This window comes from Mirounga angustirostris, unplaced genomic scaffold (assembly GCF_029215605.1).
Source record: "Mirounga angustirostris isolate CCGP_5_RB_7025 unplaced genomic scaffold, mMirAng1.0.hap1 SCAF_5, whole genome shotgun sequence".
In the NCBI taxonomy this organism is placed as follows: domain Eukaryota; kingdom Metazoa; phylum Chordata; class Mammalia; order Carnivora; family Phocidae; genus Mirounga; species Mirounga angustirostris.
This window is the reverse complement of record NW_026991713.1, coordinates 7,040,979-7,320,548: the sequence shown is the minus strand read 5'-3', so window position 1 is coordinate 7,320,548 and position 279,570 is coordinate 7,040,979. Positions and strand designations below refer to the sequence as shown.

Genomic DNA, 279,570 nt, shown 5'->3' with positions numbered 1-279,570 from the left:
AGCAGCTGTCTTGTCCTGACTCTATTTCGTCCCCAATGCGATGGGGATAATTGTGTTAATTGGCTTGGAGTGGTGGCTCCATGTAATTATCTTCGCCTCAGAGCCACCCCTACCCAGAGCTCTTGCCTCTCCTGAGGCCACTCCTCTCCCCTGCTTGCTGGTCTCGCTCGGACCTCCCCCCTTGCCAGGGTGCAGCCCCGGGGGCAGGGGGCGGGCTAGGCTGCTGGCCCCCAGCTGCGGGATGCAGGGATGCAGGGACTCGGGGCAGCCAGGGCTAGCCTCAAGTCCTTGAGGGGCCTTCCCCGGGCGCAGGGAGTCCAGGCAGAGATAAGGGGTGATGCTGGCCCCCGAAAGGGAGACAGCAGGTTCCTGCCAAGCTGCCAGCCTGCAGCTTCTTCCCAGGGAGAGGGGAGGGACTCTGAGTGAGAACAATAATAAATACGGAGTGTGAACTGCTGCATCCGCTGGGGCTGGGGGAGGGGAGGAGGAAGTGCGCCCGGGTGGAGGGTGGGCAACCTCTCTGAGGGTCTGGCACCGTGCCCACCTGGATGTGCTCCAGAAGAGGCCTCTCGATGGGGAGGGGCAGTCTCCGGCCCCCTGGAGGATGGGGAGCCAGTTTTTGTCCCCAAAACTGACTCCATTCCAGAGGCCTCTGGGCCCTCCAAATTCTGGATATTTCCTTCACCCAGACTCCCTCCGCCTACCCTCACCATTTCCTTGAAGTCCTTTCTAACATCTATTTCCCATATCTGTCCCTCGCCCTGGGTCTGTCTGCCCTCCACTCCAAGAAAAAGGTCTAAGCAGGAACTGGCCGCACAGGGGCCTGGGAAAGGCCGAGAGACAGTATGGGCCACAGAGTCCCCTCTCAGGCCTGGCAACGTTCACAGATGCCCGCTGGCCATGGAGGGGCCCTCGAGGGAGGAATAGGGGGTCCTACACAGCTAGCCTGTGGGGAGGGGACACTCACAGGCTGGTTGTTCTGGAAGCAGGTCCCCAAGATTGGCACCAGCAGAGGGCGCTCCGGGCTTGGCTGAGCTGCTCACGTCTACTGGTCACAACCAGCACAGCCAGGTCCGGGGGCTTGGGGCAGTTGGGACCCGTGTCCACGCAGAGCAGCAAGGTAGGGAGCAGAAAGTAGTGGGGGGCTTCTCCCCTGCTCCAAAGCCGGTGGAATGATGGTCACTGGGGTGGCGGCTGGCACGCTGGAAAGCTCTGGGCTTTGGGGTCACACTGATTTGAGTTCAGCTACTCTAAGTGTGACTTTGACCAATCCTTTCCTCTCTCTGGGGGGACTCAGAGTGGGAAGTGACTTGCTCAGGGTCACACAGCCTGGCAGAGATGGGATGTGAGCCTGGCCCTTGAGGAGCCCATCCTGGCACCTTCACCCTCACTGATGCCAAGGAAGCCCAAAGGCCTGGTCACATGCCCCAGGGCAGTAGGAGCATGTGACAAGGAGAGTGAAAAGGTCTCCATGAAGCTCAAATATAGGCTGGGGCAGCCCCTCACCCCCATACACACGCGCGTGCACACACACGTGCACGCTGCCAGAGGGGGAAGAACCAGGTTTAATTAGGTCACCTCCAGCTGCTGGAGCAGCTCTTGCACTGATGTATTTTAAGGACTGTCTGGGTGGCTGGGGGAGGGGAGGGACTGGGGAAGTGCCAGCTTCTGGCTGGTGGTCCTGAGGCTGTTTCCTCAGGCTCCCAAGGCCACCCACCGTAGATAAGACCCCAATGTCCAGAAAGCCCTCCCAGCACCATCCTGCGCCCCATGGCCTTCCCCTTTTTAAGTCACCATATCCTCTCCTCCCCCGGCTGTGCCTCCACACTGGGGGTTCGGGGCTGGGACATTTTTATTGGGGGAGTTGTTTTTAGGCTTGCCAGAGTTGGCAAGTGATTCACCCAAGGTCATAGTCTGAGTCAGCACAAAGCCAGAAATAGAACCCCAAGCCCTGACTCCCCAGTTCTTCCACGCCCCTGTTCTTCCTTCTCCAGGGGAGGGCAGGAGATGTCAGGGAGCTTTCCTCCCGCCTCCCAGAGGCCTTTCTGTAACCTACCGCCCCCCCAACATCTCAGGTGCAGAAAGCACCACTCCTGACCAGCTGTGTGAACCCAGGAAGCCTCTTTCCCTCTCTGGGCCTCAGTTTACTCTTCTGAAGAATGGGGATAATAACGATCATTGTCACGTAGGGGTGTTGTGGGGACCGCCTAAGGAAATGGGGCCAGGGACTTGGCAGAACACTGGCACATGGCTAACAATCAATACATGATAGCTGTGTCTCTTGTCACTCTATGCTATGCTGTGCTCTGGTCAGTCTGGTCCTCCCACTGGAGGGTGGGGCTGTCTCCTCTCGGGCCTGTTGTCCCAATGCCTGGCATTCAGCTTCCTTTCAGTTACGTGTGTGCTTTTGACAAACTCAGAGGACAGTCGGACTGACCTTCAGTAGGCGTCTGGACCAGTGATGGTTCGAGGAGTGAGGCCCAGAGAGGGTTGAGGGCTTGCCCCAGATCACACAGCACTGGGGGCATTGAGCCAGCTTGCTTTCCCTACTCTGCCCTGAACAAGACGGATTCGCATGGTCAAGAGAGGACTCTGACAGCCATTTCCTACCCCATTCTTTTTGGGGTACCTGAGAATTGGAGGAGGCCCAGCACCAGGATGATGGTCACCTGCTGACAGGGCTGAGTCATGCTGTATCACGGCCTCACCTCAGGTTACCTCTGAACAGTCCTGATGCTCTGGTTTTACCTCCCCTGGTCCTTCAGTCCGCAGAATTGCCAGGGTTTGGCCCTCACGCAGGGAAATGAAGACAAACTTGGCCGGGAGGGTCAGAGCCAGACTGCGTGGGCAGGGAGATGCGCCCTCACAGGTGGACCGTCCATACAGCGGCTCCTCAGCCCCTCCCACACGTGGGACAGGTGCTAACTATTAGCCCTATCTGACACATAAGGAAACTGAGGCTCAGAAAGGGAGGGTCGCTGTTGAGTCAGGGTTCCAGCCCAAGCCAGAAATGGTCCCAGCCTGTCCTTGAACCCCCGGCGGCCAGTTCTGAAGGGCATCATTCTGGGCAACAGGTGCTCCCCGACAGTCGGACCGAGTCCCTTGGGGGCTGGGCTTTACTCTGAATCGAAACAAACGTCCTACACACTCATCTGTTTCTCTGCTTTTGGAGGAGTTTATTTTCCCCTTTAGTCTCTCAGGGAAAGTTCTTTTGGTAAAAACTCCAGCTGTGTTTTGGCTGAACCAGGAGCAGAATTTATCCTCACGAGAAGAGCACCCACCATTTGCCTTCAGATGGATCTGGGCTCTTGTCACTCACCTGCTGTGTGACCTTGGGTGAGTCACTTCACCTCCCTGAGCCTCAGTTTCCTCATCTGTAAAATAGAAACCAGGGGAATTCCAAACTTTCAGGGTAACTGGGAGATTTCAAAATGGAGAGTAGCCTCTGTAAAGACTTTTGCGCCGGGTACAGCATTCAGACAATAAAAGCCCATCTTTACTTGTCCCTTTCTGCAGCAACACTCTGGGAAGAGGGCCTGAACCAGAGGCTTGCCCTGCATCCCCTTGTTCTCTTCTCCCAGGGTTCTGGCAGGGCCCAGAGAGGGGAAGACTGTCCAAGTTCGCACAGCAAGTCAGTGGCAATGCAGGGCTCCAGAGTCAGATTATCTTGGTTCTTGAGTCCTGGATCAGACATTAATTGCTGTGTGGCCTTGAGTGAATGACTTAGTCTCTCTGAGCCTCAGTGTCCTCATCTGCAAAATGTAGGCATAACAGCAGCTGCTGAAGCGGGGGCTGCAGGAATTAAAAAGGGAGGGGGCTGGGCAGGGACCTAGTGGTTGGGCAAGTCCTTGGGGAAAGAGAAAAGAGGAGACTAGGGGTGGGCTTGGCTCGGGCCAGCTGGGGCTCTCCTTCCGCCCACTCCCTCTTCCCCCTCAGCCCAATTTAGCAGCCCGGTCCGGGAGGGCCGACCTCTCACCCAGCACCTGCTGTTCTTCCAGCATTCTGTCCCATTTCATCCTCCCAGGAGCTCTGGGGGATGCGCTCTTGCACTCCCCATTTTCCAGAAGAGGAGGGAGGTGGGGGAGATCCCAGAGCAGCGCTCTCTGCCCTGCGGAGGCTGCCTTGTCTGCGCCCCCAGCCCTAACTCCTGCTCTAAGGCTAACTGTGGGCTTCTCGAAGGAAGCTGGCAGGGTGGGTGGGGGTGAAGGAGCCCAGAACAGCCAGTCCTGCGGGGCTGGAGGGCATGAAGGCCTATCACTGCCCTTATTCCATCCTCCTCCCTTCTGCTGCCTGGTCCGTTATGGGGAACTTATTTTGGGGAGGGGAAGGCGGGGGCTGCTGCCCTCAACTCTAACCCTGGCTAATCAATCAATGCATCTGTCCGCCTTCCCCGCCTTCCCCGCCAGAGGCCTTGGGTCGGGAGGCCAGGAGGCGAGGAGGCCGGGAGGCCAGAGCAGGGCCCGGCACAGCTGCGTCCCCCTGGAAACGGCCGTGGGCTGCCTCTGCCCCTCCTCCCCACGACCTCCCAGCACTGGCTGTCACCACCAAGCACAATACCAGCTCTGGGAAAACTGTGCAGTGGGCAGGCCGGGACCGAAGGAAGCAGAGCCTCTGTCCACCTGCCACCCCTGCCCAGGTGGGGTGGGGCCGCCCGGACACGCGCCGAGGGGCCTGAGGGGCCTGATGTCTCTTGCTTTCTTGGCCCTGACATCTTGGGTAGCTTTGCTGCCTGTTCTCCTTTTTGATAACAGCTTTATGGCGATATAGCTCACACACCATATGATTCAACTGTTTAAGGTGGACGAGTCGGGGGTTTTCAGAGTACTCACAGAATTGTGCGACAAGGCCACGGTCAACTTCAGGACCTTTTCATCACCCCGGAAAGAAACTCTGCACCCACTAGAATTTACTCCCCATCATCCCGTCCCCCCCAACTCCTGGCAACCACGGATGTCCTTTTCGTCTCTGTGGACTTGTCCATTCTGGACATTTCACGGGAATAGCATCACGCAGTGTGCTCTTTTGTGACTGGCTGCCTTCTTCCACTCGGCGTAATGGTCTCCAGGCTCATCTGTGCCGCGGCGGCGTCAGGGCTCAGGACTGCAATCCTCTTTATGGCTGAGTCATATTCCACTCTGTGGCTAGACCGCGGTTTGTTGGTCCACTCCTCTGTTGATGGATATCTGGGTTGTTTCCACTTTGGGCCTATTGTGAATTACGCTGCTGTGAACGTTCAAGTCCAAGTTCTTGTGTGATCGCGTTTTCCTCTCTCTAAAAATGGGAATAAAAAGGCCAAACCCGGCCTTGGCTCCTGGAGCAGGCTCAGAAAGAAAAACCTCACGTCAGCTTGGGGGGGGCTGTGAGGAGCTGTGAAGGGCCGTGAGAGGCCATTCTCACTCCCCGGCAGCTCTCCTGGATGGAGAGGGATGTTGAGGCACAGGAGGCTGGGGAGGAGGAAGGCTGCCTCTCCACCCCCAGGGATGGCAGAGCTGGCTCATCAGCCTGACCCAGAAAAATCCCACTTGCTGTGTGACCTTGAATGGCGGCCAGGAGACCTGCCCCCCTGTTGGATGGTGTGACTCCGAGGCTCTCCCAGCCCTTGCCACACTGTGTTTCGGGGCAAGTCTGCCCTGAAAATTCTAGGCTGGGACTGGGGCACAAGATGGAGGCCCGAAATAGGGTTGAGGCTCAGGGATTTACCTCTGGCACTAGGGTCTTTGGATGAGGGGGTGAGGTGGTGAAACACGGGGGTGAGGAGGTGGAGAACCCTGTCATCCTCACTCCTACGTGACTGTGGATTATGAGAGCTTCTTTATCTCCCCAGGCTTAGCCAAGCCTCACCGTAGCCTGTGAGGGATCGAGGCAGGGTTTATCAGCTCCGTTATACAGATGAGGAGACCGAGGCCAGTGGAACTACTCCCCAAGGTTGGCAGCTGGTACACGGTGGAGCTGGAGTGCTCCTGGTCCAGGTGTCCTGCCTGGCCCTACTGTGGCCCCAGGCTCCGTCCACAGCCTGGCTTAGTACTCTGAGCTGTCCTCCGCAGGGTTCCACGGCAGTGTCTCTTAGGGCCCCGAGACTTCCCAACCTTTGTGGGGAGAGGACTATGTTCTCTTCCTCAGTAGAGGAAAATACAGGATGAATTTTTTCAAGGTCATCCAGGCACTGAGCAGGTGATGAGGGAATTTCTATCCATGAACATAGATGATAGCAATTCATTGGGTATCTCTGAGTTGCCAGAAGCTATTACACACTCCATCAGTGACTCCTCAGCAACCTGGCATGGTAAGTATCCCCAACCCCATTTCAGAGCGGAGGAAAATAGGGCTAAGGCAAACTCACCAACATTCCCAAGGGCTTACCACGCCCTGGCACGGAGAGGGTCATTGAATCCTGACAGCAACCTCTCCGTGAAGTGAGAACCAGCACTATCCCCATTTTACAGAGCAGGAAACTGAGTCAAAGGTTAAGAGCGTTGCCAAGGCTGCACAGCCAGTTAGGTGCAGGAGGCAGGATTGAAACCCGGGTCACCTGGGTCCAGAGGCTGCACTCCCACCTGCTATGTTGGAACTGTTGAAGTCCCCAAGGTACAGCGACAAAGCTGAGATTCGAACCCAGATGTGTGGTTGTGAAGCTGCTCACATTTGTGCCAAACTGTGTTCCAGACTGTCACTGGCCACTTGCCCCATCCCACCTCCCCGGCCCCTGGAGTTAGAGAATTGAGCTTCAAGCTGGAAGGACTTTGAGGTTAGTTTTAGCTTGGTCTGGTTCTAGTGGGAGCCCTCTTCCTATTTGGTAGACAGCTCCCATCTCGCTGTGTCCCCAGATGGCAGAGAGGAAGCAAGCTCTCTGGGTCTCTTCTTCCGAGGGCACTAATCCCACCATGGCCCCCCCCACCTCACCTATACCTAATGACTTCCCAGAGGCCCCATCTCCAAATACCACCACCTTGGGGGGTTATTAAGACTTCCAGATATGAATTTTGGGGGGAACAGTTCAGTCCAGAGCAAGGATATAGGACTGTTTTGTCTTTCTGGGGAGGACCCCGAGTCAGGGTGGGGGGGCTGTGAGCGGCCTGAAGTCACTCTGTGAGGACTGGCGAGCAGGCCCAGCCCTCCAGACTTGGGCCTGGCGTCCAGAAGCCGCTCAGCCTGGCCCACACTCAACTGTACCTCTTTCTTCCCATTCCAGACGGAGCCTGTGGCTGGCACGGCTGCCGAGCAGGGCCAGGCCGGGCCCTGCCCGCAAGGACGCCCAAGCTCTTCGCCGGCCCCTGTGCCCGAGAGCCCACCAGGCTCTCTTGCTGGACCCGCCATGACTTCAGAGCCCACGTCGCCCCCGGTAGTGCCCCCACTCCACTCCCCCAAGTCTCCTGTGTGGCCCACCTTCCCCTTCCACCGGGAGGGCAGCAGGGTCTGGGAGCGAGGCGGCATCTCATCCCGGGACCTGCCCAGTCCTCTGCCCACCAAACGGACCAGGACGTATTCAGCGTGAGTACCTGCCGCTCGCCCAGGCTCCAGTGATTTTCCCCAGGACAGGGCTCCAGCCCTGTCCCTGTCCTTGTCTAACCCCTGTTGTCCTCACTCAAGGACAGAGGAGCTGTGTAGGGACCTTCCAGTAACTTCTGGGTTCATTCATTCATTCTTCACTCCACTAAGATTTATTGAGCACCTGACCAGGGGACCCAGTGATGAATAAGACAGTCTCCGCCCACAAACTGCCTGCAATCCAGGAGGAATTTGTCCACCATTCACCTCCACCCAGGGTTGGGGGAGAGGACACAGCATCAGGCGTCAGGGAGGATGAGGTCCTAGTGGGTGTGGAAGATGTGGTAGATGAAGAAGGAAGTTGGGTGTTCCAGGTACATGGGTCAGCCTGGACCAAAACGGAAGCAAGGGACTGACCTCTGGTGAGGGGTGGGCAGGCTAGACAGAGACCAGGCTTGGGCCTCTGGTGTAGGTCACTGGCTGGAGTCACATGGGGGGGACGATTTGGAGAAATCACAAGGGAGACTGACTTGCCTTGGCCAAAGGAGAGATTTTTGTTTTTGTTTTAAGTAAGCCCTATGCCCAACATGGGGCTTGAACTCACAACCCCAAGATCAAGAGTCGCACGCTCCACCGACTGAGCCAGCCCGGTGTCCCTAAAGGAGAGGTTTTGGATGGCAAGCACTAATTGTCCCCTGTGTCCAACCCAAGGCCAGGCACAGAGCAGATGCTTAATAAATGAATGAGTGGATAAGAGACACATAAGTGAATAGGATACTGTGACCTCGAGAGGTAGTGAGCTCCCCATTTTGAGAGATATTTGAGTTTAGGCTGAGCATTCTTCCCTCAGGAATCTTACAACAGGAGCCCATGTAAACCTGAATCGTCTCAGGAGGAAAGGGTCCTATGCACAGAGAGGGGCACTGGCGGGGAGTTAGGAGGCCCACTTGCTGTGCACCCTCGGGTAGCCAGTTCCCCTCTCTGGGCCTCAGTCTCCTTATTGTCCAGTGGGACCACAAGAGAGCATTACTGTGTGCAGTTTCAGCGCTTGGACAGGCTCTGCAGGCAGGCAGGGCCCAGGGGGGCTGTGGGAGTTCAGGGAGGGGAGGCCCCAGGTCACAGCTCTTATCCCCCTACTCTAACCTCAGGACAGCCCGTGCCTCGGCTGGCCCCGTGTTCAAGGGCGTCTGTAAGCAGTTCTCACGCTCACAGGGCCATGGTTTCATCACCCCTGAGAATGGATCCGAGGACATCTTTGTGCACGTGTCTGAGTGAGTCCCTCCCGCCTCCCTATTCCTGGCTGGGCCCCTGCTGCGGGGTCCCTGCAGGGCCTGAAGAAATGCCTCTCCAGGCCTCTCCCCTGGCTGGCTGAAGTCTGGGTCCCTGGCATCTTTCTCCTCCTGTCGCAGGGGCTGTGGGTGCGTGGGGGGGGGCATGAGGCGGAGAAGGGCTGGAGCCAGGTGGGGAGGGGACACCCAGGCCGTGGAAGCCCCGGGAACCACTGGCTGAGCCCTGGGATCCTGAATCACGGGAACTGAGAGGACTGGGCCAGCCCCTGGGTCTTTTGGCCTGGAGGGTAGGCGGACATGGGAGAGATGATCTAGGCCTGGCCCCCAACCCTGATGCCAGGCAAGACCTGGGGGGGGGTGGGCACTGAGCTTCTCTAGGCCTCCGGACCTCCCTTGCCTTTCATGGCTCAATCCCCAAACAGCACAGCCAGGGAGGGACCTTTTCGGGTTCCCGTTTTACAGATTCGAGCTGAAGCTCTGAGAAGGGAGGGGAGGCAGCCCTCAGGCCAGCCCGCAGTGGGTGTCTGGGAGTGGGGCCTGCTGCTGGGCTGACGCCCCTCTCCCGCCCACCAGCATCGAGGGGGAGTACGTGCCCGTGGAAGGCGACGAGGTGACCTACAAGATGTGCCCCATCCCACCCAAGAACCAGAAGTTCCAGGCTGTGGAGGTGGTGCTCACCCAGTTGGCCCCACATACTCCCCACGAGACGTGGTCCGGCCAGGTCGTGGGCTCCTAGGCTGGGGGGCTCACGTGTCAGCTGCTGGGCGGGTGGGGAGCCACACTGGGTGGATGGGCAGTGGCGGGCTCTAGGCCCCGCTGCACTGGCTGGCCGGGGCCCCTGGGCGGCCTCAGCGTGCACGTCTGTCTGTCTGTGCTTGTGGCCGTGAGCACGTGCCTCCATCCACCCCGCGTGACCCGTGACTGTTGTGTGAGCTGGACCAAAGGTGAGGCCCCCAGGCCTGCCTTCTGGTTGTCCGCTCTCTCCTTCCCCTCCCTGCCACATCCGCACAGGCCCCTCCCGCCCTCCTGTCCACTGAGCCCCTGAGGGCCTGCGTCGGGCCTGGGACTGGGAGGCAGGGGGCACCAGTGGGCCCCTCCCCGTGCAAGCGGGTTCCCCTTGCCTCTGCCCCAGGCCCAGCCCAGGGCCAGATTCTGCTTGTGCTACTTACACCTCCCACCCTGGGCTGGGGTCTCCCACGGTGGCCTGGACCCCTTCCCACAGAAGCCAGGCCAGCGAGAGCTCTGGGGGAGCCTCCCAGCCTCTGGCAGGGGAAGAGGGCAACCCTTGGAGTAGGACAGACCCCTCCTCACTGCCACGGGCCCAGCTTCCCTTCCTTCCATCTGCTCTCTCCTCTCAGCATCCCCGAGAGGCAGGCAAGAAGGAACTGAGGGCAGAAGGTGGTTTTGGGGTCTCGGTCCCTCCTCCTCCTGGGCCTGGCAATGGCTCTGTGAGCTCAAGGCTGTGTCCCCTCCCCTGGGCTGCGCTGAGCCACGCTGCCACCACTCTCCGAGACGCAGATCTGTGGAGGGGTGGGGGCACATCTCCCCCCGCTTGGATGGGGCCATCCCCTTCACCCTGACCCACAAAGTCCGCTGACACTCTGCCCATGCCCAGATAAGGCTGCCGAGGACCTGGCGAGGCAGACGCACGTCCCCTCAGGGGGGGCCAGGCCTGGGCACCCACAGGATGGCCCTCAGCCCGGGACCACGAGCCCTGTAGCCCCTTGCTGGACCCTCTCCCCAAAGCACTACTGCTGGCCCCCACTAGGCCAGTGGCTGAGGTGTGTGGTCCCTATCTCATGCGTTGAGTCCCTTAAGGTGTGTGTGTGTGTGTGTGTGTGCATTCACTCTCAGGTGGGGGGTTGGTCTGGCCTGGGAGGCCAGAAAGGAGAGGCTTTGCCTCAGTCCCCCCATCACCACCACACCCCTTCCTAGAAAACACATTTGATGCGACAAGAAATGGGGGTCGAGGGAAAGCCTGCCAGGGACAGTGAGCCTTGTGAGACGGGGTCGTGAGTAAAACAGGGGCTCAAATGCCCAGGATGAGGGTTATCTGTTTAGAAGGATCCCCAGTACCGCAGGTACCCCGAGGCCTGAGGGGTAGAGATCAGCTGGGGTATGTGCACCCCACCCCCAGGCTCTACCAGGCTGGGAGGGGGTCAGAGCTGCTGAGAAACAGAATGGCCCAGCCTGACACCCTAGTCTGAGCTGGAGCTGCCCCGACAAGGCCTGAGGACTTGCCCCAGAGGAACAAGGACTCCCTGGCTTCCTTGGTGGAAGGTTTATTGGTGCAGGTTAAGTCCTGGGAGCCCCCCAAGACTCCCTCCTGTGAGCAGACCCCCCCCCCCCCCGTTTTTAGGCACTAGCCAGTAGACAGGATGTGGCATCAGCCCCAGGGCTGTCTGGGAGGCAGAGGGGCGGCAGTGCCCCTCCAAACCCATAGCCCCGCAGTGTCGAGTCAGAAATCCTCCCAAGACCCCCAGCCGCCTGGACTCCCCACCTCCGACCACCACCACCAACCCTCCATCCTTCCTAACACTGGCAATAAACCCTCAACTGTGACTCAGCCTGGCCCAGAGCCGCCTCTGTCTGTCTGGGTCCTGGGGGAGGCGCTTGGGGAGGGTACCCCCAACTTAACCCTTGTTTAGGGCTTCAGTGGCCCACTCTCCTCAAGTGGATCAAAGACTTCCTGTGTGACCAGGCAGGGGGTGAGGGGAGTCCCCGCCCACTCTGCCTCTAGGCTCCCTCACCTGCAAAGTGGTGGCTGTAATGTCATCTGTGATTGGGGCCAATTATCCATTCAGACAGAGCGGACACCATTCCTCGTTCCAGGAACTTTAATGTTTGTGAGAGAAAGTTCTGGCAAATACGCACCTTCCCTGGTGCTCTGCGCCCTGCCTGGGACAGGTAAGCAGAGCGGGCTCTATCTCGTACCAAGACTAGCACAGCCCTCCTCCCCGCGTAGACGGAAATCTGTTCTGTTTACAAGTACAAGCAGCAGCTGTAGCCAGGGCTGTCGGGGTGGAGGGCGGAGCCGGCCCCCCAGGAGCTGACCGGCTGGGGACGGTTGTCCACGCGGACCCTGGCCCCATCGAGGTGGGCCTTGCAGCAGGTAATAGGAGGTAGGCATCCTGAGCCGGAGGAGGAGGGGCCCTGGCATCCCACCCAACACCAGGGCCAGGGGCTCTCTTTAGGCCTGGGTGGAGCTCTCTAGAAGTCCCTAGGGGCGGGTGTGGGCCCTGGTCATGCCTCATGGGCTGTCTCTGGGAAAAAAATCTCACGGCATCGCTGTACTGTATCCTGCGGAGAGATCACGCTGTGGCCGACGGTCCGGGGGTCAGCGTAGATCTCGAAGTCATTCCCACCCTGCACACAAGGAAGGGCAGGAAGATGCACATACATGTGGTGCCTGGAGGAGGTTCCCTGGGCTAAGGCCCAGCACGTGCCCTGCCATGGGGTCCCCTCCCCACATTGGCCCCTGCAAAGCTGCCTCTCCTCCTGCCCCCTCAGAGCCACGCAGACCCCCACCTTCTCAGCCTTCACCAGATCTGCCCTGACTTGCTGTGTGACATGGGACAAGCGTCCAGCCAGTTCTCAGCCCTAGCCTTCCAATCTGTGTAATGGGGCTGAGGAAGACTGGCTGGTCTCTGGGAGTCTCCCCGGGGACAGTTCTGTCGCCCTGTGTCCTGGCCTTGACCTGGGGGTGATATGGGGTGGAAAACACCTGGGCTGAGCCACACTCACAGGGCTGGTCTCGTTCCCAAAGAAGTGAATGGTGTCGAAGCTGTCCTGGTCCAGGCTGTCCAGGCAGTAACGCTTGTCCCAGCCCTCAGGGAAGACGTCAAAGCTGATCATGCCGCCTGCAGGGGGTGGCAGACAAGGCGAGCACAGGGGTGGCCCACGGGATGAACTTGGGCAAGATCCTGCATTTATTCATTCATTCAACAACCTTGAGTGCCTACGCAGAGCCAGTCACAGGGCATGGGAGCCTCAGGCTCCTCACTGAGAGCTATGGTCCCGGGGGGGCGGGGGGCAGAACAGGCAGTGGGCAAGCCAGGCCACCTCAGAGCCGTGGGGCGGAGGGAGGGAAGCTGCCCCAGCCAGCACCACCGGGGAGACCTCTCTGGGAGGGGACACTGAGCCAAGGCCTGAGCCAGAGCAGCAACTGCGGGAAGCAAGCATAGTCCCCAAGGCGGAGAAGGGCACAGAGTGTCCCAGCACCAGAGAAGGCAGGGCAGGGGCAAGGCCATGCAGGCCCTGGGGTCTGGCAGGGTCTGCTTTTCAGGGAGCATCCCTCTAGACACTAGGCGGTGGGAGGATGGCTGCGTTGGAGTCAGCCAGAGCCTGAGAAGAGGCTGCTGGTGGCAGAGGTGTGAGCCGTGGTCAGATTCCAGAAGGATTCTGGATGCAGGGCCCTGGGACTTGCTTGCTAGGAGACTGCCCTTGGGAAGGGGGTGAGGGAGAAACATTGAGGGAGATGCTTTGGTTTTTTGACCTGAACTACTGGGTGGGTGGCAGGGCATGGACTGGGTTTGGGTGGGGAGGACTACCGGGCAGGAAGGCTTTCTAAAGGCGCTGGGGAGGGCCGCGTGGCCTGGGGAGTGAGGCCCGGGGCTGGCTTCTGGGCCAGGGTCTCAGACCCTCCACGGGATGAGTGGATGCACGTACCTCGAGAGAACCTCAGCCCTTTGCCGGCAAACTCTGTTTTCAGGGCTTCCACAAACTTCTCCCGGATCTTCTCCTTCTGCAGGAGGGGAGGGAGCAGACTGAGGCTCAGAGGGCTGCCCTGTGCCAGGCCCTGTGCTGGGCACACAGCTGGTGGGAGCTTAGAGTCTTCCAGGTGGAGATCATGACCCCCCATTTTACAGATGAGGAAACCGAGGCTCAGGGAATGGCTGTGTCCTGTTCAAGGTCATCCAGCCTCAGTGGCAGGATCCTGCCAATGGGGGTGTGGGTGAGGTATCTGAAGGAGGCCTTGGAGTGGAGGCATGAGGAGAAGTTGAGGGGATGGGCTTTCCCCAGCTCAACAAAGCAAACCAGACACCAGAAACGAGCATGAGGAGCCAAGAGCACGTGGAGACCTGTTACTACGTGGCAATGCGTGCTCGGAGGGAGGTCAGCAGGATGCCAGGCACAGCCAGCACCAACCACATGGTGCAGGGGGCTGGGGGCCTCAGCAGTGCCAGGAATCCCCTGCTGCACCCCAGCCCTCGGGCAGGATCTTCTAAGTCCGCAGCATATCTAGAGACTCGGACTAAGGAGACATTCACTTATTAGGCCAAGGACCCCCGGCCTGGCCCTGCTGGGGCCACAGGCGGAACAGCCATGCAGGGCCCTGTGCGGAGGGCCAGGACCACAGGGATGGAAGGTTCGCGCAGTGCAGGCTCGCTGTGCCCGAAGGAGCAGTGAGAGCCTGGCGGGACAGTCAGCTCACAGACGGTCTGGAAAGGAGCTTGGACACATCCTAGGGGACCAAGAGCCACTGAGGATTTTGAAGCATGGGAGTAGAGTGCCTAGGACTGCATTTTAGTCAGTCCACGTTGGGTAGGACTGGAACGGAGAGAGGCAGGCAGTGGCCAATGGTTTGGGGCCTGAAGTGGGCCAGGGAGGACATGAGCTATCAGGCCAGATATGACCCAATCTGAGAGATAAAGGCAGGCCTCCTGGGTTCCAGGCCTGGCTGTGTGACCATGGGCGAGTCACCTGACTTCTCTGAGCCTATTTCCTGGGCGAGAAGATGGAGAGGTAATGAATGAACCCTACCTCCCTCCTTCTCCTAGAAAAGCAGAGGTGGGAGGTGGGCCCCCAGGGAGGCCAGAGTCCCCACCAGAGGCTACTTTGTGGGCCCAGGGTTAGAGTTAAGGGTGCCCCAGGCTCAGAATAAATGTTCCCACACGGCCCAGGATGGCTGTACCTCCTGTCTCTGGAGAACCAGGCTGACCACTGGACAGCCCCATGTGTCAAGTCCAGCCTTAGCAAGCACCAGCACTGTGACCTTGAGCTAGTCAGTCTATGGCCTCAAAGTCCTCTTCTAAGGAAGGGGACTACTGGCCCTTGGGATCTGAAGGACTAAAGCGGAATAAAATATTTATATGGGATCCTGGCTGGTGTAGGTCACACAGATCAGGAAGCTTGTGCCCTCCCCTCATACCAGAAGGGGGCGAACAAGAGCCAGAAAGACAAGAGAAGACCCTGGGAGCTGCGGGGTCAGCGTGTGCCAGACTTACATCTTGCGCAGTCACACAGCCCACGAGATGGGAACTATGCTCACCCCCACTTTACAGACGTGCAAACGGAGGCACACGATAGTAAAGCCACTTTTCCAGGCTGCTCGGCAAGCAAGAGATGGAGCTGGGATTGCAAACTGGGTGGCCCAAGTAGGGGCCACCTCTCAGTATGTGTGTGGGAGGGGTTCTCTGCCAATGGTCAGTCTCCACCACCCCAAAAGAAAAGCCTCCATGCCCGTGGGCAGTGCCTACCCTAAGCCTTGGGACATGGAGTGGGAATGGGAGTGGGGGTTGGTGAGCATCCCTCAGAGTCCCACCCACTCAGGGAAACATCACCAATTCCCTATGTGACCTTGGCAAGTCATTTCCCCTCTCTGAGCCTCAGTTTCCTCATTCATAAAATGGGGATGACACCACCACCTATTTCATTCGTTCAGAAAGTATTTCTCGAGCACTTGCTGTGTGTTGGGCACATGCCACGCACAGGGGATCCAGCAGTGAACAGCCACAGAAATCCTGGCCCTTAAGGAGCTTACAGCTTCAGTGCGGGAGACAGACAGTAACCAAGATTTGAAAAGTAGGTGACAAGAGTGTATTAGAGGGTGGTGATGGCTGCCTGGGGAGAAATAGGACAGGAGAGGAGCAGGAGGGGCAGGGGTGTCATGTTCAATGGAATGAGAAAGTGACACCTGAGCAGAGCTGGAGGGGAAGGGGGAGAGGACGCGGAGTCTGAGGGAAGTGTGTTCGGGGTGGAAGGCATAGCCCTGAAGCTATCTTTATCTCCATCTGCTATCTCTAGAATCAGCAAGGAGGATGTGGTTGGAGCAGAGACAGCAAGGGGGAGAGAAGGCCAGAGACGGGCCAGTGGCAAGAGGCTTGGATGGATGGACTTACTCCATCCCTGAAAAAGCAGGGTGGGCGGTGGGGATGACAAGCAAAATGCAAGTCAAGGTTTAGTAGGGGCAGCATACCCAAAGGCAAGAGACATGCTGGTATGTTCTAAGAACAGATGCACAGAGAGAAGGCTGAAGGGGTGGGTCTGAGCTGGGCAGACCCCTCGGGGCTCAGGGCACCAGCAGAGGGGCTGGGGCATTGCCCAGACGGCAAGGGGAGCGATGGAAGGACTGTAAGCAGGGAGTGGAGGGGGCCGAAATGCTTGAAAAGGTTCTCAGTGGCCCCGCTGGAGAACAGACTGGCAGGGGTTTTGGGGGGACAGCACACAGGTGAACAGATCTGAGGCCACTTGGAGGCTGAATCAAGGGTCCACTGCTGGACCCTACATGGGCGGGAAGGTCGAAATGATGCCCTTGGCCTAGGTAAGTGGTGGCTGCTGATGCTGGTCACCAAGGGAAGGAAACCAGCCACGTAGGGAAGATACGGGAGTGTCTAGACCATGGCACATGGTGGGTGACCCAGAGGGTATTAGTCCAATCAGAACCATTCCCCCCCGCCATCCATCTCGCTGATGGGAAAGCAAAGGCCCAGAGGGGCTGAGGGACCAAGGTCCTAGAGCCTAAGGTTGCACAGCTGGTGGCACCTTGTCCAGCTCGGAGAACTCGATTCGCTCCTCCAGGGTACAGCTCCGGCCGATGGGCGAGATGTTCAGCATGCCGTTCCGGAATTCGATGAAGGTTCCACTGGTGGTAACGGGGGTAGGAGAGAGGGCAGGGAGCCAGAGAGAAGAACGGCCCTGAATTCAAATCCAGCCCCGTCTGGGACCACTGCCTCCCTGGACTTCACCCGGGACAAGAATCCACACACTGAGAAGTCGGGGCCCCAGCACCTGCCGGTTGCGTCCAGGAGACCTGCCCCTGTCCTCCCTCAGGCTTGGGATGGTGGTGGGGGGGCGGGGAGGCTGGATGCAAGGCTGGGAGGGCTCTCACCGCTTCTTGGGTAGTCTGAGCAGGGCCATGTAGCGGAGGCAGAAGTTGATCAAGTCCTGCAGTAGCTCCTCCCCCAGGTGGTTCTGGATGGTCTGGGCAAGGAACACGGGGCTCTGAGGGTGGGGGGCACAGGGCCCTCACCCAGCCCAGGGCAGAGGGACCACAGGCTGTGCCACTGTGGAAAAGTGTTGCAGGCTGAGGCCCTGGGGGGCACTGACCTGCTTGGAGAGCAGCCGTCCATGCTTATACTGCACGGTCCCATTCTCGGCAAACACATAATCAAACTTCTCGATGACTTCAGGGGCCCATAGAAGCCAGGAAAAAAGAAAGAGTGTGAGACTAAGCACCCAGAGCCAAGTAGAGGGATAAAGCCCACACTCCTGGGTTTGGCATTCAAAGCCCATTTGTTCCATCCTAAACCTGCTTTTCTAGGCTCTTCACCTTCAGCTTTTTTTTCCAAACAAGCCAGCAAGCCAGTCACACCTCTGGGCCTTTGCTTACATATGTCCTTCTGCCTGGACCGCTCTCCCCTCACTTCCCCTCCTCCCTCCAAGATCTAGCTCACTCCTCTGGAAGCCTCCCAGGACTCCCCAGCAGGGGGCGCCATTTCTACTTGTTCCCACAGCCCCAGGGTCCAGGGGCTTCCGCTTTGTTTTATAGCTTCCCTCAGTGTTCTTCAAGGGTGGCTGCATGGGGGAGTTTTCAGATCTGGCTGCCACAGTAAGTGGCTGGAGGGGGCATGAGGAGGAGGCTCAGGGAGCACAGCCAGGAGGGAACCTGGACAATGGAAGGGCGGTGGAGATGCCGACGTGGACCCACAGGGAGATATTTCTAGACTTGCTGATGGAATGCACAAGGGGGTGAGGAAAAGGGAAAAGTCTGGTAAAGTTTCTGGTTTGCAAACTGGTGGGATCTGCCTCAATTGTGCTGAAACAGGGCACTCAGCTGAGAACAGATGCTCTGGGGCCCAAACAACTTCCCGGGTGACTTCAGAATCCTTCTCTGTTCAATGTGGTAACTGTTCCCACCCTAAAGTGTGGTTGTGAGGATGCACGAAAAGAAGTCAACACATGGTCATTTTCAATAATGGTAACCATTACTGACTGCGCGCATTTTAAAGAGAGCACCTGAGACTCAGCAGAGAGAGCTGAGAATGTCAACTTCTCCAGGGCAAGATTCTGCCTGCTTTGTTCCCTGCCCTTCCTCCAAAGCTGACACGGTGCCTGGCACATGGCCGGCGCTCACTATGAATCAGTGAGGGAGCGATCTGGCTGTTCCCTCTGCCTCCTCTGCCCCACAGACGCGGGGCTGGGTCTTTGAAGGCACATGGGTCCAGGGACCTCCCCAACTCCCCCCACCCCCATCCAGACTGTGGAACTGGCTCTGGGTGCTCCTCCTACCTTCATCCCCCTCTCCCAGCTGCTCAGCAATCTTAGAGTAGTCGGAGCCACCGACCACACCGATCTGCACCCTACTCCGCAGCTTCTGCAGGAAGGCAGCCACCTCAGGATCAATTTTCTGCAGGGGGTGGGGGTGGGGAAAGCACAAGATTTCTGGCTGTCAGCATGTCTGGGACCTCACTCAACCCACACTCAGCGCTCAGAATCCAGGAAGCCATGTTCCATCTGAATCTGAGGTAGCTCAAGGTTTAGAACCCAGACCTCAAAATGAGATGTAATGGATTCAAACTCTGGCTCAAGTCCCTCAGTTGCAGGCTGATCCTGGGCAACTGGCTTTGCTTTCTTTGCCTTAGTGATTGTCCCATTTATAAAATGGGGATCAAAGTAGCAACCAGCTGGAGGTGGTCAGTGCTAAGATTAAGTGAGATAGCGGGACCAGAGTGCTTGGAAACGAACAAGCAATTAACTGGTGACTAATCACATGAAGATTCCCCAAGGAAATGAAAACTAATGAGTTACACTCCAGGTTTTCAGGCCTTCAGCTATTTAAAGCTGACAATTCCTATAGGGAATGACCATGTCAAATTCTGCCAGTGAGAGTGTAAATTGGTGCAGCCACTTTGTAGGGTAATTTGGCAAGAAAACTTAAAATGCATGCACCCCGTCACCTAGAATTTCCACTTCCCTTGCCTGGGTGTATGTGGAGGTTCACTGAGGTATGGTTTATCACAGTGAACACCTGCAAACAACTCCTAGGCTTGTCACCCGGAGAATGGTAAGTACGTGCTCTGAAATACTACACTGTGGTCACCCAGAGTAAGGCAGGCCTGTGCTTCCAACAGGCGAGAGCCCCTAAGACATGCTGTTAACTGTCAAAAGCAAGTTGCTCAGCACAGAGTCTGCTTGAGACTCTCTCTCCCTCTCACTGCCCCCCCAAAATAAAGAAATCTTAAAAAAAAAAAGAGCAAGTTGCAGGAAGGCACACACAGTATGATACTACTCATTAAAAAAAACAAAACAAAACAGGAGCACCTGGGTGGCTCAGTCGGTTAAAGCAGCTGCCTTTGGCTCAGGTCATGATCCCGGGGTCCTGGGATGGAACCCTGCTTCTCCCTCTTTCTCTCAAATAAATAAATAAAACCTTCAAAAAAAAAGAAAAGAAAAGAAAAGAAAAGCCTCACAAAAACCGCATAGTATTTGTTCTGAGCAAACAGATCTAGACGAAGGTCTGGAGGGAGGTCACATGACAGGCAACCACCTGTCATGTGGGGTTGGACCTGGGATCCTGATGTAGTCAGAAGGCACTTTAGCATCTCTGTTTTCATTCTTCACAAGAGAATGTGTTCATGAATATGTGTATAATTAAAAATTAACTTTTATTTATTTATTTGTTTTAGTAATCTCTGTACCACGTGGGGCTAGAACTTGGGAACCCCAGATCGAGTCACATGCTCTTCCGACTGAGTCAGCCAGGGGCCCCCGAAATTAACCTTTTTTTTTTTTAAAGATTTTATTTATTTATTTGCAAGAGAGAATGAGAGACAGAGAGCATGAGAAGGAGGAGGGTCAGAGGGAGAAGCAGACTCCCTGCCGAGCAGGGAGCCCAATGTGGGACTCGATCCCGGGACTCCAGGATCATGACCTGAGCCAAAGGCAGTCGCTTAACCGGCTGAGCCACCCAGGCGCCCCCGAAATTAACCTTTAAAAGCACTAAGGATAGGGCTTGGCACTAAAATTGGCGGACAGCAATAACCCTTGTACAGGCTGTTGGGTCAGTGGAGCAAAGGGTCAGAGGGAGGGGTTGGGGCTGTGCCTTAGACCTTGCCACCCTCCCTCCACTGTCATCCTTCTCCCATCCCTGGTGACCCTGGGAGCTGCTGGAGGCAGAGGAGCTTGATTCCTCCTTGTGCTCCCAGAGCCTACTTAATCCAGGGCTCTCAGATAGGGAAGGGGGGGTGCATTCAGGACCTAAGAGGGGAGGCTAAGACCTGTCTTCCCATCAGCCTCTGCTCTGCAACCCAGCCCTATGGCTCCCTGCTCTAGGGGATCCCAGTTGTTCCTTATGGCCCGACTGGAGGGTGGAATACCCTCAAGGCTGGCAAGAAAGAGGCCTGCTTATTTATGTACCCAGCTGGTGAGGATCGGTCTAGGGGCTCATCTAGGGTGAGATCCAAAGCTAGAAAAACGAGCGTGGAGCAGAATTTGGAGGATCAACACGGTGACAAGTCTTTAGAAGAGTTGTACTCCCACCCTCCCTGGGCCACAATACCTTCACAGTGACCACACTAGGCCCGGGGACTCTCACTTCCAGGTGGGCAGGGCCCAAAACTCATCCAAAAAGGTACAGAAGCCCTACCTCCCTCCATAACAGGGTGGGAGGTAAAGTGGTTGAGGAGCTTGAGAAATTAGACCTAGGCCAGGCCTGCAAAGGTCGGGTGGTACGGCTCCAAGACTCCCGGACGCTCACTAGATGGCGACTCTGGTGCCAGGGCGCGCGCCGAGCCCTGTCTAGAACCCTGGGCTCAGATGCCAGCTTCGGGCTACAGGTGCGTCCTAGGGGCGGGAGCCCGGGCTGGGGAGGCGGGGGCGTCCGGGGACCAGGCTCCGGCGAGAAGAAGCCTGAGGGGGGGTAGGGAAGCTAGGTCCCCGCTCGCAGCCTCCTCCCTCCAGAATCCCACCCGCCCCGACGCTCCCAGGCAGAAGGTGGGCGCAGACGCTCGGGGGCTGCGACACGGGGGACCGGGGCCCCATCACTCCCAGCGGGCGGCCCTGGGTGGGGTACCGCTGCATCCCACACTCGGTCCTGGGCCACCACTTTCGGCCTCTGAGCGTCCGCGTGACACTCCCGACGGGAGCTGCTGAACGTCGGGGCCTTACCTGGCGAGCCGGCGTGAGGGTCCCGTCCACATCAAACAGGCAGAGGACGCGCTCCTTCCTGCGGGCGCCCTCAGCCGAGACCGCCATACCTGCAGCTCCGCGCGCACCGCCGAGGCCAGGGATGCGGCCGCCGGAGCCGCTTCGGAAAGAGGCTTGACCGGGCGGGGCCTGGGAGGGGCGGAGCCAGTCGGCCCGCCGGCGGGTGCCAAACCATGAAGGGGCGTGGTCAGGGCGTGATCTCGGAGGGAGAAGAACTGCCTGGACGGGCCAGGGGCGGGGCCTGAGCTGACTCACGAAGGCTGATTCTGATTGCACCAGGAGGGGAGGGGGCGTGGCATAGGGCGCAGCAGAGCGCGGCGGGTTGGTCAGACTGTTCCAAACCGGACGCGGGCGGGGCCTGGGCCTGGGCCGGGCGGGAAGTGAGGGATAGAACCCGGAAGAGAGGAGCGGGGCCAGAGTCGCTCCTCGGCGGGAAGATTCTGATTGCATCTGGTCGAGAAGGGGCTGGGCGGGGGCGGAGCCTCAAACCCCGCAGTGCAGTGCAGGGCGGGGCGGGGCGGGGGCGGGACTCAAAGAACCGGAGCTGTCCCCGACTCGCCCTGCCTGCCATCTATGACTCACCCGCTCGTTGCTAATGTCTTTGCCCTACAAATCTTAAGCTTTATAAGTAATCACCTGATGTCCTTTGCTCAGGCTCTAGACTTTGCCAGATGGCCTTCGCCGACCCTTACTCCTCCTGCTGTCATTCTGCCCACCCCATGAGGCCCAGGTCATGGTCCACCTCCTTCAAGAAACCTTCCGGGGAGGGCGCCTGGGTGGCTCAGTCGTTAAGCGTCTGCCTTCAGCTCAGGTCATGATCCCAGGGTCCTGGGATCGAGTCCCACATCGGGCTCCCTCCTCGGGGGGAAGCCTGCTTCTCCCTCTCCCCCTCCCGCTGCTTGTGTTCCTGCTCTCGCTATCTCTGTCTCTGTCAAATAAATAAATAAAAAATCTTAAAAAAAAAAAAAAAGAAACCTTCCCCGGGGGCGCCTGGGGGGCTCAGTTGGTTAAGCGACTGCCTTCGGCTCAGGTCATGATCCTGGAGTCCTGGGATCGAGTCCCACATCGGGCTCCCTGCTCGGCAGGGAGTCTGCCTCTCCCTCTGACACTCCCCCCTCTCGTGCTCTCTCTCTTTCATTCTCTCTCTCAAATAAATAAATAAAATCTTAAAAAAAAAAAAAAAGAAACCTTCCCGGATCCTTCTGTTCACAACTATTTAACCATCACATTGACTTTACGGACAGTTTTAGATTTTCTTCCCAGCTCCACCACTATGTGACTTTGCACAAGTCACTTCACTTCTCTGAAGCTTTGTGTCTCCATCTGTAAAATGGGAAGAACACCACCACTTTGTACGGTTGCTGTGCACCTGCAAAGAAATAATAAATGAAAAAGCCCACATGGCACACAGCAGACCTCCTCCAAAGGAGAATTTATACAGATGTGTTTGATATTATTACTGGTTAAACAGCTATTGGCACATCAGAAGTCTTAAAAATGGGCAGACCTTTGAGCCAGCAATTTAACTTGTAGAAAATAAGGGGAAAAATTGGGCATTGGTTAAATTAATTATGATCCATTTATGAGATGAAGTGCCGTGAAGCCGTAGAATCTGTGTTGTAGAATATTTAACATGGAGGGAGCATTGTAATGGAAAGTAGCAGGCTGTCTCCAGGTGGTGGTAATTATGGTGAATTTTAACGTTTTTCTCCCCTTGGAAATGCATCGACTGCAGCTTCCTCTTCTCCAAGACTCTCTTTCTTGGTTTCCTTCCATACTGCCAGAGCCAAGCCCACCCCTGCTTCCCTCTGTGCTCCCAGGGGGAGCATTCAGCTTGGGGGTATGCCTGGGTGAGCATTTTTGCTGCACCCACCATTCTTGCCCTGATGCCTGTGATCAGCTCTGGCAGTTTTGGTCATGCAAAGACACACATCCACACACCCACGAGTGGCACTTCAGTGCACCATGCTTTTGGTAGTTGGGCTTTGTTTGTTTATTTTTGTCTCGGTAGCTGCAGAGGCCTGGGAAGATCATGGGAGGCAGAGTAAGGAAAACTGTAGTTTGGTCCCTGCTAACTGTAAGGACTTGAACAGGTCACCTTTCCTGACCTGTTTCTCCATCTATATAATGGGGATGTAATTCCCACCTGATATGACTATGAACAGTGAGATAGTAGTGATGAAGGAGCAGAAGGCAAGCTGAAGACAAAGCACAAGCTGACATCCCGGGACCCCCGCCCCCTTCCTGGGTGCGGTATGTGTGACATTCTTCCAGGAAACTTCCAACTATCTTCATGTTAGTGCTTTACTAGAGGGAAAAACCACCTTAGCTTGATAATGTCAAGGCCTCCAGTATCCTGAAGTCCTCTTCAGCAGATGAAAGTCCTTTTGGACACCTCCCTTTTTCCTTAACCCCCAACTCCCAAGTATATAATCAGCCACCCCTCACAACCCTAGTGCAGCAGCTCTTTCTGCCCATGGGTCCTGTCCCTGCGCTTTAATAAAATCACCTTTTTATAAAATCACATTTTTGCATCAAAGACATCTCAAGAATTCTTTCTTGGCTGTTGGCTCCTGACCTCACCAACATTCCAAAACTACATCAGTAGTAACCGTTATTTATTGATTCCTGACCGTGTCCTAGCCCCCACACTGGGCACTTGACCGCATATCTTCATTCATTCTCAGGGCAATTCTAGAAGGTACTATTGTTGTTGCAAGATTTATTTTCCTTCTGTGCCCGCAGCCCTTGGTCAATGTCGCTTTGAAGAATGAAGAGGTAGACCAGATGAAGAGTAGTGGGCAGCAAAGCAAAGTTTATTGAGCGATAGTATAAAGTTTATTGAGTGATAGTACAAAGCTCCTGAAGAGGTAGGAGACCCAAGAGGGTTGTCACCGGAGTTTCTAAGTCTAGGGGTTTTTATGGGCTTGTTGGCGGGCTGTTTTAATCTGATTAATCCTCTCTGTGGGGTGCCTGGGTGGCTCATTCGGGTTCGGCGGCTGCCTTTGGCTCAGGTCATGATCCCGGGGTCCTGGGATTGAGTCCCGCATCAGGCTCCCTGCTCAGCGGGGAGCCTGCTTCTCCCCCTGCCCCTCCCCCTGCTCGTGCTTTCTCTCTCTCTCTAAAATAAATAAATAAAATCTTTTTAAAAATAAAAAGCCAGCTAAATTATATCCAACAGCATAGTTCTAAAAAAAAAAAAAATCCTCTATGTGCCTGTCACCCAATCAGGTTTTTGTCATCTATCTATCATGTGGAAAAGGGTGGAGGGCTTCTTCCAGGGTGGGTGTAGAATCCTTTTAAGGATGGTTTCCTCTTATGGTAGGGGAGTTTGGGGGGCCATGGGGAGGTAAAGTGAGTTATCCGCCACAGGCAAAAAAACTTAGGAGAGTACCAAAATAAATCTAAAAATAAATGGCATTTTAATTTAATTTTTTCTTTTTAACTTAATATTTTTTAAAAAATCAAACTTAATGCAAAAGAATCCATGATGAGCAGAATATCAGAAAAAATTTAAAAGACAGGATCAATAGGGGCAGCGCCTGGGTGGCGTAGTCGGTTGAGCGTCTGACTCTTGGTTTCAGCTCAGGTGGTGATCTTGGATCCGTGAGATCCAGCCCTGAGTTGGGCACCATGCTGAGCTCAGAGTCTGCCTGAGATTCTCTCTCCCTCTCCCTCCCACTTGTGCTTTCTCTCTCAAAAAAATACACAAATCCTTAAAAAAAAGGATCAATAATTGTGCCCTGCTGAGGAGCCATATTCAAGCTGGGCAAAAGAAAAAATCTGCCCTTTTTTTCCAGGCCCTGTGCCAGAGTCTGATTTATTCATTAAACAAATGCATTGTGCTACACACTGTTCTGGGTTCTGGGAAAACCATAGAGAACAAAACAAGGGCCCTGCCTTCAAAAAGCTTTTGTTTTCTGTTAGATGCAGACAGCCAACAGAATCATCTCTGTGGGAAGGAAAACCCAGCTCGTTCTCCTGCTCCTCCTGCTCCATCCAGATCTGGTCCCTGGGACTCTGGGCACTGGCAGGACCTGAAACCCCTCCCAGGGCCCAAGAGTGTAGAGCCGGCGGGTGGGGCTGGAATTGTGTAGATTCGCCTCTCATATCTCACAGCCAATATCTGTTCCATTGCCGAAGAATTCCTACGAATTGATTAAATGCAGATACCCAGGTCCCACCCCTGCTGCAAGGATCCAGAAGCTGTAGGATGGGGTTCACAGGGCAGGACAGGTTTTTGTCTCCTGTGGATTGGGTCCACAACAATAGCACACCTGTGCCTTAGACCTGGGGGGAACTAATTTCCTTACAAATACCTTTCACAGTCTCTTCCTGAATTCTCACCTCAACCGGAGGGAGTAGCCCTTGTGGCCACCAATGTGTCCCTTTAAGAGAGAGGCTCATCCCTGGCAACTGGTCCTCAGATGGGGCCCTGGAGCTGCCCTAGGGAGAGGGAGGAGTAGGACTGGGGAAACTGGGACTAGAAAGACTGGCCAGAGGGCATTTCCAGAGCACGAGTGGAAGCCAGGCCTGAAGACAGGGGGCCTGAGACCCTAGCCTGGAAGGCTCCTGCTCAGAAAGGCTCTGGCCCTATGGGGCCAGGCATTTGCCTGAGGTTTGGAGGTTAGTGTGGCTTCCATATTTGGTTTGGACACTGTGGCTCCTACCCTGGGTGTTTCATTTACTTTTGCCAAGAACCCTTGGAGGTGAGTACCCTTCCATCAATTTCTAGAGGTCGGTACTGACACCAGAGAGGTGAAGTTGGCTTCCCAGGATCACAGTGTGGTCAGGATTCACATTCAGTTTTGTTCTTCCGAAGCTCATGCTTTTCCCTGCCCCCTTGGTGGAAGGCCAACTGTCAGCATGTGCTGAGCGAATATAGGGGCTTTGGACCCTCTTTTTCCCCACCTGGAGTGTGACTTTCTGAGGGTGGCAGTCCCAGCCTGAGGGGCAGTCTTGATGTAGTGTGTGGACAGTCAGACTGACAGCTCCTGGGCTGCCCCTCCTCCCCAGCTGGGTGACCTTGGGCAGGCCCCTCCCAATCTCTGAGCCTGTTCCTCGTCTATAAATGGGGCCACCAGTGCCAGCTTCTCCCGGGCTGTCAGGAAGATGAGGGTGCAGGAAGGGAGACGTGCTAAAAGAGGCTTTGCAAAGAACAGTCAGGGCTGGTCGCTGGTTCTAATTCCCTCTGGGTTCAGGGGCAAGTGGGAGGTTGGGGGAGATTGTGGATGTTGGCTTTTTTTCTCCCTCTTTCAAAATGTCTGCAGGGCTTATGTTGTTTTCACAATAAACAAGTGCATGGATTTAAACAAGTGGAAGGGTGCATGCTCAGAGGTGTTTGTGGAGGGGGTGGAGGGCTGTTGCTGGGTTGTCAAGGCCCCCTTGGGGCCAAAGCCAGTGGGGACAGGGATGACACTGCCCCACCTGGAGGTGGGGGGCAGGGGCGGCAGCCCTCCCTCCCCCTACACCTGGGGTTAGTGATCTCTGTGGATCAGAGCCAAGCCCCAGGACTGAGAACTTGGGCGACTCACTCCTCATCTCTGGAGCCAGAGGTCGGGAGAGGAGTCCCCGTGAGGAGGGGTGGTAGAGACCATCTGATCCATAGACTTCATTCTACAGATGCAGAAGCTGAGGCCCAGAGAGAGGGGGGCCTTGATCAGGGTTATTTGAGTCAGAGCCTCCATCCAGGTAGGTCTGTATCTAAGTCCAGGTTTTTTATGATCCGATCTCCCCTTCAGTGTTGGCCCCACAGGAGGTGCTGGCTCTGTGCCAGGTCCTGTGCTGGACGCTGGGCACACAGGTGATCAGAGCCAGGTCCTACCCCTGGAGGGTGCCTCAGCTAGTAGGAGTGTGCCAGGAAGCACCCACAGGAGGAGGGGTCCACTCTGGGGTGGGGAGAAGCCAGGAAGGTTTTGTAGAGGAAATGCTGGAGCTAGGCCTTTAGCTCTGGGTAAGCAGTTGCTCTGAGGATAGGTGGGGAGAGGAGATCCAGGTCCTGCAACAGTAACTGAAGCTGGAGGTGGAAACGGCTTGCAGTGACAGGGGCCTGCGCTTGCAGCAGGATGTGGGGGTTGGAGAGGTCCAGGGACAAGTTTAAGAAGGGCCTTGATAGGGGCACCTGGGCGGCTCAGTTGGCTAAACATCAACTTTTGATTTTGGCTCAGGTCATGGTCTTAGGGTTGTGAGATCCAGTCCTGCGTGGCTCTCTGAGCTGGGTGTGGAGCCTGCTTGAGATTCTCTCTCCCTCTCCACAGCGCCACCTGGTGCCCATCTCTCTCCCTGCAGCACGACCTTGGCGGTGGGGGTGGGGTGGGGGGGTGGAGTCTGGAGCAGAGATCTCTGCAGGGGACTCTGGGCTCCCAGGCAACCCTTGAGACCAGGACCAGTCCCACAACCCCTGCCCCCTTCCGAAGCAGCCAGGCTCCGTGGTCAAGGGCTCACATTCAGAGATGTGCCAGGCCCCTCCTGGGTTCCTTGCTGCCCTCTCAGGCCAGAGCACCTCTGAGCTTGAGGAGACATGGGTCTCATGGTCCAACCTGCCAGCCTGGGCAGGTATCCTCCTACACCGTCATCCCACACCAGAGCAGGTCCAGCCTCCACACACACAACTGTGATAAGCGGCCCACTCTTACCTAATGGTTCCCTCAAGCTTTGGGGAACTTCGCTGGAATGTTCTCTCCTTAGAGCTTCCTCTATCCAGTACCACCAGGCACCATCACTCCCTCCTCGATGGTTCTCCTTCCACCTTCCTGGGTCTTACAGATCTTTACTACATGCTGAGAGAACAAAGGCAAGTGCCACACAGCATGTCTTCAAATCCCCAGAAACGTCTGCAGAGATGTTCACAAAATCCAGTATCTCTTAGGATGATGGAATTTCAGAATTTCATCTTTGTACTTTCATTGGTTGCTTACATTTTCTAAATATAGATTATCTTCTAACAAAAAAAAATCACTTTGGGCAAAACAAATTAAGAAATTTTTTTTTTTTAAGATTTTATTTATTTATTCGTGAGAGACAGAGAGAGAGAGAGGCAGAGGCAGAGGGAGAAGCAGGCTCCCCGCAGAGCAGGGAGCCCGATGCAGGACTCGATCCCAGGACCCTGGGATCATGACCTGAGCCGAAGGCAGACGCTTAACCGACTGAGCCACCCAGGCGTCCCCAAATTAAGAAATTTAAGCACACCCCAAATCCAAGCTGGAGTAGCTCCGTCAAAGCTCACGGACGCAGGGCGAGGCTGACAGCGGTTCTGCAGTCACCGCAGCTCTGGCCTTTCCTATTTCCCAGGAGCTGACCATCCCTCCCCGCAATCTGAACACCCGGGGAACAGGGAGCTTCTTCACAGCTCCGGGCACTTAGCAGATGCACAACACACCTCACCTCTTACCTGACTTCTGCACTACCCTCCTCCCTGGTTTTCTGCTGCTCTTCTTACGCCACCCCATCCCCCGTCTGTTCTCAACATAGCAGATCGCTTGTGTCATTCTTTGACCTACAAGGCCCCGCACCGTCTGACCCACTGCCTCTCTGGCCTCTACGCCTTTTACCACCCCCTGGGCTCTCGTGCTCCAGCCACTCTGGTCTCTGTTCAGTCCTTCCAGTGTTGTTTTCACTTGCTGCTCCCTCTGCCTGGAATGTCTTCTCTCACTTCCATCCTTCGTCAGATAGGCCTCAGATTAAACATCACCTTGTCACACGACTTGCCCAGCCTCCTCACACATATCCCCCACTCACACGCTCTGCTGCCGCCTGGTTTTATTTCCTCCCCAGCACTATGCCACCTGAGATTACCAAACTTCTCTCCCCTTTTGTCTCCCAACCTCCCCAGAATAGAACCCCTGCCAGGCAGGGGCCTTGAGCCTGCTCAGCACTGCACCCCTAGCGCAGAGCCCAGTACTGCTTTATGTATAATAGGCCCCCAGGGAAACCTTTGTGGGGATAAATGAGCTCACCCGATTGACTTGCCGTGAGTCACAAAGTCTAAAGGTAAAACCATTTGCCATTTCCCCCACCAGTAGGCGGTACACATCTGCAGCATCTTGTAAACCATCCTCAGCAGAGAGGAACGGCCGCCTCTGCGCGGAGCTGGTTCACCGGAGTCCCCACAGTCAGTGGCTGTGGAATGCATTCTGCCCTCAGCCCGACATTCATTGAGTATTTCATCTGTGCCAGGCACTGAGCAGAGCACTTGGCATTTACTCTCTTGAAAAGCACCCTGTGAGGTAGGCACCATTTACCCCATTTTACAGATAAGGAGACTAACAGACTGGCCCCCAAGTGGCAAAGTTAGGACTTAAGGCCAGGCTGTGTGATCTCAGAGCAGGCGCTCTTAAGGAGTCCTGCCTCTGAACATGCCAGCTTTGGGGGAAAAAAACAATGTCAGCCAAAGCCACGTACCCTCTGTGTCCTCTGGAGGGACAGAACAGTCTTCTCTAGCTAGCACGCTGAAGACACACAGCGCCTCAACAGCGAGGTCTCACGGGTCTGGTGGTGAGAACACATGACTTAGATTCAAGGGCTCAGCCATGTGCCCCCTGGATAACTTCGTTTCTCTGCACCTGTCTCCCCATCTGTAACATGAGACCCTATCTACATCTCAAGTCCGTTGTGTGTGAAAGCACCCAGCAGAGGCTCAGCCTGTGGAAGGTGCTCACGCAAAGTGGGCCAACGGAACCTACAGACACCTGCAGCCACACTGCTGTGTCTGGTAGTACCAGGGGATGCTCAGAGAGCTAGCCCACCCATCCCCACACTTGTTCAATGAGGTCACGGTAACAAGGTGGGGAGAGATCCGTGGGGCCATAGACCCAGCCGATAGCCAAACTGAAACCAGAAGTGAACACGTTTTGGTGAGGTCAGATGTCCTCGGACGGCCAGCGTCCTCTGGAGGAAGATCTCAGAAGTTGGGGCCAGTAGATGAGGCTTTGAGTCTTACTCTACCACCAGTTGCAAGGTGACATGGGGCAAGTAATATTCTCTCTGGGCCTTTCCCCCATTTTTGTAAACCAATGGTGAAAATCACACATTATTCCCTGCTATCGTCACTTCTTATCCATAAGGCTTACAACTAAGCAAAGGCAGAATATCCAGACTCAGCAAAGTTAAGCTCAGACGGAGACAGACGTCTGGCTATGCTGGACGCAAACCCAGCCCTTCAAGCACTACACAAATGCAGCAGGCAGAAATGAGTTTATTGCGTTAGAAAAAACACCAAAGAACACCAGCAAACACCTCCGTACTAGACAGTTTGACTTCAAGGGCACAAAGGAATCTCAAAGGTACAGCTTTGTTTTGGAGAGGGGGTGATGGTTTCATCCCTCCTCCTTCCCTGTCCCTTTAAGCCAATGGACCTCCATGGAGGTGTCCACGGTAGGATACGATTACACACATGGCTCATTTCCCACTCTGCTCACCTCGCACACCTGTGTGGAGCTAGCTGGTCACAATGAGCAGGCTCCTGGGGTTCTGCTCTTGACCGAGAAATGTCAGGATGGGGTTGGGGGTCGTAGCCTGAGCCCAAGCTTCCCAAATGAGTGACGGTGGGCCTGGGATGGGGAGAAAGAGTGTGCCTTCCTGGAGAGCTCTGACGAGACAGCTGGGCGATCCCTCCATCTCCCCCCACAATCCCTAGGGCACAGGCATTGGCACAGATGGCTGCTGGCAGGAAGGGGGGCTTTCGATGAACCCAGTGACTCAGGCTCTCAGGGTAGCTACTTTGGCTAACTTCTCCTGGGTCTGGAGAGACTGCTATTAGGAGTGAAGCCAGCTGAGCCTGGATATGGGGGAGAAGGCGGGGAGGAGCCTGTGATGCCCAGTGCCTTCTGGATAGAGCTGAGAGTTCTGGGAGGAGAGGTCTGGAGCAGGAGCCTGGAAGAGAGGGCTAGGCGAGGCAAGCGGAAAAGGAGAGAAACTGGGTGGAAGGCGGGGCGAAGGCCTCCGCCAACGAGCTGCCCTCCTGGGAGAGATCCAGCCTGAAACCTATTCTCCATGAGCCCAATTCCGCCAGTAGGTCCACCACATTAAATAACAGTCTCTGCTGGTTTCTGCTCTCCAAAATGTCCTTTGACATCACAGCTGGTCACCGTGGAGGTGCCCCTGGTCAGGTCACAGGCCAACACTAAGGCAGAAAACCGTCTTTTCATCTAGCTGAGACCGCGATGGTGCCAACTGCTGTGACGAATGGCAGAGACAGGAGGAGATGAGGCCAGAGCTGAGCAGCAGCTTTTTGGAAAGCAAAGGCACCTGCTACGGGCCAGACCCCGGAAAGAGAACGTAATTCAAGTCTGAGAAGTGGCAGGAGCTGTGGCAGGAGGGGCCTACAGATGCCAGGGCTGGGACTCAGGGACCCGGCAGTTCTAAGTCCCTTCACCACACTCACTCCCCAAAAACTAACTTAAGGGAGGCATGTGAAGAAAAGGAATCTGAGAGCCTCTCCAGATAAGAAAGGTCTGGATTGTTCCTCCCTATAAGCTCCAGCAGCAGCTCATTAGGAAAATGCCCAGGCAGGCTCTCAACAATGCATCCTTAAAGTCAGAACGACAACGGAAATAACATGTGCCTTCAAAACACATTGAGGATAATGTAAAAAAATCTCTATTGGAAACAACTCCAAATTTTCTTGCCACCTTGATTCTGCATTATTATTATTTCTACATCAGGGATATTTTCCCAGAGCAGGGAATCCCTTCCCCTTGGTCCCTAGCTGAATATTGCATACTGGTTTGGGGGGTGGGGGGGTACAGTGACTGATAAAAACCTACATTATTACTTGCAGACAAAAGGCCTGGGTCTCTGCCACTCCAGCCCAAACCTTCATCAACTATGACAGGTCAGGAGGAAGGTCAGGCTGCTGAGGAAGAGCAGCCCACAGGCAGCAAGGCAGGTTCTCCAAAATTGATGTCAGAGGACTGGCGATCAGTAGGTGGAAGGAAGAATGGCTTTATCCTGTACTCTCTGGCCTGACACTTGCTGTCACTCTCCCTTGATCCTGAGGCTTCTGGTTGCTCCCGGCCTGGCCCCATGGCCTTGCTTGGGGTAGGGAGGGAAGGTGAGAGGTTGCGGCTACAGAGTTCACTTAGGTTGGATTAGTCCTCCTGAAGCTGGTCCCAGGTGCACCAAGTCCTTTGGTTCATTTAAAAACCAGGGAGTAACTGCTTCTGGAATGTTGCAACTGCTGTTCCACGGATGTCGTAAAAGTCACCTGGGTCCCACAGGTGGTGACAACCTGGGTAGAGCACGGGCGTTCTCTGGAAAGAGGTGCTAGGTCGGGGCTCCCCCAGCGGTGCCTCTTGCCTTCTGCTTAAACAAACCCCCTCCCCTTCTCCAGTGTGGAGGACGCTCAGGAAGCAGCGTCAAAAGTGAACTCACAGACAAGACAGCCTTAATAAATTAGTATAATACTATTATAAGGGAGGGCATTTTGCTCTGTTTCTTAGCAGCATTGTCCTACATGCAGCCTGATGATCTCCTTCCCTGGGAAATTTAAAAAGCCGTCCCCTCGTTGTTAGATCTGATGTAAAATTATAAAATAGAAATCTGGTAGGGTTTGTTTTGTTTAAAAAGGAAAAGCCCCTGCGAGGCAGGGCGGTCCCATGCAGTCCTGTTAGCTCTGGCCGTTGGGTCGGCCCAAGGGGCTCCCTCCAGGAGGCTGGATCTGGACGGGGTCCAGGAAGGGCCGCAGGGCCTGTCCGAAGGGCCTGTGGAGAAAAGAGACCCAGGGCTGGGGTGGGCTGGGTGCAGACCATCACAACTGCGCCCACTGGGCTCGTGGTGCCACCCAACACAGCCTCATTCAGTTTTCTCACATACCCCGCACATGACATTCCTCGAAGGGCTCTCGAGATAGCCTGCTCTGCCCTTCTACCCCTGGGGTCCCCTCCTCAGTAGGTGCTGCCATCTGCTAGATCCTGGTTAGCCGTGGCTTGAACAGGTTAGCGACACACAGGGAACTAGAGCTTTCTGACCTTTCTGTGCCTGAATCTTTAACTCTCACGGTACAAGAAGATAAAATAAGGTTTGAATGAGGAAGCTGAGGCAAAAGAATAAGGGTATGGAAACGAGATCTTCTAGGGAGTACAGGGAATATTCAGGAAAAATGACAAATGCAGGTTGCCAGAAGGCGTTAATGCCACTTTCTAAAGGGCTCCCCGTTCACACTCAGGATAGCTTGGCTGGAAAAAAACACGGCAAAAACTGGAGTCTTAGAGATTTTCCCAAATTCCTAGAACCTTAAATCAGGGGGCCCACAACACATCTCAGTTACTGGCCTTCTTTTTCTTTGGGGGATATTGCCATTTTTGAAAATCACATCCAGGTTTGAAGGGAATGAAGCATTCTCGATCATAAACAGATTAAACCCTAATCCAGGCAAGTCCTAGAACTCCATCCATCAAATAACAACAGCAAGAATGTTCCAGCTACTTCTACTTGCTTAGGGCCCCATAACCTAGATCCTTTAGTGAGGCTGTGTGGTTCAACACACCCACTGAGGAATAGGCAGGGAGGGCCAGGGCCGGGAGATGGGGCTCTCCTCACCAGCTGGACACAGCTGTCCCATTTCCTCTGCAAGTTTTTTCTGAGGGTTTCCTACCCAGATGTGAAAAACAGCTCATCTTACCGAGCCTGCTAAACCTGTCAGGATCTCTGGCGGACAGGGCCCCAGTTCAGGAGAAACTGAGTCAGAGTCAGCAGATGGACATGGTCCTGGAGTGCGTAGAGGCTGCCTGAACATAATCAACAGCCAAGGAGGGGAAAGGTAAAATGGGTTTGGGTGTGTGTGTCCTTTTAGGGGACATTGCCTGGATGATGGCCCACAAAGCTGGGACTACACCAGGGTGGGCGGGGCTACAGTGTGTACCTAAAGAAAACATTTACAGAGGGCTGACTTTGCCCTACAAGATATGAGGGCCAGTAGGACGTTGTCTTTGAGAGCATCAGAGAGCTCATGGTGCAGGGGAAGCAAGACCAACAAATGACATTTACAGAATAAGCCACACTATTAATTCTCTGATCTATCCTCTGCTTGTCCATCTAAAAGTGCATTTTATGCAAGCACTTCTGGGAGCGGCCTTCTTCATGAGCAACGTCAAAGACAGATGCCAGGATTCTGTACAAATGCTGGAGCCAGATTCAAGTGGGTTTCTAAGTTCTGTGGTTGCACTCAGGCCAGGGTGGAGCGGGTCCAACTCCAAGGAGGGTGAAGGTCACACAGGTGGGCACCCGTGACTGGAGGGAATGGTGGCCCTCCCCACTGGCAGGTGCCATCACGACAGGGGCCACCTAGGATGGGAGGATTCTGCTGAGAGCAGGGAGGGTGGACGTGGGCCAGATGAGCCTCACTGACTGTGAATGGGGGTTTCAGGGGCAGGGCCAGAGATCGAGGCCACTTACGTGGATAGAATTTCAGAGGGAAGGTCAGTGATGTAAGAAGGGATCTTCCTTCCGGTCAGGAACTGTGCCACTTCGTTGGTAAAGGTGTTACAGTTGTTTTCAAAGACGTTGTAGGCCTCTCTCCTGTGCATTGTGGGAAAGGTTTGGAAAAGAGATCAGAGGGGCAGCAAGCACATTTGAGGGGATAACTCAAACCAAGTAATGGCATGGTGAGCACAGCTGAGTACGAGGACTAGGATTCTCCTTCTCTCTTATGCTCCAAAGGACTGCTGGATTTGCCACCGTGGACCATAAAACACCGATTTTTAAGGGAAGGATGAAAGAAAAATCTATGGCTCCTCTACGGTTTCAGGAGAATCTTTATACTCACAAAAGCAGAACTCGAGGGTTAGACTGCACACTTACTGCAAATGACTAAAGCTTCTTGAAGAGAAAACCTGCTCAAGGTCCCATGTCATCCCGACCCCTCCACAAGCCCCGTTTTTGATTTTTCGGGACGAGATACTTGCCCAGTGTGGGTTGAGAGCAGCAGCTGCTGATTTCAATCAGGAGGAATAAATAGCCCTTCCTTCCCTCAGCGTTTCAGCAGAAGGTTCGCTGGGACAGAGTATCTGCCTTGGAGCAATGCTGAGCTCTCTGCGGCATAACTGCTTTCTCTTCAAATTTATTCAGCAAATACTGGGCCAGACCTTGTGCTGAGTGCTCTAGGGGATGTGAGCTGGTGGCTGCCTCCGGGGCCGATCGTCTAGTGGGGGAACAGACACGACTAACCACCACCCACGTCTCCACTCACCGGAACAGAGACTCCCCCAGGGAGGACAGGTACTCCTGAAAGAGTTCTTCTGTGACTTCTGTGCTCCCCACATCAACCACAGAGTCTGGGGGCCCAAGCAATGTCCCTCCCTAAAAGAGCCAACCCAGAGAAAGTCATTAAGTCACCATCTCCACTGAATTTTTTTCATGTGGCCTCCCATGGAAGACCACCAAAGCTCTGTTCCAACAACATTTACCTTTCAGAGCACCCAGGGCAGATGAAGAGTGTTATTTCCTATTTGGATCAAGGCTGCAATGGCTTAGAGCTTCCTGTCAACTCTCCATTGCCACATGCTGGCAACGTGGCTAGGAAGCTGGGCTGCTGGTTTCTGGCAGGGCCCTGGGAAGCCGAGTCTCTGGCCGGTCAGATCCCTGATGCTGTCTACTCATCCGGTTGATTAAAAAAAAAAAAAAAAAAGAAACCCAGAACCTGAAGTCTCCCTTTGTCCCCAACATGCCTGATCCCAAGGGCACAATAGGATAACCAGAAATGGCTAGCACTTGACAGGCCATCTTTCTATGCCTACATTTAAGTGTATGCAGCCAGTTTTTTCTTGTGACACACTTGATATCCCTTATAAGACTGGCAAAATGTGAAGGACCTCTGAGAAGTCTGGCGGGCTGGCAAATACTTCCACAACTCAGTTCTATTTTGATCTATGAGGCTAATCTAACAACGATGATAGGGTTCCCCAGGCAAGGGAGTTAATGGCCCATGGAAGGCCTACGGAAAACCCTCTGCCGTGGGTTAACAGACTGCCATAGCAGACCAAAGGAGAGACTGAGCCGAGGGAGAACCAGCCAAGGGTGAAGCAGCAGATCACTGGGGAAGACAGAGCTGGGAATGGACTGGGGGCGTAAGGGAGCGCACTCCTGAGCAGAGCTTCCAGAAAAGACCATTCATTCATGCAATAGCTATTGAGCACCTACTGTGTGCCTGACTTTGTTTGAGGCACTGGGGAAAGCATGGTGAGCAGGATAATTATGGTAGTCCAAGAAGAATGGTCTCAGAATTGCAAGAGACTGAAAGGTCACTAGTTGAGCCCCTATTATTCACTCATATAACAAACATGCATTGAGAACTTACTAGGTGCCGGGCCTTATGCTAGGCCCTGGGGGTACAATGTGGAAAAAACAGATGAGATTCTTGCCCTCATGGAGCTTATAGTCTAGCGGGGAAGGCAGACAAGAAAATCCCATAAACCAATGCAAAATTATGAGCTGCGATAAGGGTCTTGCTGGAAAAGTACAGAATGCCGTCAGTACGTATGACAAGGGACCTTTCCAGGCTGAGGGGTTTGGGAAGACTTGCCTGAGAAACTGACACTGAGCTCAAATCTGAAGGATGGAGAGGCAGAACCAGGTGAAGGATCAGGGAGGTGGGCTGAAGTGAGAGGGAAGGTTCCAATGTCCTCGGAATGTTCTAGGAATGAGAAGCGGGTGGGGGTGGAGAAAGGCACTACCTGAAAAGAGGTCATTCAGAGAGGGAGACTGAGACTAGATCAGATAGGGCCTGGAGGTCAGGCTGAGCTTGCTGGGTTTTATTCCAAGGGCAGTGGGGAGAGTTCTGACTGAAGCAGGGGAATGCCATGATCAGATTTTCATTTTGAAAAGATCACTTCACTTCCTGTGTGGAGTCCTGACTGAGGAGCAGACGTATTGCTGCAGTCCAGGCTAGTTGTGAGGGTGGCATGGAGGAAGGTGAGAGCTCTGGAAATATGGGAAGAGATGAAGAGAGAGAGACTGACTTAAGATACATTTACAAGGTAGAACTGACTGGGCTTCATGAAGGATTTGTTAGAGGAGGTGGGGAACAGTGAGCAGAAGAAATCAAGAATGACTTTCCGTTTATGAGTACCAAAATGAATGGTTGCTTGGTCTTTGCTTGAACACCTCCTATGAAATTCTTAGATAGCTCAGAGAGAAATTTCTTGGAAAGGTGCATGGCCTTTAGAGACAGAGAGTCCTGACTTTTAGCACCAGTGCCACTTACTGGCCCTATAACTTGGGGCAACTCACTTTACCTCTCAGAGCCCTAATCCTTCAGCTGAACATTGGCTGAGTTCATGCTATGAGGTAGGCACTGAGCTGGTGACGGGAACAGGGAGGGAGACACAGTCTCAGCTCACAAGGAGCTTACACACAGCTCCCTGCAGAGACTCAGGAACAGCTCATCTACCATATCATGCTCGGTGTGACCCAGAGGGACCCACACATGCCGAGGGAGTAGAGAGGCCAGGGAAGGGTGCTCTTGAGCTGAGTCTTAAAGTAGTTATGAGGAACTACGCCACAGGCTGACATCCACTGGGCTAGAAGCCAGGTATACAGAGTGGTAGCAAAGTTCCTGGTCTACGGGAACCCCATGAACCTGAGACTGGGGAAGGGTGTGGGGGAAGCCACTCACTGGGGGACAGCTGGAGATACCGCCACTGCCGAAGTAGAACTCATCCTTGTGCACAACTATGGAGGTGTGCCTGCAATGCAGAGAAGAAATAGGATAAGCCAGAAAACTTAAAACTGGTCTGAGAAAAAGCAAATACCACACTGCGAGGAGAGTGATTTCTGCCCAAGGATAGGACTTACAAGGTCAACAGCCTTATGAAACTAACCAAAGGCACAAATATCATAGACCAGAGTTTCTCAACTTTGGCACTAGTAACCTTTGGGGCTGGAGAACTCTTTGCCGGGGGGCTGTCCTGTGCATTCTAGGAGGTTTAGCAGCATCCTGGCTTCTATCCACTAGATGCCGGTGGCACCCTCCCCCCCTCCATTGTGACAATCAAATCCGTCTCCAGACACTATGGAATGTCCTTGGGGGCAGAACTGTCCTCCTTGAGAACTACCGCTATAGATCATGTTAGCAGAGGGGAGGCCCTAGATTCACCCTGATACTGACAAACCGTTAGTGAAATAAAGGTCTGCAGACCAAGGTGCGTTCCCAGGCTTTTAAAACTAACAGGAGCAGTTAACCTGGACCACGCTGAGGGCAAGACTAGATGTGGACCTATTTCAGGGGAAGGTGCTCATATTACTTGGTTTGAATCAAACAAAGCAAAGGATCATTCTGGTCATCCCAAATGTCAGCAGGCTCTAGTAGTCCAGATGGAATACTGACCTATGGTTTCCTCATTAATGGAACTGAGAGCTCAGCTACCATCTTGTCTGACAGGGATGGATCCAGTACAGAGAGACCAAGGTAGACAGACATGTGGGGTCCTTGAGACTTCTGTAGTTAGAAAGCTTGGTCAGGGGTGGGCATGACATCATTCTGCCTGTCTTTAAGGCCGGGTGTCTCAACCTCAGCACCACTGCCATTTTTTGGCTGGATAATTCTTTGTTGTGAAGGACTGTCCTGTGCGTGGTAGGATGTGTATAGCAGCATCTCTGGCCTCCACCCACCCATCAGAAATGTCTCTAGACACTGCCAAATGTCCCTGGGGTGGGTGGTCGGAGCACAAAATTACCCCTGGTTGAGAACCACCACTGCTTTAGGAACTGGAAATTTGATGATACAGAGTACTGGGTTTAGAGCTGGAAGCCACACACCGGGACCTGAAATGCACAGGTACTGCTTTGTTTCATAAACTAGCCAATCAGTGTAGAGTCCCACCTAACTTACCAGATGCCTTCCAGTTGTTTCCCTGTGGAGAAAAGAAGAGATTTAGCCACTTGGGATCAGACTAAATGGCCTCCCAGCCTGAGCAAATTCGGAACATCACTCAAACCCAGAGTAACCCGGGGTTGCCTGTGTGGCACAATCGGTCAGGTGTCCGACTCTTGGTTTCAGCTCAGGTCATGATCTCAGGGTTGTGGGACTGAGCTCCGTGCTGAGCGCAGCGTCTGCTTAAGACTTTCTCTCCCTTGAGGCAAAAAAAAAAAAAAAAAAAAAAAAGACTCTCTCTCCCTCTCCCTCTGCCCACCGCACCCCCCCCCGAAATAATCTTAAAAAAAAAGAAAAGAAAAGAAAAACCCGGAGTAACCCATTATAAACCTCTTGGGGGACTCTCTAGGAACACAGTTCTCCTCCAATAAGGTCCTTAGGTCCTAATACAGGTATGTTGTGTTAAGTAGGTTAAAAAGTGATTAGCATCCTTCATCAGAATGCAAGACAAAAAACACTGGTATAGATGTACCCCAATTTTGTGTCTGCTTTTCTTTCCCCTTCAGGGTCAATTCAACTTTGCCTTTTTCTTTGTCTCATATATAGAGACAACAGAACAATGGTATAAAAAAAGCTATTATCCGGGGCGCCTGGGTGGCTCAGTCGTTAAGCGGCTGCCTTCGGCTCAGGTCATGATCTCAGGATCCTGGGATGGAGCCCTGCATCGGGCTCCCTGCTCGGTGGGAGGCCTGCTTCTCCCTCTCCCTCTGTCTGCTGCTCTGCCTACTTGTGCTCTCTCTCTGTGTGTTAAACAAATAAATAAAAAAAAAAATCTTAAAAAAAAAAAAAGAAAAAGCTATTATCCACTTCTTCATTTAGCATATGTGAGGTGAAATCCTTCAGGAAATGACTGGGCAAAACTTGACAAATTCCATCCATCTGAATAGTCAATGCAAATGTATTCTGTATCTCCATATGGCAGAAATGATGTTAGGTATGGAAATGAAAATATGAACAGATCACTGTCCTGCCTTTAAGGAGCCCAAAGTCAAATGGAAAGAGAGACACACACAACTAAGTAAAAAATACAATGTTGATAGGCTCTAATTATAGAGTGGTATAATTACAGAGTGGTAAAAATGAGATGCTATATATAGGGGAACCTGGGTGGCTCAGTCGTTAAGCGTCTGCCTTCGGCTCAGGTCATGATCCCAGGGTCCTGGGATGGAGCCCTGCATCGGGCTCCCTGCTCAGCAGGAAGCCTGCTTCTCCCTCTCCCACTCCCCCAGCTTGTGTTCCCTCTCTCGCTGTGTCTATGTCAAATAAATAAAATCTTAAAAAAAAAAAATAGATGCTATATATAATAAAGATAAGGAACTACCTTTATAAGCTGCAATTCAACTGGGGAATGAGTAGGGGCAGGAATGGACATTTCTGCGGGGGTGAATAATATGTACAAATGCACAGTTGCGATAAAGACAGGTTAGAGAAAAGAGTGCAGTGACGGTGACAGGAGGGAAAGTGGCCAGCAGGGGCGCCAGCAAAATGGGGTAAGCCCAGACAGAAGGCTGCCCTGCACCACGCTGCATTCATGGTTGTTAGGCAGTGGAGTGCCTTGATCAGATCCATGTTTTTAAAAAGACACCTATGGGGGCGCCTGGGTGGCGCAGCCAGTTAAGCATCTGCCTTCAGCTCAGGTCATGATCTCAGGGTCCTGGGATCAAGCCCCTCATTGGGTTCCCTGCTCAGTGGGAAGCCTGCTTCTCCCTCTCCCTGCCGCTCCCCCTGCTTGTACTCTCTATTAAAAAATAAATAAATAAATAAAAAATAAAAGACACCTATGTCTTTTAAGAGAACTGTAGGGGCGCCTGGGTGGCTCATTGGTTAAGTGTCCAACTCTTGATTTCGGCTCAGGAACATGATCTCAGGGTCATGAGATTGAGCCCTGCATTGGCTCCGTGCTCAGCGGAGAGTCTCCTTAAGATTCTCTTTCCCTCTACCCTTCCTCCCCTCTTAAAAAAATAAAATAAAATAAGGCATCACAGTGTGTGGTACCCAGAAGTTTGATAAATAGAGACTACATTAGGTATAATGGCCTTGGGGAAAAGGGTAAAGACCTCCAAAAGATAAATTTAACCTCAGGATTGGTGGTAAGATCTACGAAGAGATTTCAGTATGTAAGGAATTAATATGAAATACTATGTCTATTTGACATATAAACATTTCATTTCCTGTTAGTGTTGCCAGGCTAAATGAAATAACAAGGAAAATAAAATGTAGCAGAGTTCTGTCTCTCCTCCAGTTAGGAGACCAGTGTGCTTTTCACTAAAAGACCTGCTACTTTGGCCCACAAGGCCCAAATGGACAGAGTGATTCTGGACTGGGGTTTCTGAGGTAGTCCCCTAAAGACTGTGGGGCAGGCTCTGCCCTTGTCCAAACTGAGCTGAAATCTCACAGAGGTGGATGAGAAACAGACTGGATGCTGAAGGGCAGTGGTAACCCATTTAGGACAAGCATCTTCAAATGTGGATTGAGCAGACTTACATCCTTTCTTAATTTGAACTGCTTCACAGTTATCCTTATTCTCACAACATCCTTATGTGGTAGAGCAGGGCAAATATTTATTAACATCATTTTACAAATAGGTAAATAAAGATGCATGGTTTGCCAGGCATAAAAGCAAGAAGGAAAAACACGGTATGACAACGTACTTGTTGGAGCAGCTCAGGTAGAAATACTGCTCAGCAGCCTGTTCTTGGGAGGAAAAGAACAGGGCCATGGTCTCCTCCATTGGGTGACAGGCATTGGAAAGTGGAACTAAACTGATTTTTAAATTTTTTGGCCACACTGGGGTGGGAGTAGGTGAGTAGGAGGTGGTGATTTGAGATTGAATTAGGTCACAAGACCATTTTGGAACATGAATTAGGCTCAGTGGATATTAGCACACTACAGAAGCAGATTATTTTCCCACCAGGATTTCCTCAGCAGGTCAAAGAGTGGGTGGGTCAGATGCGTGCGTGTCTCCAAGCTTGTTGGCACATCCAGTGCATTGATTTCGAGGCCTATGAAGTATGTGCAAGAAAACAAATGGAAGACATGGACATCAGTCCTGTTTTCATCAAGAGTAACAAAGAATGCAGAGTGAGGTCTGCATTAGTCAGCATTCCACTGATTGTAAAGTTAAGTTAGTATATAAAAGCCAAGGAGAAAATACTCCATCCACCTCCTTATCAGTTAAAATGGATGGAGAGCACATAGACATACATGCTGGTTGTAGGACATGCTCAAGATCAGCACCTGGAATACTGCTGGTGTTCTACAAAGGTCTATTTGGTGATGGGCAGCACGGGCTCTGTGCGAGCAGCATTAGGTCACCGGTACAAATCAAGTGCAGCTCCAGCTCACCTCCCAAATTTCTCTAATGATAGTGTTTTTATTTATTTTATTTTAATTCCAGTATAGTTAACATACAGTGTTATTGATAGTATATTTATTTATTTTTAAGATTTTATTTTTAAGGAATCTCTACACCGAATGTGGGGCTTGAGCTCACAACCCTGAGATCAAGAGTCATATGCTCCACCTACAGAGCCAGCCAAACACCCCTTGACAGTGGTTTTAATTGGCATTGTTTTTTTTTTTAATTAAAAATTTTTTAGGTTTATTTTTAGTAATCTCTGCACCCAATGTGGGGCTCAAACTCACAACCCCGAGATCGAACCACATGCTCCTCTGACTGAGCCAGCCAGGCGTCCCTAACTGGCAATGTTTTAATCTGCTGGTTGGCTCAGCATCTGCCAGGTTACCAGCAATGTGAAGGGGTTAATGTTAACTTACAAAATCAGCTTGCTCTTCTCTGGGGCCACTGGATAAATATTGAATGTAGGTGGGAAAAAGGTAAAAGGAAACATTTGCATAACATAAGTGGGCCTCTGTGCCAATATTGTAAAGAAAAAAAAAAAGCCTATTGGCAGGAGGACTTTCCCTTCCTTTAGGCAGAGAAAAGTTATCACAAAATCAAATGCAGTACATTGTTAAAAACTGAGAGGGTATTTTGATCTTCAAAAAAAGTAGGTTTAAAACTACTTGATATTCTAATGCTAGGATTTGTTGGAGCCAGTACAGGATTCTTTCCTCATATAAAATAACTGAGGTATGAGTTCTTTTCCTCAGTACTGAGAGGGTTCGCCTTTTCTTTCTTTTTTTTTTTAGAGATTTTATTTATTTTTCAACAGAGAGAGAGACAGCGAGAGAGGGAACACAAGCAGGGGGAGTGGGAGAGGGAGAAGGAGGCTTCCCGCTGAGCAGGGAGCCCGATGTGGGGCTCGATCCCAGAACCCTGGGATCATGACCTGAACTGAAGGCAGACGCTTAACGACTGAGCCACCCAGGCGCCCGAGGGTTCCCTTTTCATCACTGCTTGTTTTCATTAGTCAGGCCTTGTAGCAATGCTTTGAGGTAGGTCTGCAACATTCCACCATTCAGCCAGGCTATATTTACTGAACACCAATCACTGTGCTAGACTCTGGATAAATCTAGAGTTCTTGTCCCTAGTGGAGCTTCCAGTCCAGTTCTGGGTGTGTGTGCACACTGATGAGAAAAATAAGCAATTACAGGGGTGCCTGGGTGGATCAGTTGGTTAAGTGTCTTTTTTTTTTTTAAAAGATTTTACTTATTTATTCGACAGAGAGCGAGAGCACACGCACAACCACAAACAGGGTGAGTGGCAGGCAGAGGGAGAGGGACAAGCAGGCTCCCTGCTGAGCAGGGAGCCCAATGGGGCTTGATCCCAGGACCCTGGGATCATGACCTGAGCAGAAGGCAGATGCTTAACCAACTGAGTCACCCAGGTGCCTCAGTGTCTGACTCGATTTCAGCTCACTTCATGATCTCAGGGTCATGAGACTGAACTCCACATTGGGCTTTGCGCGGAGCATGGAGCCTGCCTAAGATTCTCTTTCTCCTTCTCTTCCTCTGCCATCCTGCCCTGCTTGTGGGTGCTCGCTCTCTAATAAAGAAAACAAGCAATTATAAAATAGAATGATGAATGCTATGTACAGGATGTTATGAGCATACACTAGGGACACATGAACAAGATTTGTGGGGTGGGGGTCAGGGAAGGCTGCCTGGAGGAAGAGACATGTTAGTTGAGACCCTGAGGATGAGCAGAAGTTAGCCAGGCCAACCGAAAGTATTCCGGGCAGATGGCATAGCCTTTGAAAAGCCAAGAGGTGAAAAAGCTGAACAGGTTCAGTCCTATTAGTGTATTTAGCCCTTTTCCACCGGGGTTCTGCCAGAGCATTAAGCCCTCATGCCCTAAGGTATCTATTGGCAGAACTGAGAAAATAGTCATTCAGATCATTTCCCCTAGAGCTTAACTCTTGTGGAATCCAGTGGAGAAAGGCTCCTGCTGATTGTGTTGAGCATGTGTAGACAGGTGAGGGTGGAGAGAAAAGCAGAAGGATCACAAAGGGCCTTGTAAGCTGCATTAGTTTTCATTTTGCCATAATGAAATTGCATGATTACTAAATTAATTCATTAGATGGATAAAAAGTAGTTCACACAATGAGCAATAAAAATCTAAATAGATGGCATTAAAATCTAATAGATGGCATTAAAAATCTAATAGATGGGCATTAAAACTTTAAAACCCCTTCAGATTCAAATAAATTCTATGTAATCTTCAAGCTTGAGTTCAAGTCTCAATTGTTCCTATAATCGATACTTATTGTGGGGCACCTGGCTGGCTCAGTCAGTACAGCATGCGACTCTTAATCTCGGGGTTGTGAGTTCAAGCGCCACATTGGGCGTAGAACTTACTTTAAAAAAAAATTATTGAGCACCAGCTCTCACTGGCCACTGGGGACATACAGAGAAATGAGACAGTCTCTGCCTTCCAGCAGTTCAAGGTTCTCACTGAAGTCTTTCTGACACATGCAGCCCACCATGGCTTTTCCCTTCTTTCAAGACCTAAAATAATTGCTTCACCACTTGCTCATTCTGGCATCTAGTTATAATCTCTTTTATGCTGTTCTCTAATGTTGCACGTGCATGTATGTTATTTTTAGTGAAATAAACCCCTGGAGGACAGAGTTCATGGTTTTGTTTTTTTTTTAAGATTTTTTATTTATTCATTTGAGAGAGAGAGAGAGAGGGAGAGAGTGCACATGGACAAGTGAGAGCACGAGCAGGGGGGAAGGTCAGAGGGAGGGAGAAGCAGACTCCCCGTTGAGCAGGGAGCCCTACGACAGGGCTCCATCCCAGGACCCCAGGATTATGACCTGAGCTAAAGGCAGATGCTTAACCGACTGAGTTCATGTTTTTTATTTCATTACTATTTGTATTACGGAATTAAGCAAGGAACTGAGTATAAAGTAAAATCTCAAATATTCATTAGACTGCATTCTTCCCAGAAATAAATATCTATGTTCTATATCCTTATGTCTTTAAACCCAAGAACAATTTTGAGATAGGCTTGTGAAAAAAATAAAAAATAAATGTAACCTTGGGATACGTGCATGCACACAAAACTTTAGATTAGAAAACAATCAACAAAGGGCGCCTGGGTGGCTCCTTCGGCTCAGATTATGATCCCAGGGTCCTGGGATCGAGCCCCGCATCAGGCTCCCTGCTCCGTGGAAAGCCTGCTTCTCCCTCCCCCACTGCCCCCTGCTTGTGTTCCCTCTCTCGCTGTCTCTCTCTGTGTCAAATAAATAAATAAACTCTTTAAAAAAAAGAAAAATGTGGCCATGATTTAAAAAATAAATAAATAAATAGTTAGGCTTCTCTTGTCACTTTTGATCTCAACACCCTGTTTGCTTCTTGCACAGCCTAACACTTATCACAATTAGTATTTGAAATAATTATTTTCTTTGCTTATATTTAATATTTTCCCCAGTTAGCAGCTCCATGATGGCAATGAACATCTTTGTTCAATATACTGTCCTCAGTTAAGCTTAACACATGGACTAACACATAGGAGGCACTCAAAAAACAATCTGTTGAATGAATCATGAAGCAGTGATCCTTAAGGACACTTATAGCTATGATCAAACTAACCAGATGATGGCTCCATTCCAAGAAGTTTAGTTAGAACTTGACTGATGTAATCTGTTAGTGATTAGCACGTTCCCCTGTGACTTTGTAAGTTTTGCTTTCAGCTTTACCTTACTCATTTTAACAACTGGTGATCTAGGCCCAAACTTCTAGCCAACAATGGACTGGCTACATAACAATTACCTGAAGAGCTTATTAAAAATACAGATTTTTGGGTCAAAACTCCAGAAGATTCTTATTTAGTACCTGTGTAATGAGGCTCTAGAATCCATATATTTAAAACTTGGTTTATTTTGAATAGATACTATATGTGTGTAGTACACAATTCAAAAGGTACAGAAAGTTTATAGCGAAGTCTCCCTTCTATTCCTATCCTCTGGCATCAAGTTCCCCTTTCCATAAGTTACCACTGTTTCAATTCCTTATGTATTCTTCCAGATAATTATTTGCCTACACGAGCATGTATAAATCCTTTGCTTTAAACACACCTGAATATTTAAAGAACTGTTCCAACTTTGTTTTCTCTATTTCCATTGAAAAAGACTTGTTCAAAGTGAAGTTATCTGTATTTTTAACAAGCATCCCAGGTGATTCTGATGTGAAGCCAAATATGAGTAACCATTCACTGGCCCAGGGTTAAAGTGCAACTCATTATGATATATCAGAAACTCAAGGACATTGAAAAGATGCCTTCCAAAGTAGCCTTGCTTACTTGACTTCAGCCCTCTTGTCTTACCAAGATGAACTAAAACACTCTCTAATGCATCCATAAAAGCCAGGAAAAACTAGCCATTCAAATGGATGTTGCCAAAGCTGTTCAATTTTTCAATTCCTGGAATCCTTTCCTGCCCAATATCAACTGAAACCACAAACTCGACAATTTCTATGTTACATGAGACATTTTGGTATTTGGGTTATAATGAGGTTTGATGTACAGCGAACTAGGGCTGATTTTCTCTCCTGGTAGGTTAAGTAGTTTAATGGAGCACAACGGAAATACTTCCTTTACTAATCCTTACTGACACAACAGTATCCAACCCTCTCCCAGAATTGCTTTCTAACCATCTGGGCAAAAGCAATTAACTTAGAAACTGTTGACAAGACCGCATTGTCAGGGCAGAACTTGAATTCTCGCGTTCGGGCTCCAGTAGACCTGACTTTACCTCTACCTGGGAGCAATGGCTGGGAACCCGTGCGGCTCTAGCTTCCTATTCCCATCTACCCCAGAGACTGCATTTCCTTTTGGCACGGAGGGAAGGCTAAGGGCCACCTGGGGATCTCTGCAGAGTCCCTTTCACCACGAGGGGCATCGCGCGGCAGGCATCCTCACCTCCCCTACACTGCGCCGAGGAAGAGGTGTAAAGGGCTCCCCAAGTGAGGCAGGGGAGCCGCCGGGCTGCAGCGCCCGCTCACCCTACGGCTCGGAGGGGGCAGGGGGAGGGCGTGACTCCTCCATCCCTTCCTCCTGGATTCAAACGTGAAGTCGGGAAAGTGGGGCTCCAGGCGCCCGAACCTCAGACCTTTCTCTTCTACGCTCGCGCTTTCCTCCATCCTCTGGGCCCCGCGTCTCCCCCTGAGCGGTGGTCCAGGCCTCCCTACCTCTGCCGGCCGGCCCGGCACCCTCTCGCCCGCCCCCAGCCCCCTCACCCAGCATGATGGGGCTGAGCCGCCGGGCCAGGCCCTTGGACAGGTCGTACACGTAGAGCTTCACCGGATAGAGATTCGGCGGCTCCATCGGGACCCGTGGCGGCGGCGGCCACGAAGTCCCTCAGGCACCCGGCAGCGGCTTGGACCTTCCCGTACCCGACGGGGGTGGGGAACGGAGGGAGCGGGGGGACCGAGCCCAGGCCCGGCCTGAGGGGCGGGGGAAAGGCGGCCCTGCGCTGCACGCGGCCCCGCACCCGCCACCGGCAACGACTACTGTGAGGTGACAGAGCCGGGACGGGCAGGGTCCGCGCGGAAGGGGAGGCGGGGGCGAGGACGCACTCTTGCGCATGTGCCTACCGTCCCGGCGGGCGGCGAGGGGCGGGGTTTCGCGGTAGGGGGCGGGGCTTTCGCGGACGGGGTTGGCTTAGTTCGGGACAGTTGCGGAAAGCGGGGGTGGAAGTGGGCGTGTCAACTTGAGGAGGAATGTGCGCACTATGCGTGATGACGTAAGGGACGTTGATTGGGAGCGAGAATTGGAGCCCGTGCGTGCGCGGCGCCCCGCCTTCTGTCCAAATTGATCTCTTCCTTGCGCCTAAGGTAGGGAGGTTGGGGCTGTTCGCTGTGTCCCTTGCTTTCCGGCCGGGGCTGGCCTCGACCTGCTTCGTTCACTTAGTCTTGCGCGTCCCTCTAGCCTCCCCGCGGGGCAGAGTCAGCACGAAGTGTGCAGACCCGCGGGGTACAGAGTTTCTGGTCCCCGTGCCCTCCGTGGGAGGTGGCACCTGGCCTTGAGGCCCGCCTGCAGTGAGACCCCTCGCTGGGCGTGGCTGGCGAGGAGTTGGGGGAGATTTGGGGGCGGGATGAGGTCCGCTAGAGGATCGAGTACTCTGGAGCAGGAATCCCGTAGGTTCAGATGGTGCCGGAGGCCAGACGGGACCTCCAGGTTGGGCTGCCCCAGCACCCGAGTCAGAGGGCCACCACCAGTCCTGAAGCGGCCCTTAAGGGATAGACGAGGTGAGGCTGCTGCTGGAATGATGCCCATGACCATATACTAATGCATCTCAATTACTGAGAGCTCTGGAGGCAGCAGGATCCAGCATCCCCATTCCTCATCAGTAACCTCGAGACTTTAGGGCAGATCTCAAAGGAGCCTAAGAGTCGATATTTTTTAGGTTTAAATTTGCTTCTTCCTGATCATAACTTTCTTTCACTTGGTGAGCAGTAAACAATATGTCAGGTTGGGAGTCTTATTACAAAAACGAGGGCGATGAAGAAGAAGAACAAGAAGAGGGCCTTGAAGCAGGTGGTAAGTGTCTTTAATGTGTGCACTATTCTGTGTGTAAGAAAGACTTTCTCGACTGTCTCTGCTGTGTAATGGCCTACCCTTCTCTCCCTAGAGAATCTCAAATGCTTTTATCCCTTTGAACTTTGCAGAGCTACCCAAGGCTCTTTTATTCAGGTCCTACTCTAGTCTATGGGACATTCCTAGTCTTAAACTTTCACTGTTACTGGTAGCTTGACATCTGTTGAGCTCCAGTATATGACCCTGAACATTGGTATCCTTTGTCACCTTAGGTGGCTCAGGAAAGACCCTTCCTCACCCAGGAGGGTTGTTTTACTCATTGTAGGACCTCAGTATAAAAATGCCTTCACCCTACAGAAACTGTAGCAACCAAAGCGAAAACATGAGGAGCACAGTTACAAGACTCATTCTATCACCATGGAGGCGGGGGCAGGGACGCACTCTCAATGTTTGGAGTGTTATGTTCAGGCAAGGTAGTAACACAATAAAGGAAGAGAAATAAGGGGTACATGTAATCTACATACTGGTGAATTTAAGTCCTGGGTAAGAAAATTTTAAAGTGTTTTTACTAAAAGTGAGAAATAGGAAATATATAACATTAAAAAAAGAGAAAATTTACTGTGATCTATATAATCTACCATCCTAACGCTACCTGCCAGCATTTTGCATATTTCCTTCATCAAAGGAAATTTCCTTCATCTTTCATTCTGATATTTCTTAATGTATGTCTGTTTTTCTTTGTATCTGATTTTTTATAGTTAATCATAGTGAATATATATTTTTTCATTTTAATTTGCACCAGTCTTCTTCCAAAAGGAATTTTAAACATATATACATAATTTTGTGTTCTGCCTTTTTTCCTTAATGTGTTATAGATATATTTTCCCATGTAACTACGTATATGTTGTCTTTATAACTCATTTTAAAGGTACCGTAATTTATTCAGTCTGCCTTCCATTGGACATTTTAGTTATTTTCAATTTCTTACTTTAATGAACAACATTGTGGAAAATTTTGTATAAGGAGTTTCCCATATCTTATGTTCTTTAGATTGCTAAAGAATTCACTGAATTCACTGGGATGCTAAAGAATTCACTGGGTCAAGGGGCGCCTGGGTGGCTCAGCCAGTTAAGCGGCTGCCTTCGGCTCAGGTCATGATCCCAGGGTCCTGGGATCGAGCCCCGCATCGGGCTCCCTGCTTGGCGGGAAGCCCCCTTCTCCCTCTGCCTGCCATTTCCCCTGCTTGTGCTCTCTCTCTCTCTGTCAAATAAATAAATAAAATATTAAAAAAAAAATTCCCCTGGGTCAAGATAGAATTTTTTATTAGGACTCTTGACCCATAATTGACATATTGTTTTACAGATGGGTAATTACATTTATTGTATTAGAAAGCAGCAGTGTGAAAAAAGGAGACAACCAGACATTTTATGTGTTTCTTTTTTATTTTTTTAAAGATTTTATTTATTTGACAGAGAGAGACACAGCAAGAGAGGGAACACAAGCAGGGGGAGTGGGAGAGGGAGAAGCAGGCTTCCAGCTTCCAGGAGCCCGATGTGGGGCTCGATTCCAGGACCCTGGGATCATGACCTGAGCCGAAGGCAGACGCTTAACGACTGAGCCACCCAGGCGCCCCTGTGTGTTTTTTTTTTTTTTTCCCAAAGATTTTTTATTTATTTATTTGAGACAGAGAGAATGAGAGAGAGCAAGCACATGAGAGGGGGGAGGGTCAGAGGGAGAAGCAGACGCCCTGCCGAGCAGGGAGCCCGATGCGGGACTTGATCCAGGGACTCCGGGGTCATGACCTGAGCCGAAGGCAGTCGCTTAACCAACTGAGCCACCCAGGCACCCTGTTTATTTATTTTTTTTATTTTTTATTTTTTTTATTTTTTATTTTTTTTGTGTGTGTGTTTCTTTTTTAAAGATTTTATTTATTTGAGAGAGAACGGGAGAGAGAGAGAGAGAGCGTGTGTGCATGTGCATGGTGGGGGGAGGGCAGAGGGGGAGGGACACAGGGCTTGATCCTAGGACCTTGAGCTCATGACCTGAGCTGAAGGCAGATGCAACTGAGCCACCCAGGAGCCCCCATTTTATGTGTTTTTATAAAAAACTCAGCATTGCCTATGATAAGGAAAAAAGAACACCTGAATCTGATGAAGCCTCTCTAGGTCCTTAGTAGGAAAGACAGAGGATTGTGTCAATTTACGCCAAAAGAATGCAGTCAGCAAAATCCAGAAGGTGGAAAACTACATAACACAACATTCTGGTTCTTCAACAAATAAGTTATAAGACACAAAGACAGAGGGAGTATCTATAGATTAAGAGGCTTCAAAAACTAATTATTTTTTCTAAGTAGGCTCCATGCCCAACGTGGAGCCCAACTTGGGGCTTGAACTCATGACCCTGAGATCAAGACCTGAGCTGAGATCAAGAGTTAGATGCTTAACTAACTGAGCCACCCAGGCGTCCCCAAAAACATTTTTTTAAGTCAAAACTAGTGTTTAGTAATGTTCACTTGAATGATAAACTATAAAAGAAATAAGGAAATGATTATTAAAAGTCAGGATAGTGGTGGGGCACCTGGGTGGCTCAGTCGGTTAAGCGACTGCCTTCGGCTCAGGTCATGATCCTGGAGTCCCAGGATCGAGTCCCGCATCGGGCTCCCTGCTCGGCAGGGAGTCTGCTTCTCCCTCTGACCCTCCCCCTCTCATGCTCTCTGTCTCCCATTCTCTCTCTCAGATAAATAAATAAAAAAACCTTAAAAAAAAAAAAAAGAAAAAAAAAAAGTCAGGATAGTGGTTACCCTTGGGAGGAGGGTGGGCATTGTAATGGGCTTTTTTCTGTTTGTTTTATATGAATAATAAGCATGATAAATATGAACACAAGGGCAAACATTTTCTTCTATTTTTTTTCCCCCATAGGAGAATATACATATTCGGGAAGAGATAGTTTGATTTTTTTGGTTGATGGTTCTAGGGCCATGTTTGAATCTCAGGGTGAAGTTGAACTGACTCCTTTTGACATGAGCATCCAGGTAAGACTACCTTCTATTTAATTAAAAAAAAGAAAGAAGGAGAAAAAGAAAAAAGTATTAACACCACTCTAAAAATTATGGACTCTTTGAAAAATTTGTTTGTGAATGATCAATGTTGGTTGGCCTCCCAGGATTGCTACCTATATTCTGAGCTGAAAAAAAGGTAGCAGTGCTGGAGAACAGGCCCATTTTATTCTGTGTTTGAACTTCAGACCCTAGGAATACATTGCTCCCACTTTCTGCGTTAGCCTGGATGGTACAGAAGGGCTTCTCCTTCCATAGAGATGTGCGTGTGAAGGAAGAAAGGAAGTTCCAGTGGTTATGGTGTCAAAATGAGTCCTCTTGTAATTGGTATTTAGAAGTTGAGTATTACCTGTGGTTGAAAAAAGGTTACAACAAAAAGCCTCATTTAAAAATGGGCATAGAATTTGAATGTACATTTCTCTAGAGATCTACAGATGGCCAAGAAGCCCACAAAAGGATGTACAACATCTGTAGTCATTAGAGAAAAGCAAATCAAAACCACAGTGAGGTATCACAACCCACTAGCATGGCTATATTTTAGAGGGGAAAAAAAAAAAGGATACTAAGAAGCATTGGCAGGGATGCGGAGAAATTGGAAACCTACATTGCTGGTGGGAATGTGAGATGGATTGGCTACTGTGAAAAACAGAGTGGCAGTTCCTCAAAGAGTTAAACATAGAATTCTCATATGACCCAGCAATCCCTCTCCCAGCTAAATACCCAATAGAGTAAAAAACAGGGACTCAAGACCTGATTCTGTCACTTACAAACTATATGCTGTCAGAAGAGTTGCTGAACCTTTTGGTATCTATTTCCTCATCTGTATAATGGAGAGAATAATAGTACCTCCCACATCAAGGAGTAAATATTTTGTTTTGTTCTGTTTTTTTTTTTAAAGATTTATTTATTTAAGGGGCGCCTGGTGGCTCAGTTGTTAAGCGTCTGCCTTCGGCTCAGGTCATGATCTCAGGGTCCTGGGATTGAGCCCCGCGTTGGGCTCCCTGCTCCGCGGGAAGCCTGCTTCTCCCTCTCCCATTCCCCCTGCTTGTGTTCCCTCTCTCACTATGTCTCTCTCTGTCAAATAAATAAAATCTTAAAAAAAAAAAAAAGGATTTATTGAAGAGAGAGAGTGTGAACAGGGGGAGGGGCAGGGAGGGGTAGAGAATCTCAAGCAGACTCCCCGCTGAGCGAGTAGCCCAATGTGGGGTTTGATTTCACGACTCTGCGATCACGACCTGAGCCAAAACCAAGAGTCTGACGCTCAACCAACTGTGCCACCCAGGCGCCCCAATATTTTGTTTTTTGAATTGAGGTATAGTTTACATAACATGAGATGAACCATTTCAAGGTAACAATTCAAAGGTTTTAGTCACTCATAATGTTGTGTACACCACCTCTATCTCATTCCTGAACATTTTGAGTGGATAAACAAAAGGTATATTCATGCAGTGGAATATTTCTCAGCCATAAAAAGGAATGACGTATTGATACCACAAGGTGAATGAACCTTGAAAACATGTTAAGTGAAAGAAGCCAGACAAAAGGTCACATGGTTTTTGGTTACATTTAAATGAAATAAAGAATACATAATCCATGGAGAATGTAAGTTAGTGGTTACCAGGAGTGGGGATGGGGACAGAAGAATGGGGGGAGCAGCTGCTTAATGGTAAGAGTGGTGTCTGCTTTTGGGGTGATGAAATTGTTTCAGAACTAGATAGTGGTGGTGGTTGCCCAGCATTGTGAATGTATTAAATACCACTGAATTACTCATTTTAAAATGGTTAATTTGGGGGGCGCCTGGGTGGCTCAGTCGTTAAGCGGCTGCCTTCGGCTCAGGTCTTGATCCCAGGGTCCTGGGATCGAGCCCCGCATCAGGCTCCCTGCTCCACGGGGAAGCCTGCTTCTCCCTCTCCCACTCCCCCTACTTGTGTTCCCTCTCTGTGTCTCTCTCTGTCAAATAAATAAATAAAATCTTTAAAAATAATAATAAATAAAATAAAATGGTTAATTTGGGGGCTCCTGGCTGGCTGTCAGTAGAGCATGAGACCCTTGATTTTGGGGTTGTGCGTTCAAGTCTTACACTGGGTATGGAGCCTATTTAAAAATAAAATAAAAATGGTTAATTTTGTTATGTGAAGTCCACCTCCAGAAGATTACCATTTCTTTATAGAGAGGAATTATAAATTATGAAGACTTATCATATATATTATGTTTTATATTTTTAGTTTGGAACCAAACAGAAGCTTCTGATGTTCTGATTTGTATATAAACAGTTCTTGTGGTTGGCAAATCAGAATATCTTGCATCTAGAAAAAGAATTAGAATAGGCCTTAACTTTATTTTATTTATTTATTTATTTTTAAAGTTTTATTTATTTATTTGACGGAGAGAGAGACAGCGAGAGAGGGAACACAAGCAGGGGGAGTGGGAGAGGGAGAAGCAAGCTTTCCGCCGAGCAGGGAGCCTGATGTGGGGCTCGATCCCAGGACCCTGGGATCATGACCTGAGCCGAAGGCAGATGCTTAACGACTGAGCCACCCAGGCGCCCCAGTCTTTAACTTTAAAGCAGTGGTTTTCAGAATCATCTGTAGGACTTGTTAGCACAGATGCAGAGCCTTACCCCAGAATCAGAATTTCTGGTTCTATTAGGTCTAGAGCTGGGACCAAGAATTTGCATTTCCAGCAAGTTCCCAGGTGATGCTGCTGTTGCTAGTTTGGAGATCACTTTTTGAGGATCACTGCTTTAACCTTTTTCGGATTGTGACCCTCTTTGAGCATGTGAGAGCAGGAACACAGATGTTCCTGCTCTCACTATCTCTCTCTGTCAAAAAAAAAGAAGGATGTGGCGAAAGCTATGTACCCTATCTCCAAAAAGATACACTCACACTTCTACGTGTAATTTCAGAGGGTTCTTAGAACCCTCAATGCCTAAAGAACCCAGAAGAAAATGTAGTATTATGTAGCAACTAAGTGAGACATTCATAGATGAGTATAATGTATTTGATAAGCAATGAAAAAACATTTTCTCAAAAAAACATTTTTTTTTTTTTGTATTTTTAATTCTTAGAACTTAAAAGAAGCCCTCACCAAATTTTTGTAAATGTTTAGAGACTACTCAAAGTAGATTAAAAGTTGGGATGAGGGGTGCCTGGGTGGCTCAGTCGCTGAGAGCCTGCCTTCAGCCCGGGACATCATATCGAGCCCCGCATCAGGCTCCCTGCTCAGCGGGAAGCCTGCTTCTCCCTCTCCCACTCCCCCTGCTTGTGTTCCTGCTCTCATTACCTCTCTCTCTGTCAAAAAAAGAGAAAGTTGTGGGAATGAAAAGTACAGCAGAAGGAATATAGTCAGTGGTATGGTAATAGCTTTATATGGTGACAGATGGGAGCTACACATGTGGCAAGCACAGCATCATGCATAGACTTGTTAGATCGCTGTGTTGTACACCGGCCACTAAGGTAACGTTGTGTTATAACTATACTTCAGGGCACCTGGGTGGCTCAGATGGTTAAGCATCTGCCTTCGGCTCAGGTCATGATCCCAGGGTCCTGGGATCAAGTCCCGCATCGGGCTCTCTGCTCAGCGGGGAGCCTGCTTCTCCCTCTGCCTCTCTCTCTGTCTCTCATAAATAAATAAATAAAAATCTTAAAAAAAAAAAATAACTATACTTCAATAAAGGAAAAGGGTAGATTAAAATACTTGTAGAAATAATTACTTGCCATGCAGATTATTGTCGATGAGTAGACATACATGAAGTTCTGCATTTAAGGAGAGAATTACTGTTGAGGGAGGCTGGGTAGAGTCTCAGACCCGACATGGGGACAGGGTGGGAGGTGTCAACCATGGTTGCATTATTTCTCAGCTTTGTAGATTCAGAAACTGGATGTTGTCAGTACCCTCCAGAATTAAGTAGGTCACAGGACTGAGCAGCTCTTAGGAGACACTGATTTACCAGATGCTAACATTAGTTTAAATGGGTAGACAGGACTTTCCTGGAATACTGGCATCATTAATTGTGTAATTAAGCAAATTTTATTCTAAAAGATGCTGTTAGGAAAAAAAAAGATGCTGTTAGCAGTTACGGACTTATTTTTGGGTCACATCTACTTATTGTTAGCTAAAACCTTTCACATACATAATTATTTTACATATGTACGTTCTGTTTCTTGGTCTCAAGCTGCTTGAGGGAAGATCAGGTGGCCTCTACAAACTCAGACAATTAAGTAAATGACATCAGTGGGATTCAATCCAGGTTTTCTGATTCCCATACTGGGCTGTTTTTCCCTCTTATAGCAGAATTTCCTCTCTGACTAATACGTGTTTTTAATTCTCTGTTTTCTTATCGTAGGAACTACTTATACTGCTGTTATATACTTAACACACTCTGCCTTTTGTTATAGCATAATATATATGCCTGTCCCTCTTGCTGATTCATGACTTTCCTGAAGGTAGGGGTCATGCCTTAATCTAATGCCATGTACAGATTCAGCAAATATATTAAGCACCTACTATGTGCCAGGCACTTATGGAGTTTAAATTTAATGGCAAGTTAAATATTAATTGCATTTTTGTTTTGATTTTGTCAGTGTATCCACAGTGTGTATACCAATAAGATCATAAGCAGTGATCAAGATCTCTTGGCAGTGGTGTTCTATGGTACTGAGAAGGATAAAAATTCAGTGAATTTCAAAAATATTTACGTCTTACAGGAGTTGGATAATCCAGGTCAGTAGAGGTGTAAGATCAGCTTTTCCCTTACATTGGAAGGTCACTACCCTGAACAAAGAAGGATGTGGAGAAGGAAGTAGATGGCATCTTGACTAAGAGTATGCTTTCCTGCACAGGAGGGTTCTTCCTGGGATGTGGACTTTATGGGTTGAACACTTTTGGGGTGAGAACGGGACCTCGGCTCTTCTGTTAGCCTGATAAATGCGGCACTGACTCTGTTCTGATTTTTCTGCCTGCTTGACTTCCCTGTCTCTGATCAGGTGCTAAACGAGTGCTTGAGCTTGACCAGTTTAAAGGGGAGCAGGGGAAAAAACATTTCCAAGACCTGATTGGCCATGGATCTGACTACTCACTAAGTGAAGTGCTGTGGGTCTGTGCCAACCTGTTTAGCGATGTCCAGGTCAAGATGAGCCATAAGAGGATCATGCTGTTCACCAATGAAGATGACCCCCATGGCAGTGACAGTGCCAAAGCCAGCCGGGCCAGGACCAAAGCTGGGGATCTCCGTGACACAGGTTGGCATTTTCCCTGTTCTTTTAAATGGGCACTTAATCTTACTGCTTCTTTATAGCGGATGTCAAACATTTGTTTTTCTCCACTGAGTGTGAAATGAAAGAATAAAATGAAGCCAGGGGGAGATACCTGTGTAATATTCCTACTGAAAATGATGAGGCCATTCACTTTCTCTCTTTTTTAAAAAGACTTATTTATTTTAGAGAGAGGAGCGTGCGCATGAGCAGGGGGAGGGGCAGAGAGAAGGAGAGAGAGACGCACACTCCCTGCTGAGTGTGGAGCCTGCCTCGGGGCTCAGTCTCATAACCCTGAGATCATGACCCGAGCTGAAATCAAGAGTTGAACGTTTAACCAAAGGCCATTCGCTTTCTGAAGGGCTCTACCCTGCGTGGTGGCTGGCTCAGTCAGTAGAGCATTCAACTTTTGATCCTGGGGTTGGGAGTTTGAGCCCCACATTGGGTGCAGAGCCTATTGAATAAGTTGTCCTTATAGCAGCTCATTCCCTTAGCCATTCTGTACATCCCGAAAATGTTAATAATCCATCTATTTCTTTGCATATTTGGGCTTAACTGAAAAAAATTCTCGCTTGCCGCAAATCGTTTGTTTTCCTTGCCCCAGGTATCTTCCTGGACTTGATGCACCTGAGGAAACGTGGGGGCTTTGACATATCCTTGTTTTACCGAGATATCATCAGCACAGCCGAGGATGAGGATCTAGGGGTTCACTTTGAGGAATCCAGCAAACTGGAAGACCTGTTGAGGAAGGTTCGTGCCAAGGAGACCAGGAAGCGCGTGCTCTGCAGGTGTGCTCTGAACCTGGGCCAGCCTCCCACAAGTGCCCTACCTGATCGTAAGCACCGGGCTGCTTTGAGAGAGCTTCCCTGGCCACTTACCCTCAGTGCCTCACTTTGTGCCTCACTGAAAACTTGCTTTATTTCAGCCTAGCATATTTGCATATCTGCTTCTCTTCCTCTGGCAAGAGCTGGTAGGCTAGCTCTCCAGAATAACACGGGTCTCCACTTCATTGGGGTAAACAGCTGGGGCCTACTGCTGTCCTCAGATGCAGTCACTAGTATGTCATCTGCTTGCTCCTCCGTAAATTGTGGGTAACAGTAATACTGGTATGGAGCAAAAACTTAGTGGGTGCTAGTTATTGTCACTGGTGTTGAGTTATTCTGATTTCTCATAAACTTGAGACCAACAGGAACCAGCTTGTTAAATTACTTTCTCTTATAGAGCTTTGCCCTTAGAGTCCCAAGGGCTCTCCCGTTCTGCTTTCTAAAGGTCACATCAGGCTTTCATTTTATTTTTTTAAATTTATTTTTATTTATTTATTTATTTATTTAAAGATTTTATTTGACAGAGACACAGCGAAAGAGGGGACACAAGCAGAGGGAGTGGGAGAGGGAGAAGCAGGCTCTCCGCCGAGCAGGGAGCCGGACGTGGGGCTCGATCCCAGGACCCTGGGACCATGACCTGAGCTGAAGGCAGACGCTTAACAACTGAGCCACCCAGGCGCCCCTATTTTTATTTATTTTTTCAAAGATTTTATTTATTGGGGCGCCTGGGTGGCTCAGTTGGTTTAAGCATCTGCCTTCAGCTCAGGTCATGATCCCGGGGTCCTGGGATCGAGCCCCACGTCCGGCTCCCTGCTCGGCGGAGAGCCTGCTTCTCCCTCTCCCTCTGCCTGCCTCTCTGCCTACTTGTGCTCTCTCTCTCTCTGTCAAATAAATAAAATCTTAAAAAAAAAAAAGATTTTATTTATTTATCAGAGAGAGAGGTCACAAAGCAGGGGGAGCGGCAGGCAGAGGGAGAGGGAGAAGCAGGCTCCCTGTGGAGCAGAGAGCCCAACACGGGACTGGATCCCAGGACCCCGGGACCATGACCCGAGCTGAAGGCAGACACTTAACCAACTGAGCCACCTAGGCGTCCCAGGCTTTCATTTTAGACTAGGTTCCTCAACATAGGGAAATATGACCATCGGTAGTTTTTGAGCAGTTTTCAAGAGATTACTGACAATTCTACTAGAAAGCCCATGAAATGATTTTAGGGAAACCACACACCAGCCCATTGCTACAGCTGTAGTTTGGCTGTTGGCTCTCCTTTCCCCCTTAGGAATGATTTCTTTTTCTTCACACAAACACCCTGGCATCTCTCCTCCTTCCTGAAATAATGGAGTATTGTTACTACAGTTTGGAAATGTAGCACACATTTTGGTGGGGATGGCAGAGAGGGTAAAATAGTGGTTAAATGTAGGTCCTGGAGTCAGGTTGGCTTGGATTGTAGTCCTGGTCCTTCTGCTGGGCATCCTGGGGCAAGTCATGTAACTTCTCTGGACCTCAGTAAAATGGGGGCAAAAATGGTCCCTCCTCACAGGACGGCTGTATTGAGATAACCCAGGCATAGCGCATGGCGCATGGTAATTATTTACAAATGTTAGCTGCTAGTGTTATTCTGTGGAAGAGTTGTTACAGGATACTTGAGAGGAATAATAAATTGGAACTGTTTGAGAATTAATAATGCCTTAGCTTAAAAAATGATTAATGTTCCCACTATAATCAAATAATGGAATTATTGTATTGCATGGTTATTGTATGCCAGGCACTGTCCTGAGTTCTTTGTTAACATACTAATTTATATCTTTTTTAAGATTTTATTTATTTGAGAGAGATGGAGCGAGAGAGAGAGAGAGTACCAGCAGGGGGAACAGCATGCAGAGGGAGAGGGAGAAGCAGGCTCCCCGCTAAGCAGGGGGAGCCCGATGTGGGGCTCGATCCCAGGACACTGAGATCATGAACTGAGCCGAAGGCAGACGCTTAATGACTGAGCCACCCAGACGCCCTTTTTTTTTTTTATAAAAGATTTTATTTATTTATTTGAGAGAAAGAATGAGACAGAGAGAGAGAGCACGAGATGGGGGAGGGTCAGAGGGAGAAGCAGGTTCCCCGCCGAGCAGGGAGCCCGATGCGGGACTCGATCCCGGGACTCCAGGATCATGACCTGAGCCGAAGGCAGTCGCCCAACCAACTGAGCCACCCAGGCGCCCCGCCCCTTTTTTTTTTAAAGAGAGAAAGAGAACATGTGTGCACATGGCGGGGGAGGGACAGAGGAAGACAGAGAGAGAATCTTTTTTTTTTCCCCCCCGATTTATTTGTTTTAGAGAGAGAGAGCGTGGCGGGGGGGGGGCAGAGGGAGAGGGAGAGAGAATCTTTTTGTTTGTTTGTTCTAGAGAGAGAGCATCGGGGCGGAGGGAGAGAGGGAGAGAAGCAGACTGCCCGCTGAGTGCAGAACCCAGTGTGGGGCTTGATCTCACATCCCCCAACCCTGAGATCGATGACCTGAGCTGAAATCAAAAGTTGGATGCTTAACCGACTGAGCTACCCAGGCACCCCAAAACAATCATTATTATTTTTATTACAGTACACTCTTCATCATTATTTTAAGTAGTTAACAGTATATTCTGAAACGAATTTTTGTGGTATAGACCCTGAGATAGTATTATAGCAAACTCTATTATTAAAACTGTTATATTTATATTCGAGAAATTTGGATTATGGAGAGAATAAAATAAGGCTTGGGTGCCACAAAAGAATTTTAGCTAGGAAAGCATAATCTTTCCATGGTTTTTTGTTTTTCTCTCCCCCAGGTTGAAGCTTAAGCTCAGCAAAGATATAGCACTCACTGTCGGCATGTATAATATGGTCCAGAAGGCTGTCAAACCTCCTCCTGTGAGGCTTTATCGGGAAACCAATGAACCAGTGAAATCCAAGACCCGGACGTTTAATGTAAATACGGGCAGTTTGCTTCTGCCTAACGACACCAAGAGGTCTCAGGTAGGCCTACCTTCTTACTGAATTTTGTCCCATTGAAGAGTTAACAGGGAGGGAGACCTTGATTTAGCCTAACCAGTTAAATACCTTTCTGTGTGCATCTTTGTAGCTAAGCTGTTAAAACACAAAGCCATTCCTCTTTGGAACTCTGGCATCTAGATGTTTTGTTTTAAAGATTTTATTTATTTATTTGAGAGACAGAGAGAGAGAGAGAGACAGCAGGAGCAGGGGGAGGGGCAGAGGGAGAGGGAGAAGCAGACTCCCCGCTGAGCAGGGAGCCCAACAAAGGGCTTGATTCCAGGACCCTGGGATCATGACCTGAGCCAAAGGCAGATCCTTAACCGACTGAGCCACCCAAGCACCCTGATCATTTTTTTTTTTTTTTTAAGATTTTATTTTTAAGTAATCTCTACAGGCAACGTAGAGCTTGAATTTACAACCCCGAGATTAAGAGTTGCATGCTTCTCCAGCTGAGCCAGCCAGGTGCCCCAGCATCTAGATCGTTGATACTTTGACAGCTAGAAAGTTGGAACCAGTGTTTGAAAAAAATGTCAGTGGAAACTTTAGCCCTTGATCACTCTTTGCATTCTGCTCTAACAGTCGAATTCCTTGCTTGGGTACAGTAGCAGAAAATGCTTTATAGTTTGTTTTTTTTTTTAAAGATTTATTTATTTGACAGAGAGAGACACAGCGAGAGAGAGAGCACAAGCAGGGGGAGTGGGAGAGGGAGAAGCAGGCTTCCCGCGGAGCAGGGAGCCCAGTGCGGGGCTCGATCCCAGAACCCTGGGATCATAACCTGAGCCGAAGGCAGACGCTTAACAACTGAGCCACCCAGGCGCCCTGAAAATGCTTTATAGTTAACTAGGGAGATGGGCTAGGGAAAGTGTGTTAGGTGTGAAGTGCACTTTATTTTAGGGAGAGTTTTTTTTTTTCCCCAAACCAAATTTTTTCCTGTGCTTTGAAATGATACACATGTGCCTTTCTTAATCTGAAGGACAGACTAAGAATGCAGAACATTATCTTTCTTCATTCTCTCACCTTTGTTCAATCTGTGGAAGGATTGGATATCTGAAATTAAAATCAAATGAGTCATCCTTTTAATTAATGCAAAATGTGGGAGAGAATCTGAGATTTTTTTGCATAAGTTCAGGACCTAGAAGGATCAACTAAGTGGCTAAAATTAAATATTATTTTGATTCAACCCATGAGATATTTTTTAGAGCACAAATCTCAAGCCAGAGTGTTTTGCTCTACTTTTTGAAGGAGAAGACAAGAAATTTCCTCTTCCATTTTGGAAGTAACTCGTTATCCACGTTGGTTTATTCATAGGTAGTAGCTCTTCTGGTCATGGAGTTTCTTTCGTGATCCAGTATGCCTTCGAAAAAACTTGAGGGCTCTGTTTTGTTGATTAAACTCAAATTGGACTCTTGCTAAATTCTGTTGACAGTCGTATATCTATGACCACAGTGCAAAATTAAAGTTTGAAAGTAATACTTAATGTGCGTGTTTTCTCAGACCTACCACAGTACCTGACATGTGTCCTCTTGATAAATAGGCGTGTTTTGAGCTTCCTTTGTGGGTCAGGGATGATGCTGAGGGTTCGAATAAATGCCTGAAGAGAATGGCCTTCAGCACCAGAGAGCTGGTGGTTTAAAGCCCAATTCAATTATGTAACCTGGAGCAAGTTACCAACCATCAAGACTCAGTTCACTCATCTGTAAAACAGTTTTTAACATCTATCGCCTAGGCTGGACACACAAGATAAATTGGATGACGAATATAAGGTGCCTGGCAAGCACTCAGTAAATGTTCATTCCCCACGGTAGGAGGAAGATGCCCTTGGTGAGCCATCTTCCTGTTCCTTAGAAGAAAGCTGATTTTAACTTGCTAGGGTCGTGTGGCAATCACTTTGCATCTCCACGTAGCCTGTGTACATGGCCCTCATGTTCCCCTTCCTTTAGAACTATGGGAGTCGTCAGATTGTACTAGAGAAAGAGGAAACAGAAGAGCTGAAACGCTTTGATGAACCAGGTTTGATTCTCATCGGTTTCAAGCCCTTGATATTGTTGAAGAAGCACCATTACCTGAGGCCCTCCCTGTTCGTGTACCCCGAAGAGTCCCTGGTGAATGGTATGTGGTGTAGACTGAGGGTAAATGAATGAGTAACAGAAGGTAGTTCTGCTTGGAACCTGGATAGGATGTACGTATTAAGGGGGTATTTTGAAAGTTTTTCATGCTCAGATAAGTTTTGGAAATTCGGGACTAAACAAAATTAGAGATTTCTTTAGGACCTATAATACACTGATACGCATTGTAAACATCCAGGAGGGGATATGGAATTAGAATTTTTAAAACTTACTTCCTCTGGAAGTCTTTCTTTGAGGCATCAGATAGAGAATTAAAAAGAAAAGAAAAACCCAGTTTGTTCCCTAGTGTTGGCAATTAAAGATGCTATGAACTAGGTCATTGTGTTTGTCCAGACCTATATTCCTCTGTGCTATAGCTAATGAACCCCTGGATTTGACCTGGTTGGCTTTTATGAGTAACTGGGGCTTATATCATTAGTCTAAAGATAGTAAAAGTGAACTAATATTAATAATTCACACTCTGAAATGGAGTGTTTGAGGCATCTGATCTCTCATTGCTTTCCTTTCTCTTCCTTTCTGCACCTCTGCTGTCCCCACTTTCCCTTCAGCTCTGGGCTCATCACACCTTACCTAATGAAGTATCATAAGCCCTTTTAAGAAAATGGAAGAGAAATTGTAAGCTTATAACATGGGCTAAGAGGGAAACGAGGAGGAGATATCTTTAGGATGCAGACTCCTGGGATGTTTGTTTTCCAGGGAGCTCAACCCTGTTCAGTGCTCTCCTCACCAAGTGTCTGGAGAAGGAGGTCATGGCAGTGTGCAGATACACCCCCCGTCGGAACATCCCTCCTTATTTTGTGGCCTTGTTGCCACAGGAAGAGGAGCTAGATGAGCAGAAAATTCAGGTGACTCCCCCAGGTATGTGGAAGAGATCTTTTCAGTGCTTCTGAACCTTGTTCAGACTTTGGAATCCCTCATAGGATCCCAACTCAGACCTGCTGAACCAGAGTCTCCAGGAATGGGGTCTGGAAAAGGTGTATTTTTAGGGTTTCACAGGTGGATTTGATGCAGAGCCAGGTAAAGCTGCCAAATATGGTTGTGCAGTGCACAGCATGTGCAACTGTACCAGGCAGCTCTGCAGCCATGATTGAGCGTTGGCTGCTTAGGGACTGTTTGCAGGTTACTGACAAAGTTTATGGCTCAACTGCTGGCAGCTTTACTAAAAGCCATTGTTAGCACCTTTGCAATGTTTAACATTTGGTTTATCCTCTGTATACACCAAGGCAATGAGGTGTAGCAGAAAGACCATGGGTTTTGAAGTCAGACTTGACTTATTCTTATGTGTGGGAAAGTTTACTTTCTTTTTTTTTTTTTTTAAGATTTTATTCATTTGAAAGAGAGAGAATGAGAGAGAGAGAGAGCACATGAGAGGGGGGAGGGTCAGGGAGAAGCAGACTCCCTGCTGAACAGGGAGCCCGATGCGGGACTCGATCCAGGGACTCCAAGATCATGACCTGAGCCGAAGGCAGTCGCTTAACCAACTGAGCCACCCAGGCGCCCCGAAAGTTTACTTTCTTTTGTTTCAGGCCCACCTCTGCCACTTGTTACCTGGCCGACTTGGGCAAATAATTTAACCTGTCTCCTTATATTCCTTATCTGCAAAGATGAGAATTCTGGAACACCTTACTCTTAAGGTTGTATAAGTGACTAGTACAAAGTAGCCAAGAGATGGTAGGTAGTCTTCTTTCTTCCTTAGCCATGCTAATAAAAATGAACTATAAAGTAACTCTTTGAAAATGTTATATTTGTAACCCTGGTGATCAGACGGCTGAGGAATAGCTTTGTATGTCACTTAGTAAGCTCTTGTCTCTCAGCTCCAAATTCCTCCTATTACGCTCTGTGCTGCTGAGGCTGACACTCTCCAAACCCAGTTTCCTCCTTTGCCAGCCGACTGTCTGTAGGCTGTGTCAGTACTGGGTGCTCGAGGGAGACCGTAGGGCAGAGGAGAGCAAAGGGACTTGCTCCTTCCACTTACTCAGCGCTGTTGGCTTTGCGAGCAAGGGCCCTTCACCTGGCAGCAGCCGTTGGTTCTAGTCTAGGTTTTTGACTCTCTTAGAACCTGGAACAAGAGCAGCCGGATAACCCTTCCTCTTTCCTTTGAGCGTGGGGTGGGGATGGGGGAACCGAGGGGAGAGGCTGGAGCTCGGAGGGCCCCATGGAGCTGGGACTCAGCCCTCCAGGGAGGCGCCGCTGCCCAGCTGGCTCTGGGGAGTCAAGAAAGCTGGAGGCTGGAACCAACTGTTCCAGGCAGGTGAAGGGCCCTGACAGAGAGCGATGGCTGGGGCAAGGCCGGCAGGGACGGGACGGCCCGGGAAGGAGTACTCCTGCCTCCCTCTCTGCTCTGCAGGCCCCAGAGGGAGTCGGTCAGGCAGATGCTCACAGGAATCAGCTGATAAAGGAGAAGCAGGGTTGGCAGGGTCCCAGCCCCAGCATCACAGGTCTAGAAGGGCGAATTTGGAGTTGAGAGGCAAATGACAACTCGGTAACTGAAACCTTTTGTGAAGTCAAATCTCAGAAAATTTTACCTCCCTTCTTCAGGCTTCCAGCTTGTCTTCTTACCCTACGCTGATGATAAACGGAAGGTGCCCTTTACCGAAAAAGTCATGGCGAACCCAGAGCAGATAGACAAGATGAAGGCTATTGTTCAGAAGCTCCGTTTCAACTACAGGTGAGTAGTGGGTCCACCTCAGGCTTTCTTCTGGAACTGTCTCCTGAGGTGAGAGGATTCTTTTACTCTCAGCTGCTGCTGAGCGTGGGGAGAAAGAGTGTTTGGGTTCTTTCTCTCCCCATGTCGCACCTTCTCTCCTTTGTCGTGTTTTCGTACTTCACGGCCCTGCCTCCTCCATGTCTCTCTCTGCCCACTGCTTCTCGTGACAGACAGATGGGCAGGTGTTTGCTTCTAAATTAGCTTTTGGATTCCCAATAAATTGAAAATTGGAGAGAGAAAAGTTGACTCAAGAGACAAGATTCCCCACTGTTTGATTTGGGCTGTTTTCCTCAGCCGACCCCGGGCCTGTGCTGCCTCAGTCAGGTTTATTTATTTATTTATTTTTTAAAAAGATTTTATTTGACACAGAGAGAGTGCCAGCGAGAGAGGGAACACAGGCAGGGGGAGTGGGAGAGGGAGAAGCAGGCTTCCCGCTGAGCAGGGAGCCCGATGCGGGGCTCGATCCTAGGACCCTGGGATCATGACCTGAGCCGAAGGCAGAAGCTCAACGACTGAGCCACCCAGGCGCCCCCAGTCGGGTTTATTTAATAATTTTATTCATTTATTTTTTAAATGTTCCGTTGTTTCAGTGTATTTATGCTACTATGATTGTTTTACTAGAAGTGACAGCTTCGAGAACCCAGTGCTGCAGCAACACTTCAGGAACCTGGAGGCGCTGGCTTTGGACCTCATGGAGCCCGAGCAAGCGGTGGATCTGACACGTAAGAAGGCTGTGGCGAAGCTCGGTGGTTCTTTCCGCGGGAGCTTTTCATAACAACCCCACTCTGGACCAGAAAGGTGGATGCATGTCCTAGCACCCTCTAAAGATTTAACCTCCTTGTTCCAGCCATGTCCGAGAGATTTTCTAGTCCAGCGTAGACCGCCTCGGAGCAGATTTGGCTGGTTCTGTCGTGAGAGGAGAGCAAAGTGCCAGGCTTCTGAGACCTGCCTTTGAATGAGGCGGCCACCTCATGACTACATGTTGGTAAAAGTAAAAGAAGTAATGATAATCTGTAACATTTATTGAGCGCTCACTGTGTCCCAGGCACTGTTGTCCTATATGTTGTTGACTCATTTAATTCTCGTAACTACGAGGTAGGCGCTGCTGTCGGCCTTGTTTTCTAGAGAAGGGAGTGATGTGCCGAGGCACGAAGTGGTGAGCGGTGGATCTAGGTTTAGAATCCAGGGAGTCTGGCCTGGAGCCCGTGCTCGGCACCACGGTGCAGACTGCGTGCTCTACCTGAGAAGATCCACCTCGTTACCCAGCATCGGGGAGATGCGCCTGGCCTCCCTCGGTCGAGCTCTGAGCTCGCTACCTGGCCCTTTCTTGACTGTGATTCTCTTACATATTTCACGAGAGCACATGCGCAGTTTAGTGATGTCAGTAAACACCCAGCAGGAAACAGATGGGACTTAATGAGGGCTCTTGACAGAGGTTGAAAAGATCCGAGCAATTAGTGTGGCCTGCTCAGCTCTGCAGTTATTAATGATCTCTCTTACGCTAGACCAAGCAGCCCCGCACGAGCGCTGTAAGAGCTGGTATACCTGTGCTGCGGATCCGGCGGGAGGGCAGGGCTGGGGTGACGCGGCCTGTCTTTCTTGGTGGCCTTTAGCGAATCAGGAAGTTAAGTGGCCTGGTCTCCAGCAAGGTGGTGAAGGACTCGGGCTTCGGAAACAGCTGATACAGATTTGAATCCCAGCTTTGCCACATACTTGATTAGCCTTGGGATCTCATTAATCTCCCTGAAACTCAGTTTCTTTATGGGTAAAATAGGGACAGTGAGTTGTTCTTACAAGGGATTAACCACATCTCGGTCCTGATGCTCAGGAAGTGCTCAGGACACGGTGTTTCCCCGTTATTCCGCAGCGTCCTCTCTGTTCCTTACCATGGCCTTGGCCTCTTGCATCCTGGCGCCTGTCCTGTAATTTTACTGCAAGTCGTGTTTTCTCTTCCTGCCTCTATTTTCAAAACACTTTTGGCTGCTGTGATGTTCCCTCTAACTCCTCAGCCCCTCTGCTCTCCCTTTCTGTTCGTTATCTTGTCCGCTCCTATGGCCTCCAGCGTCCTCTCTCATGTCCATGACTCCCGAGCCTGTGTCCCCAGCCGTCCTTTCTGCTTGGCTCTGGCTGGAACCGCAGCTGCCCTGCCGGTGGCCATCTGCTGCGCCACCCAGCTTTCCTACCACTCAGACCTCGGACAGCTTTGACTCTTTGCCCTTTCATGTTCTTCACTCAGCTCTACTCCGACGTGTCTCTGCTTCCCTCCGACACAGTGATAATGGCTTTCTCTTCGTAAATCACTTACTGAAGACTCACGATTGCGGTCTTCGCTCTAGGTGACCTTGGGCCCCATCTTTCTCTGTCACCTCACTTCTCCCTCGGTGGCCTCCGCAGGCTACCCCAGGGGTTCTGCGTGTGCTCCCCGGGCCAGCAGCACTGGCATGACCGGGAAACTTGTCAGAAAGGCCAGTTTTGAGCCCTTTCCCAAGCCGACTAATTCTGAAACAGCTTGGGACCCAGCAATCTGTGTTTTACAACAAGCCTTCCAGGTGATTTTGAGACATGCCCCGACCTCTAGCACATTGGTTCTCAACTTGGGCCTACAACAGAATTGTCTGGGGGACTTAAAAAAAATCTGGCTGTTTAGGCCTCAGCTGCAGACCAGTTAAATCAGAATCTCTGGGGGAAGGGTTTGAGCATCAGTGTTTCTTAAAAGTCCTAGCTGGTTCCCAGGTGGAGAACCAGAGTTCTTGCATACGCTCATGTAGTCTGGGACAGGGGGCTTCCGACTTGGCCGGAGCCCAGTTTGGCCGTGACATTGTGCCAGGAGCTCCCCTCAGTACTTTGCAAACGTGGCCATGTGAGGAGGTGATGAGACTCCTCTCCTCAGGCCTGCCCTCGATGTGACACGGCTCAGGTCACAGCTCCACAAACTGTACGCAGTGGTAAGGTAACACAAATACTGTCTTTCCCCCAGAGATATCTTGTTCCTGTTGTGTTGGTCTTGGCGAATGTTCCTGGCCTCCCAGCGAGCCACCACCTCTCCACTGGCTGTCCCGACACCCACATTCCGTCTGTACGTCCGTCAGTTCTGCCGCTTCTCGGGTTTATGGGCCCTTCTTGGGTTTATGGGCCCTTCTCCCCAACTGCTGTCTCATCGTCCTTCAGGTCATACTCCACACACAGCTCCAGGGGATCTTTCTAAAATGCAGTTGGGGTCATGTCCCCGTCCCCCTGCTCATAGCCCTTCAGTTTCCCCACTGTTCTCAGGATAATGTCTTAAGTCCCGTGCGGGCGTTCAAGGCTTCCATGACCTCGCCATGACTGCCTGGAATTCCAGCCTCCTCGCTGGTCCTGCCCTCCTGACCTTCTACCTTCAAGCTGTATGTCACCTGCCCTTTCTTTCTTCTGTGCCTTCTGCTGCTTGGAATAGTATCTGCCTGAGGAACAGAGCGCTCAGCTTCCCAGACCCGGCTGCGGAAAGTCTTTCCTGACCCCTCCCTCGCTCCCAGTGTGCCTTGTTCAGTCCCTTCATGGCATTACCACCTACTGCATTTATGTTTCCACCACCTCCTTACCCTGACTAGACTGTAAGCCCACTGGGGGCACAGACTCTGGTTTGAAACCCCAGAATCTAGCCCAGTTTGTAACTCTATCACTCCCAGCTCGTTGGCCTCGGGCAAGTCATTTAACCTCTTGGCTTTCCTCTGTAAAACAGGGAGACAAATTTACCTACCCTCTAGAGGATTAAATTAAAAAATAAGTTTAAAGCATTTAGAAGGGTGCCTGGCTGTAGTAAGTGCTCATTAAATGCGATTGTTAGAAGGTACTTGATCAATATTAGAGAGGCATTCATGGCCAGGTCAGTTGCGTCCTCCTGGACCCTCCCGGGACTTCCCCCAACCCCAGCAGTTAGGTGCTTTCTCCTCTGGTCCCCGTAGACTTGGAACTGGACAGGAAGCCAGGACTCGTGACTCACCTGGCCACTCTTCTTGTGTTTTGATTTTCTAGTGCCTAAAATTGAAGCAATAGATAAAAGACTGGGCTCCCTGGTGAATGAGTTTAAGGAGCTTGTCTACCCACCGGATTATAATCCTGAAGGAAAAGTTCCCAAGCGGAAACAAGGTGAGGAACTGGGTTATTTTTTAAAGTTGACTTTATGGTCCTATCACAGAGGATCATGTCCCTTCAGAAATTTCTATACAAACCTACATATTTAATACAGACATACATATTTCAGCACAAATGGACTAGTATTCACTTTGTTTTCTAGTTTATTTTCTTACTTAGCTACATATGTTGAAGAGTTATGTCCATACAAAGCTACGACTGTATTTAAAAAACAAGGCTCCAGAGTACTTCACTGGATAGATGTAAACAGTTTGTTCAACCAGACCTTTCTTGATGGGTAGGCTGCAGTGAACATGAACCACCGTTGCGTTCTTGTGTGAGTGGATCCATAGTTTATCTAGGATAAATTCCTAGCAGTGGTATTGCTGGGTCAAGGTGTCGACATTTAAAATTCTGATCAGAATTGCCAATTGGGGGCGCCTGGGTGGCTCAGTTGGTTGGGCGACTGCCTTCAGCTCAGGTCATGATCCTGCAGTCCCCGGATCATCCCGGATTGAGTCCCGCATCGGGCTCCCTGCTCAGCGGGGAGTCTGCTTCTCCTTCTGACCCTCCTCTCTCTCATGCTCTCTCTCTCATTCCCTCTTTCAAATAAAATCTTTAAAGAAAAAAAAAAGAATTGCCAGGTGGCCTCTGAAAAAGTGATACAATTTATATCCTATTCAAGAAAGAGTGAGTGTATTTCCCTACATTCTTACCTGTACTGGACTTGATATACTATTTCGTTTTTTCACTAAGAATAATAGAGGGAGGGGCGCCTGGGTGGCTCAGCCATTAAGCGTCTGCCTTCAGTTCAGGTCATGATCCCAGGGTCCTGGGATCGAGCCCCACGTCGGGCTCTCAGCTCCGTGGGAAGCCTGCTTCTCCCTCTCCCACTGTGTCTCTCTCTCTCAAATAAAGTCTTAAAAAAAAAAAAAAAAAGAGAGGGAAAACTATATCCTATGTTCATTTGCAATTTTCCAGTTATGAATGAGATGTAGTTTTGTTTTTTAATTTTAATTAAAAAAATTTTTTTTTATTTTAAGTTATCTCCATGCCCAGCGTGGAGCTCAATGTGGGGCTTGAACTCACAACCCTGAGATCAAGACCTGTGCTAAGATCAAGAGTCGGACACTTAACTGACTGAGCCACCCAGGCGTCCCAAATGAGATGTAGTTTTATTGGACTTTTTTTTCTGTGAACTTCCAGTGATTGGCTTTAACCATTTTTTCTTTAACCATCTTTTTCTTTACTATCCTTTTTCTTACCACTAGACCCAAAATACTCTTTACCATGATTCTCGTCTTTTTCAGGACGACATGTTGTGAGTTCCTTAGCATGGGGGAATAGTTCTGGCTTAGGTTGTACATTTTGGGGCTATTTTTGGTCTAGTCAAGCCAGATGTGGGCTTTGCTTGCCTAGCAGCCCTACAAGGAAGTGGAGCTGTGAGAGCCTGGGTTGGTGGCCATGGAGCTTTCTCTCTTTTGCATCTGAAGTGACTCTTACAGTGTCCTCTGGGAACTGCTGTCATAGCTCTTCACACCTGTGCACACTTTACTTTTTTTTTTTTTTTTTAAGATTTTATGTATTTATTAGAGCGAGAGAGACAGCAACAGAGGGAACACAAGCAGGGGGAGTGGGAGAGGGAAAAGCAGGCTCTCCGCGGAGCAGGGAGCCCGATGCGGGGCTCGATCCCAGGACCCTGGGATCATGACCTGAGCCGAAGGCAGACGCTTCACCGACTGAGCCACCCGGGCGCCCCAGTGATTTGCTTGTTTATCCCCCTCTGCTTGCACTTTCTGACCACCGAGTATGGTGCCCTAGTACTTTACACAGCGCTCGGTAAGTGCTTTTTCAATGAAGGAAGGAATGAATGACTTACCCAGAGTGAGCACCCATTTTGGGTAAACTGGGGCACTTACACTACTTTGAACTCCCTTCTCAGGGTGGTACAGTTTTGACTTTAGCTGATAAGCTGTCTTATCAAAACACCCTCCAGGGGCGACTCGGTGGTGCAGTCGGTTAACCGTCCAGCTCTTGATTTCGGCTCAGGTCCTGATGTTGGGGTCGTGGGATCCAGCCCCATATTGGGCTCAGTATGGAGTCTGCTTCAGAGTCTCTCCCTCTGCCCCTCCCCGCCGCACTCTTTCTCCCTCTCAAATAAGTAAACCTTACAAAACCAAAGAACCAAAAGCCACCCTCCCGTGGGGTTCTAGGTGGGCATCACAGCCTTATGGAAGGTGGTTAGCTGCAGCCCAGATCATAGGAGGGCCCCTGTGCAGTGTAGCTGGTTGCTACTGGTAGCATTTCCAGTCATTCCCTCCTGACCTTTTCCCCCAGATGATGAAGGTTCTGGCAGCAAAAGGCCCAAGATGGAGTTATCTGAAGAGGATCTGAAGGCCCATGTGAGCAAGGGCACGCTGGGTAAGCTCACTGTGCCCGTGCTGAAGGAAGCCTGCAGGGTGTACGGGCTGAGGGGTGGGTTGAAGAAGCAGGAGCTGCTGGACACACTCACTAAGCACTTCCAGAACTGACCAGCCGGCCAGCCCCCGCTTCTGCACTCTAGCCAGGCTGCCTGGTTTTATTCTCATCAAGTTAAAACAGGTTTCTCCTGAGCCAGGAAGAGTCTGCCTGATAGAAGCCAAGGACTTTACATTTATGAGATGTTCTGTTGCCGTGGAGACAGCATAGCCCTCCCACTTTGCTGTGCTTTACTGTCTGAATAAAGAGCCCTAACTTTGTACTGTATACTGTTCTTTAGTGTGACGAAGAAAGACGTGTCTGCCTCACATCCGAAGATCACTTGCCATTGGCTATTAGCTTAATTTTCTCTCCCATTAGGAACATATCCTCATCATAATGGAAACAAGTATCAGCGAAGGCGGGGGAGAATGTGACAGTTAAGGACAGGTGGACATACTTCAGGAATGACAAGCCCTAGTAATAGTTAGTCACCCATCCTCTGGCCTCCCACCTGTTTTCCCTTTCATTGCGTCTTAATATAGATCTAAAGTTCAGATTTCCAGAGCAATAAGTATTTAACATTTCTAATCCTGGTACCATTTGCTTCATCAGTAAATAGCCCCCTTCATGCTGCGTTCATCTTAATGTGACATTCAGGTATATGAAGATATGTACATTTTCTGTTGCCCTGAGAATTTCAGTTCCAGCGTAAGTGAAATGAGTTATTCCTCCTACTTTTCAGGGGAGCTGTAGGAAGATGAGGAGAGGTATTAGGAAAGAGGGAGGAGGAGCAGGGTAGGGTGTCTTTCTCTTTGTGTCCCCTTTCCCCCCCCCACGCCATTCCTCTTCTATCCTCCCTGTCCCTTTCCTGCTCTTTCTGCTCTGCTGCTTTTGAAGAATTAGCCTGAGAGAAGGAAGGAAAGCATCTGGAAGGGTTTGCATCTTCCAAGGATGGCTTGAGATTCAGAGTTTGTAGGTCCTGTGTCTTTCAGGACCAGAATGGGCATCTCATGAGACATAGAAAGGGTCAAATTACTCTTGTAAAGAGATTTTTGGTTTTAGATTCTTTGTTCTTTGAGTATTATAAGGTTTTTTGTTTTGTTTTTACTTGGAAAGCAGATGTTATGTTCTTGTTTGGCTTTCTTTATCTGGGGGAGAGGGAAGTTAATTCCCCAGTTAGAAGAGATGCTTTTGAGGACACAGCAAGATAATGTGAAGTCATTTAATATAGTGTCATTCTTATTCAGAAATTAGACCATCCCTCTTAAATGCAGCATGCTTGGAAACCCTAGGTTCTAGGGGACGTTACTAATACTACAAAGATTCGAATCAGGCTAGTCACGAGTAGGAGAGTAAGAATGAGTATCATTGCTGGGCCTTTGTTTTAAACGCTGGATTTCCTGGCTAGTGATGAGGAGCCCTAGAGTGAGTTCCAGGCTTTTCTACGCACTCCTAAGGGGAGCTTACCCAAGTCCAGGCTCCTTTCCCTCAGTTCTATTTACAAAGTGTTGAGAATGAAAGAGCTCAAGGTAGTGTGATGTTAGAAAAATAACCATCCGAGGTCTGTGATACACAGCAGTGGTATGATCTCTCTCTCTGAATTAATGACCTTGCCTTGTCTGCTGTTGATCCTCCAGGAGAGAAGAAACATAACCAAAGCGTAATTTGGTTGGGCTTTGTAAGCTCCTAAGTCAGATTTAGTAAATGTGCATCTTGGCTCCCTCACATACATACAAGTGAGCGTGGGCAATTTACCTGGCATTTTCGAGCCACAGTTTCCTCATATTTATAATAAGAATGATAAGGGTGAGGTCAGCGCATCCTCCCCGAGTGGCCGGCAGCCTGGGCAGGTGGTGAGCAGCCGCCGGGGAGCACGAATTCGGGGAGCACGAATTGCTACAGCAAGCAGACGTATGCGCGTATGTGTTTATATCCCCGGGCCAGATGCAGAGGGAACATCTCGTATGTCTTGTTTTAATGTCTTATTAAAATATTAGAAGAAAAGCAAGGCAGGACCACGAACTCAGGGGAGAGATTAGTCATCCTCTTTCTCTCCCTCCCCGTCATCCAGAAATTCCAGCCTCAAATCCGTATAGGGGGGAAAACACGCACCTGATATACTCAGCTAGACGACTATCCAGCTTTCTAGTTTGAGCCCAAACTGTCCCTGAATGTGCGATAATCCTTATTGTAACTGACTGCATCACCTATGAAAACCAGTCCCACGTGGGATTTACTTCTGGCCACTCCGAAGTAGCTGGGGACATTTCCCTTGTGGGCCCTGCCAGTGTCTCCGGTGTTCTGCATGACCCTACAGTTTTGACGTGGCCCTATTTATTGCTGTGTTGACCAGACAGCCCCCACAACCTTAGTTGTCTGTTGCTATGTAACAAATCAGCCCAAAACTTGGCTTAAAAACAAAGGACACTTACTGTTTCTCACCATTTCAGTGTGTAAGGAACTGGGGAGCGGATAGGCTGGCTTGAAGTCAATCATGAGGTTGCATTCAAGATGTTGGTCAGGCCTGCAGTCCTCTGAAAGCTTGCCCGAGGCTGGAGGATCCACTTACAAGAAGGCTGATTGATCTTGTTTTTAATTTTCTGTATCTTGTTTTGACATCTGGGACGGGGGGTGCTTATAGGCCTGGGGAAAGACTGCCCCTCTCAAAGCTAGCTAGTTCCTGAACACAGTTAACAGTGTATTTGCCAGCATGCCTCTCATGCAAGCCAGAGACCTTACCAACATTGTCCCTGCCCTAAATCACTAGGCAACTCGAAACCACTCTTATAGCCCAGAGCCCACTGGAATTGTTCAGACTAGTGAATCCTAAGCTGTTTTACCCTGCCCTGCCTTGCCTTTGCCACAGAAACCCCCGTAAAGACTGTGGCCTAAGCTTTCCCCTTGCTCTGGCTTCTACCACCTGACCAAATCCTGGGTGCTTCCCCTGTGGCCCTGTGTGGTGTGGCATGCCCCCTTCTCTTGGGAAATAGAAGTAGTAAATTCTTCCGATGGCATCGACCTCTCCTCTCCTTCAATTTGTAGTCACCTACAAATTAAGATCCTGTGAGTACAGATGAGACAGGCTCACTGCCATGGCTGGCAGTTAATGCTAGCTGTTGGCTAGAAGCCTTCGGAACTCTTCACAGGTTGCCTAAAAGACTTCATGACATGGCTGTGACTTCCCTCGTAGCCAGGGATCCAAAGACATGAAGGCAGAAGCTATAATGTCTTTTATGGAGCTTGGAAGTCACACATCATTCCACCATGTTGGTCATGCAGGCCAGCTCCGAGTTGGTGTGGGCTGAGACTGCGCAAGGGCATGAATTTCCGGAGGTGAGGATCCCTGGGGGCCATCTTGGAGGCTGGCTGCCTTAGGACATCATGGAAAATACTGACTTGCTACTTTCTTTTTCTTCCTTCAGAAGAGGACAAGCAATTATACCCACCCACCCCTGACCCCCACTGTAGGCAGATATGTCTGCTCAAGTCAGAGGCACATACCTGATTTTTCAAAATGTAACTTAGCTGACATCGAGAGGGACTCGGGGATACTAAGTGTCTAGAACAAGCTCCCCTTCCTTCCCCATCAGTTTTTGTTTAGTACTTAACATACTACAAATGACCTTTAGTAAGGTCATTATTGCAAATATAAGAACATTCCTTAATCATGGGTCCTCTCAGGAAACTTATTCTAAAACAGAAGTTCCTAACCAGTGTGTGAGGTCAGAGGACCCTTTCAGACCCGATGAAAGCCCCTGGACTCTCTCCAAAATGTTTTTATGCAAAATTCTGCAACCAACTTCATAGATGGCTGGATGGAAATTACTAGATGTCCTTGCTTGCGTGTCTAGGCTTTAGGAATTATCATTCTCCACTTTCGGAGCATCCATGTTAGGGCAGCTCCGCAGGTGCTAGGACATCACACAAGTTCCTGCTCTCTCATGAGGGCAATGATCAGAAAACCACCTCCGAGATTAGTTAAGGACAAGTTAAAAATCAAATGTCACAGCGCTGGGGGAAAGAGAGATGAGGTAGTTTGTACCTCAGGCCCTACAGAAGTGATACTTGAGTTAAGACTGGCATGAGGAGAAAGCCCCCAGTGCAGTAAAGGAACACCAAATATGAGAAGAAAGTAGGTTTGGAGTGTTCGAGAAACCAAATGTGAAACAGAGCAAAGACAGAACATGGTGGAGAGGCAGACACAGGACAGGCAATGGAGGCCACTAGGAGCAGGGAAAAGAGCCAGTTTTTTTTGGAGGATCATAGATGGACACCCTGCCCTTTGAAGGCTTACGATGGGGCCGTGGTGACTAGGCTAACACTCTAGAGGCAACTGGGCACTAGGGGTGAAGATCCCAGGAGCCCCTGCCCCACCGCACTTCTTAGGGCTCAAGTGGAGATGGCCCAGTGTCCACCTAGGTGGAGATTGGACTTCTTGATCTTTCTGCATCCCCTAAATTATGTCTTTAAAGTATGATTATAAATGTTCATACACAACAAAAGACAGTAAGCACCTGAAACTCCACCCTCCACAAATATAAAACTGCTTGGGGTGGGGTGGGGGTATGAATACTGGAGTGAGCCGGGAGAAAGGACTCGCCCAGCAGGTACAGAACGGCCTTAGCAGGACAGGCTGGTTTCCAGGTTTCCTGCATATGCTCCCAAACTGGCTGAAAGGACACTAAATAAAATCTCACTCATCCGACCATTATGGTATCCAGTTATCTGTACTTCGGCAGGAAACTTCTCTTGCTGAGGTACGTGGATCTCACGGCGCTTACCCTAAGATAACAGAAGAGGCAGGTGAGGTGGCAGTGGCTTCAGTCATCACCCCCCCCGCAACTCTCTAGCATGTGCCAAAGGCTACTAGGAGCCCTAATTCTGCAACAGTTCTCAGCTAGGGGTGACTTTGCCACCAGGGAACATCTGGCAATGTCTTGGGGGTGGGGGATTGCTCCTGACATCTGGTGGGTAAAGGCCAGAGATGCTGCTGAACATTCAGCAGCAGACAGGGCTGCCCCAAAACATCAGCAGTGCTGTGGCTGAGAAACCCTTTGTAGCCTGAGAGCAACACCTCAGTGATCGAGTCTGTACAAGACACTGGGCGACTAGAAAGAAACGGAGGTAATGGCTTTTCCACACCTTCTCGGTAAAAAGTCTGTGTAACCATTCTAATAATGCTAAGCAGTTCTTCCTTCAGGTATTAGCTGGATACATACCAAGACTCACACTTTCTTTAAATTGGAATATGAATATATTTCTTGATTAGGATGCTCACAAGAAATGACACACTAGCGCTGTCCTTCTGATGTGATAAATACACACATCTGACCCACATCGTGGCAGGAAACAGGAGTCAGGGCTCTCAGAGCTGGTACCAAGTGTCCACTGAAGACATCTCCATTCCTTGATTCCAACATCCCTGCTGTAGCTTCCAGTCAGGTCTTCGTGACTTGCTCAGACTTCTTCGTTCCAGCATCAGCTGACCCTCTTTTTTTCTAGCCACTGTGGACTCCTTCAAGACCTAGGTCAGCTGCCTCATGTCTAACTGGCCCAGGCAGCCTCTGGAATTCTGCAGCACATCTCTTTGGTTTGCTGCTGCCCCGCCACCCTCAGGGGCATGGCTGGGAGTTGGGGGAGAGGGGGAATAACATCGCATGACCAAAGCAGACAGCAGGGGTGTACTGGCAAATGACACTTGGACATACACCTAACACCCTCACAGAATACATGCTTTCTCCCCAAATGATACATAACCCCCTAGAGGGCAAACACATATGGAATGATTCTGTACTCCAGGCACAAGGGATACAAAGTGAATGGCGTTTACATCCATCAGGTCCTACACACAACAGGAAGTTAGCGCCTGAATGTTGGAACCACATCTCTATCCTGGCTCTTCCCTGCCTTTGAATGGTGTCACCACTCTGTTTCCGCCTGTTTTCGGCATTAGTTCATTTTTCAAGAGAGGATAGGACGGCAGAGAGAGTAGAATGGGAGCTTGGGGTGGAGGGTTAATATGTGGCTAACAACCTATACAACAAAACAAAAATAATACAAAAATGCAAAACCCAGATTTAGTACTAGAATCTAATGAGAAGGTAGCTGGAGAAACTACATGACGACACAGACAATATGATACACAACCCCAGGGGGCGGATTCGGGGGGGCGGGCAGAGGCCACTGGTTTAGACTAAGAGCCTTTCAATGGACTGCTGAATAGACTGGATCTGCTGCTTCAGCTGTGAGCCTTCTTTGATGGTGACAGAACAGGCGATGACAGGCCTGGAAACCCCGCAGGCCCGCCCGAGGGCCTGCTTGGAGCGCACAAACACGTAGGGCACATTCTTATCCTCACATAGCAGTGGAAGGTGCAGGATGATCTCCAGGGGCTCAGCGTCTGCAGCCATCACGATGAACTCAGAGATGCCTCTGTTGAGGGTTTTGGTGGCTGAGGAGAGGACAGGAGGTCAGTAAGTGATGGGGGGAGGGGGAGGTTAGGCATGGAAGCTACAACAAAGCAATTTCCAAGGAAAAGAAACACAGGTGCAAGAAAACTGGGCAAAAATCCCCAGGCACAAGCAATTCTCTGTGTCCTGTAGTGGCCCTGGGAAGTGATAAGGGATTTAAGCATCAATTAGCCATCCTCCATGCCGTTCGCAAACCCTACATCGAAACCATCAGTTCTGTGAAAAACACATCCTGAAACAGACCACTTCTTTCCTCTCCGCGGCTACCACATTTGTCCAAATCACCACCATCTCTTGCCTGGTCGACAGGAACAGCTTTCACACAAACTCTGCCAGCATGAAGCTCTGCGGTACAGCACTTCTCAAACTCTGTGATCAAGGAGGGATCCGGGTTTTACCATCCCAATTTGTCATGAGCAGTATTTCTAGAAAGCTCACACCACACGCAACTTACCAAGCAAAATCAGCACCCCAGAGCACTGTTTAACCACTGTGGCCCAGTACCAGCGCACAGACACACTCTGTTAATGCCGGAGTACTGACGAGAGCACACCACACTCTGGAGCCACAACGCCCAAGTTCAAATCCAAGGTAAATGCTGCACAATGTTAACAACTGGTGGATCTGAAATAATTCATAGTCCATTAACCTTTAGCATCCACTGCCAAAATGCTGCTCTTAAGTCCTTCCACTGGTTCCAATCAAAGAGTATCCAGCCCTCTTTCCAAATTGGAAATCTAAGCCAGAGACTGCCTTTATCATTCTACCTGAAACACTCTCTGGCTGCCTTACCTTCATTGGCTCCTTTCCGAAGCTGCTTGTAGTTACATGACTGCTGAACAAGGTCCAGTAGTTTCTTGGTGAGGTGGGCGTCTGCGAGGGGGTAGGCCTTTGGATTTACGTCAGCTTCAGTCTATGGGAATTGGGGGGGGGGGTAGTCATTAAAGCATCAGTCAAACTGTACCAGAAGTTGTTCCAGACAAGTCATAAAATACTTCAATTAACAACTGAGAGAGATAATGATCAGCTTAAAAAGTTTTAGCAATTACCCAGTCCAATGATGTACACTAAAGCTTATATACTTTCATTTGCCTCTCTTTTGCTTGATAATAGTATAGCAAATGGATTACAAATAGGTTCTCATGGCTCAGTATCCACTTGAGTCATACAAATTTACTGAATCAAAATTAAGGTATAATTTATACAAATGTAGCACAAAGTTTTCTCTCTCCATTCCCCATTCAAATCTTCCTCTGTCCTCACTAAGAATCCTGGTTTCCAAAACATCATTTTCTCATTTATCTGACCTGCTAATACATACAAAATGGCTGGTACCTCTACGAACAAGCTCACCAAGGTCGAAATTTCTTTTTGTTCTTAGAATATATCTGACTAGGGCCATCCAGTCAGAGTACTAAAGTCATTCAAATCAATTTTTTTCCTGTGGTTATCAATTTGATATACAATTTGGGTTCCTTTGTATTCAGCTTGCTTAAAAAAATTAAGATTTTACTTTTCAAATATATAAAATATCTACATGTTTTCAAAGTAAAAGCTATGTTAGTGAGCTAAAAGTGTTTTGAAAACTGGTAAATAGTAAAGCATTTATTCCCACCTTTCCTACAGAGACTGTATCACTAGGTAATAAATAAATGACAACTTTCTCTTGTATCATTATTCCACCTAATAAAGAAGGAATGAGTGAATCAAATCCCACCATCCTGCTACCCACATTCATTAGGTAATTAATCCAGACATAAATTAATGGATGACACTGATTAATAGCTACCGACATCACAAGATGCCCTGTGATCATCACCCCTCTTGAAGAACAAAATACCTATATTCAAGTAGTCTTGGGGGGGGGGGATCAAAAGGAAAGAAAAAAATCTGATCAAGCCTTTGATTCTAATATTAGATATTTAATATTACGGAATTATTAAATTTTGGGAAATTAAAATGGCATTGCGGTTGCTAAAAAAAAACCCTTATTTTATACATACTTTAGTACTTATGAATAAGACGCTACGTCATTGGCTTTGCTTCAAAATAACCCACGCAGGGAACGAACTGGATGGGGGCTGCTTATACCATTCCTTCCTCTTCATCCCTACCTCTCGAGCTTAACCATTTTCATTAATTTCTCATTTGTTTCCCTACGATTCTTTTTACACCTATGTATCTTTGCATATAAAATTAGGCTGCACCCCACGTTATCATCGCAAGCCACGAGCGGTTCGCCGCGGTGGTCCGGTCTAACCCTGGTTTTGGAGGCTGGACCGCGGCATGCGGCACGCGGCACCGCAATTCTAGGTGGTGACCCGTGGGCGACGGCCCGGTGGGAACACTCACCATTGCGTCTGTCCCGGTGGTCTCCTGCCCGATACCGCAAGGACACAGAAATGACCCACCCGCAGGGAAGCAGGAAGTGACGTAGGGTGACGTCAGCGGAAGTGACATCAAGCGTGATTGCACCAAAACGCCCTGTCCCTAAAACATTGCAGTGGTCCCAGGATGAAGTGGTATTAAGTGAGGGCTAGAGTTCCCTGAAGAAGTGGGGGAAAGGGTCTCCTTATTTTTGGTCTGCTGTTCTCCATACATTCTAGAATCTGCTTTTCAAGGCCCACAAAAATCTGCTGGGATAATCTGATTTGTAGATTTGCTATAATCCCAATTGCAGTAAAAGACATTTAGGATGCAGAATCTGTCAATCACTTAAATATATACTATAAACCAGTACTTTTCAGTAAGGCTTTACAATTTTTCCAAAAGGCTTAATATCTTTTAGATTTACTCCTAGGTATTTCAGGCTAAGAAAATCCACTTTATTAAGAAAAAAAATTCACTTTATTTCCTACTGTATTAAGGATTTCTCTGAAACTAATGATGTACTATCCATTGGCTAACTGAATTTAAATAAAAAATAAAAAAAGAATTTCTTCTTGTGCTTAGATGAAAAAGACTTTTTCCTTTAATTTTTTTTTTTTACAGTTTTTCTAATGTTAAACCAATTTTGCATTCCTGAGATAAAACCAACTTAAATAGGCTTTCTTATTTTATATCCATTAGCTAACAGACATAAGGTTTCTTGGGGGGGGGGGATGATAAAAATGTTCTAAAATTCTACAGCAATGGTTGCACAACTCTGTAAATATATGAAGAACCACTGAACTATACATTTCAAAATAGGTGATGAACTTTTTATAGTACATAAATTATCTCAATAAAGCTATTTTCAAAACTAGGTATAGGTTTTTTCTCATGAAAAAATTTTAATTTCGTTTCTTTACTCTTCAGGGTTTTTTTTTAAGATTTTATTATTTATTTGACAGAGAGCACAAACAGGGGAGCGGCAGGCAGAGGGAGAGGGAGAAGGAGGCTCCCGCTGAGCAGGGAGCCAGATGTGGGGCTCTATCCCAGGACCCTGGGATCATGACCTGAGCGGAAGGCAGACACTTAACCAACTGAGCCACCCAGGCACCCCTTCAGTTTTATTTCTACTTAAATCGGTTTTGATACACTTTTTCCAGGCATTTATTCACTTCATCTCAGTCTCTATAGCTATCAAAATGTTCATAATATCCTTTTTAATATCTGCAGATTATGTCTCCTTCATGTTTGCTACCGCTTACCTATACCTCTTTTGATTATTTTCTTGATTAATCTCACTGGAGGGGACTTTTCAAAGAAAATCTTCTGATTCTGGCTTCCCTATACATTGGATCTATTTGCTTTTTCAATAATTTCTGCTTTTGTTTGGTATTTAGCTGCTTCCTATGTGCTCTGGTGTGTGGTATTCTCATTACTGATCAGTTCTGTTTCCAAATTTCCATTATAATTTTATTCACTAGATTCACTATGACCACTAGATCAAGTTTATTGATGGTGTTGTTCAAATCCTCTATTACCATACTGATGTTCTGGCTTCACCATCTATCATTTATATACTTAAATGCTATATAATTGCATATTTGTCTATTTCTTCTTGTAATTATGTCATTTTTATTTTATTCATACCTTATTTTTTTAGCCACTGTTTATCTTCACGGATGCATTTCACCTTTTATTATTATTATTTTTTAAGATTTTATTTATTTACTTGAGAGAGAGAGGGAGAGGGAGCAAGCAAGCACCAGCAGGGGAAGGGAAAGGGAGCAGCAGACACCCCACCAATCCCAGAGCTCCGTGATCTTGACCTGAGTCACGTAGGCATCCCTGCCTTTCACCTTAAAACCTATTTCTTTATGATGTTTATAGAGGCTACACCACACCTTTTAACTTGGCCTACATTTACCACTCTTTTTACTTTAATCTGTCTTAATTGGAGCACTTGGTCTCTTTCTATATTTATCTAAGTACTGATGTATTAGGTTTAAATCCTTCTTTTGTACCTTCTATTTGTTCCAGTTGATATGTTTCTTTTTCTTTCTTTCCTTCCTTTGGGTTTATTATTTTTTCACACTACTATTCCCTTTGCTGGCTTGGATTTATATACTTAAATAAATGTCAGGTATTTTATTTTTTAAGATTTTATTTATTTGTCAGAGAAGGAAAGCACAAGCAGAGTGGCAGGCAGAGGGAGAAACAGGCTCCCCACTGAGCAAGGAGCCGGTTGTGGGACTTGATCCCAGGACCCTGGAATCATGACTTGAGCCGAAGGCAGCTGCTTAACCAAATGAGCCACCCAGGCGTCCCTATCAGGTATTTCCAATGCAGTTCCAACAACCCATCTCTGGAATTTAGGATTCTCAACTCTTAACAAAACATTAAATGCATAAAAAGGGAAGACTTCAGGAGCCCAAAAAACCATCAAAGAGGCCTCACCTTATCATTTTAATTACAATCAACAATAAAAGGTCAGCCCATAAATAGTAACCGAAATTTGCTTAGCGTGTATTTGTTCACCTTTTAATTTTTTCGAGGGTTATTTAAACGAGTGAAGGAATGAAATCACACTGCTACCTAATTTTCATCCCTAGCCTGATCTGTTTGGTCTCCCTGTACACCAGGGATCCAAAAAACACCCGGGCAAAGTTTTGATTTAACAATAAACACTATGAGCTCATTAACACCATACTAAGTATTAGGATTAGGTGTTTAACATGCATTATCTCATTTAATTTTTTTTAAGTGTTATTATTTGAGAGAGAGAGAGAGAGCCAGAGAGCGAGCGAGCAGGGTGGAGGGGGGAGAGAGAGAGAGAGAGAATCCCAAGGAGACACCACGCTGAGCATGGAGCCAGACACAGTGGATCTCAGGATCCTGAGATCATGACGTGAGCGGAAATCAAGAGTCCGACGCTAAAACCACTGAGCCACCCAAGCGCCTCTGCGTTATCTCATTTAATTTAATCATCACAACATCCTCATGCATCTATCCCCATTTTACAGTTGAGGGAAATTTCTCTTAAGTTCAACTTGAGACCACCCCATTCCAAAACTTTTCATGGAATTATGGAAGATGAGCTAGTTTCAAGTTGTAGGCTCAGCCACGTACTAGCTTCAAAACAGGGGGTGTGGGGGGGAAGGAGTGGGGTAAGATGCCCAACGTGATCCAAGCTCCGTTGGAAGGATTAAACCTCACCATGGAAGTGGAACTCTTTGCAAACTCTTCCTTCCTTACCAAGTGCTAAACAGAACTATCTACCAAGCTACAGGAGTTGATTGAAAGTTGGGAGATCATCAACAGCTTAGAGAAGTTGCACGTGGTGCTACCAGGACCTCTGATTTGGAAGACTACCGCCGCGCGGGAGCCTTGCCTCAACCTGGCCGGGGTTTGGGGTCACTCCACATCTCCCACAGCTCCCAAAGTCCCTGGCACGTGTAACCCGCAGCGGGCACTAAGGCGCAGACCCGTGGAGATCTAGATCTCCCTCTCCCGAACATCAACAAATGGGGAAGTGGAGTAGGGGAGGTTGATTTGAATCCTGGGTTCCACACCCTTAGCGATCCCCAAAAAGAAAAATAAAAAAAATGGAGCCACGTTTTCTCATCCAACCTTCTACTCTCTCCCACGTGGGTTGTTGGTCTCTTTCTCCCATGCTGGGCCGAGACTCCTCCACTCCCCCGACGCTTTCGGCCACGCGCACAGAGTGCTGCAAAGTACCCCCGACCACAGCAGCTGGGACCCTGAGGCTTCCGGAGTTCTAACCTCGAGCGGGACTGTTGTAGCCCCGTGGCTGCCCGAGTTCTAACTCGAGGCCGGGCGGCTGGGACTCCGCGGCCGCCGGAGGTCTAACCCCGGGCCGGGCTGTCTGGACAGCGTACGTTCTAAGCCCCGGCAGTCCAGTGAGTGAACCGAACCCGGAGTCTCACGCTTCCCAGCCCCCGCTCCGGGAGCACACACTCACCATATTTGCGATTCCGCGGTCCCGCCACCCCGCAGAGCGCAGGCGACGTCAGAACGGGAGCGCGCGCGCCTCAGGAAAGTCGCGCCGGAGAAGTGGAAATGGCCGCGTGCGGCAGGAAGCGGAAGTGACGCCGCTACGAGTGGGCGGATCTCGTCCTCTAAGGGCCTCCCGGAACCGTGTGGGTTCTGGGAGAGGGACCGCAGTTTGCTATTTTTGTTTTCGTTATGCTGTAAATCTTTGGCAGGAGCAATGAATTAAATATGCACACACACACCAACAGGTTTCAATGGTGTCATCGTTCCATTGCCTGTTTATCTTTGAGCACATTCTTGTGCTTTCAAAATCATCTTTTTGACCCTACACTGGTGAGGGAATGGTATGGAGATAATGATGGGTAATCCTAAATGTTTTCCTTCCTATTTAGATATCCTTTTTTTTTTTTTTTAAAGATTTTATTTATTTATTCGAGAGAGAGCGCAAGCAGTGCGGAGAGGGAGAAGTAGGCTTCCTGCTCACGTGGGACTGGATCCCAGGACCCTGGGATCGTGACCTGAGTGGAAGGCAGCTGCTTAACAAACTGAGCCACCCAGGTGTCCCCATATTTAGATATCCTTGTTAAAATACTGGTGGGAAATGCGGAGTCCACCAGAAATGGAATCCACTGAGTAGGGAATTCAGGAAGAAGAGCAGGTTTGGGGGCGAGGGTTGAGTTTCCGTCAGGTTGAGTTTGGAGATGTCATCAGACACCCATTTTCTCCTGCCCCGCATACTGCTCTTTTCTCTATGCTGCTCCAAATCTCCATTATTTAAAGCTAGACTCATGCCTCGCCACCTCCAAGAAGTCCTTCCTGAGCCTTAGAGCCCTTACTCATTTCTCTCCAACACGATGCCAGGCACATCTTGGGACCATTTGGATCTAGCCAAAACTAGACCATTATAGGGTAATTCCAGTTAATTATTCTGGAAACCTAGAGGTAGAGACCTAGCAGGACCCTTAGGAATCAAGCAGCAATCTCTTCATTTTACAGATACTAAGGCCCAGAGAAGGGAAGCTCCTTGCCCACAGTCACAGAGTGAGTCAGTGGCTGAATCAGAACTGGGCCTTGGGATTTTGGCTACTGGCCTGGGTTACTTCCACCACATCTGGCTGCTATGCCTGAGAGGAGTTGCAGTATGTGGCAACAGGATGGGTTTGAACTGGCTCCAGGATGGAACATAAATTACCTCAAAAATTGCTCCATCAAACTTCACCTCATGCAAATCTTATACAGCTTGTCAAAGAACAAAATTTGTCTCCAAATTAAGAAATGCCCACAGATGGTTCCTGTGTAAGAGTAGAACCTGTGGTTTGGATTCTGCTGCTCACTTTTTAGATCCTGTTTATGTTTCCATATTAATGGGACATATCAACCACCATTGTCGGGGAATTAAACATTATGCCAATTTATAGTCATAGATGTGTCCTTATCATTTGCTTTTTAGATATCCTTTATGACAATTTCCAGTTGTTATTTGGCTTACCTCGCATCTAGGACCATCATATCCCAGGTCTGCTCAGTAAAGACTGATGGGGACTTGATGTTTTTATTACTATGAGTAAGGACACAGTACATCTCACCTAATTAATTGTTTCCCAACTATATAATGACTCAATTTCCAAATTCTCTTAAAGGTGGGTCACCCTTTTGTATTTTGTTGTTTCCCTTTCTAGTAAGTTAATAAATGTTGACATATGCTCAAGATCAATCTGTCTTATAAATTTGTCTTTTACCGCACTTCTGTGATTAAAACCCTAAGTCCTGGCCATGGCTTACTAGGCCCCTCTCCACCAGTCCCCACCTGCATTCCAGTGATAACAGCTTTACCCACCTTCTTTTTCTACCCTGAGCACACCCCAATTTCTCTAACCCCATCCATCACCCTTTGTTGGGAGTAATGTACTCCACTGTTTTGCTAAGCTAACTCCAATTCATCACCTCTTTAGGGAAGCCTCCCTGATCACCCAGACCAGGTAACGGCCCCTGTTGGATGGACCCATAGCCCTGTGTCCTTGCCCATCATAGCACCTGTCAACCTTGCCTTTATTTAATGTCCACCTTTCCAACCACACCGAGAGCTCTATAAGAGCAAGTCTTGTAGATGCCTTGGGTACTTTGGATACCTATCTGCTGGCACTATGCCTGGCCCAAAGGTAGTGCCTATTGAACTTAGGGATTTTTGGTGGGAAGCAACCAAAAAGGAGTTTGGGAAAAACTCTGTCGTGGAGCCCATAGATTTCACAAGAGTTGGTTGTGAGAGCAGAAGCAGCCCTACAGTCTCACTCCACTGTCAATGCCCTCCAGCCAAGACTAGCAGGAACACACCTTATAGTGTTGTTACTTATTGCATCAGGGAGAATGCACACCATGCAGAATGATAAACCTTCTCAATAAGAGGGTGTTATAAAGGATTTACTGTAGGATTTGGGTTGTATTAGGTGATTTTAGGGAAGGTTCAAGGAATTGTGGGGTTTGCTCTGGATTAGATGCCATCAGGGAGTGTGAATAGTTCTGTGACTGGGCAACTTTTTTTTTTTTAAAGATTGATTGATTGATTGATTTAAGAGAAGGAGAGCACCGAAGCAGGGGGAGGGGCAGAGAGAGAGGGAGAGAATCTCAAGCAGACTCCCTGCTGAGTGTGGAGCCCAATGCAGGGCTCAATCTCATGACCTTGAGATCATGATCTGAGCCAAAATCAAGAGTTGGCCACTTAACTGACTCAGCCACCCAGGTATCCCTATGATTGGGCATCTTAATAATCTTATCTACAAGGTGGAAGGAATGAAGTGGGGCTAAAGCTGTAATTGGTAAAGAAATAGCAGTCACTCTTATTAGCCAGGATAAGGGGAATTTGGTGAATTTTGTGGTTTCAATAATGGTCATGTTTTTGTCTGTGTTCAAATTGGATTAAAGAGTGGTCTTGTTTTTGTCTTGATTATCACAGAGTGGCTTTGTCTGATGTTGATAATCTATGAAATTGTTTTTGTTGAACAGGAGAATACCAAGGCCCAGCTGTGAGTGTTAGGCCAGCTCCTAGCAATACCAAGTCTTAACTGATAGAAATGGGCCAGTTCCTAGCTGTCATGGGCTGCTTTTCTTTTTCTTTTTCTCACCAACTTCCTATTCCCACCTTGAATCTCTGTTCTTGGTATTTAGAGCCCTGGCAGAGAAAGCCCAGTTGGCCAAGCTTAGGTCACACCTCCATTCCTTGACTGTCCTAGACCTATGAGAGAGTATCAGGTAATAAGCTGGGGTGACACTCAGCCAGGATACATCATGTGGGATACTGGGTTCTTAAAATAGAGAAATACATCCTGACTGGTTGGTAAATAGGTGATGCCCCTCTCCTGGGATGCTCAGGAACACTTGCAATGCAGCTACTAAAGGGTTAAGGCCTGGCCCATCTGATTGGCTGATGCCCCTTTCTGCTCCACTATTCAATATTTTGAATATAACCTTTGGGTGAAAGACAATCTTCAGGGTAGCAATTATTCCTCTACCAACACTGATTTATTCCTCTAACAATCCTGAGATGGGAAAAGTAATTTTCAACAGAAAACCAGAATACTGTGAGCAAAGAGGAAGGAATGCTGGGTGGTCAGACAAGAATACACATGTTCAATACAGTGTTTATTATTAAATGTTTGGTATTGGATAGACAGATGGACACATGGATGGAAAGTATCTAATAGGAAGAAAGAAATCATGCAGACTACAGGTTAATTACCCCATCACATAGGGAGAAATGTAATCTCTTTATTCCAGAGGACAGGATATCTAAAACAAATTCTTCTTCCTCTTAATTCCTTTTGGTCAGTTCCCCAATGTGTCTTACCTGCACTGAGGGCACATTAGCCAGCTCTGGTGCCAGGTTCAGGAGCTGGAACGGAGGCTGAGGCTCCTTTGTGAGGTAGCCTCAGTGAGAGGGGTACTATGAGGCAGGGGCTACTTCACCCCAAACTGGCCGAGTCAACCATACCAGTCCTGCCCTCCAACTCCCTAACATCACCTGCTCGCCTAAGCTTTGTCATGTTGTTGCCACTGCTGGGGACCTGTGCTGTGGTGGGGCCATTCCAGGGCCCTGAGTGGGAGCCAGTGAGGGGCCTGCTTTCTGAGGATCGCAGCTGCAGGGACCCTCGGTGCTGTGGCAACCTGCTCGTGCTCTGCCTCTTTCTGATCTGGCAGGTCCAGCATTATTGGCAACAGGTCACCAGGACCCACCCCAGCATGAGGAAGGTCATCAAGGTGAGGGGGCCCCACACACCTCCTTCCCTCAGCACCAAGATTGTCTCATTCACTTGTTACGAAGACCCTGTTCTATGCCCTATGTACCAGAGATGAATCACATGGGGGAACTTAAGACTGGTCAAGGAGAGAGAGCATCACCAGGCCCCAAACCCATCAGTCACCCTGGTCTCTCTCCCTCACTCTACACATTCAATCCATCTATAAGTCTTATGGGCTCTACTTGCAAACCAGATCTCAAATCTGATCACTTCTCGAAACCTTACTGCAGCCCCCTGGGCAAAGCATCCCTCATGCCTCCCCTACACTGTAGCCCTGCCTTCTGCCTGGTTCCTGTGGCTTCTCTCTTCTAAGCACAGACAATGTTCCACTCAGCCGACAGGATGATCCTCTTTCTTTCTCTTTCTCCCTTAAAACTTTAATCCAAGGATAATACACATACACAGACTATATGTGTATAGATCAATGAATTTTCACAAACTGAATACATCCATGTGCACACCCAGATTGAGAAACACCATTGCTGCAGCACAAAAGTTTGCAGTCACAACTATGCTAATTCCTAATAACACAGACTAATTTTGCCTGTATGAAATCATATGCTAGGTATTCTTTCACACCTGGCTTAACATTATGCTTGTGAGCAAGAACCAACTTTTAAAAACAGGTCATCGCCCTTTGCCCCTCAAAACCCTGTAATGGCTCCGACAGATACACTCCCTGTCAAACTCAGAATAAAATCCAAACTCCTAACCATAAGTCCAAGGCCCAGCATGATCTGTCCTACATTTCTCTCTGACCTCATCTCCCAACACTCTCTTAGTCACCTGTTCCATTCTGGGCATAGGGACCCCTTGAGATTCTTATACACATGACCTTGTTCTGACCTCAGGGCCTTTGCACTAACATCTCCCCTGCCTTCAGTGCTTTCTCCAGATGTCACTTGGTTGCCTATCGTTTCATTCAGGTCTCCAGTCAAATGTCACCTCCTCTGAGAGGCCTTCTGTGACCAGCCTGTCTAAAGGAGCTAGCCCCATACCCACTCTACTTTTATTTCCATCAGAACACTTCTCAATATCTAACATGTTGTATACTTGGTTATTGTGTCTTCCATGTCTGGAAGATAGCTGCCGACAAGGACTTTGTCTTGTATATGCTGGTAACCCCAACATCTAGAACCCCAGCCTGGCCTGGAGTAAACTCTTTGTCTTTCTTAAATGAATGCCCTAAGGGAAGTGATTCCTTCTTTTCTGAGCCCAGCTTCCTCATCTGGATAATGGAGATTGTAATTCTGACCTGTGAGAATTAGAGACAATGTGTGAGCAAGGATTTTGCTTCTCCATTCTCAACTACAGGTGCCACCGCAGAAGTGGGCAGTGCCCTCCGCGAGACATGACGCTTGTTTCAAGTTGACCCCTGAATTCTTCTTCAGTCCTGGTGATTTCAGTGGCCTGGATGCTCATGTCCAACAATGGGTACAAAAGAAGAGACAGGAATACCGGAGGAGCCTCCAGGAATCATGGACCCAATTCCTGTTCTCTTGGCAGCACCCATGTCAGGGTCCACCTTGGGATTTCCACACTCCTTTTGAGTCCTTCTTCCGCATCACCTCCCTTTCAAGCACCTGTATGCTCCCACAGGACCTGGAAGCATGGCAGGTACCCTGGTGTCTCAGTGATGAGCAGACTCACCTGATTTGCAAGTCACTATCCCCTGCCCTGGACAGGTACCAAAGGATGGAGCAGCTGCTGGTCCACTCCCAGGAAGAGTTGGTGCCACTGGAGCCTGTTGTCAGCATGAGGTCTCACCTCACACCCATGATTTTAGCCACCTCTCTCTCAAACCTCTCTTCATCTCAGAGGCTGCAGTCTGATCCTTCCAACCAACAAGTGGGAATGTCCACCTGGAAGTCCTGGGGATGCCCACAAGAGGCCTGGGTACCAGGGAAGGAAAACCAGATGCTAAGCAGAGAGGTTATAAGGTGGGTGAACCAGACAGAGAGCAGTGGGGAGGATGCTTGGGAGATTCAGGCAACTGAAAGGCAACTCCCAGGGAACTCTGAAATGGAGGATGATGCAGAGACTAAGGTTCTGGCGTGGAGAAGTCAGAGACTAGTAATAAGTAAAACTAATGGAGATATCCTGACACCAGGGTCAAAGAATCAGGACCAGATGGGAATTGAGAATAGAGCCAAAATTCAGGAACTAGGGAATGGAAACGACAGGGAGGCTGAAGGTGAGAATCCTCCTGGAACCCAGGCACATATAGTAGAGAACCAGGAACCATTAAGATGTAAAATTGATGCAGAGACTCAAACACCAGAGTGGGGGAACCAGGATAAAAGTAGAAATGAGAGTGCTGTAGAGACCCAGGCACTTGAGAAGAAAAAGGAAGAGGTCAGAGGAGAGGATGAAGGAGAGACCAAGGCCCAAGAACTGGGGAAGCAGGGCCAGACTGGAAGTGAGGATGATGAGGAAAGCCAGGTGCCAGGGTGGGGAAAACAAGATAAGATTAGAGATGATACTGGTATAGAAATTCAGGCACAGGAAAGGAGAGACAAGGCTCAGGTTGGAGGTGAGAATGATGTGCGAACCCAGGTATCTGGGAGGGAGAACCTGGGAGAAGTAACACAAATGGAAGGTATGGAGACCCAGGCCCTGGGGTGGGAAAAACAGGAATGCACTGGAAGTGAGAATGTTATAGGGATCCAGACCGTAGGGTGGGAAAAGCAGGATCAGGGTGGAAATAAGAAATCTGGGAGGATCCAAGCATCTAGGGAAGAGATCTGGAAACAACTAAGACATGAACTTCTAGTGAGCTGGAGAAACCAAGGCCTGAGAAGGGGGGAGGATGCTGGGGAAACCCAGATATCTAGAAGGAAGAACCTCAGGGAGATAAGAGAGGAGGACTGGGTAGTGATCCAGGCGCCATGGTGGAGAGACCAAAGACCAGTAGCAAGTGAAATTGACAGAGAATGCGAGATACCATGTTGGGGGAATCAGGGTCAGATTGGAGGTGAACTTAGAGCAGAAACTCAGGCACCAGAGAAGAGAGAACAGAGAAAAGATGGAGATGAGGATGGTACAAATACCCTGGCTCCTGAGGCAGAGAACCAGGGACAATTAAGACATGAAACTCATGTAGACACCCATCCACCAGAGAGGAGGAACCAGGAGCAGTTTGGAGATGAAAATAGAATAGACATTCAGGCACTAGGGAAGAGAAATCTGAGAGGCGTTAAAGGTGAAGATGGTAAAGAGACCCAGGAACTTGGGGAAGAAAACCAGGGTCAGTTAAGCAGTAAACTTAATGGCGAGATTCATACACCTGAGTGTAAGAATCAGGAATACATTAGAGGCAAGGATGGTGCAAACAACCAGGCATCTGAGGCTGAAAACAGGGGAGAATTAACAAGTCACATTGATGGAGAAACTCATTCAGCAGAATGGAAGAAAGAGGAACAGGTTGGAGATGAGAATGGTGGAAACACCCAGGCTTCTGAGGCTGAAAGCAGGGGAGAATTAACAAGTCAAATTGATGGAGAAACTCATTCAGCAGAATGGAAGAAAGAAAAGCAGAATGGAGATGAGAATGGTGCAGAAATTCAAGCTCCAAAGAAGACAAGCCAGAGAGAAGGTGCAGGTGAAGATGATACAGAGACCTGGGAACCTAGAGAAGAAAACCAGAGCCAGTTAAAAGGTGTTATTGATAGAAAGACCCATTTATCAGAGTGGAAGAACCAGGAGCAGACAGGAGGTCAGAATGGAACAGAAAGTCAGGCTGGAAGTGAGGATGCTGTAGAGACCCAGAGGCCTAAGAGAGAGAACCAGGGACAGTTAGATAGTGAAACTGGAGAGAGCCACTCACCAGGGAGGACCAATTGGGAGCAGACTGGAGGAAAGGAGGAGGAAAATCAGACATTGGGGAAGAGAAGTCAGAGAGAGGCTAAAAGTGAGGATAATGGAAAGACCCAGGGACTTAGGGAAGGTCCCCAGAGACTGATAAAAAGCAAAGCTGATGAAAAGAGCTGTTCATCAGAGTGGATGAACCAGGAGCAGGTGGGAGGTGAGAATGGCGCAGAGATTGAAATACAAGGAAAGAGAAACCTGAGAAGGACCACAAGTGATGATGGTACAGAGACCCAGGCTCTAGGGGGAGATTACCAGGGACAGGTAAGAAGTGAAGTTGATGGAGAGATCCAGATACAAGGGCCGGGGAACCAGAACAAGGATGGAGATGAGGACGCTGGAGAAATCCAGGATGTCGGCAGCCAGAGAGAGTGCAGAGCTGAGGAGGCGGGAGGTCCTCACATTCTAAGGGGAGGAAATGAGGAGCAGGTCAGAGGAAAAGATGCTGCTAAAGGCAGTCTCTCAGTTGACACTTCTGGGGGTGAGGGGCCTGGATGTGGGGCTATGCAACAGGAAGAGGCAGTGGCCTCCGCTCCCTGTCCTGAGAAAAAGCCTCTCCTCAACTGGAGTGGGGAGGGAGAGCATTTGGTCAGCCAGAGCATGGCCTCTGCCAAGAAGCATAGAGCGAGGGTCAGTCTAGCCTCCCAGCAGGTCCCACCTGAAGCCCAGAGAAGCCGACAAAGTGATAAAAGGGTGGATCCAGGGAAGACTTCTGGCCTGACTCGGAAGCTCCAGAACTTACATTCTGGAGAACTTCTGGCTGCTCCCCTGGGCCTGCCCTCTGCCCGCCCCTCTGTCTCATGTGGCCAAGCCTCCCAAGCTGCCACAGCTCCAGTGGGTGCTCCCACTACCCACACTATCCTGCCCAAGTGGCCAGTCCTCAAAAAGAGCCAACTGCTCCTCCTGGAGTCCCTCATGCGACGGAAGATTGCACACCTGAAGTGGGGCCTCCCCCAGCGGATCCTGGAGTCCCATTTGCTCTTTAACATGTTAGGACCGTGCCCACTACCCCTTGCTGGGGTGAGGCTCCCCGGATTATACACAGCCTATGAGCTCCAACGACAGCAGGAAAGGCATTGTGAGGCCCAGGGCTTCAGGCCAGGCCTTAAGTCAACTGAGAGATCACAGAGAGTTCAGCCCCTAGAAAGAAAAAGCTCAGAACTTCCTACACAGGCCAGAGCTCTAGAGAAATGTGGGTCACATGGGTGCGAACCCATGGGCATCTCCATCCATTCTGAAAAGCCTGGGAGAGTCAGGCCACCAGGAGGCACCAGAGAACCACGGGACGTTCAGGCAGAGGCTCCTCCTAGAGCCAAGGCTGTTGATGCTCCCAGGAACTCCAGGCCTGCAGCACAGTCTAGGAGCTGGTGTGGCCAAGAGCCTTCCAGTGAGAACAGCATGGACAGGAAAATAGTCAGGCCAGAAGTCTCCCAGATGACAGAGATGGCTCCGTGCAGAATGAGGACCTCATACTCCAGGGCAGGCCATGACTACTGGAGGAAGGAGCGCACATCCCAGGAGGTCCCTAAGCCCCCCAGACTTAAATGTCAGCAGGCTACACATGGGAGAAGAGGAAGCCTGGAGGCTGCAGAGGGCAGAGGAGCTGGGCAGCAGCCTTCCTCCTGTTTCACAAACACCTCCAGCTTCAAAGATAGTCTCCACTCTGCTGCAGCAAGGTTGAGCATGACCCTTCTAAACAAGGTATCTTGGTCCCAACACCTGGCCAAGCCTCAGCACTCAGCCCCCAACCTGAGCCTGAGGGATCCTGATCCTACTCTGCTTCCCAAAGTAGATGACCAACATACAAGGGAGGATAGCATTGGAGTCTCTATTTCTCTGAAGAGAGACCTTCAGGCACCAGGTCACTGCTATGCTGAGGCTGCTCTTCTCAAGACAGAGCGCTTCCAGGGTCAAGGGGAACCTGAGAACCTACATGGAGTCCTACAGAATCCATCAGCCCCCCAAAAGTTTGGTTTTATGAAGCATTTGAGACGTTTTCTGCTCCAGCATGGCTTTAGAAAGTAGGCCACCGGCCCAGGGTCCTCAGAACACATAAGAGAAGGCATGAGTGGTCTGTTTACCCTCAAAGCTTCTAATAAAATTGGTTATTTGGGCCCTGTGGGGTTCTGATATTTCTGGTGTCCCCTGGTGATTTTCTGAGTGTCCCCTTTTGTAGGCTGGGATACTTTGTGGGTGGGGTAGAAGCCATTCTACTCTATTGTATTGAAGGTTTTGGGAATGTGGGTCAACCCAATGTCATCATCTCCTAAATACATTCCTTTCCCTAGCTCCTCACAGTAGAGTTTACTCAGGTTTCAATCATGGCTCTGTCCTGCTCTGGTCCAAGCTAATTCTGATTGAGGTAGGATGCTCAAACTGAGCCTCAACTTTTCGGAGGGGGTTGGTGCTCTGCACTGGACACTGATATTCAAGTCTTTTGGTCACAAGGAAGGGAACTGATTACCGGGCATTCCCCCAGCTGGAACTCTGTTGCCCATGAACATACTTCATGGAAAAACCATCCCCCGCCTCCACTTCTCAAGCTCTGTCAACCATAATTACTTGTTGCCTTGTCTGTCTCACCAGTGGGACATCCTGGAGTCAATTATTTGTTTTAATTAAGCCTGAAACTTCTGAGCCAAAAGGCATTATGTCTTATGATACTTCTGTAGGCAGCTTCAGCACGTGGAAGTAGATTCACAGAGCCTAAATCCATGAGTGCTGGAGTTGGGAATTTAATTCAGGTTTTCTCCCTCCCTCTTCTTTATTTTCCCTTCCTCCTCTCCTTTCTCCCTTCTTTTCTTCCCTTTCATTTAGATTTCCTATTAATTGATTGTAAAACCCATCCATGCTCATTGAAGAAAGTTTATAAAATTCAGAAAAGGAAAAATAATCCATAATCTTATTACCCAGTTATTGTTTTGATGTTTTTCTTGCTATGCATTGCTACCTGCATGGTGTTTCCCATAGCAATTCATGCTTACCTTTACAACAGCATTTATACTATGATAGGAAAGCTCCCAATGCTCCCTACCTCCCAGTATCCTTGCCCTTGTATAGTCTCTCCTTGAGTGTGGATTGGATCTAGTGGCTCACTTCTGACAGGATACAGCAGACATGATGGAATGTAACTCCTGAGAATAGGTTATAAAGTCTGTAGCTCCATCTTGGGCATTTCTCTTGCTTCCTTGCTTGCTTCCTGAGGGAAGCCATCCTCCATGTTGTGAACTGCCCTATGGAAAGGCACATATGGCAAGGAACTGAGGAGATCACTTGAAAACAGTTGTCAAGAAAGTGAGGTCCTCACTTAGCCTTTGAAGAGCTGAATCCTGCCACCAATCATGTGAGCGAGCTTAGAAGCAGATCCTTCAGCCCTAGTGAGTCTTGAGATAGCTACAACCTTGTGAGAGACTTTTAACTAAGCTGTACATCAGGAATCCATATTTCTTGTTTTAAGTTGCTGAGTTTTGGGGGCATATTAGTTTTCTATGGCTACCATAACAAGTCACCACAAACGTGATGGCCAAAAACAACTTCTGGAGGCCAGAAGTCTGAAATCAAGATGTCAGAAGGCCCTCCAAAGGCTCTAGAGGGCAATAAGGTCCTGGTTCTTTCCAGCTTCTGGTGGTTGCAGGTGTTGGTTGGCTTGTGGCACCACCACTCCACTCGCTGTCTCCATGGTCACACTGCCTCTTCCTTTTACTCTGTGTGTCTAAATCTTATTGGATTTAGGGCCACTGTATACTCCAGGATGATCTCTAAAGATCCTTAACTTAATCACAACTGCAAAGATCCTTTTCCAAATAAGGTAACATTTACAAATTCTGGGGATTGGGATGTTTTATAAGTCTGCTCTGACTGCTATAACAAAATACTAGAGACTAGTGGCTTAAACAACAGAAATTTATTTTCTCACAGTTCTGGAGGCTAGAGTCCAAGATCAAGATTCTGGTTGATTCCGTTTCTGGTAAGAACTTTCTTCCTGGCTTGCAGATGGTTGTTTTCTCACTGTGTTCTCACATGGCCTTTCCTTGGTACATGTATATGGAGAGAGGTGAGAGAGCTTTCTCTCTCCCTCTTTTTTAAAAAAGTATTTTTTTTTTTTTTAAGTAATCTCTACACCCAACGAGGGGCTCGAACTCACAGCCCTGGGACCAAAAGTCACATGCTCTAAAGAGCCAGCCAGGTTCCCCCTCCCTCTTCTTATAAGGCCACCAATCCTATGGGATTAGAGCCCCACCCTTATGACCTCTTTTAACTTTAAATACCTCTTAAAGGCCCTATCTCCGAACACAGTCACATTAAGGGTTAGGGTTTCAACATTTGAATTTGGGGGACAAAATTCAGTCCATAGCAGACATGGAGATATATTTTTTGAAGTTCACCGTTCAACCCATCACATGGGGTCATTTGTTACACAGCAACAGGTAACACTCTATTGCAATAATTTGCTCATTTGTCTCCTTGACTGACCTTGAGGACAAGAATGGTCTCTTGCTCACTTTTGAATCCTCTAGCTCCTAGCACAGTTTCTGGCTCAAAACTTTGTCAAAAGGAATACATACTTTGTTGACATTTTAAAAACATACAGGATAATATTTAATGATATGGAAGATGTACATGATATATTTTTCTCTGGGAGAAGCAGTTTACAAACTTTTGTATATTACTGTTGTAAACATTTATAGACTAAAAGAAAATATATCAAAATATTTTTCCTTTCATTGTCTTCATTGAATATGCACTACTGCTATAACGTACTTATGTTGAATAAACGTTTTTTGCTTATTGATTTTACTTCCTTTATATATAATTCTGCATCTTTTGTGCACGGAATTTTAACGAGAACTTGTCCATGTCAATACCTACTTCTCTCAAACATTATTTCATAATGCTGCATTGAACAATAAACCATTGTTTTCTAAACTATTTTGCTACGGAAATAATTTTTTTCCACTCGGTCACACTGCTTCTCAATGTAGGAAACACCTCCTGAACTTACCTCCTTCACCATTAGCCAGTTGCTGGACACTCAGGTGCTAAATAAATCCTTGTAGACTGATAAGACTGTTATTTCAATTATATGCAACGATAAACGATTTTTTCTTCTGCAGTATTCCTTGCGCCCTCGCAAAGTCTCAAGTGCCGTGCAGTCGTTTGAGAGGGTATCTTAAGGGAAACGTCTTAGACTCTTTGAAAGGGGTCACGTAAATTTAAAATAATACTAAGCTTTTAGGTCCCTGAAATCATTTAATTTTTTTAAAAAGATTTTATTTATTTATTTGACAGAGAGAGACAGTGAGAGAGAGAACACAAGCAGGGGGAGTGGGAGAGGGAGAAACAGGCTTCCCACGGAGCAGGGAACCCGATGCGGGGCTCGATCCCAGGACTCTGGGATCATGACCTGAGCCGAAGGCAGACGCTTAACGACTGAGCCACCCAGGCGCCCCAAAATCATTTAATTTTTTAATGGTAGAAAGAGATTACTTCCAGGGCGCCTGGGTGGCTCAGTCGTTAAGCGTCTGCCTTCAGCTCAGATCATAATCCCAGGTTTCCGGAATGGAGTGTCCCATCGGGCTCCCTGCTCAGCGGGAAGCCTGCTTCCCCCTCTCCCACTCCCCCTGCTTGTGTTCCTTCTCTTGCTGTCTCTGTCAAAAAATAAATAAAAATCTTAAAAAATAAATAAAATTAAAAAAATAAATAAATAAGAGATTACTTCCTTCCCTTCCTTTCTCAAGGCTAATGATAGATTGTTTATAAATATTTTTCAACCTATAGTGTGGTGAAGGCCAACTCCTACGGACTCAAAGAGCAAACTGCTTTGTCCTTCGCGGGTCACTCGCGAGTCCTCGCACCTATCACACGCTCTCAACGGCGTCGGCTCCCACGACATTGCGTAGCTCTCGGTTTGCGCAGGCGCGTTACCCCCCTCCCCACTTTTCCCTTAGGCGCGCGGCGGAAGGGCGCTCTTTCAAGTGCGCTTGCGCACACGCTGCGCGGGAAAGGTGGTGGAGTGCATGCGCGGGGAGACATGGCTGTGAGGGACGCGGCGGCAGGCCCTCCCGGGCCTGGGAGGGACGAGGAGACGGCGCTGTTCTTCGAGAGGGCCCATTACAGGCATGACCCGTGCTGGCTACTGCCCGTGCCCCCGCGCCTCTGTCTGGCCTGCCTGCTGGAGCTGCTGCCGGAGCCCTGCGTATCGGTGCGAACGGGGCCCCGGCATTTCCCTCACCAAGCTGGGCCTTCCCTCGCCAGGCCAACTCCCTCAAACCGGTCGCGCCTTCCCCAAACCGGGCCGCTTCGTTAAATCTACCCTCTAAACAGGCCTGCTCCCTCACCAGGCTGGAGCGGCCTTCTCTGCTATACTACTTCAGCCTCAGTTTGCCCCACAGGCCGTCCTGCTCTGAGCGCAGTACCCTTTTCCGGACTCACCCCTGCGCCTGGCTCTGGGCCGCACCTGGGCCTGTTCCTGTCCGCACTAGCCGCCCCCGCCCCAGGGCTCGCCGGCTCGCTTGCCTGCCTTCCCTTCCCTGCTTTGTAGCTGCCCTGCCGTTTGTTGCGCTCGCCATCTCTCCAGGATCTGGCCTTGGCTTGGCCCACGGGCCAGGGCACGCGCGGTGGAGGCTCCTCATTCCCTTCAGATTTCTTAGGGTGTAAATGTGGAGGAGGGGGCTGCCTCGGTGTCTGTGATGGCAGGGGTGACAGGCAGAAGGTACAACCAGGCAGAGTGGGAAAACCTTTCTAACAAGCAGAGCTGGCTGAAAAATGGGCTGCCTTTTCCCTCACTGCCTACCCACCTCTGTAGTGTTTTTTGTCCATGGAGGCATCCAAGAAAAGTTTGGGGGATCACTTTTCTCTCAAATTCGTGAGAGGGGAATTCATGCCTTGGAGGGAAGGGGGTGGGCTAGATCAGTGGTTCTCAAGTTGTCTTTTTTTTTATTCTCAGGTTGCCTTTACACTTCTAATTTTTTTTTTTTTAAGATTTTATTTATTTATTTGAGAGAGAGAGAATGAGAGACAGAGAGCACGGGAGGGAGGAGGGTCAGAGGGAGAAGCAGACTCCCTGCCGAGCAGGGAGCCCGATGCGGGACTTGATCCCGGGACTCCAGGATCATGACCTGAGCCGAAGGCAGTCGCTTAACCGACTGAGCCACCCAGGCGCCCCTGCCTTTACACTTCTAAAATGTGTTGAGGACCCCAAAGAGCTTTTATTTATGTGGGTTATATCCACTGATATGTACTGTATTAGAAGTAAAAACAATTTTAAAATACTAATTTAAAAATAATAGGTCCATTACGTATTAGCATAATTGGTTTTATTGTGGCAAAATACGACATAAAATCTACCATTTTAAGTGTGCAGTTCTGTGGCATAAATAATTTAAGTAAAAATAATGATATTTTCCAAAACAAAAAAGATAGTGAAAGGAATGGTTTTGTCTTACATTTTTGCAAGTCTCTTTAATGTCTAGCTTAAGAGAAGATAGCTGGGTTCTCATATATTTCTGCGTTTAATCTGTTGTATATTACTTGTCATGTAATCTTTGAAAGATTTCACTGTACGCTTGTGAGAGAATAAGAGTGAAAAGAACAAATTGCATCTTAGTATTATATGAAAATGATTTTGATCTTTTGGATTATCTGTAAGGGTTTTGGGCACCCTCTGGGGTTCCCAGGCTACCCTCTGAGAACTGCTGGTTAGCTGATATTTGAGATTTCATTGAGGCCAGAAGTTCTGAGGCTGCCATTCCTGGATAATGAGTCAGAGATAAAGAGATAAATAAGACGGTTACATGGAGGAGAAGATGAGAAGGCTAAAAGTTACTGGGAATTTAGTATATAGATATATTTGCGGTCAAGTGCTGTTGGGATGAGGGAAATTGGGAAAAGGTTTTTTAGAGGAGGAACCATTTGAATTAGGCTTGAGAAGATGAGTGAGATTTGGACCAGAGGAGATGGGGGAGCTTATCCCAAGAGGTAGGTATTAGCAAGGATGAGTTTGGGGAGGTAATCAGAGTGTTTGAAAGGAAGTTGAGGGAAGTGAGATTGAAAAGCCAGGTTAAGATGAGTTCCTCCAAGAGTTTGAATCAAGCTAGAGTTTTGACTTAATCCCATAGGTAAAAGAGAGTCATCGAGTTTTTTTTGAGTAACTTATTTAATCACTAGCTTAATGTATTATGTAGGAGGAACGGGTGAAGGAATACATGAGATTTGCAATAGCACAGGTTAGAGGCAGCGAAATGCACCTTTACTCTTTATTGAATGCACTTTTTTTTTTAGCTTCAGCTCTCACCAATTGAAAGGGGGATGTAGGGGCACCTGGGTGGCTCAGTCGTTAAGCGTCTGCCTTCGGCTCAGGTCATCATCCCAGGGTCCTGGGATCGAGCCCCGCATCGGGCTCCCTGCTCTGCGGGAAGCCTGCTTCTCCCTCTCCCACTCCCCCTGCTTGTGTTCCCTCTCTCGCTGTGTCTCTCTCTGTCAAATAAATAAAATCTTTAAAAAAAAGGGGGGGGGATGTAGTTAGTTGTACCCATGTTCCTGTTCTATCCTCAGTGTGTACGCCCTTTCTTTACCTAACTTTTGCTACTGTCTTGAGCACTTTACACAGCCACTACCCAGTTCCCTGTACAGGGTGGTGAACTGAGTGTGAGGATTTATGTCCATGTCGAATGGAAGGATGAATTTCTCTACCGACCTCTTTGAGGCTCATGCAGGGTCTCCAGAATCACTCTCCTGGACTTTTGAAGTGGAAAGGGCACTGACCTTGGACAAGACCTAGTTGGAGACAGATTTGAGTCCTTGGGAATGTCTCTGGGCTTCTGTTTTCTCATCTATAAAATGGTGACAATAATACCTATTTTTGCTTGCTTCACCAGTTTGCTAGGCTTAAATGAACTAGTAGACAAAAGAGTGATTTGTGAATAGTAAAGTGCTCTGTAAATATAGGGTAGTGGGAACCTTAGCTCATGTATAATCCTCTGTATAAACACATGGATTCCTTTGTGTAGATGATGCCCTTTTTCATGCTCCCTTTAGGGATATATGATCTTACTCTAGTTTAGGTAAACCCTCCAGTATCATCTTGCAAATATATTTAGAAATTATAATTGTTTGGGTTCAGAATGGCTGAGACTTGGTTGTTACGGAATGTTTTTTTCATCTGCCCCAAGTTGGTGCGCAAGAAGCATGTGCTGTCCTGCTTCCGAGATGCTCTCTTGAGGCATGCCTCCCTGGTCATGCAGTTGGTGGCTCAGGATCAGAGAATCTGTATCCACTTCATAAGCATGCTTTTCGGTGAGATTAAAAGGGAAACTTGGCATGAATTTTGTATGTATAGCATGTATATTTGTTTTTGGGTTTGGAGAAATGGTCTTGGGAAGACAATTTAGGTTTTTTGCCATGTAACAGTTTATTAGTAAATTGTTTTGTCATATGATGAAGAAATGATCCCCTTTCTAAGACACATGATGCATTGGGTGGTAACTGGCTTTGCTATAGCTAAGAGGTTAGTAAAAGTGTGAATATGAATATGGGAAATGTGTGATCTTTCAAAAAGTCCACTCTGACCCTTGAATAGGATCAGAAGGTCCAGACTAGACTCCATTGACCTGGTGTGACCCTGATTGAATTACTTTCCCTCTTCTGTGCCTGAGATGGATTAAAAGGTCCCTTCTTTTAATATAATTATAACGTCCTATGGAAAGAGCCCTTTCAGGGAGGAGGGGAGCTAACTCATATTGGGTACTTTTCTCTGCTAGAGGCTTTTCAGGCTTTTAACTGCCAAGACAGTTCTTTAAGGGAGAGAAAATGGTCCCCAAGGCTAAGGGAAGTCATGGTTAATAACTGGCAGAACTGGACTTTTACCCCAGGTCTATTGCAGACTCCAGAGCACTCAGTTTTTATGCTGTGCCACACTGACTGTTTTTATCCTTTTAAAGCCAGAGTGGGTCACTGAAAGTCTAGGTGTTTGGTGTCGAGGATAGCATTTATCTGGGACATTGCTTAAAGCTGCTATTAGTCTAGAATTTATAGTGTACCTTTGTGGTTTTGTTTCTCTTTTAACTATTAACCATCCCCCTCTCTTCTCCCTCGGCTCCAAGGGCTGTTATGCAATGTGGAAGGTGGGAGTGTAACAGACCTCTGTATTGAAGGTAAGGTGAAATTGTGTGTACCTAGCATTTGAAGCTGAGGATATTAGCCTGAATTGCAGCTCTGGTTATTTGAGATCTTGATGAAATAAATGTTTTATTTTAGAGACATATCAAGAAAACTCAGTTGTCAGTCACTAAGTCTGCACTTCTTTCTCAGGCACCTACTCTGTGCCAAGTACTGTATCAGATACCAGGGATATATAGATGGGTAAGACATGGTTCCTGCCCTCTAAGAGTTTACAATCTGGAGGAGAGTTTGGCTGGCAAATAATGAGAGCTGATGAATACTGTTAGAAAGGCATGTACAAACTCTGTTTTCATTCCATCCACATTGGTTGGTTGGAAGTTATTTGCACATAGGTGATGGTAAAAGCTGAGGAAATGTGGGAAGGGTGCCTGGCTGGCTCAGTCAGAAGAGCATTATGACTCTTGATCTTGGGGTTGTGAGTTCTAGCTTCATGTTGGGTGTAGAAATTACTAAAATAAATAAACTTTAAAGGGCTCAAGGGGAAAGAAGACAAGGGAGTTGGGATAGGAAGATTCTTGCAGAAAGAGTAATTGTATCAGTTATGGTCTAGTCAGGAAACAGAAACCACACAAGTTATTTAAACAGGGAAAATTTTAATATAAAGAATTATTAACTGGGTAACTGAAGGCAAAAAGAGAACACCAAGTTTTCACAGAGGTAGCAATTTCAGAAAGCAGCTTCCACCCTTAGAGCTGGGGAAACAAAAGGAGGTTGGAATTATTAAAACATAAGTTTTCTCTGTGGAGAGGATGCTGCTTGACTGTTCCTGGGTCCATGACCATCTAGGCATGCAGTTAGCAGCTGTAATAGATCATAAGTTAATAGGATCTGTATAGGGTGCCTGGGTGGCTCAGTTGGTTAAGCGACTGCCTTCGGCTCAGGTTATGATCCTGGAGTCCTGGGATCGAGTCCCATATCGGGCTCCCTGCTCAGCGGGGGGTCTCCTTCTCCCTCTGACTCTCTTCCCTCTCATGCTCTCTGTCTCTCATTCTCTCTCTCAAATAAATAAAATCTGAAAAAAAAAATAGGATCTGTATATCCCTCTGACCATCTCTAGGTCTAGATAATGTGGACAAACAAATATACCACTTGAAGTTCTGACCACTGGCAGGAATGGGGAGCTTTCCCTTCACCATTCAGCCACTTTTGAGTGGGGCTATAATCCTAAAGCCATCCACTTCTGGTTGGTGCCAGCATAACTTGCAAATCTTCATCAGACCCCAGGAACTTTACGGAGGCAGTAGGCTCTAGGTAGAGACTGCAAAGCCAGAGAGAGAAGAAGGACTTGCTCCTTCCTCATTGTTTCCTGTTTGCTGCCTGCCTTCTTCCTGTTTCTATTATCCTAGAATGCTTCCTTACCTTGGAAGTGGCAGAGCCTTTCTGCAGCAGCTGCTAAATCTAATTTGTAGCTTTTCCCAGACTTGCAGAGCCAGCCTCTTCTTCACCACTCCTCAAACATACTAGCAGAAACATCACAAATGATTGTATAGAAGGACGGGTTTGGGGTTGAAAGATAATATTGTAGGCAATTATTGGCATGGGAACTCACCCATAATTCTGTTTTCTAGTATATGAAGGAGCAAATTGTGAGGAGGAAAAAAGTAGAGATAATATAAAATAGTAGTTTTCAACCTTAGCTTCACAATAGACTTACCTGGGTAACTTAAAAAATATCCAAATGCTTAGGCTCTTTCTCTAGAGATTCTGATTTAATTGGTCTAGAGTGGGAGTTGGGCATTAATATATTTTTTTAACTTCCTAGGTGATTCTAATGTGCAGCCTCATTGTGAACCACTGATATAAAACAATGAAGAAGCCAGAAATCCTTTGGTTTAGATATGTACACACAGTTTAACTGGGGAGATAGAAAAGACTATACTGGTAACACAAGCAAATGACTTTGAGTAGAAGGGCTATGAAAGGTGAAGTGTGGGCCAGGGGTTGACTTCTGGTTAGTAATGCTACTGTGTCTGCTTAGTCCTCATCCAGCTTACAACTCAGCTGAAGTTAGAGCACATCATACATTGCCTGCTGGATGAGTGCCACAAAGAGGTCAGTAAATAGATGTGGGTTCTTAAGTACCCCTCAGAATCTTCAGATATCAGAGCTGGGCCCACCCTTCTTTGGATAGATAGATGGGGAGATTGAAATACAGAGGGAAAGGGACCTGCGTGAGGCCACTGAGTCAGTGGCAGAGCCAGAGCTAAGGCTTGGGTCTTCTGATCCTGCTCCACTACTGTTTGCAGCCTCCTTCCTTCCCCTTTCAACCTTCCAAATGCTATCTCGGTGTGGTGGAGTCCCATCTTTCTGACAGAATCATCCCATGGTTATTCTCTATGTCCTTCTAAGTACAACATGGATTTTCTTGATCAATTTATCAAGGAAATATGTTTTACTATGTCTTGGCTTGGTCTTTTTATTTGGTTTAGATTGTATACAGTATTTTATACTGAAGTCATTTGCTTTTATCTAAGCATCTAAGGCAGGCACTGAGTAGGTATATTTAACCTGCCTTCTTCAAGGTAGTCAAAGATACCAATTCAATAAGTAGCTTTTACATTGTGTTTAAGATTTAGGAATAATATCAGAATCACTTTTTATTTTTTGCAAAAGGAAGACAGATGTTTATCTTAACACCAAGAGCAACATGTAATTATAAATTATACTAAGTTATCATTTCATTATAATTACTCTGCATATGATTAATATATCAGCTTGAATTTATAATTATATGTATCAATACTTATCATTATGATGGTGCCACTTAACCCTTTTGAGTACTTTCAAATGCTAGGCACTGTGTTAGGTGGTTTACGTGCAGTATCTCATTTAGTCCTAACAACCCTATGAAGTTGATACTATTATTATTTCCCACCAGAGGAATTAAGAGTCTTGCTTAAGATGCTATAGTTAGTTGCTAGAGAAGGGAAATATATACTACCGACTCTCCCTGTAAACCATCAAGCATAGGGCCTGGCAAATAGTATTCAATAATGGCTATTATAATGATAATAATAATAATACCTTTTTTTTTTTTTTTTGGTACTGATCCAGAATTCTGTCTTTATGATGTTCCTAACTTTCACCCCCCAGTTTCTGGCTCTATAGAAGACACAATATGCTAATTTTAATTCAGTTTAACAGTCATGTCCTGAGCTAAGTACTGAGCACTCTGAGAGGAATCTAATCAGAGCTTTTCCCCAGGGTCTTCCCAGTCCAATAGGGGAGATAGACACTTAGTTAAAGAGGCTGATTACTGATTGTGTTGAGAGACACATACAAAATAGGCTTTGGTCTGGATAGAGCAAGTTACATTTTGGTGGGAGATCTGTCCTGATCCTAATAACAGAGCGGAATGTGTTCACTCTCTATAGCTGTGTAACATGCCCTCCATGAGAGGCAGCCTGGCCACCCTGACCCTTCTCGGCAAGTTGGTGGATGCCATCCCTCCCCTGGCAGACAAACTTGTAATGGAGCACAGTGAGTGACCTCTGGGAAAGAGCTGCCACTACCCTTTTACCTGCTTTGATCACACTTCCATCTGGGTGGTCCATTCAATATATACACCTGGGAAGTCATTACTTCTCTAGGTTTTAGTTTTCTCATCTGCAAAATGTACTCTATGTTGGCCAAGTTGAAAAAAGTATTTATTGACTCTGGTCTTGAGCTATTTTGATTCTTTATGTTAACACAAACTAATTAAATACCTACTTTTGAACCTTCCTTTGGGTGAAAGGAGGAATTAATTTTGGAATATAAAGGTACTTTTTTCTATCAGTAAAATGCAAATAAATATCTCACAGAGTATTTACCTCAGAGTAAATCACTGCACTTCTCTAAGCCTTGGTTTTCCCTTTTGATTAAGTACCCAGAAATCATTTATTATGGGGGATTATAGGGGATTACCATTACTACCCTACTGGGCACAGTAGTTTGGAGTTTCATACAGCAGTTGACATTGTGAGGTTTCCCTGGCTCCTTGGCTGTTTTATGGACAGGTGACCTGGTGGAGCATCTGTTGAGAGGTTTAGTGTACCCCAATGAGGGGGTGCAAGCTTCTGTCTGTTACCTCTATGGGAAGCTGTACTCCTCACCAGTGGCCGCTGAGACGCTTTCAGGCCATTTCCGGGAGAAGCTGTGTCCTCTCTTCCTTTCCACCCTGGATGGTGCCCAGACAAAGGAGCTACAGATCAACTGTTTGGGTAAGATGTAGGACTGGAGAGAAAAGAGAGAAAGCTTTTGAGGTTTTGCTTGAGAACTTGAGATGTTGGCTCTTTAGTGGTGGGGAAGTTTGCTGCTTTGCAAAGGGTAGAAGTCATGGGTTTGGGAGCTAAAATGCACAGACTGTGATAGATGACTAGAGTTGATGTGGCATCTTAAGAATGTTGCCTTTGGGCACGTGGGTGACTCAGTTGATTAACCATCTGCCTTCTACTCAGCTCATGATCTCAGGGTCCTGGAATTGGCCCCATGTTGGCTTCCTGCTCAATGGGGAGTCTGCTTCTTCCTCTCCCTCTGCCCCTCCCCCTCACTCATTCTCTCTCCCTCACACTTTCTCTCTCAAATGCATAAGTAGAATTTAAAAAGAAAAAGAATGTTGCCTTTGGAAGGAAAAGAAGAAAGAAAGTGGCACCAACAATTTTCTATCTCTGGTTTTTACTGCCTGTCCTAGTGTATCCTGTTTTTGCTGTCAGGTTAATCTTCACACTGCACAGCTCGTGTTCTCTCCTTTTCCTATTTGAAAAATCATCTATCATCCCTCTGGCCTCTGGGGTGATGTGCAGGTGTTTCTACTTGTTATTTGAGGCTCCTTGGGAGCCCCAGCGTACCCTTTCAGCCTCTTCTCCTGCTGCTTCTTTACATAGGTACACAAGATCTATCAAATGCTTCTGAGTAGGGAGCTTTCACATTTTGGATGGAGCACATGGGCACTATGATTGGTGACTGGGTGAGGGCCTGTTCCAAAGCAGGAGCAACAGGGAAAAGCATAGTCTAAGTAACAACAGCTTCTTTTCACAGTTTAGGCCAAGAGTTCTGTTATGAACAGTCCAGTCACACATAGTGTGTGTTCATTTTGGGCCAGGCCCTGTGCCAGGCTCTGGGGTCATAAAGATGAGCAAACCCAAGCTCTGTTCTGAAGGAGCTCATAGTCTAGTATGGAAAACAGATGTGGACAATTAGAGCCCTGTGTAGTAAATGTTGTCATGGAGGTTGCCCAGAAAAGTGTGGGATTCTATTCAACATTGTGTTAGAGGTCCTCGCCAGAACAATAAGGCAAGAAAAAGAAATAAAAGGTATCAAAATTAGGAAGGAAGAAGTAAAACTCTCTGCAGATGCCATCATTTTATATATAGAAAACCTTAAGAACGTCACAAAAAACTGTTAAAACTAATAAATGAATTTAGTAAAGTTATAGGATATAAAATCAGTTGTTTTCTATGCGCTAACAGTGAATTATCTGAAAAAGAAATTAAAACAATCCCATTTATAACAGCATTAAAAATAACAAAAGTACTGGAGCACCTGGTTGGCTCAGTAGGTTAAGCGTCTGACTTTGGCTCAGGTCATGATCTCGGGGTCCTAGGATTGAGCCCCACTACAGGCTCTGCTCAGTGGGGAGTCTGCTTGTCCCTCTCCCTCTGCCCCCACCACCCTGCTTGTGCTCTCTCAAATAAATAAAATCTTAAAAAAAAAACAACCCTACAAAATACTTAGAAATGTTTAAGGAGACATGAAGAAGTTTCCAGAGGATGTTTGAGGGGCTACCTGGGGTGTACTCTGGTACCTATACTCCTCTTGCCTCACCTCCTACCCCTTTCGTTTTCTAGGTTTGCTGAGGCAGCTGCTGAAGTATGATCTCTTTGTGTCTGTGATCATGAACAAGTCTGCAATGGCGGAAAGTACTGAGGGTGTTGAGGGGCCACCAGAAAAGACCTCATTGCCTTTGGTGCTCAAAAAGGTGATTGTCTTGTGATTCCTGGTCTCTAGGTTCAATAACAAGGGAACCTGAATGGCTCCTGGCCCTTGTATCACTACTATCTAAGATTTTCAAGGTGTTTTCTTCCTGACCCAAATAATATGCTGTTAGAGTACTGAAAGTACAGTTGAACCTTAAACAACACAGGGGTTGGGGCACTGACGCCCCCCCATGCAGTTGAAAATCCACATATAACTTTCAACTCCCCCAAAACTTAACTACTGATAGCCTACTGTTGACTGGAACCCTTACTGATAACAATCAATCAATTAACACATATTTTGTATGTTATATGTATTATATACTTTGTTCTTACAATAAAGTAAGAAGAAAGAAAATGTTATTAAGAAATTCATAAGAAGGAGAAAATATTTGTAGTACTGTACTGTATTTATTGAAAAAAAATCCATGTGTAAGTGGGCCTGTGCAGTTCAAACCCATATCGCTCAGGGGTCAACTGTAGGTTTTATTTCAGTTGTGAATCCTTATATGCATATCTTCTCCTTAACATCTAGGCTGGCTGATAATGCAGAATACAGGCAGCAACAGAAGCAAAACTATCTCGGTTGTTTTAGGGATAAAACTCAAGCTTCTTAGCTTGGTACCTAGAGCCCTCTTTCTCTGGATCCTGTTTATCCCTTCAGCCTTATTAACCTGTCTCTTCCACCCCACAACCCAGTGCTCCAGCCATATGTAACTTCTCCCTGGCCTTGCATGTGCTAGGACATCCTGTCTCTGTGCCTGTGTAGATGCTCTTCCGCTTTGCCTTTCCCCTCTCCTTTGTCTATTGATCCTTCAAGGCCTATAGGGTTCCCTTTTCCTCTTGGTTTCTTTAGGTAGAATGTACCTTATGTCACAGCACTTACTTCACCATATTGTGGTTGATCTACTGGGAGTTTCTTTAGGGCAGTACCTGAATTTGGCTATACCTCTCTGTAGTGCTCAGCACAGGGCTTGGCAGAGCTACTTATCCTCATCTGATAGTGGAGATAATCATTGATTGACTAGACTGTGGGACTCCTGCAGGAAGGAGGAGGAGCCCTGATCAAAAGTGGGAAAGGGCAATTGGAGATAGATAAGGTAAATATTAAAAACCAGCTTAAACTGCTCCTCCTTGTTTCCCTGGGATGCCTCTAAAAAGGTCCATTCAGGGCCTGTGAACTCTGAAGAGCAAGTCCTGTGTCTCTGAACCAGAAAATCTCATACTGAATTCTTTTCTGTGCTCATTTTGTTGCTGCCATCCTGGAGTCCATGGTAACATCTAGTTAGAACATTTGATCTCAGGCTAAGCAGGGCACAAGGTCTTGTGTCCTCACAGTGTGCCAAGGAAGCATAATGGTGGCAGGGACAGAGATTAGAGAGCACTTCCCTTGGGGGACAGGACATTGCAGAGATAGGAATCTTGGTTTAGGGGTACTATCCTCCATTCATATATGGAGACTGTTATTCTCTTGACAATTTTGGATGATCAACATATTATTTTACTACATTAACCAGCAAGGTTGCAGCTACGGTGAGATGAGTGAGGCACTTGCCTTAGGTGCAAAATTTAGGGGATGCTAAAAAACTCAGCAATCAAGATAGATAGTATTTTAATGCAATATTTTTTTAAAAAATCAATTTGATTTTTTAAAAAAATCAGTGCACAAAATTCATAATGAACAAAATACCAAAATTTTAAATAAAGAGAAGACTGACATGTATCCTTTTACCTCTGTTCTGGTATTTTTGTCAGATTCTAATGCTATTCCTTCCCGCTTTTGGCTGATAATCAACTTATTCTTCCAAAATTTAGGTCCCTGGGAATATATTGTCAATGTTTGTGTCCCTGCTGTTTCAATGTTTATTCATTCATTTAGTCAGATACATACTGAGCACTAATGCGATATATCAGTCACTGTGTTAGGCACTGGGAATATCATGGTATGTAAATAGATGAATTCCTTGCCCTTGCATGGTCTAGTGGGGAAGGCAGGTTATGAACAAGTAAATGGACAAGGAAAGTAATTCTTGTTTTGCTACAAAGGAAATAAAGAGGAAATGAGATAGTGAGGAAGGCCAGCTATAGGCTGGGTGGTCAGGCAGGGCCTCTCTGAAGGGTTGATGATTGAGCTGATACTTGAAGAATTAAAGTAAGCCAGTGATCAATTATACCTCAGTGAAGCTGTAAATAAATAAATTAATTAAATAAGTAAGTAAGCCAGTGATATGCAGAATGGGTAGAAAAGCATTTCAGGCAGAGAGAATAACAAATAAAGGCTAGAGGAAGGGGGATGCTTGATATGTTCCAGAAGCAGATGGAGGCCAGTGGGATGGATGGTGCGTAGAATGTGAAGTGGCCAGAGATGAGTCTAGAGATTAAGCAGGGAAAATTGTGCAAGTCCTGATGGGTCATGGTAAATAATTAAGACATTTTTAAAAAGATTTTATTTATTTATTTGACTGGGTGGGGGGCACAAGCAGGGGGAGCGAGAGAGGGAGAAGCAGGCTCTCTGCTGAGCAGGGAGCCCGATGTGGAGCTCAATCCCAGGACCCTGGGATTATGACCTGAGCTGAAGGCAGATGCTTAATTGATGGAGCCACCCAGGTACCCCAATTAGGACTTTTTTAAAGATAAATTTTCAAGTTAATTTTGTTTATGATGGAAAAGTAGGATTGGAGTGTTTCTTTCTCACACAATAAGGAATATACACTTTAAACCAAGAATCATTGTTTTGCATAAGAGTTGAATATCATTTTTCTAAGATATATTCTATTTCACATTTTAGCAGCTCTGAAATTGGGAGACTCTTTACCATCAATAGTGTGTCATAGTTTAATTATAGCTCTTTTTCTTTTAGTGGCATATAAAATAATAATTTGCCTTACATCAATAGCATCTTGAAATACATGTCATTTGCTATATAAAAGAGAACAAAATAAAGATTAAGACTATCTAGAAACTCCTTTACAAACTAACAGAAAGGTTGGTCAATCATGTGTCCATTTTTAAGTCTGACATGACTGATGCGTTTAAGCTTGCAGTCCTCAGATGTGTCTCTACCAGATATGAGTGTGACTTTGTCCTTTTCCTCTGAAGCTCTAAAACCAGACACACTCTCTTTTGTCTCATGATATATGTTCTACTTGCCATTTTCCCATGGGAGGCCAGTTTCTCCTACTCTCCTAACTACACTTGCAGTTAACCCTTTCCTTGATTTTTTTAAAAGAAGTTATAATTTTTTTTAAAAGATTTTATTTATTTATTAGAGAGCAAGCAACCGGGAAGGAGAGGGAGAGACAATCTGAAGCAGACTCTACATTGAGCGCAGAGCCCAATGTGGGGCTCGATCCCATGATCCGAGATCATGACTTGAGCCAAAACCATGCTTAAGTGACTGAGCCACCCAGGTGCCCCCCCTTTCCTTGATTTCTGAAAGTGTCATGGGACTCCTAATAGGTATGGTGTCCAGTAGGAGTTTGGATGTTATTCAGAGTACAATGGAAATTCATTACAATGTTTTGAGTAGAGGAATAACCTGATCTGAAACTTTGGTGGAGGAGGCATCTCTGCTGTAGGAAGACTCCTAGATTTGGACATGGCTGACCTGGGTTTTTGCCTTAGCTTTGCCACTTATTAGCTGTGTGGCCTGGAGTAAGTGACCTCCATGAGCTTTAATTCCTTCCTCTGTATGTTGGGAGTCTCCAAGACCACCCCCAGGTTCAATGATTCGCTAAGAGGACTCACAGGACTCAATAGATGATCATACTCACGGCTATTATTTATTGCAGTGAATGAATACAAAGCAAAATCAGCAAAGGGAAAACGCGTATGGGGTAAAGTTCAGGGGAAAACTAGGCACAAGATTTTGAGTCCTCTCCCAGTGGAGTCAGACAAGGATGCAGTTTATTCCTCCAGCAATGAATTGTGGCAACACATGTGAGAGGGTGCCTGGCAGGGAAGCTCATTAGAGTCTTGGTGCCCAAAATTTTTATTGGGGGCTGACTGGTCACGTTGGCACCCTCTGCCTAGCACATACCAAAATTCCAAACTCCCAGAAAGATGACAGGTATTCAGCATAGACTACATTGTTTGTACAAATAACTTGGTCACAGAGAGTCACTCTTATTGGTTCTGTGAGTGGTGGGAGCCCTCCTGAAATCCAACTTCCCAAATCCAGTCATTGGCCAAGTTTACAGATGGGCCTTTCTAAGGATAACAGCCTCATGCCTGCATTGTTAGTTCTTTTCGGCACATTCTGTAAAGTGAAACTCACAGTAGAACCTTCCCGTGTTATCCTTCAGGCTTATTGCAAGCATCAAAACCAGATGAGGGCTGTGAAAGTACTTTTGCCAGTGAAGGCCCAAACCTTTCTTGGTGGCGGTTTTAGTGTTCTTTGATGCCATTGTGTTCTTTTGTTCTGTTTCCCACCTGCTCTTCTTCATAGAAACCCCTTTCCATAATCCATAACTGCTCTCCCTGAGCACCATCCTTGTGCCTGACGCTGGATAGGCCCTCCGTCAGTGTTGTGACTGCAGTACTTCTTGTTGCCTATTTCTCCAGCTTCTCCTCTCTAGAGACGAGACTCTGCAGGTGGCCAGTACCCACTGTATAACTGCAGCGCTGGTCCACTCCCCAGTGAAGCATGCCCCGGCCTTCATCCATGCCGACATCCCAGGTAGAGAACTCCTTCTAATCTTCTCCTCTGAAGACCCCAGAGTTCTGACTGGAGACCCTGGATTCCCAGTAGCAGCAGCTGTCCTGTTGGGGTTCTTTGATAATGTGTACTAGAGAGACAGGTTGATGGCAGGCTCAGCTGTACAGGACAGACTGTAAGAAGTAAGCCTCATAAAGTGAATCCTCTTGCTACAGATCTCTTAGATGACCTTGAGCAAACTGTTACTGATCTTTTTTTTTTTTTTTTTTAAGATTTTATTTATTTATTTGACAGAGAGAGACACAGTGAGAGAGGGAACACAAGCAGGGGGAGTGGGAGAGGGAGAAGCAGGCTTCCTGCCAAGCAGGGAGCCCAATGCGGGACTCGATCCCAGGACCCTGGGATCATGACCTGAGCTGAAGGCAGTCGCTTAACCAACTGAGCCACCCAGGCGCCCTAACTGTTACTGATCTTTGTCATTTAGTTGACCATCTAGGAATAACACCTAGTGTAGGGTGATGGAAAGACCTGTGGACCAGGAAGGCAAAGGAAACTAAGGTTTCTCAAGGGCTTGTTATGACCAGGAAATATGCCCTGAGGTGTACTGTAAGTGTTGCCACATTTAGGTCCTCAACTTGGCTGTTTTATGGATAAGGAAATTGAGGATCAGAGAAGAGAAACAACTGGTGTAAATTTACAAGGCTAGTCACTGGCAGAGAAGGGTATGCAGTCAAGCCTCTCTGGCTCTAAAATCTTCTCTCTGCATCATGCTGTTACCCATCCTGGGAAATAAGAGACCTGAGTTCCAGTCCCACCTCTACCATTAACAATAGCTCTTTCTGGGTCTCAGTTTCCTCACCTGTTAAAAAGATGAGGTTAGACCAAACCCTGAGGTTATTTTTCAGGTTTATCTGTGAATTCATGATCATGTCTCATGGAAAGAGTGTGTGAACAGTTGAAGTAACAGGTGTTAGATGCTGAATAAATCCAAGGCCCTAGATTTAGTGAGGGGACTATGATCACATGACTGTCATTTATTGTTTTCTCCCCTCTCCCGGCCAGAGTTCCTCTTTGAGCACCTTTCCTCTTCCAGCGAAGTGCTTGTCTGGTCCAGCTACAGCTGCTTGATACTCCTGGCAGAAGAGCCACTCTTTTTTTCCAAGTGCCACACGGTGTACGGTTGGTAGTGGGAGTCCTACACTAGTTCTGGGTAGGGTGGTGGTCAGCACTTTTTTTTGTTGTTGTTAAGTAGGCTCCATGCCCAGCATGGAGCCCAGTGTGGGACTTGAGCTCATGACCCTCAGATCAAGACCTGAGCTGAGATCAAGAGTCAGATGCTTAACTGACTGAGCCACCCACACACCCTTAGGGTGGTCAGTACTTTGAAGTCGGGTAGAAGTAGGATTGATGGGGGGCTAGCCTACACCTTGGAGGGGAGTGCTGGGTCTGGTCATTTCCATCAGCCCAAAGTCATTACCAGATTCCATATGCAAGCCATGATATCCAGACAGTTCCCTTCGCTGATTAGCAGAAGTCTGTATGCTTGGCAAGAGAAAGGTACTCCTATTAGCCCCTGAATGCATTCTTCCTGTACCTTAAGAACAACTTTACTCAGCCTTGGATTCAGTCTTTTCCTGTCCCCCAGGTAAGTGTCTGTCTAGTTAGTCCCTAAGTTTAGCTGATTCATTCTTTCCTGGTTTCTTGAAACTGTCCCTTCCTCTTCCTTCCTGGGGATACTTTTTTTGTCTGGGACTTTTTTTTTTTTTTTTTTAAGATTTTATTTATTTGCGAGAGAGACAGTGAGAGACAGAGAGCATGAGAGGGAGGAGGGTCAGAGGGAGAAGCAGACTCCCCGCCGAGCAGGGAGCCCAATGCGGGACTCCATCCCAGGACTCCAGGATCATGACCTGAGCCGAAGGCAGTCGCTTAACCAACTGAGCCACCCAGGCGCCCCTTGTCTGGGACTTTTTATATCATGTCTGGATTTTTAGACTGGGCACATTTAGTCATTCATTTTATATTCTATGTTCCTGTTCTGTGCCAGGCACTAGGCTGGGATCTAGAGATTTAGCGATACATATAATGTGGTCCCTGTCCTCTGGAAGGGGAGAGAGATACAAATGAGCCAATTAGGGCTCTGCCAGAGGGGAGTATAGGAGGTGTGGGAGCTCAGTGGAGGCTCATAGCTCTGCGTGAGTGGATTAGGGAAGGCTTCCGGAAGGAGTGGAGGTCTGACCTGATTCTTTGAGAAGGAATATGAGTATATCTAGTGGAAAAGGCACAACTCAGTCAATAGGCATTTACTAAATACCTCGAGTACCAGGGCCTGTGCTATGGCTTGTCCTGAGTTTCAGGGAGACAGAGATGAATCAGATAAGGGCCTGCCCTCAGAGATCTCACAGTCCCATTCCATCAGTTCAATCTTGTTAGGGCCCCTCCATGAGGGGCCACCAGCAAATATGTGCTGTCCAGAGCCTCTCACTTCTCCTGGGCAGACAGTGAAGGAACTACCAAGCACTGATCCCTGGCCTCTGCTGTGTCATTTTGAGATAGGGATCGAGTCAGTTGTGAGGAGCCTACAGGGAAGCCTGAGGATGAACAACACAGAACTCCACAAGCAGGGCCTGCTGCTTTTTGCTGAGATCCTGACTCGGTGAGCAAAGTGATGGGGTGTCAGGCCTGTAGGGGCCAGACTGGAGAAGGAAAGAAGTGTTTATTCCTGGTGGTGTCAGTGATAGGCATTCACTTATTCATTGCTCATTTACCATTTCTCAGGCAGCCAGAGGAGATCAAGCTGTTCACAAGCTCAGACATGTGTAGAGATGCTGGCCGTGCTCTCCAAGAAGCAGTAAGCAGCCCTGTGCTGGAAGTGGCTGCTGAGGCAGTGAAGGCCATTTCTGCCTTTCTGAGGTGAGAGACCCAAGCAGGCTGAACTTTCTACCTCTCTATGCCCTGTGGGCTAGGTCAAGGCAGGGAAGCTTCCAGGCAGTACTTATCCTTTAGGTCAGGGAAATTTTCTTGAATTTTTTTCCAATACTCTATTTACTCTGTTTTCTCTTTTTGGAACTGCTGTTCAAATGTTGGACCTGGACTGGTCCTCTAATTTTCTTTGTTTTCTGACCATTTTTCATCTTTTTGTCTTTATGCAGTAGTTTCTGGGAAATTTTCTTGACTTTATCTTTCAACCCTTCTACTGTGTATTTTATTTTTACTTTCACATTTTTTTTAAAGATTTTATTTATTTATTTGACAGAGAGAGACAGCGAGAGAGGGAACACAAGCAGGGGGAGTGGGAGAAGGAGAAGTAGGCTTCCCACCAAGCAGAGAACATGACCCGAGCTGTAGGCAGACACTTAATGACTGAGTCACCCACGTGCCCTACTTTCATATTTTTAATTTGGAAGAGTTCTTTCCAATTCTCTGCATGTTTTTTTTTTTTTTTTTTTTTTAAGGTAAGCTTTATACCCAATGTGGTGCTGGAACTCATGACCCTGAGATCAAGAGTTGCATATTCCCTTGACTGAGCCAGCCAGGTGCCCCATCTGCATGTTTTTTTTTTTTTTTTTTAAGATTTTATTTATTTATTTGACAGAGAGACAGCAAGAGAGGGAACACAGGCAGGGGGAGTGGGAGAGGGAGAAGCAGGCTTCCCGCTGAGCAGGGAGCCCGATATGGGGCTCAATCCCAGGACCCTGGGATCATGACTTGAGCCAAAGGCAGACACTTAACGACTGAGCCACCCAGGTGCCCCACGCATGCTTTATTTATTTATTTATTTAATTTATTTTATTTTTTAAATTTTATTTTATTATGTTAGTCACCATACATTACATCATTAGTTTTTGATGTAGTGTTCCATGATTCATTGTTTGCGTATAACACCCAGTGCTCCATGCAATATGTGCCCTCCTTAATATCCATCACCCAGCTAACCTGTCCCCCCATCCCCCTCCCCTCTAAAACCCTCAGTTTGTTTCTCAGAGTCCATAGTCTCTCGTGGTTCATCCTCCCCTCCGATTTTCCCCCTTTCATTTTTCCCTTCCTACTATCTTCTTCTTCTTTTTTTTTTTTTTAACATATAATGTAGTATTTGTTTCAGAGGTACAGGTCTGTGATTCATCAGTCTTACACATTTCACAGCACTCACCATAGCACATACCTCCCCAATGTCCATCACCCAGCCACCCCATCCCTCCCAGCCCCCACCACTCCAGCAACCCTCAGTTTGTTTCCTGAGATTAAGAGTCTCTTATGGTTTGTCTCCCTCTCTGGTTTCATCTTGTTTCATTTTTTCCTCCCTTCCCCTATGCTCCTCTGTCTTGTGTCTTAAATTCCTTATATCTGTGAGATCATCTGATACTTGTCTTTCTCTGATTGACTTATTTCGCTTAGCATAATACCCTCTAGTTCCATCCACGTCGTCGCAAATGCAAGATTTAGGGTTTTTTATGGCTCCCATGCAGGTCTTAAAATAGTATTTTATTCTATTTATTTCATGGATGTAATTTTTTAAACATCTCAGTCTTTTGTTTTAGTCCAGACTTCCCCCTGTTTCCTTTCTACAAATTGTTTTTTCTGCCTGAAATGCTCTTCCCTAAAATCTTTGCACAACTGGCTTCTTCCCATCATTCAGGTTGCATTCAGAGCATCTTTCCCTAACCGACCCATTAGGCTGTGATAGCACCTACCAAACACTTGATAGTTCCTTGTTTATTCATTTGTTTTGTGTCTCTCCCCACTATGATATAATCTCCGAGAGATCAGGGACCATGTCAGTTTGTTCACTACTCTACACCTCACTCCTGAAAGCGTATGAATGAAGGATGTCAAAATGGATGGTAAGACTAAGAGATCCTAAGATCAGGATGCGAAATTATTCCTTAGCAAGATGCTTGATATCTTGAAAAAAAGTAATGGAGAAAACTTATATTTACTTATAAAATAACTTTTATTTTATTTACATGTTTTCCCTTCTAAAAATCTAACAAAGTAATATATTCAAATAATAAAAAATAAAATATACAGGTTTATTTATTTTATTTATTTTTTTTTTTTAAAGATTTTTTATTTATTTGCGAGAGAGAGAATGAGAGACAGAGAGCATGAGAGGGAGGAGGGTCAGAGGGAGAAGCAGACCCCCTGCTGAGCAGGGAGCCCGATGCGGGACTCGATCCCGGGACTCCAGGATCATGACCTGAGCCGAAGGCAGTCGCTTAACCGACTGAGCCACCCAGGCGCCCAAAATATACAGGTTTATAATGAAACAGAACAGTTCCCTGTCCCCACTTCCTAAAGGAAACTAACTGTAACTCATTTTGGTTTCAGTTCTGGTGATTATCTCCCTACATCTAAACAATATGCTTATAATGCTGTCACTTTATTTATGAATTTAGGACATTATTCATTGAGTCACTGGTAAGAGACAAAGATTTAGGTCATATTATTTTGTCTTCTCTACATTCCCTTAGCATCTTTGCTAGTTAATATTTTATGTCTAAAAATCTTTAAATAGTATACTTAAGACTTGTATTTCTTGTTCCCTCAACTTCAAGGAGTATCTCTTGACTCCCTACTTGGTTAGCTAGGTATATTAGCATCTAACTTTTCCTTTCTCCTCCCCGCCATCTACTTCTCAATGTCAGTCAGCTGTACCTTTAATTTGATTTAATTTAAATTTTTAAAAGATTTTATTTGTTTACTTGAGAGAGAGAGAAAGCACATAAGAGGAGGGAGGGTCCGAGGGAGAAGCAGACCCCGCTGAGCAGGGAGCCCGAAGCGGAACTCGATCCTGGGACTCGATCCCTGGACTCTAGGATCATGACCTGAGCCGAAGGCAGTTGCCCAACCAACTGAGCCACCCAGGTGCCCCTATACCTTTAATTTTACATGGTAAAGGTTGTTAATAATTATAGTCTCTTCTGTAACCATATTTAAGTCTTTGTGATTTGACTCTAGGTTGGTTCTAAAAAGGGAAACAAAAAGTGACATTTACATTACAATAACTTCAGTCTGTCTCCTTTCCCTCTCTGTCCTTTCCTGGATTTGAATCTCTAAATCTGGGGCATGAATCCCAGTGAGGGGGAGATGGGTAAACCAACAGGGTAACAAAGGCACAGAGGAAGAGCAGTGTCAATTAGAGGTGCCCTTGTAGAACTAGAAGTCTCCCAGAAGTCCAGTGCTATGAGGGACTGGTAGCACCTTCCAGGAAGGAGGAGGGTGAGGTTTGAGCTGTGCTAAGAGGGATGAGAGAGATTTAGGTTTGTGGAAGGACCATGTGGGTGGGAAAGTTTAGGGGTCACTTAGGGTACAGTAGCCAGTCTGGCCAGCAGGTTGTGTGAAGGCGAGTAATACATGAAGGAGCTGGGAAAGCAGGTTGGGTCAGAATTGTGGAGAATGCTAAGTAGGAGGCTGGTTACTAATCCTGAGATGATTTTACTTTTCATGTTAATTTCCCAGACTGTTTACTGAGGTGGTCCCTCTGAGGTGGAGTGGTTCACTGGGTCTCTGGGAAGCACACCTGGAAGGAGGAATGAGGAATGAGAACTGCTGAAAAGAATTTAAAGGTGGTGGACCCAGGGCTTGACAATCGGTGTAGGATAGAAACTTAGAGCTTCTAGAAATGAAGAAGGAAAGGGGAAATCAAGCCTTAACTGAGTGCCTGTCAGAAGGCCCAAGAGATTTTTTTTTTTTAAGATTTTATTTATTTATTTGTGAGAGAGAATGAGAGAGAGAGAGAGCACAAGAGGGGGGAGCGGGAGAGGGAGAAGCAGACTCCCCGCTGAGCAGGGAACCCGATGCGGGACTCGATCCCGGGACTCCAGGATCATGACCTGAGCCGAAGGCAGTCGCTTAACCAACTGAGCCACCCAGGCGCCCCAGAAGGCCTAACAGATTACTCTCAGTGTTCAAAAAAGGCCCAGGGATGAGGGTTGACATAGATTTTTCTTTAGTTACTGCACTGGGTTGAATAGCATCCCTCTAAAATTCATGCCCACCCATAACCTGTGAATATGACCTTATTTGGAAATAGGGCCTTTCTAGATACAGTTGAATTAAAATGAGGTCATACAGTGCAGGCTCGTAAATCCAAAGACTAGTGCCCTTATAAGGAGAGGGGGATTTGGACATACAGTAACACAGACACACACACACAGGGCAGATGGCCATGTGAAGAGGCAGAAAGTGGAATGATGCAGCTATGAGGCAAGGAATGACAAGGATTGCTGGCAACCACCAGTGGTGAAAAGGCAAGACAGGATTCTTCCCTAGATCCTTTAGAGGGAGCCAGCAACACCTTGATTTCAGACTTCTAGCCCCTGGAACTATGAGAGGATAAATTTCTGTTGTTTTAAGCCATGCGGCTTATGGTAATTCGTTGCAGCATCCCTAGGAAACAAATGCAACTACCTAATACCCTGCCAAGTAGTCATTCATTCATTTAACATCTTTTCAAATTTATCATCTGTTTATAATGCATCTAGCTCTGTTTAGGTAAAATGAAAAGACTGAGCTGGTCTCTGGCCTCTTGGAGCTCGCTATTAGACCAGTCTATGCCTCTTGCCTCCCTGAATCTGTGGGATATGAAAGTTCAGGTGAACCCTAAGTATTACTTTCCACATTTACCCCACACTCAGAATGACTGAATCTCCAAAACTAGTTTCTAGTCTTTGCTTATAATTTCTAAGAATGAGGAGCTCACTCCGCCTAGAATTTCCCTTTTACCTCTATAGAGTTTAACTCTTAGGAAGTTCTTCTCTATTCTGAAATAAAGTCTGAGTCCTGATAACATTTCCCTATTAATCGTGGTTTTCCTTACCAAGGTAACAGAGAGCAAATTTCATCTTTCTTCCCCAAGAGAGCTTATTACTAATTTGAGGACAGCGGTCATATACATGTCTTGATGCACCTTAAGTTCTAGATAATACTTCTTTCACCAGGGGGTCCTTCTCTGTGAGAAAGCCCGCTCTCTCCTTAATAACAGCAATAATAGTCCTAGCTGTCATTTAAAAGGGTTACTATCTATTAAGCGTCATGCTAAGTGCTTGGCATACATTATCTAATTTGATCCTTAAAAGATTTTTATGAGGAAATTACTATTACCTCTCATTTAATAGATGAGGAAACTGAGGGTAAGGGAGGATGAGGAATGTGCACAAAGTCACGCAGCTAGACAAGTGTTGTAGCAAGGATTTTTATCAGATCAGATCCTGGACCCATGTTCTGATCCATCACACTGTGCCCCATTGCCTGAGAACCTGATGGTATCTTGGAAAACCCTTACCTTACCCTGAGCCTGCCTTTGTCTGTCTGGCTGCAGGAAGGACCATCAGAATGTTCCACCGGTGCAGTACAGGGAACTGCGGGCCTTGCTTGAAGCAATGCTGAGCCGCTGTGCAGATTTTTCCCAGACCCCGCTGAACAGGAAGCCCCTGGTCAGTACACTGCATGCAGCCTGTTTCTTCTGGAGATCATGCTATAATGTGTTTTAAGAAGATAATTGTCTTACCTCTGTATGCCTCTTTATAGCTTTTTCTCATGCACACACATCTATAATGAGATGTGATTTTTCTCCCCTAATGGCAGAGCTGTGAAGCTTAATAATTGTTGTCCTCATCTTTGCAGATTTGGAAACTGAAGCCACAGGGTTAAATACTTTTTCTCTAAGGTTCCAAACTAGCAAGTATCTGAGTTTGTATAGTAAATCCCAGGGTGTTTGTACCCAAACCTACTATACTATACCACTTTGTCTTTTATATCATCCAAGCAGTTATGGTAAACATGCTCACAAAATTATTTAAGGCTGGATTCATTAGAGTCTTCGAAAGAATCTGACCAATGTGCAGTGTGTTGTAATTGTTGGCTTTTAATGGTCCATGGACTTAAAATATCAGAAAGGATATGGGTAATGTGAATGCTGGTTATATCTTTCAAAATTAACTTTGGAAACTAAGCTTACCACACCTGATGGGGTGGGATTTTCATGTGTTTTGGAGCAACTGATATGGGCATTAGAGCCAGTTAGGCTAATGTCCACCAGCCTGTGACAGCTTTCGGCATATAATAGAACAAGAGCCAGTCCTGTGGCAGAGGGAGACAGATAGTTAATGTTCCCCCTTCTGCCATTTTTAAAAGAGTTATTAGATGACTAGATTTTCGAGGATATAACCAAGATCTCCTGAAAAGCGTTAGGTTTATGTGAACGCCAGACTCCAGTGGGAGAGGAAGAGGCCTGTGGTCCTCCAAGCACAGATTGGGACACAGAATAGGTACTTGACTAGTAGACGCCCCTCTCTCCTTCTTACTGCAGGGTCATGCCTCCAGTAGAGATTCAGAGAAGGCCATTCTTCGAAGGGGAAATTTTCTCCTGAGCACTCTGGAGGGATTTAGAAATGCCTGCAGGTGAGGGACCAACCCTCTGTGGTCTGAGGCAGTATTATGGAGGGTTGGGGTGGGAAAGAATCAGACTAAGGATGGAGTTCTAGAAGCAATAGTTGATTTCTGATGCTTTGCTGCATAGTGAGAGCACTTTGGCTGGGGCAGAGGTTGGGGATGTATGTGTGTGGAGGGGTGTGTAGAGAAGGTTTGAAGAAGAGGAGCTAAAGTAGGAGGTTTCCAAAGATTCCCTCCTGGTGAAGTTTTGTTACCATACAATGAGTTTCTGTCTCATTCAGCTTTGTTCCTCTTCCCAAATAATGAACCCCTATAGGTGTTTGCTGAATGCTTGTTGGACTAATTTAGTTCACGGTAACAAATGTTTTTTGAATCTACTCTGTGTCAGGCCTGTGGCTAGACAGTGGGAGTAGAAAGATAAGATCAGATCGACTCCTGCCCACAGGAGCCCACAGTCTCTGGGGAAGAGGCAGTTTTGTATATATATGTGGAATTCATTAGTTGTCACAAATCTGGGAAAGGCATTCCTGGTAGAGAGAGCAGCATCTGTAAAGGCAAAGAGACGTGAAACAGCAAGTAGCATGGTATGTTCAGGGAAGTACATGTAGTAGGGTAGAACAGTCATTATTATGGGAGAAGGGGTGGGGAGCACACAGCTGAAGGAGTAGCCAAGGACCAGGTCCTCCATCATTGAGGTCTCTTGAATTTTCTCCAGATCTGCTGATGGGGATACTTTCCCTGAACCCTGAGCACAGGCGTCCCTCTGGGAGGATGCTTCTAACCTATATGATGTATAGGTAGTAGTGGATATACTTACACATTGATTTCTTAGGTTGGCTGTGGAATTCCAGAGCGAGCCTTCAGCCCAGGAGAACCCATTTACAGCTCCCAGTGCCGAGAAGGAAGACACTTTGGAGGCCTTCTCAGAATTTCTTCTCAGTGCCTGTGACTCCCTTTGTATTCCCCTGGTGATGGTAGGTTCCCCTGAGCTACAGATAGCATGAAGTTTGGGCAGAAGAATGTGAGACTGAGCCAGGCCGAGAGACACAAGGCAGCGAGTACTCAACTGGACCTTCTGAGGGTCTCAGTGGTATTGTTCTTCAGACACTTTTCCTTTGGTTTTAAAAACAAAGTGTGGGGGCGCCTGGCTGGCTCAGTCGGTGGAGTGTGCGACTCTTGGCCTTGGGGTTGTGGGTTCGAGCCCCATGTTGGATGTAGAAATTACTTAAAAATTTTTTTAAATCTTAAAAAAAAACAAACAAAACCCAAAACTCTAAAGTGTAGTGTTTCATTATACACTAACAGATGCCTCTCAAGAAAAAGGAGAAAGCAGTAATAATAAAACAATAAGTAGATAGTGTTTATGGAGTGATAAATGCTTCGTAGTCATTACCTAATTTATCATCCCAGTGACTGTGTGAGATGGGTGCTATAATTATCCCAATTTAAAGATGAGGTTGTCATGTTCTTTTTTTTTTTTTTTAAAGATTTTATTTATTTATTTGAGACAGACAGAATGAGAGAGAGCAAGCACATGAGAGGGGGGAGGGTCAGAGGGAGAAGCAGACTCCCTGCCGAGCAGCGAGCCAGATGTGGGACTCAATCCCGGGACTCCAGGATCATGACCTGAGCCAAAGGCAGTCGCTTAACCAACTGAGCCACCCAGGCGCCCCAACCCATGTGTCTTTATGATTAGTAAAGAACAGTGGGAATGTCTGTGATTCAGGGCTTCACTAAGGAACACACATGTATTTTGTAAAATGAGATTTGGCCACTCTGAAGAGACACCTGGTCCGAAAGAGCTTCATTTTGAGTTGACTTGAGATGGAGGTGGTAGGAAGAGCTGGGTCCAGAATGGCTGATTGCTTGGCTGATTTTGGGTGAGCCCTGTCCTCTTCGAGGTTTGGACATCTTGAGTGCCTTTTAGTCAGGGCACCTCCAAACACCTACTGGGAATAGTAGGTGGCAGCAGGCATAGAACCAGGCATCCTCTGGTTCTGGAGGCATAGACCTCTCGGAAGAAGCCTTTGAGCCAGCATGCCAGGGTCTTCAGGTGGGTAACAGTCAGGAGCCATGGGCTGCATGCATGCTCTGATTGGCACTCACTAGCAGTAACACTTGGGCAGTTCACGTTGGTTTCCTCATCTGCTCTGCCCTCTTCCTAGACTTACAAATTGTTAGAGTCAGATCTAGAACTGGGTGATAGAATTATATTATTCTTGCTTCCTACTTTTCTGTATTTTATACATTTTCTTTAATGAGCATGTATTATCTTTCTAAATAAAAACATTTTTTTTTGTTTAAAAACCAAAGGAAAGGTATCTATAAGAACTATGTCTCTGAGACCCCAGCTTTTACAGGTAGGGAACTGAGACACTGAGAGGGGAGGGGGTAATGGAAGGGCACACAGTGACTTTGTGCAGAGCTTGATCTGGAACCCAGGTTTGTCTACTCTTAATCCAGAGCTCTGTCTGGTACAGCAGGCCGCCTCATGACTGGGGTGTTCAGAGGTCACATGAAAAATAAATGTGAAAATAGTTTGTAAACTATATGATTATTACTGATGGCTATAGTCACAGAAACTTGAGTATCAGGGAGGGATGTCTGGCTGGTAGAGCATGTGACTCTTGATTTTAGGGTCATGAGTTCAAGCCCTATGTTGGGTGTGGAGCCTACTTAAAAAAAAAAACAAAACTTGAGTGTCACTCTGCATTATAGTTTAGAAAGTACTTTTTACGCATCAGATTTCATTTGTTTCTGGGAGCTCGGTCTTGTTGTTATTACTGTTTTATTCTTTTTGGTACAGAGATCCAGAGAGGTAGTGTGTCTTATACAACTTATTAAGTGGCAGATATAAGCCTTGGATGCAGGCTTGTGACTTCAGGTTCTCTAGCTTTTCTTGTGCCCTTCAAGTAAAAGGGGTTAGTCTGTTGTTGTAGATTTGATGCCAATTTTGCTGATGCTTTCTTCTTTGGAGGCTCAGTCCCGGTGGGCTGTGTTCTCCCTTCTGGTTCTTTGCAGAGGCACTCAGAGCAGGCCACCCACCCAAACTTGATGGAAGTTTTCCTCTCGATTCTACACAACCTCTTTGTCATTGTTCCCCACATGAAGGAGAAGTTCTCCAAGAAGCTCGGTAAGCAGCAGGCAAGTGTGGAAGTGGGAGGGAGGCAGGTGCTCAGGGTATTCAAAGAGAGCATAACCTGTGGGCAGGAGGTTTATGTAATCACTCAGAGTCAATATCCATATTCTGCCCAGGGTTGAGTAGAAGGGAATACCATCTAACAACCAAAGGTACTTAAAGTAAGTTCTCAAATTTATTGATACTTCCCTAAGAATGTCAAGGAGTTCCAGTTCAGAGCCCACAACACATGTCTTTCCACGTTGCTCTCCATACTTGATATTCCCTCAGACCTCACAGGATGTTTAGCATCTCTGACTCCTGAGTGCTGAATGTCAGAAGTACCCCCAGTCATTGTGACACCTGAAAAACGTCCCACATACTTCCAGATGCCTTCCGGGGTGGGGGGGGCAATGGCACTCCGTGTGAAAGCTGCTGTTTAGCTGTACACTGAACTGCCTTCTTAAAATTGAACCCCAGTGGCTCTCGACTCCCTCAGCCTTTTCCAGGCCTTCTTGCATCTATTTATTTTCTTTTCTCACTAGTCATTTTTTCCTCTCAGGGGTAAACCTTCCTTTCTCACTTCTCCAGTTGTCACCCTGTAAATACTTCAATCTGCAGAATTAGCCCAGGAGTCAGAGTTAGAGTCTCTTTTATTTTCCTTAGAAAGTATTAGTGGGGCGCCTGGGTGGCTCAGTCGTTAAGCGTCTGCCTTCGGCTCAGGTCATGATCCCAGGGTCCTGGGATCAAGTCCCACATCGGGCTCCCTGTTCGGTGGGAGGCCTGCTTCTCCCTCTCCCACTCCCCCTGCTTGTGTTCCTGCTCTCGCTGTCTCTCTCTCTGTCAAATAAATAAATAAAAAAAATCTTAAAAAAAAAAAAAAAAAGAAAAAAGAAAGTATTAGTGATGGTGAGAATGGGAAGGGGAAACAGCCAAAAACAGAAAGGGAGGAGAGAGAAAGGTAGTAATAATTAATAACTAATGGCAACTAACATTTATTACACTCTTACTATTGTCAGATACTGTTTGTTTGTGAGAGAGAGTGAGAGCACAAGCTAGGAGGAGAGGCAGAGGGAGAAGCTGACTCCCCGCTGATCAGGGAGCCTGGTGCAGGGCTCGATCCTAGGACCCTGGGATCATGACCTGAGCCAAAGACAGACACTTCACCAACTGAGCCACCCAGGTGCCCCTAGATACTGTTTTTTTTAAAAAGATTTATTTATTTATTTTAGAGTACGCACAAACAGGAGGAAGGGTAGAGGGAGAGGGAGACAAGCAGACTTCTCACTGAGCAGGGAGCCTGCAGGTCTTGATTCCAGGACCCTGAGATCATGACCTGAGCTGAAATCAAGAGTCAGATGCTCAACTGACTGAGCCACTCAGGAACCCCTGTCAGATACTGTTTTAAGTGCTTTATATGTATTAATTCATTTAGTTCTCAGAAAATCTCTAGGAAGTATGTACTATGATTATCTTCATTCTATGGAGGAGCATACTGAAACTCAGAGAGGTTGAATAACTTGTCCAAGATTGCACTGGAAGAGGTGTACCCAGGATTCAAACTCAGGGAATCTGGCTCTGGAGCCTGCTTCTGCTTTCTGAATCTCTTTGCAATGCTTGCCTCTTATCATTTAAAGCCTTGCCTTTTATTCCTCTCACATAGCTTATAGTGGAAGGTCTACCACAGAGGAGTAGCCCCAGGGCTCAGTCATGCAGGGCTTTGTTGGTCATGTGAGGAATTTGGACTTTATCCTAGGAGCTTTGAGTCTTAAAGAAGAGGAGTGATAGGCTCAGATTTCTGTTTTAGAAATATCCTTTTTGGTTTGGTGTGAACCATGAGTTAGAGGGACGCAAGGCTGGAGAAAATAGTTCAAACTCTTGCATTAGCTCAGGTTGGTGATAGGAACTAAGGCAGTGTTAGGGGGTATGCAACAGTGGATGTGGGGCAGGAAGAAGAGGGAAGAGCTCAGGGTAATGCCTTGGGTTGTGGCTGCCATCTAGGTGGATGGTGGTGATTTTTATTGAGAGGAGTCTCACTAGAAGAGGATTTGATTTGGGAAGGCAGGGGAGGAGGCAATCAGTATGTGCCAGGATTAGTATGTAATAAGTCTGGTTTAAACTGCTCTCTGCTTTCTTCCCACTTCTCCCAAGCTTCATCATCTTTCATACGACTAACCCTGGAACTGAAGGCCAGGTTCTGCAGCAACCTGAGGTATGTATGGTCTCAGGCAAAATCAGTGGCCAAGGGGTCAGTGTCCTTGACTGGACAAGTGGAAATTTCTGACTGGTATGGTTTAGTCAGAGGACCATGAGGGGATTGACACAGTGTCGGGATTGCTCAGCAGCTGGTGGTATGAACTGGACATGCTTCTGTAGCTTTTATTTAATCTGGTTCTGCTGAGACATTTATTCCATGTGATACTTGGATGGGCACCTGTTACATCAAAACTGGAAAGGCTCTTGGTGATCATTTGTCTAAAGCCTCATTTTACAAATGGGGAAATAGAAGCCCTAGAGGGTAATGAAAGAAGTGTCCACAGAGAGTCATGTTCTAGTTGCTGCCAGCCCAGCATTTCCAGAGGAGAAACTCTCTCTCTTTTTTTTAAGATTTTATTTATTTATTTGACAGAGAGAGACACAGCGAGAGAGGGAACACAAGCAGGGGGAGTGGGAGAGGGAGAAGCAGGCCTCCCGCGGAGCAGGGAGCCCGATGCGGGGCTCGATCCCAGGACCCTGGGATCATGACCTGAGCCGAAGGCAGACGCTTAACGACTGAGCCACCCAGGCGCCCCGGGGAGAAACTCTCTTGTTCAAAGTAGATCCTTCAGTCTCTGTCTTGTTATGTTTCTAGAGTAGTCTTGTCTTCCTTCCCATTTATGATTTGCTACCTGTCTCTGCATTTTTTTTTTTAAAGATTTTATTTATTTATTTGAGAGAGAGAGAGAATGAGAGAGAGCATGAGAGGGAGGAGGGTCAGAGGGAGAAGCAGACTCCCTGCCGAGCAGGGAGCCTGATGCGGAACACGAGCCTGGGACTCCAGGATCATGACCTGAGCTGAAGGCAGTCGCTTAACCAACTGAGCCACCCAGGCACCCCTGTCTCTGCATTTACTTGACAGATCCCGTTTGTTACTGCCTACAGCCTGCAAGGTGACCGCAATGCAGTATCTAGGTCTCCTTGCATATCGTTGAATAGAACACCCAATCTTCAGGAGGGGATACAAATACAGGGATCCATCTGGATTCAAAGTCACAATTTTGGATGTTTGTAGTTCTCCTTGACTACCTGTCTTGGGTTCAATAGCTTCCCTTTTTTTTCTAGTACTTCCAAGCCCTTTCCTGGCCTAGGAGCACTTGTATTTGTTTGTATGTTTTGTTAAGTTGGAGTTCAGTAGCCCTCCTTGATTTATTTTTTCAGTTTTAGTGAATGCTTATGTGCTAAGTTACAGCTATGGCAACAGGTTCCATATTAATTATTCACAGCTACCTCCAGAACTCTTCTTCCAGGGCCATGGTTAGAATTTCACTGGGCTCTGGCACAAGGCAGTGGTGCCCCAGCAGGGATAATGCTGTCCCAGCCAAAGTCGCAATGTCCTCTCTCTTGTTCTCTCTTCCTTTCCACCCTCTAAGTCACTCAGCCCTAAATCAGGTATGTTCCAGTTTCCTCTTCTACATGAGCCTCAACCTCCTCTCAGCTCCAGAGAAGACAGGACCACCTTCCCAGGAAGGTAAGATGCTGCAGCTTGACCACTCATCAGGTCCATGGTGATCTTTTTACAGTCTGGATGCCTTTGTTGATTGGCTGGGTAGTGAGTTAATATCACAATAATTATGACCTCTTTGCTAGAAGCTGCCCAGAGGAACCATGGAATCATGGAATAGTGGGACTAGAGGTTAACACCTAGGGAGATGAGATAATAGAATCAGAAAACAATAGAATCCAAGGTTCCTGGACCCTTAGACTCTAAGGGTTGAGAAAGACTCCAAAGCTTATCAAGCCCAGTTCCTCATCCTGGCCATCTCCTCTGTAACATCCCTTACGCCAGACCTTTCACTCTCTGCTTGTTACTTCCAGAGACTTCTGCTCAAAATACTTGGAATGGCCTGTTCCATTTCTTTGTTTCTTCAAGAAATATTTCTTGAGCAATTATCTACTGTGTGCCAGACTCTTTCCAGGTGCTGGTGATAGAGTTCCAAAGTCCTGAACTCATGGAATGAGAGCGGGAGACAAGAAACACATAGATACAATGTCAGAAATGAATAGGTGCTATGAAAACAATAAAACTGGGCAAAGGGATAGAGGATGATGGAGGGAGAAGATGCATGTTGGATAGGTGGTCAGGGAAGGCCTCTGTGAGGAGGTGGCGTGTTAGCAGAGGTCTGAGTAAGATAAAGGAAGCACATACAGAGTCTAGGCAGGGGGAACAGCAGATGGAGGGCTGAGAGCTGAAGTTTTTCCCTCTGTTGAATAGTCATTGAGCTCCTGCTACATGCCAGGGAGGCCTCAGTGCTGCTGTGGATACGGTGGTAATTATGACATGTTCTCTGCCCCCTGGAGTTCCTCTATCCTAGACCTCTTTTGGTATAACATAAAACACTTTAATCATTGTTTTATTCATTCGTTCAGCAAATATGATACCTTCTTTGTAGTGCTAGCCATGTTTCCTCTTTTTACATTTATGAAGACATGCCATGCCCCCCCATTTCCTAAACCTCACTGCTTTTTTTTTTTTTTTAGGATTTTTATTTATTTGTGAGAGAGAGAGAATGAGAGACAGAGAGCATGAGAGGGAGGAGGGTCAGAGGGAGAAGCAGACTCCCTGCCAAGCAGGGAGCCTGACGTGGGACTCGATCCCGGGACTCCGGGATCATGACCTGAGCCGAAGGCAGTCGCTTAACCAACTGAGCCACCCAGGCGCCCCATCCTCACTGCTTCTTTTCTTTTTTCTCCAACACTGTGCCGAGAGAGGCAGAAGCCCAGGTGAACATTTTCATTCCTTCCAACGTGGCTCGGCTCCTAGTTCTCTCACTATAGCAGCCACTCCTCTCTGCATGGTGTCCTGCTCTCTGCATGGATACAATCCTTCATTCATTCATGGGCAAACATTCACTGAGTGGCTACTCTAGGCCAGGCTGTGACACACAGGCCCTATCTCCGGGAGCTGGTGGCTGAGAAAAGACAGATGAGACAGAAAGTTACAGGACACGCAATCAAGTGCCCCGTTCAAGTGTGGACAAGGGTGTGACTCATACCACCTGGGGTGGGGAGGACAAGCTCAAAAAGAAGGGAATTGTGGAAGGTAAGCAGAAAACAGGCAGAAAAGCGAGGGGAGAGAATCCTAGGCACAGGAAGCAAGGTGTTCAGAGGCCCAGAGGTATAAGAGGACATGTTTAGGGTGCAGCAAGGAATTCTGTCTGACCAAACCAGCAATGAATAGATGTGGAGTGTCAGGAGTTGCAAACCTATGTGACATAATTTGTAGTATGAGAGGTATAAGTGGTCTGTGGTCTGGTCCGTGGTCTGGCCTGCGGAGAGACTAGCACAACTACTTTTGCCGTGGTTGGTGCTGCTGCACAGCATCTCCTGGGCTCACTCTGCTAGCCCCGCTGCTGCTGACAGCACTCTCTGTTTTGGGAATGGGAGGAGCCCCCATATCTGCCTCCTCAGACACTGAGGTCTTGTCAAATCTCAGAGCGCCAGGAAGAACAGCAGACCTTGTTTACATGCAGACTGCTTCTTTTATATATCAGGAGAAAGGGCGGGTGGATGTGTGAAACTCAAGGATATTAATTTCATTTTTACGATAATAATCATAGTGTGCTTTGATGGAAAAATCACTAAACTTAGAATTAGGAGACCTGGCCTGGCTCCGCTATCAAATTGCGTGTGCATTCTCCATCCTCACCCTCCACTTGGCCCTAAGTCCACTGCCCTGGCAGGACAGACTTTTCACTTGACCTCTAACTTGGCCCCCTACTTTCAGTTTCTCATCCTCAAACCAGTCTCCATCCATGCTGGAAAGATCTGAAAACCAAGTCTTACCCTCCTAACACCCTAGCCTTCAGCTGTGGTCGCCAAACATCAGTCTGTGGGGCATTGTCAGACAGTGATGAAGGTTCCTCTGATCTATGGTGAAATGTGGAAAAGAAGGGTAATAGAGTGAATTTTCTATAAAGTTGACTTTATTCAAAGTTTAAGCTCTGAAGTCTTTTCCTTTTATACTCTTTTGGTATTAAAACACCCTTTCTCTTCTGAAACAGAGGTTTCATAGGAAATCTGTTCTCAGGATAAAATCCAAATTCTTTACTCAGCATTCAAACTACAAATTATGTCACATAGGTTTGCAACTCCTGACACTCCACATCTATTCATTGCTGGTTTGGTCAGACAGAATTCCTTGCTGCACCCTAAACATGTCCTCTTATACCTCTGGGCCTCTGAACACCTTGCTTCCTGTGCCTAGGATTCTCTCCCCTCGCTTTTCTGCCTGTTTTCTGCTTACCTTCCACAATTCCCTTCTTTTTGAGCTTGTCCTCCCCACCCCAGGTGGTATGAGTCACACCCTTGTCCACACTTGAACGGGGCACTTGATTGCGTGTCCTGTAACTTTCTGTCTCATCTGTCTTTTCTCAGCCACCAGCTCCCGGAGATAGGGCCTGTGTGTCACAGCCTGGCCTAGAGTAGCCACTCAGTGAATGTTTGCCCATGAATGAATGAAGGATTGTATCCATGTTCTTCCACATGTTACCTTTAGTCTCTCCTGGCAGGCTGAAAGCTTTATAAGGCAATAGGAAACTGATTTCCTTTTATCTCACACGTACCCTGCTACTCTGTGCAGTACTCTTCATATAGTAGGTACTCATGTGCTGATTAGCTGCTTTCCTGTGTTCTCTATGTGGCTTTCTCCTGCTTGTTTCCTCCCCAGAACTCTCTGCAGTATCTGCATTCCTGCAGCATGGGCTGCCCCAGATAAGCAGCAGGAGCCCCGAAAGCCTTGCCTTCCTGTCAGATCGCCAGTATGTGGAGGGAACTGCTCGCCAGAGACAGTACTGCATCCTGCTCCTCTTCTACCTGGCCTACATCCACGAAGATAGGTCAGTGTTCAATGCCAGTGGCTGGCAGTGCATCCTGGGACCCACATCTGTAGCCCAGTTTAGTTCAATAAATATTCACAGAGGCATCTGCTCCAAGCCTGGTGCTGGGCACTGGGGACACAGAGATAAGTGAGAAATGGGTTGTATTCCTGAGGGGTTCACATATTGGAGGAGGGTTAAGGCAGGGGGGTAGTCACAGTGTTGAGAGCAGAGGCCTAGAGTGCTAATGAGAATTTTTCAGTATCTTTAAAAAGTATTGTTTGTGCATAGAAAAAAATTTTTAATGGTTTACTTTGGTTTTAAGAATTACTATACAGGAGCACTTGGGTGGCTCAGTTGGTTAAGTGTCTGCCTTCGGCTTAGGTCATGATCCCGGTCTTGGGATTGAGCCCTGAGCCCTGGGGCAGACTCCCCTCTCAGTGGGGAACCTGCTTCTCGGCTCTCTCTCTGCCCCTCCCCTCTCTCTGCCCCTCCCCTCTCCCTTTACTCCTCCTCTCTTCTTCTACCCCTCCCCTCTCCTTGCCCCTCCCTGCCACTTGCACTAGCTCTTTCTCGCGCTCTCTCTCTCAAATAAATAAATAAAATCTTTCTTAAAAAATTACTATACAATTTAAGGGGCACCAGGGTGGCACAGTCCGTTAAGCATCCAACTCTTGGTTGCAGCTCAGGTCATGATCTCAGGGTCCTGAGATTGAGCTCTGCACTGGGCTCTGTGCTGGGCATGGAGCCTGCTTAAGATTCTCTCTCCCTCTCCCTCTGTCCCTCCCCAGTCTCTTAAAAAAAAAACAAAACAACAAATTACTGTACAATTTATTAAAATTTCAAAATCAAAGGACTATTATTCCTTAAGCTTAAAAAATAATTTTATTGAGGTAAAATTCACATAACATAAAATTAATCATTTTAAAGTTAACAGTTCAGTGACATTTAGTATATTCACAATTATGCAACCACCACCTCTCTCTAGTTCCAAAACATTTCCATCACCCCAGAATAAAATCTCATACCCATTAAGCTTTCACCCCCTGTTCCTTCTCCTGGCACCAACAATCTGTGTTCTGTCCTTATGGATTTATCTATTCTGAATATTTCCTATAGATGGATCATACAATAAATGACTTAGCAGAATGTTTTTTTGAGACTCATCCAGTTAGCATAATATTTGTAGCACATATCAGTACTTCATTCATTTGCATGTGGCTTGTTTAGATGTTCCAGCATCATATGTTATTTCTATCTTTGAGTTCAGTTTTTTGTTTTTTTAAGATTCCACATATAAGTAAGATCATAAAGTATTTTTCTTTCTCTCTCTGACTTATTTCACTTAGCCTCATGCCCTAAGGTCAATCCATTTTGTTACAAATGGCAGGATTCCCCTTTTTTATGGCTGAATAGTGTTCCCATTGTGTGTATGTACGTATCACATTTTCTTTATCTGTTCCTCCACCAATGGACATGTAAGTTTTTTCCATGTATTGGCCGTAGTAAATGGTGCTGCAGTGAACATGGGGGTGTACATATCTTTTTGAGTTTGGATAAATACCCAGAAGTAGAATTGCTGGATCATATGGTAGTTCTGTTTTTAATTTTTTGAGGAAACTCCATTCTCTTTTCCATAGTGGGTGCACCAATTTACATTCCCACCAACAGTGCTCATGTGTTCCCTTTTCTCCATATCCTTGCCAACACTTGTTTTTTCTTGTCTTTTTGATAATTGCATTTAACAGGTGTAAGGTGATACCTTATTGTGGTTTTGATTTACATTTCCTTGCTGATTAGTGATGTTGAGCATCTTTTCATGTACCTGTTGGCCATCTGCACGTTTTCTTTGGAAAAATGTCTATTCAGATCCTCTGCCCATTTTTAAATTGGACTTATTTTTAATTTTTTTTTAAGATTTTATTTATTTGACAGAGAGATATTGAACACGAACACAAGCAGGGGGAGGGGCAGGCAGAGGGAGAAGCAGGCTTCTCACTGAGCAGGGAGCCTGACACGGGACTTGATCCCAGGACCCGGAGATCATGACCTGAGCCGAAGGCAGCTGCTTAACCAACTGAGCCACCCAGGCGCCCTATTTTAATTGTTTAATTATTTTTTTTTTACTATTGAGTTGTGTGAGTTCTTTATGTATTTAGATATTAACTTTTTATCAGATATATGATTTGCAAAGATTTTTCTCCCATTCAATAAATTGCTTTTTCATTTTGTTGATGGTTTCCTTTGCTTTGCAGGAGTTTTTTAGTTTGAGGGGCGCCTGGGCGGCTCAGTCAGTTAAGCCTCCGACTCTTGATTTTAGGTTGGGTCATGATCTCAGGGTACTGGGATCCAGCCTCATGTGGGGCTCTGTGCTCGGCGCAGAGCGTGCTTGTCCCTCTCCCTCTGGTCCTTCCCCCTACTTGCTCTCTTTCCCTTCTCAAATAAATAAATAAAGCATTAAAAAAAAAAAGCAGCTTTTTAGTTTGAAATAGTCCCCTGTTTTTTGGGGTTTTTTTTTTTTGCTTTCAGTATAAGATCTAAAATAATCATCCCCAAGACCAACGTCAAGTAGCTTACTGCCTATGTTTTCTTCTAGAAGTTTTATGGTTTCAGGTCTTAATTCATGTCCTTAATCCATGTTGAGTAAATTTTTGTGTATGGTATAAGATAGTGGTCCACTTTTATTTTTTTTTTCCATGTGGCTGTGCAATTTTCCCAACAGCATATATTGAAGAGACTATGCTTTCCCCATTGTATATTCTTGGCTCCTTTGTTGTAAATTAATTGACTGTATATGCATGGGGTTATTTCTGGGCTCTCTGTTCTGTTCCATTGGTCTGTGTGTCTGTTTTTATGCCAATACCATACTGTTTTGATTACTGCCCATGTGATTCTTTGAATGTTTTGTTTAAAAATAATGTAAATATGCAAGTAAAATAGTTGGGTATAAAGTTAAAATAAAATACATTTCCATACATCTGCCAGCATTAACTACTGTTAGGTGCCTTGTGTGAACTTGTCTATGCATCAACAACACACATATGCTTCTTTTTTTCCAGTATACAGAATGGGGTATTATATAAGGTCTTCAATTTGCCCTTTAACCTAACAATATATCTTGGAGATCTTTTCATGTTAGTACATGTATTAATAGGTCTACCTCATACTTTTAGTAGCTGTATAATGTATAAATTATACCTATCATCCATTTTATTTTTATTTCTTAAATAAACATTTTACTTTGGGGTAGTTATAGATTTATAGGAAAGTTGCAAAGAATACAGAGAATTCTTCACTAATTTTCTCCTAATGTTAACATAACTATGGTACATTTATCAAACTAAGATACCAACCTTGGTACATTGGTATTTTTTCCTTTTTTTTTTATTGTGGTAAAATACACAAACAAAATTGACATCTTAGCCATTTTTAGTGTACTGTTCAGGGGTACTAAGTACATTAATATGTACTTAGATTTTGTAAGTATATGTAGCATGCTCTTTGTGCAAGGTGGTTTTGTTATTTGGCGATTCAGGTTCTTTCTCCTAGGAGTTGAGTTTGTCTTTTTGTGCTGAACCCAGGGGCAACCTCTTCTTGGCTCCTGGCACTCAGTAGGCTCTTAATGAAAAAGCAACTTATTGAATGGGAGAAAAATCTTTGCAAATCATATATCTGATAAAAAGTTAACATCTAAATACATAAAGAACTCACACAACTCAATAGTAAAAAAAAATAATAAAAACAAAAAAACAATTAAAATTACATTAATATGGTTGTGCTACCATCACCACCATTCATCTCCAGAACTCTTTTCATCTTGCAGAAGTAAAATTCTGTACCTGTTGAATAACTCTCCATTTCCCCTTCCCAGCCCCTGGCAACCACTATTCTACTTTCTGTCCCAATGATTTTGACTACTCTAAGTACTTCCTATAAGTAGAATTATGCAGTATATATCTTTTTGTGACTAGCTTATTTCACCTAACACAGTGTCCTCGAGATTCATCCATCCTGTAGCATGTCAGAATTTCCTTCCTTTTTTATGCTGAATAGTGCTCCATTGTATGTATATACCACATTTTGCTTATAGATTTGTCCATCGATGGACACTTCGATTGCTTCCACCTTTTGGCTGTTGTGAATAATGATGCTGTGAACATGGGTGTACAAAGAGCTCTTTGATACCCTGTTTTCAATTCTTCTGGGTATATACCCAGATTGTTGGATCATCCGATAGTTCTGTTTTTAATTTTTTTGAGGAAATGCCATGCTCTTTTTCACAGCTCTGTACTATTTTACATTCCCGCCAATGATGCACAAGGGTTCCGATTTCTCCACATTCTCGCCAACACTTGTTATCTTCTGCTTTTTGACGGTGGCCATCCTAATGGATGTGAGGTTATTATCTCATAGTTTTGATTTGCATTTCCCTAGTGATTAATGATGGTTAGTATCTTTCCCTGTGCTTATTGGACATTTGTATGTCTTCTGTGGAGAGATGTCTATTCAAGTCCTTTGCCCATTTTTGAATCAGCATGTTTTGTTGTTATTGAGTTTTAGGAGTTTTCTATTTACTCTGGATATTAATCCCTTATTAGATACATGATTTGCAAATATTTTCTCCCATTCTGTGAGTTGTCTTTTTACTCTGTTGACGGTGTCTTTTGATGCACAAAAGTTAAAAACCTTCATCAATCGATTTGTCTGTTTTGGGGGTTATTATCTGTGCCTTTCTTGTCATATCGAAAAAAAGCATTGCCAAATCTGATGTTGTGAAGCTTTTGCTTTATGTTTTCTTCTAAGAGTTTTACAGTTTTAGGTCTGGACTCATTTGGGGAATATTCTTTTATATCATGTTAGGTGAGGGTACAAAGTCATTCTTTTGTATATCCAGTTTTGCCAGGACCATTTGTGGAAAAGCTTATCCTTTTCCCCCATTGCATGGTTTTGACATTCTTGTTGAATTTCACTAGTTTTTCCTCTACTGTCCCTTTTCTGTTCCAGGACATTATGTTGTATTTAGTATTACCCATTTTAAAATGTTTAATTTTTTTAGGAACTTAATCTGATGGGTGAGAGATACACATGGTAGAAAATTCACAAGGTATAATAGGGTATATGCCTTTTGTATTTTACCAAAAAAAAGTCAGTCTCCTTCTCACTCCTATTGCCGTTACATGTACAAGCACAGACGAATCCCTTCCCCAGAAAGTAGCCCACTGAACACATCAATGTTTAATGATAAAAAGGAGTGGACTGGTGGCCAAAATGGGACTCCTAAACCCCAGAAGTAGCAGCCTTCTCTTTAATAGTGCTAGTCTAGTTGGCAGACACTTCACCTCCTAATTGTGAGTGAGGAGTCTCTGGCCCCTAACAGGGCCTTGTATAAAGCATAGAACCTTGTGCTATGCGTGTATGGCAGTGTTTTGTAAGTATATGTAGCATGCTCTTTGTGCAAGGTGTTATTAGGCCATGGACATGCTGGGGCAGAAGGACAGAAGGCAGAGGGAGAATGTGGCAAGACAGGATGTGGCAAGGCAGGATAGCCATTTCTGTCTTTTTCACTCAGGCTCTCCTTGGTCAACAGGTTTGTCTCAGAGACAGAATTGTTCGTGGCTGTGCAAAGTTTCCTCCTGTCTCTGCAGGAGCAGGGTGAGCGCCCTCCACTGGTGGTCTTCAGAGCCTCCATCTATCTGCTTGCAATCTGCCAGGACAAAAACGGAACACTAGATGAGGTATGGACCAAAATGCCTGGGGCTCTTCCTCCTCCTGCTGCACCCCTTTACATCATGGCTCCTTGAGAGACCATGACATATTATAGAGAGAAGGTAGGTGGCAGAGAGAGATAGAGAGGAAGAGAGGGAGAGAGAGAGTCTTGGTGGAATGGGGAGTGGGAGGGGGCTGACATTCAGATTTAATGAATTCTCTCAGTAGTCCTGAGAGGTAAAGATTATTATTTCTACCTTTTACAGGTAAGAAAATCAAGACTTGGGTTAAAGTAACTTTCTCTAGGTCACACAATTAATTGATGGTGGAGCCAGGATTCCAATTTAGACTTAACCAACTCCCAAGGCTCTTTTCTTAGTACAGCCTCTGGTTTGAGAAGGAGAGACATGTGAGGTATATCCTTCTGTTAACAGTTTATCAAACAAGGTGGGTTGCTGGGACGCAGAATATTGTTAGGCTGATCTTGGATCGTTTTGACAGTGGTTGTGTGTATACAAGTTTTCTCTTTCCAGATTCTTTATAAATTCTTATGGGTCAGGACTATATCTGATTGATCACTAAATCTCTCGCCTCTTTCATTGAAGATTGCTTCTACTCCTTAGATGTGGACACTTCAGCTTCAACCTAAGGATACTCTTTCTTCACTGACTAATAACTTTGCCTCCTTTTTTTTAAGGATTTTAAAAAATTTATTTAAGCAATCTCTACACCCAACATGGGGCTCAAACATGACCCCGAGATCAAGAGCCACATGCTCCTCCAACTGAGCCAGCCAGGCACCCCGTCTTTTTGATTACTGTTGGGGCAAACATGTTGTAAGCAGACCTGGTTTAATTTGAATGGAAGCAGAAAGTTGTAGTTGAAGTGCATGAGTTTTCAAGTAAGATAGACCTAGATATACAGTATCCCATTGTCTCTTTTTTGATGATATTTGAAGCCATTGGTGATCATTGCCTACTATTAATTCATTAGGGATTGCAAAATAATAACACCCTAATTCTGGCATTCACTCTTTGTTTGTTAACTGGGATACTTGCATAAAAGGAAACTTCCTTTATCAACTACTCAGTTACTCTAAGTGGTAGATTATATAGGAAGCATAGGTTGAATGTTTGATTCTTTCCCTTTTTTTTTAAAAGATTTTATTTATTTGAGAGATAGAGAGATAGTGAGAGATAGAGCATGAGCAGGGGAGAGAGGAAGAAGGGGGCACCTGCTGAGCAAGGAGCCCAACACGGGGCTCGATCCCAGGACCCCGGGATCATGACTTGCTTAACCGACTGAACCACTCAGGCACCCCTGATTCTTTCCTTCTAATTACAGTTTTTACAAGAAATGAGTTGGTTTTCTAGCATTCCTCAAAGGGGACCAAAGAGATTTTTTTTAGTGTCATTATGAATTCATGGATTTAAAAATATTTGATGTTTCGATCCACTGTAGTTATTATCCTTTTGAAGCTCCAGTTGTCCTATCGTTGGTCAGTGGGAGCCTAGAAGGGTAGCTCCTGAGTCCTTTTGACACAACCCTAGTAGTCTTTGGCAGAGTTTGGGTTTTCTACTATGACAAGATGCTTTAAGCTTGTATACACTTCCTGCTCTCCCATTTGCTCTTGAACCTACCCCAGTTAAGCTTTCAATGTTACCACATCTCTGAAAATGCACTTATTAAGGTCACCAGTAACAGATACATGACTAAAGCCAGTAATCAATATTTGTCATTATCTTACTTGACCAGTCAACAGCATCTCTTTTCTTTGAAACATTGCCATTATTTGGCATCTAGAATGCTGTGTGCTCCTGATTTTCCTCCTACCTCTCTGGCAGTTCTGTCTCAGTGTCTTTTGGTGATTTTCTCTTATCTTCCTGACCTCTAAGTGTTCTAGTGCCCCAGAGCTCTGTCTTTGATGCCTTTCTTTTCTCTTTAAATTTATTTCTTTGGTGATCTCATATAGTCCCATGGTTTGATTCATGGCTGAATTAAAAAGGATGACTCTGGCTTCTAGGACAATAGACCAAGAGGGTACAAGGTGGAAGTGCAGAAACCAGTTAGGAGGTTATAGCAATAATGTGGACAAGAAATAGTAGAGGAGGTGGTGAAGAGCATTAACTTCTGGATATATTTTGAAATGGAGCCAATAGAATCTTGATGGATCGATTAGTGTGAGGTGTAAAAATAAGAGAGAATAAAAGGATGTTTCCAAAGATTTTGGTTCTGACGGAGGCCAAAGAACTGTTGTATTGAAATACTAGAGGGAGTGAGCTGGAAAGTAGGGGGGTGGTGGTAAAGTGGGATGCTTGAATTGGGATTATTAAGGAGCATGCCGTTCTTGGTAATGATGAAGCCTAGGGGCATGACCACAGGCACGACCGGCTGAGGCAAGTGGAGGAGATTAGAAGGGAGAAAGAGAACTTAGAGGCCATGTTTCGGAACTAGGGAGGTGGGAGCAAAAATAGCCTCAGCTTGAGAGATTGTAGGCAAGACAGGTTTTTGGAAGAGGAGCAAAGCAACAAGGTGAAGGGAATATTCAAAGAAGAGGCACAGGACAAGGAGTTTGCAGAACTGTGAGTGAGTTCTAGAGGACACTGTGGAAGGGTTTTGGGAACTAAGAATGAGTGGGAGATGGGGACAGAAAAGAGCACATTTTGAGCCGTATGGGATGATCTGAAATTTCTGGGCTTCCTGAGGTGACTAATGTAAATGGGAGAAAAGGACGTGATCGGAATAGTCCTAATGGCTTCAAGACCAATAATGGTGGTAAGGTTGGATTTGGGGGGCCTCTCTCCATATCTAATGGTGGTGCTGCAGAAACGTAGAAGGAGCCCATGGAGCTCCAGGCTTTCTCTCTAGGGTGTGGGTCCATAAATGATGTATAACATTGTTTTGCATGTTTAAAAATTATATATAAGTGGTAATATATAATCACAGCTTGATTTTTAACTCAATTCTGTTTGTGTATTATTCATTCAGGATTTTTTATTGTGGTAAAATACACAAATAGGATTTATCATCTTAACCATTTTTGGTAAACAGTTCAGTGGCATTAAGTACATTAGTATTGGGCAACTACCGCCACCAGTCATGTCCAGAACTCCCTTTATCTTGTAAAACTGAAACTCTGTACCCATTAAATAATAACTCCCCAATGTGGATTGACCACTTGACATGTGTCCGGTGCTGTCTGGGCTCCTGTCAGGGTTGGGGTGAATCAAACATGTTCCCTGATCTCAGGGAGCTCCAGTTTGGCAGGAGAGACAAAAAGATCCTCTACAGGCAGGCAATAACAGTGCTCTCCTGGAGCTGGAGGACTAGTCAAGAGGTATGAAAACACAGAGAGAAAGAGATTGTATCTGATTATGGCATCAGGAGAGGCTTCATTGAGGAGAGAATTAAGATACGGAAATGGGCAGTTTCCCAGTCTATCCCTTCAAGGAAGAAAGTCTAGTGTATGTGCCTTAGCTAAGTCATTTGACAGACTGGAGAGAAGCTCGAAAGGTAGACTTAAGTCTTTAACAACGTGCTCAAAAATGAAATTAAGGAAACAATTCCATTTATAATAGCATCAAGAAATAAAATACATTGGAATAAATTTAACAAAAGAAATGTACTTCTGATCAGTGAACATTATAAAACGTCATTGAAATTAAAGACCTAAATAGAAACAAATAGAAAGACATCCTGTGTTCATGAATCAGAAGACTTAATAGCCACTTAGAAGATTAAAAAAAAGTTCTGGGATACAATGTACAATATACTGACTATAGCTGATGAATCTGTTCTGCATATTTGGAATTTGCTGGGAAAGTAGAGCTTAAAAGTTCCAATCACAAGGAAAAAGACTTTGTAACTTTGTAACTTGTGAGGTGATGGATGTTAGCCAAACTTGTGATCATTTTGCAATATATACATTTATCAAATCATTACATCGTGTACATTAAACTTACACAATGTTATATGGCAACTATATCTCAATAAAACTGGGAGAAAAAGACTTTATAGTGTTCAAATGGCAGTACTCCCCAAATTGATCTATAGATTCTACACAATCCCAATCAAAATCCCGGTTGTCCTTTCCTTCTTTCCTTCTGTCCTAAAATTCATATGGAAATGCAGGGGGCCCAAAATAACCAAACAATCTTGAAAAAGAAGAATAAAGTTGGAGGGCTCACACTTCTTGATTTCAAACTTACTACAAAACTAGAGTAATCAAGGGAGATGCTGGAGACCCAGGACCCCGAGCAGCTCTGAGGTGGTGAATAATAGCTCTTCAAGTCTGCAATAAAAAAATGGCCTCAAGGGGCGCCTGGGTGGCTCAGTCGTTAGACTTCTGCCTTTGGCTCAGGGTCCTGGGATCGAGCCCCGCATCGGGCTCCCTGCTCGGCGGGAAGCCTGCTTCTCTCTCTCCCACTCCGCCTGCTTGTGTTCCCTCTCTCGCTGTGTCTCTGTCAAATAAATAAATAAAATCTTAAAAAAAAAAAAAATGGCCTCCAGTTTACAAAAAAAAATGAGAAAGAAACAGAATGAAAAGCGTGAAAAAGTAGAAGAGGCAGAGCCTGAAACGTTTGTGGCAGAAAAAGTACTGGACCAATGTGTAATGAATGGGAAGGTGGAGTATTTCCTGACGTGGAAGGGATTTATAGATGCTGACAGTACTTGGGAACCTGAAGGAAATTTAGATTGTCCAGAGTTAATTGAAGCATTTCTTAATTCTCAGAAAGCTGGTAAAGAAAAAGATGGTACAAAAAGAAAATCTTTATCTGACAGTGAATCTGACAATAGCCAATCAGAGAAGGAAAGAGATGCTGCTGATAACAAGAGGCTTTGCGAGAGGTCTTGATGTGAATGAATAATCAGTGCTACAGACAGCAGTGGAGAATTCATGGTTCTCATGAAATGGAAAGATTCAGATGAGGCAGACTTGGTGCTGGCAAAAGAGGCAAATATGAAGTGTTCTCAGATTGTAATTGCTTTTTGTGAAGAGAGACTAACTTGACTTTCTTGTCCAGAAGGTGAAGCTCAATAATTGTTTGTGTTGCTTTGTTATATATGTTTTTATATATACATTTATGTGTGTGTATATATATGTATGTCTGTGTGTACATATGGGCCTTGGTTTTTTTATTTATCACTATGAAGAAATAACATTCTAATGAAAAACCAGTTTGATAGGTTCGTTTTGAAGTAGTTGGAGTTCTTTTGCATCTAATAGCACTGGTTACTTTGAACAAATAAAAGCTTCCTGAAGTTGCTTCCTTTATCAGAAAAGAATATTTGAGACCATGGTATATTATTCCCCTGCATTCAAGAACACCTTTTCTAAATGTTGGGGGAAGTCTTCATAGTCGTTACTCAATCAGAATTTGTGTTTAACTCCCATATGCCCAAGGACCATTCTGGGTTTTTTGTTTACTTGGGTTTTTTTGGTATATATACATAAAATTACATACGTAAATGGTTTCCTTCCCTCCCTCCCTCCTTTCTTTCTTTCCCTTCCTTCCTTCCATTCATTCCTTCCTTCATTCATTCTTTCACATTTACCAAAACAAAAAGAGCATTTCATAACCAAGGATAGGCCCATGTTTCTGAGATGCCATCATTTTCAGCACCCTAAAAAATAAATCACTTGAGGCGCCTGGGTGGCTCAGTCATTGGGTGTCTGCCTTCGGCTTGGGTCATGATCCCAGGGTCCTGGGATCGAGCCCCGCATCAGGCTCCCTACTTGGCGGGAAGCCTCCTTCTCTCTCTCCCATTCCCCCTGCTTGGGTTCCTGTTCTCGCTCTCTCTCTCTTTCTGTCAAATAAATTAATAAAATCTTAAAAAAAAGAAAGAAATCACTTAAAGTTAGATTGAAATTTTTCCTGAAACCTTAACCTTTCAAATTTTGTAATTAATTGGGTGATTTAAATATAATAGAAACAATTTAAACTGGACAATGTAAAAGCAGCCATATCAGAATCCATATCCATATCTACAGTTAAAGAAATGCAAGTTTATTTGCAAAACCTCTGAAAGGAAAATTTTATCACAACTTCCCCACCCAAATGAGAAAACTAGACAAGTCCTGGTGTGTTTTAATTAGGTAAGCAAAACTTAGTTAAATGGACATTTAAAGTTTCTTTCTAGTGAACCATTCCTTTTCAAGAAGTTGGAAGCCCTGTGCTGTATTGGATAAAAGGTCATGATTCATGGAATGTCTAGACTTCATTCATGGAAACATAATCATAATCAGATGGTTAGAGATGTTGGTAATTTAGGATCTTCTGAAATAAATGAGTGAACAGACTTCTGTAATCTAAATTCTTGACCTGCATGTTGTTTCTTTACCCCAACTCATTCCTTACATGTAGGCTCAATCTTCTTAGTATTTGGGTTACTGGTTCCGCAGAAGCCAGGAAAAACAATAACTTTGTGGTGAATGTTATCCAACTGTATATTGGATATTGTTTACTTTATTATAAATACTGGTAAATAGTCATCAGTAGTTTTATATTCCTTTTATTTATTTTTTTTAAATATTTTATTTATTTATTTGACAGAGAGAGACACAGCTAGAAAGGGAACACAAGCAGGGGGAATGGGAGAGGGAGAAGCAGGCCTCCCGCTGAGCAGGGAGCCTGATGCGGGGCTCAATCCCGGGACCCTGGGATCATGACCTGAGCCGAAGGCAGACGCTTAAAGACTGAGCCACCCAGGTGCCCCAGTTTTATAGTCCTTTTAAAAAAAAAACTAGAATAGGGCGCCTGGGTGGCTCAGATGGTTAAGCGTCTGCCTTCGGCTCAGGTCATGATCCCAGGGTCCTGGGATTGAGCCCCACATCGGGCTCCTGGCTCAGCGGGGAGTCTGCTTCTCCCTCTCCCTCTGCCTCTCCCACTGCCCATGCTCTCTCTCTCTCTCTCTGTATCTCTGTGTCTCAAATGAATAAATAAAATATTTTAAAAAATAAATAAATAAAAATAATAAAAATAAAAAAACTAGAATAATCAAGACTGTGTTTCTGACATAAGGATAGTCATCTAGATCAATGGCATAGAATTGACAGTCCAAAAATAAACCCACATATTTTTTATAAGGATGCCAAGACAATTTAGTGGGAGAAAAAATAGTCTTTTTAACAAATAGTGCTAGAACAACTGGATGTCCACATGCAAAAGCATGAAGTTGGACCCTTATAGTATACACAAAATTAATTCAAAATGGATCAAAGACCTAAATGAAACAGCCCAAACTATGAACCATAAAACTCTTAGAATAGCATATTAAGGATTAAATTTTGCTATATGTGCAATGGGAAGAGCTAGGTTTTTGAGGGTTAATAAATGATTCAGTACACATGCCCTTTGCCCCCTCTGTGCCAGGTCCAATGCCAGGTGCACAGATGAATCTGCGTCAGTCTGTTCCCTCAAGCAGCTCAAGTCTAGTGTGGGAGGTAGACACCTACACTGATCGTTACAACACACCATAGGAAGTGTCATTACAGAGCTGGGTTTCTCAGCCCTGGCGCTATTAACATTTTGCACAACATAATTCTTTTCTGTGGGAGGCTGTCCTGTGCATTGTAGGGTATTTAGCGGCATCCCTGCTCTCTCCCACTAGATGCCAGTAGCACTCCCGAAATCAAGAAAATAACAAATGTCTATAGACATTTCAAAAAATCTTCTGGGGGAACAAAATCACTCTAATTTGAGAACCACTGTTGTAAGATAAGCACAGTGAGTTTTCTTCTCACCGGAGGGCACTGGGATGAGCTAGTGAAGATGTCCTGGAGCACTGAGATGCCAAGTACATTTTTCCCAGTTGTGTCTTGGCTATGTTTGTTGGGCTGTCTTGGGGTCCTCTGCAAGATTTATTTAGTCTCTTTCTTTTCTTTCTTTGTCTCCAGGCTGTGGTCAGTGCCATCAGAAAATTTTTAGAGGACATCCCCGACCTGCACCTGGTTTACATCCACCATCCCCTCCTGCTCAGGTTCTTCCTGTTGTATCCAGAGCTGATGAGTAGGTTTGGGCACCGTGTCCTGGAACTTTGGTTCTCCTGGGAAGAGAGCAGCTATGAGGAGCTGGATGATGTCCCCTCTGCTGGGCAGTCCCCTCTTCCTACTAGCTTAACAGCCCTGTTCCACATGCTCAGAAGCAGCCCCAGCATCCTGCTCATTTTGCTAGTAGGTAGACCACTTACTCATTTCTACATTCAGAGATGGTGGGTTCTCTCTCCCTGGGAGTTGGTTTACTGAGGTCAGGAGGCAACTGCAGTTGCTTCTGCCTGCCTCTGGATTTATTGCTGTTTCCATGTGAATGGGAGGTCCTTTGGCTAGCAGGTGCCTGGTTTCTATGAATCCATACTCTTTTCTAAGTCTAATGGAGGTTTGCTAACTGAGAGATCTGTCCGTCTGTACTCCTCGGGGGATAGAACTATGAAATGCTGACCCCAGTCACCATTCCCTCTCACCTCCCTGTCTTCTCTCAAACAGATTATACTAACAAGGGTTTAATGTCAGAGGAGACCCTTGGGGCATGTTAATGGAGATGGCTGATTGTAGAGGGACAGGGCATTTTTTTTGCCATGACTCATAGGATAATGTTACATGTGCAACACTCACTTGGGCAAACCCAGAATTGTCAGAAATTCCAGTGCTTTTTTTTTTTTAATTAAGACATTTCCTATAATTCCTATCAGGTATATCAGAGAAGCCAGCTAGCTGCCTGTCGTCTACAGTTTCTAATACACTAGTTTTAGCTCCATCTTTTCTTCATCCACTCAAGAAAGCATGTTGGAAAATAATGAGAGTGACATTATTTTATTGTAGAGGTAACTGCTGTAAGTTGTTATTTATTTAAAAAAGCACATCATTTGTACCATTTGACACCTTGTATTTAGTGAGTGATTACTAGTGGTAGGTGCCAAACTGACTTCAGCATAGGAGACATTTAGTTTTTTTTTTTTTAAAGATTTATTTATTTGAGACAGAGAGAATGAGAGAGAGAGAGAGCACATGAGAGGGGGGAGGGTCAGAGGCAGAAGTAGGCTCCCTGCCAAGCAGGGAGCCCGATGCGGGACTCGATCCAGGGACTCCAGGATCATGACCTGAGCCAAAGGCAGTCGCTCAACCAACTGAGCCACCCAGGCGCCCAGGAGACATTTAGTTTAAAACCACTGTTTTCAATGACATAACCCATTAGGGGAGAGTGGGGATTCCTTTGATGTTCTTAATCATCAGCAAACATGATTTATTGAGTGTTTTTTTTATTGGACTGACTTTATTAGAGTGATTGTTGTAGAAATAACACCTTCATGTTGTATACCTCACTTCCTTAGGCACATACTTCTGTCCATATTCACACACATATGCACACGCTCCCCCCTCAGACTTTAATCTTCACCTTCCATCCCTGCGATCTCTTATCTTAGGAGGTCACACGTGTTGGCTTGATAGGGGCTGCATTCATGCTTTGGCTCAAATTCTTCCTTGAAGGAGGAAGAAAGAAGGAATGGGTTAAAAGTAAAACATCAGTTCATAGAGGAGGAAGGCAAGATGGGTGCCAGGGAGAGTAGCAATGGACAGAACAAAGATAACTGGATTTTCTTTGCTAGATGAAGCATTCAGGGTTAGTTTCTCACACAGAGTAGGTTGCTGACCTGTTGAATTAGGGTTCTGGACAGAAGTCTCTCTCAAAAAAAGCAGATAGAGATATTTACAGCATTTTTTTTTTCTTTTTAAACAAACGAAGAGATAGGTTTAGGGAGGTTTTTCCGTAAGTCACAAAAGTTGAGATTAAAACCCAGATCTTGACTCCCTGTGTAATGTTCTTCCCAATAAACTGAGCTAACTCTCAGAACAAGAGAGAAAACAACCCTGATCCAGTGTTCCATCAAACAGGAGAGCTGTGTATTTGAGCAGCGGGGCTATAGGGAGGAACTGGACCTAGAGCCTGCTGCACGGGCCAGGGAGAGAATCAGACACAACAAACCACTAATACCTCTCTTAACAGTGTGGCAGTAAAGGTCAGGCAGAGTGCTTGGGTGGCAGGGAGGGCAGAAAGGTGTCATATATGTCATATATTGCAAAGGATTTGACAAGTGGAAGTGTTGGGGAAGGATCCTGCCAGGACAGCACAGCAGCATGCAAGCGCTTACTGTAATTCAGGGACAGTGAGTGATCTGGTGAGGTTTTGGAACATGAAGGGTATGTCACAGGAGTTGGGGTTGGAGAAGGATAAGGAGGAGCAGGTTTTTAGAGGCCTTGATTTTAGTTGTTCACTTTTTCTTTTCTCATACATTTATTTGGTACTTACTAGGCACTAGGCATTGGGGATACAAAGATAATTCAGATATGGTTGGTCCCTGCCCTTAAGGGAATCACAGATGCTTGTTTCATATGTCACCTTGTAGAGACTTCTAAAGCATCCCTGGAAGGAGAGAATCAAAGAATAGTGAGGCTAGAAAAAAAATCTCAGATCATGACACTGGGCTATGGGAGTGGTGGGAGAGTCTAAGCCCCTACAGACTTACTTCTGGTTGCTCTGGTTGGCTTCTACTGGGACCCAGACTCTCACTGGTCCCTGCCTTCCTAACCCTTTCCATGTTCATGTCCTTCCCTTTACAGCCAAACTCCTAGAAGTCTCAAAATTGTCATCTCTTACTTATTGCTCCACCCATGGGCTTTTGCCTCCATTGCTACTTGAAACCATTCTTACCAGGATCAACAGCAATGTTCTTGTGACTAATTGCAGTGGACTTTTTGGTTCTCATCTTACATGACCTGTTATTATTTGATGATTGTCCACTTTTTACTGACACATTCTTGGTTTTGGCAATACCAGCTCTCTTGATTTTTCTCTTACCTCTTTTGGCACTTCTCCCAGTCTCTTTTATAGTTTTCTTTCTGGCTAGTGCTTGAAACTTGATGTTCCTCAAAGTTTTGTCCTAGGTTCTCTTTTTACTCAGTGTCTTCTTTCTGGGCCATGTCAATAATTCTCATGGATTTGGTTGCCTCCTACTGTATGCTGACGACTCAACTCTGTCTCCATCTGTGACCTTTCTCCTGAGCTCCAGACCCATATAGCTAACCATCTATTTGACATTTCTGTCTAAAATAGAGCTCATTATCTTCCTCCCCCAAGTTTTCTTTCTTAGTCTGGGTCTTTCTAGGGTGGAGATCCCTCCCTAGATGAAGACTGTCCTAGGCCACTAGCTTCAAGGAGTGTAAGTACTTAAAGGAAACAAGAGAAACATGAATCTCAAGAGAGCACATCCTTAGAGAGACCCTGTCTCCGGCAAGCTGGAGCAGGTACCCCACCCTTTGTTGTGGTGACACAGTTTCTGTCCTTGAATGTGAACCACCCTCACGACCCTTCCTTCCTGGGCAGAGAGGAAGGAGCCTTGTGTTTTGCTGGCCTAGAGTTCAACAGGAAGGCTCTATCCTGAGGGCTGGAAGCTACATAGAGACCTAGGAAGATGAAGACTTTTTTTTTTTTTTTTTTAAGATTTTGTTTATTTATTTGACAGAGACACAGCGAGAGAGGGAACACAAGCAGGGGAGAGTGGGAGAGGGAGAGCAGGCTTCCCGCTGAGCAGGGAGCCCAATGCAGGGCTCGATCCCAGGACCCTGGGACCATGACCTGAGCCGAGGGCAGACGCTTAACGACTGAGACACCCAGGCGCCCCAAGTGAAGACTTTTCTGAGCTTCATTTTCCTTGTGTATAAAGTGGAGATAACATGTAGATAAATATATGGGAATAACATGTGGAAAGAATATGTAGGGACACTCTTGCTGTCCTGTACACAGTAGGCTATCATTCACTGATCGTTGACGGACTCTGAATCAGAGAGAGAATGGTAATCTCAGAGCAGCTTATTGAATTGCTCAAGGTCATATAACTAATAAGGGTCATGACTATGATTGGAGCCTAAAAGTTAATGAGCTTTTCACTAAATTAGATCCTGGAAACATCGGTGGTGAAAAAGAATAGCAAGGAACAACTTTGCTGTCTGTTTATATATGTAATTCTTGACATTTCTCCCCAGCTTCTAGCCACAGGAGGGGAAAAGAGTCTAAAAATAGGTGTTGGTACCAATTTCTGTTTTTGGTATGGGTAATTAACAGCTGAAAACAAAGCTTTTAATTGCCACTCTTATCAATGGGTGGTCTTTCATGTAGGTTGTTTAAATGTGAAAAACAGTGATGTCCCAGAAGCTCTGTTTGTTCCCTCCTTAGCCACATCACCCTACTTGATCCAACCGCATAAAATTCTGGACAGCTCTGGGCAGGAGAGACTTCAGAGTGGGCCATGTTCCATCCAGAGCCTTCCCCACTGACCCACGCAGTGGGGTGTACCCCTTCCCCCCAACCCCACCCCACCCTGGCATTCACCATAGTCACCAAAGGCTGAGTAGCCCTCTTCCTTTTGGACTGTTAAAATTTAACTCAGGGTTCTGAAGGACCAGCTCTCTGGTTAGGCAGCCAAGTGCTGGTGAAGGAGCAGGATCAGGAAATTGTTTTGGCTTTGGGTCCTGTGACTTTGGGCAAATCATAGCCACTCTGGGCTTAGCCTCATACCCTGTAAAGTAAAAGGGTTGATGTACATGAACAGAGTCTCTCTAATCCTCCTATTCTGTGATCGTCTCCTTCCAGAGATGTTTTCTGAGTCCCTCTAAGGTGACAAAGACAAACCTCATCCTTGTTTTTCATTAACTCCTAGTATAGTAGAATTTACAGTGCCACTGCTGTCTTAATCTGCCTGTTTCCTCATTTGAGAAATTAGGGTAACCCCTACCTAGAAGAGTTATGAAGATACAGATAATATATCAACAAACATACAGCTACAGTTGGAACACATCACAGTACCTGACATTATTAGTCCCTAATTGAGCAACTGCTATTGATTTATAGTTGTTTCTCTGGTCGCCGTGGACGTTTGTGAAGAGCCAAGCCCAGATGCCCCCGTGTCACCCAGTGATCACATCTGGAGTTGTCTGGCTGGGTGCCCTGTAGCCATGTCTCTTTCTGTGTCAGCTGTCCTCCCTGGAGAGGGAGTCTGTGAGTGACCTTGGATTCGTAGCACCAAGCATGTTAGCCTGTCCAAAGGAATTGGCTTGTTTGAGCCGGTAGGTGCCAGGAGCTATCAGTAGGATAGTGTCTGGTGTGGCTTCTGACTGCCTTTGCCTTTAACATATACTCATTAAAATTAATCTGAAAGCAAATAAAAAGCAGTGTCCTTTCCTACCTTCTGAACCCAAGGCCTTTACACCTTGGGGCAGAAATAGCCAGATGCTATGGAAGAGAAGGGGCCTGACCTGGTCCTTGCTTCCCTTCCTGTGCCCCGAATCTGTCCTAACCCATCCTCTTCCTGCCCTGTGACATCTCCATCCCCCTCTATTTTCCTCCCTTAAGGCACATTCAGGTCCCCTGTCCTGAAATAACCTCTTCTTGACCCTAAAACTTATATTTGTCAGAGAGAGGCATCCTGGAAAGTAGAAAGAGCTTTGGGCTTGGAGGTAGGAGATTCACATCTTAGCTGTGCCACTTACTGGCATGGGTGACCTTTGGCATACCACATAATCTCTCTGAGTCTCTGTTTCTTCCTATTTAGGATGGACCTGTTCAACAGACTAGTACATAATAGGTGCCAAGTAAGGGAGCACTCCCTTCCCCAGGTTTTATGACACCATCATCCTGGGTCCTTCCCCAGTCCCTCTCTTTTTCACTGTCTACCTGTCCCCAACCATGATGTCCTCTGAGCTCTGGCTTCCTTTTCTCCTGCTCAGGATCTCATCTATTCCAGCCCAGTGGACACAGCCCGGAAAGTACTAATTGTCCTAAGGACCTTTTTGAGGAAGAATGAGGATGTCGAAGTGGGTGGTCTCATCCGAGGCCACTTCCTGCTGATCCTACAGCATCTATTGGTGGAACATGGGGCCTCTCCTTCAGGAGGTCAGTCTGGAGCTGTCGGGGCATGTTTTTACCTGAAACTCAGGAGTGGGCATCTCTGCCCTGATGAGGTCTGCTCCAGGAGAAAGAATCAGAGTTTTCTCTGCAAAATAAAAATCAGGCCAGTGTGACATCAGGCCAAACTTTACCTCCTTGCTCTCATCAGAGAATGAGCACTCAACATATTTGATATATGTGTGTGTGCGCATGTGGAGTGCATGTGTTTATGTTTAATATTTCTGTGTGTTTAGCATAGGCGGGTGTGTTCAGGCTATGCATGCATGTCCCCACCCTGCATGGCGTGTGCTCAGAGCTGTTTGTCACAAGAATGGTAGCCTCCAGTTGGGGAGAAGAAAGCGGGAAATAATAGGGGAGGCCAGGAAGGCAGCAGCAGCCCGCAGGGGCTGGGAAGGGGGTGGATCTGAAATGTGTTAGAAGCTGCCAGTGAGATCCAGAAGGATAGTTTCCAAATCTGGAATGGGACTCCCTGGAGTCAAAGAAGTTTGATGTTTGGTACAGTTTAAAGACACTGAAAAGGTTGGCATTTGGCTTATCTTTTCCTATTTTTAAAAAGTTAAATTTTAAAATTTCCAAGCAATTAAGGGGAAGTGGGAGGAGAGCTATGGTTCACTTGATCCAGTCCTGACTGAGGATGGAAGTTTGGAGGTAGATTTAAGGGTGTCTGGAGGAGCTGAGTCCTTCTTTTTCTGGGAAGGATAAGTCATATCTAACTGATAATAACGTATAAGAGCCATGAGATTTCGTGGAAACATAGTTGAAAAAAGTGGGCATTGAACTCAGATTTAGGTTCAAGTCCTGGCCCTGCCACTAACTGGCTGTGGGAGCTTGGAGAAGTCACTCAGCCTCTCTGAGCCTGTTTTCTTAACTGCAAAATGGAAATAATCCCTATTTCACAAGGGGGATTAAGTGAAATATTAAATTTCTGGTACCCAGCCCAGAGTTGGCACTCAATATGTCAGTTGCTCCTGTTCCCAAGGAAGAAGGCAGGAAGTAGGAGTGAATCCCAACAAACATTTACAGTGGGGTAGGGTGTCTGTCTGACCTTGGGGTGATGTGAGTATTAGGTCTCCTGACCAGCCCTCCTTGTTCCTCACAGCCTCGGGGAACCTGCCATTGCTCCTGAGCCTCCTTTCTTTAATGCAGCTGAAGAACACGTCAGAGCAAGAACTGGACAGTATGGCCATGAAGCTTCTTCACCAAGGTGCTTGGGCTTGGGACAGTGCCTGAGGGCCCAGGGCTGGTCGTGCTCCTTTATTCCATCATTCAGCCCTTTGGAAGAAGCTAGTGGGTCACTGTTCCTGTGAGCTTCTTGCTATGGGACAGCAATGGCTTTGAGATCTTTCTCTAGTTGTACTGTGAGAGTGTTTGGGAAATGAAACAAAAACAAAAACAGGACACTGTGTGTGATAGGCACAGCTCTGGAGTCAGGAATGCCTGGGTTTGTTCTCAGTCACTAGTTATGCAACCTTGGGCAGTCACTTAGCTTTAGGTTCCTCACAGGTAAGACAGTAGTACTTAGCTGATTTCGGGTTGAGGTAAGGGGTAACTAGTGCCAAAGGCTCACAGTGCTTGGCGCACAGTAGACCTCCAATGCAACTCTCTGTGCAGACTCCCTTTTCCTGGCACAAGCTCAGTTCTTGTTCCACCTCACTCCACAACTGACTCAGGGTCTGATAATCCACTTCACAGTTCTCTAGGCCTCTTCCACCCATACCCAAACCTCATTAGGACCTTTCGTTGCTGATTAATGCAGTTGCCACTTGATAGGCAGCATCCTTAGGAAGATTTATTGAGGAAATACTGAAATCAATAGGAAAAATGGTGTGTCTTCAGTACCTGTGGAGTGTCGGGGGCTCTGGCCACAGGTGAGGATGGTTCTTTACCTGGCTGGAGCCCAGGCCTCCTCATGAGATAGGTGTCAGGCTTAAAAAGGGCCTTCAGGCATGGCCTGGTGCTGGTCCTCCCAGACTGTCTGTCAAGGGTAATACTCAACTGGGAGGGAAGAATGCCTGTGACAAAATCAAACTGCTGTCAAAAGGGCCTCTGAAGGGGATAATAGTGACCCGAAACATACATGTGAAATATAATATACATTTATATATAACCCTTTTATTTGAGAACATTGCGAGTAGAGGACAGGGGTGAGGAGGGGGCTGCTTGTCTGGTCACTTAGAACTCAAGTGTGATGTGGCCGCCAAAACAGTGAATGGAGACTTAGGAAGGTTTCATATTGAGGCGATGTGGGTCAGGGGAGCAAAGAGTGCCGGATCCTAGGAGAAAAGGGATATGTTCTATAGGTGTCTGCTCTACAGAGTAGTAACTACTCTGATGAGGGCTGGGGGAGCATGAAGAGGCATCAAATCTTGCCTTAAGAGGTTACAGAGGGCTTCATGGAGGAGGTGAACTTTGAGCTGAATCTTGATTGCTGAATAGGAGTTAAGGAGTTAGCCAGATGAGGGTGATGTGAGAGAGAATATGGCAAATTCAGGGAACTGCACACTGATGGTGATGGAGTCCCCTGGGAAGGTGGTGAGTGCCCCATTGCTGGAAGATTTCAGAGGCTGGATCTTTTCCTGCTAGGGGTGGCAGGTTGGCCTAGATGATCTCTGCAGACTCTCCAACCTGGAGTCTTTGCTGGTATGAATGCTGTTACAGGATGCCTTTAGATCACATAAACTTGTGTAGTCTGTTCTAAGCAGTGCAGTCTGTTCTAAGCTGTGGGCTGCTTGCCTTCAGGTTTCTCTTCCTTGTTACTGTGTTTCTCTTCCTTGGCTGTATTACCAGGGACACTTAGTTTGTGCTTGGTCCCCAAGACTGGTAGACTGACATCCAAAATTAGCCAGTTGAAGGCCATTATCTGTGAGAATTATGAGGGCTGGTGTGCATGAAATCCATGGAGTGCTACATGATGGGGTGTCTGGGCACTCTCCTGCAGTGAGCAAGCTGTGTGGGAAATGCAGCCCTGCTGACGTGGACATCCTGCAGCCCTCCTTCAACTTCCTGTATTGGAGCCTTCATCAGACTACACCAAGCAGTCAGAAAAGAGGTGCTGGGGCCCCGGCTGAGACAAGGAATAGGAAGGGTGCTGGGCAGTGTCTGTGGCCATTGCTGCCCTTAGTTTTTTCCTCTTATGAAAATATATATGGGGAGAATGTTGATGGGCCAGACGGTCCTTTCTGGTTCTGATACCTGTGGTTCTAGAATGAAGCTGGAACCCTTAGAGCCTAAAGCTGATCCTTTTGTTCATTCACCATGTGTGCATGAAGCCCCCGTCAGGTGCTAACCACGATGCGGCACCGAGCAGGGGCTCCTGTGGAACTCATGGCCCTTGCCCCTCCACACCATCTCCAGCTGCTGCAGTGCTCCTTAGCAGCACGGCCCTGATTGAGCTTCTGGAGAAGACTCTGGCACTCACCTGGACTGAGATGGGCTCTCCCAGCACCACACTCCTTTGCTCGGCCTGGCTGCTCACAGCTTCCTTCTCTGCTAAGCAGCACAATGGCAGTCTGCAGGTGAGTCACTAGCCCCTGTGGCTTAGGGGCATGGGGTGGCACACAGAGGAGTGACAAAGTTCTTGAGTTCTGGTTCTAGCTCTGTGGCTTATTAGTTGAGTAACCTTGGCAAGGTATTTATTCTCTGAGCTTCAGTGTCCTTGCCTACAGAATGGGGAAGAAAACATCCAGGGTTGTTGTCAGGTTGGTTTATATTAATTTATCATACATGGATAACCTACATGCCAGGCTGTGTTCTAGGCACAGAGGAATAAGAAATAAATATGTACCCCATGTACCCCACACTTGGGAAACTTGTATTGTAGTCTTTAAGCAAAGCCTCGAAATGTAAGTAAGGTTGTACCAGGCAAAGATAGTAGGGAAAGGCATTCCAGGTAAAGAGAACAATTTGAACAAAGACATGAAACTGCACAAATTTAGGACATGGTGTACACATTTGGAGACTGGTGAGGTACTGTGTGACTAGAATGTAGGGAGTGAACTGTCAGATTGCACAGGAAGGCAGAAGCCAGCCTATGACCTTATAGTGCTGGGTGGTAAGCCGTGAAATTCAGACATGCGTGAGCTGTCATTGTGATTCTTGGGGAAGGTGATGCAGGGAACAGGGGAACAGTGAACATATCCACAGAGCACCTCTTTCCTCTCAGTCCCTCCCCACTCCCTTGTATGGGACCTTGTCATCATAGTGCCCTGCGTGAGCTCCTCTGTGGGCTGCTCCACATTCAGTCTCCTTCCTAAGCCTGTCTGCTCCTTGTGGATAGAAACGATCTAGCCTTTGAGGTGTCTTTGCCCTGTGCCCAGCCCTGTGCCATTCAAGTGCCATTTGTATAGAAGTGAGGTCATTTTTAAAGTTTGGCCTCCAAAAAACCAAAAAACAACAACAAAAAACGTTTGGCCTCTGAGGTGGCATCAAGCTGTGGCAAATCTATACTATAGTAAAGTCCTCTGGTTGTTGTCCATAGCATCGATTTGGGACACGAACCTTTTCTGCTTTTCTGTGTGAGGTTGTTGGGCCCACCTGTACCCCTGCAGTCACCTGCCTGGGTGGGAACTTGTACCGTGTGCCTGGCTTGCCCTGGTTTTCAGCTCACACCCAGCCAATTACCTACTAACCACCTCCACTCTAAGTCTTCCCCACTGCCTTAGCGTAGGCCTGATGGTTCGTCCTCACCACTAAAGTGGCCTATTAAGTTTCCTGGTCCCTGGCCTTTCCCTTGCTCCATATCTCCTGTCCCTGCAGCCAGTCTGTCTGCACTCTCCACATGGCCGCGGAGACCCTGCTGACCTGGCCTTTCTGCAGCCTTCCTTTCTGCCATTCTACCCTCCTTCTCTGTCCTCTGACCAACTGTTAGCTCTTCTCCAGATCAGCTGTGCTCTTTCACATCTCCATACTGTTGATGGTTTGACTGATTGATTGATTTTTTATTTTTTTTTAAGATTTTATTTATTTATTTGACAGGGAGGGAGAGAGAAAGAGAGAGAGGGACGAGCAAGCACAAGCAGGGGGAGCGGCAGAAGCAGAGGGAGAAGCAGGCTCCCCACCCAGCAAGGAGCCCGACATGGGGCTCAATCCCAGGACCCTGGGATCATGACCTGAGTCATCCAGGCATCCCTAATAGCCTTTATTTTAATTAATTAATTAGTTAAATTTTAAAAGGTTTTATTTATTCATTTGAGGGAGAGAGAGAGAGCACCAGCAGGGGGAGAGGCAGAAGGAGAGGGAGAAGCAGACTCCCTGCTGAGCTGGGAGCCTGACGTGGGGCTCAATCTCAGGACCTGGAGATCAGCTCACAACCTGAGCTGAAGGCAGGCGCTCAACCATCTGAGCCACCTGCGTACCCCTATTTTATTTTTTTAACATTTTATTTATTTGTCAGAGAGAGAGAGAGAGAGAGGGCGAGAGCGCACAAGCAGAGGGAGCAGCAAGCAGAGGGAGAAGCAGACTCCCCACTGAGCAAGGAGTCCAGTGTGGGACTCGATCTCAGAACCCTGGGATCATGACCTGAGCCGAAGGAAGCCACTTGACTAAGCACCCAGGTGTCCCAGTAGCTTTTATTTTTAAGACAGTTTTAGGTGTACTGAAAAAATGAGCTGATAACACAGAGCGTTCCCAAGTAACTCCCGCACAGTTTCCTCTATTAACATCTTACATTAGTATGTTATCTCAGTACCTTGGTACAGACTGGTTCTTCTGCCTAGAACCTGCTGGTTCCGCTAGCCAACAAGCATTTTTGAGGAGCTGCGTTGTGTCAGCCTGAGAGATCCAAGCAGAGAAGTAGCTCCTGCCTTAAAGCAGCATGTGTTCCGGGTGAGGGGAGCAGAGCCGACTCCGCTCCGAACTCACCGCTCCCAACTAACCCCTCAGTTTGGGCATTGCTTTGACTTTAAAGAGCATGTTCCCCATGCTGATCCTCAGCTGTTCTTCACAATAGTTCTGGAGGGAGTGAAAGCAGGTGGCATTATTCCCATTTCATACATGAAGAAAATAAGGCAGGCTGGGAGAGGGGCAGTGATTTCCCCTTGGCCACACGGCTGGCTAGTGGCAGAGCCAGGGTTTTGATTCTGGGCTGTCTGCCTCTAGATCTGTGTTAGTTGGATGGTGGGCTGAGGTGGAGCCTGAATCACAGATGAGGCCAGGGAGGCTCCCTGGTGGAAGAGTTCATTGACGATGGGGGAAATTTGGGAGAAGAAGGGTTTTCTATGTACAGGTTAATTTGCCTCACTTTCCTGAATCCAGGACTGGTGGGCTTCCAAGACTGTCTCCTCTGTCCCCCTGGATGCAATGGGTATGTGCAGGTACATAGGAGATACTGGGACAGGTTGTTTTCTGCTCAAGCTGCCAGAATGTGGGAGCTTGTCCCCTTACCTCTGCTCTACTAGGTTCACCAGACACTGTCCGTGGAACTGGACCAAGTATTGAAGGTCCTCAGCTTTCCAAAGAAAAAGGCTGCGCTTCTCTCAGGTATGGCCCCAAGGGCCTCTAGCAGGAAAAGAAGAGCTTTTCTCTTAGACTGTGAGATGGGACCACTCCCCCCAGATCAGCCTATGGTCACCCCATTATTATCTCCACTGTCTTCCCCCTATGACAGAGCTAGGTGGGAGGTGGGGAAGGAGGCAGGAACTGAGTATAAAGGTTTTCTTTCTTCTTTTTTTTTTTTTTTAAAGATTTTATTTATTTATTTGACAGAGAGAGACACAGCGAGAGAGGGATCACAAGCAGGGGGAGTGGGAGAGGGAGAAGCAGACTTCCTGCTAAGCAGGGAGCCCGATGCGGGGCTCGATCCCAGGACCCTGGGATCACGACCCGAGCCGAAGGCAGACGCTTAACGACTGAGCCACCCAGGCGCCCCAAGTATAAAGGTTTTCTTGCTTTTAGCTGCCATCTTATGCTTCCTGCGGACAGCCCTGCAACAAAGCTTTTCCTCTGCCCTTGTGGTCCTGGTGCCCTCAGGGACCCAGCCACCACCGGCCCCTGAGAACACTGTCCTAGCTCCACTGAGAACATCACAGGTGTTGTCCCTGGTCATTGGACTGCAGAACCTTTTGGTGCAGGTAAGGCCCTTGCTGAGTGGGATCCTGTCAGTGGAGTCTGCTTCTCCCAGAACAACAGTAGGAAAGGGTGGCTGCCTGTTAAGAACCTGGTATTTCCTCCAGGATTGGAGGTTGGATTAATTGGGACTTTTATTATAGTGACAGAAATGAAACTCAAAATGGCTCATAACTGAGAAGGCTAGAGGTCAGCACTGGCTTCAGGCCCAGGTGGATCCCAGAGGCTGACAATGTCATCAGAACTCTGTCTCCATGTCTTGGTTCTGTATTTCTCTCAGCTTTGTTCTCATGGGATGGTAGGATGACCAACAGCAGCACCTTTCCAGCAGCAAGAGACTTTCTCTGTCCCAGCAGTCCCCGGAACTGAGTCTCATTAGCCTGGCTTGGGTAACCTGCCAGTCACTGTGGCTGGGCCATAGGATGCTCTAGTTGACCTGGCTTGGGCCAGCGCCCTCTCCTGGAGGCTGGGGCATATAGTCAGCTCTCTGTAACTCATGTAGACTGAACACGAAAGAGGGATGTTCCGCAAAAGAAAACTGTTCACAGAAAAAGGAGTGAATTTCGTGTAAGCCAAAACAATAGATGTCTGCCTCAGAGGGTTTTATGATTCACAGCTTAGAGGACTTTTGGAGATCATTGTTTATCCAGCCATCAAATACTATGAAGAGTGGTGGGGGCATGGAGATATGTCAGGCGCCTGCCTTTGAGGAGTGAGCATTTGGTGGGGGGCTGCCATATAGACAAGAGGTGATAACACAGTGTGGTGAGTTTGAGGCTAAAGGGATACACTGCACTGTGGGAGTACTGGGTGTAACTAATAGGCTGGTGTAGGGTTAGTGAAGAGTTGCTGTCAGAGAAGGTTTCCTGGAGGAGGTGCTTGAGCTGGGCTGGAAAGACCACATGACTTGTCCTACCTCCCCAAGGGCAGGGGGGGTAACAGAACTGGCATTTATCTTGATGGCAGCACCATTTTTCTCTCTGGTATGGACTCATTCCCTGTCCCTGGTCTCTGGGACACCCTTGATTCCCCAGGACTTTCTTCTTTTAAGAAGCTTATTGTATATTACTTTCAGATATGAGCTGGTCACCATAGGGTGACTGAAGCCCTAGATGTTTATGCTGCTTTAGTTAGACTTGTACTCTCTTTTCTTGCCCTTTGGAGCTTGTCCAAGGGAGACAGATTCGGTCTGATCTGATGGCAAGTCATTCATGGGACAAGAGGAGGGAGGTGGGGGGAGCCAGCAAATGAGTGAGAGGACTTGCAGAGACTTCCTGGGGGTGGGATGGGGGCCTTGATTTGAGTAGACTCTATTTGGTGTCCAGATGATTACTGCACATACATGATATGGCTGTTGATTGTGGGAGATTATATTCAAGGATTGATCCCCACTGGGCCTGTGCACAGTATGGGGAAAGTTGGAAATGTAAGGAGATAGAGGATGCCCCAGGAGTGGCCCTTTGCTGGCACTGTGGTTGCTGAGCTTGTTCCGCCAGCACATCCATGCACAAGGCTCTCTACACTTAGCTCTCTCTGGTGTAAGTCCCCATTTTCATATCAGTCTTCCCCAGTCTATGAGCTCCTTAAAGGTAGGAATTGTGTATGACTAATCTTTGTGTCTTGTTCCCCTTGTGGGTTCAAAAAAATCAGGAATCAGATGAGAACCAAAACATCAGCTTTATTTCCGGTAAACGCTGTAGGAGAATGTAGCTGGGACTTCAGGTCATACTGGGCTTTTTTTTGGTCTGGAGTTTTTCATATACAGCAAAGGTGAAAGAATTTTAGTGAGAGGCCAAGTCTAACTAAAACAGCATATACCCACCACCTAGATTCTACCATTAACATTTTCGTATACTTGCTTTATATCTATCCAAAAAGAGCTTATTTTATTTTAATTCATTCATTCATTCATTCATTTTTTATTTTTTATTTTTTTTCCAAAGAGAACTTTTAAACCACCCTCTTTTCCCCCAGGCCAGACCAGGAGCCTATAGGCAGGGAAATTATGTTTACATTATGGACACTTTGCCACCTGGTTGCCATCTTAAGAGTTTAAGTTCGTGGGAGCATGACCTTTAATACCTTGATCCTGTCCTGATGGCATAGAAAATGGTAGGCTAGTATTTTACCTGTTAGATAAATCTCTCCTTTGGTGAGGAGGAGCCAGTTAAATGTGGGAGCAAGGGCAAATGCTTTCTCTCCAATGTTTTTGAAAGGGCCAAAGTTCTTATTGTAACATTCAGAACATAAGAGAAAAATTATTCTCTTATACTCAATATCCAGCATAAAGCCGGGCACCGAATTGGCATCCAATGTTTGTTGAATGAGTGAATGAGGACCAAGAAATTAATATGATATGGTTCTAGCCATTTAAGTACTCAGATTGTAGGAAATACTAATAATTACAATTAATGCCAAAATGATCTATTATTTGAATCAAGAAAGTCCTTGCAGGAGAGGTTGCATTTGAACCAGGCCTTGAGTGATGAAAAACTTTCCTCAAACCAGTAGCCTAAACACTAAGGGGTTAGTGACTTCCTGTAGCACCATTACCGTTCAACTGTCCTGCCCAGGAGCCTGGGTGTCACCAGGCCTGTGACACTCTTCTGTGCCTCTGGCAGTTTTTTTCTTTTTTAATCATGGTAAAATATTACATAACAAAATTAACCATTTTAATCATTTTTAAGTTACAGTTCTGTGGTAGTAAGTACATTTACACTGTTGTACAAACACTACCACCTTCTTTCTCCAAAACTTTTTCATTTCGTCAACCTAAAACTCTGTCTACATCAAACAGTAACTCCCATTGCCCCCTCTTCCCACCCCTTGACAACCGCTGTTCTACTTTCTGTCTCTATTTGACTATTTAACTCTTCTAGGTACCTCATATAAGTAGAATAATATACTATTTATCTCTCTGGAAGTTTTTGACTCTCCTCAACAGTCCCTGGGAAGGGGAACCACTTGGAGTAACTCATGAATTCCTCATGAGAGGCTACTGGGTCTGTGTGGGGAGTTGCTCAGCCTCACAGTCACTGTCCGTGCCGCTGCCTGATGAACAGGACCAAGTAGCCCCCTCCTCCTTTCTACCACTGACACACTCCTGAGAAATTCCCTGGCCTTCTGTTTTCAGCCATAGTGACCTTTCTGTCACTGCCCTTGACCCAAGGGAGTATATGGAAGAGTCATTTTGTTTCTCTGTCCTCTCCCCAGGGCTGGAGCTAAACCTCCTTCAGACCCTTCCATAGGTTTGCTGTTTAAAAATAGTTCTTTATTTGTTCAGTCATTCATACATCCAGCAAACATTATTCCATAGCAGTCCAAGAATAGAGGAGGTCTGTGTCTCTCCTGAGCTCCCGGAATGGTTTATTCAGCCCTGTAATAAGGATTGCATTTATCATATTATATGGTCAGTGGTCTGCATTTCTGTCTTCTTCCATAAAGCTGTGAATTTCTTTTAGGCAAAAACTTCTGCTGCTTGCGGGGGTCAGAGGAGGCCTCACAGAGGTGACATTGAATTCAGCCTTGAACAGTGTCTAGGCAGAGGTAGAGGGAAGGGCATTGCAGGCAGGGAAGACAGCATGAGCAAAAGCATGTAATATAGAAGTGTGCAGTGGGGTGTGGGGGGGGGCAGCGAGAATTAGAAGATGACACTGAGGAACTGGGTAGGGGCCATATCAGTGAGTACCTTACGTACCAGGCCAAGAAGTGTTGGGGGAGCCATGAAGGGTTTCTATCAGACTGAGTTTTTGAAAGATCACTGGCAACCCCATTAGGGAAGAGGGTGGGAAGAGAAAGCCTGAAGGCAAGGGGACTGTTGAGCAAGAGATTGTTGCAGTGACCCAAGTAAATGACAGGCCCATTTCACACCCACTGGGATAGCTAAAACAAAAAAAGAGAGATAATATCAAATGTTGGTGAGAATGTAGAGTAAGTGGAACAGGTTGTTGATGGGAATGAAAAGTGATACAGCTACTTTGGAAAACAGCCTGGAAGTACTTCAAAAAGCTAAATGTGGGATTACCATATGACCCAACAATTCTGCTCCCAGGTATTATGCTCAAGAAAATTGAAAGTGTTTATCTACACAAAAGCTTGTATACAGATGTTCATAGCAGTACTATTCATAATAGTTCCAAAGTACAAAGAACCCCAATGTTCACCAGCTGATGAGTGGATAAATAAATTGTATATACATACAATTGAATACTATCTGGCCATAAAAAGTAATGAAGTAGTCACATGCTACAACATAGATGAACCTTGAAAACATGCTCAGTGAAAGAAGCCAGACATAAAAAGCCACATATGATATGATTTCCTTTAGATGAAATGTCCAGGATAGGAAAATCTGTGGAGATGGAAAGTAGATTAGTCGTTGCCTAGGACTGGGGTTGGGGGACAGGCAATGGGGAACAACTGCTAATGAGTAATGAGGTTCTCTTTGGGATGATGAAAATATCCTGGAATTATATGACTGCAGGACTCAATATACTAAAAACTGCTGATCTACACTTTTAAAAGGATGAATTTTATGGTTTATGAATTATATCTCATTAAAGCTGTTATTTTAAAAAGCAGTATCAAGGGGGGAAGAATGACAGTACTGCATAAGCTAGGGCACTGAGTGCTGGTCCTCCTTGACATCTCTGGGCCAGAGCAGCCATGCGGCATCGGCACCACTGATGGAGTGCTGGGCAGCATGTGCAGAATCTGCAGGTGTCTGACCCAAGGTGGACCAGTGCAGTGCAGTGGAAGTTGCACTGGCCAGAATCACAGAGATCTGCATAGTAGCCCCTGCCCAGCTCCTAACTCTGAAGGGGTTTAGCAAATCAGTTCTTACTGATTCTCCATTTCTCTATCTGCAAAATAAAAGGAGTCTTTCAGCATTAGGTGTTTGGGCCTATGAGAACAGCTTCCATTCCCCCAGGAATGGAGCACAACAGAGAAGTGTTGGTTGCGGTGAGGATGGAGACAGTGTCCAGGGTTCACCATGCTGGGTTACATGGGGGAAAGAGGGCAGGTTAGTAGCAGTGGTAGGGTCCAAAGAAGGGTTGTGGTCACTGGTGTGATTTGCGTGTCACTGGAGTAGGGCAGAGCCAGGGCAAACTTCCCTTCTGCTTAGTTCTTAGAGGAACCACAGGACTGTAAGTCTCTGAATGTCTCCGGAGTAGAAATACAGTAGGTTTGTTCTGGGTTTCTTTGGAGATGGAGACCTTGGCCAGCAGGTGGAGCTGCAGGAAGACAGGAAGGGGGCCTTTTCTCATGTCCAGGACTGTCTAACAGTAGAGCAGGCTGCCTTGGGGTGAATGGAGAAGAGTAGTCTTGTGGCTGGGGGTCTCCAAGCAGAAACCAGGTGTCCCCAGCAAAGACGGCTGCTGGATTCCAGGCCAGTTGCTACACCTCTTTGGAGACTTGGGTAGGGTAAGTGTGGGTGTGAGCAGGGAAGAGAGTTATCCTTGTGCTCAGACTTGGCTTTGTGATTGGGGTGGGCGTGGAATGTTGTTATCAGTTTGGAAATCAGTGAGCTCATTAGTTTTACAAGATGTGAGGTTTTGATCTCAAGGGTCATTCCTACTAGAGCAGAGGTTCATGTCAGGTTAAGGTTCTAGGAGAATAGGAGGTGGAGAGAGAACATTTACTGAGTGCCTGCTCTGGGTAAGCACTTGACATATGTTATTTATTCATCACAATTCCTCTATAAGGTAGACATTATCATCTCTGGGTTTTTTTTGTTTTGGTTTTTTTTTTAAGTAGACTTCATGCCCAGCGTGGAGCCCAATGCAGGGCTCAAACTCACAACCCTGAGATCAAGACCTGAGCTCAGATCAGGAGTCGGACGCTAACCAACTGAGGCACCCAGGTGCCCCTCATCTCAGTTTTATAGACAAGGAAACAGAGTCCCAGAGATATTAAGTAACTTCCCTGAGGTCACACACTTTTAGGTCAGAATTCAAACCTAAGTCTTTTTGGCTACAAAATCCATGTTCTTTCAGTGTCCCAAGAAGTGCATCCTGTGAATAGGAGCCGTTATTACCTGAGTGGTCGTACCTGGCTTTCCTAATGCCCAGCGGCCCTGGCTCTTCATACACCGTTCAGCCAGTCCTCACTGGGTGTATTAGGTAATATGGACAGGGGGTCAGAGAGTGGCCCTGGGGTCACAGCGCTTGACCAGGTGGGGAAGCGAAAGCATGCTGGCCCATAACTGATCTTGCTTACCTGGGAAGAGGCTGGAAGTTCCCACTGGTTAAGAGCTAATATAATTTAATTTTTTAAAAAGATTTTATTTATTTGAGAGGGAGAGGGAGAGATAGCATGAGCCAGGGGAGTGGCAGAGGGAGAAGCAGGCTCCCCACCAAGGAGGGAGCCTGACAAGGGACTCGATCCTAGGCCTCTGGGATCATGACCTGAGCTGAAGGCAGACACTTAGCTGACTGAGCCACCCAGGCGCCCCAAGAGTTAATTTTAGATTGGAGGAGAAAGGGCACAAAGCCTAGTGTTTTGTTCTAGACCTGCCATCTACTGATATGCACAGGTGTCTTCAGGTCAAGTATTTTTTTCTCTGGGCCTCATTTTCTCAGCTATAAAATAGATAAGTGGATTAGCTCAAACACTTCAAGCTCTGTGCCTTGGAGGCCTTAGGGGCTCTGTGGAGAAAACCCAGGGGTTGTTAAAGAGGGGGCTGTTACCTCTGTTGTGCATTTCATGAAGCTGCTCTCACCCTTTATTGAGTGTTTACTTGGTGCCAAGCACTAGCTGAACACTGTATATCCATTCTCATCCAACCCTCTCAGCAACCCAGTAATTTTTTTTATCCCCAGTCAGCAAGGGTAAGTGACCTTGGCCAGGGTCACATAGATGGTAAGTGACTAAGCAAGGATGCAAGCCCAAGTCTGTCCCATATTCTTTTTTTTTTTTAATTTTTATTTTTAAAAAAGATTTTATTTGGGACACCTGGATGGCTCAGTTGGTTAAGCGCTGCCTTCGGCTCTGGTGATGATCCCAGGGTCCTGGGATCGAGCCCTGCATTGCATCACATTGGGCTCCCTGCTCAGCAGGGAGTCTGCTTTTCCCCTGCCCCTGCTTGATCTCGCTGTCTCTCTCTCTCTCTGACAAATAAATAAAATCTTTTTAAAAAATAAAAATAATAAAAATAAAAGATTTTATTTATTTAAGAGAGAGAGCTAGAAAGAGCATGAGTGGGGGGTAGGGGCAGAGGGAAAGGGAGAAGCAGACTCCCTGCTGAGCAGGGAGCCCAATGCAGTGCGACGCAGGGCTCTATCCCAGGACCCTGGAATCATGACCTGAGCCACCCAGGTGCCCCCTTTTTTACCCCAAGATTTTATTTGAGAGAGAGCATGAGCAGGGCAAGTGGCAGAGGAAGGACAAGTAGACTCCCTGCTGAGCAGGAAGCCCCATGACTTGGGTCTCTCAGTCCCAGGAACCTGAGCTCAGGACCTGAGCTGAAGTCAGACACTTAACCAACTGAGCCACCCAGGTGCCCCTGTCCCATATTCTTTTCTTTTCTTCTTTTTTTTTTTTTTTAAGATTTTATTTATTTGACAGAGATAGCAAGAGTAGGAACACAAGAAGGGGGAGAGGGAGAAGCAGGCTTCCCGAGGAGCAGGGAGCCCGATGCAGGGCTGGATCCCAGGACCCTGGGATCATGACCTGAGCCGAAGGCAGACACTTAACGACTGAGCCACCCAGGCGCCCCCCTATCCCATATTCTTAACCACCACATTGCTGCCTTCTGAAGAACAGTGTGAAGACAGCTTAGCCTTTTTTGTTGTTGTTAGTTTTTACCTTTTAAAAAATCAGTTATTTTGAGATATAATTACATGCCATAAAATTCACTAATTTTAAGTGTACAATTAAATGAGTTTTGACAAATAGTTTTGTAAACACTATCACAGTCATGATATAGAACATTTCCAGGGCGCCTGGGTGGCTCAGTCGTTAAGCGTCTGCCTTCCGCTCAGGTCATGATCCCAGCATCCTGGGATCGAGCCCTGCATCAGGCTCCCTGCTCAGTGGGAAGGCTGCTTCTCCCTCCCCCACTCCCCCTGCTTGTGTTCCCTCTCTCGCTGTGTCTCTCTCTGTCAAATAAATAAATAAAATCTTTTTTTTTTTTTTTTTTTAAAGATTTTATTTATTTATTTGAGAGAGAGAGAATGAGAGAGAACACATGAGAGGGGATAGGGTCGGAGGGCAAAGCAGACTCCCTGCCGAGCAGGGAGCCCGATGCGGGACTCGATCCCGGGACTCCAGGATCATGACCTGAGCCGAAGGCAGTCGCTTAACCAACTGAGCCACCCAGGCGCCCTAAATAAAATCTTTAAAAAAAAAACAAAACATTTCCATCACCCCAGAAAGTTCCCTTGTGCCCCTCTGTAGTCAGTCTCTTCTCCCCATCCCTGTCCCTCAGTAAACACTGATCAGCTTTCTCTCACTATAGTTTTACCATTTCTAGAATTCATATAAATGAAATCATACAAAATGTGGTCTTGTGTGTCTAAATTCTGTCAGTTAGCTTAATGCTTTTGAGATTCATATTGTCATGTGTGTCAGTACTTCATTTCTTTTTATTGGTGAGTAGTCGTCCATTATATGGCTGTACCACAACTGTTTACCCATTTACCTGTTGATTTGGGACTTCCAGGTTTTTGGCTATTGTGCATAAAATTGTTCTTAATACTAAAGTACAAGTCTTTGCGTGGACATACAATTTCATTTCTCGTGGGTACATATCTAGGAGTGGAATTGCTGGGTCAAACAACATATTCGCTTTCTTTTTTTTTTTTTTTAAAGATTTTATTTATTTATTTGACAGAGAGAGACACAGCAAGAGAGGGAACACAAGCAGGGGGAGTGGGAGAGGGAGAAGCAAGCTTCCCACAGAGCAGGGAGCCCGATGTAGGGCTTGATCCCAGGACCCTGGGATCATGACCTGAGCTGAAGGCAGACGCTTAACGACTGAGCCACACAGGCGCCCTGACATACTCACTTTCTAATGTGTGTAACAAGTTACCACAAATGTAATGGCTTGGCACCATACTGTATTATCCCACAGTTCTCTGTATCAGAAGTCTGGGTAAGGTTTGACCAAGTTCTTCACTCAGGGTCTCACAAGGCTGAAATCAAGGTGTTGGCCAGGCTGGGCGCTTATATGGAGGATCTGGGGAAAAAAATCCACCTCTTCCTCAGGGCCCTCTTCTAGCTCTTTAAGGTTGCTCACATTCTTCCTTAGCCGGCCCCTCTATCTTCAAACCACGATGCGTGCTGAGTCCTCACACCCTCAGGCTCTCTGGTTCTTCTGCCACCAGCCAGACAAAACTGCTTTTCAATGGCTGGTGTGACTAGATTGGGCCCAAATAATCTCCCTTGTGCCATATATTGTAGCATAATCACAGGAGTAACATCTGGGAGCAAAGTCATGAGATAGTCTTAAAATTCTGCCTACCACTATGAAGTATATGTTTATAGGGAAGTATATGTTTATAAGAAACCGTCAAACTTTTCCAAAATGATCGCACCATTTTACTTTCCCATCAGAAGTATATGAGAGTTCCAGTTGCTCCACATTCTGGCCAACATGATATTGTCAGTCTTTTTAATTTTAGCTATTGGTGGGTGTTGTAGTGGTATCTCATGGTGGTTTTCATTTGCATTTCCCTAATGACTGATGATAATGAGATCTTTTGGTATGCTTATTAGAGCATAAAATTTTGTTTGATATAAGGTTCTGCTTTAAAAAAAGGTTGAAACCTATTGGCTTAGATAAACTGTGAGGTTCTTACAGAGTCTATAATCTGTGAATCTCTTAGTGGAGCCCAGGGCTTAACTCCTCTCCCGAAACAGTCTATTGTTTTTTAAAAAAGATTTTATTTATTTGAGAGAGCAGGAGCGGGGCGGGAGGGGGCGTGCTCAGAGGGAAAGGGAGAAGCAGACTCTGCTGAAGACCTGAGCTGAAGGCAGACGCTTAACCATCTGAGCCACCCAGGCACCCCTCCTTTTCTGAAACAGTCTCTTGAATGTAGGTAGAGTGTTGGTAAATCATCAGTATAAGCACTATGCTCTATGTGTGGGTTAGAGATGAAAGCAACAAACATTTTTTTTTTAAGATTTTTTATTTATTTGACAGAGAGAAAGACAGTGAGAGAGGGAACACAAGCAGGGGGAGTGGGGGAGGGAGGAGCAGGATTTCAGCTGAGCAGGGAGCACAGTGCGGGGCTGGATTGCAGGACCCTGGGATCATGACCTGAGCCGAAGGCAGACACTTAACTACTGAGCCACCCAGGCACCCCAAGCAACAAACATTTCTTAATTATCTACAGGGTTACAATCCCAAATCTGAAATTCGGAAATACAAATTATTCTGAAAACCAAATTTTTTTTTCTTGGTTGGCAATAACACTCATTGGTAGCAAAACCTGACATGAAGGGGTTTTGTTTGTTTGTTTATTTGTTTGCAGAAGGACCCTCTGTTGTCCTATGCCTGTGTTGGCTGCCTGGAAGCCTTGCTTGACTACCTGCATGCCCGGAGCCCAGACATCGGTAGAAACCTTGCCCATTCTCTGATGTTCCCATATGGGTGGCCAGCCCCTGCCACCTTACTGTCCCAGACTCCCAACCTCTGTTTTTTGATTCATACTCATTTTGTTTAATTATTTTCATAACATGCAAAGGCATTGTGATGTCCATTATATGGATGAGGACCCTGCAGTCCAAAGAGGTCAAGTAACCTGCCCAACCAAGGTCACAAAGCTCCGAAGTGGCAGAGCCCTTCCTGTTGCCTGCTTCCCACAATAGTGGGATATAGTCTCCCTGAGCCAGGCAGCATAGGTGGATAGAAGCCCAGGGAGGAAAGAAACTTCCAGTGGTCAGTTTGTCCAATGCCCTGCCTCTAGCTGAGCAACCCCTTTTTGAGCCAATAAGAGAAAATCCTCTTCAGCAATGCTCCAAGGCCTCTGGAAAAGCAGCAGTAACAACCCAGGGTGACTGGTGTTTCCTTTAGCATTCCATGTGGTCTCCCAGCCCTGGAATCGGTTTTTGCTGTTTACCCTCCTGGATGCTGGAGACAGTTCCTTCCTCAGACCTGAGATCTTGAGGCTCATGACCCTGGTAAGTGCAAAATGGATGGTCCTGTGGTGTGAAGAATGTCATGAGCTGGGTGGTCCTGAAGAGGCCAGGTAGAGGGGTAGAAAGTAGAGGGGCTGGGTGGGCCTTCACCTTATAAGAGGCCTACTCAGAGAATTCCTCTAAACGCCCACATCTTCTCACCCTGCAAAGACCCAGATACTCTTTCTAATTCATTAGCACGTGAAACGTTGGCCAGGGCTTGTCTGCTACATCCAGATCCTATGCTAGGGACCAAAGATGTCACTGAGCCAAATGCTCTGCCTTCTAAGGGTCCCTCAGTCTAAAGAAGGAGATAGACAAGGAAACTAATAGTTAAAACATGATGTTATTAGTGGCATAGTAGAAGATATGCTAAGTGCTTGGCGCACAGTAAGTGCCCATTGAATAAACAACAAAGCAGTGAGCCTGTGAATGAAAGTGAAGTGAATCAATGAATAAATCAGTGGTTGTTGTGGGAACACAGAGAAGAGTACAGTTGACCACTGAATAACTTGGGGGTTAGGGTCAACTGTGCTGACCCTCTCACAGTTGAAAATCTGCATATTAACTTTTGACTCCCCCAAAACCTAACTACTAATAGCCCACTGTTGACTGAAAGCCTTACTGATAACATAAAGTCAGTTAACACATTTTGTATGTTATGTGTACTAGATACTGTATTCTTACAATAAAGTAAGCTAGAAAAAGAAAATGTTATTAAAAAAATCATAAAGAGAAAATACTTTTACAGTACTGTACTATATTTATCGAAAAAATCTGTGTATAAGTGGACCTGTGCAGTTCACTCTCGTGTTGTTCAAAGATTGACTGTAATTGCTTCTGCCAGAGCCAGAGGGGAGAGGTGAATAAGGATGCAATAAGCACTCAATTAATGCCTCTATTTCTTTAATGAAATGAAAACATTCAGCAGGAAGGAAACATTTTAGGTGAGGTTTGAAGGATTAATAGGCAAAGAGGAGGAAAAGTATTCCAGGTAGTGAAGTGAAAATAGCAGGTAAATGAGTAGAGTACATGGTGGTATGTTTGGATAACCACACATAGTCCTTTTTGGCCATGAGTGTGAGGTGCAGGGCCAAGCAGTGAGGGGAAGGATACTGAAGGGGTCAGCAGGGCTAACTCTCTCAGGGTTTCACAGTCTGCCTCATTTACCCCACTCTTCTGTGACACAGCCCCACCTCTGCCCACCAACTCTGAGCTCCTGAAGGCAGGGTTCTCTGGGCTTCAGATCTGTGCCCCCAGCCTGGTGTCAAACACAGCAGGGACACCGGAAATATCTGTGAATGAAGGAGATGCCAAATCACTGTGTGTTTGGGGCTTCTCTCCCTGGCCTAGTTTGTGCGGTTCCAGAGCAGCAGTGTCCTCTCTCATGAGGAAGTGGGTCATGTTCTGCAAGGTGCAGCTTTGGCTGACCTCTCTACCCTGTCGAACACCACACTCCAGGCTCTGCGTGGCTTCTTCCTGCAGGTGGGTGGGAAGGGGATGCTGGGTAGCTGCTGTAAGCCTAGACTGTCCATGCCATCTTCTCTGCGGAGGATGGGTGCTCTGGCCACAGCAGCCGTGGGAGGTCAGGAGTACAGAGGGTGGAGGGTTGAGAGGGCCTGTATGGAGTGGCTGCTGAGAAGGCCTATCTTCCCTGCCTTCTTCCCTCAGGTCCAGAGCATGGGCCTCCTGGCTGATTACAGCACAGCCCAGACCCTGCAGGCCTCCTTAGAGGGCCTTTCGAACCTGAGCACCTCCTCCGCCCAGCCACCCCTGGACATGCTGTATCCTTTCTTTCATCTGGGAGCCTTGGACTGGGCAAGGTCACCCAGGCTATGGGAGGCTGTGGCATCATGCTTCAGCGGGGTGACACTGTCTACAGCTCTGTCCTTTAAAGCATTTGCATCAGTGAGAATAATAGTGCATAGTAATGATACTGACTTATTCTATTTAAGTTCCTACCAAGGGCCACGCACATTACTTGTACTATGTCTAATCCTCACAGAGGCTAGGGCTGTTAACATAGATGTAACTTACACCAGAGAGGTTAAATGATGTGCCCAGGATCACACAGTAATAGCATCAGGATCTGACCCCCATTTGTCTGTCTTCAGAGCCACATCACCACACTCAGGAAGGAGCCAGTCCTTCCCCAAGAGCTTTGGAGAAAGTTGCCCAAACCCAGTTGATACAGGTGCTTCCCTCAGCCCAGTGGGGGGGTGCTGGCTGACTGACCTGTCCCTAAGAAAGCCTGGGGTTGTGGGCAGTGGCTAGAGGCCCTCTGTGGGTGGTTGTGGTGCTCCAGAGACACTTCAGTCTGGGCATTCAGTCTGGTGCTTCCTCCCCATCCCCACTGGCTACCTCCCTGGCTCTCCTTTCCCTGTGCCTGAAACAGTTCCCTGTTGAATACCTACCCTGGTGTTTGGGTCCCAGATTTGGAATCCAGCCCACTATTCCTAAGAGCACCTTTGGGCTCTGGAAGTGTGGTTCTCCCATGGTTGGCTCCTCCTTTCTGCGTTTTCCTCTCATGTTTTGCTGCCAGTTGCCTCGGAGGGGTGGCTGTATCCCTATCCCACATCAGAGACTGACCCTCATAACTTGAAGGCCCAGAAAGAGAGAACTAAGACTTGGAGAAGAGAAAGTCAGAATTGTCGGGGAAATGGATGACAAATGTAGCCATTTACTCCATTGTTGAAATGGAGTCAGGAAATAAAATGATACACTCACATGTCTCTGTGGGCTCTCCAAAAACATTTCTGTCTCAACTTATCTTGGCTCCCTGGAGCTGATTAACTCTGCCCCTGGGATAGTGGATTGCTTCAATAAGGAATGGATGGCCTCCTCAGGGACAGGGGATGGGATTTGTTCTGGTAACATGTAAGGAGCACCAGCTGGCTGCCTCAGTTGTACCCAGAAGATACCAGTCAGGCCATCCACGGGGCTGGAAGTGCAGAGAAAGGCCATGTGTGTGGTACCCATGTGATCCAAGTGCTCTGAGAGGCACTTTACCTGCTGCCTCACCTCACATGAAGGTGGAGAGAGGTGCAATTTCCAGGCAAGGAAGCTGAGCAGGTCAAATCCTTCTGTACCTTGCTAGCCGAGCCCAACTGGTCCCTGGCTAAAGTGGGTTCCTGTGTTTCTTTCCGTGGGCCCTCCCCAGAGCTTGTATTTGATTACTACGTGTGCAGTTCTTTTAAGGTCTGCTCTCCACAACTGTGCCTGCTTTCTGTTCCCAGCTCAGCCCACTACGCCTCTGGCTCCCTGTCCGCCTCCAGAGCCCCCTGCCCCCCCACCCACACCTGGGTGCTGGTAACTGGGCAGCCCACCCTACTCCTCGGGCTTGGCTGTACAGACCCTGCACAAAACTGGTCTGAACTCCGTCCTAATGAACGGATAGGGAGGCCCCCGACGAACCAGGTTTAGAAGCTGGTGGACTGGAGAGGCGAGCAGGGGATGCACCAACTCCGCACTGCCGATTTCTTTTTTTTTTTTTAAGATTTTATTTATTTGACAGCGAGAGAGGGAACACAAGCAGCGGGAGTGGGAGAGGGAGAAGCAGGCTTCCCGCGGAGCAGGGAGCCCGATGCGGGGTTCGATTCCAGGACCCTGGGACCATGACCCGAGCTGAAGGCAGACGCTTAACGACTGAGCCACCCAGGCGCCCCCGCACTGCCGATTTCTTAAAAAAAGAAAAAAAAAAGAAAAAAAAAACAGTGCTAGTCGTGACCCACCAAACTGATCCTGTCAACTGCAGTTTAAAAGACACTGTCAGCTGATGAAAAGTTTCGGTCAGGGCCCCAGTCCGCAGACGCGCCCTTTGCGTCGGGCCCAGACTCCCGCAGACTTAACTTCCTGCAATCTGACCGTGACAGGGTGACAATCGCGCCCCGGCACAAGGGGGGCGGGACTAGACTCCGGTCTGCCGCGCTGGGGGCGGGGCGGGAAGTGAGGTCAGCTGAGCGGCCGTCGCGGCTCGCGCTCATTGGCCGGGGGCGGTGCTTGGAGGTTCCTGCGATGCTGCCTGGCGCCTAGTGTGAGGTTCCGCGCCTCTGCTGTTCGCCCCGTGGACTCTAGAGCCGGGCTGCGCGCCGCCGTCCTATCCGCACGCCCCTTCCCGCACCGACTTGTCTGGTACGTAGCGGCGGGGGTCCCGGGAGGGCGGGCTCCTGGTGGGGCTGGGGGGCAGGGACCAAGGGCCCCCGAACCTGCTGCTGGGGGTAGGGGATGAGATTCGCGGCCCCGAACGCTTCTCGTTGGAAGGACTCGTTCTCTCCTCTGGGCGCCCCAAAGGCTCGGGGCAGCAAGCCGGGTCCGCGAGTCCACGTAGCGGCTCAGCCCGCCGTCGCCGTGTCACCCTTACAGAATGGGTTCAGAGTCGCGTACCCAGCCGGGAAGGGCTCTGGGAACGCACCGGGCGGGGGGCGGGATTGAGAGGCAGGGTAAGTGGGAGTAACAGAAAAAGCAGGATCAGTCTCCACGCAATCTGCTTTTTCGGTTTTCCTCTCTCACTTCTCTCCTGCCTCGGTCATTCCCGGCTGTCAGATAGCCCCTGGCTTCAAGTTCTGCCCTAGCCCGGGTCTGGTTCCCTTGAGTCTAGAGCATGATGTTGGAAAGCAGGTGGTCCTGGGTGAACTTGGACTACTCCTTCCCGTTCTTGAAGCTTCAGTTGTCTCATCCTCGTAGGGTGGCACCGGGGCGGTTCTCTGAATGACCTCTGCAGGCTCTCTGTCAATCACTGAGCGTCTCTCCCCTGGAGCAGGTGTCCTGCTAGTACAGTGGCAGCTTTGAGGTAGCCTATACTCATTTAGAATCTTACTAGCCCGGGAATAGCTGAGTGTCTTTGGGCAATCACCTCACTTTTCTGCGCCTTGGTTTCCACAGTGGTAAAATTGGGCAGCTGTCATCTGAGCGTGAGGCCTCCTCTGACCACTGTGTTTCAGTGTGTGTTTCACCAACTCCCTCATCCTTCTGTGCTTGTTTTACAAGTTTATTGATTGTTTGTTTCACCTACTAGGGACATAAGTACCATGAATGCAGTGATTTTTGTCTTAGACACTGCTGTATTCCCAGGTCTAAAACAGTGCCTTGAATGTGGTACTTAAAAAATAATTAGGGAATGGTGCTTGAATAAGAACAGGTGTTGTTTGTGGTGCCTGTGGTTCCAGAGTGAGTGAGTGGCAGGCAGCCTTCTTACCCAGGACTGTGCCTCCTCCTTTCCTGCCCCAAATCCCTTTTTCTGTCCTTTTTTTTTTTTAAGATTTTATTTTTAAATAATCTCTACACCCAGTGTGGAGCTTGAACTTACAACCTCAAGATCAAGAGTTGCATATTCCACTGACTGAGCCAACCAGGCGGGCCCCATCTTCTGTTCTGAGAACAGAAGTCAGAGAGGGAGAGAAGCTGCAGAAGTTTCACAACTCCCCCGACTGCCTGGGCTTACTTAACCAGACACCTTCCTGGGGTCCAGGATGGGGTGTGTTGAAAGGGAATGGTAATGACCAGCCCCTTTCCCCAGGCATAATGCCTAACCCAGTTCTTTCTCCCTACAGCAAGGAGGGGACTTCCTTATCTCTATTTTACAGGTGAAAAAACTGAGGCTTAGAGAAGCTGAGCACTTTGCCCCAGGGCCCACAGACAGAGGCAGAGCTAGGGCTCTAGCCCAGAGTTCTAGACACTGACCCCTGTGCACTAAGCATCCCTATATTGCCAATATTATCTGTTTTCCTCCCTCCTACCATCCCACAGTGTTCATTGTGTGTCTGGTGGTCACAGGCCCTGGGCTGAAACTGGGGCTCCAGGGCTCCCCAAAGCTGGGTTCTTGGTATTTGGAGGCCATGCCATGTCAGGAAGTTGCTGTTTACCTGCACTCTTTATTTTATATAACCAAGCTCTGGATCTCACCTCTCTCTGGGTTGCTTTCCTAGCTCTAGGATCTTGGATATGGATCTTCTTCAGTTCCTCTTTGTCCTGCTATTGTCTGGGACAGGAGTCACAGACACCCTGAAGACCTCCCTGGACCCGAGCCTGGAGATCTGTATCCTTTGGGGTGGAGGTGGGGTTAATAAGCTGTTTCTGAGGGGGATAAACAGTCTTTCTGTACCCACAACCCCTCGGATTCCAGGGTTGGAGCAGACCCAGCTTATGAGAACAGGGTAAAGGTGAGGTGCTCTAACCAAACCTTGATCAAGTCAATTCTCTTCTGATCCTTAGTTTCCCCATATGTTAAATGGAGAAGACAAGGCATACTTCTCAGAGCCACAAGGTTCTCTGAGGATTGTGCATGTGCTTTGCATCTTGTGGGTGAGACTCTGGGTGGAGACTCAGGCCCTGGCATACTGGGCTACCTGCTCTGGGCCAGACCTTAGGGACGCAAAGAAGAAACTCGGACCAGTCAGTCCCTGGCTTTGAGGAACTCACAGACCTCACGCTGTACTCTGTAGTCAGCACTTTAATGAACCATGGTTGGGGAAGAGGGGCAGGGAGAAACATGGTGCTGTGGCTTTTGAACTGGGTCTTGAAAGAACAGAAACTCATGGAGAAGGGGGGTCGGTGGCATCCCAGGTGAAGTGTACAGTGTAAGCAGAGGAGTGGAGGTTCTGGGAATAGTGAATGGTTACAGCAAGTAGCAGGAAGACCATGGGGAGGGGAGGGCAGGAGCCAGGTCCTGAGGGTTGTGTTCAGGGTGTTGGATATAGAATCCTATGTGAAATGGATGAAGGATAGGTTGCAGGATGCCCATGCCTTTCAGTCTGTTTCTTCCCTGGAGGTGTGGGGAGAGGGGGGGTGTCTCAGCCATGGGCATCTATGGCCTTTGCAGATACTTGCTGGTTGGGAATGGGCCCTCTGGACTGGGGCCACTGGATTGTCCAGGCAGGAGTATGGGTGCCAGCCCCTTAACTTCATGCTGCTCAGACAAGAAGATGTTTGAGGTGAAACGGCGAGAACAACTGCTGGCCCTGAAAAACCTGGCACACCTAAATGATGTCCACCAGCAGTACAAGATTCTTGACGTCATGCTCAAGGGGCTCTTTAAGGTGCGTGTGGGCATGGGGCAGCTCAGGGCAGGCCCAGTCTTCGATCTGGGCACTGACGGATGGGTAGGAGTTCCCTAAAGGGCTGGTGTTCAATGAGGGGAACTACATGCACAAAAGACTGGAAATAGGGTTTAAATAAATAGGACCATCTGTGAAGGGCTCTGCAAAGTCACTCAGCCCAGGTGGGGTTCCCTCAGGTGCTGGAGGACTCGCGAACAGTGCTCACTGCTGCAGATGTGCTCCCAGATGGGCCCTTCCCCCAGGACGAGAAACTGAAGGATGGTATGGTCTTCCCAATCTTCCCTTTCCTCTTCCCCACCACCTTGATCTTCTCTAGCTGCTCCTTCCCTCCTATTCTTCTCACTCTCTTTTTCTCCGGAAGTATCCTCTTATAACACCTTCCAAGTGGTTCCCTTGGGTGTATGGATACTTAATCCATATTTCTCTGGGCATTTCTGGGCTTCAGAGCCAGTTTCTGGGCCCCTGACATGGATATTTCCTTTGCACTGTACTGTGGTTGGGGCAAGGGAAACAGGGAGAAACCTCTACCCATGACCCCACCTCAGGGATTCTTGCCTTTTCTACCATCCTGACCCTTGTGGTAGAGAAGGCAAGGGTTGTTACCATTTATAGGAGAAAAAAACTGAGCTCTATTGAAGAGACTGGCCAGTGGGGGCAGTTAAGAGTGCTCTTTACTACTGTTTTAAAGCCCCAACCCCCTTAAATCCTTTCTGAGACAAGGTGGGAAGAACAAATAAGTTTGATAATGTTCTGTGTGTCCGTTCATCCCCTCTTCCAAGAATCATTCTCCTGTGGTAATTCCCCCTCTCTCCGGTTAATTGGTTATATTCTAACAATAAAATTTGTTAGGTTACCCTGTCTGAGAGAGGATGGAAATAGTGCTTATATATTAAATGATGGGTACTTTACAAACACCATCTCAAATCTCTGCTCTGAGGAAGGCACTGTTGCCTCCGTTTTCCAGATAAAAGAGGACAAGTGGTTTGCTCTTGCAAACCTGTAAACCAGGCTAACTCCTGAGTTCTTTGAGGTTCAAGCTTGTTCTGAAACCCAGAGGTCCCTATTCCACTTGTCTTGGACCCAACCTGGCATATCTTTGGCGGAGTCCACTTATCTTTCTGTGTGGCCTGGCCAGTGCTGGTGAGGGGTGCCTGGGCCTTATCTGCAGGGATGGCTCAAACAGGAACTTCCAGTAGGGCTGGGTATGTAGTTCTATTTCATGACAGCCGAGGTGGGGGGGGACCTGCTGCCATGATGGGCACACTAACTTAGTCTGAACTGATCTGTTGACTAGAGGAAGGACATTAGTAGGAAAATTGGTGAAATTCAGTTAAGATCTAATGATTAGTATCGATGTTAATTCCCTTGTTTAGATAGTTGTACAATAGTTATGTAAGATGATAACATGAGGGAAAGCCAAGTGAAGGAATTTTATGATGTATGATGGAAGTCTAAAGTTATTTTACTATAAATCTCAAGAAGCATTTAAAATAAAGGGGTGCCTGGGTGGCTCAGTTGGTTAAGCATTTGCCTTCGGCCCAGGTCATGATCCCAGGGTCCTGGGGTTGAGTCCTGCATCGGGCTCCCTGCTCAGTGGGGAGTCTGCTTCTCCTTCTCCCTCTGCCTGTCCCCCGAGCTCATGTGCGCACGCTCTCTCTTGCTCTCTAAAATAAATAAATAAAAATCTTTTTAAAAAGTAAAAATAAAATAAAATAAAATTGGAAAGATATTCAAAACAAAACAAAACAAAACCCTAATGTGTTCCCTGGTCATCCTAATAGACCTGCTCCTCACATACACTGCAGTTGTGTTAACAACGGGGCCTGGCTCTGGATAGTTTGAGGCCAAGTTGGGGAAGTCAGACCCAGCCAAGCCTCACATGACGCATGTGTCTTCGTGTGCAAAATGACACCCACCACTCTGGTCCCCACAACAAATGAGATATAGCATGGCCTCTGGAGTTAGACCTGGGTTTGCAGCCCAGATTTGCCACTCACCAGCCATCTGAGCCTCAGTTTCCCATCTGTACAATGGGAATAGTAGCTACATCTCCCTCGAGGTGGTTTTGAGGATTCAGTGATCTGATGGACATAAAGCCATTAGCATGCACTGCACACGTGGTCAGCACCTGTGGAGAGCGGGCACAGTTCCCTGCTCTGATTAGTAGGCTTAGTGGGCTTCCGTTCTCTGAAGGGTGGCTGGGGCTGGCCAGGCGGGCAGTAGAAGGGCATCTGCCCAGGCCACTCATCAGGATCCTCTCGCCAGCTTTCTCCCAAGTAGTGGAGAACACGGCCTTCTTCGGTGATGTGGTGCTGCGCTTCCCGAGGATTGTGCACCACTACTTTGACCACAATTCCAACTGGAACCTTCTCATCCGCTGGGGCATCAGCTTCTGCAACCAGTCGGGCGTGTTTGACCAGGGGCCCCACTCGCCCATCCTTAGCCTGGTAAGGACTGACTGGGGCAGAGGAGGTTCAGGAGCCCTCTGCCTGGTGGTGTATCATGAACCTTGCATCTGCCTTCAATTGGGCCTGAATGTCAGCCCTTGGTTGTGTTTTCTGATAAGCCTCAGGGCACCTTGAGATCCCGTCTGTGCTGACCTGGGTCCCTAGGGGTCATCACCTGTTCCACATCTGCCTAAGCCTTGGGCCTGGGTCCCACCATGGAGAGAGTGGCCGTGGGTAAGGAGTCAGGAGAAGGCAGAGGATGACTAACTTTTCCTCATCCACAGATGGCCCAGGAGCTGGGGATCAGCGAGAAGGACTCTGACTTCCAGAACCCATTTAAAGTAGACCGCCCAGAGGTAAGCTGTTGGGGCCTATGGCCATGTCTACTCTGCCTCTGCTGGGTCATGGGAAGCCCGGTCATATAGAGGCTGGGGCACCATGAATGGAGCGTGAGGGCTTTCGACTTGGAGCCAGACATGCTTGGGTCTGGATGCGCATACCATCACTTGCTCATTGGTGCCTTTGGGCAAGCCACTGCCCCTGTCTTAGCTTCAGGCTCCCTATCTTTTCATGGGGTATGGACCCCAGCTGTAGGGGGCAATCAGAGGCTGTGAACACAGTAGGCATCCAACATCAAGTGGATGCCGGGGAGGTCAGGCCATGTTTCTCTGCCCTTGAGCCTCTGAGTGCTCAGCCAGGCTTCTGTCTCACATTCCTGCATATGCTTTCATCCTAGGGGACTGAGATGGGCTCTGAGGGCTGAAGGCTGCAGGTTAGGGTGACAGATGGGGACACACACAGTGGGGGGGTTGGGATTCAGAAGTGGCAGGGCAGGGCAGCAGGGGCAGGAAAGGCTAGAGGACTGGACTTGACAAATCCCAGGTTCTCCTCTGGTATAGGGAGGAGTGTCAGGGTCCGTGAGGGGTCTAGGATTTTAGCTTGCTACTGTTTCGTGGATGCTGACAGGTCAGAGACATCAGAGTTTATTACAAAAGAAGCAATATCTAGACTGTTGGCCTGGTCATGTGGGTTCCCCATGTTCCCCAAGTCACCCAGAGGTGACCCAGAGGGGCCCAGGCAGATGCCGTGCATGCAGTGGGTTTGCATGAAGCTGAAGAATACGGAGTTTGTGATATTCACAGCCTTTATAGTGAACAGAAGCAAACCTGCTCTTTGGGGGCAGTCATCATGTCACCCTTCCAGGTTGTTTTCTGCAAGCCGTCCTGACAAATGGCCTAGACAGAGGTGATCAGGGCTTTGCTTTCTTGGTGTACCCACTGAGAACATTCAGGGATGCTCAGGGCTGTGGTTGATTGCCTCCTTCACAGTTCACCCCTCAGCCCTCTTGACTTAACTTAAATTTCCACATGAATGTGTTGTTTAGTCTGATTGGTCTGATAGGTAGAGGCTAGGATCAAATATGTTCAGTTTGTCTTACACTGCCGTTTGATTAAGGCTGCCATCAACAGGACTCTTAAGCAGCAGGATGAAGCCAACCTGCAGTGTTGATCTCAATCCTCCAGCATGGCAGACTCAGCCAGCTATGATAAGTCCTAGGCGGGCCAGTAGGTCTTCTATTAGATAATCAGAACGTGGTCTAAGGCCAATCAGTTAGCCATTACTGTCCATGCAAGAGTTTAGACTGACCTGCTGATCTTTGATGTCATTGTCAATAATTACAGGGAGCAATAGATGGACCCAAAGCAGTCCTCATCCCCAGTAAAGGGACATTTCTTTTTTTTCTTTTTTTTTAGAGAGTGTGCACACATGCATGTGCTAGTGGGCGGGGGGCGGGGCAGGCAGAGGGGGAGAGAGAGAGAGAAAGAATCTTAAGAAGGCTCCATGCCTAGCATGGAGCCTGACATGGGGCTCAGGGCTCCATCTCACACCCCTGAGATCAAGAGCTGAGCCAAAATCAGGAGTTGGTTGCTTAACTGACTGAGCCACCCAGGCGCCCCAGTAAAGAGACATTTCATGGCCCACTGTTTCCCACATGTTATTGCTTGATTTGAGTCACCATTATATTATTGGCCTGAGCCCTCAGGGCAACGTCCCTGTGGAGTTGCAGCCTCAGTTGCCCTACTTGGCATAATGGCATCAGGAGAAGCAGATGCATGTGTATCTGTCAGATTAAACCAGGTCGTACTGCGGAGTGTGCCTGCACAGGGTCACCTTGGGAGCTGCTTTTGATGGCATCAAGCACATTAGAGTAGTTCACTACCAACTATGTCCGTGTGAGTTTTCCTATCACAAGGTTGAGAGTGACACACCCCACAGCTGATCACATTGTCAGCTGCAGCGGCCGCTTGGCTTGGGCAGACCCTAGGATTGTTTGCCAAGTGGCGGTGCTGGATCTGAGAGACCCAGAGGATTAATTGTTCCCTCCCCAGGTACTAAGATTATTGTTACAAAATCAGGGTGTCACATCCCAGGACCTATAATTCCACTTTTTCTCCAATCATCCCCTACTCTCACCTGGACCTTTCTTTCATCCAGAAGGGTCAGATGTGAATGGGACAAGGGCATTTTTACAAAACATTCAGAGACACATTGTATCTTCCATCTTGGGCCACATGGGCCACTGTAGGGAGACTTGGAGGGAGCATACTCAACCAAGTGGTCATTATCCTAACGATCTCAGGTCATACCATCCCAGCCAGGGACTCTAGGTAGTCAAGCCAGAAATACGGAGTCCTCTACTCTGTGCCCATCCATGGTGGCAGGTATGTTGCCACATCTTGTACAATGATGCATTTAGGTGGCAGTGCCAGTTAACTGGACAGTGTCATCTCGATCAGTGTTTTGATTCTGGTTGGTCTCATCGGAGAATGGGCCTTATGATGGGCATCATAACAAGTGACCTGGACTGTTAAACTGTCAACCACAGTTTGTTTCCATAGATTGTGGCCCCAGAGAAGAATGATTGTCTTTGATCTGCCAGTCTATAGTCTTTTTTTTTTTTTTTAAGATTTTTTTTATTTATTTGAGACAGAGAGAATGAGAGAGAGAGAGCACATGAGAGGGGGGAGGGTCAGAGGCAGAAGCAGGCTCCCTGGGCAGGGAGCCTGATGCGGGACTCGATCCCGGGACTCCAGGATCATGACCTGAGCCGAAGGCAGTCGCTTAACCAACTGAGCCACCCAGGCGCCCTGCCAGTCTGTAGTCTTTTGAGGGGCAGGCCAGATGGCTAGGAGCTAATGACAATCCGTAGAAATATAACGTGCATGGTGTTAAGAATATTATCTAGGCAAGGGTGGTGTGGCTTCTAATTCAGATCATTATCTTACTGGCCTTGATGGCAGTTAGTCTTCCAGCATCGTCACTGGGGCTGGATGGCTGCCGCTGCCAGTAAACACCAGTGTCTAGGGTACCCAAAAGCATCCCCAGGTTTGATGAGGACTGAGTGTATAGTGCTCATGGCTGTAATTTATTACAGCGAAAGGATACAAGGCAAAATCAGGAAAGGGAAGAGGCTCATGGGGTGAAGTTTGAGGGAAACCAGGTGCAAGCCTCCATGAGTCTCTCCCAATGGAGTCCCCCAGGAACATACTTCATTCCCCCAGCAACAAGATGTGACCTGTGAGAAGTTGTCTGTCAGGGAGGCTCATTAAAGACTCAGTGCCTAGAGTTTTTACTGGGAGCTGGTCACTTAAGCACCCTCTGCCCAGTGCATACCAGAATTCCAGACTCCCAGGAGAAAAGCAGGTGTTCAGCGTAAACCACACTGTTTGCAGTTTAGGCTCAGTGATCCACTCATTGATTAGGGTGGTGGGAGCCCTCCCAAAATCCAAGTTTCCAGACACCAGCCAAGATCCAACCTTAGAAGCAGGTCTTTCAAAGGATAGCAGTCAGTCTGGCTATGTTAACTCTTCTGGACAGCACCATTAGCTCTTAATTTAGGTGAACAATCAGTGGACCAGGCATGAGTATTTAGGGGAACCTCTGAATCAAGGGTCCCCTTGAACCAGGGGCTTTGCTTCAGGCAGCAGAATGGGAAATGTGGGTTTCCCTACTAGGGTTGCTGTCACTCCATCACGTAACATCCCTCGAGGTTGCTTGCTTCCATTGCAACCCTGATAAATGGCCAGTGTAAGAGCAGTCAGGGCATACCCAGCAAGAATATGCAAGGACACTTAAGGCCATGGCAGATTGCCTTTCCCAGCAAGGGGCACCCACTGAGATGCTTCATTGTTGTGACGCTGGCTCTCCTTGCCCTGTAGGTCATGAATGCCTCTGACATAGGAGGAGGGTGAGAGCATGCACCAGAGAGAATGGGTTCTAGGATAGATTTAGTTTGGCTTTGTCCTAGTATGTTCTGCTTGAAAATAACCATAATAGCAACATCCTTGCCTTACTTCTCATTGGCTGGGGACAGTCTCAAGATTTGACTCACTGTTTGGCCTCCCGTGTGGACCTGTCCCAACAGCAGTAGTTCAGGTTCAGTCAGCTCCCCGCATGCACTGTCCACAACAGGAGTGCTCTGGGAGTCCTCTCCTACTGCTTACGTACCCGTCACTAGAACAAACTTGTATCAGGCTGTGTGCAGGCCACTGCCCCAGTCCAGAGGGAGCTGGCCCTCTCCCTGCCCTTCATATGCTTACAGTCTGTTGGGGAAGGCAGCAGGAAACAGTCCTGATCCAGCACGATCACTGTACCAGGGGAAGAGGGGAGTGTGAGTGTGCTGAGCCGTGGAACCCCTGACAGGGAACCTGACCCTGCCTCAGCAGGTGGGTGGCGGAGGCTCTGGGATAAGTAAGACTCGCCTGGTGGACCATCTTGGGGAAGACCTTCCAGGCAGAGGGACTAGTTGCACAAAGGCTCGGAGGCATAGCACATGCATTTATTTATCATTCAGTGAGCATCTGCTAAATCCCAGCCATGAGAGAAGCAGACTAGCCCTGCTCTCCTGGGAGATAGTAAGAAACATACAGTATGGCAGGTGGTGAAAAAAAGCAGGGGAATGTGGTGATGGATTCGGGGATAAGGTGGAGGTGCAATTGTTACTTCATGTGACTCCGACACAGAAGGTCTTATTGAAAAGACCTGAACAAGGTGAGGGAGCCAGCCGTGTATCTGGGGAAAGAACATTCCAAGCTGAAGGAGCAGCAAGTGCAAAGGCCTGGAGTTGGAAGCATATTTGGGGGAGGGGAGGACGTGAAAAGATAAGGTCAGAGTAGGCCAGATCACAAGACCCTTGGGGGGGTCTTCTCAGGGCTTTGGCATTTACTCTGAGACACATGGAAAGCAGGGTGATGGGCTCTGACTACCCCTTTAAAGGATCAGCCTGGCTGTTGTGTGGAGGGTAGTTTAGGGGACCAGGGTGGGAAACAGGGACACTGATGAGGAGGCTACTGTGCTTGTCCATATGGGAGTTCATGGCGGCTTACACCAGGGTGACAACAGTGAGGATGGTGAGCTTCTGGTTGTTTAGAAGGTAGAGCCAATAAGATTTGCTAAGGAAGCAGATGTGGCATGAGAGACTCATTAAGAAGGACTAGAAGACTTTTGGCCTGCACACACGGAAGAATGGGGCTGCCATTTTCTAAAATGGGCATACTGTGGTGGGACCAGGTTGAGGCCTGGATTGGAGATCACAACTTTGTTTCTGGACCTGGTGAGCATCTGAATGAAGATGTCAAGGAGGCAGTTGGAAATATGACTCTAGATTTGAGGCTGAAGCTGGGGCTGCAAATATGAGTCATGCCTGTGAAGGAAGGTACGGAGAGCCACGGCACAGGTCCTGTCCCATCACCCCAGGGCAGGTGAGTGTCAGGGCAGATAGAGCAGTGACCAGAGGGCTGAGGTCTGGGATGTGCCTGCAGGTAGAGGAGGGAGGATGGGGAGGAACAAGCAAAGAAGTCCCCGAGTGACAGTGGGAGAGTAGAAATGCAGGAGAGGATCGTTTTCCAGAGACCCTGTGAGGAAAGCGTAGCAGAGAGGGAATGAAAGGCTTGTAGAATCTGCTGGATGGCTGAGGAGCATGAGGCCTAAGAACCGGCCACTGGATTTAGGAACATGGACGATGGCCACCAGAGATCCTAATAGAAGCTGTTTTGGTGGAGCAGTGGGGACAAAGATTGGATTTCAAGAGAATAAGAGGCAAGGAAGTGGACACAGCAAGTGCAGACTACCTTTGAAGAGCTTTCCTTTCAAGGGGAACAGACCAATGGGAGAATAGCTGGAGGGGGAGATTTTCATCAGGTGGGAGAGATTCAGCATGTTGATGGGGACAGCGCATTAGGGAGGAAGAATTGATGGTGCAGGGGCACAAGGGTTGTGGAGCTTCGTCCCTGAGCAAGTAAGGCAGGGGAGAGTTGCTGGCGCCCAGGGGAAGGGTCGGCCTTGCCTCCAAGAGCAGCTTGGGCACAGAAGCAGCTGGGGTGGTGGGTGTGGAGGTGGGAGCTTGTAGAAGTTGTCTTGTGAGTGCTTCTGTCCTCTGCAGTGGTTTGTGGGGAAGGAGTGGAGCAGGGTTGGGGGCTTGAGAAGGTGTGTCTAGGAGAACGGCTGAGTGAGCGGGCCAGGGAGACAACCTGGATTGCCAGGCCACACGAAGGGCCCGCTTGAGGTTAGCATCAGGAATTTAAAGTAGGTATTAGTTAGGCCTTGTGGGGAAGGGGTCTGTGAAAAGGAAAGGCAGTGTTTCCCTTCTGACCGAGCCAGGTTTGGGCTCCCCTGGTGAGGCTGAGCCAGCTGGGGTTGGAGGGCCCAGATCTTTTGACTTGCTCTACCCCAGCCAGAGCCACAGGGTCTGGGATCCTCTGTGACCTGGGGCGGGGCGGGGTGGGGGTGTGCTTCCAGCTCCCAGCTGCTCATCCCTCCCAAGAGGATCAGAGTTAACTCAGGGACAGGAGGCAGAGTGTGGTAGGGGGGACACTGGCCGGGGAGGTGGAAGGCCTGGGGGTTAGTCCCAGTTGTACCTCCCACTTGCTGTGTGACTTAAGCATATCACCTACCCTTTTTGGGCCACACTTCTCTGATTTCACCTCATCTTCCAGTCTCATAGTTCAATCTAACATGGTAGGTAGACTCCTCCACAAGGTAGAACTTCTAGTTTGTTTTTAATGTCTACCTTGATCAAACGTTTGTCACATTTGCCCTAAGAACAAATAAAATAGGCATATTTCACAGCATAGTTAACCTGAGTTTGGGATACTATTACTGCATTTCATATTCTAACATGATTCATTCGTTCATTTACCAAATACATACTGAGTGCCATCTACAAGCCAGGCAGGTCCTGTGCTAGGGAGTGATGGCACAGTGAGCGACACCTGACATCGTGCTCCTGTCCTCAGAGAGTGTTCTCTAGTGGGGGTGACAGGCACGAAGCATGTGATCATGAGGGAGGGTCCAGCCCCAGCCCCAGCTAGGAGTCAGGGCAGATCCCTGAGGGTGGAACTAACATGGCTAAGGGGGCAGGGGTTGGAAAGAGCATTCTGGGCCTGGACCACAGCACTTGCGGAGGCCTGGAAGTGGGAGCAACCAGGGAATCTGAGAACCCAAAGCGGGGAGTGTGAGGGAGGAGCAAAGCAGTGGGCAGTGGGGGCCTGCAGATGCAGCGTGTGGAACTTGATCCTGAGAGTAATGCAGAGTCACGGAAGGGTTTAAGCAGGAGTGTGACATGGTCAGATTTGCATTTTTGAAAAGAACTAACTGCAGTGAGGAGAATGGCTCGAGAGGGACCCAAGTGGGTGCAAAGAGCTTTGGAAGGCCCCGAGAGTCATTGGGGGGGAGGTGGAGGTGGTGATGGGGTTAGCAATAGGAGAGACGGAGAGAAGTAGATGAGTTTGAGAGAGACCTAGGAGTTACACTGAGCCAGGCCTTGGCCAAGGACTCGTGTGGAGGGAGAGAGGTGGGGGTGTGGAGCCTTGCTGTTCGCGAGGACAGGGACACTGGAAGAGGACTGGGTTTTGGGGAGATGGAGCCATGCCAAGTCTGGGGCTCGTTTGGGACATCTAGCGGCATTTAGATATGGAGATGCAGATTTGAGCGGTAACTGACATTGACTCCTAACAGAAGCCATGGGTTTAGGTGAGCCAGTCTGCAGAGAACAGAAGCCCTGGGGATTGCAGTTGAGGAATGCCTCCACTGAAGTCCTCCTCCTCCCACCCTGGCTCGCCCTGTGTTCCTGTCTCACCAGGACCACCATCCATGCACCGTGGAAGCCACGAGCCTGGGCACTACCATCTTCTTTTCCACCTCTTTTTCAGGTTCTGCCAGTTTGACCTCTGACCCACTGCTTCCTGTGGGTGTACTCCGTTGCCTGGGCTTATCTGCGGCTTGTTCGCAAGCAGCGGGATGCCTGTGGTCTCTTGCTCTCACTGGCTGCCCTCCCCTCCTCAGGGGTGTGGCACAGGTTGGGGGGCAGGTGTCAATGGTTGTCTTGGGCATTCAGCCCCCTCACCCTGAGAGGAGGAGCCCCATGCAGGTTCACACTCCAGCACGTGCCCCTCTGCCTGGAATGTCCTTTTCTTCCCTCACCCTGTTTGCTTGGTGAGCTCTGGTTATCTTTAAGGACCCTCTAAGCAGCTTCCCCCAGGTTCATTGAACCATCTTGTCTGCGGGCTCCCTGAGGGCAGGGCCTGTGTCTAGGCAATCTTCCCACCGCCACAAGCCCACAGCAGCCTAACTCAGAGCAAACTCTTCACTGCTGGCGGACTAAACCAGACTGCTCTGTTCTTCTCTCAGTTCATTTCCAGCACCGACCCTTTCCAGAAGGCCTTGAAGGAGGAGGAGAAACGCAGGAAGAAAGAGGAGAAGCGGAAAGAGATCCGAAAGGGCCCACGGATCTCAAGATCCCAGTCGGAGTTATAGCCGGGAACAGCCCAGGGCTCAAGGGGCCAGGAGGAGACAACTCTGGAGGAAGAGGTGGAGGCATCGACTGGTGGTGAGAGCTGGCCCCTGTGAACAGGGAGGTGGCATTTGCTCAGCCCCCTGGAGCTGGCTCTGCGCCCTAACAGAAGTGACTGGGCCACAGAGGACTGAATTTCTTTCCAGGGGCTTCCCTGGAGAGGGTGCCAAGGGGGTCTTCAGAGGATGCCATGCTGCAGATCAAACCATGTCGAGATGCTGGGGGAGGCTGGAAGGATCCCAGGCTGGACTCTCCCTTTGGGTTAGGACCGCTGGCCAGCCGGCTGCCGCCCTTGAGGAGGGCTCTGAACCACTTCTGGAAGTGCCGTGCCTGCTGCTGGCCCCACTGTGGCACTGTGCTGCCCAGCACAGGTCCCAGCCCCCTGCAAAGGCACAGTAAAAGCCAGCAGACCCTCTGGGCTAACAGAGGCCGGTTTGGGCCCCAGGGAGCTGTGAGCCCTTTCATGGGCCAGGGGCCTGGCAAGGCAGTGAAGCAGGGCCTTGGCTTAGGTCTCCTAGTCCTTTCTCAGCACTGTCCTTCGTGAAGGAGTGTCCAAAGGTGTTCAGCCAAAGACTGTAGAGCAGCATGATCTCTGTCCCATCAGATATTGGGGATAATCCATGAACAGGTGCAGGGTAGAATCAACGTGTCATCTCTGGCAACCCCAGGAGACCCTTGGCCTGTGGGTAGGCGATGTCAGGGGACAGGCTCTAGCTCTGCAAGAGGCTGTGCTTTGTAATGGCAGGGCTGCCCCAAGCTGGACTGGTCAGAGAGCTCCCCATGGCAGAGACCAGGGGCCACAGAGCAGGGAAGCTGCAAGGGAATTAGGCCCCGAATTGGCAGCTACCCTTTAATCATGTCCCTCCCAGGCAGAGGAGGGAGGGGCTCCGGTGGGAATTCCAGTTCAGTCTCTTTGACCTTGCCAAGCTAGGTCTGTGTCTTAAAAGGGGAGAGACAGGGCGCCTGGGTGGCTCAGTTGGTTAAGCGACTGCCTTCGGCTCAGGTCATGATCCTGGAGTCCCGGGATCGAATCCCGCATCAGGCTCCCTGCTCGGCAGGGAGTCTGCTTCTCCCTCTGACCCTCCTCCCTCTCATGCTCTCTGTCTCTCATTCTCTCTCTCGCAAATAAATAAATAAAATCTTTAAAAAAAAAAGGGGGGGGAGAGACATCTGACCAGCCCAGAACCCTGCAGCCCCCCACACTGACAGAATCCAAGAGAGATGGGAGTCTTGTCTCAGCCCCTCAGACTTGCTGAGTGACTCTGGCCCAGCCCTTCCCTGTGCTGTGGCTTCATTGACAAAATGAATCTGATAATGTCTGAACCCTCCGCCCAGTCCTAAACTGCTTCTCTGAGGCTGGAGCCCGCTTCTCAGTGACAGATGCCCTTCTCTGATGGTTCTTCTATCATCCTTTAGGTTTGCTGAGCATCCCTGTGTGCACAACTAAAGAGAGGGGCCCAATCTTAACCCATCTTCACCTCTGTCCCATCTGGTTCCCCTAATCCTCCTAGGCTCTTCCTTCTACACCTTCAGCCTCTCCATCTTGGTCGATTCCTTCCTCCATTCTCAAATGAGCCCAAATTTTCCCATCTGACACCTTCAAAGAAAGAAACAGAACTGCTCTGCTCTCCCCCTCTCTCTCCTTCCCTTTGATGCCTTTGTTGTGGTTACTAGTTCCTGGAACTCTGTCTCAAGTCTTACTGCAGGCAGAGCCTTCCCGCTTCCTTGGCAGGAGGTGTAACGGCCCGAGGGCACTTGTTTGTCAAGCTTCTTTGCAGCCAGGATTCAGTCCTGTGAGCCCTGTGCCATCAACCAGATGTACCAGCCTGTGCGGGAGTTGCGCTGGTAGGACTAGGTAGTGGCTGCTGGGACCAGAGGTAGCAGTGGGGCAGGGGATGGGGGCGGTTCTAGTGACCAGACTAGACTAACACCAGGGGTGCCCAGTGGTGGTGACAGTTATGTCTTCAGTGGTGTTTTCAGCATGGTCTTGGATAGTGTTCCTGTTTGCTGAGCTTCCAAGTCCAATCTGAGGCGCCCCTGGAGAGTCTGGGAGCTCCCCTATATCCTCAGAGGCAGGGGTTTCCAACAGTGGCACTATTTACATTTAGGGCCAGATAATTCTTTGTTGTGTATATAAGGATGGCTGTTCTGTGTGTTGTAGGATATCAGCAGCATTCTTAGCTTCTGCCCACCAGATGCTCGTAGCAGTCTCCAGACGTTACTAGATGACCCCAGGGGCAAAATCTCCCTGGTCCACAGCCCTTGTCCCTCCTTATCCCAGCCCCACATCTTCCTCTCCTGTCCCATCACTGCCCCCAGAGAAATGTTGTTGGAAGCTCTCTGAGATGATCCTTGCAGGCTTCTGGGCTGCTTTGTTGTCCTGGTTCTCTGTCCTCAGTCTGAGTCAGCTCTGTCTCTTCCTGATTCCTCCTCTTTCCTCACCTGCCCCTTAAACGAAGCATTTTTTTTTTTTTAAGATTTTATTTATTTGAGAGAGAGCACAAGAGCATGGGCAGAGGGAGAAGCAGACTCCCTGCTGAGCACTCCACCATGTGTGGAGTGGGGGGGTCGGAGGACAGGGGGGCAATCCCAGGACCCTGAGATGAGATCATGACCTGAGCTTAAGGCAGACGCTTAACTGACTGAGCCACCCAGGTGCCCCCGAAGCTTTTTTTTTTTTTTAAGCCTAGTCTCTCCTCTCTGCTCTTTTCTTCTTGGCAGCTGCATCCTCTGAGATCCCAAAGCCAATGGCACCTGCCCTCTTGCCACTGATAACCCTCAGTACTTACGTTTCAGCTTATCCAAAAGCAAACTTGTTTCCCATCGCCAAGCTTAATCTCTGTGTCAAACCGTGGGGTACACCTTCTTGCCTAATCCTGGAGGAAGTGACAAATCCTACAAGATTGGGGGGGGGAGAAGGTGACAGGCACTGTGAGCAGAGGCCTAAAAAGGGAGGCATCAAAGGTAGTAAATGAAAAAGCATATTCAAAGCTCACTTCTCTGACCTGTAGTAATTGCCCAATCTGTGGTAGATCTCTGGATATGTGGTTGTCTGTCCCTCCCTTTCCAGGTGAAGAACCCAGGTCCTGAGCAGTGACTTGGCTAAGGCTGCTCCAGCCATGAGAGCCAGTCTCTGTTCTCCCAGCCAGGGCAAGGTGCCAGTTGGAAGAGATGTTCAATGAGTTGGGATCCAGGGCCATAGGGAGAATGCCAGTGTTTTGCTGAGGCTCGGTGTGGTGCAGCTAGCTTTCTTCTGCAGTTTCTACTGAGCCTTCATTTGTGCCCCCTTGGGCCACTTCGTTAGCACCGCAGCCTCTGGGCAGGTCCAGAGGGGAGTTGTGGGGACAGCGCAGAGTGAGAGGTGCTGTGCCCACTTACCTGACCTGCTGCTCAGGCAGCCCTCTGCAGGGGGTTACTGAGGCTCTGGGTTGGGAGAGCACTGGACCAAAGTGAGTTATGGTAGGCCAGCAGTCACCCCTCAGTGTGGGGAGCCCTGTGAGAGGCACAGTCAAAGGTGGCACTGCCCAAGTCAATGCCTGGTTCCAAGCAGAGCAGCAGGGTTTGGTTTTGTTTCAGGGTGAGACTAGTGGGTGTAGTCTGCATGTAAACAACGAAACATTCTTGTCCTTTTTCCCCAAAAAATAAGTCACTGTTTTTTCTTATGTTATACATGTTCATTATAAGAAGTAATTTAGGGGCGCCTGGGTGGCTCAGTTGGTTAAGCGACTGCCTTCGGCTCAGGTCATGATCCTGGAGTCCCGGGATCGAGTCCCGCATCGGGCTCCCTGCTCGGCAAGGAGTCTGCTTCTCCCTCTGACCCTCCTCCCTCTCATGCTCTCTGTCACTCATTCTCTCTGTCTCAAATAAATAAAATCTTAAAAAAAAAAAAAAGTAATTTAAACAATACTGAAATACCAAGAAGAAAATAAAATTCACCCTAAATCCAACCACTCCGTAATCATGACTGACACTCAGCTGTTGGGCCTTCCAGCCTTTTAGCCCTTAATGTGAACACACAGATCCCTGTTTTTTCAGTTACCATAGCTATCGTGTATGGACACATCCTGTATGTCAGGCCTTATGCCAAGTGCTGGCTGGCAGCAGCTCCTCCTGCCTCAGGGCCTTTGTCCATGTCATCTGTTCCCCTGCCAACACCAGACATGATTCTTAAGAATTTTAGGTTTCATCTTAAATGTCTCAATTCCTTTGTTAGTTGCATCACACCCAGTACTTTCCCTTGATTACTTGTACCGTTGTCTGCTTTTTACCTTTGTTTAATGTCTGTTCTTTTCACTACTGGAAGCTCAGAGGGCAGGAATTGCCTCTTTTTTGCCTGTCAGAGATGTTCAATAAATACTTCAAATGAATGTGCAAATGATTTCATTTAATCTTCAAAACTCTGAGAGGGCATTATTTTCCCTGCATTTTAGAGATTTTAAAACAGGTTTAGAGCAGTTACTCAGGCAGCCGGAGGTCACACTGCGTAAGTGGATCCATGTCTGGCTCCATGTGGCCTGTGTGCTCTCTCTTAGGAAACATACTTTCCCTTTTTAACAATATATTGTGAAAGTCGTTGTCAATAGACAGACATTTATGTACCTAATCTTTAATGATGCCATGGCATCACATTGTGTGTATGGTAATTTGTCATTCCACTCCTTTATTGGGCTTCCCAATTTGTCCCAGTTACGGAGGACTTTGTGGTGAACGTCTCTGAACTTCCATATTTGTGCACTTGTTCGAGCGCTCATACTTTTATTCTATAGGATAAATTCCTATTAGTCTGCACATTTGTTTACATCGTGACCAGTCGCAAGATGGGGCAAGGAGGTGCTTGAAGGAGTGGGTATCTGCGGGCGGGATGCGCGTCAGAATCATTGCGGCACTGTGAAAATGCTCCTGCCCGGGTCACACACACCCCAGGAGGCCTGTGGTGGTCTCGGGCACTAGCATTGCTTTTAAAAAGTGCAGGCTGTTCTGAGGTACCCTGGGTGAGGACCGTCGGAGTTGGCGCGTGGTTGCGACAGGTGCAAAGGCGGAGAGGTTGTAAAATGCACTCCGCCCTCGGGACAGTTCGCGGCCCGCGCCGAGCCTCCATTTCTGCCTTTGTGAGGGGCTTGCAAGGAACGCGACTTGAATGATCCAGATTCCTCCGGGCCCCAGTGTTGGGGGGCCAGGTTTGATTCTACCCGCTCTCCCAGGCAGGCCACGCGGGGGAGCAGCTGGGAAGATGACGTAATGTGCTCACAGCTCGCTCCGGGGGCGACCAGCAAGCGGGGGCGGAGAGTGTTAACCCTTCAACCCCCAGCCGGTGGATGGAATAGCTTGGAGAGGCCGACCCAACGGAAAAAGGAGCGGCGCCTTTAAGCCTGGGGAGGAAGGTTGGGCTGAGGACCCGGAGGCCTCTCTTCGCATTCGCTAAGAGCCCGCAAGGGGTGGGGCCTCGATATGCAAATCCAAGCTGCTGATCGATGACGCGCCATCACCCCACGCGCCGCTTCGCGCGCTGATTGGCCACGAAGAGCCTGGTCCCATTGACAACAAACAAGGGGGCGCGCGGCCTGAGGGCGGGGCCGCCGGGGGCGCGGGTTGGGGCGGGGGAATCCCGCCCCGCCCCTCCCGCGCGGCGCAAACATGGCGGAAGCTGGCACCGGCCGGTGAGGCGGTACCGGGAGGAGGCTGTCGGGTGTCATGGGCGGTGGCGGCGGCACCGCCCCCGCGTCTCCCTGAGCGGGACGGTAGGGGGGCCTTCGCGCCGAGCCGGGCGATGGACGAGAGCGGCGAGCTGGGCGGTCTGGAGACCATGGAGACCCTCACAGAGCTGGGCGACGAGCTGACCCTGGGGGACATCGATGGTGAGTGGTGGGTGGGTGGGTGGGAGTGCGGGGGCGCGCGGGGAGGAAGGGGTTACGGCAGCGCGCGGGTGCGCGTGCGCCCACCCCCCGCAGCCCTGGTTAGCGCGGGAAGAATCAGCACGCGCGGTCGGCCCCGCGGAACCCATCCCTTTAAGCGCTGCGGTTCTGCGGCGCCGCGTGTCCGGAAGCGGAGCGGGGGTCCCGGGGCCGGAGCGCGGAGCCGGGGGCGTCGCAAGTGTCCTGCGGGAGCGGCCGCCGCCTGCCTCGCGCGCCTACACGAGCCGCCCGGGTCCCGCTCTCGCGTCGCTCACGGCTCCGCATCGCACCTGTCACTCCCCGCCCGGCTGCGGAGGCGGCTTTGGGGTCACCGAAACGGGGTCCCCAGGCTCTGCGCTCTCATATCTGGTCTTCCCGGGGTTGACCGGCGGCCGGGTCTCCCGGCGCCCAGGGAAACTTTGGGCAGGGAGCGGCTGCAGAAGCAAGTTGCTGATGAAGCGAGCGGTGGCGGCGGAGTGTGGACGCTTCTCTCGGGAATGGAGACCCGGGCGCTCCTGCTGTCGCGTTGCAAAGGGATTTGAGCAGCGAGAATTTTGAGTTGTGGCCCTTCGGGGACAGGCTGGGGAGCGGGTAGCCTTTGTTCCGGCGACCTTAACAGCGGAGTGGAAGAGCTGGTAGGAGCCCAGGGATTCTGTCTTGCAGTGTTCTCATTTTGTGACCATGGGAATCCCAAGTTTGGAGAGGGTCAGCCCCTTGCCCAAGGTCAACCAGCTGGTTACAGAGCCCATTTCCTGGGCTAGTGTTTGTGTCACTATATCAGGCTTTCACCTGACCCTTGGGGGTGAGGAGTCCAATGAACAGGTTAATAACCATAATAGTAACTCTCAGGAGTTGGGCTCTTCTGATGTTCTAGTCCCCAAATTCTTTACATTGTTTCACTTACTTCTCACTACAGTCCCATGGGAGACGGAGGCCAGATGTTTGCTTGTTTAAGGTCACTCACCTTAAATTGCCCAGAACCCATGCTCTTAAGCACTAATTCAAGTGCATTGTGCTCTTGAGTTTATAAAGTGCAATCATGTCCAGGCTTTCATTACGGTCTTGTAGGCAGAAAGGGCGGCTCCATCCCCATTGTACAGATGAAGACACTGAGGCAGCAGAAGATTCTCTTCTAGAGGAAAAGATAAGTGGCAGCAGCTAATTGAAAAGGATCTCTTTCTCATTTTGCTTCTGTGACGTTTAACCCCTTGGCTTGTCCTTGCCTTCTGTTTTTGGTCATCCTGGCAGTGAGCTAAGACCCTTAATTGAAGCCCCAGGTCTAACCACAGATTTTCCACTAAGTGCTCCTAAATACAGAGATGTGTTAACAAATGGAGAAGAAAGGTTCCTGGAACTTAACAAGGGCAGCTAACATGTTTTGAGCATTTATGTGGCAGGCACCGTGTTAAGCACTCATACACATTAATGTTCTCAATCCTTAACAGTTTCATCAAGTAGATAACGTCTGTTATACTACTCTCATCTCCGTTTGTAGATCCTGAAACAGAGGTTCAAGGTGGTTCATTAACTTACCCAAGGTTACCTAGCCAGTAAGAAGTAAGTCTGAGGCTGCCTATCAGCCAGCTCACAAGAAGAAATTCATGTGCATTTTGCCTTCTCATTCCATAACTGATTCTTATTTATCTTAATTTGTAATGTGTTAAATTTCCTACTGGTTAAGTATTAGCCTTTCCCCTGTAGATTTCTGAGTAAAATATACATTCTGGAAACTACCATAGTGGTTTAATGGCTTCACAGGTCCCCATACCAGATTTGGGAAAAAATAACTCCCTGTCTTCAATTGGTCAACAAGCATTTAAGTGCCAGCTCTGGTTTCTGAGCTGTAGGGAACATGAAAGATAGGAAAGAGAATTCTTGGCCTCATGGAACTTAAGATGAATAACAATAAAACTGTAATGCTGAGTACAGAATAGCTTAGAATAGGACAACAGAGCATCCTGGAGTGGAACAAGGCCCTGGAGATCAACTAACACAACAGGTTTCTTTGTTGGCCTTACAGTATGTTTCTTTTAAAAAACAAACAAAAAACACTTTGAGCCAACTTTTAAAAATGTGGCTATTTCATGTAAAAATCCTGACTTGGGCATCCCTTGAAAAAGAAACACGGATCTCACTTCCAGGAGGCCTCCCTTGCCTACCCAGTCTAAATTAGTCTGGAGCTATTTTATTTTCTTAGTTGCTCAGTTGTTTTATTTAATAGTTGCTCAGAGTAGTAAGTGAAAGTCAAAATTGAAGGAGCTTGGTAAAGCCTGCCATACCAGGAAGACCACTCCAAGGAGGTAGCCTTTGACCGGGATCTTGGAGCACAAGAAGGGTTGGGTAGGCTGAAGGCAAGTGGTCTGCAGTTACAAACATCCCTGTATCCTTACACGTCCATTCCCCCTCCAGAATGTCAGCTCCATGAGGGCCAGGTCCTTTTCTTTCCTTCATGTTGTATTTCTTGCACTTAGAACTAAATATTTGTGGAATGCCTGAATGAATCCAGTGACCTTGGGCTGGGCAGGATTCTAAGTTGTAATAGACACAGCCCCTAGGGTTGGGTTAGATCAGTTGCTTCTAGGAGCCAGTAAGGTAAGGAAGAAGAGACTGAGTGTGAATACATATACTTACTTTGTGTGTGTGATGGGGGCTGGTACTTGCAACCTGGAGCTCTCATGCCTGCCTCCAGGAAGTCTAGGTGGGCAAGAATGCTTCACTGGGCAATATCATTCTTGCTATAATCCATGAGTGCCCTTCGAGGATGTGAGTCCAAGGAGGCCACATCCATCCATTTATTCAGCACATCTTAGGTGGCTTCTCAGTACCCCTATGATGGACAGAGTGCGGAGGATAGCTTTGAACAAGACATACACAGCAAACAGAAGCTGAACAAATAACTGAAATGAACACTTCTGGCAGGACACATGAAGAAAATAAAATGGACCCATGTTATATTTTAAAGATTTTATTTATTTATTTGACAGAGAAAGACACAGCGAGAGAGGGAACACAAACGGGGAGTGGGAGAGGGAGAAGCAGACTCCCTGCCGAGCAGGGAGCCCGATGCGGGACTCGATCCTGGGACTCCAGGATCATGACCTGAGCCGAAGGCAGTCGCTTAACCAACTGAGCCACCCAGGCGCCCTGGACCCATGTTATAGAGAATGACCAGGGCAGACTAATTTAGACTGGGTAGGCAAGGGAGGCCTCTTGGAAGTGAGATCTGTTGTCTCTTTTTCAAGGGATGCCCAAGTCAGGATTTTTACGTGAAATAGCCACATTTTTAAATGTTGCTTCAAAGTGGTTTTTGTTTGTTTTTTTTTTTAAAGAAACATGCTGTAAGGCCAACAAAGAAACCTGTTGTGTTAGTTGATCTCCAGAGCCTTGTTCCACTCCAGGATGCTCTTTTGTCCCAGGCCCCCAGGCCCCTGGTGATAGAATGTTTAGAGCACTTTCTTTTGTGGCAGATAGCTGTGTTATGAAAAAGTGCCTCATGTATTGTGATAAACCAGGTCTTCTGGAAAGGCAGAAAGGTGAGATATTTTTCCACTGGGATCAGGAAAGGCGCAGGGACGGAGGTGTCCTTCTCATGAGACCCAGAAGGGTGGGTGGCAGAATCAGCATGACAAGCACATGGCAGAGGAGGATCAAGCTGCCTTGGAGATAAAAGATTACTAATGAGTTCTTGGACTCTATGGTGTGTGTGTGAGGAAACGTTAGAAGATAAGGTCTGAAAGGTGAGTTGGAGCCAAACTGGAAAGTCTTCATACCTAATGCACATGTTTTGTGGAATGTAGAGGGAACTGCTGAGGATTTTTAAGTAGAGTGATGGCACGTTAGTCACAGATTTTAAGAAAATTTAAGTGTGGTGATGGGCAAGGAAGATTGGAGTCAGGGAGCCCAGTTAGGAGGGAACTGTGGGCATCATCCGGGTGTGGGATGATGATACTAAGAGGGTGATGGGGTTGGGATAGGAAGTGGCCATCGTGCAAGATGGTGGACATAACAGGATGGGGCCTCAGCGGAAGGCCTCACCCTGAAGGCAGAGCAGAGGTGGAATTCTAAGATCCCATCATAGCTTTGATCCTGGGGCACTGGGCAAGTTCAGAAGCCAGCAGGAAGAGCTGGTTTGGGGGGATGATAAACATTTGTCTTCAACTGGGCAGAAATTGAGGTGCTGGTGGCTGTGGGGGGAGGGGTGTCATTCACTAGGAAATCAGAGGCCAGTACTGGGGAGAAGGTCAAAACTGGGGATGGAGATTGAGGAGTAGTCACTGGAGTTGAGGCTAGAAGTGAGAGAAGATAGAACTGGGAGGTCAGATCATTTGAGGAAAGTGTAATAAAAACTAAGGGAAGGAGAGCTTTTTAAAGAGTGGGTTGGTGGATGATGGGAATAGTGGTGCAGAGGACAGCAAGGATGACAAGGCCATGAAACGAGTCATGGGATTTGGCAATTAGGAGGTCGACATTTGACAGAGCAGTCAGATGAAGGGGTCCAAGTCTAGATAAGCCAGAAAGAAGTCAGGACTGAGTGGGTGATGGCAAGTAGAAGCAGCTGTTTTCTTTGGAGAAGGTTGAAGAAACTTTTCAGTGAGCTCATTTACTTTCTGTTACAAATTCTGTGGATTTGCCCTATTCTGAACACTTCACCTAAATGGAATCATACAATATGTGCTTCCTTCACTTAGCATAGTGTTGAGGTTCATCTGTGTTGTAGCATAGTGTTTCCTTGTGTGGAGACATCATGTTTTATTTATCCATGAATCGGTTGATAGACATCTAGGTTGTTTCCACTTCTTGGCTGTTATAAATGAAGCAGCCAAGAACATTTGTGTACAAGCTTTTGTTTGGGTGGAGGTTTTCATTTCTCTGGGGTTTGTATTTTTCCTCGGACTTATAATAGCACCAGTTATTCACTTGCTTACTTTCCATGTTCTGGCAATGAATTCAGCCCTAATTCTTGTCACAGAAACTCTCAATAGGGTGGTAGTTGCTTTTATCCGCCTTGTTGCCATCTCTTCTGAAGCCCTCCCTCTTTTTGCCCCATCTGCTGTTTGTCTAGCTCTGCTGTCCCACACTTGTGGGATTACTTTAGCCATTACACTGGGGGGGGGGGGGGTGATGTTGAAGCCCCTGTTCCCTAGTTTTTGTTTTTTTTACTCCCTAGTTTTGATGGAGCACATCCTCTGGTAGCTTCCTGAGAAAGAGTACATTAGAGGTAAATTTAGGGTGGGGGGGCCTTGTCTGTCTTAAAATATCTTTATTCTAACCTCATGCCAATTTGATAGTTTGGGTGAGTTTAGAATTTTAGGTTGGACATAATTTTATATCAGAAGTTTGAAGGCATTGCCTAATTGTCTTCTAGCTTCTGGTAGTTGAGAAATGAGGTATCATTTGATTCCTGATCCTTTTGTGCCACCTGTTTGCACTTCTGGAAGTTTGTAGGCTCTTTATCCTTGGTGTTCTGAATTCCATGGTGATATACACTGATGTGACCGAACTGTCAGTCACTGTACCTACTTGGGGGGCTCTGGAGGGCTCACTCTGTCAGACACCTGCATTCATGCACTCCTCCTGCTGGTAGCCCACCCCAAGCCCCAGCCTGCGGAGGAACTTCCAAGTTCCTGAGCCTTTGGGTAGCACTGCCTGGTCCTCTGCTGTCTTTCTCCCTGCAGTCAGCTCCGTCTTTGGCAGAGACCACAACACTACCTAGCACTGAAGAGGTTCTCTGTAAAGGTGTGTCTGACAAGGATAGCACTTCAGGGTCAGGGTGTTGTGTGGGCCCACGGCCAGGTGTCCACATCCATGGGGAGTTTGGAGTGGCCAACCTGATGAGCCAGGGTTGAGTGTTGGGAGGGTGTGGCCAGCACACCACTGGGAGGCTGAGGTGCGGAGAGGGGTGGAAACCGACTACACGTTTCTCCAGTGAGTCATGTTGGGGAAACTGCTCAGTGAGGTGAAGCACAGACTTTTTACCCATGTGTAGATCTTTTTCAAGACATAAACTTTGTTTTGACACTTGAATATATATCACTGTTGCTAATGTTTGGGTAGAATGAGCTACTGTTGCTCACAGCTTATTTATTTTCTACCTGATTTTAGCTCCTGATCTCATCTAGTTCCATTTCCTAGGACATAAAGTTTTCTGGGATTGCTCAGACCACTGAACCAGTCTCCTTGGGTTTCTCCTCCTCCCCAGATCTGTTTGGCTCTGCCCTTGACAAACACTGTTCTGCATTCACACCTAGGCCTTTGGTCTAATGTTATTGAACAGTCTTTTCTGTCGTTCTCCTACTCAGCTCATGTATTGGCATTTAAAAAAATATACTTTGTGTGTTTGTCTCCACTGGATCTTTTCTTTCCTCCAATTCATAATTTAAAAAGTTCTTAACTTGATTCAAAAAGGGGTTTCTGACTATCAAATTATCTGTATCCTCTGGATTCTGTCTGAACTTTATTATTAATGTGTGCACAAATTGTTACATTTTCACATACCGGTTGCTAGGTGTTTAATAACCCGGGGTAATCCACCCGAATAGGCAGGCCCTTACATATCCATGTCCCGTGGAACATTTGCATCATTTGCAGCTTTTCGTAAACATAAATACTCTTGTTCTGAACACGTAGGAGCAAGTCACTTTGGAGTCAGTTGCTTGGTGTCTGTTTCCCAAAGAGGACTCTACATCACGAGGTGGGTTACAGCTCCTTCACACTACCAGCCGTGGCCCGTCCAGTTTGGAAACTCTCCAATGCTCTACATTACTCTAATTACTGTGCTGATTGGAAAATATTTGTATTTCTTCAAAAAGGCAATGTGTTCATATGGCGAAATAAAAACATGTGAGAGGGGACTGTGAAAAGTTGTGCTCTCAGCCCTGCCCCCATCTGCTTAGCACCCACCAGCTCCGCCTCCTCGCAAGTAATTCATTCTGTAGTTTATTTTACCTTCTTCAAAACTTCCTTAATGCAAATATAAGCAGATAGGTGTGGATTTTAATATTTGCTCCCCTTTTTATCTCCGCACAAATAGGTAGCATGCGACAAGCTTTGTTCTTCTGCACCCTGCATTTGTTTTTTTTTTACTTAACTGTGTATTAGAGATCTTTCCACTCTTCATTGCTGCATGGTTTTCCATTGCATGGATGCACGGTAACACATTCATCCGGTCCCTTTTGATGGACATTTGAGGGTGTTTCCAGTCCTGCTATTAAAGACAATGCCGGGGGCGTCTGGGTGGCTCAGTCGTTGAGCATCTGCCTTTGGCTCAGGTCATGATCCCAGGATCCTGGGATCAAGCCCCACGTTGGGCTCCCTGTTCCGCGGGAAGCCTCCTTCTCCCTCTCGCACTCCCCCTGCTTGTGTTCCCTCTCTTGCTGTGTCTCTCTCTGTCAAATAGATAAATAAAATCTTTAAAAAAAAAAAAAAGACCATGCGGGGCACCTGGGTGGCTCTGTTGGTTAAGCATCATTTCTTGAGGTCACAGGTCTTGATCTCAGGGTTTTGAGTTCAAGCTCCTAGTTGGGCTCCACGCTAGGTGTGGAGCCTACTTAAAAAAAGAAAAATCAAAAAACCCAAAACAATACTAGCTTTGTAAATTCATAATTTCACACACGTGCAGGTGTTGAGTGTGGGATAAATGATCAGAAGTGGGATGGCTGGGTCCACGTGGGGATGGGGAGACCTCATAGATGCCACAGAATCAAGTGATGTAAAACATAAAAGGAAGGGGCAGGAACTACCATTCTGTTCTGGCCCTGTGCATTTGCGGTTTTGAGAAATCCTAGGAAACTGCTGTCCACAGTGGATGTACCAATTTACACCACCACCAGTGTGTAGAAGAGGGCCTGTTTCCCCTCGGTGTCCCTGCAGAGTCCAGAACTCTGGTCCCTTTATTCTGCTTGTCTTTGCCACATGTGTGCCATTTCAGAGCTCACGCCACTCCCTCAGCCCCTGGCAATACACACATGTACTGATCCCTCTGTCTGGGCCTCCCAGTGACTCGTTGACTTTTCTGTATTCGAGACCCCTGGACAGTCCATGGCTAGTGACCAGCTTTCTGAATGATCCCCTCCCGTGCCTCAGATGTTCCCTTTGCTGGCCCAGGACCCTCGTGCTTCTGACCTCTGCCACTTTAGGTTTAATAACCCGGGGTAATCCACCCGAATAGGCAGGCTCACGCCACTTTGCTGGCCCAGGACCCTCGTATTTATGTTTACGAAAGCTGCAAATGATGCAAATGTTCCACGGGACATGGATATGTAAGGGCCTGCCTATTCGGGTGGATTACCCCGGGTTATTAAACCTAAAGTGGCAGAGGTCAGAAGCACGAGGGTCCTGGGCCAGCAAAGGGAACATCTGAGGCACTTAGGTTTCTTGGAGTGATCCTTCATCTGGTTCGCTTGCTCTCTTTACGTTTAAAATTGCTCCTTGGGGCACCTGGGTGGCTCAGGCTGTTGAGTGTCCGACTCTTGGTCTCAGCTCGGGTCTTGATCTCAGGGTTGTAGATTTGGGCTCCCAGCATGGGAGCCTACTTAAAAAAATGCTCCTTAATGTACAGCAGTTCCTTATTTTCAGCTCTGGGGACTTGAAAAATGATTTCTTGTTTTACATTGTTTTGTCTGGACTCTCTTTCATGTAGCTTCATGGTGGCAGCCCTTGCTGCCCTGAAATTTCAGTGTGTCCTCTTAGAGAAAAATTGGGGGGCTTTCCATCACTATAAATGGTGTTCTGGAAGTTGCTTCCTTTCACTGTAATTCTCTTAAGATTACTTTTCACCAAAATCGGCGGACATTTTAGGGAGTACCCTTTGTTATGAATAGCTCAGTTCTCACAATACCTACCTTTGAACTTTATTATTTTTTTTCCAAGATTTTATTTTATTTATTTGACAGAGAGAGAGCGAGAGAGGGAATACAAGCAGGGGGAGTGGGAGAGGGAGAAGCAGGCTTCTGCAGAGCAGGGAGCCCCATGCGGGGCTCGATTCCAGGACCCTGGGATCATGATCTGAGCCGAAGGCAGACGCTTAACAACTGAGCCACCCAGGCGCCCCTACCTTTGAACTTTAAAAGTCACTGGTGTTCTCTAGGAGAATGTGACTTGTCTTTTTCTTTGTTAGTTATTGACTGTCCCTGCAGTCGCCTCTACTTTTCTATCCTTCACTAGGTTTTGCAATCATTGTGGCTAGGCAGGCCTGCAGTTGAGACCTTAACATAGGGCCTGTGTTGTGCTGGGCTCTGGGTACAGCGCTGGCCAGGTAAGCAAGGACCCTGCCCTCCTGCAGTGTATATGGCCCTTTACATATGTTGTCTCCTGATGTGTTTTTGCTTTTAATCCTTCCTCCCAATTCTGTGGTACGCTACAGACAAGAAACTGAGGCCTAGATCACACAACTACTAAGTGGTAGAATGATGACCTCACTCCCAGGCATGTCTAAATCCAAACCCGTGTACTTTTCCTGTGTCTTGTGCTACATCTCTGTCTGATGTAAGTGAGCTTCCAGGTTGCAAACACAAGCTGGTGTGGTGGGCGAAGGCCAGAGAGACCCTGGATCCTCTGCTCAGGTACACACTTAGGGACATGTGTTTATCAAGAGGGGTCTGCTCTGTGCTTGTGATGAAGTTTTAGAATATAAGTGAGGTTCAGTGGGGTGGAGTCCGGAGCTGATGACTAAGAAAGAATTCTTGAGACATCTTTGGTGCAAAATGGTGGTTTATTAAAGCACAGGGACAGGACCCATGGGCAGAAAGAGCTGCTGCACCAGGGTTGTGAGGGGTAGCTGATTATATACTAGCGGTTGGGAAGAGTAAGGATTATATACTATGTATTACTACATAAAGGTAAGGATTATATACTATGTATTACTATTGTATATACTATGTATATACATAGTATTATATACTATGGGTTGGGAAAGGTAAGGAAAGGGAGGTTTCAGAAGGATTTTTGTATGTTAAAGAAGACTCACAGGATACCGGAGGCCTTGCCATTGTCAAGTTAAGGTTGTTTACCCCTCTAGTAAGGCGTTAACATTAAGATAGTTAGGAACTTCCTGGAAGAATGTCGCACGTCCCACCCAGGAGTGGGAGGTGGGGGGAGGTTGCAGGGTGTTGGCTTATGCTTTGTCTCCAGCCAGCCTTCTGTTCCCTCATCATTCCCCCTTGAACAATTTTGACCCTTAAATCTTTAAGGTTGTTGAAGGTGGAAGGTCTCATCTTCTGTAATGTCTTCCTGCTGAACAGGGGAATAGAGATGTCCCTACCTATGGGTCAGTATGGGTCAGTTGGCGAATGTTTAGAGGAGTTACAAAAGAGGGAGGCAGCTGAATCCAACACAGTCAACATACGTGAACCTCCCTGAGTAGAAAGGATCATCTGTTAGCTGGAAGTTATGGCAGTGAAGGAGTCTTTCGACGCTAGGCACGGAGACACCAGAAATGACAACATAAGGTTAATATTATAATGAGAAAGAGGAGTCTGAATAAAAGATCTTTGATAGTTGACCTTTGATAATTTTCTTGCAGTCCAGGAGTTTAAAGCAATCACTAAAGGAAAGAGATCATTTAAAGGACCAATTTGAGTATGAGAGACACAGTGAGAGAGGGAATACAAGCAGGGGGAGTGGGAGAGGGAGAAACAGGCTTCCCGCTGAGCAGGGAGCCCGATGCGGGGCTCGATCCCAGGACCTGGAATCATGACCTGAGCTGAAGGCAGACGCTTAATGACTGAGCCACCCAGGCGCCCCTACCCAGCTTTTCTTACTCCTTTTTCCATGAAACTGTTGTCATCAGTAAATCAGCTGTCATTTGCAATTTTAATAGAGGCGTCTTAAATCTGGTCAACTCAATAACCTCTGAACAGTTATGCCCTATAAAAGTACAACGGTCAGGTCCAGGCATAAGGGTAGCTGGGTTTAAGGTCTGACAGGTTTTAAGTGTTATTTCAGGCATATCTATAAGCATTGCCTGATACTTAGTAAGTCGGCCTCCCATCATCTATTGGTGGCCTTTGGTCTCTAAGACATTCTGAATCTGATGTGGAAGTCATTCCAGTCAGGGACTGTCCCAAAGTGAGCTTGGAGGCTCCTTTTACCAGGAGCACTGTTGGATGCTTAGCTAAAGCCTTTGTTTGCAATTGTACATCCATAGAGGTGGCTTCTAGGATAAATAGGACTATGAGAGACAAAACCAAGAAGCCCTTTTTATTTGAGGTAAATCATTAATATCCTAATTACAAGGAACCACTGGCAAGTGGGATTAGACTTGTCAAGAGATAAGGGCATCCCCAGGTGCATCATCCAATCCAGTCATAAAGAAAGTGGGGTCATCCATTATCTCCACAAGTCTATAGTTAACCCTATGGAGTGGGATATGCTCTGGCTTTTAGGGGATGATTTTATCATCCCAGCCACATAGAATTGGTCAAGGTGCTAGTGGAGTTATACAATTGTTGGGGATTGATCCCATTTTCCAGTTGTTCAAATAATCATATGCCCATGGGGTCCTTTATTATCCCCCAGAATAAAAAGCACAAAGATTGTCTATATGAGCTATTGAGGTAAACTTCAGAGAAATTGCCACAAGTTGTCTAACTTAAGCAAACATTTAAGGATAATCAAAACTAGGATTTAACATCTGCAGGGGTGGGTTATTGAAACATAATTTTTCTCTCTAAAATAATCCTTATTTCCAGATATAGCCAAATCAGGACTAATTTGAAAAACAAGTCCAGTTTTAACAAACTTGGCCTAATCATTTACATAAGCTCAGCAAGAATAGTGATTGATCATATAGATCTTTTTAGAATCTGCTTTGCTGGAACTTTTATAAGGAATCTCTAGGTTGAACTTTCAGTAGCCTCTCCCGGTCAGAAGCCAAGCCAAGTACTTGCCATCAGACATGCCTGCAATACCTGTAGATTTGGGCGAATTCCTCTTCACGGAGATCCCCAAAGTGTCCTGAGGTTCCCTGCACCTGCCAGGAAGTGACATTCTTTACTCACCTGGTGAGGCTGCTGGGAACGCTGTAAGCAAGGTATCAGGCCAGCAGTTCCAAGGGGCTTTATGGCTCCAGGTTTGATAAAGTCAACCTTAGTTCCTTAAAGCTGTTTGGTCACATCTGAGTCTATGCATGTCTCTCAAATAGGACATTCCAGTCAAAACCTTGGTAAAATAACCAGTGTTTCCAATGGTGTCCTGTTAGAAGGATAACAGATTCTTATATGAACTTATGCAAATGACTATGATTGCTGTGGATGAAAGAATACTTACTGAGACCTTTTTAATTTTAGAGGGTTCAGGTAGAGAGAAAAGTTAAGTGCTTTGGTTTGTTTACAAATGAGTATTTTATCACATTTCTGTAAGTCATTGATATCTTAAAAGAAAGTCTCCTTAGTCTGGAAGAGTAAACATTAGAGATCCAGCAATGTTTCAAGCAAGAGTCACAAAACTATAATCATCTTTTTAGTTCATTTAGTCCCATGTTTCTATTTGTTGTTTAATTTGAATGCAGCTTTAGTCTGGAAATTCTTACCCATTTTAGTTTTAGGATTTTAAAGATATTGAATATCTACCTGTATTTGTCCTAAAAGTCCTTTTTATGAATCTCCTTAAAGATGAAACTCATTTTGCAAGAGAGTAAGAACAATTATAAATGACAAAAAATCAGATTAGACATGGTTAAAGATCTGATGAGATGAGAGTTTACAATATAGCTGGCAAGGAAATCAGGTTATTTCATAACACTTCAATAGCCAGAATATTGAGTGATGATGCTTATTTTTTTTTTTAAGATTTTATTTATTTATTTGAGAGAGAGAGAATGAGAGACAGAGAGCATGAGAGGGAGGAGGGTCAGAGGGAGAAGCAGACTCCCTGCTGAGCAGGGAGCCTGATGTGGGACTCGATCCCGGGACTCCAGGATCATGACCTGAGCCGAAGGCAGTCGCTTAACCAACTGAGCCACCCAGGCGCCCCAATGATGCTTATATTAAAACATTAAAACTTGGGGTGGCTCAGTCGTTAGGCGTCCGCCTTCGGCTCAGGTCATGATCCCAGGGTCTTGGGATCGAGCCCCGCATCAGGCTCCCTGCTCAGAGGGAAGCCTGCTTCTCACTCTCCCACTCCCCCTGCTTGTTTTCCCTCTCTCGCTGTGTCTCTCTCTGTCAAATAAATAAATAAAATCTTAAAAAAAAAACATGAAAACTTTAGGAATTGCATATAACCTCTAGAATAGTTACAGCATTTACCCAAATGTTACCTAAGGCTTATCATTTGTTTAACAGTACTTCCGGAGTGACTTAGCATACCAAATAAAAGGCCTAATGAGTTAAAGAGACTTCATTTACAATTTAAATCTTGGGAAGTTTGTTAAAACCTTAGAAAGTTATAGCACATGCCTGAATAGGATTACAGATCATTACAAAACAAATATTTTTATTTAACCAAGATGACAATAAGAGATTTGAAGGGCAAATAAATATGTAGGGTTCTATAGTTGTTAGCAAAACTTAGCTCCTTTAATATTGAGAAGTTTTAACCAAGTGATTGAAGATGTGATGACAAAACATATAGAAACTGGTTTTCTGGACAGACAAGAGAAAATTACCTTCGTTTACATTTTCTTATCCAGAGCAGATGAACAATTCAAGAAACCTTGTCTTTTGAACAGAAGAGAATTTCAGTCTTACACCAGTGTACCTTTAAAATAAAAATAAATAAAAATAAAATAAAATCCATTCATTTCAATCTTAGTCCATCCTGACCACACCTAAAATTCCTTTCCAAAGATTTTCCATCATTCTTAATTACATTTAGCAGAATTTTGCACTCTTAGAAACCTTAGTCTCCAGTGAAGACTAAGTAGAACCAATTGTGAACTGTTACACCAGAATTCTTTTAGACGGCAAATTTGTGAATCAGTTAAGCACAAGCATGTTTACCAACAGATTTAAGTATCTTTAGTTTCTTTGCAATAAGAAGTGAAAAGGCACAACCCCTATGTCCAGTAATCAGTGATTTAGCATTTTATCCTATTTGGAAAAGTCCTAGATGTCCAACGAATTAATCCCATTTATTCAAGCAAACTTTAAAGTATCAGGTTACCAAAGACTTTGAAAGCTATCTTAACTTCTATGAAAACTTTGATGAGACAGACAGTTAAACATCATTTTAGTCATCTTTTTGCTAACAACTTGCAACAGAAATAACGAGTTTGTTTGACCTTCAGTAAACCTCTATAGAATAAGTTTCACATTTAGTGCTGATAACTTTAAAGACATGTCTATCTTAATTAAACCAACAAACTTAACTTAGTTTAAATACTGAATTATGTTCCACCTGGATCCTCCTCATTGTTAATTTTTACCTGAGACACTGGTGGGTGGTGTTAGGTCCAGGGCGTGCTCTTCATGCTCCTTGACAGTGAAGGGAAAAGGAGCCCTGGTGCCTGAGGCACCGAGGATGGTACAGAAACCAGTCATGCAGGCCGCCCCCAAGATGGTGAGAAAACAGAAGGGGGAGGAGGAGACAGAAGAGGCAAAGTGCTGCCGGAAGATGGAGAAAGAGCTCCCGGTTTTAGAGCTCATCAGCTCCAATAGAGGCGCAGATGCCCTGTTTTCCCCGCCAACAAGGGGGAGGGGTTAGGCAGTCCCTGTCGGGCCAGAGAAGACAGGGAGTTTCCCCGAAACAAAGGGAGTTTTGGCAGCTGCTACGGAATATTCCTTAAAGTCCCCCTCCCGAAGGAGACTAACCACATTTGGCTCCAGTTACAGCCATTAACCCGGGAAGTGAGTGAGGAGAAGTCCCCACATCTATTAGGAGGAACAGAGAGAGAGTCAAGAGTCCCCTTTGCTAGGAATGGCCTGTGTTTCCTCTGGCAACCTGGGTTTGGTCGGAGGAGGCCTATTTAGATAATTATCATCCAATATGTCACGAGTGGGTTTACTAGCGGACACATCAGTCAATCACATTCTGCAAAAGGCCCCTTAGGTTGGGGTCCTGATGTAGAACAATGAAGGCCTAGGTACGAGCAATGAAGTTACCCTAGGTCCATGTGCCCTATTTCCTGCAGAGATCTAACGGATAGATCCCACAGAGGCCATGCAGTGTTACAGGAGCTTAGTCCTTTCCTAAGTTTTGTAAACCAAATTGTTGCTAGTGGGTTAAAAGGCACCCCAAAGGAGAGTCCTTGGGAACCAAAGAAGCCTGCTAAGGCCATGCTCCCAGAAAAGTAAAGAAGGTCCGTTACCAAAATCCCTCCCCCTCCCCCCGATTCCCGGGTGGCATCCCGCGCAGGATAGGTCAGAGGTTCCAGGTGTCAAAAGCGACTGGAGGTGTCCCTCAACAAAAATCACTATTGATCACCATCCTGCCTTTCCGTGAAGGCATTCCTGCTGTAAAAGGCCCGTATGAGGGATGCCGGCGTCCCTCCCCTTCCCCATCGCATCCTAGGCTGCTGATGGGTGCCTGGTGAATGGACTAAGATACTGTGCCGTCCTATACCCTGAAAGTTGTGTTATTGCCCTGCCACTTTTAACCCATGGAAAACGCTAGAAAAGTTTTACAAGGAAAATTACCCAATTTAGTTAGTAGGGGAACACTGACAGAAAACAGTAAAGATTGAAATCCAGCATGGTCTAAGTGACATTCCAACACATGTAGTCTTTACAGCCAACTTCCCTAGGAAACAGTCCCTGGTTGGGTTTTAGTTCAGTCGGGTACTGGTTTCAGCCGGCTCCCAGTGGCGGTCCCTGCGGCCAGAAGTGGCTAGACCAGGGATGTGAAGGGGATCACATTAGATCAATCCGGAGGAAACCTCACAAGGGAGTCTTAAGATTGGCAGCCGTCCTGGTGACTTAGGTGGCTGCCCCATGCCCAAGACAGACAACTTTGTATAAGGACAGGAATAAAGAAAGGGCATCAAGTTTCTGGATCTTATTACCATCCCAGCCAGGTACCAACTTCCAGCCAAAAGGCAGGCTTTCTCCTCCCCATGGAGTAGCCACGGCTAGAGGATTGCAGCCTGAGCAATTGGCATGAAAGTGTTCCAGTAAGACCATACTCCTTGAAGAACCCCGGAAATGGGAGTAAAGTAAGAGAGAAAGTACTCACGAATTTTGCACCGAAGCTCAGAGTGCAGATGTAAAGACTCAAAGCCCCATGTTCGGGCGCCATATGATGAAGTTTTAGAATATTAGTGAGGTTCAGTGGGGTGGAGTCCGGAGCTGACTCAAGAATTCTTGAGACATCTTTGGTGCAAAATGGTGGTTTATTAAAGCACAGGGACAGGACCCGTGGGCAGAAAGAGCTGCTGCACTGGGGTTGTGAGGGGTGGCTGATTATATACTAGGGGTTGGGAAAGGTAAGGAAAAGGGAAAGGATTTTCGCATGTTAAAGAAGACTCACAGGATACTGGAGGCCTCGCCATTGTCAAGTTAAGGTTGTTTACCCCTCTAGTAAGGCGTTAACATTAAGATAGTTGGGAACTTCCTGGAAGAATGTCGCACGTCCCACCCAGGAGTGGGAGGTGAGGGGAGGTTGCAGGGTGTTGGCTTATGCTTTGTCTCCAGCCAGCCTTCTGTTCCCTCATCACTTGCACTTCCAGTGACTTCCCCTGCAGCGCCTCTCTGAGCCTTAGTTTCTGCTGTAAGGTGGGGGCTGGGCAGGTGTATGTCACAGGTGCTGCAAGAAGTGAACCAAAGCACATAAAAGGAAGAAGACAGGAATTGACATTCTCTTTTGACTGTATCTGAGAATAAAAGAGGAACTTCACTTTGCAAGTTGACTCTTAGGACCAAAGGGCCTTCTTTATAATACCGTTTTGGAATGTTTATTTCTTCCTTTTGAAAGGGCTTTTGTAGGTGTGGTGGGCGGGACCAAAGGAGTAGTCACAGAGTGCAGGGTAAAATGTTCCATTTTCGGACCACAGGATTCAAGGGTTAAAGTTGGTTGACACGGTGGAGTTTTTTTAGAGTAGGAGGATCCCAGAGGCTGGGCTCCAGGTAAGGCTCCCTGGGGAAACTAATCCTAAACCATTGACTGACTTGGAAACTGAAAAAGCAGGGCTCTTTCTGCATTACTTAGGCCCTTTGGAATTGCTAATGAATATGTGTCAAAATGACCCTTATAATCTGGCTTCTGCATCTGGCCAGTGGAACTGGTCTGTTGGGTTCAGAATCTGGTTTGGACCAGTGGTAAATTCCTGTCTGCGAACCAGATGTAGAGCTGCCTTGTTAAACTGGTGTCTGCTCAGCTCAGGCCTTCACCATCCCACAGCAACGGCGAGATAATGCTCCTTGCTAAGTGTGACATTTATGGTGAAGCCTTGTACTTTTCAGAAGTTCTTCTGAGACGTTTGCTTTCCTGACAGTGCTGTGAGGTAGATGCTTGACTTTTATTCCCATTTTGCAGATGAGACACTGAGAGATAAAATGAATTGCCCAAGGTTTCCCATGCTGGTGGAGTCAGGAGTTGAATTTGTTCCTTCTAACGTGGGTTGCCATACTCTTTCCTACCCTGTGCGAATGAGGTGGGAGGTGTCCTTGACTCAGGAAGCCTGTCTAGGAGCCCCTGCTCTGGTCAGAAGTTATTTTTTAAATTTTTATTTTTTTTTAATTTTTTATTGTTATGTTAATCACCATACATTACATCATTAGTTTTTGATATAATGTTCCATGATTCATTGTTTGTGCATAACACCCAGTGCTCCATGCAGAACGTGCCCTCTTTAATACCCATCACCAGGCTAACCCATCCTCTCACCCCCTCCCCTATTTTTAAAATTTTTAATATAATTTTTAAAATTTGTTCAAATCAATTCAGTATGAATGAGTATTCACTATATTCGCAGCACAGTGTTAGACTCTTTGGGGTATTAGAGATGAGTGAAACAGTCCTTTCAGGGAGCTGACCTCCTAACAACCAGATCTAATACAAAGCGAAATGCAACAGGGGCCATAACAGAGGGACAAACTCCAAGGAAGGGAATTAGCAGTATCTTCACAGGGACTTTGGCATTTGAGCCAAGATGTGAAGGATGAGTGAATAGAACTTTAAAAAGGAGAAGTGTCAGGGTGTTCATTTTTGACAGAATTGGGACCAGAGTTGGGAATAATTTGGCGTGTTATGGGAACATGGGATTCAGTGTGGCCAGAGTACAGTATAGGACTGAGGTTCTCAAACTGCAAAGTGCCTAAGAACCCCCAGGTCTGGGATGGCATCCAGGAGGGGCACCTAAGGAGTGGAGGGGTGGGATCAGAGGTTTCTTGTGGAGGTACCTTGGAAGCTGAGGTCTTAAAGCTAAAGGGGCAGGAGAGAGGAGTCAGTCATGTTCTAGGCTGAGGGAACAGCCCTTTTGAAAGGCACTTGATGTGTGGGATATGCAGACTACAATCCTGGTAACTATTGTTACCTTTCTCAAACACAGTTTTGATCTGGTGCCTCCCTCCGCTGCTTCCATGTGCTTCTGTATTAGTCAGGAGTTTTGGCGATAAGCCATGGAAACTGCCTCTGGCTAGCCTGAACAGAAGAGTTTATTGGAAGGACAGTGGCGCACAGACTGACCAGAAAAGCTGCAGAGCCAAACTTGGAAAATGGGCCAGAACCAAGGGAGGCTCAGCAGCAGAGTTCAGCTAAGGATAGCCCAGGGGCAACTGGGTGAGGACCCCACTGCCTTCCTGGGTCACTTCCGCAAGAGCCACGCTCCTGGTTGGGGGTCTGCATGAATCTGGGCTGACAGACAGGAAGCCTTACCTCCCACTGAGACCATCCAGTGGGGGTTCTCCACAAGGAATATCGGTGCCAGTGGGAGGCTCGGTCAGATGATGGACAAACAACAAAAGTGGCAAATGTCCACTACATTTTCTGTGCCTCTCCTTGCCTCCAAAATAAGAGCCAAATGCTTAGGGTGCCATTAAGGCCTTTCACAACTTAATTATAAGCAGCTGCATCTCTCCACTCTGTTCCATGCTCTCTCCATTTCAGCTGCTTGCAGGGCATTTCCTGGTGCTGTGGTTTTGTTTAGCCTGTTTCCTTTGCCTGCAATAACCTTCCTTTTCTCTGACTCCTAAAACTTCATCCACTGCCATCCAGCATGGATCAGTCCTGTCTCCACTCCCAGACAGGCCCTTTCTTTGGGAGGCACTTGGCTATTCTTGCCGTTATCACAGTGGGTGGGAATTGCTTGGCTTTCTTTGTCTTCCCTGTGAGATGGGGAGGGGGAGGGTAACCAACCCTTTGGAGCCCTGGAGCTCTGGGCTGGGTCCCCTGCTAGGTGCTCAGCATCCTCCAGCTCCCAACACCATAGCACACAGTATATGCAGGCGCTGGGTGGATTTGTAGCACTACTTAAAAACCTGCTTTGCGGGTATTTGTTTTGTCCTTAGTCTTAGGGAGGTTTGAGGGTGGTAGAGTGGAAGGATGGGATGGTGGGTTGTTGGGGTCTTTCACCATTGCCTGGCTGGTTTTAGGACTGAACAAGTTTGAGATCCCCCGCTATGGAGACTCTGCCCCCAGGAGAGTCAGGAGGGTGGTTCAGCTTGCACCTGATTTTGTTGACACTTGGTTACCTGGCACTGTGAAGTGTGATGCCCTTGTCTTCCAGAACAGGACCGTGCAGGATCGGTTCCTGGGAGTTCCTCACTCTGCATCTTGCTCACCTTTCAGTCTCTTTCCAGGAGAGTGAAAGCAGTACGGTGCAGGGCGGAGCAGGTGAAGAGCCAGAAATACGGGAAGACCAGAGATGATAGTCCTTCCCTTTTTTAGTGGGGGATTTTGGCTCTCATTTGTGAGTGAGGCACTTAACGAGCATCTGCCTGGTGCCAGGGTCTGTTTGGTGACGTCCATTCAGTAATAGAACGAATGCATCTGTACAGTGTGGTGGCCGAGAGCTTGACCTCAAATTCCAGCTCCACCACCTGCTGACTGGGCGACGTTGGACAAGTTACTTAACCTCTCTGTGCCTCATTTTCCTTGTCTGTGAAGTGGAGGTGATAATGGTGTCTCCTTCAAAGTGTTATGGAGATTAAATGAGGAAATCTATGCAAAGTGCTTAACACAGTCGCTGACAAATAGCAAGAGCTTAGTAACTGTTAACAGTTCTATACTATTTTTATTATTGTTACTACTCATTGGCTCAGATATTTTCTTCTTAGTTGTTGTTCAAAGTCTCTTCTTAACCTCTTTCTCAGAGCAGGCATTTCAAAGTAATAAGTAGAAGAAGAGGAACAGCCTTTCAAAAGTGGGGTGCCAACTATCTGATGCCCCTACTTTGGTGTTAGGTAAGGATTGGCTGGGACCCAGGGTGGTGCCATGTTTGGTTATTGACTGCAGCATTCTGAGCCCGGCCCATGAGGCAGGGCATCCGCCAGGAGGGACTTCCGGAGAGGAAGTCCCACAGTATGGTTGTTGGGGCGACTCCTGGGGCAGGGTGCTTGCGAAAAGAGCACAGGCTTGGGAAGAGGAAGGGGAGACTGCCGCTCGCTTAGCCACCTGCCTACGACCGTGTGCAGGTCACCCCCTCTTTGGACTTGGACTTGTTTCTTCCTGTGTAACCACCACCACTTTTCAAGAACTTTTGTGTCGGCGTGTTGGCACTGTTCTGCGTGTTTTACATGTACTAACTCTTTTTTCAAAGAGTACTTAAACAGCTACCTCACGGGGTGATTTGAAGATTATATACCACAGTATGTGTGAACGTGCCAGCAAGGTGTTAAAAGCAAAAACAACTGGGTGGCAATGCTAATGAGGTGCTTTTCCAGTAAAAAAAAAAAAAAAAAAAAAAATCATGTTTAAACTTTGCGTATAAATATATACTTACACAGAAACAGATAAATAGCAGTAAAAATCAACAACAAAAGCTTTTTTTTTTTTAAGATTTTTTTATTTATTCATTTAAGACACAGATACAGAGAGAGAGAGAGAACGTAGGGAGAGAAGCAGGCACCCCCAACAAAAGCTTTTTAAGTAACATACACTACAGGTTCTTCCCGCGTTGTGTACCTTTTTATCGCAACACTTGGCACCTGGCCGAGGCAGATGTTTGTAACAGGGTTTTGCCATCAGAACATGTACCTCTTGAAGGCATTTAATTTTGTTCTGGCACATAGCAAACTCAGTTAATGTTTGTTGAATGCATGTCTTAACGGGCGTGTCTTTACTGATTTGTATTTTTCAAAAGAGAGAGAGACTTCTAGAAAGAGCATCTTATCAAGGCAGCAGGAGTCTCATTTGGAGAATAAATGGAATCATTTGAATAGGAAGATATGCTCACAAAATACAAATAGCCAGGCAAAAATATCTCCCCTCTATTCCCCCAGTGAATCAGTTACATGCATGCTTACCTTGAGATTAATCTTCCATTAGCACTGAACTTAATATTGGAAGTAATGAGATGGATTACATAACCACCCCTCTCCACACACACCCCTAAATTCTCCTTACTTTATTGTCACTTCAGGTCTCTCTTGCATCTCTCTTCCAAGTTGTGATGAGCATAAATGTAAAATCCAAGAAATGTTTGTTTTATAGGGGAAAATAGTATGCATAGAGGAGAGATTCAGATAAACCTAAATCTGATCTCAATTCAAATCTTGGTTCAGCCAGTTTCTATCTTATGAGGGGGACTCGGGCAAGTAATTTAATTTCTTTGAATCTTATTTTCTTCGTTTATTAAGCAAAAGAATAATACTGGGCTTAGGGTTTGCATAAAGTACTAAGTAGGTATCAGTGATAGCTATTATTATGTTGTCCACCTAGAATCAACATGAAATTAATTTTAGTCATAACCACCTCCGTACTTTTAAATAAAATATAAATGTGATCTCTAATTAGAAAATAAGTTTATTAGCATCGTCACTGAGTTATTTTTGCTTTTAAACATCAATAGTGTGGGACGCGTGGGTGGCGCAGTCCGACTCTTGGTTTCAGCTCAGGTCATGATCTCAGGGTCATTAGATCGAGCCCCACGTCAGGTTCTGTGCTCAAGATGGAGTCTGCTTAAGTTTCTCTCTCCCTCTGGCCCTCCCGCTTGTGCTCTCTCTCTTTCTCAAATAAATAAATCTTAAAAAAAAAAAAAATCAGTAGTGTGACCACTGGCTTTTAATCAAGGGTTAAATTAGAATCTAACCTGGAGATGATGCCCTTTCATATTTGTTACGTTAAAAAAAAAAAAACCCTGAAAGAATCAAATACTTTTTTAATGTTCTGGACGTATTCATATATATGGACATGAATATATATAAAATGTATATATGTGTGTGTATATTTGTATACACATACCCGTGTGTGTATGTGATATATATACATATATCAGAGTTTGGATTGTTCCCATATCTACAAGAAACTGAGTCTCGGAGAGTTCTTTTCCAAAGGCAGCATGGCACTTGCATTGCTAATCTGATAGCCAGGTTTTCTTCAGCCAGTTCCCTTTGAATTTATACTTGGGAATCCCCTTTCTGTTTGGCCTTCTAGTTAGTTCTTGGTTTAGCTTTTTGACATCCTGCTTTTCTCCCTTATTATGATTCTTTGCCACACTTCCTTCACATAGTCCTTGGAGGTGGCCTGTTTCCAGTGTGGGCCATTTTCTAGAACCTCATATATAACTAGAACTTTTCTTGAATCAATTTTCAGATTCTTTTCATCAGTTGGTGAAGTTATCCAAGTTTTTGTTTCAGCTATTCTGATATTATCCTCTCAAGTCAGACTTCAGTCTTAAGTTTGTGCTCAGAATGATACTTAATGCATTCATGATGTCATGGGGTTCTGGGGAGGCCAGCGGCCCCACTGTACAACCAGCATGAGCAACCACTGAGCCAGAGAGGCGCCCCTTCCTAGAGCATTGTTGGATGACTTGCTATGGCGTTTTCTTCTTTAATAAGGAGAAAGACCCAAGTTCATCAGCATGAGCTATAGAACCTGACATGATTTGACCCTGACTACCTGCCCAGCCTGGTGCCCTACCAGTTGCCCATTCTCTTCAGCAGTGCTAGTTCTCTGCCTCCAAGCCTTGGCTCGTGAGATTCCCTGGGCCGAGAATTTACTTTGGGTGCCCATCAGCCTTCAGTCCAGCTCCCTCAGGAAGCTCTTCCACCTGCACCTTCCCTGTGTCCTCCTTGCTGCTGTGATTATGTCACTTTGCACTAACTCATTGAGGTCAAGGCGGATTTTTTTATCGTCTCTCTAGGCCAGCACACAGTGGGTGCTCAACACATTTAAATCCTTTTGCATTTACATACCCACTTCACCAAAAGTAGATGCTTTACAGAAATTGCAGATTTGTCCAGATTTTCCAGGATAACCTGGATTTCAAAAATATCTTGTCCCATTGTGAGGTGATATGTCCCTTCCAGTTTTGGTTCAGAAAGCATAACTGCCGTTTTTACAGATTGCATGAAAGTTGCTTTGGGGAGCATTTCAGTGAATTGATGCCAGTTTTTTAAACTGCCAGAATGATTAGTGCTTGGAGAGGTACAGGGGAGTAGAAGATTTTGTCCATGCACTTTGTGAAGCATAAAATATATATTTTTAAAGCCTTTAAAAATATAACTTATGTAGTGTGACAAAATGAAATTTTTAAGTGTTAAAAACCTACTCTTACACTAATATATCATCAGCGCATATCAGGGATTTATTAACATTATTAATGAGAAAACCATCAAGATGACAAAGCTGGATCAAAGGAGAGTGTAAGAAACTGGTATTTATGTAGTTTTAAAAAAGGATGCAGGAGTAAGATTGCAAATTTAGATGCAAAACTGGCTAATGTCCTACAGGGCAATAAAAATAAAGCCTTTGAGTTTGTTTTTAAATCATTTGCAGCTTATCAATTTTTTATAAGTGAACATCTAACTTTACAGAATGTGGGCCCAATCTGTGGTAAATAGAAAGTCAAACAAATTTATGTTTCCACAGAGCATCAGATGACCTTTATGTAGTCATGGTAGACATGACTACCTCTAGTACGACTCTGAAAGGACACTTTTTTTTTTTGCCTTATTTTCAAGTTTCAGATAATTTTCCTTTTTTTTTTTTTCTTTTTAGAGAGTGTGTGCAAGTGGGGGTTGGGCGGGCGGCAGAGGGAGAGAGAATCAGAAACAGGCTCCACGCCCAGTGCAGAGCCCGGGCTCAAACTCACCACCCTGAGACCCGAGCTGAAATCAAGAGTCAGATGCTTAACCAACTGAGCCATCTCTTAACAAATAAATCACAAGTGGGTTCAAGAGCTCAAAGACAGCTGGATCTGAGGTAGAGAAGAGTCCTGGTTGAGAGTAATTGTAAGTGGTTTTGAAATGGAATTGTGAATTTGGGACAGGAAGAGGGTGGTAAAGAGCAGAAAGGGTGAGGTATGGCCGTCACAGAGAGGGCTTCCCTCCCTATCCCAGCCAGAGGCATGTGCAGAAAAAGGTGTGGGTATTTTCCCCAGGTGGATGATGAGCTAAGGTGGGTGGGAAGTGAAATCCCTCGGAGTAGGAGGGAGCAATTAGTAGGAAGCTTTGAAGCTTGTGTTTAAAAGATTTGATTTGATTTAAAAGACTGTTGGACCAACAAGATACTCAAAGAAGACAATTGTCACTAGGTAGGAGGTTGCAGTTGAAATCAAGGCAGAGTATGGAAGTTAAGCAAGGAGAACCCTGGTACCATGAAAGGAGACCTGCCAGAAGTTCATAGTAAACTTCTGGCAGAGGAAAGAAACAGAAAGAGCAATTGAAGGTGGTGCTGAAGATCATTCTCCTGATTGAAAGAGAGCTGCTCTGGGGCCCTGTGTTGGACAGAGAAGTCAGAACTGGCCAGCCCAGCTGGGACTCTCTGAGGCTGCCCCCAGCTGGGCAGGCAGGGAGAGAGGGCCAAACAGAGCAGACCAGAAGACCATTTGAGAATGAGTTTTGCTTCCCTTTGTGCTTGCTTTTTCTTTTAATTTTCAACTGTTTTATTTCATTATGTAATATCTGATCTATGCAGTAATACATTTGTGTGTGTTATGTAACACAAGTGTTTGAGAACCCCCACATCCCTGTCCAGTTTTCCTTTGTGGTTTCTTTGCCAGTAAAAAGAGTTTAGTCATCCATCGCCTAAAATATAGGATGCCTGAGTCACTAGTTTGCCATCCTGTGTCATTCAGCCCTCCTCCAGACTCCCTGTCCCCCAAGAAGGTGACCCAGAATTCCCTTGAAGTATGTGATGCTGTCCCTGTGCTATGAGCTTCTTAGCAGATGTGCCCCCTGGTGTTTGGAGTGATTTTAGGCACCAATTTGCCTGTTATAATTGTCCCTATGTTCCTTACATTCTTTGCATTTCAGCTTCTGAACTGCTCTTCTGGGTGACCTGAATGGGGGTAATAATGTTTCAGGTCCTGAGAAAGCAGTGGTGATTACAGATAGCAAAATGGTGGAGAAAGGAAAAGTTACCTCACTACTGACCCTCAGGTTTGATACTAGTCTACATTTGATTTTTTTTTTTCTTAATTATTAGAAAAAAAACATCCTAGGAGGGAAGATAGGATCATCAGCTTGAAAGCAGGATACTTGTTTCTTAAGAAGCGTACTTGTTGGGAATTAACTCTTTTGTGTTTACCTCCCTCTCGCTCACTGGTTGTGGTCCATCTGATTCCCAGCAGCCTACAGACATCACATACCACACTTATTCCGTGTTCTTACGTTGTTTGGGCAGATCTAATGTGCAAGATTAAATGAACAACACTAAATGAAGAAAGTTTAGGTGAATATCCTTATAATCTTGGGGATGAGGGACCTTTTCAGTGTAACACAAAAACCATGTAATTTCATTACACAGTATTAGCACTTGTATACAGTCCTTTCTGCTGTAATGCAACATATCCATTCCTAAAAATCACTGCACTGAGCAAAATCATGTAATGCAAACCGTAGGGCTTATGGGGGAAATGGGATTTGGGTCACAACACTCGAAATCTTCAGAGGTGACAAAAAAAGAGAAAATGAGAAGACTAAAAGTTAAGAACCCAATAAAACAGCTCAGTTTTACAGATATTCAGTGGGTAAGAAATACAGAAATACCACAACAAATAGGACCCCTTACCTTAAAAAGACCTGAGGTTTGCTTGTGGAAGTGGATGTTAGAAGTTACAGCTTCTGAGTTTCTGTGAGGTGATGGATGGAGGGCAGTCTGTAGTCCGATAGAAAGTTCTGATCCAGATGTGGATGGTTATGGTTCATAACACATGCACTGACCTGACGAAGCTGGTGGATGTTTGAGGGATGCAACTGTGCTCATTTTGTGTGGCTCATTTCACTTGGGTATGTTTTTGCATTTCCTAGTGTTTCTCTCATGCATAAGTAAACACGAAATTCATGATATGCCCAAATTGTTCCCTAATAAAGCCAAATGCATTGGAACAAATTCAAATTTTCAAAACAAGAGTCCAAGCAAAACTGTCAAAAAGAGCTGTCACGAATAACGTGCACTAGGCTACTACCGAGTGCCAGGCACTGTGCTTTAGATTCCATGCAAACTCTCTCTCAGCATCCCCATTTTATAGATGAGAAAACTATGGCCCAGAGAAGTAAAACTTACCCCAAGTTATAGTGCTAGGGCGTGATAACTTAATCACTATGCCATTCTTTTTTCTCAACAAATTTGTTTTTTTAAAGATTTTATTTATTTATTTGAGAGAGATAAGAGAGCACACAGGAGCAGGGGGGAAGGGGGGCAGGGAAAGAGAGAGGAACAGAAGGAGAGGGAGGAGCAGACTCCCCACTGAGCAGGGAGCCTGATTTGGGGGGGGGTGGCATGGCTCCATCCCAGGACCCTGAGATCATGACTTGAGCCTGAAGGCAGGCATTTAACTGACTGAGCCACCCAGGTGCCCCTCTTTTTTCTCAACAAATTAAAAGAAAAATAAAGTGGATTGTATATCAACCGTACTTCAATAAAAAAAAAAAAAACAGTGCGGCAGATATTTGCACATATATAAGAAGGAGGAAATACCCGTAGTATATGAAATTTTTTCAAATCAGTAAAATGATACAAATAGCCCAAGAGAAAAATGCACAAAGGTCAAGAGCAATTTACAAAGGAAGAAATACAAATGGCCAATAAAATTGGCAGGGAGACATCCAACCTCATTTAGCGCTCATCCATGCAAGCCCAAACAGTTTGATGTCATTCTTTCCCCACTGTCTGAATGACAGAAACAGATGTGGGGAAGCATAGATTGTTATAGCCTCCCCAAAGCACACATACCTGTCCTTTGACCCAGCCATCAACTTCTAGAAGTTTATCCCAAATCAGATCAGTGGGAAAAGATTTTTGTAAGAGTTCTTCACTCTGGGGCACCTGGGTGGCACAATCGGTTAAGTGTCCAACTCTTGCTTTTGGCTTAGGTCGTGATCTCAGGGTTGTGAGATCGAGCCTCCACATCGGGCTCTGTGCTGAGCTGAGAGCCCACTTGAGATTCTCCTTTCCTCACCCTCTGCCCCTCCCACTAGTGCTCTCTCTCCTAAATAAAGAAATCTTTAAAAAAAAAAAAAAAAAGAGTTGTTCATGCTAAAAAATTGAACACAGCCACTTGTCATCACCAAGTGGTTAAATTCTAGGGTGTCAATACAATATGCTACGATACAGTACTGTGGGACTCTCAAAGGTTGCCGTCATATCCATAATGGTTGACACTGACTACTTCTCATGTGTTGCTAAATAAAGGGAGCAGGGTACAAAATAGCATCTTCAGTGCGATCCCACTTTTGTGACTGTTCTCACAGACACACACACGTGCTTGTGTGTGCAAGCAAGCCTTGCTCTTAGGAAGGACACATCAAAACATTGACAATAGATGTCTCAGGGGGGTGGAATTGCTGGATTTCTTTTTTTCATTTAACTTTTTTCTAAACTTTTTCTATAGTGAGTGACTTTTATGATTTTGAAAAAGTTTTTTTATTTTATTTTTTTATTTTATATTTTTATTTGACAGAGAGAGACACAGCGAGAGAGGGAACACAAGCAGGGGGAGTGGGAGGGGGAGAAGCAGGCTTCCCGCGGAGCAGGAGCCCGATGCGGGGCTCGATGCGGGGCTCGATCCCAGGACCCCTGGGATCACGACCTGAGCCGAAGGCAGACACCCAACGACTGAGCCACCCAGGCGCCCCTTGAAAAAGTTATTTTAAAACATTATCTAACACAAAGTGATAATAAATACAAAATATAAGAAGAATAAATGACCTTTGTAAAATGGTTCTCTTAGCACCTACCTGGGCTAGGTAGCAAATGCCTGCTGAAGAATTGTTGGCTCACTGACTATGTGGTTTGAAGACAGTGTGTTACCTCAGCTGGGGCATTCAACTCTATATTCCTGACCAAAAGTAATCTGCCCAGATTTTGGGTCACCTTACTCTCAGGCAGATGCTGCTGGCTGGGCCAGGCAGAGTGTTTGATGTTTCCTCCAGGTTGCATGCTCCATGAAGTGCACGTGAACTTGGGGTCTCTGGAGGAGGCTCTGGACTGATTGCAATACACAGGTGACAGTCACAGCCTCTGATTCTGATTATGAGCTTTTAAAGAGACCAAAACCCAGGGGTAGTTTCTTGGGGCCCAGCTTACTTTATTAAGCAAACTTATCCCTTACTTTAAGAAGCAGCTAAAAAATGGGACTGTGGCTTGTTTGCAGAAGGTAACCGCCAGGAGCACCCCTGCCAGGTAAGCTAGGGTTTGCAGGCCTAGGGGTGGCCCGCCTAGCTCCCAGGAGGCCTAAGTCTGGCCTTCCGCTCTAGGGACCACAGCTCATGGTGCAGGATCTGGAACTTCATTTTCAAAGCCCCATAAAACCTGTGCCTTCTTCCGGGCCTGTCTTTTCTGGGTTTCATGGCTCTCGGCGGAAATGAAAGCTGGTGTAATTGTGACACTCCAGTGATTGGAGCAGCGAACACGAGACATTAGGATGCTCCCACAGGGTGTAGCATGGAGCTTTAGAGAAAAACTGCACTCAGGGTGGGCTTTCGGTGCCTTGGTTCTCCAGGCCTCGTTCCGGCTGGTGGGGCCTCTCCCCTTCTCTGTCACTGCAGACCAGATGGGGTCCCAGGAAGACCCCGCATGCCTTGCTGGAGCGGGGGCTCAAAGAGCCTCTTCCCATTACTTCTTCCTTCAAATGCTTGGTCTTAAGGGGTCCCTCTGCGCCACTCAGCCCAGTGCCTGTCCGCCTGGCTGCAGATAACACCACTGGAGCTTGTCGTGTGTGGGTTGAAAAGGATTTTTTTTTTTTTTAATTTAAGCCTTCACATCCCATCTGCTTACACACTCTTAACCTGCTTTGTGAACAAGCTTTGTGACCTCTGCAGGTTACTTCGCTGTGCCAGCTCATGTCTTTCTCCATGAAAGGTTTTGGAGAACACTCAACCAGATGAGATAAGTGGAGTCAAGTGCCCAGGCGCTAGGTGCTCTGGAATTACCACTAACAGGGACCAGGGTCTGCCTCTCGCCAAACACTCTGCACAAATTGTTTTATCCATCCTTACAACAAAGAAGCCAAGTATTCTTTTTTTTTTTTTAAAGATTTTATTTATTTATTTGAGACAGAGAGAATGAGAGAGAGAGAGAGCACATGAGAGGGGGGAGGGTCAGAGGGAGAAGCAGGCTCCCTGCCGAGCAGGGAGCCCGATGCGGGACTCGATCCAGGGACTCCAGGATCATGACCTGAGCCGAAAGCAGTCGCTTAACCAACTGAGCCACCCACGTGCCCAAGAAGCCAAGTATTCTTAAGGCAGCCTTTTGTGGGGAGGAAACCAGGATGTAGAGAGGTGGCTTGCCCACGTTCACACAGCTGGGTAGGCGGCGTCTTGAGACCCAGCTAGTACCGAAGCCCGTGCCCATCTTCCAGGCCTCTGGCCTCTGTTCCCTTATGTGCTCCTTAGCGTTCCATGGATTAAAACAGTCAATCAGTGAGTGATGTTCTGATTCCCCAGAGTAAGAATTTTATGGGAATTCTGGAAAGCTCAGCAGATTATTAGCTTTCTCTTAAAGCTTTTCCTTAAACCGTTTTATAAATCTTGTGTTGTACTTGGACTGTGTCAGCAATAAAGTGTGTTTTGTTTGAATTTTGTGCTGATTTTAAGGACATTTCTTAGTTTAATCACGTATAAGGAATTGGAATTGGTTGGTACCAGTTACAATATCTGTGGCAATGTGCCCATTTCTCCTTCCCACACACAGCCGGCTGAGTGTCGAGGGGACACAGCAGAGTGTTGAGGTGTTGGTAAATAATACCACTACACAGTTAGTGTAATCTTTGATCTTACAAGATGCTGTTTTGCCAGTAGGTTGAACTGATGGAATACTGGAAGTACTGAACTGCTAAGCTTCAGTCGCCCTGTATGGTTACCCTAGAAACCCCCAGTGGCTTTCTGCTTGCCCAACATAAGACTTCGTAGCCCAGACCCACTACTGGCATGTGTGTATGTGCATGCATGTGCATGCATGTGCACGCACATACACACACACACGTCTGTTAGAGACCTGGGAGGGTGGGAGGGACTTGCTGGTGGAGGTTCGGGGGAATGAAAAGAGGTGGTGTTTTTTGTTTTTGGTTTGTTTTTGGTTTGGGGTATTTTGGTGGCTAAATCAGAGCATCGTGTGGCCTTGAATGTTTAGAGAGAAGGGTGTACCGTTCAGGAACAAGCAGTAGCTTCTTGGGAATGTGTTGGAGAGGAAAGGGGAGGGAATGGAAGCAACATGAAGAACTATAGGTCTGAAAATAGCTGCGACAAAGCTGAGGCCCCAGACTTCTAATGGGGATCAGCCCTGTGGGGAGGCAGGAGTTATAAGAGATGAGTTTTAGTTATGGAATAAGTTGGGTTTTGGTAAATTTCAGGGAGGATGAACTTGGGGAAGAAGCCCTGGGGGCAGGCTTAAGGCCCTTTGGGCTGGGAACTTAGGGGTCCCAGGTACTTGGAACATAATCTAGAAGGGGGCCATGGTCTCCAGGTGGACACATCCCCCGGGTCCCACAGACTCCTTGCCCAAAGGGGCCCAGCCCTCTAGAGCGTGGAGTCCAGGGCTGGGGTTGCTCTGGCCCAGCCTTCTGGCAGTGAGTGTACTGTGGTGCAGAGGAAGAACATGAAGCTGGGCGTTCTAATCCTCACTGTGCCCTGATGAGCTGCAGGACCTTGGCCAAGTTATTTCCCTGTTCTGGACTTTGATTATGATCTTTCCATCCGCTCCATCCCTAAAGTTCCATGACTCGGAGGCCATCCCTAAAGTTCCATGACTCGGAGGCCATCAACTTCATCATCCCTGAATGTTCCTGAGGGTACCAACAGTGCCCAGGGCTATGTCCTTTTTGGGGAGAAGGCCCAGGGCCTGCCTGTGGTGAGGAGGGAAGGCTGCCTGGGGTGAGAGCCGATTAGGGTCTGGCACAACTTCGCAGCCAGACCCTCCTGACTCCCACACTCCTGCTCTGTCCGGGGGAGCAGTGCTGAGATTGGAGGTGGCTTCACACCTGAGGCTACTGGGCTCAGAAGCCTTAGGACAGCGACTCCCCACTTTCCACCCCAGGGTCTCCAATTGTAAAATGAGACCAGCAGTAATCTCCAAAAGCAATACTCAACCTAGCACAGAGGTGGCTCCTGTTCAGCCTGATATAATCAGGAAAGTTGGTAGAAAGGGCCTGGAGGTAGGGTGTGGAGAGAGAACATCAAAGACGTGAAGTCCTCTCACCTGTCCCTTGGTTGGCCGTCTGAGCCCAGGTGGTTCTCCTCCTGAGAGGTTGGTGAGGGTCTCCTGACCCATTTCTGCTGTGGTCGTGGGAAAGCCTTTTGATTTGCATGCCTCCGTTTCTTAAGCAAATTTGAAAGTTAATGGATATTTTGGATGGCAATAAAATTACTCCTTTTTGTGTATTCACAGAGATGCTGCAGTTTGTCAGCAATCAAGTTGGAGAGTTCCCGGACTTGTTTCCAGAGCAGCTGTGTAGCTCCTTCCCCGGTGGCAGCGGGGGCAGCGGCAGTGGCAGCGGCGGGGGCGGCAGCAATGGGGGAGGCGGAGCCGGGGACCCCTCGATGCAGCAGCGGTCCTTCAGCCAGGTCCCTTTACCTGCCTTCTCTCCCTCGGCCGCTTCCCCCCAGGCTCCAGCCCTGCAGGTCAAGGCTCCCCCCAGCACGGTGCCCACCCCGCCGCGGGCAACTCCTGTTCTTCAGCCCCGCCCCCAGCCCCAGCCCCAGGCCCAGCTGCCCCAGCAGACGGTGATGATCACCCCGACGTTCAGCACCGCTCCGCAGACGAGGATCATCCAGCAGCCTTTGATATACCAGAATGCGGCGACCAGCTTTCAAGGTGATTCAGAAGTCAGACAGGATAGTGATTCGTTTGCTCAAAAGGTTCTGTGCCAGTTTGCAGACACTTGTGGGGTAGACGGTTCTGCCCTCTTTGGGGATGACAGAGTCTTAGGAGTTTGGGGGTCACTGGCAGCAAGGACGGTGGTACAGGAACAGCTCACACTCTGGCTCCTCAGACACCCTAGGATCTGTTGTGCCTGCTTCGAGGATACTTGGTCAAAGAACCGAATAAGCAGAGTAGACACAGGGACGTGCTGGTAACTAGGGGTAGAGGCTTGAGTAAAATGGGCCCGGAGACTTACCCAGACACCAGCCAGATCCCACAGGTTGAGAGCCATTCATTCGGCAGATGTCTCCTGAGCAGCCACCACAGACTATGGCCTAGAGCAGGTGCTCCGGCTCCATGCAGCAGGCCTTGCAGCGGGCCCTCCGTGTGTGCTGAGTGAGTGAGTGACTTCCCGTGTCGTTAACACCCCGTGCCTGTGCGGCCGGGAGCCTCTCAAGCTCAAAGGATCTGACGGTTCTTCGGTGGGCTTCTGAGGGTTTAGAGGTGCAGAGAGGCAGCAAAGCAAGAAGCTGAGACAGTCATCCCAGAGTGCACTCTCTGTTCCTTCCACGAGAAGAAATGAAGCCCGGTGGAATTGTTGGTTCCTTGTGTCTCTGACTTCCCTTGCTGGGTGCAGTCACGTGCCGATTAGCTCCCCTCACCTCCACCCCAGCACCCAGAATAATAAAATAATCTGTTCTCATTCCCTCAGAAATTGATGCAGCCCTCATGGAATGTTCTTGTTATCTAGACCAGCCTGTAAGTGGCTGTGCACATCTTCTTCAGCAGCAGGTGGGGAGTCGGGATTGTCCTGAGGCACCCCATCCTCGGTTGGTACTGCAGCTACAATGACAGAATGCATTCCTCATCTGTGTGACTTTTCCCTCCTCTTCTCCCAAGTCCTTCAGCCTCAAGTCCAAAGCCTAGTGACATCCTCCCAGGTGCAGCCAGTCACCATCCAGCAGCAGGTGCAGACGGTGCAGGCCCAGCGGGTGCTGACGCAGACCGCCAATGGCACGCTGCAGACCCTCGCCCCGGCCACGGTGCAGACAGTCGCCGCCCCCCAGGTGCAGCAGGTCCCGGTAGGTGGCTGCTGAGGAGCCGGGGAGGCACTGGTGGGGGCTGGGGGCTGGTCTTTGGTTGAAGCTGTGGTCTACATACTAGAAGGACCAGCAGCGTGTAAAGGAGCAGTGTTTGAGGTGCCTGGGCCTTGCGAGACACCCATGAGCTGGGTGTGGAGACCTGGCTGAGATGGTCTCTGTGGATGTGCACGGGCCCTCATGCAGACTCAGTCAGTGTAGGTGGATTATTCGATTTACACATAGAATGGGCATAAAACTGGAGATATGCCAAAATGTTTTTAAATCACGTATTATAGTGGACTGTAGTTTCTCACTAACAAGGTCATTTATCTTTGAAAAAAAAACATCCAGGTGTTTCCTTTCTGTTTCTCAGCCATGTTCCTGGCTTTCCTGAGTTTTATCCAAAATCAGATCTCCTTCCTGTCCTCTGTCCCCCCACTCTGCCCCTGCCAGGCCCTGGCATTGGTCTTCTCAAAGCCCTCCAACCTTAAAATGCAAGACCCTTTAGCTATACTCTTTCTCCCTCTCAATGCCGTCATCAAGTTGTGTTCTCGGTTTTAGGAAAATGTTATTTTTTCATTCTTTCCTGGAGGAAGTCTGTGTAGTAAGAAGCTAAGGCAAAATAGAAAAATATTACTGCCTTCCTTTTTACTTTTCTTCATTCTCCATCCAGGTCCTGGTACAGCCTCAGATCATCAAGACAGATTCCCTTGTTTTGACCACACTAAAGACAGATGGCAGCCCTGTCATGGCCGCAGTCCAGAACCCAGCCCTCACCGCCCTCACCACCCCCATCCAGACAGCTGCCCTTCAAGTACCAGTAAGAGCCGTCTTCCTCTCTGCCCTCCTCCCTCCACCCTCTCCTTTCTTGGAGGTGTTAGGCCCCTGAGATGTTAAAATCTCTACAGAGTGGGTCGGTGTAGAACTTCTATGGAATGTGTCAGATTGCAAATATCATCCCCATTTAGGGTTTTTTTTTTCCCCCCTTGAGAAGTACCATCAATGCATGTTATGTGGGAGTACTGGGGACTATGAGGGAGGAGAGAGGAATAGCAGAGGATCCCCCGGTTCCTAGGCAGTGGCTCCACACAGGGCTGTCTGCCTCTAGGTCCTGCTGATGGAGGTTTGGCTTCTGAAGGACTCTAGGCCCACCAGGTAGGGAGGGGCTACAAGGTGGGGGACATGGAAGGCCCCATACTTGGGCTGCAGGGTCACAGCCGCTTCAGCATCTTACGGCAAGAGAGTCTGATAGAGTAAAAGGTGATCAGAATTTGAAAGTAAGCTTTATTCATAAGAGCCAAGAACTGGGAAACAACCCACATGTCCAAAAAGAACTGTTGATATATATAACTGCTGAACCTCAAAAATAGTATGTTTGCATACTAGCAAAAGATGCCTATCACAAAAGAGTTAATGCTGAGGATGCCATTTATATGAAGTTCAAGAAGAGGCAAAACTAAGCTATGGTGATAGAGGTCAGAGCAGTGATCACAAGAGGGGGAGGGGGCAGGCAGAACTGGGAAGAGGCACAAGAGAACTTTCTAAGGGGATAGAAATGGTCTGTATCTTGGTTTGGGTTATCTTGGTTACACACATGATATCCATACGTAAAAATGCATCAAGCTGTACATTTAAAATGCGTGCTTTTTATTATGTGAGAATTATTTCTTAATGGTTAATGATGTTCATTGGCCATTTATTGAAGAAAATAAAACTAAAATTAGTAAAAATAGAAACAGGGGGAAGCAGAGTTGAGGAGAAAAGGGGGAGCCTCTACAGTTGGTCTGTTTATCTAATAGAATGGCTCTATCTGTTCTTCCCTTGTGCTTTTTGATGGCCAAATTATATAAGGAAATGCAGCAAGTGACTTCACTGTCACGTGAGAGGAAAAGATGTATCCTGCACCAGGAGGAAGCTCTCCTTGGGGCCAGAATGATATGGTACATTGTATGCGAGCTCAGAGGTGGCTAATGATTTGCCAGCAAAGCAGAAGTCCTATGACTTGTTTCGGGTACCCTTAGATCAAAGGTTAAAACCTATTTACCCACGTTAATCCCATTGTGGTGTGATTTGTTGACAGTGGTTCTGAAGGGGAACTCAGATACCGTGGCTCCTGAGGCCTTGTGGGGCCTGACTTGATTGAGCCACGAAGGGTGTCAGCGGAGCAATGCTGCATGGCCAGGGCCAGCAGGTTTGTGTTCTGGGATTGCTTTACTCAGACTAACCACGGGGTAATTCTGCCCTGTGTCTCTGCCTGTTCTAGACTCTGGTGGGCAGCAATGGGACCATTTTGACCACAATGCCTGTGATGATGGGGCAAGAGAAAGTGCCCATTAAGCAGGTACCTGGGGGAGTCAAGCAGCTGGAGCCCCCCAAAGAAGGAGAAAGGCGGACGACACACAACATCATTGAGAAGCGGTATCGCTCCTCTATCAATGACAAAATCATCGAGTTGAAGGACCTGGTCATGGGGACAGATGCCAAGGTGGGAGCCCAGCAACGTGGTATTTCACGTGCCACCATCTCCCCTCTACCTGTCTTTGCTGTAGGAATTTAGGAAAACCCAGGTCCAAGTGAGTGAACATAAGGATGGTTAGAGGTGCTTTCTTTTTTTTTTTTAAAGATTTTATTTATTTATTTGAGAGAGAGAGAGAATGAGAGACAGAGAGCATGAGAGGGAGGAGGGTCAGAGAGAGAAGCAGACTCCCTGCCAAACAGGGAGCCCGATGTGGGACCCGATCCCAGGACTTCAGGATCATGACCTGAGCCGAAGGCAGTCACCCAACCGAGCCACCCAGGCGCCCGAGGTGCTTTCTTATTTAAAGCATCTTGAGTTTGTTTTTGTTTTTTCAAGATTATAAAATATTAACCAACATTAGGGAACTAGTGGGGGTTGGTAATGCAGCGTCCTGCCTGGACCTTTGACTCTGCTCTGCGGTGATCACGGATCCCAGTAGCACAGGCAGAGGGATGCGTCCTGCTCACTGGTGGCCAGGTGCAGGACTGTGTGTACCCTGGAGTCGGCTGGTGGCGTTGCTGACATATGTTTAGTTGTGTTCATGGGTGGTTAGCAATATTTTTACCTTTTAGGGAAGAGAGAAAATAGAGATTGGGTCTTTAACCAACAGCAAATAGAGGAAATAGATTGTTCATTATTTCGGGTATTTCAGTGAATGTGTCTTCTGTCACATAGGTTTTTTTTTTTTTTTAACCTGTTTTCTGTTTATCTTCATCATCTCTATTTTGGAAGAAAATTTTATTTTCCTTATAGCCTATAGACCTGAAACGTGCTAATAGAACTTTCCTTAAGATAGTTATCCAACAATGCTCTGGGTTTTTGTCGTTTGCTTTCTGTAAAGTTTGTTTTGGTTCTAGGATTATTATAAGAAAGAGGAGTACTAGCTAATATTTATCGAGTGTCACTATGCACCAGACTGGGGCAGGGGGTGGCTACTCTCTGTATGTGTATTATTTCATTTTGTCCTCACTGCAACGCTGTGATCATATATCATCATCATCCCCATTTTAAGGACAAGGAATATGAGGTTCAGAGATTTTGAGTAACATGTCCTGGGTAGCACAGCTAGCCAGTGAGCAAGCCAGCCTCTCAGCCCGGAGCCATGCTTTCACCCCACAGGCTCTGGGCCTCAGCCCTCTCACTGAGCAGCCTGCAGTGATGCCCCTGTGTTTTCACCCGTCTTCCTTCCCAGATGCACAAGTCTGGCGTCCTGAGGAAGGCCATCGACTACATCAAATACTTGCAGCAGGTCAATCATAAACTACGCCAGGAGAACATGGTGCTGAAGCTGGCAAATCAGAAAAACAGTGAGTGTGCTCATTGAAAGAAGGGTTATCAGACCTTGTGGTTGTAGGAGTCCTGTGCTGGGCACTGGGGAGGGCCCACTGATGTGTCCAAGGTGCCTTCACGGGTGAAACAGGAGCAAGGACCGTGGGCCCCTCCCCCAGCCCAGCCCTGGCCCAGGCACCCAGGTGGGGGCTCTGGAGAAACAGACCATTGGCCAGACGCGGTTTTCTTTGCAGAGCTCCTGAAGGGCATCGACCTGGGGAGCCTGGTGGACAATGATGTGGAGCTGAAGATCGATGACTTTAATCAGAATGTCCTTCTGATGTCCCCTCCGGCCTCCGACTCAGGCTCCCAGGCTGGCTTCTCCCCCTACTCCATCGACTCGGAGCCAGGAAGCCCTTTGCTGGATGATGCAAAGGTATGAGCTTTTGAAATCCTCTGACCCCTGGAATCTGTCCCATCTCTCCTAACTTAACTGTGGAGAAGCTGCCGATAGGGGGCCCAGCCAGGCCTTGAGAGGACCAAGGATGGAGAATAGGTCCTACTGCGTCCTCCACAAAATTCGCTTAACTGGTTCAGTGTAGTCCAATTTAACTGGTCCTTGCCGAAAGAGCCCATCTGAGAGGAATCCGGGCCGAATCCAGAACGGGAACACACAGCAGCTGTCATGCGGGTGCTAGGAGTTGCCGGAGGCGCCTCATTACATCCCTCACTCATAATGGGCCTGGCAAGACCATTTTTTGAGGTTGTTTAGTCGGTTTAGGGCAAGGCTGCCTCTGGGTCCTCTTCTGGAAATGATTGCAATTTGCAGTCTGACAAATAACATTCCAACCAAGGGCCTTTAATCGTCAAAGAAAGCCCCTGGCAATTATGGTTTAATGGAATTAGCCAAAAGAGGCTTGAGCCTAATGATCTAGCCCTGGGAATCCATGGAGGCTACTGGCAATTTCTGACTTCAAAAGCACAAACCTCCCTTCTAGCCTAAGTTTTTGATCAAACTTTGTGGTGTCATGTACTTAATTTTACTGAAGAAGCTCTATTTTTGAAATACTTTATAAATGTGATTCTGTTTGGGAACAGAAGGCCATATAATATATACATTGAATTAGCTAGGCATCTGTCATCATAAGAAATTTTCAGATGGCTTTAAAATATTGAAAAGGAGGGGCGCCTGGGTGGCTCAGTCAGTTAAGTGTCTGCCTTCGGCTCAGGTCATGATCTCGGAGTCCTGGGATTGAGCCCCACATCAGGCTCCCTGCTCAACAGGGAGTCTGCTTTTCTCTCTCTGCCCCTCCCCACTGCTCATTCTCTCTCTTCTCTCTCTCAAATAAATAAAATCTTTAAAAAAGAAAATACTGAAAAGGAGTGCTGTAGTATGTGGGCACTGGGAGTCGGGAGATCTGATCCCAGCCTTCCTCCCTGCTTCTCTGTGGCGGCATCCAGTCCTCCCTCTATAAGACGGGGAGGGGGAAAAAAGCAGTGTTACAGTTTTACAACAGGCAAACTCCTGTAAATAGATTCATACTGAAGTTGTATGGTCTTTTTTTTTTTTTAAGATTTTATTTATTTGAGCGAGAGCTCAGGTGGGGAAGGTGGAGGGGGGGGGCAGAGGGAGAGGAAGAAGCAGACTCCCCACTGAGCAGGGAGCCCAATGCAGGGCTCCATCCCAGGACCCCGAGATCATGACCTGAGCCAAAGGCAGAAGCTTAACCAACTGAGCCACCCAGGCGCCCCAGTTGTATGGTCTGTAATCAGTTCTACTGATGTTTAATTTACATGAGATAAAACAGCTATTTTACAGTAGCATAAAGTACTAGCGTACAGTATGAGGAGTTTTAACAAGTGTATACACTCATGTAACTATCACTGTAATCAAGATACGGAACATTTCCATCACCCACAAAGCTCCTTCATACACCGTGGCAGGTAGTTCACATATCCCTCTCCAGCCTCAGACAACTACTGACCTGCTTTCTGTCACTTTAGATTAGATTAGCTTGCCTGTTGTGGAATTATACAGAATCATGGAGAATGTTCTCTTGTGTGCGCTATCTTATAAGCAGGACTCATCTACCTTTGGTCTTCAGAACATGTTCTTGTCCCAGGTGGCAAGAGGACGATATGCCAGTGTTTGAGAAGCAGCTGGAGAGCTGTGGGCTTCTTGCCTCCTGGCTCTCCTCCTATCTGACTTTGTAGTCTTGAATTTAAATCTCACAATCTGACTCCAACACATATAAAAGTAAAACGCTGTAGAAACGAAACCCACGCAGTATTCATTCTAACCTCTTGGCCCTGTTTTGAAGGTCAAGGATGAGCCGGACTCTCCTCCCGTAGCGCTGGGCATGGTGGACCGCTCTCGAATTCTGCTGTGTGTCCTCACCTTCCTCTGCCTCTCCTTTAACCCCCTGACTGCCCTGCTGCAGTGGGGAGGGGCCCACAGCTCTGACCAGCACCCATACTCGGGCTCCGGCCGCAGCATCCTGTCACTTGAGTCAGGTAGGTAGAGGGCCCGTCGAACCACCCACGCATGGGTGGCCTGCTGTGGTAGGAGACAGGCCCTATGTGTGCACACTGCTCGGCTTGTCCACCAGGTCCCAGAGGGCTTTTGTAGCAGGCCTGCTAGGAACTGGCATAAGTCACATTTTAGAAGTAACAGGGCAGGCCCGAGTTCAGTCAGTAAGGACAAAAGAAATCAGGAACCCACACTACTATTATTATAGGGGTTGGGGATATGGGGAGGAAAGGTGTACCTTTTTGAAGGAGGATGTGATATTTTTGCCCGAGTTGTGTAACTAATGGTCTCACCCCACCTTGACTAATAAAGATTTTTATTATCTTTGTTATCTAGCTATGGCACCTAGTTCCATAATGACAAAGACTACAGGGTTCCTATTTAGGCTACAGAACCGTCCCAAATTTGCCTATAGTGTGGATTAAGGTTATGTCTTATTCCTATCTAAAGCATTTAGACATTGTTATTAAACGAAGCAATCTTGTTATCCACGCTTCTTCTGAAAATGAGGTAGAAGGCTTCTAACCTCTCAGATGCTGGGGGTCAGTCAGGTGGTTTGCAGTCCCCTAGGGCTGCTCCCGGAGGCCATTCCCCATGGGCTCAGCTGAGACGTCCCTCTTTAGGTTCTGGGGGCTGGTTTGACTGGATGATGCCAACGCTCCTCTTATGGCTGATAAATGGTGTGATTGTCCTGAGCGTCTTTGTGAAGCTGCTGGTCCACGGGGAGCCGGTGATCCGGCCACATTCACGCTCCTCAGTCACCTTCTGGAGACACCGGAAGCAGGCAGACCTGGACCTTGCCAGGGTAAGTTCTGCAGCCGATAACTCAGCAACTTCTATTGAATACCCCAGTGTATAAAATCCTGTGGTGGTGCTTGTGGGCAGCAAGAGCCAGAAGGGACCCTGCCCCTGACGGTCACAGGGCAGCAGAGGACACCTATATGTAAGTGAGTCCATGGACACGAGATAATCTGTAGTCTGTGTTATGACAGAGGAAGAGTAAAGTGCTACGGGAGTTGGGGCAGAAGGGACACGCTCTGGCGGAGGGAATCTGGGGCTTGAGCCAAGCAGTCAGGGGCAGGGAGGACCTTCCACGTGGAGAAGTCATGAATAGATGGGGTATTTGGGCACCAGCAGGTAGACAGGTACGTCTGGAGTGTAAGATACATTTGGGACAGATGAGGGCTAAAGCTGGTAATATATCTTGGGCCCAAATTGGAGAGGTCTTTGACTAGTAACTGATTTGGGGCTTTTTCCCCCAGTTCTCTGGAGAACCAGGAAGGTGTGGTTTTTTTAAAATTTTTTTTTATTTTTAAAGATTTTATTTATTTATTTGACAGAGAAAGACACAGCGAGAGAGGGAATACAAGTGAGGGAGCGGGAGAAGCAGGCTTCCCGCTGAGCAGGGAGCCCGATGTGGGGCTCGATCCCAGGACCCTGAGATCATGACCTGAGCCGAAGGCAGACGCTTAACGACTGAGCCACCCAGGCGCCCAAGAACCAGGAAGGTTTTTGAACAGGAAAATTAGCTGAAAGTTTATAGGAAGGGTTCTGGGGCAACTCACAGCATTGAAGTAAGAGTTCAAGGTCACATCTCAGAGGAACAAGAGCCGGAACAGTCCTCAGCTGCACTAAACTATGGGCCTACTCCCCTCCTGCGGGCTGCAGTGCCCACCAGAGAGAATCTGATTGAGCAGCCTGGAGCTGTCAGCCATGCTGAGGGCTGTGGCTCATGGAATATAGATGTGGTTGTTGGGGACCTAGCCCTTGAAGCAGGACCATTCCCAGAAAAAAAGCATTCCAAGATGTATATCCTAGAGGCAGGTTCAGGTCTGTGTTTCATGGTTGTCATTTTGGCAGCTGCAGGAAGGATGGGTTAGGAGGGGGCACAGAAGCAAGTTAGGGGCACCTGGAATAGACCGGATGAGAGGTGGCAGGAACCTGGAATTGAAAGGAAAGACTGATTCAGGAAATATTTGAGATACAAAGTGGAATGGAAGTGATGTGACATTGACTCCAGGGTGGGCGAGGCTGGAGCTGTGGTGGCCTCTGTCTGAGCCATGTTGCTTGGAAGTACAGTGAGAGGGCCCTGGGAGTGAGAAAGGGCCAGGAGGCAGGGCTGAGGAGCATCGGGACCAGAGTGTGTTGGAAGCTGCGCAGCAGCCGGGAGAGGGGTGCTCCCCTTGTACCGATCCACTCCCTGTAATGATGCCGGAAGGAAATACAGCTGTGCCCACTGCAGGACATTCGGAGAAGGGAGAGGACAGATTCCTTCTGTTTGCCAGTAATGAGAGAAAGAGATCTTCAGTACAGGGCCATAGACTCTCCATCAGACCCTCTCAGGTTGGCAAAGAGTAGTTTATCGAGATCCTTGGTTATAGTAGTTTAGCCAGGTGTTTGTCTTTTTAAAACAGTGGCTCTCAGACTTTAGCAGGCAACAGAATCACCTGGAAGGCCCCAACCCCAGAGGTTCTGATTCAGCAGGTGGGGGGAGGGTGGGGCTAGAGAACCAAGAATTTGCATTTCTAACAAGATCCCAGGGGCTGATGCTGCTGGTCTCCAGGAACCACACTTTGAGAACCTAAAAGCCTAAAAGAGCACATGAGCCTAAAAGATCATCATTTAAATCCATTTTATCATCTTACGTGTAAAACTACTGTGGGAAATTGTGAATAGTATTTGCTCAAAGATAGACCACAGTACAATCCCAATTTAGTAAAAAGGCGAGGAGAAAATACATGAAAATGTCAGCAATCATTCTTTCTGGGGGGGTAAGGTTACAGGTGATTGCTTTTTAACTTTTTCGTTGCTTTCTGAATTTTCCCAGATTCTTCAATGAGCATGTATTACTCTGATAATCTAGGGAGTGAAGGGAAAGTAAAAGTTTTTGTTAAAATGAAAAGGGGCGCCAGAGTGGCGCAGTCGATTGGGTGTCCGACTCTTGGTTTCGGCTCAGGTCATGGTCTCAGGGTTGTGGGATGGACCCTGCATCGAGCCCTGCCTCTCCGCCTTCAGCAGAGTCTGCTTAAGACTCTCACTCCCTCTGCCCCTATCCCCCTCTCTAAAATAAATAAGTAAATCATTAAAAAATTAAAAAATAAAGCAAAACAAAAAGGCCACAGCAAGGCCAGGGGATATTACATCTGTGCTGCTTTCTAGGGGGATTTTGCGGCGGCTGCGGCCAACCTCCAAACCTGCCTGTCGGTGTTGGGCCGGGCCCTGCCCACCTCCCGCCTGGACCTGGCCTGCAGCCTCTCCTGGAATGTGATTCGCTACAGCCTGCAGAAGCTGCGCCTGGTGCGTTGGCTGCTCAAGAAGGTCTTCCAGCGCCGGCGGGCCACCCCGGCCACCGCGGCAGGCTTTGAGGACGAAGCGAAGGCCAGCGCCCGGGACGCGGCCCTGGCCTATCACAGGCTGCACCAGCTGCACATCACAGGTGAGGGGTGGCCTCCACTGCCCGGCTGGCCTCCAGGTGCCCTGTGCCATCTCTCCACCCCGGCTTGGTTTGCCAGCTCTGCCCCGGCCGAAGCCCTTTTCACACTGCTCTCCTAGAATGGCTGGACAGACCTTCCATCCACATCCATGGCTGTAAACGTGGCTCATTACCACAGCTCATTAGTTTAAGGTGCACATGTTTTCACATTAACCTCCGTATGCTTGTGCTGTGTCCTTTACACAGCGGATGGTGTGGTTGAGTTGGCACTGTTTTTTCCTTAGTGGTACTTAATAGTAAACTTAAAATTGATGTCATATCGGATTCAGTGAAATATCATTTATTTCATGCAACAAACTCCTGCCCTAATAACAGGCAGGCACGTCAGCAAGTGAATTATGATTTCGTGTGGTAGAGGTAGCAGAAGGCTTGGGCTTCAGTTGCAGGGCAGGGTGTACTGTTGAGGAGGGTTTCAGGAAAGGCTTTCTGGGAAGTCTTGGCTTTGCGTGACAGGATGGGTAGAGTTGGCCAGCCGCGTGCAGGGGGGTGTGCCTTCCAGGCAGTGAGATGTTCCCAGGGAGGAGCCCCACCTGGGATGACTCTTGAGAAGATTTCAGTAGTCCTAGAGCCAACCGGGGGGGAGAGGGGTGACGGGAGCCAGGCAGTGAGGGGCATTCAGACAGTGATGACGCCATCAGATTCTGAAGTGAGCGGATTCGCTGTGATGGCAGGAAGAAGGTGGATGGGGAGAGGATTAAGGCTGGCGTCAGGGAGTCCAGATAGGAGCAAATGTAGCTGGAGACAAGAGGGGTAGGAGAACAGGTGGAGAGAGAGCAGAAGCTGGGATTGACAGGGCTTGGGGGCCCATGGGTCGTGAGGGTCAGGAAAGGAGCGGTGAGGATGGTTCCCTGGTTTCTTACTTGAGAGCTTGGGGGAATGGTGTTGCTGCCAACAAAGGTGAGGGAAACAGGCTGAAGAGCAGTTTTCCAGGGAGAAGGTGAGGAGTTTTGTTTGGGACGCTTGCCTGTAAGACCTGGAGGGAAATGATGAGTGGCAGTGGACGTGCTGGATCCGCAGCCCAAGAAGGGGGCTTGGTCTTTGGCCTACAGTGAGGATGAAAGCTGAAGTTGCTGATGAGAGGCCTTTGGAAGGGGACCCTCCAGGGACCCAGAAAAACACCACATATTATGAGCAGGCCAAGGGCAGGAGTCAGGTGAATGCTGCCCGAGAGATTTGGTGTTGGGGGAGAGGGCCCGAGAAGGGAGGTTGCTGTGGGGCTATTCGATGAAGGTCAGAAAGCCAACAGTGGGATGTGGTAATGGGAAGGTGATGTAAATGCCCTGGTGAAGGAGCTTCAGCTCAGAAATGGGGCCGTAGCAGGCCCCAGGCATGGAGTGAATGGAAGATGAGACCCGTGGGGCCAGCCATGGGGTTTTAACACCTGGGGTCATGGTAGAGTTCCGGCAGAGGGTCCCTGTCTGCAGACCCTGCTTCACTCTTCTCTGCCCTCTCAGTGTGCCCTCGGGGGATGGAACCAGCACCGTCCCAGGTCTCTCTGCTCAGGAGGCTGCATCCTCCCAGCTGTCATGTTCTGGAGAATTCCAGCTGGGGTAGTTCACATCACTCATTCCCTCCACGTTTGCTGAGCACTCTGTAGGCCTGGCTTTATTCAAGGCACTGAGAGAACAGGTGACTAAAACCTGATCCCCTCATTGCCCTCCACCCTCCCTCCCCTGAAGACAGAAAGCCAGATGGTGTCTCCTGGAGGAGAGTGACACCTGATGCCCAGGCAGAACAAAGTGTAGGGGCTGATAGAAAGATGGGGGAGGCAGGGTGGCCCCAGGGGAAGAATGTGGGGCTGATGAGGTCAGGAGGCCTGGCTCGGCCACTGCCTGGACCTTTGACATGGGGCCACCCCTGAAGCGCAGCCTCCCTTAGCAAAGCTGGCTTGCCCTGGCCCTGTAGCGAGGACCAAAGTAGCAACAGTGTGAAAGCCTCACGGCCTTGATGGGTCCTTGTGCCCGCACGAGGGCACTTCGGCCCCTGACTTCAGGGTCACACCACATGACTGCAGCCCTCACACGGGAGCATGTAGGAAGCCTTCCTAGCTTTCTACCTGCTAACCCAAGACATGTCCAATGTCAGTGCCATTTTGTGTTACCCTTCAAAAAGGGGTGTGCTTAGATATGCATTCTTTTACAATGAAAATAAATTCACATCAATTTTTATTCTTGTTGTTTTTCAATTTTTATTACCTCTCTCCATGTTGGGAGATGCAAGATGTTTCAGCAGAACACGGTTGTGTTTTGGAAAGTGTCACAGTGCCTACGTCGGAGTCCCGTACAACGACCTGCAATCATAATTGCTCCCGTTTCCACAGCCCATGGGCCACATGTCAGGGACTTGACATGCATTTTCTCTCGTCCCCAACAACCTGTGAGGTAGAAAGGAACACACGGCTTCTCGGTCACAGAGCCTTGCATCCCAGCCAGGACCATCTGATGACAGAGTTCAAGTACTTTTCTCCAGTCCTTGTGCTCTTGCTCTGATCACACTAGAGAAAACAGAAAAAAGCTCGGTTTGGAGGAATCTGTCAATGTCAGCGTCTGTTTCTGCCTGCCACAGGGAAGCTTCCTGCAGGATCTGCCTGTTCCGATGTACACATGGCTTTGTGCGCCGTGAACTTGGCCGAATGTGCAGAAGAGAAAATCCCACCGAGCACGTTGGTTGAGATCCATCTGACTGCCGCCATGGGGCTCAAGACTCGGTGTGGGGGCAAGCTAGGCTTCCTGGCGGTGAGTACCCTGCAGCTCCCTTCTGCGGACTTGCAGAAGCGCCCTTCCCTGACCAGGAGCTAAGATGCAAAAACGGGTGTGGGCCCTGCCTTTGGGGGCCGACTACCTAGACGGGTAGATATTCAGTCAGTGGGTCGTTTCACAAATATTGAGGCACTAAACAAAGTAGATCAAAAAAACAACAAAACCCGTCCTGGCCCTTATGAGCATAAGCAGGACATTTTGGTGCCTGAAGTAAGAAGATTGATTCAGTGATACAGTGACCCATATTCAAGGGGTTAAATATATGACTCTTCTGCTCTTCAAGTGGTCATAAAAATTTTTGAGATTTTCTGGTTGTGTCTCCTGGTGTTTTTATTCACACAAAAGGTAGCTATTGCTTATCTTCTATTACTCTCAGTCCAGAAATGGAAAACAGTGCACATCTTCGAGGAGCTCAGGTCACACCCGGGGCAGGAATGGCTATTATCAGGCGCCTGCATTGTGCCCGGCATGGGATCAGCCTTGGGAATTCACAGTCCTTGTTATCAACTAGTTCAGAGCATCTGCTGACCTCAGGCTTTCTCTTACTCCAGCAGAAAGAGACGTTTGATTCGGTGCCCGCTTTGAGTAGGCTGCTGAATACATCAGCTGTGTTCAGCACAGAGTGATCACATCTCCATTTGTTGCCATATCTCAGCCGTGGCACTGATGAGCTGATGAAAAGGAACGTGCCCTGTGGCGACACTGATGTTTCCTAAAGTGTGTCACCCCAGTCTAGGTGACAGAGGGCACGGGAAAACCCAGTGTATTTTCTGTGTCTCGCCCCTATTTCAGTGACCTTAGGTAAGACATTTATTCAGCAAATGTTACCGAGTCCCTGCTCTGGACCAGGCATTCCCTGGAGTGGAAATGCAATGGTGTGCAGAATATTTGCCCTGTCCTCAGGGAGCACACAATCTGGCAGGGAATCCAGAGGAGGAACAGGCCTTAATGGCAGTGGGTGGGTGCAAGGCTGGGGCTCATTCGGCTGCCCAGAGAGCATACTGCTCTTGACCCAGTCTTAGAGGAAGGCAAGGTGGCATTTCTGGGCAAGGCCCATCGAGGCTGAGAGCAGGATGCATAGGCTGGGCCACTTCCCTATCCCATTTGTTTGTCCTGGTGCTCTGGGCCGATGTCATACACTTGTAACTTCTCTGCCCCCAAAAAGTGTTTTGGAGACATTAATTTTATCGAAATACAATGCACACAGAAAAATGTGTACCTTTTAATTTACAACTTGTTGAATTTTCACAAAGTGAACCCACCCATGTAACAGCAACTGCCCAGATCAAGAAGTAGGACTTGCAGGGCCCCTGGCCAGTTTGGTCGGTGGAAGATGTGACTCTTGATCTCGGGGTTGTGAGTTCGAGCCCCATAGTGGGTATGGAGATACTTAAAATATTTTAGAAAGGAAGAAGTAGAACTTCCCTTCCCTATTTGCAGGCTTTCAAACTCACACTGCCCCCTACAGAGATAACCATTATTCTGAATTCTGGCACCATAATTTAATCTGCTTCTTATTTGTTATTCTGTAAACTTTTTATTGAAGTATAATATGCATGTAGAAAAGTACACAAATCATAAATAACAGTTCAGTGACTTCACAGAGTGAATACACTCACACAGCCAGCAGACAGATCAAGAACAAAACATGACCAGGACCCCAGAAGCATTCCTTGGGCCTCCTTGCAGTCAGCGAATCCCCCTTCTCCCACGGCCTCCAGCCAGAGTAACCACCATCCTGCTCACCTCAGCTGTTGCTTCCCGTATTTGCAGTTACGGTGCTGCAGACAGGGTCATCTCACGCTCTCCTCACCCACTTGTACAAGTTTCTCCTGAGGTGAACTCTCTAGAAGTGCTGATGCTCGCTCAGAGGGCATCAATACCTGGAACACCAGTGGTATCACCATATTTGCATTTTCAGTAAGGTTGGGCCGAGGAGAGGAACTGATTTCTAGGAAAGTAACCGCCCCTTTCCTCTGTTGGCTTCTCTTGAGAGGGGCCAGACTAAGAGACCCAGACGGTACTTTCCTAAAGAGGAAGCAGATTTGAATCCAGTCGAATATATTTAGCTAGCAAATGAATCAGGCTTTGAGGGCAGAGGGCTGGCCTCTGTGAAAATGCTTTAGACCAGAGGTTCCCAGTCTTTCTCAGTTCATGGCACCCTTTGTGTCTCAGTAATTTTTTCATGGTTGCCCTGGGCTAACAGAAACACCTAACAGTTCTGTTTATTAATTAGTTAGGTACAGACATCTTGATACACATTTATGTCTTAATAATTTAGTAGCCGTTAAAGAAATATACACAAAATTGAAAGAAGAAATAGTATTTTTTTTTTCTTGATTATTACTGATTACTGAGGGCCACGTGCCTGTTGGGTGTTGCATACCTTCTCAAACTTTGAAATCAGAGTAACACCACCAACTTCTGATTTTCAGACAGCGCTTGCGTTTTATTACAATAGCCTCTAAAAACTCAGCTTTATGAAGATATGACATCTTCCAGAGGAAGGTCGTGCAGTCTCACATCGAGACTTCAAACTACCACCATTTAGTAGTTTACCTGGTGTCTGACTCATGTTGGGCATGGCTGTATTTACCTCAGAAATGTGAAATATCCCGTGGTGCCCCTGCAGGTTCCCTGTGGTGCTTTGGGGTGCCTTGGCACACAGTTTGAGAACCATCGGGTAAGCCTGGTGTGGGAGGACACAATGTAGAATTGGGACTCGCTAGGGACTGCAGGGTGGCTCCCAGGATCTAAGCGGTTCTGAGTCTCCTGCCACAGCTGCTCCATTTGGCAGTTAGCAGATGAGTTAGAGGGGAGGGGGCTCCCATGCTGGAGCTTGGGTGGATTCTGGTGTCTGTAAAATTTAGGAAAATTATCATAGGATGATAATGCCAAGAAAATTAAAAGAGCAACAGAAGTTATTCTTTCAGTTTGCCTTCTAGAAATTATACTGTGGATGATTATACCCCAGGATTTATATGTCTTATTAATTCAAACCACTAAACTCCAGCTCACGCACACACACACTGAGATGTCTTAGAACTGAGGTTTTTCTTCAGAATTAAGCTTAAAAATGTATTTTAACTTAATGATTTTCTAGATCATTCTTTGGGTTCCCCTTGCAAAACCACCTACCCAGGCTTTGTTTCTGCTTTTCTTTTCTTTTTTTTTAAGATTTTATTTATTTATTTGACAGAGAGAGACACAGCGAGAGAGGGAACACAAGCAGGGGGAGTGGGAGAGGGAGAAGCAGGCTCCTGGCTGAGCAGGGAGCCCGATGCGGGGCTCGATCCCAGGATCCTGGGATCATGACCTGAGCCGAAGGCAGATGCCCAACGACTGAGCCACCCAGGCAGGCGCCCCTGTTTCTGCTTTTCTTGGTGACGTTTGGGCCTTTCTGAGGGACCAGTTGTTTTCAGTTTCCCCTGGAGCAGCATGGTGCTCCCTTCCTGATCAGTAACCGTGAGAAGGTTCTCTGACCTCAGAAGCCCTGGGATGGCCACCACCCCACTCCCAGCCTCTTGTCCCATTCAGGCTCCTCACTGCAGTTACAAGCTCAGATTCAGCAAGCACTTTGTTGAGGGTCAGGAGGAGGTCATGGGATTCCTCTGCATTTGTTCTCCAGTGTCCTGTCTCAAATACAGCGGTCAGCAGAGAGGAGGGAAGGTCCTTAGTGCTGCTGGTCCCGTGATGAGAGACTTCGGGGAAGTGTTGTGGCAGTATTAGAGATTCTGTAGAGCAGTTGGGCCAGGTCATTTTCTCGGATTCAGGCCGCACTCTCCATATCTCCACCACCCCCCGAGAGTCCATCATCTTAGTCTGTGTTCCCTGAGTGGCACTTTGGCCGTGCTATTTCTGACCCTGGCATTCAAGTCTTCTGAAGCCGTTACATTAGCTGATGGCTACTTAGAGCCCAGTAAAGGTCAGAACCGTCAGACTGAACCAGACGAGGAGGCACTGCCCTCATTGTGGAGGCAAGGGCGGAAGTGTGAAGGGTGAAGTCTGCGAGCCTGTCCCAGCGGCCCCTCTGGATTTTCTGAGCACTGGGTCTTGTGCTTCTACCTCCCTCCCTCCCATCCTTCTCGGCTCAGCTCCTCAATTCAGATTGTCTGCACTGGGTGTATGGGTTGGAAATCATGGATTTTAGAGTAAAAATATCCTCACTCCATAAATGACAGAATTTCTGAAAACTTGGATAGACGGCATGCCTGCAGTTCTTCCTGGAGGCCTGGAGTGATGTTACCCTGCAGGCAGAGGAGGGGCTTGGGAGATTAGGGCACTGGCTTTGAACGGCCCAGCAAAGAGGCTCTGAGTCTCTCTCGGTCTCCCCTCACAGGCTGGTGTTCACGTCAGGGGATCATCTAGGGATGGTGCAGAAGTCTCTTCAGGGGGCTAGATAAAGCCCTTGTAAGGCCAGCTTTGGGGGGAAAGACATCAGCCATACACACGCATGCCTGCCTGGGTCCTTGGACGAACCGTTGGCTACGCCATCCCTCCAGTGCTTTCCTGAGCGAGGGTGTTACAAATAACAGTTCCTAGCCACTTGCTTTGTGCTTCTCGACACTCTTAATACTCATAGCTAAAAGAGATGAAAAATTAGTCAAAGCAGAACACTCTTTTGCCTCAAAATATTCTAAAGGATAAGTAATTAAAATGACAGATAAGGAAAAGTCCCAGGATCCCAGGGGCCACCTGGCTTGGACACGGAGGCCCTCACAGGGCTGAGGGTGGACATGCAGCTGCGGAGCCTCCGTGACCTCTCCTCCACCTCACCTCTGCAGGTTCCATGCCAGCAGGGCCAGAGGGAGATTCCAGGAGGGTTAGGCCTACCGAGCAGGGCAGGGTGCAGCGGGGCCCCTGTTGGAGGTGGTACCTGGTCACCAAGTCCAGCCGGCTCCCCCAGAGCCACTTGCCCTGGTTCCAGCGGTGGAGTTTACTTCCACGGACGTGAGGGGCCCGGCCCTCCTGTTGGTCTTGCCCCAGCCTGTCTCCACCGTGGCGGTGCTTTCTGATAGCCCCACGGTGGCTGCAGCCAGCATTCTGCCGCCGTGGAATTACCCCTGGTCCTTGTCCTTCCACAGAGCTACTTCCTCAGCAGAGCCCAGAGCCTGTGTGGCCCCGAGCGCAGCGCGGTCCCCGACTCACTGCGTTGGCTGTGCCACCCCCTGGGCCAGAAGTTTTTCATGGAGCGGAGCTGGTCGGTGAAGTCGGCTGCCAGGGAGAGTCTCTATTGCGCTCAGAGGAACCCAGGTGAGAATCTTGCAGCCACTGGGGGTTGGAGAAAACCCCGAGAACCCCCCGGACTTCAGGGGGACTGTGCGCCAAACACACGGGGACTCGGCCCTGTTCTCACCCTTAGGTGAGAGGAGGATGAGTGGAGTTGCTGTTCGCTGGTCCCACTGGAAAGCAGAGAACAGTAGGCGGCAGGCAGTCGTCAAGTGCTCAGAGTGGTGATGGCGACAGGACTCCAGGCAGCAGCGGGGATGCTGACTTGCCGTCCCTGCTGTTTGACAGTGATCTGAGGCGACTCGCTCCGCTCTCAAACATGAGCGGCCGGCGGCTCTCTGCTCCTGGCGCGCTCTCCCCTCGCTAAAGTGCGCGCCTGGGGAGAGCGAGGCGTGTTGTGCAGGAGTGGCCGGGGCGTGAGCTTCCGCTGTCCTTTTTTTCAAAAATATCACTTACGGCTCAGTGTAAGAATGGTGCACGACACCAAAAAGAAAGGATACAAGTGAAAGCCTCCTAAATCTCAGCTCCATCCCCGCGGTCTGCTTTGTCTACACTGCAGACTTCCACAGGCTTTCTCACCTCATGCAGGCTCTGTTTCTAGGCCTTGTTGCCCAGAGTGTGTTCCTAAGTGTCCCTGTCAGATGGTGGCCCCCATGTCTGCACATGGGACGGGAGGGAAGGGGCCGTTGCCACCCTGCTTTGGGCCTGCCAGTTGGGAACTTGGCCGTGACAGCTGTTGCAAGCATTACAGGCCACTTGTTTAATCAGCGCAGCCAGACCATCGCTGGCCACAAACGCCTGGAAAACAGGAGCAGGTCTTCCATGTCATGTCAAGGCGGCAGCCACCACTTTGTTCTCCTCGGCTGACTATCCACCTTCCCACGTTCTGTTTACTGATAAGGCTTGCAACCCCAACCTTGAATGGAGGTACTGAGTACTGTGCCAGGAGACACAGCACCGCTCCCCCACATCTCCCCCCACCTTCCAGCTATCGAGCAGGGTGCTTCTGGACTTTGGTGGAAAAGGGGGTTTGATCCCCATTCAGAGAGGAGAGCTGTTTCTCAGGTTCCTCTCCCCACCCTCTGTTTTCTCTGCAAAGACAAAATGGGCTCATGAGAAGACCATCTGACCCTTTTGGCCTTTCCCCTCTTCTTCAGCTGACCCCATTGCCCAGGTCCACCAGGCCTTCTGCAAGAACCTGCTGGAGCGAGCTGTGGAGTCACTGGTAAAGCCTCAGGCCAAGAAGAAGGCTGGAGACCAGGATGAAGAGAGCTGGTAATGTCCCCAGGATGGGCCCCTGCTTCCGGCATCTGCGAGGCCCACACACCAGGCAGGAAACAAGCCCTAGTGTAGGGTCTGCGGGGAAACCAAATGATTCCTTGGTGTTTATTTCTCAAAGCTGGCAGCCACACAAGAGTCCCATGGGAGCTCTGACCTGACCTCTTTACTTTAGCCCCAGACCGAGGCTGCTGCCTTCCCCATCCCTTCACCAAGTGGAGGCAGTTCTTATATCAGAGATCTCACTGGGTTGCTTCGCTTTTTGGGGTGTGGAGGGGGTGAGGCCTGCCAAGGACAGAGGAGTGGAATGTGGTGGGCTGAGCAGAAGGCAGACATCTGGGGGACCCAGACCTTTATACAGTGTGCCAAGCAATTTCTTATTCTTACAGAGCAGTGGAGCATAGTCTTTCCTCCTCAGAGTGAGACGTGCGGGGCAGACAGGTGCCAAAGTCATGGTCCTACAAAGCCCAGGTCCCAACTGGAGTGCACCTGAACAGGGAAGGGAGGCCAGTTCTGCCCCGTGACATTGACAGATGGGTGGGAGGAGAGGACATTTGAACTAGGCCTTGAGGGGAAGAGTCAGGTTTTGCTGGACAAGGGATGAAAGAGAAGGGCTGGCGCTTCAGGGGCAGCCCAGAGACACGTGAAGAAAGAAGGCCTGTGGAGACTGGGAACAGCGTTGGGGGCCGGGCTCAGGGTGCATCTGGCGTGATGCAGGGGAAGGGACCAAAATAGCCATTGGGTCTTAAACTGGAGCGTCAAAGCCAGGCATGAGGGGGGACCTTCTGTACGTTCTGATTGATAATACAGTGGGACCGTTTCTTTTCTTTCTAGTGAGTTCTCTAATGCTCTGGAGTACCTGAAATTACTTAATTCTTTTGTGGACTCTGTGGGGATTGTGACCCCACCCTTCTCCAGCAGCTCCGTGCTCAAGTCAGCCCTTGGTAAGCATTCTGCAGGGTGGCTCTGCGGGCCTCATGTTGCTTAATTCACTCCTTCACAGCCCGTTTGTCCTAGGGGGTCCGGGGCAGTTATGAGTGTGCACTTGGGAATCTTCTCTGGATCTGAGGTGTGTATCTGTGGCCTGCACGTAGCCCCAGCCCATAGGTACCCCCTGGTGGGTGGCATTCGGGGACAGGAAATCATGATTCTCCTAGAAGTGGGACGAGGAGCAGTGAATCTCTTTCCTGGGCCTTGGCCGAGTGAGGCAGGAACCTTCCCAAGCACCCAGACTGGGCAGCAAGTGGTCCAGACACCGGGGGCTGGTGGTGGCTCACTCTCAGATGCACAGTGGCCCCCAAGGCTGCTTTTGGGTCTGACACTCTCTGCTGAAGAGGCTTTTTCATCCGGTTATCTGTACTGCTCTGCAGCTCCCCATCGGCTGAGCCAGTGCAGCCTGCTGAACAGGACACTGGCCCCAGGACAGTCTTTGCTTCTGTCCCTAGACGGCCAGCAGGATGATGGTATAGCAGCTCTTTCTGGGGCTGCTGGGACAGGGGGGCTGTCAGGCTCCCTTCTGGCCATTCTCCCCAGGGAGGAAAAGATTCCAGAAAAGCAGCCACCCCTGACCTCTGACCCTGTGGACTGTCTTGGGAAAAGCACAGGCTCTTCTTCCGCCTTTTATCTTACATTTCCGCCCCCCACCCCTGGCATGGCAAGACCGCTAGCACCATCATTCTGCAGCTGAGAAAACTGAGCCTCTGAGAGGGAAAGACAAGACTCTAACAAGAGCCTCTTACTGCAAACACTTGGGAAGCCCCATTTTTCATGACTGCTGGAGATTCAGGTTGTTTCCAGCATTTTACTTAAAAATTACACTAAAGGGGCGCCTGGGAGGCACAGTCGGTTGAGTGTCCAACTCTTGATTTTGGCTCAGGTCATGATTTCAGGGTGGTGAGATCGCTCAGCGGGGAGCCTGCTTAAGATTCTCTCCCTCTGCCCCTCCTCCCTGCTCATGTGCATGCATGTGCGCGCATTCTCTTGCACTCTCTCTCAAATAAATAAATTATTTTATTTTATTTTATTTATTTATTTGAGAGAGAGAGAATGAGAGACAGAGAGCACGAGAGGGAAGAGGGCAGAGGGAGAAGCAGACCCCCCGCCGAGCAGGGAGCCCGATGTGGGACTCGATCCCGGGACTCCAGGATCATGACCTGAGCCGAAGGCAGTCGCTTAACCAACTGAGCCACCCAGGCGCCCCAAATAAATCTTTTTTTAAAAGTTACACTATAGTGAACATCTTTGTTATTCTTTTTTTTCTCTGTTTAGGCCAATTTTTTGATGATAGGTTGCCCAAAATGGGATTACTAGATTAATAGGAGTGAGCATCTTTAAGGCTCTTGATACAGGTTGCCAAACACTTTCCAGAAGATAGTGCTGGCTCATGTCCCACCAGAATTGTATCAGGGGGCAACCCAAAGGTCCCCAGCCCATCTGCAGAAGGTAATGATGGCTCGTGCACACAGGAACTGGGCGCACGCAGCCGGGCTGAGCGCTGTCAATCTGCGGGTGCTGGAGTCGTGTTTCGTACTGTTCCTTTCTAGGCCCAGATGTCATCTGTCGGTGGTGGACATCGGCCATCACTGTGGCCATCAGCTGGCTCCAGGGAGACGATGCAGCTGTACGCGCTCATTTTACTGAAGTAGAGCGTGTCCCCAAAGCCCTGGAAGTGACAGAGTGCGTAAGCCCCCTTGACCACTTACCTCCGGGGGGGGGATCCCAGAGGCCAGGCGTGCCAGGCTCCCTTCTCCATGTTAGCAGGAGCGAGCAGGTCTGAGTGGTCACTGAGGTGAAAGGTCAGGCAGCCTGGGGACTACATGGTAGATGGAGAGAGAAAGCGAGAGGGAGGAGGAGGGTAGCACGGAGAAATGGAGCTTGGCGAGGACCCCGTCTGTGCGTCTGTTGTCCCAGCAGCTGTCACTGCTAGTTCCGGGGCCTCCTCCCCCATCCCCCACGGAACCCCAGGCTGGAGGGAGAGCAGTGTGGCTGCTGGTGTCTTCGGAGGCTCCTGGAGAAGCCAGGCAGTGTGGTGATGGCTCACGGCCAGCTCGGCTTGGGAGGGCCCGAGGACCTTCTCTCGTGGGCCAGCATGGTCTCCAGTTTTCTTCCAGCTGCCTTTTAGCCCCCCATCAGCCCTGTCACTAAAAGGGCCTTGGGCCTGTAGCCCGAGGCCTAACCAGAGAGCTTTTGACCTTCCTCTTGGGGGACTCACGCCTGCCTCTTGGGAGTATTTGGCCCATAGTGACGCTCCACCCTGCCTGCTGACACGGGCTGTTTCTGCCTGAGTGTCCCTAACATCTTCTGCAACTCCAGAGAAGTAGTAGAATGCTCCAAGACAGAAAAGCCCCACCAGGTCCGGTCCTCAGAGCCAAGGCTGAAACATTTCCTATCAAGCAGAGCATTAACCAGGAGAGCAGAAAGGAGCTGAGAAAAGTAGGTCTAGGCAGGTTCTCTGAGGTAGGTCTGACACCCCAGTTTCATTTAAGTAACCTGTTTTTTAAGCACCCTGACCAGTCAGCACCCACCTTGCACTCCACCCTGTGTGTGCTGTCTCCCAGCCAGTGTGCCTGAGGACATGGCAGGTCAATCGTCCAGAGTCCCCTCGTGTAAGCAGCGGAGCCCTGGCATCCGCTAAGACCCTCAGCAGACATTCCTCCCCCTGAATTCAGTCCCTCTGGGGTCCCTTTGCTCTTCAGGGATAACGATGCCGTGGGACCCCTCTCCCATCCCCAGCCTCCCCAGGCCTCTCCCTGACCTGCTGTATGAGAAGAAGCTCCGTTTCTCTAGGGAGTTGAACACCCAGCTTCTGAGGGAATGGCCCCTCAGAGAGCAGGTGCAAATAATGGAGTCAATACTTCATGCCACCATAGGTGGCAGCAAGTGGGATTGTGGCCACTTAACAGAAGAGGAAACTGAGGCACAGGTAGATTGTTTGAATGTCAGGTGGCTCTTTAGTGGCAGTCCTGCTGGTTGAGCCTGGGTCTCTGATCCTTTCCTCTCCATCACATGCCCTTTCCCCAGGTCTCCCACACCCCTTCCTGGCTCCATGGTTTATTGAGTGGATGCTTAACTGAGGCCCTCTTGGTGGCAGCTGCGTTCTGAGTTCTGAGAGGCCCCAGTGCACACGAGAGCTGGTCGCAGCCCCGAGCGGATCACTAGTGGCTGGGCCTGTGCGGGCACTTGTCCTGTGGGCAGCTGGTGCGATTGCCTTCACCAGGCCAGTCGTGGCTTCTGTGAGGCAGCCAGCGCGCCTCTTCACGGCGAGGGGTTCTGGGCCAGTGGGAGGGAGGCCCGGCAACCACAGGTCGGTGTCAGGGGGACCAGAGGTAGGTACAAAGGGCCTGGCCCAGGGGGCAGGACAGGAGAAGGCAGCCCAGGGGGCACAACAGATGGACTAAGCCTCAGGAGGCGAGTTGGCGAGAGGGGGCACTGCCCTGTGACCCCGTCCGCAGAGGCGCAGAAGTGGGAAAGGAAAAGGAGATGAGCTCTGGGGGCCTGCGTCCTGGAGCAGCCGGAAGCAGATTGGGGATCGGGGCCGTGGCTCAGCTGCGAAGGGCCTGCCCTCCCTCTGCTCCCCTTGTTTCCTTCCCTCCAGCCACGCCGGCCCCTGGATATTCTCCATGCATCAGGGAGGACTCAGGGCCTTTGCACTTGTTGCCCCTCTGCCTGGAATCCTCCCTAGCCACACGGCTCACTCCTGTCTCCTCAGGTCTCTCTTTTCCAGAGAGGACATCCTTGACCACCATGCCTCATAAGATGCCACCTTCTTCCTCTGCTTGACTTTCTTTCATGGCGCGTACATCTCAGTGTTCAGTGCGTGTTCTCTCTGACTCCTGCACTAGAAAGTGGGTGCCTGCAGGCAGGGAGCTGGGTTGTTGGCTGCTGCATCGCCAGGCCTGGGGCTCTGCCACCACTCCCTGAATGAAGGAGCTGCTGCGGGGGGAGCCCCACCCTCATTCAGGGCTGGCACTTCGGATCTGGAGCGATTATGGCGGCATTTGAGTGGACAGACCCACATGTCACCAGCTCAGGCCCCTCTTGCTGCCCAGGTGACACTCGCTGACCTCTTGCCTCTCCCCCCCACTGCCCAGGAGCCCCCTGGTGAAGGCCGTCTTCCACACCTGCAGAGCTATGCACACCTCACTCTCTGGGAAGGCGGACGGGCAGCAGAGTGCCTTCTGCCACTGTGAGAGGGCCAGCGGCCACCTCTGGAGCAGCCTCAACGTGAGCGGGGCCACCTGCGACCTCACCCTCAACCACGTGAGTGCGAGCTTGCCTGGCGCCTCGGGGAGGAGCTCAGCTGTGGTGGGGGAGAACACGCCGACCCACCTGGAGCTTACCCGGCCGTGGGGCTGTCCAGAAGGCAAACCAGGCCAGCGGTTCTGGCCCAGTTGGGGTCCCTTTTAGTCCTTCGGGCAAGTATGTTTCCACCTGCACTTTTGCTGGGTTCCCTGAGTCCCGGATCCTGCTGGCCAGGGCTCTGCGTTTGCTCCAGGCAGCTTGCACAACTTCCCCCGGTCGCTGCAGGCCAGCCTTCGACTGGGCGCCTGCACGCTCCCGCACACGCCCCGGGCGCCTCCGTGGCCAGATGCACGTGTCCTTGCGGGCAGCTGCGGTGCATTGTAGTTGCATTGCATGTTCTGGTCGTACCCATGCAATGTTTCCACAGTGCATCACAGAGGCCTGCCTGGCCCTCGAGACTCTCCCTCCCCAGGCCTTGTTAGAGGGCACTGCGGTCACTGTTGGATCCCAAGGCCTGGCCGTCCCGGCGGAGGGGAGGGCAGGAGTGCCCACAACTAAAAGCTCACTCAGGAGCATGGTTTCCCTCCACAAAGGGAGGGATGAGCTGTGACCTCGAGGGTTAGACTCTGAGACCTTCACTGAGGTTTGGTCCCCAGTGGCTAGCGGGGCACTTCCGGCTAAGAGGTGCTCAGGGGCCTCAGATCCTGGGGTGAGCCCAAAAAGCATGCCAGCCCTACAGGACAAGCCATGTGCAGGGAGGGCCCAAGAGTAAAGGCCCGTGGAGGAGCCCCCTCTCACTTGGTGCCTCTCCGCTGCTGGTCTCCTGTAGAGTTTGTCTTCGTGAGAGAACCAAAGAGTCTCAGCTGAGTTTGGGGAACGTGAGAGAGGCCGCGGCACCCTTAGGGCATTTTCTTTTTTTTTTTTTTTTAAAGATTTTATTTATTTATTTGAGAGAGAGAGAGAGAGAGAGAGCACATGAGAGGGGGGAGGGTCAGAGGGAGAAGCAGACTCCCTGCTGAGCAGGGAGCCCGATGCGGGACTCGATCCAGGGACTCCAGGATCATGACCTGAGCCGAAGGCAGTCGCCCAACCAACTGAGCCACCCAGTCGCCCAACCCTTAGGGCATTTTCTATGGGAAAATGGGCTGAGAAGAAGGAGACCCCATGGAGCCAGGCATCTCTCAAAGGACATAATCCAGCCCCAGGCTGCTACCCCCATCCACAGGTGCTCCCTGTAACGCTCACCTCTTAGAAGTGTCAGCTTTGTTTGAAGAGGAAGGCCTCATCCGTGTCCCCCTGAGGCTATCATCAGCCAGAAAACACAGTGGCAAAGGGACAGGATGCTGGGCAGGCACGAGGCAGGGTCCAGGTTGGGTCCAGTGCCCTGGCGAAGGGGCAAGAAGGGGAATATCCTCAGGAAGCCCATCTGAACTGGAGGGCCACGTGTGACCCCTCTCAAAAAGGACTGGGCTGCCTCCTTACCCTCACTGCTCCCTGGTGCTGACGGGAGCCAGGCAGGCGGCCCAGCCTCGTGGGCCCCCACTCGTGCGGCATCCAGGCTTGCAGCGGCTGGCATTGACTGCTTCCCAAGGCCAGGCGCGGGACACACACACAGTGCTCTCATGTACCACAACAGCCTTGTGGTGCCCTTTTCATGGATGAGGAGACTGAGACTGGGAGGTTTAGTCGTGTGCTGGTCGGTGGCAAAACCACAATTGATTTAGGTCTGTGGGGCTAAACCAAGCATTCAACTGCTCCGTGGTTCCACCTGCTTTCACTCCTGTTTCCCCAACCCTAGGGACCACTCGGGCCGAGCCTTGGCTGCCTTCTCTTGACGTGAGCCTCTCCTTCTCCTCCCCCATCTCCTGGCTATGCTTCCATTTCAGGCCCTTCGATCCTACTTGAGGGGCAAGGGCCGTGGCGCCTTTTGGGTATCTCGGCCTCCAGGCCAGCCGCGGGAGTGCTCCTGTGAGGTGGGAGGAACCTCTGCCTTCTGTCAGAGCCCTGACACAAGCTGTGCCCCTCTCTGGGCCTCACTTCCTCCCCCACAGAATGGGAAGAACAGATCTCCCACCTGCGGCCACGGAAAGGACCAGATGCCATGAGCCCGAGTTCACCCTTGAGCTGTTCTCTTGCTCCCTGTGGCGTGTCTCCCAGGCTGCTGCCCTTCTGGGACTCTCCACTCCTCCTGGCGCTGCTGAGTGTCGGGCTGGGGAGCACCTGAGAGTTGCGGGGATCCCTGTCCCAGCAATAGGCCAGTCACCTGTCTCCTCCCTCGTGGCTCTCGACAGGTGGTCCAGCTGCTGACCTGTGACCTGCTACTGTCGCTGAGGACAGCACTCTGGCAGAAGCAGGCGGGAGCCAGCCAGGCCCTGGGCGAGCCGTACCACGCATCGGGCGCTGAACTGGCCGGCTTCCAGCGGGACCTGGGCAGCCTGCGCCGGCTGGCACACAGCTTCCGCCCAGCGTACCGCAAGGTGAGGCCCGGCCGGCAGGGAAGGGCCGGGGGAGGGGGGGCGGGCCCTGGAACCCAGTGGGGCGCCAGTGTGGGGTATAGAGTCGGTCCTCTGAGGTCTGCCAGCTAGTCTGTCCAGTGCTGGGCCGGGGGCTGGGTCTCCCCTTCTTTTTTTTTTTTTTTTTTTTTTAAGATTTTATTTATTTGAGAGAGAGAGAATGGGAGAGAGAGTACATGAGGGTGGGGAGGGTCAGAGGGAGAAGCAGACTCCCCGCTGAGCAGGGAGCCCAATGCGGGACTCGATCCTGGGACTCCAGGATCATGACCTGAGCCGAAGGCAGTTGCTTTAACCAACTGAGCCACCCAGGCACCCCTGGGTCTCCCCTTCTGCATGTGTTAGTGGGGTACCTGCTGTGTGCCCGGGCCTGGGGCGTGGCAGCGAGCAGGCCGCGTGGCCCATAGGCAGGATGCCCCTCACCTGCGCGCAGAGTGCCCCTCACCTGCGGAACCTGTGGAGCGCGAGGGTGGCAGGAGCTCTGGCCCTGGGATGGCTGGGAAGGGCACGGAGAGAGCTCTGCTCCGGTTTTTCTAACTGGTGTAAGAGTGACAGAATCTCCCTAGAACTTCATTTCATTCCTTTTCTGAGCCACTGGGGGCTTTGATTCTGCTGCCTGACTGCCCGTCACATCCCCGTGGTGACGGCCACAGGATCTGAGAAGTCCCTGAGGACAGTTGTATAATTGGGCTTATTGGACCCAAATAATTTCCTTGTTTTATTTTTATTGCTAATTAGAGTAATGTACTCACCATGGTTTTGCCTGAATTACTTTTGAAAATCTCAAGTGAGAAGGGCAGAAGTGTCAGTGAGGGTGGGGGAAGGGACAAAAGAGCAAGGCTGCCTGCTCCTTGGGCCCTCACAGGGTCACACTGTGGCTCCCGTGTGCAGTGAGCCAGGACAGACAGTGGACAAAATACACATAATCACCGGGGACCCACCCTCCGCTGGGGAAAAGAGGAGTGTGCCCTAGGGTTCGGGACCCTGTGGTCTGTTCGGGGCGCGGTTGGCATCAAAGGCCTTCTCCTGAGACACCATTTCCATCCTGCTTGCCCGCTGCTGACACTCTTTAGTGCTCCCCCCGTAGCCTTCCCACAGATGGAGATACGAAGGTATAAAGGAGCCTTGAGATTTTAAGGAATCCTAGATCTAGGCCTGGCCTCCCATTCCCCAGTGACTCGTATTTACAGAAGAGCTGCACTTTCACCTGGAAACCTTCTGGCCTCGCTTTCTGAAGCAACTGAAGGAAACAGGACCAAGCCTCCCTGGTGCCCGCCCAGCTAGCCCCCCTCCTGCTGCCCCTACCTCACCTCGGCCGGGTCTCGAGCTGGAGGCAGCCCCCCAGGGCTTGAGGCTGCACCCAGGCCTCTTGTCTTCCAACCCAGGGGGCGTGTCCGTGCTCTCTCTCTGTCCAGGAGAGGGGAGCAGTCCTCTTCGTCTTTCTTGGCTCAGACTCACGGCTGCCCCCCCCCCCCCCCCCAGCCTGCCTGTGCCGTGCTCCCCGCTCCTGGCTGGGACTAGAAGGCCCGGTGAGCACAGAGGTTGCTTCCACGGGGAGAGCAGGGCAGGGTCGTGTGGGCGGAAGGGCTGCCGTCGGGGCGGCCACTGAGGTGCCGGGAGAGGCACCCGCTGGGGTCCGAACGGCCGTGTCCCCCCGCGCCTCCCCAGGTGTTCCTGCACGAAGCCACCGTGCGCCTGATGGCGGGAGCCAGCCCCACCCGCACCCACCAGCTGCTGGAGCACAGTCTGCGCCGGCGTGCCGCGCAGAGCGCCAAGCACGGTGAGCCGGCCGGCACCCCGGCTCTGGGCCTGCTGGGGCCCCTGCCTGAGCCCCAGCGGGCAGCCCCACCTGCAGTGCTCTCGGGGGGCGCGCGAGAACAGGAGCAGCCCGAGGCTTGGTTTGGCGGGGGCTGCTGGGGAGGAGCCGGGAACGCCGGAAGGCTGCGGTTTGGTCGAGGTGTGGGTCTAGCCTCAGGAGCGGGGAGATGATGTCCCAGCACTGGGGGGGGCGGGGGTGTCCCCGGAGCCACACTGCATGGGGGGGCGCGTCTCAACCCCACCGCCGAGTACTAGCTGCAGGGTACTAGCCGCGATCCTCCGCGGCCGTCCGTGGCCCGGGGCGGGCACCGGAACCCACCCCACTGGGTGCCTGAGGTCCAATAAACGCGCCCACAGCAAGCCCTTGGAACAGCCCCTGCGTCCTGGAGGGCTCTCGGTGACTGGTCCCTCCACGTATCTCGCCCTTCCCGCAGGAGAGGTGGACGCCTGGCCCGGCCAGCGAGAGCGGGCCACCGCCATCCTGCTGGCCTGCCGCCACCTTCCGCTGTCCTTCCTCTCCTCCCCGGGCCAGCGGGCGGTGCTGCTGGCTGAGGCGGCCCGCACCCTGGAGAAGGCGGGTGACCGGCGCTCGTGCAACGACTGCCAGCAGATGATTGTCAAGTTGGGGGGTGGCACGGCCATCGCCGCCTCCTGACCCCTGGGCTCTGCCCACCTCAGCCCGCTGCCTCCCTCGCCCTCCTCCCTCTGTCTCTCGGTCTCTCGCCCTGCTCCCTCTGGGAGTTGTGGGATGAGCCTTGTCTCCGGAGCTGTCGCCTGCTGAGGCTGGTGGACCACCTCAGCCTGGTAGGCCCCTGGGCCGAGCCCCCCAGAGCTGCTGTGGAGAGCTGCCCGTGGTCCCTGGGCCCGCGGGGCTGGCAGAAGAAAGCCAGGGCAGGGCAGGCATTGAGGAGCTGCCTGACTTGAAAGCAGTGGGGGGCTCCCAACCTGCTTGGCCCCTGCCTCCAGCCCTCAACCCTTCCCAGCTCTTCTCTCCCTGAACAGCCCCCTTTCCTGCTTCCTGGTTTTTTATCAGGCTTTCCCCGTGGGGGACATAGGTCTCTGGGCACCAGAGCGCTTCACCCTTGGCACTGTGCCCAGCTTGCCCCTTTCCCCCTTTTTATACAGATGTTTTTATATCCGTGTGCTTGGGTTTGCCGTGATGCAGGGCTGAGTTGCTGTGGCATCTTTATTTCTCTCCTTGGGTCTGTGTCCCCTCCCCTGTGCCTGACAAAGCCAGTTCATTGTTTTCTCTTTATTACACAGGACAGCCAAGGAAGGAGGGGAGCCCAGCCCTGGGGAGGCAAGTGGGAGGCAGGGGGCAGGCCTGGGGTTGGATGAAATAATGTCGGCATTATTTTTTAATTTTTTAAAAAATAAATGGTATCTTATTTAATTGTTCTGTTCCTTCCCACTCCCCCCGCCCCCTGGGATGCCAGCCCAAGCTCAGGGTAGGCCCAGGGGGCTGGGAGACATGAAGCTACCCAGCGGGACTGAGGACCAGGGGCCTTCAGTGTGGGTTCTCAATTCCCTCCCACCCCAACTCCTTCCTCCAACTCCACCTCCAGTCTATTTTTATCCCAAATTCTGGACCTGAAAATAAGCCAGGGTGGCAGGGACCAACCCCCAATCCCTCCCCATCCCTTTTTGGGGTGGACACTAGGAATAAGGCCCCCTGCCTTGACGGGGGTCCTGGGAGGAAAAGTCCCACTTTTCTGGATCCCCCCACCCGGGTTGATTCCTCCCCTGAGGCCATTTCTAGCAGGACCCGAGGACTGCCTGAGACCCCAGAGCCTGCTGTGAGGCTGAGAGGGGCTGCCTTTCCTCCCCGTCTGTGCAGGGGCCCCAGCACAGACTGGGGGGGTGCATGCAGCGGGGGCTCCCCCTGATGCCGAGTGCAGGCTGGAATGGCTCGGCTTGGACCTTACCCCCTTTCTGTCTCTGCTGCCCCTCCCCACACACAGTCATTTGTGGTCCCCGCCCTACCCCCCCGCCATGAGCCAGCCCTTGTGTCAGTGTATATACCGTGCCTTTTCTCATTATTGTTTAGGGGTGGGAGGGGGTGGTTTTTCACGGAAAAGGGGCTACACCTATGGCTTCCTTGATATGGAATCATTCACTGTGTCCTGGATGTAGGTTACTCAATAAACACAGATTGGTACCACCCAGCAGGAGGCGTGTGAGGGTCTGTAGTGTGACCGCTGTCATGACTAGGTGGCTGCGTGGCTTGGCTTCTGGGGGCTCAGGGACTGAGGACAGCCCCTCCCCCTCTGCTGAGAGGCCCCTGGAAGGTTTCAGTCGGAAGGACCTTCCTCCCCCACCCACACTGTCCCCTTCCTTCCGACGCCGCTGCCGGGTCGGAGCCTGGGTTAGAAGGGCAGCCCCAGGCGCTGCTGGAGGCCGAGATCCCTGTACCAGGACACAGCTGGCCGCTCACAGCAGCAGGGGTTTGGGATTTGGGGTGCTAAGCCTGTGTGTGCTCACCCCTCAAAGATAAATCTCCCCCCTACTGGGTGGGCTGCCCCTTAGTTTCCCTTCCTGGTCCGCCAGTCACATCCGAGTCCAGCTCCCGTACTTCCCAGCTGGGTCACCTGGGGCAGGACCTCACCTCTGCTCCACTTCCAGCTGTGTGCGACAGGGATGACAGTCCCCACCTTTGACCAAGTCCCCGTAGACCTGTTGGCGGGTTTCAGTGATGTGACACACACACACGAAGTACCGGTTTATAGTTAAGTGCCTTGTGCAGCAGCTGAGGGCAAGACCACAGGCAGCAGTGGGCAGGAAGAGGAGGAGTCCGAAGTGACCTGGGGAGGAGTCTGGGGCGGGGAGAGCAAGGTCTGTGACCTGGCCTGGCTGAGAAATGAGTCACAGCAGGCCACACGGTCCCGAGGGCCAGAGCAGCCAGGAGGGGCCCAGCTGTAGCATTTCCGGTGGCGGCCCTGCCCGTAGCCTCAGCCTGGCCCCCCTGGGATGGAGATCTAGGGTCCTTGGGACTGAAAATGAACAGGGGTTGCACCCACCTGTCAGGGCCTGTGTCACCAGGGTGGGTGGCTGTGGCCGTTGTGCCCAGGAACCTGATCCTTCTGTGAGTCTCTGCAGGCTCCATGACTCAGTACCCACCCTCCTCCCCCGGCTCTCTACACAGCTGCAGGATAGGCCCGGGACAGCCCGCCCCCAGTTGAGGGTGTGAGGACTGTCTCCCCTACCAGCCATAGGGGTCCTCACTGCAGGCAGGACCACGGACTCCTGGCTCTGTTCTGTCCTGCGGCTTCTGGGCCTTGGATTCCTCAAAAGCCAGAAGAGTGAGATGGGCCCTCCTCCAGGTGAAGAGCTGGGGGCTGGGGGGCCTCAGGGCAGCCCTGCCAGGAGGAAGATCTGAGACTGCCTGTTCCTGGGGAGCAGCACCGCCCCACCCCACTCCTGCCAGCACACACATTCAGACCTCCCTTCGTCCCCAGACTGCCCTGCCTGCCATTCATCAGATTCACAGTTGCAGAAGACAGAAGAGTCCTAAACTAATCAGCTGGGTGACCTTGGCAAGTTACTTAGGTCTCAAAACCTCAATTTCCTCATCTATAAAGGCACACACCCATGGAGCTTTTGTAGGGACTAAATAAAAGAAGCAGCAACAGATGGTAACCATTGTTTTTAAAACAGCACACGATGCCTAGGGTACACAGGAGGGAAACTGAGGCCCAACTGGGCGGCTTTGTTGATGTCCCACAGTGAGGGGCATAACCCAGACCTCAACCTCCCCAACCATCCCTGGTACAACAAAACTCATACACCCAGGCTGCTGGCAATGCCCTGAGACACGGCTAGGTACCCGGAGCCTGCCTGGCAGGAAGGGGAGAGCTGGCCCAGCCGAGCATGCGTGAGCTCCCCCCAGTGGGGGCACTGCCAAGGCTCGGCGTCCAGCATCCCCATTCGCTTTCCCCCCAGAGCAGCTACTGGGAGGAGGCTCCCCCATCCTGAGCACCAGCTGTCCGCTTGGCCCACTGCCCACGCCCATTAGGGGGGTGGCCCTGGACCAAGCTGGCCAAGTGGCCTGCAAGCCAGGTGCCGGCTCAGGGCCAGATTATGTCAATGAGGATCAGCCCGGCTCAACCAACTCAAGATGTGGAGTGAGTGACTGGCTGGAGGGGGCTCACCTCCAGTAAGGGGCATGGACCCTCCCGGGGGCCTCAGGCTCCCAGACAGCCCTCTCCCCTGTGCTCTGGAGCCTCGAGATGGCTGGGGCGCAACTGCCCGTCTCCCATGGCTCCCACTGGCGCGGACATTAAGCTTGGCATTCAACCCTGACTACCCTCTCCAGCCACTTCTCCCTGGCTCCCAGAACACTTGCCGGCAGCTCTCAGGAGCAGTCCTTTGCTCTTGCACATGCTGTGCCCTCTGCCCGGACCGCCGTCTGTCCAGTCAATGACCAATGCCTCCACCATCAGTGCCTCTCACAGCCAAGCCGGGGCTCCTTTATTGTCAGGGATGGGAGCCACAGAAAAGGCTTTATTTACATGAGGAACCCGGGCCCTAGGGCCCCGAGAACAGAACCACTGGCCTTCCCCAGTGGGCCCCTTCTTAGCCCTGCAGGCTCCAGGGCCCCAGTCCAGTTTGGGCAGGCATAAGGAAGGGCTGGCCTTCCACGGCCGGCGCCCCTCCTCCCCTGGAACCGGCCCAAGGCGCCCCCCAGACAGACGCGAGGGCTCGGGAGAACCAGCGGGCCGCGTCTTCACACGGTGACCTCGGCTTTGCTGTTGGTGCTCAGGTGCCGGGGTCCGCGGCCCGCGCTGCCGTAAAGGCCGGGGGGCTGCGGGCTGAAGGCCTCGGGCAGCTTCTCCACGCTGAACTGGCGCCGGGGCGCGTGGCCGGGCCGCCGGGGTGCGGGGGAGGCCTGAGCCGCCAGGTGGCCGCGGGGGGCGGGCCGGGCCTGGCGGCCGGCGATCCACGCCTTGTAGTGGCCGGACGGGGCGAGGCCCGCGGGGGCCGCGTAGCCCGGCGGGGCCCAGGGGCAGGCGTCGAGCAGCGCGGGCAAGTCCTCGCGGGGCCGCGGGGCCCGCGCCGGGAGGGTCCGCGGGGCAGGTTCGCTGGCAGGAAAACGCTGGTAGAAGTCCTGTGGTGTGGCTTCTGCGGGGACAGTGGGGGCGAGCCAGGGAACGAGGTCAGGCCCCGGGGGCGGGGCCCAGCGACTCGCGGGATCGGGTAGGGAGAGGCCAGGCCGCAGGGGCGGGGCCTCAGCTTCTTTGGGCCGAAAGGGGCGGGGTCAGGCCTCGGGGGCGGGGCCTCAGCGGCTCAGGGGCGGGGCAGGCCGGGGCCCCGCCGAGGGAGACGCGGGTCTCCACGCCCCGGGCTCTGGCTGCCGCTGTGGGGGACCGGCCGGGTGGCCCGGTGAGGCGACGGGAGGCCGAGGCGCGGGAGCCGATTCCCTGCGTAGGCGCGATACAGAAGCTGGCTGGAGCGCTGACCCGCAAGGCGGGGAACTGTGGAACTGGAACGGGGCCCCTGAGCCTTGTGATCTGGGAGCTTGGACACCCGGGGTGCAGCGCCCGGCGCCCCCCCACAGGGCTCCCCGGCCACTCACCTGCGGCCTTGAGCGCGGCTGCCTTGAGGGTGGCGTACTTGGTGTAGTCGGGCTGCAGCGTCATGCTGCCACCGCCCTGCAGCCGGGGGCCACGCAGGGGTCCCGGTGTTGCTGACCCCAGGGGCACGTTGTTGGGGCGCTTCTTGTCTGGAGCGGGGAAAGGGAAGGGGAGACCCGGCCTGCTGACTGGGGGACACTCTCCACCTGCACTAGCACTCTTCACTGTCCTCTCCCCAACTGCAGTTCAGGGAGAGCTCGTGGGGCGGCTACTTGAGAGAGGAACCTAACTTGACAGAATCTCCCGGCCTGGAGCAGGGGCCCGGCTCCGAGTAACATGAATGACAGCAGGCTGCCCTGAGTGGGTGCCAGCCCAATGGACGACTCCCCAGCATGTCCAGCTTGGGCCAGGCACTGAGTCCCAGGACGTGCTTCTCAGGAGACGGAGCTAACGTTGGAGCATTAGAGCCCACCGAGGGGAGGGGAGGGGAGGGGACTTGCTGTGAAGCCTGCCTCACCAGCAAGAGGCCAAGAGGGAGGCTCCAGCCTGGAGAAAAAGGCCCAGAGGCGTCCACAGGCTGGTGCCAGGCAGAACCCTCCCCCGACAACATCCCCCCCCGCCCCCCCCCCTCCCGGCACGGAGCCAAGTCCTAGAACCACAGCCTGAGCCAGGGAGCCCTGAATCTGGAACCTTCCTCACAGAGTCCCTGTGACTGGAAGTTGCAGGACACATCAGCAGGTCTCCCTTCACCAGGGGAGCTGACCGGCTTGCCCAGCCCCCACTCGCACACCTGCAGAGGCCGGCAGCTCCTTCCAGCTGTGAGACAGTGAGCTAAGAGCCTCTTCCCCCCTCAGCACACACCTTCCCCTGCTCCCAGGCCCACATCAGACAAGGGAGTCCCTGTGCTGTAGGTCGACCTATGCCGGTCCCCCAGCTTACACACCTGTGCTGTTGGGGGAGCCCCGGGGGAGGCCATCACCCATCTGCACCTGGACACAGCTACCCAGAGGTGGGCCCAGGGGTGGGGGCAGTGGCTCCTGGGGGTCCGGCTGCTTCAGAAGTTCTGTGAGTGTCCTGTGGGGAAAGAGGGATGAGAAGCAGCCCTCCCGACCTCCTGCTTCCCCACTGGCCAGGCCCTGGCCTATCTAAGGCCAGCAGCCACCACTCTGTCACTCTTTTGACCTCTCTGGGCCTCTGCCCTGCGGTTGATCTTACACATCTAGTTTCCACATCTGGTTTCCCCAACCTGGCCACTTCCAGAGCAGGTCAGGAAACTCTAATGGGGTCATGTGTGGCCAGGACTACCTTGTTTTTCAAAGACTCCCCCGCTCCCAGAGTCCATTCTCCAAGACCCATCCGAGTCGAACCTCCTCTCCCAGTGAAAGCTCTGCAAGTGTATCAGGCTCCTGGACTGGGCTTGTGCTGTACCCTGTGCCGACAACTTTCCTCCATCTCCTTCCACAAAACTCCTACTCATTCTTCAAACCCCACCAGAATCCCTCCTCTTCCAGGAAGCCTTCTTTACCTGCCAATGTAACTCCCTTCCTGCAGCAGGGGCTTCTGCTGGGTCCTGGGACAAAGCTGCCACACAGGCACGGAGGGGAGGACAGACAGGTAAGGGGAGGGAGGAGCCAGGAGATCCCACAGTGGCAGCCCAGCATCCAAGACTATGTGACCTTGGGCAGCCACCTCCCTGCTACCAGGACACCCAGCCCCACCCAGGTGTGACAGCTTCTGACTGAGCCTTCCCTGCAGACAGCCAGACCCAGCCTCCAGCCCAGCTGCCTTTGGTGCCCAGAATCCATGATTTTCTTCTGGCGCAGTCTGACCCTCCCTCCTGGGGCTGGGCCTCAAATGGCTGAAGCACCAAGAAGCGCCCTAGAGGTGGGCCCTCTGGGGTAGGTGCTGTTTGGCTGCAGTGTGGCAGGATGTGAATGCCCGCCTGAGCGGATCTTCATGCCCTGCCCGCTCCTCCGCTGCCCGGCCCGGTGGTCCCAGCTCTGCGTCAGGTCTCCCAAACACCTGAGTGATTTTCATGCCTCTGGGCCTCTGCGCAAACTTTCTCTAGGGACAGACTCCAGCTCCTCTGAGCTTGGAGGGGAGCTGACCATCAACCTCAACACAGCGGAATTAAGGGTGAGACTCCGGGGGAGGGGGGCAGGGGTTCAGCACACACCCACACATGAGCTTAAGTTGGGCTCCTGACCTCCCCAGAGGAGAAAAAAGAGGGCACATGGGAGCTGAAGCCCAGACAGAGGAAGGGACTGGCCTAGGCCACACGGCACATCACGGGTGGGACAGCCCGTCCTGGTGCATCACCAGGCCTGCTTCCCGCCCCCTGCGGGTGAAGTGGGCTCCAGGGGAAGGTGCCAGCTAGGTGGCCCAGCCTAGCGGTGTACACACCCTCACGGCCCTCAGCTCCAGCGGCTCCACTCTAGGCAAGGACATGCCCTGACTTCTTGCCCAGCCCGAGGGACTCCAAGCTCAGGACCTGCCCCCACGGCATCCAGGACCCCGGATGAGAGCCTCCACATCACCAAGACAGCACAGCGGCTGAGCCCAGGGTTCCACTCCCGGCTCTGCCCTGCAGCTGTCTGGGAGACAGGGGTGCTGTGGAGTGCCCGGGAAGCCCTCATCCCCTGCCCCTGAAGTCTAGGAGGCAGGCAGCCTCCATACCTGGCCTACCCAGGCTTGGGGGCGTCTCTATTGTCACCTCTAAATACCAGCCTGTCGCACACCCAAGGGAGCCCAGACCTGGGTGAGGAGGGCACAGGCCCCAGTACACGGGGTGGCTGGGGGCATGTGAGCATATGAGTGCGGGGGTGGGCGTAGAGTTCCAGGGCGAGGACACAGAATCCCAGAGTCCCCATTCGAGCTGAGACCCCACTTGTAGACCCCACTTCACACAAAGCTCAGACTCAGCTAGCACTTGTCCTGGCCTCCGCAACAACGAATCTGTGTCCCCCACATTTCCAGCGCCTTCCTACACAGGGAGAGACCCTGACCCCTGTCTGGGATGGGGTGGGTTGTGTGTTGAGTGGAGCGGGTGGGGGGAGGCCTTCTCTCCAGGGAAAGAAGGTCAGGCCTGAGTCACAGTTATGGGGGTGGGGTGGAAGGCAAGTGGAAGGGTGGGGGTAGTGGGGAGAGAAGCAGGAGGGGAGAGACCCAAGAGAGCTACAGAAAATGCCCCTTCCCTCCCTTCCCTACCGTGGGGGCCTAAGACACCCACCGCTACATCAGCCTACGCCCCCATCCCGCACTAGCGGGTCTCGGGCCCCAGGCCCCCTCTCTTGGGTGCGCGGTCTTTGTGCCCTCTGTCCGGGGCGACCAGCTCTCCCGCCCGCTCCGGAGGAGGAGGGAGCCGCGGGGGAGGAGGGCTCAGCACCCAGCTCCCTCCGGAAGGTCAAGGGGAGACGGGATCAGCTGTCTCCCTCCATGAAGTGGGGGTGGGGGGAGTAACAGACCTGGAGACAGAAACAGGAAGGAAAAACCAGGAGGAGGGGGCTGCTGAGAGGACCAGAGTTTCCAGACGGGCGAGAAGGATGAAGGATGGCGAGGGGGCGCCCACCGGTCGGGAAGGGCCGTCCAGGCGGGGAGAGGCGGGCGGAGAGGGCGGGGATCCCGGCCCCGGGGCCCCGGCGGGCGCGCGCTCACCTGGTCACGGTGCGCCGTGCGCGCGGGCTGTGCGCCCTCTCCAGGCCCAGGCGCGCCCCGATGCCGGCCAGCACGAGCAGCGCCGCGACGCCGCACACCGCGTAGACGGCCGTGTGGCTGCGCTCGCGGCCCGGGTCCCGGGGCGCGGCGGCGTCGCGGGCACGCGCGGGGGGCCGGCCCGTCTGCACCCAGGCCGGCGTGTCGTAGTTGGAGCAGCGGCTCTGGTCGAGGCGCCGCGGCCCGTCGTGGCAGCAGAAGCGGTAGCCGCACGTGCCGCAGCAGAAGCTGTAGGCGCCCGAGCTGCAGTTGAAGGGCGGGTCCCACTGGCCCATCACGTCGTAGTAGCCGCGGCAGCGGTCGCCCCCGGCCGGGGCCGCCGTGCCGGGCTGCGCCGGCTCCTGCGCCTGGGGGGCCCCCGCGCGGCCCGACGGCGGCCGCGCCAGCAGCAGCGCCAGCCCGAGCGCGAGCCGGAGCCCCGGCGGCCCGCCGGCGCCCCCGCGCAGCCCCCGCGCCCCGGCCCGCGCCATCGGGCCCGCGCCTTCGGCTACAGCGCCCCGGGCATGGCGGCGCGCCGCGGCTGCCTGCCGCCCGGCCTCCGGGCCGGCTCCTCCGCGCCCTCGGGGACCGCGCTCCTCGGCCGTCACCTTCCTCCTCGGACCCCAGAGCCGGCTGGCCGCGGCCCGGAGCTCGCGGGGCCGCACCTCCGGTGGGCGCGCCCTCCGCCCGCGCTCCCTGCGGACCCGAGCCCGGCTGTCCTCGCTCTGGGATGGCCCCCGGGGCCGGGCGGCGAGTCCTCGCGCGCGCGCCGTCCCCGGCCTCTCCGCGGGCCCGGCGGGTGTGCGTGGCCCGGGCCTAGCGGGGGCGGCGGGCCGCCCGACACCGCTGCCTTCCCGCCGCCCGCTCCGCGCTGCCCGCGCTCTGGCTGCGGCTCGGGCTCCGCGCGGGCTCGGCCGGGCGGGGGAGGGAGGGAGCGGGGGGAGGAGGGCGGGCGGGCGGGAGGCCGAGCCGGGGGAGGAGCGCGGCCGCCGCGAGGGGAGGGCGGGGGCGCGGCAGGGCCCGCACGGCCGGCCGGGGCGCCCCACCGGGGACCCTCCCCGAAGGCCTGCTCGGAACTGGGAGCTCCAGGGCCTTCAGCTTACGGCTCTCAGGACTGTTACTTCGGACACAGGCCCGCGTGAGTGCGCCTGTCTGACGGGTGCGGGGACTTAGGGGACAGAGAGGTCCCGGGAGGGTCGTTGCCGCCCCCACCCCCTTCTTCCTCCTTCCCATCCTCTCCGTCAGTTCTGACCGAGACAGAAGTGTGACAGGTGGCAGGCCCCGTCCCCGCTCTGCGCCTCGATTTTCCCGCCTCTCAAATGGGAAGGAAACCCGGAGCAGAGCCGCTGCAGAGGGCCAAGTATCGGTCCTCTCCGTGCCGCCTGGAGCGCAGCGTCAGCCCCGGGGCGCGCGCCCTGGTCCCAGAACCTCTTGGACCCCGAACTGGGGCCCTGGGGTGGCCCCACTTCTATGGCGATGGGCATGGCCTGGTCCGCGTCCTCCCTGGATCTCTTCGCTACCCGAGGTGTGAGGGGGAGGAGATTGGGCGGGACCCGGACTCCGATGAGGGGGCGGGGGCGGACCAGAGGGCGGGGCATCGGCGGACCCTCCGCCCCGCCCCCCGAAGGACTCTCCGGTGCTCTGCCTGCCCCGGGAGAAGGGGGCGGAAAGCAGTTTGGACTTGGACCCAGCACGGAACCGTTCCATGGTGTTTCCGAAGCTGGGTTTAACTGGAAAATGTGACCGAGCCCTGGCGCCTTGCTTCTCTCTGCCTCAGTTTCTCATCTTAACATCAAAAACTCTTCGGGGAGGGAGGTGGTGAGCAGATTCATAATGCACCCCTTCCAGGAGGCAGGGGCCAATAGGGTGCCTCCCACTGTCCAGATGGGAGCACCAGGAGAGCAAGGGCTGGGTGTCCACTTCGCCCCAGTGTTCCCACACAGCGTCGTATCTGCTGAATGAATGAATGAATGAATGAATGATGTGACTTTAGCCTCTAGGTTTTGTAAGATTTGGGCTCCTAGGGCTCTCCCTGCTTCCCTTTGCATCGTGTCTTCACTCGGCGACTGGGATCAGCTTATAAAAATGGAGGAAGCGGAGGGAGGAAGAAGGAGAAGGATTTACATTTAAAGGAGGATCAAGTCCGTGTGTTGCCGAGATGAGGGGCTGACAGACTAATTTCAGGTATTAGTGCTGAGAGGCCCTCCCCCCTCAGGGTCCTTCCTTGTGCCCTGTCCAGAGATGGCCAGCTCCCTCCTCCTTCACCCACAACACTCTTCTGATCCAGTTCAGAAGACCCTACCCCATTAGAAGACTATCACAATTTTAGAGACAAAGAAAATAGATGAGCAAAGCAATGAAATGAAATTGCCTTAATCCCATCACCAGCGACAACTGAGGCTAAAATATGCCCCACTTTACATACTGTGTTTTTAGTTTACTTTTCACTGTCAAACTTTCTGTTTGTTACTCTGTTTAGAACTTAGTCGCTGTATTTTCTGGTGCAGCCATTCCTGCTTCCCCGGGGCGGGGGGAGGGTAGTCCTAGAAAGGGACTCCATGGCACAAACTGTCCGATTTGTATCAGCGCCCCCATCTTGCCCTCTAGGTTACCAGGGCTCTGAGGGGGATTGCTTCTTCCCCCTTTCTCACCCAGTGGCTGGGTATTAGGTTTAAAGAGGCTTGTCCTGTCCCCCTGAGACTGTCCTCTTCCCAGGTAGGGTGACCCTTCTGGACCCAGAGCTCCCAGTGCTCCTCCCTGGGTTATGTCCCTTCCCCGGGCCCCTCTCTTACCCCACTGTCCTGGCATCACTGGGTGCTCCGCTGAGATTCCACCCATGTTGCTGCCATCAGGTGTGTATATATATATATAATCTCCATTTGTCCAGTGAAGGAGCTGGGTCCTGAATTCCAGTCCCCTGCCCCCCCACTGATGTCCAACCTTCAGCTCCTCCCCACATCCATGGCCTCCTCTCTATCTCAGTCTGGTTCAGTTCTCAGCCAGCAACCATAGAGGCCCACATCTACCGGGCTTACGCCGGGCACTTATGCTCTCTCAATGTTAACACACAGCCTGGGGGCGGTGGGGGGGGGCGATCACATGCAGAGACAAACCACGGCTGGCTGACTGAGCCCTGGGATCTGGCCACTCAGCTGGCACTGCCCCTCAGGTCCCTGACCGTTTGCTGGGCGAGGGGATCTAGAAATGGAGCAGCCCAGCTGAAGAGTGACCCCTTTGCCCAGGCTGCCCTCCCTGAGCCCTGGGGTCTTTCTCCACAGCAAGGTACCAGAGCACCTGCCTCTTGTCTCCTATGCCTGCCCCCGCCCCCCAAGCCTGTGTCACCAAAAATCGCCCATTGATCCAGGCTTAAAATAACCCCTGGCATCTGCAGCGAGCCCCAGGGGGCGGGCAGAGGATCCGTGTCTCTGTGCCTGAAGGGCATCCGCCCCGCCCCCAGCTCTGAGTGCTGGCAGCTTGAGTGTGAGGGTGGCTCCATGTGCTCCCGAATGTGAGCGAGAGTGCCTGTCCGGGGCCAGCCTGGCTATGAGGGCCTTCCTTCCACCACAGACATGCGCGTGCATGTGTGTGTCCGTGTGAATGTGCGTGTGCACACACGTTCTTCCTTCGCTGTTGAGGCCTCTCCTGGAGCCCAGCTCTGGCTGTGCAAGGCTCAGGGTCCCGAGAGGTCATGGACATTAGGGAAAGGCCGGGATGGGCCTCAGTGTCCCCATTTTAGAGTGGGGGTCAGTGACCAGTCTGCCCCAGCCCTGGGCCCAGGAATTTGGGATTTCCTAGAGACAAACCCAAGACCCAGAGAGCAGAAATGACTTTCTGTAACTGGCACACAGCCAAGAAGGACCAGGGTCTGGCTTGGAACCTGCACTGTGAGTCCCAAACCTACTTCTGGCCAGTTTCATACAAAGCGAGAGCGCAAGTGGAGGACCCCGGTCCAGGGAAGTGTCCCTACACCCTGATAACACCCTTCACGCCTGACAATGCCTGGTGCGCCCTGACTCCTTCAGGAGCCTCTGGCCTTCCACAGGCTGTTCTCTGCTCTCGGAATGCCTTTCCAGCCCCTCCCACGGGTAGCTCCTACTTATCCTTCATTTTGGAGCCAGATTAAAGTGGGTTGGGGGCGCCTGGGGGGCTCAGTCGGTTAAGCGACTGCCTTCGGCTCAGGTCATGATCCTGGAGTCCCGGGATCGAGTCCCGCATCGGGCTTCCTGCTCAGCAGGGAGTTTGCTTCTCCCTCTGGCCCTCCCCTCTCTCATGCTCTATCTCATTCTCTCTCTCAAATAAATAAATAAAATCTTAAAAAAAAAAAGTGGGATGGAATTCCTGCTCTAATAGGACAGTCGACCTTTCTAGGCCTGTTTTCTTTCAGCTAGCACCTCTTTGGCAGGGCTGCAGGGAGAAGCCAATGCCCCCCCCCCCCCCCCACGGAGAGACACGCCGGTACATGCTGTCTGGTGGGAGCTCCCCCATGGCAGCGCTAGATGGGTGATCCCCATCATGGGTGCCATCCGTAAGCCTCAACAGTCACATTCCCAAGCCCATTTCGCTTCCATTTCTTCCATGATGGAGGGTTACCCAAAAAGCAGAGATTCTAGAGAACGATGGACTTCCTGCTAGCACAGATGCGCAGACCAGTCCGGGGAGCGGGTCCGGAGGGGAGGGCCCGCAGCTCCTTTGTTTCTGAGAGGCAGCTCGTGACTCAGGCTCCAGCTGCCTGTGGGAGGGAGGGGGCGCCCAGGCTGAGGTCGCGAGGGAGCAGCATGGTGGGGGGGGGGAGTGGTGCTGGGAGCGGGGGCTTAGCTTCCAGTCCCAATTCCTCGGGCACCCTCTTCCCGGCGCTCCCCCCCGCTGCCTCCCCCTCTCCCCCTTCAGGACCCTCCAAAGGCCCTAGTGAATATGCAGATCTGGAGCTGATCACTAAGTCCCTACGACGGGAATAGATTCAGAGAGGACAGAGCTCAGCGGAGGCCACACAGCGCGTCCACCCACCAGGACCAGGCCCTCCCAGTCCCGCCGGCCTGCCGGTTCCTGGACACAATTCTGAGGTCAGCTCCGAGCCCACAGCCCGGGCGGAGGCGTTTTTGCGCCCCTCGACACAGACACGTCCCTCCAAAGCCGGGGCCATGCCCTGCATCCAGGCCTCTTCTGGCACGGGATGCTCGTGAGGACGGGGACCCCGCGTGAGCGTGGAGGTCCAGGGTTTGGAGAAGGTACTGGTGGTCGTGGTCCCGCCGCTCACCAGGTGCCGCCCTTTCTCCTCGTCCCTCGGCCTTGAACCCACGCCTTCTGCGGGCCTTGGCCCCGCCCCTTTCCTACTCCCTGGAGGCTTGGGGTCCTTCAGCCCCGCCTCCCTCCCTGACCCCGCCCCCAGCCGCGCCTCTCGCCCTGTCCCCACCCGCTCGGTCCTGCAGCCCCCGCTCCCCGCGCTCGGCGGAGGCAGGTCTCGGTGCCACCTGCTGGGCTGACCGCAGACACTCCGGAGATAGACTTTCGCCTGCCCCGGAGTCATCTTCTGCATCACAGATTCTCTGCAGCTCAGGGGAGGGAGAAGATGTTCAGAGGCCCTCTGGGTCCCGGGACCCCTGTAGCGTTGCCTGGGCAGCTTCCCTGCCCCGAGTCCCGGGAAAGAGCGTGGGCCGGGAGCTGGGACATCTGTGTCTTCCCCGCTCCTCCCCGACCCTCCCTCCGCGGGACCCTGGGCAGTCGTTCCTACCCCACCGCCACCTCCACCCCCGGGTCCGGACCAGGCAGCTGGGGAGCAGGCACAGAGTGGCGAGAGGGCAGACTTCAGTCCCCGGTGAAGAAGAATGTGGCCTGAGCCACGCAAAAAAGAACAAATGGGAGTGAGCTCCCACTCTGTGCCCAGAGGAGTGCCAGAGGGGTCTGATGAGACACTAAATGGTGGGGCTGGAGAAGCGCTCGGGGTTCCCTGAGGACGGATGACCCCCATGTGTTGAGAGGCAGGCATGAGCACAGGAAAGGTTCTGGCACAGCCCCACCGGGCACTCTGAGGCCAGGGCAACCCCCCTCTCCATTCCCTCCCTCCCCCGCTTCCCCCCTCCGCGCCCTGCTCTTGACCCTTTTGCGCCCTCTCCTCTGCACCTTTGCACACAGTCCCCTGGGCCAGGAATGCTTGTTCTCTGCTCTGTTCCAGCAGGAAAACTGGGCAAGACTCAGGGCATAATTCCTACTGTCCAAAGCAGTCCCTAGATGCTGGATCAGCCAACCCCCTGGCAGGGATCGCCCTGTCCTGTCATTGCGCCCCGCTCCATCTCTCCCACTGGACCAGGACCTAATGGCAGGGCCTGAGGCTGACCTCCAAGCATTGCCCAGAATGGCCCTGGCCCGGAGCAGGTGTGTTCCGATCTGGTGTGATCAGTGGGGCAGTAAACAAATGGATGAGTGGGAGGAGAGCTAACTGCGGAGACTGGAGCCTCAGACCAGCTCTGGGAAACTCACTTTCCAGAGGAATTTCCGCGGGTTGGTGACTCTGGGCAAGAAGTGTCTGCATCCCAGGGCAAGAAGGTGGAGGCACTCCAGGGTGAAGACCCTACCACTTGCCACATGACCTCTTTAATCCCCAAAAGCTGCTTGGCCCTTGGGCTCCATTTTGAAGATGAGGAGGCAGGCTCAGAGAGATGCCACCAGCTTCTAAAGGGAAGGGCTGTGTGAGGCCATCCTTGCTGAGACAGCGGGAGGTAAGGGGTCAGGTCTTTCCTCCCTGGCGTCCCCAGCTGGGCCTCCCCACCCCCACCCTGAGCCCAAAGCCCAGGGCTGCTGGGCAGGAAGTGAAAGGTGCCTGCAGGAAGCCCCAGGAGGAACTGAGACTTGAGCCAGCCCCTCCTCCACCTGCCCAGGCCCTGGGGACCTCAGGGAAACCAGACCCTCCTTCAGGAAAAACTGGCCAGAAACACAGGCTGGGGGAGGGAAAGCTGCTTGCCTAGGTTCCCACCCCAACCAGCAGTTCTTCCAAAGTCTATCTTGGGTCCCTTTTACAGCAAAAAGAGACCAGTTGGGGAGAGGAATCTTTGAGGAGTGGTGAAAACAAGGGGTAAAGCCTGGAATCAATCCCTGGAGTCAGTAGCCCCCAAGGAGGGCACCTGGGCCGATGACCTTCTGGACAGACATGCTGGGTAGGGGCAGGAGCCTCTGTCTAGCCCAGCTCCACCACGGCAGGCATATTGTAGCTTGGGCCAGATCCCTGCACCTGCTGGGCCTCTTTTTTCCTATCTGCAACATGGGACATCTAATCCCTGTTCATGGACATAAACTGTTCCAGATTTTCAGGAAATCAATTCAACCAACAGGGGCCATAAAAAAACTCAGGCAAAGATTTATGTCAAGGAGGTGCTCCTGGGGCGCGTGGGTGGCTCAGTCGTTAGGTGTCTGCCTTCGGCTCAGGTCATGATCTCAGGGTCCTGGGATCGAGCCCCGCATCGGGCTCCTCGCTCCGCGGGAAGCCTGCTTCGCCCTCTCCCACTCCCCCTGCTTGTGTTCCCTCTCTCTCTGTGTCTCTCTCTGTCAAATAAATAAATAAAATCTTAAAAAAAAAAAAAAAAAAAGGAGGTGCTCCTGCCTCGGCTACAATAGTAAAAGCTAAAAACAACCAAATGCTCAAGTGGAAAACTTCACAAGTGTTGAAAACCTTGTTGGCGAAGTGTTGAAAGACAAGAGAAAACTCACCAAATACAACAGCGAAGGTATGAATTTATGTGTGTAGAATGATTACAATTACTCAGGAGAACCCACCCAGGATTATGGGTCATTTCTCCATAGACTCCACCCTGGGTTACTGCCCTGAACTTTCCAAAGTGTCTACAAAATATGTGTCTCAATTTTTTTTCTAATAAAAAAAACTTTTTTAAAAAGCAAACAAGGGCTGCCTGGGTGGCTCAGTCTGACTTGGGCATCTGACTTGGGCTCAGGTCAGGATCTCGGGGTCCTGGGATCGAGTCCGAGCCCCGAGTCCCGTGTGGGGTTCCCTGCTCAGTGGGGAGTCTGCTTCTCCCTCTCTCTCTGCTCCTCTCCCCCGACTCCTCCTGTCTCTCTCTCCAATGAATAAATAAAACCTTAAAAAAAAAAAAAAGCAAACAAATACCCACGCTCCTCCTCCAGGTGCTGTCATTAAGATCAAATGCAGTAACTTCATGAAGGCTTCTTAGAAAGCACTTCCTGGGATCAGAGCCAGAGACTGGAGGCCCCTGAGTGGTGGGGTCCTTTCCCGGGGGGTTAGGGGAGACTGACCCCTTCCTTGCCCACATCTCCCCCTGCCTCTGCTCCTGGTTCTTCCCTAAGGAAACTCCCTTCTGTTATTAGCTGGATGGCAATGATGCCAAGTCTTCTCCCTCTCTGGGTCTCAGTTTCCTTATCTGTAAAATGGAGGGGTGCGGACAAAGATCCTTTAAGGTTCTTTCCGAGGGCCACAGGTCCGGAGGAGCACTTTGCATCCAACCCCCCATTTTTCAGAAATGGAAACCGAGACCAGAGGGGAAGCTGGGGTTTGGCTGGGACACAGTGGTGCCAGAGGTTTGCATGTCTGGACCCCTGAGGGGTTTTACCCACTCATTTTACCCCCAGGGCTCAGCCCCCGGCTGTGGTGGAAAAGGTGAGTGGGAGGCGGAGGTGGCCAGGGACAGCACAGACGCCCCAAACCCGAGATGAAGTGGAATGGAGGTCTGGGCCCATTCTGGGCCTGCTTCCCACCCTCCCGTCGACTGCCAGCCACCTGACCTTGCCCCAGCCACCTGGCAGCTGGCAGGGAAGGCACTAGGATGAATTCAGGGAGGGAGTGGCTAGGAAGACTTAAATGTGGGTGTCAGGGTTCTGGGGGCTCCAGACCGTCTCCTGGGCTGAGAAGAGGGTGGGCAGGAGGGTGGGCGTCTGCCAGGCAGCTCTGCTGGGCAGGTCAGGGAGAAGTAGGCAGAAAGGCATCTAATGCATGGAACAGAACATGGCCAAGGCCCTACAGTGGGACAAGATGGTACCCAAACTCCATCTTCTGACTCCTTTTCTATGTTCCTTCGGAGGTGCTAACCTGTGACAAGTTCCAAGTACTGTCCAGGACAGAGTCCGGGTCACGAGGTTCTAACTCTGTGTAGGAGCGCCGAGGGAGAGGCAGCGCCTGACCCAGTACGGCATGGTCCACAACTCGAGGAGATGGTCTTGGTCCCAAGCCCCAGAGCAAGGGGCCCTGCTGTCAGAGGAGCGGTCCTACTGGGATGATGGGTGACCCCAGGGGCTTGCACAGAATGGCTAAGTGACCACAGCATTTGGGGCCTAGTGCTTCAGGAGGGCAGGCCATAGAGAGAGGGAGCTCAAGGGACATCAGGCCCAGCCGGTTCAAGGCCACAGGTCTGCTCTAGCCTCTGAACAAAGGAGCCCCTTGAAGGTCCTGGGCCTTTCCCTATGTACAGCTGAGTGAGCCTCGGAGGCAGCTGGGACTCCAGGTGGCCTCTGAGAGAGATGCTTGGCAGGGTGCCTTCAGCGCGAGCATGCAGTCCAGCCCCACGGGGGCTGTAGACTTCCTCCCAAGTGCAAGCGTGGGGCTCTGGAAGCTGCTACCAGGGTGAAAATGGCATCGTAGGTCCTAGGAGATTGGGCCAAGCTCAGGGTTGACCCTAGGGTACAGATACCTGAGAATTAGCACAATCCAGGCTCTTTGTTAAAATCAAAATCATCCTGTATTAAATCCTGAAGCAAACCAGTCAGTTGGTTACTCATTGCTGCCATTTGCATCAGTTAAAAGCAGGACAGCTCTGAGAGCAAGTATTAAAGAACTACAACACCCAGCTATAAATTAAGCATCTTCCCACTTGATCCTTTTCCTAGATTTATTCTGGTTGATGGTGGCTCCCTGGCACTTAAAGAAACACCTCCTACGCGGGAGCACAGGAGCTCAGCCACAACCTTCGAGGGCTGCCAAAGATCGTCTGGTTTGAAGCCAAAGGCTAACGTGCCATAGGACGCCATGCATGCCGTCTGAGCCCTGTGGTCTGCAGTCTGTGCTTCTGCGGGGTTAGCTGGGGAGCAGCGGGGTTCCCAGAAAAGGGGCAGGTGGGCACCGGGGTGAAGAGCCGAATCCAACCTCCAAGCCCCTGGCTGACAGCCCACAGGGAGCACAGGGGCCACCTCCTGCCCCCTCCGTGGCTACTGTTGCTCGGGGCCGGCTGTCTTGGTGGTCACCAGCTCGGTGGAGCCCAGCTCTGTGGCTGGCACGGGGACGCTGTGGGCAGGTGGGGTGTTGGCTGGGTCTTCTCTGGTTGGAGGCCAGACGGGAGTGATGGCATCAAGGGGTCCCGGGGGGAGGATGATGACATTGTCCAGGGCCTCTGGTGGGCGCAGGTGCGGAATGCAAGGTCAGGATCCCCTTACAGCCTTTCCCCACCCCTGTTCTGGAAGCCTCACTGGAGGGACAGCCCTGGCCTGAAACCCCCTGCAGGGGGCGGTAGGGGGGGCATGTGCAGGGGCCTTGGGACAGGAAATGCAGAGGGGGCTGGCGATATGGGAAACGCGGGGGCAAGGGAGAAGCGTGGGAGCCTTGGGTCTCTTGCTCGGACAGCTCTGGGAGGCTGGAGTTGTGTCCCTCCGGGGACCGCCGGGCCCGAGGTCCTCAGAGCCCGCCCTAGAGCCCGCGCTCCCCCACCGCCCGCAGGCCTCCCCGCGCCCAGGGGGCCGGTGTCCCTCCCACGGCCCCCGCCCCGCGGAGCTTACCGTGCGGGTGCGGGGCCAGGGCCCCCGGGGGAGCCGCCGCGTGCGGCCGCCGCCGCCGCCACCTCCAGCTCAGCAGGCCCACCAGGACCAGGGCCAGCGCCAGGCCCAGCAGCGCGGGGGCGCCGAAGAGCAGCGCGGGCAGCGGCAGCGCGGCTTCGGCCTCGGCGGCGGCCCCGGGACCCACCGACTCCTGCGGCTGCAGCGCCGTCCCCGGCGCCAGGCTGCTGGCCCCAGCTGCGGGCGGAGGGGCCGGAGAGGGAGGGCAGGGGGCGGAGAGCAGGGACGGCCGGGGAGGGGAAGGGTCGGAGGGAGGCGAGGCTGGGCCAGGGAGGGGAGGGAGGGCCGGGCGGGGTGGACAGGGGAAGGGGAAGAGAGGGAGCGGTGAGGGCCACGTGGGGACCGCCGGCCCGCCCCCGTCCAGGCCCCGGCTTACAGCGCCCCATCAAACCGGCCTCCGCGCCCCCTCCCCATCCCGGGGCAGGTGGGAGCCATGCCCTTGGCTCCAGGCTGTGGCAGAGGCAGCGGGACCCCCCCCTCCTCCTCCCCGGGGCTGCCCCCGCTGACCAGCTGGCGGAGTGGGTGGACTCTTACCCGGTCTGGGTTCTGGCGTCCGGAAGAGCTTGCAGGCCACGCAGTTTCGGACCAGAGGGTCAAAGCACTCGGCCTGGACACACTGCGTGGGCGCCGGGCCGTCCCTGCCCTGCCGGCTCCTGGCACCTCTCCTCTTGCTGCCCATGCTGCCTCACACCCAGCGGGGACTGAGCCTGGCTTCAGCGGCCAGAGGAGGAAACCGGGAGGGGCCACCACCCACTGGGCCCCGCCCCACCCTCCTGCCTGCTGGGGTGGGACCACTCTCAGCCAGGGCCCCAAGGCCCTGCAGCCCACACCTTCTCTTTCTACCTGTGGTTCCTCCATTCAACCACTCAACCATCACCCCCGGACGCTGGCTGGGCGGGCCCTGTGCTGGGGGTGCTGAGACAGTGCTGGGGTGCAGACCTGGGCCTGCTCTTGGGCAATAGATGGGCCCCTGTAGTCAGGACACAGCCCTCTGGGTGGTCTCCTCTGTCCTGCTCCCCAAGGGCCAGCCCACAGCCCCTGACAATCCCCACCAGCCATGTCCTGCTCACCTCACCTGCATCCTCCTCTGGGGATCCTTCCTGCCCTTCCCAGGCCGAGCTGGTTCAGTTCATCCAATGCTTCCTGAGAGCCCGCCTGTCCCAGGGAAAAATGATGCCTCACAGCAGCCACGCAGGGGGCAGGAAGGCTTTGTCAAGGAGGTGATGATGAGAAGGCGTTTGCCAGATGGAGCGAGGTCTAGGGGAGCATGACAGAGGAGGAGCCCAGAGAGTGCTGGGTCAGAGGGCTGGGCTGGGTCCTCGGCTGACGGTTAAGGAGCTTGGACTCTGGCTGAGGGCACCAGGGAACAGCAGTGCCATAGTCGGATCTGCGTGATGGCGAGCAACCTCTGGCTGGAGTAGAGGGCACAGCCCGGGAGCG

General features: G+C 49.1%; 11 protein-coding genes, 1 long non-coding RNA gene and 1 pseudogene across 22 annotated transcripts in view; 6 read left to right on the top strand and 7 right to left on the bottom strand.

Annotated features, from left to right (window-relative positions):
• Nucleotides 1-10,032, top strand: part of CSDC2 (cold shock domain containing C2) — a 10,828-nt gene extending 796 nt beyond the window's left edge. Inside the window, exons 2-5 of one of the 2 annotated variants that reach the window (XM_064590554.1) lie at nt 6,664-6,745; nt 7,190-7,488; nt 8,634-8,756; nt 9,348-10,032. In XM_064590554.1, coding sequence (XP_064446624.1) covers nt 7,313-7,488; nt 8,634-8,756; nt 9,348-9,510 — 462 coding nt within the window. In that variant the 5' untranslated portion in view covers nt 6,664-6,745; nt 7,190-7,312 and the 3' untranslated portion in view covers nt 9,511-10,032. The remainder of the gene's footprint in view (nt 1-6,663; nt 6,746-7,189; nt 7,489-8,633; nt 8,757-9,347) is intronic. The other variant, XM_045872440.3, reaches the window with a different exon arrangement.
• A 1,561-nt stretch (nt 10,033-11,593) lies between these two features.
• Nucleotides 11,594-21,337, bottom strand: PMM1 (phosphomannomutase 1). Of its 2 annotated transcripts, none has more exons than XM_064590553.1 (8): nt 21,162-21,337; nt 18,285-18,402; nt 17,103-17,179; nt 16,885-16,976; nt 16,539-16,638; nt 13,443-13,518; nt 12,519-12,697; nt 11,594-12,140 (listed from the first exon to the last, which is right to left on the bottom strand). In XM_064590553.1, exons 1-8 carry the CDS (start codon nt 21,246-21,248, stop codon nt 12,018-12,020), a joined length of 852 nt encoding a protein of 283 aa, XP_064446623.1. In that variant the 5' UTR covers nt 21,249-21,337; the 3' UTR covers nt 11,594-12,017. The 2 variants fall into 2 exon arrangements, with proteins under 2 accessions (XP_064446623.1, XP_045728394.1); XM_045872438.3 differs by having other exon boundaries at nt 12,519-12,634; nt 21,162-21,332.
• A 9,036-nt stretch (nt 21,338-30,373) lies between these two features.
• On the bottom strand, nt 30,374-48,059 carry DESI1 (desumoylating isopeptidase 1). The gene is made up of 6 exons (XM_045872435.3): nt 47,710-48,059; nt 39,025-39,046; nt 37,810-37,879; nt 35,386-35,495; nt 34,593-34,715; nt 30,374-32,899 (listed from the first exon to the last, which is right to left on the bottom strand). The coding sequence occupies exons 1-6, from the start codon at nt 47,795-47,797 to the stop codon at nt 32,806-32,808; spliced, it is 507 nt and encodes a 168-aa protein (XP_045728391.1). The 5' UTR covers nt 47,798-48,059; the 3' UTR covers nt 30,374-32,805.
• Nucleotides 48,060-48,222: 163 nt separating this feature from the next.
• XRCC6 (X-ray repair cross complementing 6) lies at nt 48,223-72,833 on the top strand. Of its 3 annotated transcripts, XM_045872429.3 has the most exons (14): nt 48,223-48,306; nt 48,929-49,012; nt 51,928-52,040; nt 56,648-56,786; nt 57,050-57,304; nt 57,921-58,104; nt 60,948-61,134; nt 63,093-63,261; nt 63,975-64,136; nt 65,817-65,946; nt 66,607-66,707; nt 68,963-69,061; nt 69,997-70,110; nt 72,433-72,833. In XM_045872429.3, the coding sequence occupies exons 2-14, from the start codon at nt 48,937-48,939 to the stop codon at nt 72,624-72,626; spliced, it is 1,923 nt and encodes a 640-aa protein (XP_045728385.1). In that variant the 5' UTR covers nt 48,223-48,306; nt 48,929-48,936; the 3' UTR covers nt 72,627-72,833. The 3 variants fall into 3 exon arrangements, with proteins under 3 accessions (XP_045728385.1, XP_045728386.1, XP_045728387.1); XM_045872430.3 differs by lacking the exon at nt 48,223-48,306 and having other exon boundaries at nt 48,737-49,012; XM_045872431.3 differs by lacking the exons at nt 48,223-48,306; nt 68,963-69,061.
• Nucleotides 72,834-77,786: 4,953 nt separating this feature from the next.
• On the bottom strand, nt 77,787-85,519 carry SNU13 (small nuclear ribonucleoprotein 13). Of its 2 annotated transcripts, none has more exons than XM_045872437.3 (3): nt 85,375-85,519; nt 79,818-79,938; nt 77,787-79,006 (listed from the first exon to the last, which is right to left on the bottom strand). In XM_045872437.3, the coding sequence occupies exons 1-3, from the start codon at nt 85,375-85,377 to the stop codon at nt 78,744-78,746; spliced, it is 387 nt and encodes a 128-aa protein (XP_045728393.1). In that variant the 5' UTR covers nt 85,378-85,519; the 3' UTR covers nt 77,787-78,743. The 2 variants fall into 2 exon arrangements, with proteins under 2 accessions (XP_045728393.1, XP_045728392.1); XM_045872436.3 differs by lacking the exon at nt 85,375-85,519 and adding an exon at nt 81,378-81,500.
• A 14,077-nt stretch (nt 85,520-99,596) lies between these two features.
• Nucleotides 99,597-174,774, top strand: MEI1 (meiotic double-stranded break formation protein 1). Its single transcript, XM_045866804.2, has 31 exons — nt 99,597-99,767; nt 102,736-102,859; nt 103,666-103,716; nt 105,723-105,796; nt 107,119-107,224; nt 107,743-107,946; nt 109,573-109,703; nt 114,265-114,379; nt 115,421-115,537; nt 116,912-117,011; nt 117,134-117,268; nt 122,676-122,790; nt 123,666-123,757; nt 124,581-124,722; nt 126,770-126,881; nt 129,018-129,078; nt 130,496-130,593; nt 133,792-133,960; nt 139,527-139,674; nt 147,543-147,818; nt 153,423-153,588; nt 154,703-154,807; nt 156,542-156,652; nt 156,958-157,118; nt 159,999-160,080; nt 160,495-160,670; nt 171,141-171,222; nt 171,683-171,789; nt 173,140-173,271; nt 173,458-173,570; nt 174,329-174,774. The coding sequence occupies exons 1-31, from the start codon at nt 99,597-99,599 to the stop codon at nt 174,372-174,374; spliced, it is 3,822 nt and encodes a 1,273-aa protein (XP_045722760.1). The 3' UTR covers nt 174,375-174,774.
• Nucleotides 144,144-144,686, top strand: LOC123837695 (chromobox protein homolog 3-like; annotated as a pseudogene).
• Nucleotides 174,775-175,768: 994 nt separating the features above from the next.
• On the top strand, nt 175,769-194,081 carry CCDC134 (coiled-coil domain containing 134). Its single transcript, XM_045872428.3, has 7 exons — nt 175,769-175,917; nt 177,711-177,820; nt 178,699-178,820; nt 179,018-179,102; nt 181,107-181,288; nt 181,573-181,644; nt 189,977-194,081. Exons 2-7 carry the CDS (start codon nt 177,727-177,729, stop codon nt 190,100-190,102), a joined length of 681 nt encoding a protein of 226 aa, XP_045728384.1. The 5' UTR covers nt 175,769-175,917; nt 177,711-177,726; the 3' UTR covers nt 190,103-194,081.
• A 1,636-nt stretch (nt 194,082-195,717) lies between these two features.
• On the top strand, nt 195,718-260,256 carry SREBF2 (sterol regulatory element binding transcription factor 2). Of its 3 annotated transcripts, XM_045872415.3 has the most exons (19): nt 195,719-195,994; nt 227,888-228,313; nt 229,262-229,443; nt 230,117-230,263; nt 231,707-231,928; nt 233,154-233,268; nt 233,485-233,666; nt 235,552-235,744; nt 236,384-236,565; nt 238,920-239,196; nt 241,819-241,988; nt 247,097-247,265; nt 248,399-248,516; nt 249,354-249,463; nt 251,063-251,195; nt 253,610-253,778; nt 256,052-256,237; nt 257,939-258,050; nt 258,523-260,256. In XM_045872415.3, the coding sequence occupies exons 1-19, from the start codon at nt 195,907-195,909 to the stop codon at nt 258,741-258,743; spliced, it is 3,402 nt and encodes a 1,133-aa protein (XP_045728371.3). In that variant the 5' UTR covers nt 195,719-195,906; the 3' UTR covers nt 258,744-260,256. The 3 variants fall into 3 exon arrangements, with proteins under 3 accessions (XP_064446615.1, XP_045728371.3, XP_064446616.1); XM_064590545.1 differs by lacking the exon at nt 257,939-258,050 and having other exon boundaries at nt 195,718-195,994; XM_064590546.1 differs by lacking the exons at nt 253,610-253,778; nt 256,052-256,237; nt 257,939-258,050; nt 258,523-260,256 and adding an exon at nt 252,540-253,577.
• Nucleotides 208,035-210,526, bottom strand: LOC135364378 (uncharacterized). Its single transcript, XR_010411301.1, has 3 exons — nt 210,390-210,526; nt 209,631-209,722; nt 208,035-208,219 (listed from the first exon to the last, which is right to left on the bottom strand). It is a non-coding gene; the product is annotated as an uncharacterized LOC135364378 (long non-coding RNA).
• Nucleotides 260,257-261,492: 1,236 nt separating the features above from the next.
• SHISA8 (shisa family member 8) lies at nt 261,493-267,988 on the bottom strand. Of its 2 annotated transcripts, none has more exons than XM_045872417.3 (4): nt 267,313-267,988; nt 264,602-264,732; nt 263,661-263,807; nt 261,493-263,206 (listed from the first exon to the last, which is right to left on the bottom strand). In XM_045872417.3, the coding sequence occupies exons 1-4, from the start codon at nt 267,837-267,839 to the stop codon at nt 262,812-262,814; spliced, it is 1,200 nt and encodes a 399-aa protein (XP_045728373.1). In that variant the 5' UTR covers nt 267,840-267,988; the 3' UTR covers nt 261,493-262,811. The 2 variants fall into 2 exon arrangements, with proteins under 2 accessions (XP_045728373.1, XP_064446622.1); XM_064590552.1 differs by lacking the exon at nt 261,493-263,206 and adding an exon at nt 263,213-263,567.
• A 6,927-nt stretch (nt 267,989-274,915) lies between these two features.
• TNFRSF13C (TNF receptor superfamily member 13C) lies at nt 274,916-278,809 on the bottom strand. Of its 3 annotated transcripts, none has more exons than XM_064590543.1 (3): nt 278,665-278,809; nt 278,074-278,391; nt 274,916-276,980 (listed from the first exon to the last, which is right to left on the bottom strand). In XM_064590543.1, exons 1-3 carry the CDS (start codon nt 278,807-278,809, stop codon nt 276,844-276,846), a joined length of 600 nt encoding a protein of 199 aa, XP_064446613.1. In that variant the 3' UTR covers nt 274,916-276,843. The 3 variants fall into 3 exon arrangements, with proteins under 3 accessions (XP_064446613.1, XP_045722747.1, XP_064446612.1); XM_045866791.3 differs by having other exon boundaries at nt 274,920-277,691; nt 278,074-278,307; XM_064590542.1 differs by having other exon boundaries at nt 274,921-277,691.
• A 619-nt stretch (nt 278,810-279,428) lies between these two features.
• CENPM (centromere protein M) overlaps nt 279,429-279,570 on the bottom strand; it is a 20,113-nt gene continuing 19,971 nt past the window's right edge. The window contains exon 5 of the mRNA XM_064590544.1: nt 279,429-279,570. This exon is cut by the window's right edge and continues 46 nt beyond it. Coding sequence (XP_064446614.1) covers nt 279,429-279,570 — 142 coding nt within the window.

Bases quoted from the DNA above. Each gene is read 5' to 3' on its own strand.
- PMM1 (XM_064590553.1), bottom strand. From the start codon at position 21,248: ATGGCGGTCTCGGCTGAGGGCGCCCGCAGGAAGGAGCGCGTCCTCTGC. The intron at 17,180-18,284 runs GTAGGAGGAGCA...GGGCCCCTGAAG, and splicing joins GCTGGGAGAGGGGGATGAAG to TCATCGAGAAGTTTGATTAT. The intron at 12,698-13,442 runs GTACGTGCATCC...GAATAAATGCAG, and splicing joins AGGGCTGAGGTTCTCTCGAG to GATCTTGCCCAAGTTCATCC.
- DESI1 (XM_045872435.3), bottom strand. From the start codon at position 47,797: ATGGAGCCGCCGAATCTCTATCCGGTGAAGCTCTACGTGTACGACCTG. The intron at 39,047-47,709 runs GTGAGGGGGCTG...TTTTCTCCACAG, and splicing joins GCTCAGCCCCATCATGCTGG to GGAAACAACTGGAAGGCATC. The intron at 37,880-39,024 runs GTAAGTTAGGTG...TCTGCATTGCAG, and splicing joins AAACAACTGGAAGGCATCTG to GCACACCTCCATAGTTGTGC.
- XRCC6 (XM_045872429.3), top strand. From the start codon at position 48,937: ATGTCAGGTTGGGAGTCTTATTACAAAAACGAGGGCGATGAAGAAGAA. The intron at 52,041-56,647 runs GTAAGACTACCT...TGATTTTGTCAG, and splicing joins CTTTTGACATGAGCATCCAG to TGTATCCACAGTGTGTATAC. The intron at 66,708-68,962 runs GTAAGAAGGCTG...TCTTTCCCCCAG, and splicing joins GCAAGCGGTGGATCTGACAC to AGATATCTTGTTCCTGTTGT.
- SNU13 (XM_045872436.3), bottom strand. From the start codon at position 81,485: ATGTCACTTCCGCTGACGTCACCCTACGTCACTTCCTGCTTCCCTGCG. The intron at 79,939-81,377 runs GTGAGTGTTCCC...CAATTCCCATAG, and splicing joins CCACCGGGACAGACGCAATG to ACTGAAGCTGACGTAAATCC. The intron at 79,007-79,817 runs GTAAGGCAGCCA...TCCTCTCCTCAG, and splicing joins TCGGAAAGGAGCCAATGAAG to CCACCAAAACCCTCAACAGA.
- MEI1 (XM_045866804.2), top strand. From the start codon at position 99,597: ATGGCTGTGAGGGACGCGGCGGCAGGCCCTCCCGGGCCTGGGAGGGAC. The intron at 117,012-117,133 runs GTGAGCAAAGTG...ACCATTTCTCAG, and splicing joins TTTGCTGAGATCCTGACTCG to GCAGCCAGAGGAGATCAAGC. The intron at 157,119-159,998 runs GTGAGTCACTAG...CTGCTCTACTAG, and splicing joins AGCACAATGGCAGTCTGCAG to GTTCACCAGACACTGTCCGT.
- CCDC134 (XM_045872428.3), top strand. From the start codon at position 177,727: ATGGATCTTCTTCAGTTCCTCTTTGTCCTGCTATTGTCTGGGACAGGA. The intron at 177,821-178,698 runs GTATCCTTTGGG...CATGCTGCTCAG, and splicing joins GGACCCGAGCCTGGAGATCT to ACAAGAAGATGTTTGAGGTG. The intron at 179,103-181,106 runs GTATGGTCTTCC...TCCTCTCGCCAG, and splicing joins GGACGAGAAACTGAAGGATG to CTTTCTCCCAAGTAGTGGAG.
- SREBF2 (XM_045872415.3), top strand. From the start codon at position 195,907: ATGGACGAGAGCGGCGAGCTGGGCGGTCTGGAGACCATGGAGACCCTC. The intron at 233,269-233,484 runs GTGAGTGTGCTC...TTTTCTTTGCAG, and splicing joins GCTGGCAAATCAGAAAAACA to AGCTCCTGAAGGGCATCGAC. The intron at 256,238-257,938 runs GTGAGGCCCGGC...GCGCCTCCCCAG, and splicing joins TCCGCCCAGCGTACCGCAAG to GTGTTCCTGCACGAAGCCAC.
- SHISA8 (XM_045872417.3), bottom strand. From the start codon at position 267,839: ATGGCGCGGGCCGGGGCGCGGGGGCTGCGCGGGGGCGCCGGCGGGCCG. The intron at 264,733-267,312 runs GTGAGCGCGCGC...CTTTCCCCACAG, and splicing joins GCACGGCGCACCGTGACCAG to GACACTCACAGAACTTCTGA. The intron at 263,207-263,660 runs GTGAGTGGCCGG...CTGTCCCCGCAG, and splicing joins AGCCGCGCTCAAGGCCGCAG to AAGCCACACCACAGGACTTC.
- TNFRSF13C (XM_064590542.1), bottom strand. From the start codon at position 278,809: ATGGGCAGCAAGAGGAGAGGTGCCAGGAGCCGGCAGGGCAGGGACGGC. The intron at 278,392-278,664 runs GTAAGAGTCCAC...TCCCTGGCCCAG, and splicing joins GACGCCAGAACCCAGACCGG to CCTCGCCTCCCTCCGACCCT. The intron at 277,692-278,073 runs GTAAGCTCCGCG...TGCGCCCACCAG, and splicing joins CCTGGCCCCGCACCCGCACG to AGGCCCTGGACAATGTCATC.